We start from the raw sequence: 245,207 nt of genomic DNA, 5'->3' as shown, positions 1-245,207 counted from the left end.
GGATGGGAAAAACATTTGGATTGGATTTATGGTTCTTTCTGTTCTAGATAAAATTGCCCAGTTTAAAAGTATTTTAAAAAATAAATAAGTGAATAACAACATATGTAACTTGTACTTAAGACTTGAGTGAATGAAATGCTGAATTTAATAAGTACTCTTTTTAAAGAGGGAGAGGGAAAGTACCTTTTTCTAGAAAAGTCTACATAATGTATGACTTATATGCAGAAAATACAGGATTCTAACCTTGGCATCATTTAGTGATTACAAATACATCCCTGGAAATACAGCACATTTTGGTTTTATTAAACAACACGCTAAGCTCTGCTTATCTCTATGGTTCATTGAATAAAATAGAACTTGCTATAATCAGACTAAACCATAAGGTTTAATTTTCCTAATATAGAACATATTAAACCATACAAAAATAAATGACATTATTGGTTAGGATATGAACTCAGTCAACAGGTTATTATAATTTGTTATAATGTAACACTGAAGTAATATTTGAAATGTAGGTATTGTTAATTGATTCTGACATGCAAGGCAGTCTTGGAAGAGATCTTTGCTTGGGCAATGAAAATATGCATAAAGTGATGCATATTAAGATACATCTTTCTAGAAATAGAAACAGTTTCTAGAAATAGAAACAGTTTCTGTCCACATCTTTCTCAAGAATGGGTCAAAATAATCAATTTGATATCAAAATCTTGCAATCAAAATACCACACATTTTTCCAATGTGTATTTTTAAAAATGGTGCATAATTCTATTTATAGGACTCAGCACCATTTTTTTATTGTCTCTGAATAAAAAATTCTTGTGTAACAAACACTGCAGAGGAATGATGTACATATAATTACCTTTCAGTTGTAATCTAGACAGTCTAGCTATAATTCCAAATATTATTTGTATTATTTGTCAATTTCTCTTGAAGGAAGAACCCTATTTAGTTTTTTTTTTAATGAAGCCATCTCTTTCAGTTCTAACCATGCCAAGTAAAAAGTAAAATGAGGTGAGGGGGAGGGGAGGCAAAATAATCTTTCTTGATTATTTTCTCTTTGTAAGGAATTAAGACGTTTTAGAGAAGAGCTTTCTCAATTTTTAAGGAGTTATTTAATAAATTTACACACACACACACACACACACACACACACGTATGTACGTATAACATACATTACACAACACACACTCCATACTTGGATCATCAAAGCACATACAAAGGAAAGAACTATTTCCTGCCTGTGAGAAAACATTCTGTATATCAGATCTCTCCACCAATCATCCAAACTTTTTTTTAAAAAAATTGATGTTTAATATATATCAATAAGTTCTTGAAGAAAGTTTCTGAGGAACCGCAAAGTAAATGAAGGTCAGACATAATAAGTTTCTTTGGGCTTTAGAAGAAGTAACATTGCAACTAGACTGCACTTCTTATTCTATGCTGAAGATGGCTCTTGATGCCCATTATTAGATGGGCAACTAATTTTTCTGTATTCCCTTTGCCTTTGCAACAGCACATACAACAATGCCTTGGCTGAATATTTACAACTTAAGAAAACGTGCATTCTTTCTAAAGCAGTTACTATACAATCTTCATTTAATGAATATATATATATTACAAAAATTATAACAAATAGATTCGCAGAATGTTAATATCTAATAAAACTCATACCTAGAAGATTTCTTTCAGGTCAATTACAAATTTTCTGTAATAATAATAATAAATAAACAAAACTAGGAGTCCAATATATAATTCACTCATGAATTTTTCAGATGGGTCAGAAAAGCAAGAAAAATTAGTCTCCCGGCCTTCAAGAAATATCTCCTTCCACTGAATGAGCAGGTGCTATGAAACAAGGATAGCCCCCAGTCCAATTCTAAGAGTCTCTTCCCATCCATTCATTTAGACTCTGAGCATTGCAATTTGCTTTTTCCCAGAAGAGAAGAGAAGAGAAGAGAAGAGAAGAGAAGAGAGCGCAAAAAAAGAATCATCTCCACTTTTGCAGCAGCATAATACATAAGTTCTCCATATATCTTGTCAAATATGCATTTTATTTTCTAACAAAATATATTGGTGGAAGATAATGTATTAGTGCATGTTCTGTGTGCATGTGTGTGTTTACATAGATATACTTTTGCATGTCTATATTGATATTACAAAAATAGCATCATTCAGATTCATCACTGAGCAAACATCATTCTACATGGTTTTATTTAACTTTATAAAACTCCAAACAGTATCAACTGCTTCTTCTTTCAGTTAAACATATCAATATGATCTGCTACTCTTTTTCTTTAAACTAAACATTCTAAAGATGTAAGATACATACCAAAGTAGAGATAATCCACAATGAATAGCTATAATGCAAAAGCAGAAAAAAGGAGTTCCCTAAAGTTGTAATTTGGCAAACTTCAAGAATATTGGGGCACTACTTGAAGAAGACCGATCAATTTCTGTCTTCTGAGTTCCCAGCATAATGTGTCCAGAGTTGCCTCTGTTCATTTTCACAAAACCTCTTCAGAAATACATCCTATCTTCCTAAGGAGGCTCTAAGAGGCTAGGATTTTATGACGCAGTGCCACATTCCACCATTTTTCGGAAACTCTTTCGGAAAGTATCATCCAAAAAAGCATAAAGAAATGGGTTGAGGCAACTGTTAGCATAACTCAATGTGGTGATGAAATAGGAGATTCCAATAACTAGTGGAGTTTGTGGGATGTCAGTAGTGAGAGCAACCACAGTGCTGAGGTGATAGGGGGTCCAACAGAACAGGCAAACTCCCAAGATGATCAATACCATTATCATCACTTTTTTTTTTGCTTTGTCCAAGGCTTTAGCATTGCTATGAAGGTGCATATGTTTTAGTTTATAGAGCATGATGCTATACAGGATGCAAATGGTGGATACCGGGATGGCAAAACCCAGGATCAGGGTGTAGAGGCGGCTCACTTTCCACCAGAAGCCTTCTGGTTGGGGGAAGACAAAGACACATTGGGATCGTCCCTCTTCAGTATGTATCTTCGCAAAAACACTGAATGGCAAGATAATGATGGTGACAAAAACCCAAACAGACAAACTCACCATTTTGGCAGCCCTATAGGTTCGACACGTCATTTTCTTTGACTTGAGAGTGGCAACCACCACCAAGTATCGATCAATACTCATGACTGTTAGAAAATAAATACTTGAAAACGTGTTGTATTGATCGATTGAGATAATCAATTTACACATGAATTCACCAAAGGGCCATTGGAGCAGCAGATAGTCAGCTATATTGATAGGAAGCACCAATGTAAACAGCTCATCGGCAATTGCCAAATTTAGGATGAAAATATTAGTGACTGTCTTCATTCTTGGTGCTTTCAAGATAACATAAATGACTGCAGAATTTCCGGTAAGCCCCACAGCACAGATCATAGAGTAGATGATAGGCACAGCAATATAAAACTTGGGGATCAGTTGAGGGGTTGATGTATTGTATGTGTGGTGTTCAGTCCTATAGAAAGTCTCATCTACATCAGTGCAGGAAGCATTGAGCTCAGGTTGGAAGGGGAAATTATTCATGTCTAAATTAATCCGTTTAGTCTGAGAGATGCTGCTTAGTTTAGGTATTTCTAGTTGGTACAGTTCTTTTATAAATTCTTGCTGATGAGAACAGTCCATTTGCAATTCTTGGGAGTGGAGATATGTGTCCCAGACTTCATTCTTACAGTTTCTTGGATCAACCAATTTTCATGTAAGTGACCTTTCTTAATCCATTCTTCTTCTTCTTCTTTTTTTTACTGATAATACAGTCCTTCATTTAAACAGTTCTTCCAATGTGCCTTTTTCAGCTTTATACTTTGAACCTCTTCATTCACCCGATATCCTAAAGAAAACAATATTTACATTTAAGTTTCAAAATGTCTTTAAGAATGAAGTGACATTGTCATGGAATGCATGACATAATTATAATTAAGTACATAATTCCTTTGTCTTATTAACTGTTTTCTTGTATTGCACAGATGTTTACATTATATGTAAATCCCTGCTACTGCAAGATAATGTGACTAAATGCACAGGCTCATGTGAATGAAACATTCTAAGTCAAACTCGCTTCTACCTACATACACTGCTATTGATACCTTATTCACTCACAGATATTCTCTTTCAGACGGTTTATCATCACAGCACAATTTCTTAATTAACACGTATAACCTTTTCAAATTCCTTACCTTACTGATTAAGGAGCTATCATTTGTTTGTGCAGCCGTTTGCATTCTCTTCATATGGAGCCAAGACTGCTGAATGAAGTGCTGGGATGCTGAAATGCTGGACAGTTCCCCAGCAGCGGCTTCTCTGAGCAGTTGCTGCTGCTCAGGTGACTGCCTCATCTGAATCCCATTCTCACACTTTGGGCTGGGAAATGTAGCACAGGTGATGCCGCAGCACTGTTTCCTCGGAAATGCCAAATATCTGCATATAGCAGTAGCTAGAAGACATTTTATGTCCTGTTCTATTTTTTTATTCTCTTATCACGTCAGAAACAAGATAGGCTTGCTGTTGAAAGTCTAACATTAATCTATGGAAGAAGGTACACAACTTTGCCTGGTATGAATATCAATCTCTTTAGATGACTCAGAGTTCAATTTTATTTGAAAAGGAAATAAGAGAACAGTTTCCAGTTATTCTTTTCACTCTATTTCCCCACATCTACGTCGTTTCCTCCTCCCCAAATTAACTTTTTAAAATTGAAATATTTTATCTCAAGCATTAGCTGCTTAAAAAAAGAAATCCACATTAATGTTCATCTGCGGTCTTCATTTTTGTATAGCAGTCTACATAATTATAGAAATCCAATTTGCAACACTCATTTTTTGGTAAGGAACTGAGTTATTAATTACTTCTATCAAATATTTAAATTACACTTATCGTACTTGAAAGTCATTGCTAGCTAAAGGAATATTAACATTTAACCCTGTCTCTCCCCAATCACCTTACACCACCCCACTTACCTCATCTCATTATTCTCAACAAAGCTGTTATGTAAAATGTTGAATTGAGAGTACAGTCCTGACATAAAGAATGCTTTCTTGACTCATAACCTATAGGAAAACAATAGACTGCCAAGTTTTGTTTACATAGTGTAGGTAAATTAAGATAATTTTTAAACTTTGGAAAATGCTAGAAAATGATCATCAAGAACACAAATCTTACATTTGCTTGGAAAATTGATTAGAAATGTATCAATATTTTTCAATGTTAAGATATTTACATAAAGTTTCCAAGAAGCTATAATTTCTAGGAGCTTAATTACTGTGTTGATACACACAAGATGAGGACTTTTCCAGGTAACTGTTGTGGCCTGTCAGCTGCCAGCAGAGCTGGCGGCAGACTCGGACGATGAGGAGGTTGGGGAGGAACTTGGGCCAGTTCTGAAGTCTGGTGAAGGCTCTGATGGATGCTCTGTACAGAGATAGAGCCAGGACTGTCTGACATTTCTTAGCCACTGGAGAGGCAGCTGCCTTTAGAGGCTGATATGAGTGAGGAGGAAGAACAGCTGGGGCCTGTTCCAGATGCACATATGCGCAGAGCTGTTAGGAGAGGTGAACAACGGAGGACAAGGAGTTGACTCAGGAAGCAACTCATAGGAGACAACAGTTCATATTTTTGAAGATTTTGCTCATTGTGTTTTGTGCCACAGAGACTGCTTGCCAGAACTTAAGTTTGCAGCCTTTTGGCTGGGAGCTCACGGCCTTGCAATTATCGCAGGAACTGACAAGGTCTGTTACTGCAGTTAACTCTTTAAAGGACTATTCCCTGGACTTTTTGGTGGGTGAATGCAATTAATTCACAAGAGGTAAATAAAGAGGGGCTTTTCGTGACAAGGAGTCTGTTTCTTGCTTCTGCTAAGGCTGGGTCAGAACAGTAACACTGTAAAGAAATGATAAAGAGACGCTTCTTTTGTTAAATGGCCATTGCATCCATTGGGTACTGCTAGATACAGTACTCAGTAGCATTGCTGCTGTTAATCAGCTGCCCCCAGAGATAAGGAGAATCCAAGACCTCCGTGCCTTTCGCCATGCCCTTAAAACTTTCCTTTTCCAACAAGCCGGGCTGGCCTAACAAATCCTTTTAAATGATTTTAAATTCGTTTGTTTTTTAAATTTTGGGCCAAATTGAGATATTTCCTTTTAATTTGTTCTTAATCTATGTATTATGTGTTTTTACTTGGCTGTACACCGCCCTGAGTCCCTAGGGAGAAGGGCGGTATATAAATTTGAAGTAAATAAATAAATAAATAAATAAATAAATAAATAAATAAATAATCATGAGGAAAAAAAATACTCTTTTCATCTTAATTCTCAGTCTTAATCTAACAAAATTGCAATATCTATGCATGGAGAGTCACTATGTATAATAATCAATTTGATTGTGTAGACCAAAACATTATTATCAATTCATAAGAAGACATGACAAAGACCCAAGTCTTGAAGAAATTAAAAGCACAACTTAATTCTTAGGGGGAAAAGAAGGGAAGGAAAATTAAAGAGTATTCCAACTGTTGGCTGGCTAAAACTGAACTAGAAAATTACATGCTAAGTCATTTCACTGCAGTCCCACTTATTACAATCTGAATAACAAACCACCTGTCTCATTGCATTGTTTATCAAAAAATGTCATAAATACTCAAAATTATAATGAGAGTCATTCACTTTTTGAATACATGTATTCATGTAATTTTAAAATAAAATGACAAATGTGGAAGGCATTTTTGTATTCCAAAACCACATAGTCTTGTCTCAAAAAATATCACTGAAATATAGGGAAACTTCGTTTGTGCAGTCCAAAAGACACATATGAAATACCGTAGTTAGGGTTTCAACTTGGATGATAATAGGGGTTAAAGGCCAGTTGGGATCAATTGCATTCATTTTACTTTACACAACTGCTAGCTGTATAAAAGGGATATCATGTAATGTATTCCTAGAATTTTAGAAAGCAAAAGAGTTGAAATATCAATATTATAGTGATAGTTGGACCAGGGGTGAAATGCTCCCAGTTCAGACCAGATCGTTCGATCCGGTAGCGATGGCGGTGGGTAGTTCTGAGAACCGGTAGCAAAAATCCCTGCCATCTCCCATTCCCAGCTGAGCCACGCGATCATCAGAGGCTTTTTTTTTTACTTTTAAAAGCATTTTTCGCCGAAAAAATGCTTTTAAAAATAAAAAAAAATAAAGCCTCCGATGATTGCGTGGCTCAGCTAGGATAGTCAGAGCCTTTTAAAAGCATTTTTTCTACAATCTCTTCAGCCAAAGAAGTTGTAGAAAAAATGCTTTTAAAAGTAAAAAAAAATAAAGCCTCCGATGATTGCGTGGCTCAGCTGGGATGGTCAGAGCCTTTTAAAAGCATTTTTTCTACAATCTCTTCGGCCAAAGAAGTTGTAGAAAAAATGCTTTTAAAAGTTAAAAAAAAAAAGTTGGCCCACCCAGTAACATTATTCCCCCACCAAGCCACACCCACAGAACTGGTAGTAACAAATTTTACATTTCACCACTGAGTTGGACCTCTCTCTCTCTCCCTCCCTCCCTCCCTCCCTCCCCCCCTCTCTCTGTATCAAACATAAAATTATAAGTGAGCCATTTATAGGATTATTTCACACAATACTTACCATAATCCTATGAGATTTACCAACGTGAGAAACTCATTTAAGTGACCTCAGGGTAAAATCTGAATCCAGCTGTCTAGTACATCATAACAGCTCTTTCTATTTTAAATATGTACATTATTTTAAATATACAAGTTGATTATTTTACAGTCACAAAGATATAGTTACCGTCACAAAGGAAAAATATAAAATTTAAGCAGGAGTCAACTGATGTAAGGAGCATATTTAGACCATAAAAAAAATCCTTTCTAGTAAATGTTTTTAGGTTGCCTAAAATTTGTAAATTGTGAGCTCTATACAACTGAATAATTAGAACACAATAAAAAGTTTAGCCCTGAGTTCCTGTGGGGATAGTGGGTAGTTAAGATTGAAGCATGTAATTATGTAAATGTGATTAGATTTGCTTAAAAGCTTGGCCATTATAAGCATGAGTATTCTTTTCTTGTGGAAACTAGTATAATATACTAGATGAAGTTGGGACAATTTGTTTGCATTTCCAGTTTTTCTTTTCTTTTTGCAGAAAATAGTTAATACAAATTGCATTATATACCTGTGGTTGAATTGATTTTATTTGATTAAAGGTCTTATTGCCTCCCATGACTTATTTCTCCTTCTAGTTTTGTTCTTTGCTGCCTCAACAACAATAAATGGAATAATCCCCTGCTTGATTTATATTCTGATTAAACTTTCATGGAATTGGATTAGATTTTTACTGATTTATAGTTAGGCACCAGAATTAGAAATGAAGAAGAATCAGTCCAGCCACTCATTAGAGGAACCACAATTGGGAATCCCACATCTGTGACGTTTTATTATTTCACATTTTTGAACTGCCCATCTACCTCAGATTAAGAGGGCCAAAGGCAGGAGATATTTGTTAGGGAACTGATGTTATGTAATGTTGTCCCTTTGAATATTAAGCTTGTCCCTACATCCTTTCCAAAAGCATTAGGACTCAAAATGCTTTAGAGCCATCAGTGTTTGATGGTTGTCATGCTAATGCATTTGATCATGAGTTTGTGGTTGTACTGTATTATTGTTATGAGATTGAAACAGTGATGATGATTGTTAGCAATTGGCTGGCTTGGTTGGTTATGATGCCATTATTGATTCTTTTTTTTCTTTTTTTTTTTTTGAGATAACCATGAACATTATATTTGCTATGTTGTATCATGGACATTTTAATTTTCATTGTAAGTTTCTAGGAGTCTGTGCAGAGTTGGCAATTATATATATAAGTGTGTGTGTGCGTGAGTGTGTGTGTGTATAGACAGACAGACAGACAGACAGACAGACAGACAGACAGGCAGACAGACAGACAGATCAATGCCAGCATTCAGGGGAGACCAGAGCATTCTGGTCTCCCCTGAATGAAGGATAAATACTGAAAATCCAGCTAGTACTCATTTCCTTTCTCTCCAAAATTCCTCCACTGAATGCAGCACAGTTGTACATATTTTTTAAAGTCATAACATAGTTCCATTTACAAACTTTATAAACTTTTGAAATTAATGGGTCAGAGCTCCTTCACAAAGAAAGTTCTCCTTCCCATCTATCTTGCTTCTGGCTTCAATTAAACACTCATTCATATAGTTGCTATGGGAATTAGCAATTTATTCAAGGCCAAAAGATAATGTCAGACAAGGAATGCAATCCAAAACAGAGTCTCTGTAAAATGCTTGCTTGAAGGGTTTTCTTTAACATGAGCATAGAGTAGATTGGTGCAAATTCAGTCCAGAGTTCTATGATCAAAGTCAGGGTTGTCAGCCAGTCCAAAGGTCAGAATTTCATGAGCAAAATTCACAAATGAGAGTTACACAACAGCCAGAGGGCAGAAAACTTGCTTCCAACAACAAAGGATCATGGGTAAGGTTGCCCCTTAAATCAGGTTGAGGCCAGCAGCCACAAATCAAGAAATTTACCTCATAGTTTGGCAATAAGTCTCTTAGGATGTCTTTGCTCTGCTCTCCTCTCTACTTACAGGCTGGGAGGCCTTATGTCATTATTATCTGACTTTTTCAATTGCCCAGGTGTTGCCTGTGTTTAATCAGCCTTATGACTTTGTGCCTCCTGAGGTTGACATTCCATAACTCCTGCTGAAGCAGCTTCTTCACATTAAGCCATTGCGTGATTCCTGGCTCATGGCACCATCTTCTCATTCTGAAGAGGAACGTAACTAATTTTTTTTAAAAAAGAAAAGAAATAAACCAGAAAATGATGGACAAGAAAATTGATTTGACAAAGCAAGCAGTAAAAGTCATTGAAAAAAAAATCATTAAAGCACTACAATGCATCAAATGGCTGTAAGTAACAATTCCTGTAAAGTGACAGAAAATATTTCATAGTCACAAATTCCATGATAATCAAGCTAGGAATGGTGTGATATAAATTACGTATAAAGGTTGTTGTCATTATTTTTATATATTCATAGTTTATTATAATTAAAAAACCTCCACCAATAGCTGGGCAAAATACATTAAAAAAAACAGCTTTAAAACTTCAGGAAGGGTTTGAAATATTGCAGAAAGAATTTCTCTGTAATTACAGTCTAAATCAGATTCAGAGGAGAATAAAATATCAAACAGATGACAACTGAGAAAGAATTATATAAGGTTCATCTCTGTTAAGTTAAATTTACATACAGGAATCATACCATCTTGTGATTATAATTTGTAAAGAGTTATGGAGGAAAAAGAAACTTGTGATATAGATCTTCATTCTATACTTTTGGCTAGAAAACTGAGGAAAAACAAGATTAATCTTAAACTAATGATACTTGGGGACTTTTAAAGCATTCTCTTAAAAAGCAGCACTTGTGAAAATCAATACTTTTGCTGTAGAAGATAGCAGGACATTTTGAGACTAACGATGTTCAAGCAATTGTAAGATAAAATTCTCCTTTGAACAGTAGGAAAAAAAAAGATTCATACCAATCCAGACAGTTATATCTCCTGAACTGAAACAGTTTAGATTTCCTTTAATTAGGAACAAAAAATACTATGTACAATTTGATATCAAGTTCCCCTGTACAATTCCCTGCATACAAGAAACAGTCTTTACTTTCTCATAGGTCTCTCATTGTCAACATAATCTTATGATCATTAAAAAAAATTCAAAAAATTGTGATGACATTAATTGTAGACACATTAACTGTTTAACTTTCTTGGCATCCATGGCAAAAACTACAAAGGAAGGAAGGAAGGAAGGAAGGAAGGAAGGAAGGAAGGAAGGAAGGAAGGAAGGAAGGAAGGAAGGAAGGAAGGGTTAAGTGTGCATGTATATGAAAATCTTTTTTCCAGCTTTAAAAAGACTGGCTTTGAATTTAACAATTTTCCATCAAATATTTTCAAGTACATACGATGATGATGATGATTATAATAATTCAATCAAGATAGATCATTTGGAACATAACACGCCAGATATCATGGTTGTTGAGGGCCGAAACATACAGTTTATTGATGTTGCTGTACCAGGAGACACCAGAGTCGAAGAAAAAGAAAAAAATCACGAAATATCGTGACCTGGTCATCGAAACTACACGGCTATGGATGAAACAAGTAACAGTGATACCCATTGTCATCAGGGCACTTGGTACCATGTCCAAGAATTTTATAATACACATCAAGAAATTGCAGCTTCCTGCAATAACACCAGCGGAACTGCAAAAAATTGCACTACTCAGAACATCATATATTTTAAGAAGATACTTGGTAGATCCCTAGGATGTGGGCAGCAACCCGTATCAACCATTAGCACTAGTCACTCGTATTTGTGACACATTTTTAAATGTTCAGTTGACTGAGTTTCATGTTTAATGAATAAAAGAGATAATAATAATAATAATCAGCAACACAATTTCCTAATTTCATCAAAGAAATATTTGATGAGTCATGTCATCTGCAGATGACAGTGATCATAGATTTGAAGGAATTACCTTGAAGTTAATTGCTGGAATCAAAAAATAACTAAGGTAGATCTAGATTGTTGAGTCTGTTGATGGATGAGAAAAAGAAATAAGACAATTTACAAGGTAACAATACATGAAAGTTTAAATAACTATTGTGTAAATGAAATCAAAAACAAAAAAACCCCAAAGACACTCAAAATGCCAGACCATATTCGATTTTAAACCTGCTGGATGGAGGACATGAGGACAAAAAACATAGAAATGGATAATTTGACTGATACAGGTTGATTCTAAGCTGTCCCAGTTCAAAACCTTTTGGAAAGTTCAAACTCCATTTGTTGACCTGAGACTCAACAACTGCTTTAATGGTGATGCTAAGGCCCTAAAATTTTTACTTGCATAAAATATCATTGTTGGGACAAAAGGAAGAAAATAATTACTTCAGTGATTAATAGGTTTATCCCAGTAAATATCACCTCTGCCTGGCCCTGCCCCCAATCTATTCACTGCCTCCCGAGTCCCAGCTGATAGGCTAGAAGGAAAAAATCAGGGCTCACTTGACAAAGAAGAGAGAAAAAAAACAAGACACCTTAGCTTTAAATTGAGAAGCCAAGAAGCCTCCCGACTGATCGGCTAGAACCAATTCTCTCCTTGTAAACCGCTCAGTAGTGGTAGATTGGCAATTGAGGCCAAGCTGCCTGAAAGCGGTTTCCGATGCTCTCGGTGGTGGCAGAGCAGCAAAAAACTGTTTAAACTCTTGCCGTGGCTTTTCAAAGGGCCACCCTACAGCTGATCAGCGGTAAAAGACAGTGTGGTGGTAGACCAGTGCGCTCCAAAAACAAATAGGTAGACCGGAACGCTCCAAAAACAAATGGGTAGACCGGTATTCTCCAAAAACAAATGGGTAGACCAGTACGGGTCTGTAAGCAGTTAAAGGCCTGGTAGACCAGAACCTCTGCTAAATCCTAAAGAATTGTTTGTCACATGGCCATCAAACCACGCCCACAAAATAAGCCACATCCACAGAATAGGTAGTAAAAATCTTTAGAACCCACCCCGGTCTATCCTTAACTCAGAATAAGAAAAGGCCACATTAGTCATCCCAATCAGAATGCTTGGACAGGAGATGACATCATATGACTCAGAGAAGCAGACATTGGGGACAAATCAAATTACAGGCACTGTAGATTGATAGACATTTGGTATACTCAATGCAAGCAAAATGTTTGAAAAGTGAGAGGTGCAGGAAAAACAGTAAATAACTATGGAAGCCAGACTCAGAGAAAGGGTTGCCATCTATTGTGGAAGATATTGAGATAGTAGTACCATAGGAAGTGGCCTGAAGGCCATTAAGATAATACTTTGAGAGAAGAATACTACTATACCCTCCTTTCTTATGCAAAGAATTAACATATACCAAAATTGCAATCATGCCACTTGTATTTTCTTTAAAAGGAGGCTTTAAAAAAGAGAAGGAGGGAGGAGAAGGGGGAAGGGGAAAGAGAAGGAGAAGAGCTATGCCATAATTCTTTTTAAAGGAAGGAAGTATAACAGTACTATAATTGTAATCTAAAGCTCTTTCTTACTATAATTTTTCAAAGGAAGAGGCTAATATAATTAATACGATTTTGCAAAAATGTGTTGTGCTTTGGCAATCAGTATGCATGATGAAAGCTGTCATACACTGAATCCTGATTATTTTTGATTCTTTAATTCACTATTCTCCATTCCCTTAATTTTGTGAAGTAATTAATGGTTAATATTTATGTAAGATAAGAAATTTGGAATTGCTAGATAACCCCACTCAAAACACATTTCCAATTTGATCCTTATCTTGAATTCATTTAATCATTTAGATGAGAGGGCTTCTGTACATGAAGGAGAAAGTAGATATCATCACTCATTACATTTAATTTGCTTTGGTAGGAATGCTACATTTTTTGAAATTACTACATAAATTCACCATTTTCAAATAACGCAACCCTCAAGATAGGTACTAGGTTGGAGAAAACTGGTTTTTCATAGCTTGGAAGGGGCTTTGGGGCAAATTTTTACTTTTATTCTTTTTCACAGAAGTATGGTAACATTTTATAAGGGTTCAACTTGTAGATACAAGTTAATAGGGAGACAGGAACTTCCTACTCAACGTCTACATTAATTATGGCTTTTGACCTTGGAAAGTATTATGCATAGGATGATGTAAGTATACAGTAAGTGGTCATGCTTATGATTTTTTCCTGTCTGCCTTCCTTCCTAAAATTCTATTCTAAAAAGGCATAATATTGGGCACATCTGCTGGAGAAAGTTTTCCATAATCCCAAAGTGAACATATTTGATGATTTCTGCAGTTATTCATGGGAAAGCACCTTTCAATCCAGCCAAAACTGTCATTTTTCCAAAGGCAATCTTAAGATGCCAAAAGAAACTGTCATGCTGATAGCAGATGCCACAAAAGTATTTTAGTTTGTACCTGAAGTTTTCACCCTGGGACTATGAAATAATCAACAAGTTGCTTCTTCAGTTTTGCTTTTATGTTCTCTCTCTCTCTTTAAAATGATTTTTAAAAAATCTTTAATATATGCTGGCAGATTTTCCTCATTCCCCCTTTCCCATTGTCCCTTTTGTTTCTGACCTATGTATCTAACACAATAGAATTTTAAAAATGCTGTGATATAATTTTTGGTACTTCACTGGAACAAATTCACAAGTAACTGTTAATCTTAAATTTTAATCTACCAAAAGCAATATCTTAGAAAAATGAGAATGTTAAGGAAACATATAATGTGGGAACATACATATATTATATTATTATATGACTTTCTGTTATCATGCTGATCTAAAGTATGAATGGTGTCACATTTGATATTTTATTTATTTTACTTTGTACACCACTCTAGTTCAAAGGAACTCAGAGGCTTTCATTCCTCTCTTACAAAAGAAGCTTTAAAAATTCAGTGTACTTCAGCCTTTCATGCATCTTAGGTCTGAACATGATGTCATTTTAGAATATTCTTTTGGTTTTTAAGAGCAATTTGGAAATTACTTGCTGTATCATTTCCATTTTGGAGAAATTTATGTTGTGGCTAAGAACCAACATAGTTGATAGTCAACCAATCAGTCTCTTCCAAATTGTTCATTTGTAGAAATCCAGTGCCATCTTTTGTTCTTTTCCAAGCCTTGTATTTTCCTTTGTAAATTTATATTAGAATTTCTTTTAATTTGCTAGCCAAGATTTAAATAGCTGTATAGCAGGAGTGTCAAACTCAAGGCCTGGGGGCCAGATCTGGCCCACAGGGTGCTTAGATCTGGCCTGTGGGGCCACCCTAGAAACAGCATTGGACTGGCCCGCGATGCATTTGCCAGTGAAAATGGAACTTTGGAGGGCCATGCACGGCCCTCCCAGGCTTTGTTTTTGGCTGTGACAGCCTCCTGCCACCCTCTACCAGCAAAAACAGAGCTTGGGGGGCTGTGTGCAGCCCCCCCCCAAGCTCTGTTTTTACTGGCAGAGGTGACAGGAGGCCATCGCAGCTGAAAATGGAGCTCGGGAGCCCATTTTTGCTGGCAGGGCACTCGGGCCACCACAGACGCTCCGAACACGAGTGACATCAAGCTGGCCATGCCCAGCCTGGCCACACCCACCCTGGCCCCCAAGGTCAAACACAACCCTGATGCGGTCCTCAATGAAATCGAGTTTGACACTACTCATAGTTCACCTCATTTTTCATGAGGAGCTGCTTTTCATATTCAAATGTTTAATTAAATCATCATGCACTATTTTAAAAAAGTGAATTTTTACAATTTGTTTTTTCCCCCCAGAAACATTTGATTGTGTATCTTCAATGAAATTGGTCTATCCCTGAAGAGATGCCTAAATAGTTATGCACTGAAACCTAAACAAACAGGAACAAGCATTAAACAAAGTAATACACTTCTAAACTTTTTATCCCTAAAAAGGCAACATGAGATGTGGGAATTCTGTGACTCATGGAGAAAAGGCCAGGTGAAATATCCCCCTAAGATAGGTGTGGACACCAGGATGCTGACTTTCTTGTGGGAAAATAACTTTGAGGCTTCCAGAATTCTATCCAGGGGTGGGTTCTACTTACCTTTACTACTGGTTCGCAGCAGGAGCACGTGCATGCGAAGATCACCCATGATGAAATTGTGGCAGGTGGGCAGAGCCTCCCGCTGGTTTTACTACCAGTTCTATAGAACCAGACAGAACCAGGAGCAACCCACCACTGATTCTATCCTAAAAATGAACTCTGAGCTACAGTGCCAAAGTCCCATGGTTTTCTTGCCCTCCCCCTTCTGATATGCAGGGGTTGTGAACTGCCTTGGTTTTACTTTAAGAAATACATGATATTGCTGCTTTAGTTAAAATAAATCAATCATATGATGAAACAATAATGTAGAATATTTAAAATCATGCTCTAGCTGCTAGCAATTATGTATTCACATCCTGTGTTTAAAATAAGTAGCTGCTTTAGTTTATATTCACAGCAGGCAAGAAATGCATGCAAAGTTAAAAGCAATTTTAAAAAAAAGCCTTTCAGTTTCACAGCAGCATTATTTAAACTGAGGGAAGAAGTCCTGCGTTATAGCAAAGACTGTGCATTATTTAAGAGTCCTTCTTGGACATCATATCTTTAAAAGACACCAAAGAGTTAAAGGATGTTTGTGAGCTAAACCAGAAGATGGGTTCACTGTGATAACAATCATAAGAATATTTTTTTTCTAGTGGCAGTTACCTTCATATTGTTTTATATGCCTGAGTAAAACCTGCCACTTATTCTTCTATTGTCACTTCTTTAAAATGTGCAAGTTGTAACCCTCTTGAATTCACTAGATTTGGCAATAAATACCAACACTCCTGAACCCATAGCAGCTGTAGCAGAAGTAGAAGGATGCTGTTGGTAAGACTATCCCAACAGTTATCCCTAGTACGTAATATATAAGGGATGGTGGCTAGAACTTGAATTGCCTGCAAGGCCATATATGCCTACTAATATGGAGACTCTAAACACTGTTATGAATAGTTCTTCTTCTTCCTAGCATATTCCTTTGTGTGAAGTGGGTGGGTGTGGGTGTCGGGGATATGTGTCTTCATACCAGTATTGATTCCTGGTAATTGCCTGGACAAGTCCTTAAAGGGTGGGATTTTTGGCAAGATTTTGGAAGTAGTTTAGTTTAGTTTTAGTTTAGTTTTATTAAATTTTTATACTGCCCTTCTCCCGGGGGACTCAGGGGGTGGACAGTCAAGATAAAACCCACAATATAAAAGTTAAAAACAATTTAAAATTATTAAATAGTTTTGGCCGATCATTTAAAATATAATAACCCATTAAAAATATTTAGGCCAGCCCTGCTTGATGGAATAATAGTGTTTTAAGGGCGCGGCGAAAGGTACGGAGGTCAGAAATCCAACGAATCTCTGGAGGCAGCTCATTCCAAAGGGCTGGTGCCCCCACAGAGAAGGCTCTCCCCCTGGGGGTCACCAGTCAACACTGTCTAACCGACGGCATCCTGAGGAGATCCTCTCTGTGGGAGCGTACTGGTCGGTGGGAGGCTATCGGAGGCAGAAGGCGGTCTCGTAGAGCACTTTAAAGGTGGTAACCAACACCTTGAATCGCACCTGGAAGACCACTGGAAACCAGTGCAACTTGTGCAGGAACAGTGTTACATGGGAGCACCGAATTGCCCCCATAATCACCTGCCCGGCCACATTCTGGACCAGATGGAGCCTCTGGGTGCTCTTCAAGGGGAGCCCCATGTAGAGACCATTACAGTAGTCCAGATGGGAAGTGATGAGGGCGTGAGTGACCGTGCGCAAGGCGTCCCGGTCCAGAAAGGGACGCAACTGGTGAATCAGGCGAACCTGATAAAAAGCCCCCCTGGCCACAGCCATCAAATGGTCTTCTAAAGACAGCCGTGAGTCCAGGAGGACACCCAAGTTGTGAGCCCTCTCTGAGGGGGCCAAGATCTCACCCCCTATAGTCAGTGATGGAACCAACTGACTATGACGGGATGCCGGGAATCACAGCCACTCAGTCTTGGAGGGGTTGAGCCTGAGCTTGTTTCTCCCCATCCAGATCCGTATGGCCTCCAGGCACCGGGTCATCACTTCAAGGGCATCATTGGGGTGGCCCGGGGTGGAAATGTACAGCTGAGTGTCATCAGCGTACTGATGGAAATCCACCCTGAAGCCACGGATGATCTCACTCAGTGGCTTCAGATAAATGTTGAACAGGAGGCGCGAAAGGACCGACCCCTGCTGCACCCCACAAACTAGGCACCTCGGGGTCGATCTCTGCCCCCCATCAACACAGACTGCGTATGGTCAGAAAGGAAGGAGGAGAACCACCGTAACATGGTGCCCCCCACCCCTAACCCCTCCAACTGATGCAGCATGATACCATAGTCGATGGTATCAAAAGCTGCTGAGAGATCTAATAGGACAGGACAGAGAAGCAACCCCTGTCCCGAGCTCTCCAGAGATAATCAACAAATGCAACCAATGCCGTTTCCATGCTGTACCCAGGCCTGAAGCCCAACTGGAATGGATCTAAATAGTCCGCCTCATCCAGGTACTGGGGAAGCTGTCACGCCACCACACTCTCAACAACCTTCACTACAAAGTGAAGGTTGGAGACTGGACAATAATTTGATAAAACAGCCGGGTCCAGAGAAGGCTTCTTAAAGAGGGGCCTCACCACCGCCTCTTTCAAGGCGGTGGGAAAGAAACCCTCACTCAAAGAAGCATTGACAATCCCATGGAGCCAGCCTCGTGTAACCTCCCGGGAAGCCAGCACCGAGCAAGAGAGTCACAGGTCCAATAAACATGTGGCCACATTCAACCTTCCCAGGACCCTGTCCACGTCCTCGGGAGTCACAAAGTCAAACTCCTGCCAGCTAGCATTCTCAAGACTTACCTCCATCACCCCATCCGGACCTACCCAGTCGGAGACCAAACCCTCCCGAATCTGAGCGATTTTGTCATACAGATATTGTACAAAATCCTCAGCCCTGCCCTGCAAGGGGTCTTCCCATGCTCCCAGATGGAGGAGGGAACGGGTGACCCTAAACAGGGCGGCCGGGCGATTATCTGATGATGCAATAAGAGTGGAAAAATAGTTACATTGGCAAAGTAGTTTGCCATTCACTAAGAGCTAAGGGCTAAGAGAGAGTGACTGGCCAAAATTAACCAGCTGAATTGGCACTAGGACTGGGACTCACAATCTTCTAGTTTCTAGTCTGTTGCCTTAACCACTATACCAATCTGGCTCTCTAGGCTTATATTAGTAGCTTGTATTTTATAAATTGTTTTTCACAAAATAGAGAAAGACAGACCAAAATGACACTTTTTTTAAACCAGTAAATTTCAGCGAGTATTAGGATCAATCTTCACATTAAACAAACTGTAGGAACACTAGTTATGTATCTCTCTTTGATATTTCTGGTTCCATTAGCCTTGCATACCATATCAATCCCAAGAGATATTGTTAACTGCTATTGTTAAGGGACAATGGAAATATAAAGATCGGCACAGATAATGTCTCTGAAACCATAACTCTCAAAATCCTCCTTTTAATTGGTAAATTTTAAACACAGGGTTCCACTTTAATTAGAGGCATGCAGAAAAGCAAACCCAGAGAAGCTTTACTACAGAGTTGGAATATCATCTACAGGATTAGATGCTTTTGGAAAAATTGAGAGATTAATTTTCTGAGAATGCCCTAGGCATAAAACATTTGGTCATAAAACTGTAGATTCTTTCAACTGACGTATTCCATTCCTTATAAAACACAATATTTCTAGAAGTAAAACTAACAGAGAAGTGGTTTTCAAAAGAAAATATTTGATTGTGAACTGTTAAAGTGCTGTATATTAAGCAATCACAGAATAACAATTAAAATAAATTATAGGAAAGTGAGAAGAAAAGGAGAACAAATCTGTATGTAGTTCTTAAAATGTAAGCAAATGAATCAGGAGAGCTTTATTATAATTATAAAAATAATTATAAACGTTTATTTTCATTCTCAGAAAATAAGAAGTGAGAAAGACAATAGGTGATTATTATGGTTGGAAAAGAGACAAAATCTTAGTAGTTTGATGGCTGGGAATGAAATGTTTCGCAATTATTTTGTCAAACTCATGAGGAGGGTAGAAGCTCAGAAGTGAATTTGCAGACAAGGACTGGAACATAGCAATAGCAATAGCACTTAGACTTATATACCGCTTCATAGTGCTTTTACAGCCTCTCTAAGCGGTTTACAGAGTCAGCAAATTGCCCCCAACAATCTGGGTCCTCATTTTACCCACCTCGGAAGGATGGAAGACTGAGTCAACCTTGAGCTGGTGAAATTTGAACTGCCGAACTGCAGCTAGCAGTCAGCTGAAGTAGCCTGCAGAACTGCATTCTAACCACTGAGCCACCTCGGCTCTAAACAAAACTCAAAGGAAGAAGCAGGAGGTGAAGAGGAGAGAAACTATAGAAATTGCAACAGTGAGTTCCTTGTCAATTGAACTCAGATGCATGAGAAATAAATAGGGAAAAAAACAGGGAAAAAAACAGATAATCTAACTCAGGAAGAAAATAATGTATGATAGGCTTCATTGAAATTTTATGAGATGATACTCTGAATGGGCACATAATACTGGGAGGCTAAAATTTATTCATGAGGATGAATAAATTTTGAGAATAAATTCTCAGAGGTGTCTGAGAAATATTGGGGTGTGGATGTGTTAAAAATCAGGAGTCAAAGCATAGAAATCTGGTTGAACATGATTGGGTGACAAAATAAAAAATAAAAGTGGGAATTTATTACAGACTCACTGGACTGGCATTAGGCCAGGATAAAATCTTTTTGTATGAAATAACTACATTTTTTAAAGAGACGTGTGATAGTGCAAATGAGAGATTTCAATTATACTGACAACATCTCATGGAATCTAATTCTGCCAAGACCAGAGACCCAACAAAATTTTAATATTATTGACTACTTCATTTGTCAAAAGGCAGAGCAAGAGGGCCTGTTATCCAGAAGATAATTCTCAACAACAGGGAGGAATTGGTGAAGAAAATAAATACCTCCTATTTTATCAGTTCAGTCTCACCACATGTTAAGGAGAGCAACCGATGTGAAAAGGGGACACTCAATACAAGAGGAAATGAAGCCAGGAAAATCCATCAATAACTTTTTTCTGTTTGTCCCTTATGAAAACATATAAGGATAGCAACATTCACACTTTGTTTAAATTTTCAGACAGAATAGGGCTTGCTGAATAAGCCAGCATACGATGCAACTGCTAAAAATGTAAATTCACTTGGATTATGATGTCCAGTTGGCATCTGATTATGCAGCCAGAAACCCAAAATTAATGCAGATATTTTTCCACATTCATTTCTGTAGTTGGAATTGGGATTTTATCTGGCTTAATGAAATAGGGCAGATCCTTTTCTGTTCTTTAAATTTTTTTGACTAAACTAAACATTTCATTTGTCAGATTTCCTAAACTGTTTTAGGAAACTGTTTCTATATAAAATCTGTAAGCAAAGGTTATGGTGAGAACAGAGCTTAAATTGTAAGAATCTTTTTCTCTCTTATTACCCATTAATAGACAGTTCTTCTCCTTCGCCCACAGTGAAAGAATTCATTTGGCTGCTTGCTAGTTTAAAACCTAACACTTTATATGCAATTCATTCTGCCTTACAATTACATAATAATCATAAATTGGAACCTATATCTGAGTTTTGACATGAGAGGCTTTTATGCTTAGGCAAAGCATTTTTTAAAATTCCTATGAAATTTATTTTTAAAGAATCTTCTGCAAGGTAAAAGGAACGCTCAGCAGACTTCTAAATTAGGTTTATTTGTCTCTCCAGCTACACAATCTTATTTCATATAAGCCTTCTTTTCTACCTGGTCTTCAGTCAGTTAATATTGTATCTCTAATATCTTCATTGATTGGATTTATATTACACTGAAAAAAAAATACTCAACAGTACCAAAAGGAAAGTGAAATACAGAAGCAAATTGAAACATATCTCAATAATACAATCTTAACGAAACTAATTCTGCAGTCAAGATCTCAGGCACATATTCTTATGCTAAATCATGTAACATAATTACAGGTAGGCGTATGACCATAATTGACCCCGAAATTTCTGTTGTTAAGTGAGACATTTGTTAAGTGAGTTTTGCCCTGATTTACCACCTTTCTTGCCTCAGTTGTTAAGTGAATCATTGCAGGTGATACGTTAGTAACTCGGTTGTTAAGTGAATCTGGCTTCCCCATTGACTTTGCTTGTCAGAAGGCCACAAAAGGTGATCACATGACCTTGGGACAGAGCAACAGTCATAAATATGAATCAGCTGCCAAGCATCTGGATTTTGATCACCCGAGCATGGGGATGCTGCAAGGTTGCAACTGTGAAAAACGGTAATAAGTCACTTTTTTCAGTGTTGTAACTTTGAATGGTCACTAACTGATGTAAATCGAGGACTATTTGTACTCATTAAACAGTTATCTGTAGATTCAACAAAACTGGTCAAAGGTTGATTGATTGTTTGATTGATTGGTTGGTTGGTTGATTGATTATGCCGCCCATCTTGCCTGATAATTGCTATGTCGTGCTCAAGCAGACTTAACTAGACATGGTTAATGAATAGATGAGTAACTTATAGACAATGGAATAAAAATCTATCAGGCAGAACATTTGTTAAATAAAATGGCAGTATTGTGAAGTATGGCAAGAAGTTCAGGACACCGAACTTTTCATGCAGTTAAATACCTTTTCTAAAAATGTATATTTAGTCTGTCTCTGAGCCCATCCTTACAAACTGGGTCATCTACTCCTGCAATATAACAAAGTTCTACCATATAATATCAAAATAAGAGTTACTTCAGATGTTCTCTGATAGATCAGGAAAATGGTGAAATACAGTCTTCCATTTTTTTTTTAATGGGCAGGTGAACATGTTTTGAAACAAAATACTAAGTGAAGTCTCTATCATTTTATCTCCTAAGTCAGGGATTGCCAAACCCCGGACTGTGGTCCACTACCAGGCCATGGCCCATTTAGAACTCGGCCAAGTGTCAGGTAAGTGTGCACGTGAAGTTCCATTTGCGCAAGTCATAAGTGCTTGCACACGCAGTTCCATTTCAACACATGGAGTTGCTCATGCAAGCGCCTGCTGCTCACACAGACCCATCCCCTCTCCCCCTGCCAGAAAGATCCATCCCCTCTCCCTCCCACCAGAAAGGTTGAGGACTGCTGTTCTAAGTTGTACCTATAAGGAATATAATGCAGGAGACTGGCATTTTGTTTGCAGGTCAATATTCTATTTAATCATTTTTAATTTAAAAAGTGTTAAAAAGTTAAGTCATCTGAGGAAGGGAGCTAAATGGGCATCATGGGAAGTACCCATGGCCTTGTATCAACTACTCCTATAATTACCATCTTTCAGCAAAGCAAAACTCTTATCATTTGGAGAAAGAAATGACATCTGTTCCTCAGCATTCTGGCTTCTTCCCAAAGTGTTTTCTTTAGTTGTGACCTCTCCTCACAACATATTACCCATCTGTCTGGGCCATAGAAAAAAATACTTGGTAACAGCTGGAAGCAATATGTGTCTTCTAATGTTTACTCTGCATGAATGTAAACAATGTTTAATAGGTCAGTAAATTGTCACTTATTATCTGCCATCAAGCTGATGTTGACTCTTTAGCAACCGTTGCTGCGATAAAAAAAATTACATGAAATCTTCTGATTACTCTGTTCAGATGATTTAGCTATTATGAGAACTGCTAGTAAATTGCAGGCCAATGACACCAAAGGTCAAACAAATGGCTGTCATTGAATTATGTAATATCTCAGCTTCCATTTAATTTAGCACCAAAAGTTTGATCCTGCACCAGTTCAAGACCAAGAGTTCATTTTGCTTTTGGTACCACTTAAATAATCAGTTTGATGAAAACATGAAAACATAAATACCGAAAGCAGGAAATGCTATGGAATTGAAACATGGCTTAATAAATTTTAATCAAAGACTCCAAAGAACAAAAAGATAACTCACAGATTATTCTTGAGTTATATTGATAATGATTCCTGTCTCTATCTTTAAGTGTCTTGAAGTGCTGGTAGAGTTTTATAGCATGTTTTGTATTTGTACATTAACTATTATTTCTCAAAAGTACACTGAAGCTGGCTCTTCAGAAATGTTTTTTTTTATTTAAAAAGTTTTAACAATCATTATAACAATTTCAACAAAATCAACTTAGTCTCTATAACAGTACAATCTGTAATTATGCCTAACAAAAAGAACTGTGGAGTAAATTTTATCTTCTTTTTGAGAATATTTTGAATAATCCACCATATTTTTATCCAAAATGCCTTAATTTTTTTACATGTCCACCATATATGATAATACGTGGCATCATCACATTCACATCTCCAACACTTAGGTTGCACACTTGGATACAAACAGGCTAACTTTTTAGGATCCAGATGCCATCTATAAAACATTTTATAAAAATTCTCTCTTAAATTTTGGGCTTGTGTGAACTTCACATTTCTAACCCATATTTTTTCTCATGTTTCCATCATTATTGGTTCTTCAATATTTTGTGCCCACTTTAACATACAGTCCTTAACTAATTCCGTTTTTGAATCTATTTCTATCAACGCATTATACAATCTTTTTATGTGCATTTGACTTTGATCTCTAATCTGTTTTACCATTTTGCAGAAAACCAATTTTCTGATCTTCTCTCCATCTAGCTTGCAACTGTACATATTGAAACCATGTTCGAATTGTCCTTTCTTCTCTTAGTTGATTCAAAGATTTTAATTGTAGAAATGCTTCATATTGCAATTTGGGAAAATGCAGCTTCTGTATATTTAGAGCAAGCCTGTCAAACTGGCGGCCTGTAGGCCAGATACATCACATGCAGGCGACACCCACCCAGCTCTGCAAAGGCAAAAAACATCACAATACGTCACGATCTGGCCCATTGGTTTGACACCTGTGATCTAGAGGGTACCTAAAGAAAAAAAAAGCTTGACTTCTCTAATAGCCAGATCCTTCTCCACAGAATATGATCCTTAAGTCCTACATGTAGAGAATTTTTAAATACTTTTATTAAGCTTATCAATATACAAAAATGAAAATAGTGGGAAAATGGGGAAGGAAGAGAGAAGAGAATGAAATTTAGGGTAAAGGGGAGAAAAAAGAGAAAAGCATTGACTTCCAACTCTTTTTAGCACAGTAGATAGTAATATTACAGCTTCAACTTTTCACTTTCATATATTTAATATGTACATTTCTATGACAACTAATTTATTTAATCTGCAAAATCCAAAGTCCAAATTTCATTTTTTTCCCATTTCAAGCACAAAATCCAGAAAGATATTTGGATATTTCTTTTCTTTGATTAAAGCAGTTAATTTAGCAATCTCTCCTAGTTACATCTGTTTTTCCAGCCATTCTTCCATAGGAATTAAAGTATCTTTCCATTTTTGTACATAAAGCATTCTTGCTGCTGTCAACATATATAAGAGCAAAGTTCCATATTTTTTTTTTAAAAAATTGTCCATTAAACTTAAAAGAAAAGTCTATGGTTTGAATTCTATATTTAAGACTCTTCTGTATTAAAATATAGATTTTAATGGTATTTCTATTATTTCTTTGATTTATCATAAGTCCACAATGATAAAAAAAAGTTCCTTCTTTACATTTACATTTTCAATGTAAATGGGAATGCTTTATTTACTGAAAATAAAGATGGGTTTTGTTAAGATAGGTAAAGCATGGTAGAGGAAGTCATTCATAACTAGTGCCACTTGTCTAGCCCATTTCTTGCTGCTAAAATCACTTTATTTTTAACAACATTTTAACTTTGCTATTTAACAGAAGTTGGTTGAGAGCCTGAAGAAAGAAACTTGGATAGTCAAATTCTTGTCTTTATTGTTGGGTATTGTTCATACTTATCTAAGCAATGATTTAAACAAATTAACAATGAACTAAGATATATTTGTTTAAACCACTGCTTTTATAAATCCAAAGAATACACAACGATCAGATTAAGAGGGAAATTTAAAACATTTATTTTTAGAAAGTCATTTCGGTTAGTCCCTCTCCTCTCCAATTTTCTTTTTTTCTCTTGCTAATATGTAATACCTGTCTTTCACTACTTGGTAAACTTCAAATTGTTGCAATTAAAACAATGGATCTTCCAAGGAGTGAGCCCAATTGCATCCTTGTCATCTCTTTATCTATATTATCTGCTATGTCCAGATAGGCTAAAAATCAGATACTACAAAGTAAACTCCAAAATTTGATTGGGGAATATAATAAGATTTAAAGAAAATGGAAAAAGAAAGATATCTAAAAAAGCAACTTGATATTTTCTTTGCAGCAGTTACAATCATAGTTATTGCCATTTCCATCTTCCAGAGCTATCTAGCATGGTTCCCTTCTTCCCATAAACAAAACTTTTTAATCAATAAAAAAAAAAATCCTGAAATCATCAATTCATTTTTATCCATTTTCAGCAATAAATCCCAAAAGTCTTTGAAAAAGTAATTGTTATGTCCTCCTTAACCAAGCAAGTCATTTTAGTTATTTCTGCAAACTCTGTCATTTTCATAGCCATTCCTCCAAAATGGGTAGTTCTGTATTTTTCCATCTTTGTGCATATAGTATAATAGCCTTGCTGCAGTTATTGTGTAGTAACTTATCTATTGCATGTTATAATACTATAGTTACCAGTTTTATTTATTTATTTATTTATTTATTTATTTATTTATTTATTTATTTATTTATTTATTATCAGATTTATATACCGCCCTTCTGCCGAAGGACTCGGAGCGGTGCACAGCCAAAGTAAAAACATAAATACAAACATTAAAATACAGTTAAAAAGATATATATACGTTTGACCTCATAGTTAAAAAACAATAACAAATCTATTAAAAACATTTTAAAAAGTGTAAGCCAGCCCGGCTTGCTGAAAAAGAAAGGTCTTAAGGGCATGGCGGAAGGCACCGAGGTCTTGGATTCTTCGTATCTCTGGGGGCAGCTGATTCCAGAGGGCAGGTGCCCCCACAGAAAAGGCCCTCCCCCTGGGGGCCACCAGTTTACATTGCTTGGCCGATGGCACCCTGAGGAGGCCCTCTCTGTGGGAGCGCACAGGTCGGTTGGAGGCCATTGGTAGCAGCAGGTGGTCTCGAAGATATCCAGGTCCTATGCCATGGAGCGCTTTAAAGGTGATAACCAAAACCTTGAAGCGCACCCGGAAGACCACTGGAAGCCAGTGCAGCTCACGCAGGAGTGATGTTATGTGGGAGCACCATGAGGCTCCCGTAACTACCCGCGCGGCCGCATTCTGGACCAGTTGGAGCCTCCCCTCTTCAAGGGGAGCCCCATGTAGAGAGCATTGCCGTAGTCCAGGCGAGAGTTAGTCCATGAGCATCAATCTCCTTGATGATGACTTCTGCCCTAAGGAAGTATATACTTTGGGGATACATACTGTTCACACTCTTCTGCATTTCCACAAATCCTTTAAAAAAAAATGTTGTTCCCTTAGTTCTTAGGCAACATTGGTTTTTTGGTTCTGTCTTCTCTGATCAGTTGTATTCTATCTACAGAGTTTTCTTTTAAATGTATTTAAAATTTAATTGTAACTTATGCTATGATGCTATGAAATCAGGTTCCTCAACATTGAAGAGTATAGCAGGAAAAATAATTGCCTTCACCATCCTTTGTGATACATCAAAGCATCTAAATATCTTTTCCAAAGCCTTCATTGCTACTCTTAGTCTGTGGTGTATTTCTTGACTGCTAGGTCCTTTACTATTCATGGTTGAACCTTAAATGCAGAAGGAACCCATCATTTCATTATCTTCATTGCCAATTCTACACCTGGTTGCTATATGTGTTGTCATTAGTTCAGTCTTTTTGTTTCATTTAAACTCTTTCATTTTACAGCTCCTATATTTGATGAGGAGGAAAGATTCTAGAATTAAAATAGGTGGAAAGGTGAAGATTAATTACCACCAAACTACAGTGGATGGTCCAAATGCCTTACTTATTTCTATAAGTAGATCTTAAGATGATCAGAACCACAAGAGCACTCATTCCAGTCATGTGCACTAAACAAAACAAAACAAAAAACATAACAGAATGGGTTGGACAATGCTAAATAGAGTAATTCCCCCAATAGATGCTATTATATATTCGCATGAAAACTGGCATGGCACCAAACATCAAATCAAACTGAGTCCTGTTGACTAAGCTTCTGTATTTCTTAGTTCACAAGTCAGACAAAATCAGCTTCAACCATGCGGTTTCACTTAAGATATAGGGTTGCCAGGTCTGCTTCCAAAAAATAGCGGACAAGCGGTGTGTGTGTGTGTGTGTTAAGTAGTAAAAAATTTTTAAAAAATTACAATTAAATTATATATTTTCTTACAAACATTTTAACATGCCATTTTAGGTCAGACGACACAAGCTACAATACATTTTAAAAATGTGAACTGTACATAATTTTATAATATATTTTTATTTTAATCTCATCATTAATTTTTTCGGAGAATCGAGTTCAATGGATATTCGATCTTTGTCTCATTCTAACTTATGAAAAAAAAGACAAAACGCGATTCTCCTATCCTTATTCTCTTAGACTGTACAGCTTTAGATTACATACCACTTCATCATAAAGCTTTTGAATAAAAAAAATGTCCACTATTTTGTGAAAAAAAATAGTGAACATAATGTGAAAAAAGTGGACTGTCCGCTCAAATAGTGGACACCTGGCAACAATAACACCCATCTGATTCTTTGAAAAAGACTGAACTAATGGAAGATTTTTTAAAAAGTAGACGGCAAACCACTTCTGTAATACTAAACTAAAACTGTATGGATGGATGCATGTACTCACCAGGAATAGATTGCAACATGAAAATATTGTTAGATTTTTCTGCTCTTTTCTTCAGAAGCTACAGAATTCATCTTCATTCATTCATAAAGCACTAATAATTTAAATTCTATCTCTCATATCCTTTTATAGTGGAAACGTCTGGAACAGTCCTGAGAATATAAAATGGCTACTAATATCGTATCATGAGATATGATAGCTGGAAGAAGCTGCTCTATATTGAAGGCACAGACTGCAGCAAATTCTTCACACTTTAGACTGCATATAACATATAAGAGAAATAAAATGGAACACAAAATTGAGTATACATATTATAAAATAGATAGCAAAAGTAAATGGATTGATATGCAGTATTTTGTACCAAAAACACAACCAATAAATAACTGCATTGCTACAGTGAAGAACACTGCATTACTGTGTAAAATGCCTTATTAAATATATTTAATTTTATTAAATATAACTTCTAAAATTGTGGGTAGGGGAGAATATACCTATGATATCTTTAAAACATAAGGTCTGTGAGATTCTCTATTGCTGTTAGGTAAATTTGTCATCTGTTAACAAATTTAGCTAGAAGTCCAGTTATGTACTTGTCGATGTCATTTGAAAATAAAATAAAAAATAATTCATGTTTCTTTCTTTTCAATGGAAATGAGCTAAACAATTGCTTTGTTGCACAGAGTTTAGTGACATTTAGAATTGTTCTAGCTGGTTGCATACTTTATAAACAGATTTGTTTGGTTTTGAATTTAAATTTCTCTGGTTTATCTTAGGCAGAAGTCTGGCAGAAATTATTGTAAGAATTAAGGAAATGTCTTAATGGATTCACTGCTTTCATTCTTTAGTCATTTCTTTTGTGAAGTACAAATATCAGTTTGACGTTTTACAGGAAAGATTTATAATGTATCTCTAATATAAATTCAATTGGAGAAATGTAGAGTCTTTTTGTTTTTTAAAAAAGTTGAATTTCGGGGAGCAGAGATGTCTCCTATTTCCTGCTTCACTATTTGATTTTCCAGCATTCAATCACAGGATATTTTCAGTTAAAGCAACAAGTTTATAACTGAAACTTGCAGTGTACTCAAACCATTGCCATCTCCTCTTATCTCTATGTTATTTTGCTAAACTCTCACTTGTAGCATTTTATAACTTACTTCTCAGATGGATAAGATGAAATCAATTTTTGTAACTTTTTTGAAAAAGCAGCAAGATAAAAAAAAATGGCTAGAGAACTTATTTCATTTCATTATAATGTAGTACACTTCCCATTATCTGATAAATCCTTGTCCTTTTGTCACTCAAAACTTGGTTCACCCATATGAAGTCATGCTTGTGTGGAAGCCTAAATATTCTTAAACAAAGGCAGTGATTATACAACCAATAATATCATTTGGAACAATAGATCCAAATGCCCCATATTCCTTTCAGATATGAAATTTTGTAGACCTCTAGCATTTCTATTGTGTCATCCAGCAATTTTTTTAAAAACAGAGACATATTATTATTATTATGGGGTCATGCTAACAGATAATGAGTGGAATTCATTATAGCTAATTATTAGACAGTACTCATTAGGTAACTACTCTTTGACTACATAATGTCAATTAGAGTTTTAGCTAATTCGGCAAGCGTAACTGTCTAAACTTCCCCACTTGTAATTTGAAAGTGTGCAAATAGGCTTTGATCCTTTGATTCAGAATCTCATATTTACACAGCCTGATGGAACATAGGAGGTTACAATGACAACAAATCATTATGTATGTGATGTAAAAGAGATTAAAAGCAGAGCTATAAAGTTATAATATATTAATATTTGAAAATCGAAACACAGATATTGTATACAATGCAGATAATTATAATTTTTGTTTAGGTGACATGAAAGAAGCAACCTAAAATTTAGGAGAAATTTCCTGACAGTTAGAACAATTAATCAGTGGAACGACTTGCCTCCAGAAGTTGTGGGTGCTCCAACAATGGAAATTTTTAAGAAGAGATTGGACAACCATTTGTCTGAAATGGTACAGGGTTTCCTGTCTGAGCAGAGGGTTGGACTAGAACCATGATGGCAAACCTATGGCACATGTGCCAGAGGTGGCACACAGCACCCTCTCTGATGGTACATAGCCCATCACCTCAGTTCAGCTCTGCTGCGCATGTGCACATGCCTCCTGCCTGCTGGCTGGTCTTCAGGTCTCTGCTGCACATGTGTGGGGGAGGGGCGCATGCGGGGTCCACGCACACATGCCCGGGGACCTGGGACACATGTGGGGGGGGCGCACATGCATGCACGGGGTTCATACATGGAAGCTGCATGTGCATTGTATTTTAGAGGTTTGGGCACTTGGTCCGGAAAAAGTTAGCCATCACTGGACTAGAAGATCATTTTTCTCAAGCTTAAAAACTAGAATGGAACTGAAAAATATCTCAAGTGAAATTTAACTGTGTAAGAGTGGGCAGAATGACTTTCTGTCACAGTATCTGCCCTTTGAAATGAAATCCCCTGCAAAATTTATCTGGCCTTCAGCCTGTTTTTGAAAGAGCCTTAAAAACTTGATTCTTCCCCTAGGCCATGAGTTAGAGGGACTGATGAGTCCTGCATATTATTTTCTTCTAATAATTGTTTTTTTCTTAATGCTAGTGATGTTTACTAATGTTTCACTGTATGCTATTCATAGTCATTATAGAGTTTATTATAAAAATAATAAAATGAAATGCAATTGCATAATGCAATTTCCTTGTCTTCCTCCTAATCCATAATTTGTCTCTAAATCTACTCTAGAAATTTGGAGGCCACAAGATGTTTCATATTTATTTTACTTTAACAAATATCTCAAAAGGAAAAAGGAGCAAAAAAAAAAAAAAGAAATGGAAAAATGATTTGCAAGTATATAAAATTGAATAATAATGTTCAAAGTAAGATTATATTAGTACTCCATATAAACATGATGTTATATCAGTTTGACACTTTGAAACTACCATTAAATCAAAATTAAACAATTTATAAAGATAGCTGATATGATAAAAATAATAAAAATGAAACATTAATAGGAATCTGAATTGAAAGTCTGTCCTTTTTATAATTAGGCAACCATTTTATCAGAAAAATAAAAAATATAATATTGTAAAACTATATGTAAAGAGAAAGCCAAACTTTGGAAGTGATACAAGCCTATGTGCAGAAATAGAATCCATAAATAGTGGATAGTTTCAAGATTAAATTAAATTTAGTATCAGACTTGTTTTTTTAAAAATGGGATATATTTGTCCATACCTTAATTTGTTATTCTTTTAAGAAAGAAGTTAATGTGTAATTCCAATAAGAAGCATACAACATCCTAGCAGCTGTTATTATAATAAGAACTCTGTATACTTTATAGGCATGTAAATCTTAACGTTTAACAGAAAGACAGCTGCCAAAAAGGAAAAGTTAATATTCAGAATGGTTTCACTTTGTGATGAATGAAATCTCTGTGTTGAAATTTAAACTTTATGACATTGCCCTTAAGTACAGAATAATTATCCAACCCGATTATCGCATTTCTATTATGTTTTGAATTTGTCTTATCTATTTTGACCATTTTAAGCTTATTTGCAAGTTATTATTGAAATATAATTTAGAAAGTGAACAAATCAAGGGTTATATGATTAAACGGATGCAGAATGTTAAACTATCTTATCAAGAAAACTGTTTGGATTACAGGATGATTTATATTGCCACACAGCTGAATTACTTTATTGAAGGAGCTGTACTCCCAGAAAGCTTGAATAAACATCTTTAGCTGGATACAAGCCAGTGTCCAATCTATAAGAAACCATTCATTTTTAAATAACATATTAAAAGTATGGTTTAAATATTGGGGTCTTATATGGAATCCCAAAGTGTCCATAAATTTGAATCTCATTCTCATTCAAATCTATCAAGCTGTACTTTTCCTTTTTTTAAGACCTCACCTTTAAAAAAAAACCCATGTTCAGATAATCTCATTTCCTGGCTCTTACTAGAGGAAAAATGCTTTGCTTTCGATAGTCTCATGTATCTTCAGTCTAAGCCTGTACCATTTTTATTGGTTATTTAATTCACTGGCATTTATACTGGAAATCTAATTAGTTTTATCGTGCTCAATAAGAAGATATGGAGAAGAAATTCATTTAAAAAAAAAATGAATTCTCAGAGATGAACAGTTTCTTTGGATAGCCTAGACTTATGAATTTTGCAACACTAAACAGCACTGCTATTCTAGAAGTGCTGCTTTCCACTGTGATGCCCATTAATTGATTGTAACTGGATTTATGGTAGCAGAAAGTTTGGCTTCCACTTGGGAGCTCCCAGCTTTGATTATGACAATATATGTTTATTAAATGTAATGCCCAGGTTCGTAAATTATGTTAAATTATTCTTTGCTAGAATCATGGTTTATTGAAACCATAGTGAATTGATTCACAGTGTGAACTGTAAATCAATGTTTCTCAAACTTGGCAACTTTAACGTATGTAGACTTCAACTGTCAGAATTCCCAAGCCAGTTATGTTGTTTCAGTGCACACATTTTAAAGATGTCAAGTTTGAGGAATACTTTTCTAAACTATAATTTATGAATCACAGTCACTGGGTTACCTGTTACATTAAGCCAACATCAAACTCTGTTAATATTATAGTGTAATGTATGAACTCAGCTGTAAATGTTTGTTTCATTCTAAGAAAGAAATATTTTTTTTACTGCCTTGAAGAACAGTATAATATATTGGCATATTCTTGTTGGCTGATTAAGCATGCCTGTGTAGACGAGTATGGAGATAGCCTTGAAGAAGATATTCATTAGCTGTTAGGTAAAAAGACTCTGTGTCTTTCTTTTATATAAAAGGGAAATGAAAGAGACTCTATTAGGCTTTTCAAGAGTCTGTTATTATACCCTGCAAAAATAAATTAGAATTCCAATTTCCCTTGAGTAATATATTTTCCGATCCAGGCTCAAAGAGCTGGCAGTCTATGATCAAGCACTGTTGCCCAGTATTGTTGGTCTGCTGCATATACTGTAATTTTAATAGAGTCACTAGGGTCAGTTCTTCTAGATATTTCACTAAAAAGGCAGACACTGAAAGAACTTACATCTGACTCTGATATCTAGATTTTGGACATTTTAAATGGTACAACAAAAACTACAATAATTTTTTATTTTGTTTGCAAATGAAATGATTATTTCTTATTTATTAATCAGGAAAAAATTCTCAACCAGTTTTCTTAATGCTTATGAGAAAAATAGAATAGAATAGAATAGAATAGAATAGAATAGAATAGAATAGAATAGAATAGAATAGAATAGAATAGAATAGAATAGAATAGAATTTTTTATTGGCCAAGTGTGATTGGACACACAAGGAATTTGTCTTGGTGCATATGCTTTCAGTGTACATAAAAGAAAAAATACGTTCATCAAAAATCATAAGGTGCAACACTTAATGATAATCACAGGGTACAAATAAGCAATCAAATCATATTAGGAAACAGTCAATATAAATCGTAAGGATACAAGCAAGAAAGTTACAGTCATACAGTCATAAGTGGAAGGAGATGGGTGATAGGAACTATGAGAAGATTAATAGTAGTGCAGACTTAGTAAATAGTTTGACAGTGTTGAGGTAATTATTTGTTTAGCAGAGTGATGGCATTCGGAAAAAACTGTTCTTGTGTCTAGTTGTTCTGGTGTGCAGGGCTCTATAGGGTCGTTTTGAGGGTAGGAGTTGAAACAGTTTATGTCCAGGATGTGAGGGGTCTGTAAATATTTTCACAGCTCTCTTTTTGACTCATGCAGTATGCAGGTCCTCAGTGGAAGGCAGATTGGTAGTAATAGTTTTTTCTGCAGTTCTAATTATCCTCTGAAGTCTGTGTCTGTCTTGTTCGGTTGCAGAATCAAACCAGACAGTAATAGAGGTGCAGATGACAGACTCAATAATTCCTATGCAGAACTGTATCAGCAGCTCCTTGAGCAGTTTGAGCTTCCTGAGTTGGCGCAGAAAGAATATTCTTTGTTGTGCTTTTTTGATGACGTTTTGATGTTAGTTGTCCATTTTAGATCTTGCAGTATGGTGGAACCTAGAAATTTGAAGTCTCTACTGTCGATACTGTGTTGTCTAGTATTGTAAGAGGTGGAAGTAGTTACCAAGCATTGTAATTTCAGCCTCACCTAAAAAGAAAATATCAGCTGTTTTAACATGAATGAATTCCAAGTTGCGTCAGATTTTGCTTTCAGTTGAGTAAATGCTTTTGTTGTGAAATGCAGTATAGCTGTACTTTTAGAAAATATAGCTTTTATTTTCATCTGTGTAGTTTAAAAAAGAAAATAAAAGAAGGGGCATGCAATATAAAAGTGTGTCTAGACATATGAAGAGATGAAGGTGATATTTGACAAGGAAAAACAAAGGAAGAAGTTATTTCAAAAATAGAAAACAATAGGTCTTCTTTATTAAGAAGTGTTTTTCAGTTACTTGCTTTATCGATCAGGAAATGAAAAATATAAGGCTTACAGACTGCTTTTTATTACAAGAAGCAGATCTACCACATAACCTTTTAAACCCAAGAAATTGGCAGCTTCAGTAAATCGTAAGGCTGATCAGATTTTTCTGATTCATGTTTCATCTTTATATAAGAACTAAATTGCCGTCAGGAGGGGCAAGAATATCTGCCATGCATTAACTGTGCAAAGTTTTCTGCAAAACACCTCAAAAGCTGGAAATGAGGACTGCAGTAGGCACTTTTAGATACATCTTTCTGCAGTATGTTGTTCCTTTCTTTTCTACATATGCAGGCAACTATGCAATTTTTATGCATAATGACATAGGCCAGAAATATTTGAGATAAATAATAGAACTATTGTTTAATTTGGGTTTTGTTTCAATCATTGTGCTATTTTGAAGACAGAGGGGGGGGAGAGAGGGAGCAGTGGTGGGTTTCTACCGGTTCGCCCCGGTTTGGTGAACTGGTAGTGGCGGATGCAGGAGGCTCCACCCACCCACCCGGATGTCATCATGGATGCTCTGTGCATGTGCAGAAGGTTCTGTGCATGTGCAGAAGCACTGCGTGTGAGCCAAACAAGTGTGAGCGTGCTCCCAGTTCCGAACTGGGAGCAAAAGTAAATGGAATGCATTACTGGGAGGGAGGGAGAGGGAGAGAGAGAGACAAAGAGAGATATTACAATATAAAAGGAGACTAATAAATAATCATCTAAAAAGGAGTGAAGAACTTGCAATCTAAATTTTCTAAAGTTGACCGATAGCTTGCATTTTGGTTGCAAGCTTCTGCCTGAATGTTTTACCTGTTTACATAACAGTTGGTTTCAGTCATTTTGTCTTCTGATTTCACTTTTGTCCACAGAAGATTTGAAATGAAATTCTTCCCAAATCAGAAATACATTTGGCTGTTTGATTCCCTGTGACTAGGGAAAGACTGAGATTAATGTATTTTATAGTTTAGAACTGGGATGTTTGGTGGCAGTGGTGAGAGGAAGTGGCAGTAATTCTATTTAGTAAATGCTAGGTTTAATTCAATACCAACAGCACCTATCATACTAACCAATTAAAATTTACATTTTGTGGCCAACTTTACAGGTCAATCTCATGGGTGAATTGCCTAGCCTGATTTTTATTTCATATTCTTGTTCTCCCCCCTCACTCAATGCTTTATTTCTTCCTGATAAAAGAGTTCTGAAGGACTTAATAGCTTGCACTTTCCTTTGTGTCTTACAGATATTAGGTACATAATGGGAAACCCTGAAATACATATCACTGAAGAAACATTTTTCATGCAAAGCAAATGATAATTACATTGTTAGTAGCTCTGTTTTTATAGCAGACTTTAGGAAGATATAACATTTGGGTCTGTACCTATGCTGTACCTATAGGACCTCCATATAGAATCTATTCAGATACTATACCATATGATATTTCCCAAATATTCTTTAAGCCAACTTTCTCTTTCTCTGAAATTGGTGGGCTATATTTCCTGCTATTATTTACTGTAGACCATGATGGCAAGACCTAATGAGAACTGGATTCCAACAATAAATTCCAGAGGTCCAAACATTTCTCATTTCAGGCTTACTGATTTAATGACTGAGCCAAATGTAGACAATGTTGGCAATTAAGTATAGTTAAAAAAAAATTCTGTTTAGTTGTGAGAGCTGCTGATATGCATTCACTCAATCCAACACTCAATCAAGCAAGCAAATTGGTGAAGCAATTTGATTCAGATGTCCTGCTGGCTTTTTGTTTACTCTTCTGCAGAATAATAGATGCTCTTTACAATAATTATATGTGCATACATACTTTGTGGACCGTCAGCTACCAAAATATTCAAGGGATTAAAAATGAAATCCAATAACAAACAGTTGTCTCATCTGCCCGCCCCGCCCTACATATCTTGCCTTCGCCACACGGCCCAGCTAATCTCCGTGCCTCGCCTCCGTGCCTCACCCATTCTGCTCACCAAAGGTAAGCATGCCACCCACTCACCCTTTGCCTCGGGTCGGGGCCCAGGGACATGCCATTCCCAGACTCCAGCCTTGCCCCAGAGCCTCTGCCGCTAGCCATTCATCTTGGCTGGGTCGGGGAATATGCCATTCCCCCGCTCTGGCCTTACATTGGGCCTTTGCCCATATGCCGCTGCCCCTCCTCTAGGCTCAAACTATGGTTCCCTGGGCCAAAGCAATTTATTTGGCCTTCACTGCGGCACAGAGAAGCAGCAGCCAAGTTGAATGCTGTTTCTCTCAGCTGCAGCGCTTTCCGGATGGAACTTAGAGGAAAATGGAGGCTCACAGCTGCTAAATTGCACAAGACGCACTCCCAGCAGTGCAGAGGGAAGCAGCTGCTGCCCCAGGGAGCAGAGATGGAGGGGAGCAGGCCCTGAAAGACGGCTCAGTTGAGCCTTGCCGCATGGTGGAAGCCATGCATGTGCGGAAACTGTGCACATGCACATGCGCACATTCACATTTTCAGCGAACCAGTGATGGAATTATTTGAATCCTACCACTGGTCTTCAGGAATCTAAATTGTTGTCACAGAGAGGAGGAAGTAGACTCAGGTAATCCTCGATTTACAACATGTCCATTTAGTGACTGTTCAAAGTTACAACAGCAGTGAAAAGTGCAGCATCCTCATGGTCCCATTATTAAAATTCAGGTGCTTGGCAAGTGGTTCATATTTGTGATGGTTGCAGTCTCCTGGGGTCATGTGATTTATTTATTTATTGATTTGATTTTTATACCGCCCTTCTCCAGCAGGACTCAGGGTGGTGAACAGCCAAGGTAAAACATAACATACAAAATTTAAAAACAGTTTAAAAGATATTAAATGATTTCGGCCCACAATTTAAAACAGTTCAATTAAAATCAATTACAAATTAAAACTGAAAGGATGGGATCAAGCCAGCCCAGCTAGATGAAATAAGTGGGTTTTAAGGGCCCAACGAAAAGTCTGGAGGTCTGGTATCGTGCGTATCTCTGGGGATAGATCGTTCCAGAGGACAGGTGCCACCACAGAGAAGGCTCTCCCCCTGGGGGTTGCCAGCTGATATTGTCTGGGCAACGGCACCCTGAGGAGGCCCTCTCTGTGCGAGCGTACTGGCTGGTGGGAGGCTATTGGCGGCAGAAGGCGGTCTTGTAGATACCCCGGCCCTAAGCCATGGAGCACTTTAAAGGTGGTTACCAACACCTTGAAGCGCACCCGGAAGACCACCAGGAGCCAGGGCAGCTCGCGCAGGAGAGGTGTCACATGGGAGCGCCCCGTCGCTCCCATAATCCCCCGCGTGGCCGCATTCTGGACCAGTTGGAGCCTCTGGGTGCACCCCAAGGGGAGCCCCATGTAGAGAGCATTGCAGTAGTCCAGGTGGGAAGTGACGAGTGCCTGAGTGACTGTGCGTAGGGAGTCCCGAACCAGAAAGGGATGCAACTGGTGTATCAGGCGAACCTGATAAAAAGCCCCTCTGGCCACGGCTATCATATGCTCTTCTAAAGACAGCCGTGCATCCAGGAGGACGCCCAAATTGCGAGCCCTCTCCGTGGGGACCAATGACTCGTCCCCAATAACCAGCGATGGCGCCAGCTGGCTATATTGGGACGCCGGAAGCCACAGCCACTCGGTCTTGGAAGGGTTGAATCGGAGCCTGTTTCTCCCCATCCAGGCCCGCATGGCCTCCAGGCACCGGGACATCACTTCAAGGGCATCGTTGGGGTGGCCTGGGGTGGAGATGTACAGCTGGGTGTCATCAGCATACTGATGGAACTCCACCCCAAAGCCACGGATGATCTCACCCAGCGGCTTTACATAAATGTTGAACAGAAGGGGCGAGAGGACTGACCCTTGCGGCACCCCACAAACAAGGCGCCTCAGGGTCAACCGCTGCCCCCCTGCCAACACAGATTGCAACCGGTCAGAGAGATAGGAGGAGAACCACCGCAAAATGGTGCCCCTCACCCCCAACCCCTCCAACCGGTGCAACATGATACCATGGTCGATGGTATCAAAAGCCACTGAGAGATCTAACAGGACCAGGATAGAGGAGCAACCCCTATCCCAAGCCCTCCAGAGATCATCCACCAACGCGACCAATGCCGTTTCCGTGCTGTGCCCAGGCCTGAAGCCGGACTGGAGCAGATCTAGCTAGAAGCTTCATCCAGGTACTGTGGAAGCTACCGCGCCACCACACTCTCAACAACCTTCGCAATAAAGCGAAGGTTGGAGACTGGACGATAGTTAGCCAAAACAGCTGGATCCAGAGAGGGCTTCTTGAGGAGGGGCCTCACCACCGCTTATTTCAAGGCGGCCGGCAGGACACCCTCACTCAAAGAAGCGTTAATAATCCTCTGGAGCCAGCCTCATGTAGCCTCCTGGGAAGCCAGCACCAACCAGGAGGGACATGGGTCCAATAAACATGTGGTCGTGTTCAGCCATCCCAGAATCTTGTCCACATCCTCGGGAGCGACAGGATCAAACTCCTCCCAGATAACACTCTCAGGACCTGCCTCAATCTCCTGTCCGGACTTACCCAGTCAGAGGCCAAGCCTTCCCGAATCTGAGCAATTTTATCATACAGATACTGCACAAAATCCTCAACTCAACCCTGCGAGGGATCATCCCGCGCTCCCAGATGGATCAGCTTTTGCCACCTTCTGACAAGCCAAGTCGATAGGGAATCCAGATTCACTTAACAACCATATTGCTAACTTAACGAATGCAATGATTCACTTAACAACTGTGGCAAGAAAAGTCGTAAAATGGGACAAACTCACTTAACAAGTGTTTCACTTAGCAACATAAATTTTGGGCTCAGTTGTGGCCGTATCTCGAGGACTACCTGTATTTAGTTTATTTATCAAATGTATTTGTTGCCCATCTCATAGTTCAGGCAGTGACATGCATTTCCTAATAACAGTGCCCTTTGTTCTTCTAATACCTCCTCTGGCACATCCAGTGAAAGATATGCTGCTCAACTGCTGAACCTTATATCAGCATTTTCAAATAGATTTCCTTTTGTTCATTAGAAGAAGGGAGATGTATTGCCTTGTAATGCACCTTTGGAAAAATGTTTTGCTCAAAACATCATCAAAGGGAAACATTCCTTTGACAGTTTACATAACTCGAGCTTGATCAGTGTGTCTCATGTGGGAGGCTGCTAAGGGAACAAAGGAACAAAACTGCTTGATTGAACAAAACTTTATTTGAATAATATTGGATTTAATCCTTTGGTTGAGCTAAGCAAATTGTTTCAAAGTAAATAGCCTATGGAGGAAAATTAGATGGAATGAAAGTAACACAGTGAAACATTTTGTATCTTAGGCAGAAATAATCAATTTTTCACAAGTTGTCTAAATCTAAGGTAGCCTGAGTATTATTTTAGTTATGTTTGGGAGTTACAGAATAGGTTATCATTAAAGATGAGTTTTGTAGCATGAAAGCAATCAATAGATAATTTTACTACCTTAGCAAAATCTTTCTCTCTGCCTCTTTAATAATAAAGAACTTTTACATATGATTTAATAGCTTATATTGTCACTTGCATTTTGTTTCATATTTCCTATTGTGCTTACAATGTGTATAGTCAAAAACAATTATTTTGTAGGGGTATTTTTTTCATTGTCCTTCTTAAACAAGTTCATTCCAACTCCGATATGTCTTTTTGGAATCAGTGCTATAGAAAGGAAGGGAAGCATGATTTGCAAAATAATTTACCTTTATTTTCTTTAGAATGAGACTTTTTCTGTGCGCTTCTGACAGCTAGCTTGTCAAGTATGGTACAATATCTTACAAAATGCAACTAGAATTAAGAATACTGTAGGAAATCGTGTCTTGTCCTTTACTTAATATGTTCCTACGGTGCATAAACTCTATTGTCCAACAAGGAAGTTTAACTCGGTGAAGAAGATCCAACATTATTTACTTATGATATACATTGATAGTATCTTCTCATAAAATTGTAAGAACAGTGTTAGAACTGATCACTTTTTGACTGGTGCATTTTTTGCTTTGATAGTAATCAATTTTTCAAAGTCTATAAAGCCATAATTACCTGCTGTTGAGTTCACTATATAGTTATATCCAGGCATTACAATGGTAGTTTTATTTTCAAATGAGTCCCATCTTGAACTTTACTGTCACACAGGGTGTGGGTGTTGTCATTAAGCTCTTCAATGCAACCCTATAGCCCATCTCATACCTCAATTACTGCTCTTTGGTCATGGCTTGAAAAAAAAGTTTGCAAGTGAAAAAGCAGTTTAAAAAAAAATAAATTATTGATGCATAGAGCACAACTGCTATATCAGAGAGATATATTTAAATATGGAATTCTACAATTGCTGAGAGGTTGATTCCATCAATCTTGGATCTGACCTAAATATATTATCCCTTATACTGCTCATTCCTATTTCTGTCCTATCAGTATGCAAAGAATTCAATATTGTGGCTCATAGGAGTACTCCCATGCACTTCAAGAAGCATTTAAGTATGCTTTGCTTGTGTCATTAGCTGTTTCTAAATTCCGAGTCAGTACAACATGGTGAGTCAACATTACTGTACCATCAAAACTCTTCCAAAGCTCATCAAACAGGGACATGATATAGTGGGGTTGAAGATAACACAATTATCATTGTACTTGATGGGATTTTATAGATCTTATCTAACCTGGGTATATTCTTATTTCATATGGCATAACAAAATATAGCATTAGTATGTAAAAATTCACAAAACAGCATATAAAATGCTGTTATAAAACAGCAAAACAGCATATAAAATATAAAACAGAAGAACAGTGAATTATTTTAAAAACACACAGTATGAGTAATAAATAAAATGATGAATAGAATTAAGTTATGTATTAGCAGTTACTGGAATTACTCAACCTATGGCCCGAAACTGGATTATTTAGCCATTGGAGAGGAAGTGCCTTGAGATGATGTATTTCATGTAGGGATCCAGAGAAACCTTCTGAGCATTATATTTTCAGTATTGGCATCTGTCATATGTCAAGGTTCTGATAGATGCCCTAATTAACTAATGAGTGTCAAGCCAAGCTTCAAAAGAAATCCAGTTATTTATTAGGAACAACATGTTGGCATCAACTTGAGTGAGGTCAACTTTGCCACACGTAAGTTACGGATCAACTTTGACCCTGTTTCCCCCCTCCTCTCAGTCTGTGTCATAAATCACATTCTCCAATGAGGCACTGCCGCGGGCTGTAGAAAACACACCTCACAAACCGGCTTTGGTAATCTGAGATCCAAGCTTGGAAGAAGGTATGCGTGGAATGTGCTCCCCCGTTGCTGCCCATGGCAACTCGAGAGCAGGCTAGAAATGCTTTGCGAGTTGACATTATGACTGGTTTGGTTCCAGTTAAGTGCTGTACAGATTTTTCTTGGGAGATCAAAGCCAAGGGGTGTGTGTGTGGTGGTGTGGTGGGCTTGTACTGGGTTAGACACTAAATTAAACAGATCTGGGTTAGAAGTTGTCCATTCCTGGTGCCATGTTATCTCAATATCAAAGTCCTCTCTGACTAATTGCTGTCCAAATTTCCCCAGTGAGTTCCAAGATTTAAGTCTGAGTGTTTGATCATGACAGTCCTCATGCATAGGTAATAATAGATTTGCCTCACATTTTTGCCACTCCCTCATTGTCTTCTAAGATATGGAGGTGGTTTATTAGATAATACCAGTAGCTATTTGTAAGGCATCAATTTAGCAGTTCTTGATATTAGCTTCATAGTGTGATTCAGCTGGGTATCCAATGCTTTTGGGTGAGCCCTGTTTAACCATACAGGGATGCAATACTCAATCACCAAATATACTAAAGCAAGAGCTAATGTCCTAAGAACTGTAGCACTTGCTCATCCAGCTGGTGCCAGAAAATTTATGTACGATATTGCTCCTCCTTTTTATTTTATCCATAGCTTTCCTTAAGTGTTCCCTATTGGTTAAGGACCAATCAAGGATCACTCCTAAATACTCTGGATTACGATTAAACTTCAGCAGCTATTTCCTAAATTCCACTTTTGGTGTATAGTTAACTTGTCTGTTGTTCATGTGGAAACAGGTTGTCTTAGTTTTGCTGATATTCAGTTTTAGTCTCCAGATTTCAAAGAACTTTCCTTTAAATCACTTTGGAGGGCTTTTTCAGAGGTATTGAAATCTTCAGATTGTTTTATTGTGATATCATCAGCATGCATAAACTTTCTTGCAGCATTGCCTGGTAAATCTGATGTATAAATATCAAAAAGTAATGGAGCCAGCACAGAATTTTGTGGCAGACCTAAGTATATGTTGTTGTGCTGTATTTGTCAGGAAGTATCTCTTAGTTGATGGGATGCAGGAAATATTGTGTTGGCTTGGAAAGTAGTTTCTAATGTAGAGTCATATCGTGCTTAGTATATTGTGAGTGTGTTTGGAGTAAAAATGGGCTTTAAACCAGTGGTGAAATCCTCATTTTTTTACTATCAGTATTGTGGGCATGGCTTGGTGGGCATGGTGTGGCTTGGTGGGCATGGCAGGGGAAGGATACTGCAAAATATCCGTTCCTACCCCACTTCAGGGGAAGGATACTGTAAAATCCCCATTCCCTCCCTACTCCTCTGGGAAGAATATTGCAAAATCTCCATTCCCACCCCACTCTGGGGCCAGCCAGAGATGGTATTTGCTGGTTCTCTGAACTACTCAAAATTTCTGCTACCGGTTCTCCGAACTGCTCAAAATTTCCACTACCGGTTCTCCAGAATCTGTCAGAACCTGCTGGATTTCACCCCTGCTTTAAACGTACTTGTAACATTATGGAACAGATGTGGCCAGTCTGATTGGTGCTCACCATTAGTAGGAACTGCTGCATGTGACACAGGTATGATTAAGCCTGCTATCCATATAGTACATATTTTTTCTTTAAAAATATGTAATACCTTCACTTGACAAACAACATGATAGGCAACCAAGATCAATATATGTGGTCTGATCTGCTAAGAATTATGGCATATGAAAGACTACAATTTGAAATGTAAGATAAGCAAATTATAAGAGACATGAATTAACAAGTGAAATGAATGAAAGAAAAGTAATGTTTTGCATATCTGTGAATTTAATGCAAAGGGAAATAATAATGATAGATCTAAATGAAAAGGTATAATCATGTAGAGTTGATAAATGTGTATATGTGTATATGTGCTGAGTTCTGGTGACTGTGTGGACAAATCCTGGCAGTTTCCTTGGTAAGTTTTTCAGGGTTTTTTTTGGTAGCAGCTTGCACTGCCTCTTTCCTAAGGTGATTGGCCCAAGGTCTCTAGCTGGCTTCATGCCTAAGGTAGAACTAGAACTCATGGTCTCCCACTGTCTAGCCTGGTGTAACATTATACAAAATTGGGTCTCTCTTGAGTTGATTAATACATTCAAGAAAATGAAGATGTAGGTTTAATTATGGATGAAAGAACTATAATGCATGTCAGAAGGTATATACTGACATTTTTAAATTGTGTATATGAAAACAGGAATTCAAAATAGGTCTGTCATAATTGCATGTAAATAATTTAAAAAACCATAAATACCACAGTAAGGAAATTAAAAATACCATTAAAACGTCACAGTAGCAGACAGTAGAAATGAATACCTTATTAAACGTTCTTTCAAAAATAAAAAAAAAATGTCTTTGCCTTTCACCAATAGGACAATAAATCAGGCACTAGGTATAATGCCTCACTTTTTAGGCATTACCAAGTGATTGTTTTTTAAGGGAAGTACGAAGTAAACAGAAAGGTAATCTGATTTGCTTCAATGGAGTTGATTAATCCAGACAAGACAGTAAAAGTGTAGGCTTAAGTATAAGTGCAAGGGCTAAAATGACTGTTGTTCAGAATGAATAAACATAATCTAGTTTCTGTGTAGATAGAAGTGAGAATTTGTACATGATGAGAGTTGCATGTTTTATTCCAATGATGAAAAATAGATGGTCTATATATACATATAAAGTTGCAAAAAACAGAGCAAAGTAACAAGGTAAATTTAAGGATTAAAACTTTAAAGGACAATTTAGAGTGATTTTAAGGGATTTTTTTAAAAAATAGAAATAGTTGAAGAGTGCCAAGCAAGGAGTCTCTGAATGAAACTGAAATTGAAATGAAATGTTCTGTGATCGAACTGAAGTGATAAATATTACTGCTTCAAATTTACATGGGAATGATAATGAGATTATGAAAAGTGGAACTGAAATGATTGGATAAATATTAGTATAAAAAAAAATAAAGGGTATAGAAAAGAAAGCCACCAAAACTGAGAATATTAATAAATGGTAAGATTGCAAATGGTATATCTGGAGAAAATTCTGATTGAAATGGCACAAATGAGCAAATGTTCACTAATATAATATGGATTTGCTATTCAGCAGGTCATTGAGAATGCATGGATATGACAATACTGTTTGAGACACTAGAAAAAACAGGGTAATTTTCTATATCTTGATAAAATGTCACTAAAGAATTTTAAAAGAATGGAATAATTTCTAGTTGTGCAAAGAACACTGTTAGTAGCATGTGGTCTGTTGGGAGAAATTCATCATCATCATCATCATCACCACTACCACCATCATAATCATAGTTAGAAGGAACCTTGGAGGTTTTCTAGTCTAATCCTCTGCTCAAGCAGGAGACCCTGTACCATTCCAGACAAATGGACATTCAGTTTCTTCTTAAGAGCTTCCAGTGATGGAGCACCCACAACTCCTGAAGGCAAGTCTTTCCACTGGTTGATTGTTCTCAGTGTCAGGAAATTTCTCCTTAATTCTAGGTTGCTTTTATCCTTTGTTAGTTTCCATGCATTGTTTCTTGTATTGCCTTTTGGTATTTTGGAAAATAAATTGACCCCCTCTTCCTTGTGGCAGCCCCTCAGATATTGGAACATTGCTGTCATATTATCCCTAGAAATTGGAATGTTGATGTTGAATATTTATGTATGAAAGTGGCTTTTCAAAAACTCTGTTTCGTCTTACTTTATTACAATGAAATGTGATTTGGGTATGTCAGGAGAAACAAAAGTAAATAGATTACAATGGGAACAAATTACTTAAAATCCTTGTATATGGCAGAATAAGGACTAGAATAAAAATGAATAGATATTGAATGCATTGGACAAGTTAGAGAGCAAGTGACAAAATGAAAAAGTACGATGGATTGGTCCTATAAAGAGAATAACAAAAGAGTGAACTGCAAAACTAATATAAGAAAAAAAAAAAGAATAAATCGGTTGCGGGAAATATTTAGAAACTTGTAGTTGGATGATGTTGAGATCTTTACAAACAGTTGAAAAAATTAAAGAACAAAAGACAATGTACAAAGCTATGTTTATGGCTATAGTAGAAGTAGTTTGTAGTTTGCAGTATAGTGGTTTGGAAGAATAAAGGAAAGAGGCAAAATAAATGATGATATAAAGTAATTTATGTTTCCTTTGATTTTTCTTACATCATTTTTGGGGGTTTATTATTTCTTCCTCTTTTCCTACAAATTGTGTAATGTTGTTTGATTCATAATAGAATGTTGTAGAAGGCACCAGCGCTTGGAATAGTCAAAACATCATAAAAGATGATTAAAAAGTAGAAGTTGTTGAATATGAGCCACGATGGTGCAGTGGTTAGAGTGCAGTACTGCAGGCTACTTCTGCTGATTGCCGGTTGACTACAGATGGCAGTTCAAATCTCACCAGGCTCAATGTTAACTCAGCCTTCCATACTTCTGAGGTGGGTAAAATGAGGAACCAGATTATTGGGGGCAATATGCTGATTCTGTAAACTGCTTAGAGAGGGCTGTAAAAGCACTATAAAGCAGTATATAAGTCTAATAAGTCTATTGCTATTGAAATAACATGTCTAATTGTCCATTTAATCCATATTGTGCTGACTGACTATTGGGGCACTTTTACTGTGATGTTTTTGCACAATTATGGAAGAAAATGTATGGCATAAATGAGAATCAATTTCGTGTAGTAGATAGAAACTAGGCGACTGTAAGTTCTAGTCCCACCTTAGATATGAAAACTGGCTGGGTGACTTTGGGGGAGTCACCCATTTTAAGTCCAACCTCAAGTTGTTGGTCTGGGAAAAATAGAAGTGGGAAGAAGTATCGCCACCTTGAGCTACTTATAAAATAATAAAGGAGGGGGAAGAAAGAAAGAAAGAGAGAGAGAGAGAGAGAGAGAGAGAGAGGGAGGGAGGGAGGGAGGGGGAGGGAGAGAAAGAGAAAGAAACAAAACAAAACAAAACTGACCAGAACCATATTAATTTCAATGAGACAAAGGAAAAAACGTAGCAGCATAATTCCCTTTCAGATTAGCAAGATTTAAAACAATTGTTTTGGATTACTTTGACCATCTGGTCTAAACACTGCTAATTTATGAGTATGTGCCAATAGTCACTTGATGAGCTATGTTGATGTGATACTGATACTCTCTTAACTGCCAGCTAATGTGACCAGGTTGAAGCTGTGTCGAAATATTATTGCAGAGTTTGATTGTTCAGGGTTAATACTCACATAATTATAATTTTATCTAGAGAGTTTTATCCAGCCAGCTAATATTATCCTCCAAAAAAAAAAAAAAGTACAAGGATTGGCATTGTTCAATAAGTGTATGTGTTGATAAAGAAATTGTAAACACTGATAGTTCAGACAGGCTCTAGCTTATTCTTATCATCATAATACCTTTGATCGCAACTTGCAAAGCTCTTTTATGTTGTGTAAATGTTGTACTAGATTAACATAATGCCAATATTAGTATAATAATATCCTATTTTATAGGGAGCTCTTAGAATTCCTGGCAGATTACACATGAATATATTATTTTATTTGTTTTTATTTATTGAATTAATTTATGCTCTGTTTTATTTTTTCCCCTTCAGGCAGCTGGTAGAAGCATTCCAAGATTTATATCTTTAGGCTAATTGTACAATATGTGGCTAAAAGTCACAGGTGACTAAGAACAAAAAAAAAACAGAAGAAGAATAAACTGTATAAATTTATAAACTAAATTAGAGGAGGCAGAGAGAAGTAACCCTGCTGAATGCTGTTTTAGTGCTACTTTGGCAAAACAGGAGAACCAACAAGGTAAGGTACAGCATAATTATTACGAATTGAAAAATGTTGACCTACTATGGAAAAAAATTGCAGTACTGTATATAGCTTTCCCTTTACAGAATATTTCAGAGTTCTGAACTGTTTGTAAAGTGAATCAAAAGCCAAAATGCTAGCAAGAAAAGAGCAGTAATATGAACATGCTACCTTGACAGGGTTATAGTTCACTAGGTGAAGTTTCTGGATGATCAACAGGTTACCAAAACATGAAGCACTGCAGGAAAGCTTCCCATTGCTAGAGTCGCAGCCGTTAAAGCATCAAAACTAGTAAAAGTCTTCCTGTGCCCCAAGAATTATTTAAGTTTCTGTTGACAGGACTGCATCCAAAAGCATCCCCTTTGTATTCCTTTCAAATACAAAACCATTCAGAAGCAAAGATCAGCACTATCAATAAAGGAGAATATTTCAGGATTGAAATGAGGTCTCCTTGATGCTCTCTGAGCTTTCTTGTTTTCTTGCAGACCTTTCATTATCCTAACTAGGAACATCATCAGTGCTGTTACTGATGATATTACCTAGTTAGGGTAATGAAACATCTACAAGAAAACAAGCAAGCTAAGAGAGCACCAAGGAGACCTTTGATCAGCAATATTTTAGAGAACAGTTCCTTGGGATATTAATTAATCACCTTAACTAATTAAATTGTAGGTCTCATGCCATCCAATCCATTTGTTTTAGCCTCAGGGTATATGGTAAGTCATTCTTAAGCATTAATAATTGACATTCCAGGTTAGGAATACCATCAAAAGAGCTTATTGGGTTTTAATACTCAATACTCAATAATGCTCTCATGAAAATAACATTCCTGGATTTCTCTACCCAGATTGATCAATTCTTCATTTGATAGACCAGTTGTCAATTTCTTTGTACACTGAAGAAAGATTTGAAAAAGATAAATATAAATGGTAGCCTTAGGGAAGTAATAGATATTGTAGTCCAAAAATGTGGTGGACTAGTATGGAACCTTTCATGAACTTTGAATATATTAAATTTAAACATAATTTTAAAAGATGATAACAGTTTTACTGCACGAATGTATGATCAAACTAGACTCCAGCAAAATCCTATTTCATAGTGTGTCACATTTGATGTATTAAACTGTTTTCAGTTTTGCTAAAAATAATTAAGAAATGGGAGATCAGGAAAGTATGAATAAAGAAATGATTACATCATTAATCTTTTGATATTTTTTTATTAACAGTTTGGAGCTTGCTAAACCCAAATGAAGATATTTTTTTCAGAATTAGGTTGACTTTATTTGTTTAAATCTGAATTGATATTGCACTGACTACATCTCACATTGATCAGGAAATATCATCTAGCAACTGAAAGTTAAATATCCATAGATAACAGTAGAGAGAGTACTTTTTTCTAGTGCAGCAGCTGTACCTTTTTTCCTGTGGGTTGATTTCCTGGAACATACAAGACAGTAAGAGATAGCATTTTCACTTAAATTCATTGAGATACAGTCTTATAGTTCCTGAGAGAGTGTTCCAAAAGTTATACAGGTAGTCCTTGACTTACAAACTGTTGTTAGCAAACATTTGAAGTTACAACAGCCTTGGAAAAGGTACTTTACAGCCTACAAAGCACTTCCAGCTGTCATAAAACATTGTGCCTCCCTGTCATATGATCTGGGTGCATGACAACCTGTTTGCAGTTATGACCAGTTGCCAAGTGCTTCGTGATCATGTGATCACCATTTGAAATCTTTGGTTTCCCCAAAAAGTCAATGGGCAAGCCAGCAGGAAAGGTTGCCATTTGCTGAGAGGACACTTTCTTGTGTCTCGGGTTGGCTTAAAGAGCTGCTTGCCAAGAGGAGCTGAACTCCTTCAGCACAGTAGAAAAACGGAACTCTGATTCTAATAATTTGAGCTCTATTTCTGCACCCTATGGAAGGAGTTCCTTTCTACACATGGAAGGGAATTGAATTCCTTTGGTGGGGTGGAGAACTGTAGCTCTGCTCCTGCACCCCACTAAAGATGTTCCTTTCTGCATGCAAAAGAGAAACTATATCCTTTGGCAGGCATTTCTGTCAGTCAATCCATAGAGATGAGAGAGAGAGCCAAAATCCAAGCAGACAGTGGAGAGGCAGAGAGATAAGATAAGCAGTGTGGCAGGCAGTTGAGAGAGAAGCCCTGAGAGGCTTTGTACAGGCCGTGTGTTTTGGATCTCTTCTTCCTCAGGGGCTGAAAGTCTTGCTGGGATTTTGGGAGGAGGATTTTCAACTTCTGAGTTGATAATTTAAATGTTAGTTTGATAAACTGTTAAATGCCTAGAACGGGAATTTCTGTATCCCTATGCATTTTTACCATTAGTACTTTGGACTCCACAAAATTGTGGTGGCTAGACAATACTAAATTGAGTACAGTGAATGAAATATAGTATGTGGATAATAAATTTTTGAATAAAATTATGTGCTAAGCATTTTGCAAGTATCATTTAAAATAAACAACAGTAATTAGACTTAAGGGGTTATTTGTTCCATTATAAATTATTTTAGAATAGAATAGAACAGAACAGAACAGAACAGAACAGAACAGAACAGAACAGAATAGAATAGAATAGAATAGAACAGAACAGAATAGAATTCTTTATTGGTCAAGTGTGATTGGACACACAAGGAATTTGTCTTGGTGCATATGCTCTCAGTGTACATAAAAGAAAAGATACATTCATCAAGAATCATAAGGTACAACACTCAATGATAGTCATAGGGAAACAGTCAATATAAATCTTAAGGATACCAGCAACAAGGTTAGAGTCATCCAGTCATAAGTGGGAGGAGATGGGTGATAGGAACGATAAGAAGATTAATAGTAATGCAGACTTAGTAACTAGTTTGAGAGTGTTGAGGGAATTATTTGTTTAGCAGAGTGATGGCGTTCGGGAAAAACCCGTTTTTGTGTCTAGTTGTTCTGGTATGCAGTGCTCTGTAGCGTCGTTTTTAAGGTAGGAGTTGAAACAGTTTATATCCAGGATGTGAGAGGTCTGTAAATATTTTCACAGCTTTTTGACTCATGCAGTATGCAGGTCCTCAATGGAAGGCAGGTTGGTAGTAATAGTTTCTTGTTGGGTTGCAGAACCAAACCAGACAGTTATAGAGGTGCAGATGACAGACTCAATAATTCCTCTGTAGAACTGTATTGGCAGCTCCTTATTTATAATAAGGAGTACTTTATTTAGTACTTATTTATAATAATTAAATACTTTACATTTCAGAATTCTTCAAACTTTTTACTAAAAAGTAGCAGATTAGGATATGACACTCCTTCACATAGGAGTGACTAAACAAATTATAGATTTCCTGTGATTTATTTAGTGTAACTTGTATTTATTTATTAAATATTTATTAAACATTTGAACTAGAAAGGATTGTTCTCTTCCAAAGAAGTAGGAATCAAAGCTGATAGCTTATTCTTGCTTTTGGAATCTTGGCTTATTTGTGAGATCAAAACCTAGAATTCTGGCGTTGAGCTTATACTAAGCAAATAACTTTGCTGAGTTATTTATGATGATATACATGCTAGCATTCATTGCATTTGACAATTATCATTGCTATGGCCTGTGTAAGTACTATAAAGGTGAAGACTTTCCCTGTCTTAAAAGGAGGCCATTGTCAGAAGACATTTCAATGGTCATGTGGCCAGCATGACTATACTCTGAGACACACGGAACACTGTTACCTTCCCACCTACCATATTTTTCAGACTATAAGACACTCTGAAGTATAAGATGCACCTAGCTTTTGGGGAGGAAAAACAAGGGGGAAAAAAATCTGCCTTTGCCTCTGCCTCACAGCAATTTACCTCCTTGCAGCAAACAGCAAACAGCCTCTCAGCTTCAGCTGAGCAGCAAACAGCCTGATTTAACACAAGCAGCTGATTGGTGGTTGGATCAGCCTCCCGGAATACTGCCTATCAGCTGTTCCAGGCTGGGGATCACCACCATCTGTCGCCACAATTGCCACCCATTGCTGCTGCCGCCTATCGCTGCCTCCGCATGACCCATTTTCAGCCTTCGTGTATCCTGTTTTCGGCCTCCACGTGTTCCATTTTTGGCCCATTCCAGGTGGCAGGGATCACTGCCACCACCGCCTATCCCTGCCACCTGGAATGGGTCAAAAACAGGATGCACGGAGGTTGAAAATGGGACGTGCGGAGGCCAAAAATGGGGCATGTGGAGACCGAAAATGGAGAGTGCAGAGGCAGCGATATGCAATGGGCAATGGGCAACAACGGCGGCGGCAATTCCTGCAGCCTGGAACAGCTGATAGGCAGTATTCCGGAAGACCGATCCAACTACCAATCAGCTGCTAATGCAAAATCAGGCTGTGTTGAAGCTGACCAGGCTGTTTGCTGTTTGCTGCAAGAAGGTAAATTGCTGGGAGGCAGAGACCAAAGGGTGGGGGCCAGTGGGTGGGCGGGGCTTTGACAACATTCACTGTATAAGATGCACAGACATTTCCATCCACTTTTTTGGGGGGGGGGGAGTGCGTCCTATACACCAAAAAATACAGTAAGTGGTATCTATTCATCTATTCTCATTTGCATGTTTTGAACAACTAGGTGGGCTGGAGAAAGTAACAGGAGCTCACAGCCCTTAGGTCTCGAATCTAGGCTGTTGCACAGCCCTTAGGTTTCAAAATCCAGGCAGCCAGCTTTCCAGCTGACAAACTCAGCATCTTTAACTCTTGAGTCACCGTGCCCCTTGTGTGCAAGTACTATAATTATCTTTATTTTATCAGTTTAAAATATTTCCCAAATATATTTTTCTAATGAGGGAAAATCTATTAATTGATACTAAATAAAACCTAACCTGCAAAATTGAGGCTAAATGAAGTAGAGGAATTGGAGGAAAGAAGGCATACTGCTTTCATTTCTGTATTCTAATATAAATTTTAAAAATGGCAATAAGAAGTGAAACATAGAACAGATGTAGATAGAAAGGAAGTAGGAAGTGAATACAAAATTAGAAGGTTGGATGAGAATTAATGTGAATGGCCATTTTGATATGAATCAAATTGACATACAAAAGTTATAAAAATATTTTAAATGTAGTTGATCAGATGCTCAATGATTAGGTGATTAGTTGTGAGCCAAGTGTAATGAAACACCAACCTCCCCCAAAATAATTTGATTGACAAGACTTTTTAAACAGTTTCATAAATTAGGAGAAAAAGTTCTCCCTGTTGATGAGCACATTCCTCTCTCATTCTGTAGATGGAAAAGTGAAAACTGAATAATACATTTTTACAGAAATCCTGTCTGAATTTTTCCACCGTCTGAAGTGTTATATCACTAATAGCCTTTAGGAAGATTCAAAATTCAGTTCTGAGAATTTGTGAGAGAATAGTTTTTCTTGGAAAGTCTGGAAAGTCTGAAAACTTAACATTTGCCTAAATGTTGATGCAGAACTCTGATAAATATGTAAACTTTGAAAGCTATCACTGATTTTATACATAGCTGTTTAAAATATGTGCATCTCATTTACTTTAGAATGTAGAATATTTTTTAGCTGCATTGCTTAAAAATATATATATAAAGCCTCAAAACATAATATAATTAATAGAATTGCAGTAAGAGATCCTATATTTTGTTTAAATCAAAGTTCGATTATCATTTTCCCATAACAATATTTAAAAGTAAATCCACTCGTTTTCTCCAGCTATTTTCTGCTGAAGGCATTTTTGGATTCATTAGTTAGAAATGATTGATTTGCATATTTAATTGTGTCTTGGCCTAGCGCATAAAAAGCATCTGTGTCCATTAAATTACACAATAATTTAAAGGTCTGCTTTTGGCAATTTATCAATATTTGTTCTATTAGGCAGCAGTGTTGCTTCTGATAAAATTAGAATAAACATTTTTGGAGCTTTAGCTTTAAATAGTTTTAACCTTCAGGTTTAATGCATGTATTTTTCAAAATTAATGCCTGCAGCTGCTCAGTGCTAAGTGAGCAAAGCATAATGAAACACTCACTACCCATCCCTAAAATTATTTGATTGACAAGACTTGTTAAGCACAACTATTTTATCATTGCCGCAATACAAATTAATGCTATATCCCTAAATTATCTACTTTAATGAGCCACTAAAATTTAACTTTGTGAGCTGTTAGCTCTATGTCATTAAGAAGTAAACCCCTGGAAAATTGCTTGAAATTACTTTTATGTACCTCCTGTTCAGACAACAATCAAAACTGCTGATTCAAATATCTGTAAAGTGAATTAGTCAAGAAATCAAATTCAATTTGATACACACAAGTTTTTATAAAAATTAAATTCTTGTAACATTTTAAAGAATCATTATGATTGTCAATTTTTTTACAGTGTTCATTGTAGGAAGTTGAAAGTTTTTGTGCATACCTAGTAATATTTTACAATGGTTTTGATTGTTTAATCTAAATTGAATTTCAGATAGAATTGATAGTCTAGTCATAAAAGCTTTAAACAAACCACTTATTTAAAAGAACAGTGGGTAACTTCTATCAGCTTGAGGGTCATATTAGGATTTGTGAAAAAGAGTGAAGAACCATTATGTCTGTTGTTAGTCTCCGTAAGATTTTAAGCACCCATTTGGCCCTTTAACTCAATTCCAAATACGCCAAAAAGAATTAAAGTCCCAGACAAGGGGCATGTGTGCACAAAGGGTTACTGCCAAGCCACACAGTTTACACCTCAGTAGTGGGAGATGAATGCTGATGTTATTCTATTATATATTGTCATATACTGTTAGGAATCTTATCAATTAACCTACCAGATTATCATACCTATAATAAATTTTGTACAATTATATTATGTCTATGAGAAAACATTATTGTGAGCTTCCAAATTCAAATATGATAGTAAGTTCTGATTAACATGCAAATGCATTAATATGCAAATGCCAAAGGCTAAGTTAGAAACAGAACAATACAGGTTTTTGTTAATTATACTAAAAGAACTGGATCACCTTACATGCTATGGAAAGAGCATCCTTGATTGCTCACAGCTATAGTAACAAGGATCTATGGTGTTATTGAGAATGTTTCCAAGGCTGCTTTTTATTGCTTTTACAGCAACAAAAATGTATGCAGTGGATACTGTGTGAGCCATATTAGAGCTGACCCTAAGCACCTTCTCATTTTCAAATTATTTTTTTTCTCAAGCATGTACTGTACATTATTTGGATTTCTCTCTTTGAGCTTCATAGATTTCTTGTTGACCCTAAAGAAATGGAATTTCTTATAACTAATTATAACTAATGACACTAATTTCTTATAATGGATAGCTGTCATAAGTTTTTGATTGTTAAAGTACATGGCTATATTCTTTTTATAAATGAAATGCTGAAAAAAATGTTCCCATCTTACTTATAGATTTTCATATCAACCTTAGTACTCATTTCATCTAATCTCTATTCCCGAAGTCCACTTTAATCAAATATAAGAGAGACCATTTTTAAAGGTCTGCTTTCAATATGAAAAATATGGAATCGATTCTATGCCATTCAAGCTTGTCAGATAAATGATATTGTCCAAGTATTCCTTCTTTATTTGCTGACACCCATTTGCTCTTTGCTTACTGACTTCTTCTAGGGAAACACTATTGTGTTAATGGAACCAACGACTTTATGGACGACTTCCCCGGCTTCCTATCTCAGCTGAAATTTTTTTTTCAAGGATATTTCAATTTTCTTTTAATTAAAAAAGTTTGAAAAAGGATGCACTGGAAAGTTTTAGCATCAGATTATCTTTACAAGAATTTCTCTGGGTCCCCATTGAAGAAGAAATTATATTCCTTTCAATAACAAAGTTAAGGGAAGATACATACCAGGATGGGGGGAGACATACTGTATGGCAGGTTCTCTATTTTGAATGCCAGTGAAAGAATGTTTTGCAAGGATTGTGTGAATAGACCTCTTCTCCTCATAGTACAGGTAATCCTTGACCTTTCATTTAGCAACCATTTGAAGTTATGATGATGCTAAAAGAAATTATTTACAACCAGTCTTTGCATTTACAAGCATCACAGCATCCTTATGATCATGTGATCACTATCTGGGCATGTATTTATTATGGTTTTAGTGTCCTGGGATCAAGTGATCACCATCAATCAAAGTCAAAGGGGAAAAAAGATAATATATATATTCACATGTTTCATTTAATGACTGTATCACTTAATGATAGACGATCCAGTTCCAATTGCAAGTTGCAAGTTGAAGACTATCTTCGCTGTTTTGTGCATGCTTAGGGCATGCTACCCAACCTGCATTTATATCAACTGGCCCTCAAAGTTTACATTGGCTCTAATTTTTAGATTTCACTGGATTTTAATATGCTGCGCTAATTCCAAATGAGACAGTTTATGGTAATTAAGGCATCAGGCTAGAAACTGGTGGATTGTGACTTCTAGACTCACATTAGGCACAAAACCAGCTGGGAAAACTTGGGTGAGTCACACTGTCTGAATCCTAGAAAGGCAATGGCAAATCACTTCTGAAAAGTCTGCCTAGACAAACCGCTGAAAATTTGACACAATTGAACAGAAGAAAAACAATAGAAATGAATCCTTACTGGAACAGTAATTTAGGTATTCATTTTATACAGGCTGAGTTGTCTCCTTAATAATTAGGGCAATTTTGAGTTTTTGAGAATTACCGCTGAATGAATATATGTAGGGGTATTTGTATGAAGGAGACAGAGTTTCGGAGTAACTTTGGAAGATATTAATAGCTATTTTTTGTTGATTTCATGCAAACTAGATCAATAGGGCTGCTATTCTTCAGAATTTTATCACAGAAATCATAAAAGACAGCTAATTCTCAGCCACATAAATCAATCTACACAAATGATGCACTTGGCTATGAAGCTTCTCTAATCATAACAAAGAAGTTATTACTTTCCTGTATAGCAATCTCCCATCAAGTGTACTGCTGCCAAGAAAAGTCCTCCCAATGCTTTTTGATATTTACCATCCTGTATGGGATCTTGCCAGCAAGACCGAATGGCTTTGTGTGCATGGAGCATCAAGATCCAGGACTTTGACATCTTTAGCTCTGAATGAGGTGGCACCCAGTGCTGGGTTGCTACTGGTTCGCACTGGATTGGACAAACAGGTAGCGGTTGCAGTGGGAGGCTCCGCGCACCCGCCCGGATGCTTCTGCGCATGCCCAAAAGCGCAGTGCGAATGCATGAGTGTGCACGCGTGCATGAACAAACCGGTAGCAGCGGGATTTGGAACCCGCCCCTGGTGGCACCACCCTAGACAGACCTGGCCTGCACTTGAGGGGTTCTCCTGGACTTGTGATTCCTGCTGAAAGAGCAGGTGACAGTTGTGGCTAGCAGAACCTTTGCACAACTTTGCATTCTGTCCCAGTTATAGCCTTTCGTGCATCAGGAGTCCTTGAGCTCAGTCATTCAAGCCCTGGTCATCTCATGCTTTGACTACTGCAATAGACTCTACATGGTGCTGCCCTTGAAGAGCATTCAGAAGCTTCAGCAGGTGCAGAGTGTGGTAGTAAGGGTAAACTGCTGTTCTATGAGTTGCAGTGGCTGCCAGTTTGCTTTCAATTGCAATTTAAGGTGTTGGTTATTACCTATAAAGCCCTTCATGGCATGGGTACTTGAGGAACCATCTCATACCAATGGGACTTGCCTATCCTAATCCATGCCAGCAGAGGAGGCATGCTGAGGATCCTATCATTGAAGGAATTCTGGCAGGTGGAGTCCAAGAGAAGAGCCTGTTGCAGCCCCAGCCCTTTGGAATATCTTGCCCCCTGAGGTGAGATTCTGACCTTCTCCAAGAGCCTGAAGACCAGGCTCTGCCAATTGAGTTGCGGCCCCAATGAGGGAATAGCACACTAGAAGTGGTTTATTGCCTAGTAGCAGCTCCCACTCCCATCCTATATGTTCTACTCCTTTTCTCCCCATCTTTGAGTTGTATCCTTTATTGTTATTGCAATTTTATTCTGATTTTATACTGTACATACTGTACATACATGCATATGATTTTATGTTTGATGTACATTTTCTCTCTCCCTTCCTCTCCCTCCCTCCCTCCCTCCCCCCCCTCTCTCTCAAAATGGGCATCCTGCCAGTCTGGAGAACTATCAAAAGAAATAAGGAATCAAAAATGAAGCACAAAGTAGCACAGAAAACATCATGAAGAATGTTCTCACAATCTGACAGATTGGGAGTATTTTGCAAAGAAGAGTAAATATTTCAGTTTATTTTTTGATTGAATTGTACATTTCATAGGTTATATATTGAAGGTGGAAAAAAGTGATTTTTTACATCTGAAAAAACTGGCATTTTAAACAGGGGTGTGTTGACTTTTGTATTATGTACTGTATCTATATGTGCATGTATATGGAGAGAGAGAGGGGTGGTGGGAGAAACAGTACATTAAGATTCCTAAAAAATTAAACATACAATGTTTGCTTTGCAAAACATCTTTACATTCTGCAAAAAGGCAAGCATGGGAAGGGGATTCACCACTGCTTTTTCCAACAGTATCATTACATTGCTGCCATTTCTCTGGGGACCCTCAGAGATGAAAAGATGAGGAACAGAAGAAAAAGACAATAGCTCCAAGTCAGGAAAAAGGAGGGAGGGAGAGAATATCTGACTAAAGATTCCTGTCTTTCATATGCACAGATATTTGTATTGATGTTATTTCCAGGTGTTGATAGAAAGTGATTTTTTTCTGTTTTGGTCAAAAACTATATATCCTAAAGGGTAATCTATTGGTTTAAACCAGGGGTGTCAAACTCGATTTCATTGAGACCTTATCAGGGTTATGTTTGACCTTGCGGGGAGCATGGGCGTGGCTGGAGGGACATGGCCTCCTGCATCCCTCTGACAGCAAAAACAGAGCTTGGGAGGGCCACACAGAGCTCTCCCAAACTCTGTTTTCGCTGGCAGAGGCACCACGGGTTGGTCCTTCACTGTTTCCAGGGTGGCCCCACGGGCCAGATTTAAGCACCCTATGGGCCAGATCTGACCTGCGGGTCTTGAATTTGACATCCCTGGCTTAAACAATCAATGGTAAGAGTCAGACACTAATATGTATTTCCTTTTTTCTTGAGTCTCATTCTCTTGAGTCTTCATCATCCAATCCAGTAGACTGTGACAGAATGAGCAATGTAATTTTCAGAAGTTTCTCCGAATTGCCTGTTTGCTGAGGTGGCACAAAGTTTGCTGAGTTGGCTGGCTTCTAACTCAATGGCAGTCATGTGAATCTCCCTTGTGGAATTCTGCTCTCTTTTTGTACAGCACGGAAAACCACAAAATGTCCAAATATATTTAAACAGGTATAATTTGTGAAACCAGATTGAAATTTCCTTATTGTGTGGTATATCATGTAAATGTAGATGAATTAAAACACTGTTAAGCTAAACATTGATAACCCTTTCATGTGACTATATCCATTATGTCACGGTATAAGGATGATGATAATGATGATGATGATAATTTACAGCGTCTGGAATAGCCATTTTGCAATCCAAGTGATTCTGAGCAGCAGTGTAGAAATTCAACAAAATGCAGTATCCAAAATCCAGCTCATCTCCCCTCCCAATAGACTGAATCATGCAGCCTGTATCTTTCCATATAATCCATACTTCAGTATGGGCAATGGTGATAGAGGCTGGGAATTGTCATTCAACAAATGGGAATTCCCCATCCCTACTGTGCTGGAATCTGTCTTGGCCGCAAGATTTAGGGCAGCACGATCTCCTGACAGTTCCAGGATGGGACAGCAAAGAAACTATGTGGATGTGTCCTAACGTGACTGAGATTCATACTTTAAATGGTTCCTCGTGTATCTTTTCACCTTTTCTTCGGTTCGGTTTTTACCTTTTTTCCAAAGAAAGTGTGAAAGAGATAGAGTTCTTGGGAGTTTGACTCCAGCTTCCTCTACCTAAGCTTCAGTGCATGGTAGTTGTTTGTAAGTCTAATCAAAATTTAAAAATATGAACATCACAGTTCTTGCCTTATATAAGTGACACTTATGCTTAATTTCAGACATAATTTAATTTATAGTCAATACACAAAGGAAAACCACTGCAAACTAAACACCAGGAGATCAATGAACACACTGAATGAGCTAGCATCCAAAGTGCTGTGTGGTGTGTGCTGAGCCTCTCAATGCACAAAGGTGCTGTCAAGTGTACATGCTCAGCATGCCATGAACTAACCCTTTCCTACCTTCTTCTGGGACCCTCTAGGTTGGAGTTGCAGACAGATTTATCACTGGGTGAAAGTTTGCAAGTAGAAGACCGTCTGTAAAAATATTCGAAGTTAAAACCAAATTTCTGGAGAAGCCACAATTCAGACTATTATTCAGTTAATTCATTCCTCTAACTTTTTCTAATTAGCCTTTACAATGAAGTTTAAAAACCATTCTGTATTATCATTTCTGCAGTTTATTAATCTGTACTCCAGACCATGGTATCTCTAGTACATTCAGGCATAAAATCAGATCAGTCCACCCTTGTTCTTATGTAGATAGATTCAGCATGGAGGTTGATTGCAGTCTTTATTTTTTAAACTGAAGATGTGTAATTTCTCAATGAGTCACAAGAGAATATACAATTAATATTACTTGGGATTGATCAGTACTGATTTTCAAATAACAATTCACCATTAGCCAATACATTTCAGTAGTGCTAATTGAATGTCAGATAATCATCCAGGATATGGCATCTCTTGCTAGAAATTCTAGCCCACTATCAGAAACTTGCTGCAGAAGAACCAAGGGCAAGGCTTAGCTTAATAAATTTCTTTCAATGCTGATACCCAAAGATCTTTAATAATGATAAGTAATTGCAGAATACAATACAGAAATCAAACTACATTTATAATAGACCCGGGGTTTAAATTCTAATTTATTGATCACGTGCTTATGTGATAATGGATTTCTAACTGTTCCTTTCTCATTCTTGGAAGTTAGTTGGAAATATTTTGAAAATGACCCTGTCTGGTCTCATACTTCCAGACTTGCTGGCTTCAGCCCTCACACTACTTTAGGGGATGATCTATTATATAGTGATTGCATAGATACCATCTATGATGTTTTCCCAATTAATTTATATTTTTTTGAACTCTTGGATGCTTAAATGCATCCTATTTCAGATTTAAATACATGCTATTTCACAATGCTTTATCAGGCTAAGTCATTCAGTAAGAGATGAGATGACATATTCAGGTAAAGCAAAATGTGTATAACTTCTGACCTACCCCTTCTATCTTTAGAGTTGATTACTTTTATTCCCGAATTGACTTTTCAAGCAGTATAATATATCTTCCAAAAAGAAGATGAGTCATTACTCTAACTGAAAGAATTGGAAAAATGCATTATTCATCTACCACATTTCCTTAGATTATTTTTATCAGTTCCATCTGTGCAGTTTATTTTCTGTTACTTTATGCAACCATGCTAATGCACACATTACCCAACAGGCCAAAGTAAATAACATTAATACCTGCCACTAGAAATATGATATATCCATAATATGTAAACAGGAAAATTGTAAGAAAGGCTGTTTTTTCCATGATGAAGCCAGATGCTCATAGTATGCAGATCCATGGTCACATATGTTATATCTAGTCTATACGCTTTAAAATGTTTGTTCATATGGGCAATTCTGAAAGCTTGTAACCCCCAGGATGAAGCCTACAAAAATCTGAACAAATTGGATAATATCAAGCATGGACAAGTTAAAATATAATTAATAAAGAGTGGGGAAATTGCTACAGACAAAATTGAACAGTGGAAACACCATCAAAGTCATCAATACCTGGGCCACACCTGTGATATGATATATTGCTGAAAATTATTGATTGGATACAAGTTGAACTGGACAGTTATGACCACCATCACTACAAGAAATATTCACTATTCACTATGTATTATATCCTCATAGTGATATTGGTAGATTATTCCTGCCCCACAGAAATGGGGATTTACTTCAAGTCAAACTGTCGAAGAAGAAAAGCATGCATTGACTAATTACATAAAAGACAGCAAAGAACAGGCATCGATGCAAGTTAAAAACTGGAATTTACCAAATGTGCAATAAACAAAATATGAATATCAACATAATGTAACAGAAACGTGAAAAGAATGCTAGCGAGGAAAAGCATTACATGGTTAATTTCTATAAAGATCGAGGGGAAAATAGATTAAAGATAAATCCTGGCAATAGTTTAAAGGGGTACATTAAAAAAAATGCAAGCTTGATTTTGGCTGCTCAAGAGCAAAACTGAAAAATCATTAAATTATTCAAAGTGCAGATTGCAATAAGAAATAGAAGAAACGGTAGAGAAGAAACAGTAAATCAGCATGTGCAAGAAGATCACACATTCGGATTATAAACAACAACATAACATAAAAAGGCATGCGCAGATCACCAATGATGACATTCAGGGCAGTGGGCGGGGCCTCCCGCTGGTTTTACTACCAGTTATTGCGAACTGGTCTGAACCAGGGGCAACCCACCACTGATCTGCATATACCAGAGATGGGTTTCAGCAGGTTCTGACCAGTTCTGGAGAACCAGTAGTGGAAATTTTGAGTAGTTCAGAGAACCAGTTGTAAAAATTCTGACTGCCCCCCCCCCCATTCTCTGCCTACCAAGTCCCAGCTGATCGGGAGGAAATGGGGATTTTGCAGTAACCTCCCCCTGTCATGCCCACCAAGCCATGCCATTCCCACCAAGCCACACCCACAGAACTGGTAGTAAAAAAATTTGAAACCCACCACCCATATACACTATCCCATATAATAAAATCATCCTACTTTCTTGGGAAGAATATATATGAAGACCAACGCAGTTAAAGAACTGGCATGTGTGATTTCACATTCTTGTGTCAATAATAATAACAAAACTATGATAGAACTGATATTTCCATGTCATATTTTTAATTTATCATTTGAGTGAATCAGTGTCATCTTTTCACATCATATGTCTTCCCTTAGTTGAGTCAGTACTAAAATAGAAAAGTTATGGCTTTGATATATAGAGAAAAAAAACTTCCGGTATAGATTACAAATCTTTGCAGATGGCAATAGACTTCTTTGAATTCAATAGAATTTTATGCAAAAGATCCGCCTGTCCATCACAAAACCCCATGTGCAGCTAGGTATTAACTCTATAGTCATGGGTATTTGCAGGACAGGAGAGCATGAGAGATCACTTGAATAATTTATTTTATTTATTTTGTTTTATTTTAAACATTATAGAGGCATTATTAATTATATCAAACTCAGGGCAGCTGCCAATCAACAGTTAAAACATCCTCAATAATAAAATAACATAATATACTGTACATATCTACCATGTTTCCCCAAAAATAAGACCCTGTCTTATATTTTTTTGAACTCAGAAATAAGCATTGGCCTTATTGCCATCCACTCAAAAGCCCAATTGAGCTTATCATCAGGGAATGTCTTATTTTGGGGAAAACCCCAAACATTAAAAACCTGACCCCAAAGTTAAGCTTCCAAAACACAGTCTTGAGGGAATCAAGACAGCAAGCTGAAGTTTATTCATATTTTGAGGGGGAAGAAAATTCCATACCCTTACATCAGCAAACCAATGACCAGATATACAACAGATGGATCTTTCGGACATTGCATCCTTTCAAACCTGTGTGGACTGACAGTTTTGCAAGATATATTTCTCTTATTAATTTAGCAGTTTAGAATAGTCAAAATATTTTGTCTCTGTCCACAGGTTCTATAGAAATCACACCAGATCCATTTTTGATCCACAGCCATATACATGGAAATATTTGTAGTGAAAGACATTTTTCTGGGATCATTTATACTTGAAGAACTGAGGAATGACATTTTAAAAACACTCTGGCTGATGTTCCGCTACCTTAAAGGCCAATTTTTTCAAGCATTATTAGACCTTGGAAGCATAAATATACAGAGAAGGAGAGAGGGAGGAAGGGGAGAGAGAGAGAGAGAGAGAGAGAGAGAGAGAGAAAATTAGGTTCATTACATTCTACAGTACCTTCTACTGTCTTAAAAATAGATGCACTCCATTCATGTATTTACTTGCTAAATGGCTATTTATATTAACAGACTGAATGATGAAGTACAATCAATATCTTTGACAGAATGGACAAGATCAGCACTTAGACTAGAGCTGAAATAAAATAAAATTGCTTTTGATGGTAACTTCATGGAGATATCCATGTTGTTTTCTTGGGAACAATAAAGAACAGTGCCTTCTTCCAAGATGTTTTTTCAACTTCCTAGTCAAGCTTGGTGTTCAGATCAACAATTTAAGATATGCTGATGATACAGTTCTGCTTGCCAGTAAGCATGAAGACCTTCAGCTCCTCATCAACAGAGTCTCAGAAATATCTGAAAAATATGGCTTGAAGCTTAACACCTCAAAAACCAAAATCATGGTCGTCAGCAAACAACCCATTAATTTACCACTGATAAATTCGGAAGGAATATCATTAGAAAAAGTTGAAAGGATCACATACCTTGGTTTTAATTTACACGAAAGCTGGGACATGATCAGTAAAGACAAGGATAGAGAAAGCTCAAACAGCATTATTTAAAATGAAAAAGGTCTTCTGCAGTCATGACATAAGCCTAAGGCTGAAAATTAGGCTTGTCAGATGTTACATCTTTTCTATCCTGCACTACGGAGTAGAGAGTTGGTGTCTGACAGAAAACCACTTGAAAAAACTAGAAGCATTTGAAATGTGGATTTACAGACGACTGTTATGTATAAGCTGGGTTAACAAACTCACAAATGAGGAGGTGATAACCTGCCTGGGAAAGCAAAGGGAAATAATCAAAGCCATTAAAAAGCGAAAGTTAGAATATTTTGGACATGTGATGTGAGACACAGAAAAATATGGCATCCTTCACTTAATCCTCCAGGGATGGATTGAAGGCAAACGAGGTCCAGGCAGAAGAAGAACATCATAGCTTCAAAACCTAAGGGACTGGTTTGGAGAAAACTCAGCAGCACTTTTTCATATGGCTGTTGACAAAAATAGGATTGCCAACATGATCGCCAATGTCCGATGACAGATATGGCAGAAGAAGAAGAAGAAGGAGGAGGAGGAGGAGGAGGAGGAGGAGGAGGAGGAGGAGGAGGAGGAGAAGAAGAAGAAGAAGAAGAAGAAGAAGAAGAGGAGTTTTCAGGGAACCCCTCCTGGATTTCTTTGTGATAATCCCCTTTAAGTACTAACTTGATATCACTGTTTACATTTTTAGATTAGCAAATGCCAGCCAGTTGTTGACACCTGGTGGGGTGCTGACATGTTAGATAAAGCCAAGCCCAAAAATAGCAATAGCATTTAGACTTATATACCGCTTCACAGCCTTCTCTACAGAGTCTCTATGATTTACAGAGTCAAATGCTAGGGAATTCTTAGAAGCCACTGGCAATTATAACATTTCTTGTGCACCTCCCTGCACCCCCACATCCCCTTCCCAACCCCCCTTGCACTCTCATGTACTCCCTTGCACCTGCGCATACCATTCTCAACCTGCACCACACTTCTCATGCACTCTTATGCACCCTCCTCAACCTGCACCATTCTCACAAGTCACATGCTCATACACTTCCCTGACCCTCCTTTGACCCTTACACATCCTCACCAATTTACACCCCCATTGCCCAACGTCTTCCACCCTTTCTATGCTTGCTGCATTAGTAGTAATTGTTGTTTGTTCAATGATTAATCTTGAAATGTTGCCAATAAAATAAAATACATAGTCTAATTACAGAATAAAATAGGTAGGGGGAAAGGGAGAGATAAACTACATATATGGCAATACATTGTCATTAATCAGATAATTGAATCTCCCCTACAGGGTACCCCAATTTGTTCAATATATCAGGTCCTTAGGACCACTACCTCAATTATAAATGTAGCAGTTCTACATACAATCTGTACATTGGAGCCCAAGAGAAAATATGACAATCTGTGGTTTGGATCCCAGTAGGCTGATCTTTCCAATAGGGATAAGTATTTAAGCCTAATGGGGCATATAATCCGACAGTCAAGCTTTCTGTATTAAATATATAATTTAAATATGTTGCAATGATTGGTTGTTATTTTTATATCTTTTATATTTGAAAAATTACTTTCAGTGACTTGTTTTGTAAAACTAAAACGCTTATATATATACTGTAATTTAAAAACCAGTAAATGAAAAATAGACATTAAAATTTCTTAATATTACTGTATAAAAGCAACTATCTACTGAAAAGAATCATAGAATCCAAACTGCTTAGTGCAGAAATTCAAAATTAAGAAATCCCCTCAAATGATGGTTTGACTTGTATCCAGGGGCAATATCTAGTGATTGGTTAAATGTTGAAGCAGTTTTACTGTTAGAAAGTTTTTTTTCTAACATTCAGGTTGAATGTGTCTTCCTTTAATTTGAATCTATCAATTTTTATCCTGAATTCTAGAAGAATGAAGAGCATGTATTTATTTTATTTTGTGAGACATACTTTCAGCTATTTTAAAAAGATGATCAAAGCCTTCTAATCTTCTCTTCCCAAGTTTATTGTATTCCCAGTTGTACAAATCTTTCTGCATAATGTTTCCTTTCTCCTTTTCTGAATCTGTCCAGTTTCTCGGAAACTTTCTTAAGTTTCTGAGCACAAGCTCAGAATTGGAAGCCGTACCCGAGATGGGCACTTAGGAAAGTGAAATAAATATAGTAGTTATTTGGAAACAAAGCTTTTGTTGAGGTGGACTAAAATTGCAGTTGCCTTTTTGTAGGCATGTCACATTATGTGGTAACTGAAAGAGAGACAAAATGGGCATTAGTTGAGTGTGTAACCAGGCATGGAAATCCATTTCACACTGTATGTTTGCTGTTTGTCCTTCACAAAATAAAGTAAAAAGCTGTGCAATAGAAAGAAAAGCTTATCATGGAGAGGTAATTGGCTAAAGGACAGGAAAGAAAAATACCAATATTGACTTAGAGAAGTAGGAGAATTTTCATGATGAGTGTTTCCTTGTTATTCACTCTATTGTCTACTTGCTGAAATGCATGCAATTGTTATGAGTTTGGTAGAAGAATAGAGAATAGAAAGCAGAGAAAATAGCATCTCAAAACCAAAAGCAATTTATGTCTAAAAAGAATTATTTTCAAATAGATGTAGGAAATATTTAGATTTCCAATATTTATTTATGTATTAACTGTATATGCCAGCAATCTCAATGTCAGGCAATTCTAGGCAGCTTACAGTATCATAAAAGCAGAGTTAGAAACATTAAAAAATAATATTAAAATTAAATAAACTAGGAACCATAATACAATGGAGTGAGAATACGATCTTTTTCCTAGTCCACTAACCACCTCCAGCCTGGAATGCCCCATCAGGGTCCCAGACCAATTGGCAGAGACAGGCTTTGAGACTCTTTCAGAAGGCCAAGCAGGTTGGGATGAATTTGTCCTTGAGGAGCACAAGGTTTCAGAGCACAGTAGCCATGGCAGAAAAGGCCCTTCTCCTGAACCCTGCCAGTCAGAATTTCTTGACCAATGGCGTTCACAGCATGCCCCTTTCTCTGGAACAAGTGGGGCGGGCCTATTCCATTGGGATGAGACAGTTCTCTAGGTATCTTGGCAGTGGTGGGATTCAAATTTTTTTCACTACCGGTTCTGTGGGTGTGGCGTGGCTTGTTGGCTGTGGCATGGCTTAATGGGCGTGGTAGGGGAAGGATACTGTAAAATCTTCATTGCCACCCCATTCCAGGGGAAGGTTACTGCAAAATCCTCATTTCCTCCTGATCAGCTGGGACTCGGGAGGCGGAGAATGGATGGGGGCGGGGCCAGTCAGAGGTAGTATTTACTGGTTCTCCGAACTAGTCAAAATTTCCACTACTGGTTCTCCAGAACTGGTCAGAACCTGCTGAATATCACTTCTGTATCTTGGATCTATGCCATAAAGGGCTTTAAAAGTAGGAGCCTGAGTGGCGTAGGAGGCTAATGCCTCCTACTAAGGCAGCATTTAACATCCAGCTGCCTGCAATTACTGCGAGTTCAATTCTCATCAGGCTCAAGGTGGACTCAGCCTTCCATCCTTTCTAAGGTGGGTAAAATGAGGACCCGGTTTGTGGGGGCAATAAGCTGACTTTGTATAAAATATACAAAAGTATGAAGGCTATTGCTTAATGCATTGTAAGCCGCCCTGAGTCTCTGGAGAAGGGCGGCATCCGAATAACCAAAGACCTACACACACACACACACACACACACACACACACACACACACACACATAGTGATAACCAAAGTCTTTAAAATATCTTTAAACTTAGGGCTGGCAGGAAAGGGAGGGCATGGAGCTTTAGCTTTGATGTTGAGTTGGGCTCCCAAATTCCTTAAATTGCCTCCAATCCTCAATACATTTGCTTTAAGTGTTGCCAAGCAACTGAAACAACTTATTAGGACAGCTGTGTTATTTCTTTACTTTACAATTTTAAATGCTTCTCTCAGATGATGATGTTGACATTAAAGGTGGCCTGCAGAGAGATAGCTCCCCCTCCCCCAAATGAAAACATTTATTGACAAGTGCAATAGCAAAACATGCTTAACTTTTTCTGTTTAAAAACTTGAACAATTGGAGAGTATTACAAATCATTATTTTCCGCCTTCCAACTACTGTGCCTGCTGGAATATTAACGGAGGTTGCCAGAAAGGCCATCCGTTTCTAGGCTTGCCAATTGCTTAAATCGGTTTTTTGACACTCAGAGAAAATAGGAGGCAAAAATTGTCTTGTTGCTTTCTCCCTTGAAGCCTTTACTCAGCATATTTCTTTTAACTCGCTTGTTTCACAATTCAACAGTATATTCAATTTGCAGAAAAGCAAATCTACACAAGATCTGATCCCTTGTTAATAATTATCCTTAGTCTGTTGATGTGATTCTCCAAGCTTGTTCAAATTACATTATTGTCCTGACTGCTGCTATTTTTGTGACTGTAATAACATTTATCAATCTACACTCTGATTAGTGCACAGATTGTACTTCAGTATGCATGAAACAACATCCTGACGTTGTTTATCTTTTTAAGCAATATTTTTGTGTATTAGTACAATAATTTAACACATTCCAAAATGCCTGCCACATAAGGATTGATAATCTTGCTGAGTCTATTGCAGAACTAAGATACACTTTCACTGCAAGAGAAGGCAAATGTAACAAAGGAAATACAGGTAGTTCTTGACTTACAACAGTTCATTTAGTGACTGTTCAAAGTTACAACAGCACTGAAAAAAGTGACTTATGACTGTTTTTCACACTCACGATCATTGCAGCATCCTCAAGGTCATGTGATCAAAATTTATTTATCAAAATAAATTTCATATTTATGACAGTTGCAGTGTCCAGGATCATGTGATCACATTTTGCGACCTTCTGACAAGCAAAGTCAATGGGGAAGTCAGATTCACTTAACTGTGTGATTAACTTAATAATTGCAAGAGTTCACTTAACAACTGTGGCAAGAAAAGTCGTAAAATGGGGCAAAACTCACTTAACAACTGTCTCACTTAGAAACAGAAACAATTAAAACATATTAAACAAATTTGGCCCATACTAATTAAAACACCCCTTTTTAAAAAGCAAATTAAAATTGAACAATTAAAAAGAGTTAGGCCAGCCCAGCCTGTTGGAATAAAAATGTTTTGAAGGCACGGCGGAAAGTGCGTAAGTCCGGGATCCTCTGTATCTCCGGGGGGACCTCGTTCCAAAGAGCAGGTGCCCCCACAGAGAAGGCTCTCCCCCTGGGGGCCTCCAGTCGACACTGTTTGACCGACGGCACCCTGAGGAGCCCCTCTCTGTGGGAGCGTACTGGTCGGTGAGAGGCTACTGGTGGCAGAAGGCGGTCTTGTAGGTACCCAGGTCCAACAAATGATGTGAATCATTTGTTGTGGTCCGCCAGCAGTCTGCGGAGCTGGCAGCGGAGTCGGACAGTGAGGAGGCTGGGGAGGACAATGGGTCAGTCCTGGAGTCAGGGGAAGGCCCAGACGAGGGCTCTGCGTTGGAGGCAGAGATGGGGCCAGGGCCATCTGGGAGTGATGCACGGATTCTGGAGCCTCCAGAGGTGGACAGCAGGGAGGCAGAGGAACAGGAGGAGCCTGTTCCTAGTGCACACATGTGAAGAACTGCCAGAAGGCAAGAGCGGCTAAAGCAAAAAGGACGACTCGGGAGTAAGGCCAGGAGATGATTGGCCCCTCCCATAAGGCTTAAAAGAGCAGCAATGGCTCTTGGGTTCTTTGTAGGAAAGCAACGTTGCTACAATTGTTTCTTGTCGGCCTCTCTTGTTTCTGAACTTTGTGGGGTTCTAGCCAAGAAAAGCCTTTGGCAGGGTGCCAAAGAAGACAAAGGTTTGTGATAAGGCTGAAGGACTTTGTCTGAAGGACTTGTTTTGGAATTAATTTGGATTAAGATGAGAATGAAGTAATTCTCAGCTGTTCTAATAAAATATGTTTGTTTATGACTGATTGTGTCTGGTAATAACTACTTGGGCCTACGTCACAACATCATTCCTAAATTCTCTTCCAAAATGAACCATTTGCCAGCAGTAGGAAATTCTCCAGCTCAGATGGCTACTGCCTGTTGAGAGTCTTCATTTTGCTAAGGGAATTGAGGACAGAGTTCATTTATATAAACTGAAAATACCTTCTTGTTTAACATAAGGACTTGGATTGCTGAAGAAGAGGTCAAAAGATTATTTTATAGCTTTAAAGCACCAACTCATATAAAGTATGACTTGCTCTGATGAGATGTCCATGGATACATTCCGGCTGAAAAATATAGAAAGCTCTGGTAAACTAAGGCTCCATATTGATTTAAACCTTGACTTAAACAAAGAATTTGGGGAAAAAACCCAGTAAGAAATATAACAATAATAAAAAATAAAAATAAGAGATTGCAAATTGAAAAAGTATACTAAAAAAATCCCAGATACCCATATGTCCAATCTTGAGGTGAAATACATGTTTTAACAACCAAAGTCCAAAATAATATTAATGCAAAATGATTTTTAAAGAATAAACATGTGTTTCATTTTAGAAATGAAAATTTCATTTCATTTTTTGTTGTGGCTTTTTTGGGAGAGGGGGTGGGAGCTAGGAGAGACAACAATCAAATGTGCCATTTGATGGGTTCCATAACATTCTGGAGTCCCCAGGCCCATTGGCAGAACCATGTCTTCAGAGCCTTAGGGGGGGAAAAAGCCAATCGTATTTCTGTATGGATGATGTTCCACATGGAAAAAATCCTTCTCTTGGTCCTGCTAGATGGGTCTCCTTAGGAGAGCGTACCTGTAGCATTCCCTGTCTACCTGTTCTGATGGATCAGGTGATTATGATTGGGAAAATACTGTGCTTCAAGTAACCGTTTCTCAAGCCAGGCAGGGCTTTGAAGGTGACAACAGGCAGCTTGAATTGGCTCTGGAAGCAAATTAACAGCCAATGCAGCTCCCACAGGAAAGGTGACACAGGTGGAAATCTCTGTGGTCATGTGGCCAGCATGACTAAATGCCAAAGGCGCACAGAACACTGTTACCTTCCCACCAAAGGTGGTCCCTATTTTTCTACTTGAATTTTTTATGTGCTTTCGAACTGCTAGGTTGGCAAAAGCTGGGACAAGTAACGGGAACTCACCCTGTTATGCGGCACTAGGAATTCGAACTGCTGAACTGCCAACCTTTCTATTGACAAGCTCAGTGTCTTAGCCACTGAGCCACTGTGTCTCCCTCCCTTTTTTTAACAATTGAAGCTTCCAGATACATTTTAAGATCAGCCCTATGCAGAGTGCATTCTTTTCTATGGACCAAAGAATCCCAAACTCAGAGCTATTTCATCTTCCCAGAGTTCATTTTCAGCTGTTGCTCCCCATCCAGCCCTTAATAGCCTCCAAGCACTGTGAGAGGGAGATCACAGCATCACTTAACTCATCATAGGCTGAGACATATAGCTGGGTATCATCAGCATATTGATGATATCTCAGCCCATGGTAGTGGACGATCTTGCCCAGCATCTTCATGTAGATGTTAAACAGAAGCAGAGAAATTACCAAGCCCTGCAGGACTTCGGAAAGCAGGGGATGAGGACGAGATCTGTCACTTCTTATTAATGCAAACTAGAGCAACCACAGAGGAAGAAAGTGAACCAGCACAACAAAGTATTCCCCATTCCCACTCCCTGAAGCCTCTACAAAAGAATACCATGGTCAATGATAGCAAAGGTCACTGAGAGATAAAGTAGAGTGAGCCTGGATGAACTAACCCCATCCCACTCCCACCAGAAATAATCAAATGAGCAACCAATGCTGTTTCCATGCAAGTCTTAACCCTAACTGATGAGTCCAGATAGTACATTTCATCCAGGAACCTCTTCAGCTATCACACAATCACCTTCTCAACAACCTTCCCCAGAAAGGAAAGATATGAGATAGGGCAAAAATGACCTAATAGGGTGGACTGTAGCAATGGCCTCTTAAGAAGAGGGTGGACCACAGCTTCCTTAAAAGGCTGGGTCACCATCCCCTCCCAAAAGAAGCACTAATCACTGCTAGAACCCACCTGCATGTCACCTGAATATGCTGAATATTTATATTTATATTATAATGTTTATGTTAAATATGCATTGAGAAACAGACATCGGAAATAATTCAGCAGTTATTATGAGGAAAATATTAGTGATTTTTCCTCCTCAATTTCAACAGAAAACAGAAAGCACTGATTAAATAGGCATTTTCACCAAAGGTCAATTGGTTAACATTCCTGCCAACATTATCCAGAACTATTGCAAGTTATTCAGTGTAATCTTAGCAGATAACAATGACATATGTAAATTATTTTATACTAAAGTTTTAATGATATGCTGAAATATTTAAAAATTATTCTATATCACAAAGTAGTTTGATGAAATTCATCAAATTAAAGCTCTAGTCACCTTCTCAGGGTTTCTTTCAAGGTAATCTGTCATGCTTAATGCAATAGTTTTTATATAAAACTGATGAAATACTCATACCCATATGCATCATTTTAAATATTGTTAAAACATTTTTACTGAGAAACAATAAAGTTTGTTGGTGGTGCAAAAGGTTTGACAACTCAAAACAATACACTGAAAATAGATTGGATCTTCAAAATAATTTTAATTCTGCTCCTTTAATGTACAGGTGTAGGGCATTTAAAACAAGAACAGAATGAGAGAAATATTTAAGGTTATTAATTCTGTAAAATAGTCTAATACTTTTTAGAACATATTTTTTCAATGTATTTATGAAATATGTTATGGCATGTTCTCAAAAATATTGTTTTCACTCATTAATTGCACAGTAAGATTACATTGCCTGAAAAGTATTGAAAAATACACACCATTCAGAGAAGATGCTTTTATATTCTATTTTACAAAACATGTTTCCAATAATAAAAGATATTAAAAATAAATAGAACTTGGGTATAGTTGCTTAATGCAGACTTGCTAAAACTAGTTATTTGCAGTGAATGAATTTAGGTTGCTGTTTACAGAATTGATAGAAAATAATCTTTACACAATTTTTTATAAATACCCTTGAGCACATTTTGTTTAAAAAAGAGAAAATCTATTACAACAAAAATAGCCTTCTTAAGATTTGAATTATTTTTCTCTAGAAATGCTAACTTGCTTATAACATTTCCCTAAAATACACATCATATCCAATTTTCCCTGATTGGACTGAATTTTAAGGAATAACGATATAACAGGAGGAAACCTTGTAGATGAACAAGGATGGATAGGGATGAAATATACAAAGTTGAAATCATTTAGCAATGTCCTAATGACTCAAGTTACCTAATATGGTGAAAAATACACACTAAAAGTGCATTATATTATTTTATATACACATAACTTAAATGCCTTTAAGTTTAATTATGTTAGCTTTCTTTTTTCAGATTTCCCCTTATCTCCAGTAACTTGGATTCTATTGTTGTAATTATCAGTCTTCTCAGGTTAAAATGTTCTGATGAACACCTGTTGCTCTTTATCATTATAGAAGTGACATAATCGTTGCTGAAAAATAATTAGTAGGAGGCAATACAGTTAATTTTGAAAGTTAGGCATTGACCATTCTATATGGAATCAGAAATTTTGGAAATTAAAGTAAAATAAGGCCACAAAATTAGAATCAGTTGACTCTTTTACCTGAAAAAGCCCTACTTGCTTACAGGATCCGATCCAATTTAGATGGCAGGTTTCTGTTTCTGAGCATATCTCTTATTCATTTTCTTTAGGAAAACTTCCGGCAAGGAAACAGAACAATTAAATAATTGAAGGGCCATTCCCTAGGACTGACAGCTTTTTTTTAATGCTGCATGCATGGAAATGTCTCCTCAAGCAAGCAAGTAAACCACAAGCATTTTTTAAAAACAGAGATATGACCATAGTATTAACATAAATGTCTGAATAATTTATTGTAAAAGAAAAGGTGCTTTGTAATATGCTTTGTTCATTATAGGTATCACTCACAATTCTTACCAGCACAATATAATATGATGAAATTTTGATTAGAAGCCATAGAAGAATAAATTACCGAACCACTTGCAAAATCCATTATAGTACTTTTTAAATGTCTGATGATGTTGAAATATAAAAGAGGTAGCAAATCAGAAGGAAGATGATCTACTAAATAATGAATGTGCTTGTTTAACTGGACTTTCCTTGCCTGGCATATCAGCTATACAGTTAGCCCTTGCTTAACAACCACTTGTTCAAGGTTATGATGGTGCTGACTGAGTGGAATTTAAAACTGATTCTAGGAGCTCTGGGCATCACAAATGTCCCTGTGGTCACATAATCATGATCTAGGCACTTAAGAACCAGCTCACAATTTGACATCATAGCATCACATAATCCTGTGATTGCCATTTGCTGGCTTCTGACAAGCAAAGTTAATGGGGAAGTCATCAGGAGGTCACAAATGGCAGCTGCACTTAAAAGTGGCATTGAATTCACTTAACAGTGGCAACTGGAAGTGCCTAAGTGGCCGTCACTAACTGGCATGGTTATGTGATGACACACTTTGTAACTGCTTGGCTTAGTGATGGAAATTCCAGTCCCAATTATTGTAATTAATTCAAGGTTACATGGATTTCCAACACAAGAGGTTTGTAACATCTTTGACTGACTACATCTCTTAATAGCAATAGCACTTAGACGTATATACCGCTTCACAGTGCTTTACAGCCCTCTCTAAGCAGTTTACAGAATCAGCTTATTGCCCCCAACAATCTGGGTCCTCATTTTATCGACCTCAGAAGGATGGAAGACTGAGTCAATATCGAACTGGTAAGAATTGAAGTGCTGAACGGCTGGCAATCGGCACTTAGCAGAATTAACTTGCAATACTGCATTCTAACCAGTGAGCCACTATGGCTCTTTAAGCATTGCTAACTCTATCTTTGCAATGGATGCTATATCTTTTGGATCCCAAGTTGTGTTATCATTCATTTCCTTATTTATTGATTTTATTCTTTCATAGACAAGATTTTAGAAGAATCTAGATGTTGCACCAGTGGTTCTGATTTAATTGTATTTATTTTATTTATTTATTTAGTTTGTCAAACATGTAAGAGATAACAGGTATAAGTATAAAGATGAATATGAACAAAGGAAATGGGTACGAATAAATGAGGACAGTAGGACAGGGATGGTAGGCACGTTGGTGCGCTTATGCACGCCCCTTACAGACCTCTTAGGAATGGGGTGAGGTCTACAGTAGAAAGTCTAAGGTTAAAATTATGGGGATTTGGGAATGTAACAACAGAGTCAGGTAGTGCATTCCAGGCATTGACCACTCTGTTGCTGAAGTCGTATTTTCTGCAATCGAGTTTGGAGCGGTTTACCTTGAGTTTGTATCTATTGTGTGCTCGTGTATTATTGCGATTGAAGCTGAAGTAGTCATTGACAAGTAGGACGTTGTAGCAGATAATTTTGTGTACTACGCTTAGGTCAGACCGTAGGCGGCTTAGTTCTAGGTTGTCCAAGCCCAAAATTTCAAGCCTGGTGGCATAAGGTATTCTGTTGTGATCAGAGGAGTGGAGTACTCTTCTCATGAAATACCTCTGGACTCACTCAATTGTATTAATGTCCGATATATAGTGCGGATTCCAGGCAGATGAGCTGTATTCGAGAATTCATCTAGCAAAGGTTTTGTATGCCCTAGTTTGCAGTACAATGTTACCAGAGAAGAAGCTTCGCAAGATTAGGTTAACAACTGTTAATGCCTTTTTGGCAATGCTGTTACAGTGAGCTCTGGCACTTAGATCGTTTGAGATGAGTTCTCCAAGGTCCTTGACAGAGTGAGAGTCGTCTACGAGGTTGTATCCACCCAGCTTGTATTTGGTGTTCTGATTTTTTTTGCCAATGTGTAATATAATATAAAATAACATAAAACAGAAGAGATTAAGGACTTGGGAGAAATTGGATTCAATAAGAGCTAGCTTGGTTTGGTAGTTAAGTCACCAGGTTAGAAAGTCAGAAACCATGACTTCTCGTCCCACCTTAGTTATGAAAGCCAACTGGGTGACTTTGGGCCAATCACTCTCTGTCAGCAAAACCCACTGTATAGAGTTGTTGCTGTTGTGGGGGAAAACAGGCAGAGAAAGGTATATTGGATATGTTTGCCATCTGCTGTTATTTGTAAAAATAATAGAGGTGGGATACAAACAAACAAACAAATAAATATCCCCAATTTAAGAAGTATTCTGTGGCAGTCAATGACATAGAAAAAATATTCAAATGTGGAAAGACCTCCCAGAATTTGGATTAAGTTTTTTGTTCTCCTTTTTTTAAAAAAAACTTTTAAATCGCTTTTAGCTTAATCATCACTCTAGATTTAGATCAATTTTTGCATGTATTGTTATATACTCCTTGAAGTTATTTTCACAGTAAGAGCTATGGTAGCTTACAGGATCAAAGACTCATGTTGAGTAGACTGCCAACTATGTCAGACTTTTATACAAAAGTCTTAATATTATTTTGCTATGTTTTGAAATCATGGCTAACATGGCATCATAGGTAATTAAATTTTATGGATAGTTAATAGGTAATTTGCTTTGGATACTTGAGTTCAAGTTCTCACTTGATCACATAAGTGAATGATTTTAGAGCCATTGCTAGATTTTGCAGGGATAAAATTGGGGGCTACATTGTCTTGATCTTGGATAGACACTCCAGATTTAAATGAAATAAATCAATGAATGATGCTTCTCAGGCCCCTCAGGAACATTTTTTCCCAAGGAATCATCATTTGTTCCTGAAGTCCAGGTGGGTGATGGTTTGCTCTGCTAAGCACAATTACTGCAATCTCATCTTTTCAATTTTTATTTTTTCCTAGTTATTGTAGGTATGTATTATTAACTATTGCCTCTGAAGAGTCAAGATCTACTAAGAAGGTGGCAAAATGTTTTGTTTGGTATCCCTTCTATCCGCTGGGAATTGCAAACTCTACTGACTCTAAAAGTAGGTTAAGTTTATTTCCCTGATTAATCCCTTCTTTACTTCTCCATTATTCTATTTTACCCTTTATTAGCCTATTGTTAATAGGTTTCTTGTGTCAATTTATTTTCTGTTCAAGACATCTTTCCCCACACCAGCTCCTTCTGTTCATCCTACCTGTGTATCCTACCTATTTCCTTGGTTGCCTTTCCATTTCCTCCTCCTTTCATTACTGGTGGTTTTTCTTCTTTTCTCATTCCTAAAATTCTGCTGAATACATTAAAATGGTCCTGTTGACCTGTATGAGCATCTACAATTTCACTTAACAATGGTAATTGGATCTGGGAATTCTGTTGCTAAGCAACAGTCATAAGGCACAATGTCACATGACCATATTGACTTACAAGATCAGGTCTGGTGCTCCCAGTTGCTATTGTTAGATGAATCCCATATGGTTGCAGCATCTCATAATCACCACTTGCAACTTCCTGATGGGTTCCCATTGGTTTTGCTAATAGGAATCCAATGGTGAGGGTCACAAATGGCAATCAGATGACCATTGACCACAGGATGCTGCAACATCAAAATAGCAAACTAGAAATTGCACACAACAGATGAACATGTACCATCAGCATTTTCTTCATTCCTACTATCTTTGTAGCCCTCTAAGTAAGCTCTTCATTGTTCAGGAGAGCAGGAGTTGCAACTGACATTAAACTGACTTCCACAATTTGACATTCGCAAATCTTTTTTTTTTACAGTAGTATTTATATGAGTATGGTATGCTTCCTAATACTGATTTCTAAAATCATAGCAATAGCAGCAAGAAAAGAAAAGAAAAAAAAGAAAAGAAAAGAAAAGAAAAGAAAAAGAAAAAGAAAAAAGTTAAACATGGTCTTCAGTGAGTAATACTCTTACCAGCCCAGAAAACCAGGACTGAAGAAGCTGACTGGAATATTGCTACTAACGAAACAGCATATCCTGGTCCATATAATCAGTAGGGTTTGAGCTCAACTCAAAAAGTTTTTTTCCCCTAAAAAAAGACTGATTGTTTTCTTGTATTCAGCTTTTACTGCCCAATAAGCTAGGCAGTATGCTAAGAGAAATACAAAGAACCATTTGCCAGATTGGGCAATACTTCCCTACTAATTACTACTACTCTTAAGGATGACAAAACTAGTCATGTGACACTATATGAGCCATGGTGGCACAGTGATTAGAGTGCAGTACTGCAGGCTACTTCTGCTGACTGCCGGCTGACTGCAATTTGGCAGTTCAAATCTCACCAGGCTAAAAGTTGACTCAGCCTTCTATCCTTCCAAGGTGGGTAAAATGAGGACCCAAATTGTTGTGCAAAATATGCTGATTCTGTAAACCACTTAGAGAGGCTGTAAAGCACTGTAAAGCGGTATATAAGTCTAAGTGCTATTGCTATATTACCACACAATGGAATCAGAAGCAAAGATACCTGTTGATTTATAGCTTTGTAATGGAGATTTTCTGAACTGTAACTTACAGGGTTTTTTTGCTTTGGCTGAAAAACCAATATTTGAAATGTCAGATATTTACTCCCCAAGAGAAATCAAATGAAGCTGTTTTTCTATTGAAATTCATCTTGCAGATAGACATGTCTGAAAATTGCTGAAAGTCAATTCTATTTTTACTATATTATTCATCTTTCTTGCTAATTATTTTTGGTAATATAGTGGATCATTTAAAAAAATAGGAAGAGAGAAATTAGCAAGAGAGCTATTAAAATATATAAACATTTCTGCAAGAAAGGAAAAGGAGAGATGAGTATACAAGCTATTGATTAAAGCAAAGGTTTACCTGAATAGTGATGCTTTCTATCAACATGTTCTTTTCTGTGGGGTCCTTGTTGCTCTCTGAGCTTGGTTGTTTTCTTGCAGATGTTTTATTGCCACATAGATAACATCATCATGTTCTTTTTTTTTTCTGGAAAAAATAACATATCTCAAACCATATGGAAATAGGTTTTATTGGGAATTTAATGAATATATCTGACGAAGTTTTATAATTTTGACTTTATAATCTTGCACAGAGCTATTCAATCGTCTGAATGACTATAATGTGGCAGGAAATATTTTTGCTATCATTTGTTAACAAAGATGTATTATACACACACATTTTGCCCCTTTATTTAGTATTATCCTATGCTATAAGGTATACTCATAAATAATTGCTATTCCTAGGATCTCCGACAATTGAATCAATCTGTTTCAGATAGATTTGGAAGACATCTGAATAAATTGAATAAATAAAGTTTTTCTGAACTATATCAAACATTTGTTTTTGGTAGGAGAATTCAGATGAACTCAGAGATTTTATATCTGCAAAATTGAACACATTTCTCCTAAGCTCTCCATAATAAGAAAACAACTGGGGTATGGAGAGAAGAAAAAATACGGCATAGTTCTACAACTAATTGTCTTACCTTCCATCAAAGTGAGTGGTTTTATGAAGTTTTCCAGTTACAGTACTCTTGAAGTCTATTTTTTATTTTGACAAACAGGAAAGATAGTTTTGGCAAGACACATTCTACTGATTACAGCACTAAATATGCTGATATTCAAGTTTTGCTTATCTTTTGTTTTGTTTTCCATCTATCATCCATCTTTATCTTATTGCATGTCTTAAAGTTAGCCCCAATTCAATCCAACAGAATGTTAACATCAATCAAACAGAACAAAAAAACAATAGCTTGGTAATTTTACTCTGCATTTATCTTTCTGAAATTTTGTAGGTTCCTTGTGCCTTTATGCGTGTGTCATTTTCATGCAGTTTGCAAATAAATAAACAAGCAACATACTATGGAGGAGGAATCAATTTTCTGCAAAATCCACCTCAATTATCATTCTGACATGTTTTAGGGTCACCTCGATCTATATTCTACTAAAACTCCCTTGTCTGTTTGTAATCTTCAGTTGGATATAATGGTACATCATGGGCAACATTTTTTGTAGCAATATAATTGAAATGGGCTAATTTAAGGCATGCATCCAAAATCCAGGTTCCATTACTCCCATGGGATTGAAATTTGGTTAAGTAGGGGCCACTTCCTTAGCATTGCCACCGTGCCACATGTGATAGTCTTTCCAACACTCCCTGTCAGCTTTCTGAAGATAAGTCAATGGGGAAACTGATAGGAAGTCAGAACTCACTCTCACTTCTTTTTTTGCCTACCCATGGCCATTCTATTTCTCTATTTAGATAACCATATATCTCTAAAACACTGACCTAAGGGTCATGGGTTGTCTACTATTCTCTGAAAAAATAGTAATCTCAAACTAAATAGGCTTGACCAGTGGTGGGTTGCCCCCGGTTCGAACCGGTAGTAAAATCAGCGGGAGGCCCCGCCCACTGCCCTGGATGTCATCAGTGATCTGCGCATGCACAGAAGTGATCCCGTTGCGAACCGGTGGTAAAGGCCTGACCCCTCCCAAGATTCATTTGTAAATTTAATCTATCTCTGGAAAGAAATAAAAAGATGACTGATGTTTGTTTTTTTTTTACTTTTGAAAAGCAAGCAAGCACGAGGAAGCAGCAGATTGCATTGTACCTAACCACATATAATTATCAGTTAGTTATTAATGAAGTCTCCATTTAATTCTGTTAAACATAGAAAAATATGGATTCTCACAAGCTATGGATGCTCAGAATTTCAAGTTTAGATGGATTTTTTAATAATCAGCTTGTTAAATTATATCTCTAACAGGACCTAAATAAAGTTCAGAACGACCAAGCTTTCTAAATTTCTTTCAATGTCTTTAGACAAGGATGAAAGAAATTTATAACACTCCTGCTTATGGAACTTGACTAGCATGTTATAGTGATGCATCAATCTATTCAACAGAATATTATTTCCCAGTTACTGCATTTATGAATGAGTTAGAGTAACTTTCATGCAGTTATTGAACAAATAAAAATCATTTCAGGAAAAAAAGTTATTGTATCCACTCTAAAAAATATAAACTGTACTGAAGTGCCCTCTATTGGTGATTCAAATGTGGTGTGCTTTTAAATATATTTTTATATATATTTAATTTTATTTTTATATTTATATATATAAATATATATAAATATATTTATATTTATATATTTTTATTTTTATTTTTATATATATTTAATTTTATATTTAAAATATATTTTTCTATTGTATTTTTTTCATCTTTCTCAGATACACAAGGTCACATTTGTAAGATCAAGAGCCATAAATTGATTTAAATAAATATATTAAAAACAAAATAGTAAATATTGAAAAATGCATTGTTGATTATTAAATAATTTTCTTGAAAAGATAACACTATCTTTTGGGTTTATGTATCCCATATATCAGTGATGGATAATCTTTTTGCCATTGCGTGCCAGGAGCAGGGGGAGGGGGAGGTCGCACATGCATGTGCCCATACACATAATTCTATGTGCCCTGCCCCCGCGCATGCGCACGCAACCCCCCCATGCTCCTGACAAATGATGGCACTGTAGGCCCGTTTTTTGCTGTCCCCAACCTCCAGAGCCTTTCTAGCAGTCTGGGGAGGTTGAAAACGGCCTTCCCCATCCCCTAGAGACTCTCTGGAGGCCAAAAGCGGCCCGTTTGCCAACTTCTGGTCCCTTTCTGGTCTCCTATCTGGTCTCCAGGGGGGTGGGGAAGGCTGTTTTCACCCTCCCCAGACTCCTAGAAAGGTTTGGAGGCTGGGGACAGCAAAAAATGGGACTTCCGGTGCTACCGGAAGTTGGCAAATGGGCAATTTCTGGCCTCTGGAGGGCCTCCAAGGTGGGGGTGGGGAAGGCTGATTTCACCCTCCCCAGACTCCTAGAAAGGCTCTGAAGGCTGGGGAGAGAGAAAAATGGGCCTTCCCCCCACCACCCCAAGGTCCTCCGGAGACAGAAAACTGCCTGTTTCCCTACTTCTGGTGGGCCCAGAAGACCCAAAAATCAGCTGGCCGGCGCGCACATGTGTGCCGGAGCTGAGCTCACATGCCCACTGATGTGGCCATAGATACATTTAAGTAGTTTTCATCTGCATTGATATATATGGTCACTATCTATATTTCTCAGAGAATAAGAAAATTTATATTTTTCTGAATTGGGTGCAACTATGTTTATGCTAGAAAGCATACCATGCATATTTGGGCAGCCACTGGGTGAAATAAAATGTTGGTCTAAATAGGCCTTTGCCTGATACAGCCGGCTGTTGTTGTTGGCAGTTTCTCTTGAACTAGATAAATACTAGTTTATCTGTATTTAAAGTCTGTGTAAAGTCACTCTCAGTTACACTTTAAGCTCTCGGAGCAGAAAATTATATACTATATGTAACAATACACCATGATCCCATGTTTGGAGTTCACAAGACTTTAGTTTCTCTATTTTACAGCACATATCCTGTGTGGAGTTTTCAGATATGCTGATCTCAAGAAGGTAGCAGATCATCAGTTTCATCCAATTCGGATTTATCAAAGATAGATAAATGGTTTTCAGTAGGGTTCAAATCCTTTACTGACAATTGAACTCATGGACATTTGTAGTTTAGGAAAGATAGTATAATGGTATGTGGAATGGATTCTTGGAGACGGGTTGAACAGATATTGCCTAAGGAACAATTAGATAAGAGAGGGCACAGCCTGCATCTGCTTAACAGGAAAGAAACTGAGAAGGGAACCTCTTTAACTGTAAAAAGCACATCTGTATTATCAGATTTACAAGATTCTGTTAATATAGCCTTACAACAAAGTAGAATTAGCTATTCTTGACAGAAAGCATCTAAATTAGTACACTGTATATCTGAAGTACAAAGGCCCAGAGTTTAATTCCTAGTAGAAAATTTGAATCTCATAGAACTATGATGGCAAACCTATGGCACCTGTAGGCACGCAAGCGGTGCCTTAGCTCAGCTCCAACGCGCATGAGTGAGCCAGCCAGTTGATTTTTGGGCTTTCCGGTCCTACTAGAAGTTGGGAAATGGGGTTTTTCCAGTCTCCGGAGGGCCTCCGGGGGAGGGAGAGGCCGTTTTTGTCCTCCCCAGGCTCCAGAGGCTTTCTAGGAGCCTGTGGAGGGCAAAAAGGGCCTTCCCCATCCACCCGGAGGCCCTCTGGAGGCAAGAAACAGCCCATTTCCTAACTTCCGGTGGGACAGGAAGGCCCATTTTTCGCCCTCCCCAGGCTCCAGAGGCTTTCTAAGAGCCTGGCGAAGGGGGGAAACGGCCTTCCCCACCCTCTGGGTTTCAGTGTCTGAGGAGAATGTTGTGCATCATGCATTCCCACCTGTTGAACTAGGCCCAGGGGAACTCATGTTCAGGTTCATTTTCAGCCACTGAAGCTCATTGGATAATGTTAAGACCCAACTCTCTCTTTCAGCTTAACCTTTCTCACAAGGTGATTGATGTAGCAAAAAAATGGAAGAAGGCGTGCTAGTTACTGTATATGTAGACAAGGAGAAAGCTCCAGATATAAATTACAAATAAGTAAAATAAAGACATGAGAAAACCATTTGTCTTTTAATGTCTCTCCCAGGTTTATTTAAATATATATGAGAACATTAAATAATTTGAAAGTAAGAAGAAAAGAGGATGGAGAGAATTTGGATGGATAGGATAAACTGCTCCTTCTGGTTTCCGAGTCTGCTCTCAACTTCTTCAGGGCATGTAGTCTTTTCTTCTGGACCTTTAGTTTAATATTCAGTATTCTCGCTGTTGAGAAATGCCAAGAAAAGCAAAGTAAAAAGCTATGTAACCATGTCTGGCTGTGACTATTTGATTTTAATTCCATGTCTGTTTATGCTCCCTTTATAATTTTGCACAGTAAGGTTTGTCCTAATGTGAGATAGACCAGAATGTGACTGTTCAGTCTTTGTGTATTCTAAGTATGCTTTTTCCTGGGTGAAAGTTATTAATAATCAATAACTATAATTTTGCATGAAAACTTAATATACTAATTCCATATCGAAATACTGTTTTGCCCATTTAATGATGTCTTGTTACATCAGTATTTAGCAAAACTCTGTCTAGAATCCTACCACTGATGATGTTACCTAGCTTGTGTAATGAAATGTCTGTATGAAAACAACCAAGCTCAGATAGCATCAAGGACCCCTCAGCTATAAGTATTCTCCTTTATTGGTCCTTTTGTATTTTATTTTATTTATTTATTTATTTATTCATATTTGTATACCGCCCTACTCCCGAAGGACTCAGGGCGGTGAACAGCCATAATAAATACAAATACATATAGAAGTTAAAAACTATTAAGAAACAGATTAAGTAATTTAGGCTCATTTTCCAACTGAAAATGCAACAGGACTCCTACAGATACTCCTCGACCTACGACCATCATTTAGTAACTGTTCAAAATTATGATGGCACTGAAAACAGTGACTTAGGACCAATTCTCAGATTTACAATCGTTGCAGGATACCTGTGGTTACGTGATTATGATTCATGCACTTGGCAAGTGGAATGTATTTATTCTCGGCTCCGCTAGGCTGCCAGTGTGAAAACGCAGGGAATTCACAATAGCCTGAGCTTGGTGAATCAATCCTGGTTCAATATCCGCTACACAACAGCTACTACTGAACGCCGGATTGCTAATGCACATAAAGCAATGCTGAGAGAGGCTGCTATCCAGCGCCCTTTTATTGGGGCTGCTTCTGTGTGGGCGTGTCTCTGCAATTACAGCCAGCGAAAAGGTGTTCTGGTTTGTATCTACTGCCACAGAAAGTAGCCCAGTCGCGGGAGTATGACATTGCTCTTCATCTTGGCGTCGCTGTTATCCTCCGATCCACAATATTCCCCACGCGACCCTACTATACCCAACACCAGTGAGCAGTAACTCCTATCCGTGGTTCCTAAGCCCACCACCATCACCCGTGCCAACGTTCGTTCGTCCGTTCGCCCCACCCCTCTTCCAGGGTATCATCCAGTCAGGATAGCTTGGTGTCGAGGGTTTCATAACAGTTGCAACATCCTAGGGTCACATGATCATCATTTGCGAGCTTCTCAGCCAGATTCTCACAAACAAAGTGTACAGGGAAAGCTGGATTCACTTAACTAGTGCAGGATTCGTTTAATGGCTTTGGCAAAAAAGATTGTGCAAGTCCTTGACACACACATGCATGACAGAAATAAAAATAAGGTACATGCAGGCAAGTGTATTGACTCTAGTGCATGATTCAACCAGACAAAAACAACAACTACAGAAATACAATGATATATTGTATAGGGTAACAAAGATGTTCTTTTTTTGGCCCATCTATATCCATAAACATGATCTACAGGAAGGTAAACATATGCTAGTCTCAGTTTTCCAGAGTTCAACACAATATATTCTTAATGGGTGTGTACTGAATTCCCTGTCAGATAAAATGACAAAAGACTTAGTCACTTCCCATCTTGGCTGGTATTCTAGACACTACTGGTACGATCATTTAATTGGCACTTCCTATGACTATGTATTTGTCATAGAAGTTAAAAGCAAACACATCAAAGATCCAAGATCCTCTGCCCACATGGAGAATCTCCTCCAGTCCTTTGGTGTTTCTGTTTCTTTCACATGCAGAGAATGAAATCAGAGCTAAGGGCAGCAGAGATGTTGTAGCTGGAATAGCCCCATTTTGCTTCTATTGTCTCCGGATTATATATAATGTAATGTAATATAATGAATGGAATGGAATGGAATGGAATGGAATGGAATGGAATGGAATGGAATAGAATAGAATAGAATAGAATAGAATAGAATAGAATAGAATAGAATAGAATAGAATAGAATAGAATAGAATAGTTCTTCAATAAATATAGTTTGTACCCATGGTTTGTTTTGGATCAGCCTTAACCATGGTGTTGCCTGAAGAAATGGAATTAGTGTTAATCTAAAAGAGAGAGACAGAAAGGGAAGAAGGGAGGGAGTGGGAGAGAAAGAGAGGGTGGGGAGATTGATTTAATTTTTTTTACTGTAGACTGTAAATTAACACTAACTCCATTTCTTCAGTATTGGGATAATAGGCAACACCATGGTTAAGGTTGTTGCAAAACAAACCATGGGTACAAACTATATTTAATGCAGAACACAAAGATATTTAACTTATACTCTAGGCTTTAACATCACATTATATAGGTCACCCAGTTCAGTACAGTAGCTTTTCCTTTAAATCAGTTTTCCTTTCACTCTTATATCAGGGGTGTCAAACAGGTGGCCCGCAGGCCTCATGTGTCACACACAGGTCACGCCTACCTCAGCTCCATGAATGGGAGAAACATCGCGAAACTTCATGTGGCAGCAACGTGACGCCGTGAGTTGACACTCGTGCTCTATATTGTTCATAAATAGTATTATAATTTATATTATATCGTATCGTATCGTATCATATATATCATATCTCATCTCATCTCATCTCATCTCATAGTATAGTATATATTATATAATACTATACTATAGTATTGTAATTTAAAAAGATATTTTAGAATGTACAGGAATGCAAGCACAACAGATATGTCTTCTGCATGAGCCTGAAAAAAATAACTGCCTGCTTTATGGAGTCTGGTTAAAGACAATGCTGTATCTTACAAGGAAGCCAGAAAAAAGACACAGCTGCTTTAAAGAGATACTACGTTCCTTCCCATTCTGAAGCATCTTTTCTGTCTTTCTTTTGAAGCATGCAAAACTATAATACATATTAATCAATCCTTGTTCCCTTTTTGCAGATCAAAATGTTTTTGCCTGCCAGTGAGTTTTGCACACTAATCAATTATCTGCTTATTTTGGTTCTTTTTTTGGGGGGGGCGGCGGCAAATAGACTAGGATTAGTTATTGATCGATGGCTGACAGCTACCTTTGCAAATGTATGTACCACACCATAATCACAAGGATATTACACTAATCAATTATGTCTCTGGCAGGCAAAATCTTTTGGACATTAGATTGTTAACGCTAACAGCAGCAAAAATGGCTTATAGTTGTTTGAAGCTTGTGGGATAATTGAGAAGTTTCAATGCAGTTTACTAAAATCTTTCTGACTATACTCCCACTTAAAAAGTTTTGCTTATAGCTTTTTGTGGGCTGTGAAACCATGCAATTATGACTGATTCAAATAGCTGTGGTTAAACGAAGCATTGCTTTGTGCAATGTATAAACAAGGCAAAAAGATTCCCTCCTATGATAATTATAATTAAGGCATCTATGATGATATCCATGAGTTTAAAAAAAAATCAGGTATTTGGCTTACTTTGAGATACCATTATCTCATCAAAACATTATAATCAGTACACATATAAACAAACATATTTTTTCATGGGGTGCATTCCTTTTTTTTTTTTTTTAATTTGATTTATATGCCGCCCTTCTCCGGAGACTCAGGGCGGCTTACAATGTGTTAAGCAATAGCCTTCATACTTTTGTATATTTATACAAAGTCAGCTTATTGCCCCCACAAACTGGGTCCTCATTTAACCTACCTTAGAAAGGATGAAAGGCTGAGTCAACCTTGAGCCTGGTAAGATTCGAACCTGCAGTAATTGCAGGCAGCTGTGTTAATAACAGGGTGCTTTAGACCACTGTACTACCAAGGCCCCTACTTCATAGGATTACATTAATATATTAGAATCACAGCCATAGCACTGGCTCATTTTTAATTACATAATCAGATATTTCAACCAAGTACTAAACTACTGTAGATAGATCGTGTAGATTGAAAACCTTTTGGGTAAAGACCTTATCGCTTGAAATTTCTGTTAAAAATATTCTTCTACCCATAACATCACTTCCTATTTTCCTTATACATGCTAAGCAACAGATCAACAATGGCCCGCTCAGTATTGTACAGTTTAGGTCAAATTGTGTGCTTCAATGAATTCCTAAATGAACAGAAGCTGACAATCTCTACATGGTACAAAAATTAAACACAGTATATTTCCACAAATTTGAATGCATACTTACTATTTGTGGCAGTTATTAATAAGAAATTAATATGGTATTAATAATTAACATGGCAGGTGCATACGTTTGCAGAGCCTTTTAATTGGTAATTAGTGACAACTCTACCTCCAATTATTTTCTGTAGCCAGCTAAGAGCCTTTTTTCCCCCTTACATTTCATTTTTTTTCTTTACTTTTCTTTGCAGAATTCTTGCAATATAGTTCGGAAATATTCCTAGTCCTCCTTGATGAACTATATTGAGATTTGCTGACATATTTTCAATATTATTTAGGTCTGGGCACCATGAAGACCATGTCTATGACAACACATGTGCCTGATACAGAGCTTGTTCCTCATAGCCACATTCTTTGAATCAACTATATGAATATGCCTTGATGAGTGATCTCTGTGCTCAGATAAGGCAGATAAATGCTGTCCTTACTGTTTTAATGTGGGGCAGGTTAAGGACAGGGACTTTTGAATCCTCCTTGCTATTGTGCTCTTCTCATCTCATAATATCACCAACTAGCAGGAGAAACAGCCATCAACCACTGTCCTTAATATGTAATAGTTTATTAATTTATTAATCTTATGGCCATATCAAAGAAAATAAAAGCATGGGATCTAATTCCAGGGTAAAATGGATAAAAATACAATAATAAAATACATATGTGGTAAATACAAAGAATTAGCATTCAGATAGATACATCACCTTTATATGATGCCCCAATCTATTTGATATAATGGGTTCTTAGCAAAACTGCTTTAACGAAGTAGTTATGCTCACAATGCCACAATTAGATGCCAGGAGAAAATAGGATAATCTGTGATTCAGATTCGCCCAGGGTCCAGATTAGTGGGCTATTCTTTCAAATATATATGTTAAATATTTAAGACAGTTAAACAAACGAGCAATATATTTGATAGCTGGGGCACTGCACAGACTGTACATGTTCACTCATGATATGGCAGGTAATGGAAGTACCCATATTTGGTCATGGAATCCAACAACTCAAAACTTGCTTTAAAATATGACCTGCTTAAGAACTTCATCAAACTCATTGGCAGATATTTTTCAAATTGGAAAATAGTTTTGTTCTTAGCCAGCCAATTTGAAGATCTATTTTTTGCCAAGAACTCCATGTCAATTTGGGCACTGATATATTTAGGATTCTGTTTAAAAATGACCCTTGCCTGGGAGACAGTTGAGAGTAAATACAGGTTGAAAACCCATTCTGTGAATAACTTTGGCAAGTCAGCTTAGCGAGGAATTGGGTTGAGTCACACTTATCTGTTCCACTAAACATACATTAGGTAGATACTTTGCCAGTATGTGGAAACTTTAATTATTGATTGGCTATGTACGGAATAGATATCTGTTTCTGCTCTGACCATAAGGGCTCATCATGTTTTCTTATTAGTTCTTGGAATGCTTCTTGAAAAATGGATCTGAATTTGTTCAAGTGAGATAGCTTTGTGCAAGGCCACTCAATTCCACACATTGGGACTATTTTTGCCTTCAGTAATTTCAGTATAGGTGTGTCCTTAGTGTGTACTGAACCAGTCTTAGGGGACTATGGATAGCTGCTGGAAGAATGCTATAAGTATCTTTAAAGGCATGCAGAAGTATTATGTGATTGTGTCCAGCTACTCAGACTATTTCTAAGCATGGGCCTATCTGGAAGTTCAGGGTTCTCATCCAAAAATATCCCAGCAGCAATGTTGATACGGCATAGGAAGATACAGAATGAAGCAGCAACCAGCTTCCAGGACTTATCAAGGCAGTTGCCTCTTGCTTCATCCCTTGCTCCTCGTATGCCCCAGAAATCTGTCAGCTAGGACATTTTTGAATACCAAACAGCCTGATGATCACTATTCATATGGTTTTAATTCCTGACTGACAGATTGATGGGATGTAGGAGGATGAATAATAAAGTTCATGATCTTGTATGGTACAATGAAAGAGCATCTTGCTTAATCCTATTTCTGGGATATTTTGGGATGAAGCTTTGTCACACTTTCAGAAGATCAGTAGATCTACGATCAGAAATAGGACAAATCACAAGTTATAAGCACAATGGAGCAGTTCTGAGAAATATCAGGTGCATTCCATTCCACCTCATTTTATGCCTTTTGGTTGGTGTGTGACTTGTTACAAGAGGATGCTTGTCAATTTCACACCAGCTCCTCAATATTCAAAATCAGTAGCTACTGCATGAAAAAGCAATGCTAACAACAAGTGATCCCAGATGGAAGGACCTAGTAGTATCCTATAGTATGTACAAAAATATATTAAAGTAGGAAAAATGGGCCTCCAGTTCAAATAATGAATACAATAGAAAGTACAGACAAAAGAAATTCCTCGTCAACAGAAAATCTGTAATGCCCTCTCTGGGGCCAAAATCAGTAACACACCATTGAAAGAATCCACATTTATTTCCTGGTTTAAATCTTCCCTGCACTCCATTTCTTAAACATAGGTTTACCACTTTTTTTTTTTAGCAGTACTAAGCCTATGTTTCAAACCAGATCAAATGCTTTTTTAGAAGAACACTAAGCATCATGAGATCAGATGTCTTTGCGGAATCACATGCTCAATTTCTTCTTGCCAAAAAGTCACGCTTGGCATCTTTATGATATGTGGAGGACTTCAGCTTCCAGGAAAGTGGCTGGGAAATTCTGAGAGTTGGAAATGTACACCTGCCAAAGTTGCCAAGGTTCAGAAACAATACGCTAGATCAAGGGTCACCAATCTTTCAGACCTTAGGGACCACTAAATCCATAGTTTTAAATCCCGCGGACCACCAATATGATTTTTTTAAAAAGATAAATAATATTTAGTGCAATATAAAAAATGTAAATAATTTTTCTGCAGACCATCAGAATTTTCTGGCGAACCACCAGTGGTCCATGGACCACTGGTTGGTGACCACTGGACTAAATTAAGAAGGCAAACATGCACCTCTCTCCCTGCCTGAAAAAAAACTGAATTAATCCACTTGTCCATATTTGTGACAACCTTACCTTCCTATGTGGGGTCCTTGGTGTTCTCTGAGCTTGCCTGCTTATTTTCTTGCAGACGTTTCATTACCCTAGGTCAGGGGTGGGCAATTATGGCCCCTTTACGACTTGTGGACTTCATTTCCCAGAATTCCTGTGCTAGCATGTCAGTGCTAGCTGGGTAACGAAACATCTACAAGTAAACCACCAAACTCAGAGAGCACCGAGGCCCCTACATTTCAACCCTGGGGCTACAAAAGTTTTCCTTCATTCGTTACCTTCCTATTTTTCCTTCTGTCAAAACCCCGAGGATTTCGGGGCGCCGCTCTAGCCAAGAGGCCTCTGGCTTCTCTCTATGGTTGTTCTGCTACCTCCGCAACTCGTCTATCCGGCTGGTGAGTTTACCCAAGATGCACCGCGGCGGAAATAGGCGACGACAATAACAAACAGCGGCAGTGAGGGCTGCGCTTAAGCCCGCGGGGCCCGATACACAGCCCGGAACCTTCGAAGTACATTCGCCGCTCCCCGCGGGCATCCCCCATCCCATCGACATCTTCGGTCGACAGCTCGGTCTCTTGGCGTCGCTGCCGTTGCTCGTGCTTCTTCCCGTCACTTGTCTTTTTCCGGGAGCCGGACCCCCGAAGCCCTGTGTGTGTGTGTGTGTGTGTGTGTGTGTGAAGCCGCAGAAGAGGGGAGGAGCTCCCGCAGCCGCCGGTCCCCGGCGCGGGACGGTGCCCGGGACCGCCCAGCTGTTGCTCTTGGGATGGCCCGCTGGGGGTGAGTCGCGGGAAAGTGGGAGGGGGGGGCGGCGATGTCCCAAGGCTGAGAGGAGCCCGCCGGCATTGGCCGTCGCTGTCACCGAGGCGACCGCCCCTTGCGCAACCACCCCACCCCACCCCACCCCTGGACCGGCCCGGTGTCTTGGCACGCCGGTCCCGAAAATGTCCCGTTTCACTTCTCCGGGACTCCCTTTTCCCTTGAAATTAACTCCATGGGGGATGACTCAGCCGTCCCGCACTTTTGTAGTTCCGCCTTTTGCCCCCACCTTGTTGTGTAAGGAAGGCGGTGATCATTTTAAGGGTGGTGTTTATTTTATTTTATTTTTTTCCCCTTCCCTTCTCTTGTTTTCCACTAAGCGCGATCATTTAAAGTAGTCTAGGTAGGTAGGAGAAATGCCTCCTTTCACCCCTTCATTGTTTCGCATTTTTAATCTCCTGCCCACTTGATAGCTTTTCCGTTAAAGCCCGTGTATTTGTAGGGTTGTTTTGTTGTTGTTGTTGTTGTTGTTTGTTTTTGGCATGGCTAATATTAAGGGACTCTCTCTCTCTCTCATTTTTTTTTTATTGTTGTTGTTGTTATAGTAGTGGCTGAAGTCTTGTTATTGACTGATTTTCCCATGGTTAAAAGATCAGACAACTGTAGAAAATTGGTACCAGGCCCCATGCTGAGATTCCATGTCATCTTGTGGCTTCCTTGGGATTATTAGTTCAGGTGGATGGTGAATTGTTTTGAGTTTGGAGGCAACAATGGTAAAATTACACTAATGTATTTATTTTTAGCTGTGGTATATATGGAACCTATAAACACAGCCCATACTCAGTACATATTTTGGAAGTAACTCCAGTGGGAGATACATTCCCTATAACTCTGTTGATAACGATAACACAATGTATAACATTTGTTTGTAAAATTTAGCTGGGTTTGCCAGAAATTGGTCATTCTCACTATTCTGAACTAGACACCTACAGTGTTGTTTGGATTAGTTTGTGAATTCATTGCTACAGCTGATATGTTTTTGCATTCTCTTTACACGTTAAAGCCTTATAAATGTGCTTAATCTATTTTATAAAGTATTATAAAATTAATAGCTACTGTATAATATTTCCATAAAATGTTTTGTTTTCCTTTGGTACTGTGTAACTATAGGCATTCTGTTTTTCAGAGAATATTAACTGCATATTTTAATTTGATAAAAATAATTTCTAATTAAAATAATTAAATATATTGATAAGAATCTATACGAGTTGTCTTATGCCAATAATATTTTACTTTAAGCACAATTGGAGTTGGCATAATTCTTATATGGTGCAAAGTTCAACATATTTTTTCTGTAAATTTAAATGCATACTTGCTATTAATGTACAGTTCAGATTCCAAACAAGAAAATAATGTATATGGTAAGGGCAGAAATTTGGACAATTAAAAAGAGGCTAGATATTTCAGCAACAGAGTGATCTAGTATTTCCCAGGACAATCATTACATACTTAAAAGGAAACTGAAGGTTTTGGTATGACTTTAACAATTCATAGATCTGAATAGAGAAAAAACATGAGCATATAGAGATCTCAGATAGCAAGAATGGAAAGATTCTTAACTGATTATAGCAATGGCCCCCAACCTTTTGGGCACCAAGGACCAGTTCATGGAAAGAGATTTTTCACGCATGGGAATGGTGTGTGGTTTCATGTGCTGCCTGTATCCCACAGATACCCCTGGACTATGGGGAATGTTTGGGAAGTTGTTATTTCTCCAAAGAAGGTGAAACAAAGTACTGATTTGAAAGGGTGTGCAAACTTCTGCACCTGCCATAGAGACAATTTTCTTGCTTGAAATTATTGAACAATTGTACAGTTGATGAACATGCATTCAGGTTTTTTAAAAAGATGGCATATTCTGTTCTGTGCCATGGAGAGGTTATGCCTGCTTGTGCTCATTTCAAAATTCATTGAAAAATAAAATTTATCCATGGGTGCCTAAAACTTTGTGTGCAACTTTAAATTGTTACAATTTCATACAAATGTTTGAGGTTTATAGCTGGTATTAAATTATTGCTGCCCAATGTTGCCGTGTGATACTGCATGGGTCTCATGTTTATATCAAACAAATGACTCATAGTTTTAAATACTTTCCTTAATTTGCAAAGATTTTTTTTGCAAGGATCTGACATAGTAAAATGAAGAAACAATATTCCATGTTCAGAATTTTCTATTCTTTTCATGTAGCTATTTTGGTGTAACTACCCAATGTGTGTTCCAGGATTTTCTGAGGGCTGATTTAAGATTCAGCCTTGATTGAGACTTGTCTTCATTCTGTGCATATTTTCATTTTTAACCATAAGTGTTTTGATATTTTTATCCTATGTTTATTCACCTAACTGTCAGCTCCACTGAACTTCATACCATTTACTTTGAAGGGATATTTTTAGTATTGTGCTATGATCTCATGATTTAGGCTACTTTAGAAAGTTAAAGTGCATTTGAGATCGGCATAAACACCACATTTTCTTATAGCATGTAAGCATGCTATTACTGTTAAAAACCTAAACAATGTTGATAATGGGAGAAATGAAACAATATTTATTGCTGCTGATAGCATGCCTTATTTACGAAGTAAAGACTAAGAGTTCTAACTTCTACATCTTTGCTAATATTCATAAGACTTATACATTGTTGTTGCAATAATGCAACATAAGCATCCAACATCACATCTATACATAGCATCAGGTTTTTGATCTCTGAACTACTAGGCAAATAATCTGACTATTGACTATTTTTTTCATTCAAATAATTGCCTTTTTCAGAACAGCTGGCACTGTTCTCTCCCACAAAGAAACATTAACTTCTGCATCGACCCAGTACACATGGGACCCTCACCTACTAGAAGGCCTTGATCAGCCAGGAGGAGACAGGATTTAAAGAACAGGTGGCTGAATTCACAATCCAAGGTCCCTGTTATCAGGATAAACAAATTCAAATTCTTCCCAGATTATTTATTCCCTTATTATATTGCCAGTAACTCAAGGCATCAAACATACCTAATGCTCCCCCTTCCTCTTTCCTCCACAACACTGAGTTGGGCCGAGAGAAAATGACTGACCCTAAGTCACCCAGACAGCTTTTATGCCTAAAGTAGGATTAGAACTCATTGTCTCCTTGTTTCTAGCCAGGTGCTTGAACCACTAGGCCAAACTGATTCACATCATTTAAGACCACAGGCACCTCCTGAAGTGTTTAACTAAAATTTGCTTTCTTGCAGGGTTTACTCATTGATTCTTAGACTGTCCTCTTTCAAATGTTTGCTATGGTCTCATCTAGATCAACCTTTCATATACTTGTTTTAACACTGTTCTCAAGTTGCCTCTTAATCTTGTACATACTTTCACCACTGTTGTAGTTGAATAGTTTTCCTGGAGTTTTTCTCCAGTTCTTTAATTATCCTAATCACAGGCATGGTCCAAGCATAATGCAGAGTGTCAATACCCTCTTTAAAATTTAAACTGTAGATTTGACAAATACCTATTTTCACATTTTTCTAGATCAGATTAAAAAGAGCTGCAGTTATGCAGGACATGCATTTGTAGTTAACCGGTGAGTAAACTATCTAACAGTAGTATATACACAATTACATATTTACTATCTTTTCAACATGAATATAATGTCAGATAGATGCTGAAAAAATGTACGTTAGGTCCTCGACATTCTTGCGATCTACTATATTGAATATTAGTAAGCATGTATGCTGTATATGCTTAAAAGCATATGAGCAGAAATATGAATCTGGTCTGCATGACCTGTTGTTAAGCAAGACAGTTAAGTGAGTTTTACCCCATTTTACCTTTCTTGCCATAGTTGAACTGTATAGTCACTGCAGTTGTTAATAACACAGTTGTTCAGTGAATCTGGCTTCCCCATAAACTTTGCTTGTCAGAAGGTCACAAAAAAGTGATCATATGACCTGGGACACTGCAACTGTCTAAATGCCAGTTGCTAAGTGCCCAAATTTTGATCATGGAGATGTTGCAATTTTCATAAGTGTGAAAAATGGTCATGAGTCACTTTTTTCAGTGCTATTGTAACTTCAAATGGTCACTAAACAAATGGTTGTAAGTCGAGGACTACCTGTATTATTCTTTTTGCTCTAGTTTTCTGGATTTGCCTTTTTGCCTGTTTGGAAAAAGTGCAAACATTTTTCCCATCTTTATTTTTTTTAATTATCTGTTTTTCAAATTAATTCAGTGGCTCTAAATAAAATACTCAAAACTTTTTTAACAACTTGAATTGATCTGACCTTGGCCTGACCTAAGCCTTATAAAGGATTTTAATGCTTTCTTCTCTAAATTGTAAGTTCCTTTCTATGTCATTGTTCTACTTCTACACAAATATTTTTTGTGGAAGAGGAAAGAAGCACAATAGGATTGTGATGTTAATAAGCAATAAAGAGAAGGTATAATTTTCCTGTAGCAAAGCTTCTTTGATCATCTTCATGCTTTCAATAAAATCAAGTGTTAGTTTGTGGTAACATAGTCTTAGCTATTCAGAGTACTGTACTGTTTGTTTTCTTATATCCCTTTATTACTTATAGAAGTTGCTGCTGATCCTCAGCATGTTTGGAGAGCTCATTCTAGAGCAAAGGTATCAAACTCAAGGCTTGGGGGCCAGATCCGGCCCATGGGGTGCTTAGATCTGGCCTGCGGGGCTGCCCTGGAAACAGCAAAGGACCGGCCCGCAGTGCCTCTGCCAGACAAAATGGAGCTCGGGAGGGTTACGTGTGGCCCTCCCGAGCTCCATTTTCACTGGCAGAGGGTTGCAGAAGGCCATCACAGTCGAAAAACAAGCTCAGGAGCCCATTTTCTCTGGCAGAGTTCTCGGGCCACCCCAGGCGCCTCTGACACGAGTGACGTCAAAATGGCCATGCCTACCCTGGCCACGCCCACCCCGGCCCCCTAAGTCAAACACAACCCTAATGCGGCCCTCAATGAAATTGAATTTCATACCTCTGTTCTAGAGCCACTTCTTTGAGGCCCCAAGTTTTCTTTCTCATTAGAATAATTTGCTTTAGCATTCAATGTATTTAGTGATTCTGTACATGGGGAATGTATCTAATTGCAAAGAAGAAAAAGACAGACGTGTAGTGTGTTGTACATTTTGGTTAAAAATATATATTCCCAAATTAGAAATTAAGCTGAAATCGTATTTTTCATGAAGCATTCCTACAGTGCTTTGGCTCTTGCAATTAAGAAAAATAAAATCAATTAGTGGTCTGAGAAGAACATTCTTAATTTTGAGTTGTTTGAATGTCTTTCTAAGTGAATACTGGAGTAGATCTCCACAGAGCTGTTGTTCAGCATAAGTAGAACCACTGCCCCAATCTTTGATAAGTGGGGATTACTTGTGTGAAACAAGACCTTTCTTCTAGAGATGAGGCTTGAAAAAAAATCACTTCAGTCAAGTTTGGTAGTTTCAAAGTTGTACAATTTGCTTTTCAGATGTTCGTTTTAAAAAGTTGAAAAGCAGGGATTTTATGGCTACCCCTAACTGGTCTTAGAAGCTACAGAAAATTAGACAAGCATTGAGATGAATAATATGCTAATTGTATCAATGCACTTTTTCTTTGGAAATTCTCATTTCAATACTTTTCCAGAAAACCTGCATCTCTGCTTCTTGGTAATGGCACTTTTGCTATGAAACTTCCTACTGTATCTTTGGAGATGCATTAACTGTCCACAGTTCAGTGTCATTGCTTGCTTAAGATATGCATTTTCATCAAAAAACTTGAAACTTCCTGATACATTTTCTAATAATTAAAGCTTTTGGTGTTAAAATCTGGTCTAAGTAAATTATTTTCATACATAATCTCCACATAAATAGCAGGGTAGAAACATATCTGTGTTTCTGTTTGGAACCATTTTAGGTTAGTTATGTTATTTCTGAATCCATGTACTAAAACTTTTTTCCTGAATATATCTGAGCAACAGAAGCAACCGATTACTAGCATAGATGGTTGTATGGGGGTGTACTTATTTACAAAATCTATTTGTACTTATAGCTGTGCTATTTAAATGGCATTTTCAGTGTTGGCATTTATCAGTCTTTTACTGTTTTTTTCTCTAATGTAATCTAGTCTTTATTTAATGTAAGTATTCTGTACAAGAATTACAGAGTACAAGTAGTCCTCAGTTCCCACCCGTCTCATTCAGAGATCATTCAGGGTTACAATGGTGCTGAAAAAAAAAACCCTTTACACCAGTGCCCACATTTATGAACTTCATGATGTCCCTCAATTATGTGATCACCATGATAATAAGCATTGTCCTGTGCCTGGCCTTTTTTTTTAACCCCTTGCTTTTGTCTTTCTGTCGGCAATCTCTCCTATTCCTGATTCATTCCGCACCTCACTCAGAGTGGAAAGATTGCAGAGGATGGGATTACAAGAGAAGAAGCAGGTACAGAATGGGTATTTGAGTAGAGCACTTGTGGCTGCTGGCAGGAGCACATTGCTTTCAATGTATATTCTCCATTGTGGGCCTACTTATTCTCTTGCAATACCTTCCTCTCCAGTGAATGTAAATGCAAGTATTAATTCCCTTTTTGTTGTTTATCCCAGTGTCAGATGAGCATTCCAAAGGACAAGGAAATGGTTTGGGGGCAAAAAAGCCCAAGTTTTGATTGATTATCTCATCAGTTTCAAGCTAGCTATCCCAGCTAGCTTGAAACAGCTAGTTTCAAGATAGCTGCTATCCCAGTGCTGAGGAGGGGAAAATTACAGTTGTAGTCACATGATTTCCTATTTAGTGACCACTTTGCTGAGTAGTAGAGTTGCCCAACCCAATTTTCACTAAATGAATATTTGTATTGTTCCATTTTATATGTCACAGTTTAATGTAAATAAAGATATATAGGGTTGTCATTGACAGAAATATAATTATTAACTAGTTTCCTCTTGCATATATATTCACAATTTCTATTTTTCACTGTTAGGTATTTCATGCTCCATATTTGATAAGAAACATTTGCCAAAGTCTAATGAGGAAAATACTTTGTTTAGCAATCCAGCTATTTATAAAGGCAGGGATACCTCCATGCAGTTCCTGAAGGTAAATATTCTGTCTTGCTTTCAATCTAAGATTCATAAAGTCTCATAATATCTCCCACTACTATGTTAAGGTTTAATTTTGTGGAATTTTTTATCCTTTTAATATAATTTTATGATAATGACTTACCCTGGCAGTTAAATTTTAGCAGTGTTTCTGGTCAACTTATACCAGCATCCTCTTACAGTTTGCAAATTACTGTAAGTAGAAAACATTACATTTTGCCTGAATGATGGAGTGATTATTGGGGAACAAGAATGCACACAGACAAAAATGTTTAGAAATAAAGGCAACTTTTATTTGATACACTAGCATAGCATCAGATGAAGATCTAATTATAGGGAAGCTCAGTCAGTGAGAGATAACAATATCCCTTTTGATGGAGGAGGACGACGAAATAGTGAATATTGATGATAAGTGCTTAAACTGCTACAATGTGATTTGAAGGATGTATATGACCACTTAGAATGAGTCTGTGAAGTGAACAGTTTGCTCCCTGAAAGGGTTACTTCCGTATAGCTTTAATACAAAAATATAATTATCAGTGATTCATTTGAATGGCAAACTACTAGTGTTATTGTAGGGAAAACTACCATGATCTAAATGCAATTAAAATTCCTGCTCAGCACTGTTGATTGATCCTTAATCACATTCTTTAATAAAGTATATTTAAATTAGGGCACTTGGGTGATCAAACCATGAATAACAAAGTTCTAGGCTAAGCTCTATTTTTGTTTCAGTAATTGATCTGGGATAAAAGGTTTGCTGTCCATTGATTTATTATTTATTTATTTATTTATTTATTTATTTATTTATTTATTTATTTATTTATTTTATTTCTATATCCGAAGGACTCAGGGCGGTGTACAGCCTAATTAAAACACAAAGACAGACAAAATTTAAAAATAATTAAAATTATTAAATAATAGGCCCAATTTATAAAACCCCAAATTTAAAATCCCATTTAAAACCAATTAAAATCTTTACATTGATAGCCCAGCCTGGCGGAAGTTACATTGAGTTACATTGCCTCTGGCCAGTGAGCCCATTTAGACTATTATTGACTATACAATAAACTACAAGGCAGAAAACTATATAGAACATTCTTATGTCCTATACCCGAGTGTAAACTATGGGCAACAAAAATCTCCAAATGGAGATAATGAGATTCTAACATTATATTCAGTAGTAGTTCCATTTTTTTCTATATTCTGAGAAATAAATGGCATTAGGTATAATTCTCTTTTTATCTTAATTTAAGATTTGAAATTACAATGGTGCTGAACGAAGGGATGTACGAGCAGTTGCCAAATTTATGGCTGTTGCAGCATCCCTTTAGTCATGTAATTGCAATCTGAGTGCTTGTCAACCCCTCTGTACTAAAGACAGGTTGCCAAACCCCCTGCGATCATATGATTGCCATTTGCAATACTTTCTGCCAGCTTCCCCAATAAGTCAACAGGGAAGGCCGCAAGTCACTGCCACATGGGGGCTAGCTGAAAAAGATCCATCCTGAAATCCAACCTTGGATTTCTACTTGGATTTTGGGATGGACTTTTTAAAGCCAGCCTTGAAAGCTAAAGCACTGCTTGTTGGACTGATTTCTACCCACACAGGAGCAGAGTCTCTCTGGTAGGTAGTGCTTTTGCTCTCAAAGAGGCTGGGTGAAGAATGTCCCTCACAAAGAGATTTCTTCACCCAGCCTCTTTGAGAGCAAAAGCACTGCCTAATGCATTGATTTCCCCCTGCTTGGGACAGAGTATCTCCAGTAGGCAGGAGGGAAATTGCAGCATTGGGCCAGAGAAAAGAAGGCTTAGATCACAAAGATTGAAGCTTCCTTTTTCCAGCCAAGTGCTACAGTTCCCTTCTGTGCATGGAAAGGAGATGCCTGCCCCCCGCCCCCCGCTTCAGTAGGCAGTTCTTTCTATCTTTTTTAATCGCCTGTATGGTTATCTACGGGACTGCCTGCTGCCACCAGTAGCCTCCCACTGGCCGGTACGCTCTCATAGAGAGGGGCTCCTCCGGGTGCCGTCGGCCAAACAATGTTGACTGGCGGCCCCCAGGGGGAGACCCTTCTCTGTGGGGGCACCTACTATCTGGAATGAGCTTCCCCCGGAGATACAGAGGATCCCGGATCTACGCACCTTCCGCCGCGCTCTCAAGACCTTTTTATTCCATCAGGCTGGCCTGGCCTAATTTTTCCCTTTTTAAAACACAAATTTTAATTCGTTTTTAATTTATTGGGGTGTTTAAATCTGTCTTCGGCCAAATTGTTTAATTAGGTTTTATTCTGTTTTTAAATTTTGTATTTATGTGTTTTTATCTTGTGGCTGTTCATCGCCCTGAGTCCTTCGGGAGTAGGGCGGTATATAAATCAAATAAACTAACTAAACTAATGTCCAGACATGAGAAAGTTAGGATGCGGTGGTAAACTTGAGTCAGGTTACATGGTAACCCACTTAATGACTGAAATAACTTACAACCTAAATTCCAGGCTGAATTGTGGTTGAATTAGATTTGGGAAGACCCTAGTTCAAGTCCACTTTTAGGTATAAAAACACACTGGGTGACTTCGGACTAGGCACTATCCCTCAGCTGTATGCAGCCTGTCACTTGGAGGGTTGAAAGAGAAAAGGCAAAAGGGAATGCAGTCTATAGCACCTGCAGGAGGTTTCTGTTTTTATTTATTTGAACAGAAATAAAACACTTCATGAATGGAAACTGAAGACTACCTGCTCCATGTAGGGATATCAAGACTGATATGTGTTGGTTCTGTGTCTTTTATATTTGTCATGTACTGGTAATTTTGCATGAATAACATCTGAACAGAGCTAAATGATTTAGATAATTTCAGTATTTATGACTAATACTGTTATGGAGTTGGGTTTTTGTTTTTATTTTTTGCAGTTTCAAAATAATAATAGCAAAGTCAAAGGTATAAGCTTCAGAAACCTAAAGAAGTCAACATGAAGTTATATGTATTTCTGGTCAACACAGGAACTACCCTTACCTTTGATACAGAACTTGCAGTACAGAAGTAAGGCATTTTTTTAAAAAAAAAATCTTCTAAATGTAACCTTCTGGATTAACCTTCTGTCTTTAAGTATGGCAAACTTTGAAATTGAGAATTGAAGCAGAACCATTATCAAAATACATCTGTAACTTCTCTGTGGTGTTTGGAATAAGCCTTTCACTAATGTAGTTACATGGAAACATATTTGAATTTTTGCTAGAAAATCTCTCTTGATTTTCCTTGAAAATATCTTCCTCTTTGGTTAATTTTTTTTGTAAAAAAAAAAAGAACTGTATTTTTATTATAATAGTGGTAATATAGAATATAATATGTCTATTGTTATAGATTTTGGATAAACTCTTGCATGATCCCGAAAGTGTAATTATTGCTGCTAACAAAATAAAGGTTGGCAAAGTTAAAATTGACATTTTTCTTCAAACTAAATAAGGGCTAAAAATCCTTGTTTTACAAAACCATTTGATGCACACACTGTCTTTTCTATTGTTTTATTAGTGTGGCTGATCTTAAACAAGCAATCCAAAACAAATACAGAATAGCCATTCAATATCAGGTACTGGTTGTCAATGGAGGTGAATGTATGGCAGCTGACAGAAAAGTCTGTAGTTACAGTGCTGGAACGGTAAATATTCAGATAATTTTAAAAAATATTTAAATTATTCAATAATGAAAAGAAAGTTGAAATAACTGATTTTATTTTAATACAGGATACAAACCCAATTTTCCTCTTCAATAAAGAAATGATCTTGTGTGAACGTCCTCCAGCTATACCTAAAACAACATTTTTAGCAGAAAATGAGATGGAAATAAAAGTTGAAGAATCCCTTATGATGCCTGCAGTTTTTCACACAGTAGCTTCACGAACACAGCTTGCTGTGGTAAGCAACTTAAAATCTTAAAATCTTTAACTACTTTTATGCAATTTTGTGACAAAAATATTCAATAAAACACAGCTGACCTAAAATATTGTAAAATCATTTGTAATCCAGATATTTTTGTTCTTTCATCTTTATGTTAATATGTTTTGTATATTGAATTCACTAACATACTTGCTGTGGTAAGCGACTTATTTATTTATTTATTTATTTATTCACTTTATATACCGCCCTTCTCCTAGTGGACTCAGGGCGGTGCACAGCCAAAACTAAAATACATAACAATACAAAATTTAAAATTAATTAAAAGAATTATATACTTTGGCCCGAATTAGAACAGTGCGAATTAAAACCCATTAACAAATTAAGACTAAACAATTAATAACCATTAAAAACTTAAAAACTAAAAAAAGGGGGGCGGGGTTCACGCCAGCCCTGCTTGCTGGAAAAGAAGAGTTTTCAGGGCTCGGCGAAAGACCCGAAGATCCGATATCCTTCTTATCTCCGGGGGCAAATCGTTCCAGAGGGCGGGGGCTGCCACAGAGAAGGCCCTCCCCCTGGGGGTCGCCAGCCGACATTGCCTGGCCGACGGCACCCTGAGGAGTCCCTCTCTGTGGGAGCGTACTGGACGGTGGGAGGCTATCGGCGGCAGAAGGCGGTCCCGCAAGTACCCAGGTCCTATGCCATGGAGCGCTTTAAAGGTGGTAACCAACACCTTGAAGCGCACCCGGAAGACCACTGGAAGCCAATGCAGCTCACGCAGGAGAGGTGTCACATGGGAGCGACCCCTTGCTCCCATAATCCCCCGCGCGGCCGCATTCTGCACCAGTTGGAGCCTCCGGGTACTCCTCAAGGGGAGCCCCATGTAGAGAGCATTACAGTAGTCCAGGCGGGAAGTGACGAGTGCCTGAGTGACTGTGCGTAAGGAATCCCGATCCAGAAAGGGACGCAACTGGCGAATCAGGCGGACCTGATAAAAAGCCCCCCTGGCCACTTAAAACCTTGAACAACTTTTATGCAGTTTTGTGATAGAAATATTCAATAAAACAAAGCTAATCTAAAATATTATAAAATCATTTGTAAATTCAGATATTTTTATTCTTTCATCTTTATGTTAATATGTTTTGTATCTTTATGTATACTTTAACTGAATTAAAGTATACATCAATATACAAAACATATTAACATAAAGATGAAAGAACAAAAACATCTGGATTATAAATTTTGAATCCCCTGTGTTAATAATTTTCAGATTAATTTTGTTTCAGAAATAATTACAGACTAAAGTATTAAAGATCAGAATGAACTTTGTGGGAAAAGGCAAAGGCTATGATAATTGGATATCTTCCAAATATGTTGAAATTCATCTATCAGAATTCTAGAGCAAGCATGGACATTGTTCAGTATTCTAGGAGTTGAAGTCCACACATGAAGCATGCTTGGTTTGATGTAGAAAAGACATTGATGGTTCAGAAGTGCACAAGCCCAGTGAATATATTTGGAATATTTAAGTATAGCTACTGTAATATCTATTTTGTAAGGCCCTTACTAAATCCATTTTTTTCTTAAGGTTTTTAAAAAATGTTCTTCTTTTCTTTGAATGGAAACCCACTCGTAAATTTGCACAGATTACTCATTTTAAAGAGGGAGACTAGGGTAAAGAGCAGCATAGAAGCAAATGTACTCTTTGCTATGGGAGAGGCAGGTTCTTCAGTTGTGTGAACACCTTAATTGTGTTTGCAGAATAAAGAAACTTGGCTGTGCATTAAGATACCTAGATTCCATACATCTTCTCTTCATCAAGTAGATAAAGAAACTTTTGGCACTAAGGAATTCAATTCTTTCAGGAAGAGCTCCCCAGCACAATACCTAAAAATAGAAATTTAAGTAGCAGCTGATAATGGAAATGATAGAGTAAGTATTTTTCAATTTTTGGCATTTCAAGTGAGACATGTCAAATAGTAGATAATAGGAGAGTACCTTGCCTGTGATAACTGGGAAACAATAACCAGTAAAGCGGTGATTCAATACGGTTTCCTAAATATCCACTTTATTTTGTTTCTCCCTTTTAATAATCTAGGATAAGAACATGGCAATAATTCAAAAATGAACTTGTTATCCTTGTTGTCATAATATTCAATGTTAGTGAAAGAAAGAAAGCTTCTGAGACAGTTTTCTATATGGGTTTTATTTTTTTGCTGACCTTACAGATTCATCATTTCTCCTATGAATAACTGAAATTATGTAATGAATTTTCATATTTAGTAGAAAAAAATTGTCGGGGGTAGCAGCAAAATAAACATGGATAGTCACATTATTATTTTGAAACAATGTTGGTTTCACATATATAAATTATTATAGCGCTGGTGCTTATGAAAGGACAAGTAGGTTTTACCAAAAATCTAAATTTATGCTAAGGGATAAAATTCCCGTTAAAGATACAGGGCTTTTGTTTATTTGCTTCTTAACAGCATGTTTCTGTTTATTCCAGGGATAATTTTAATAGAAACACAAATCAGTGATAAAGAAAAGCAGCCTTTTCCTAATATATAATTTGGGAAAGGAGGTGATTTTAACAATATTCTTGAATATTTCTCTTTGGAACTAAAGCTGTGAAAGACACTTGGGAATGCTGTTAAATCATCCCTTTTCCCAAATTATATATTAGGAACAGGCTATTTTTCCTTATCACTGATTTGTGTTCTATTACAGGTAGTTCTTGACCTACAAGCATTTGTTCAGTGATTTTTCAAAATTTTGATATGCTGAACAAATGGTGGTTGCAATCAGTCCTAGGAGTTCCAGCTGTCCCAATACCCCCATGATCACATGATCGCGACATGAGCCCTTGGCTTCTAGTTCACACCTATGACTGGTTGCAGTGCTCCACAATCCTATGATCCCTGCTGGTTTCCCAAGGAAATCAGTGGAGAAACCAATTGTAATGGTATGTGAGAAAGACTTTGAGAGATGAGGCAAAGAAATGCTGCTTAGGGAACTGTCAGCTAAGAGAATGCATACAGACTCAGAAGGGGCCTTCTCTAGCTTCTCCGACTGTAAAGAAGACAATGGGAGGTATGTGCTTTCAGATTTGCAAGCTTCTGTTATTGTAGATTTACAATAAAACAGAATGAACTTATCTGATTGTGTTTTCCCACTGGTAAGGCTGATATTGACAGGGAAGATTGCAAGTGGCTGGAATAAGTTTCTCCCACCCAAACACCGTACCCCAGCCTCTCTGTATTTGCACTGTGTCAGCCACTTACCTCCCCCCAAACATATTCTTATTCATTCTTGTGCACCTCCTTGTGCTCTCTCCCAGCCAGCAGCAGCCACTTACCAGCTGCTGGCCTAGGACCTGCAATTTCCTGCTGGCTTCCCCACTGACTTTGATATGGGAAGCTGCAGGAAGTTGCTTGCCTACTGAGCTTGTGATTCAGTTAACTATGGCAATTGGATTTCCCAGGATTGCTATCGCTAACCAATGCAGGTGTGTTTTATAACCACAGCACTTAGCAATGGAATTCTGACTCAAATTGCCATTATAAGTCAGGGATTGCATGTAATATAAATACATTTATTGAATTAATTTGATCCGCTTCAACATCAGAAATACCCCTAAACAAACCCGGGCTAAAGGGTAGGTATGAGTAGTTTTCAGCTAATGATGGCAATTGGGATCGGAATTGCTATCACTAAGCAATGGGGTTGTAAAGAACAATGTTATGGTTCTGTGCTGCTCAACAATTGCAATTTTGGCAGTCCTGGTTGCCACTGTTAAGCAAGCACCACACAGGTTGTTAAGTGTGGACCTCATGTGACTGTGAGTTCTAACTTCCTGCCAGCTTTCCGAGTGACTTTGCTTAAGGGAAGCTGGCAAGGAATATCAGAATTGGTGATCCTGTTGCCACAGGGACACTGCAACGAGGATGCATTCAGTGCCCTTGTATCTTTGAACAGTTGCTGAAAGAATGATTGTAACTTTAGGATTACCTGTAATGGAAAGACAAAATGGATGAGAAAGACAAAGAAATTAAAATAGTTATCTATCCTGAAAATTAGCTGAGATTGAAACTGCTCATATGGGGGATCCTTTGTCTTTTTATCTACAAAAAAGACAAAGGATACTGCAGAAAAATGAGAACTGTATTGCTAGTGTATTGCTAGAAGAAATAGACATTTCTTCTGAGAAGGTTTACTGAAAAATATTAGGTGGTTTATCTATCCTGAAGGTTTAAAACTATTATTCACAAATGCTTTCAAGGGCATTTCTTGTCATACAAGACTTGAGTTTTTTCTTGAGTTACATTCTTTTTATGTTCCATATTTCTTTCTTGAAAAAAAATATGTTATGTTTACATGTTTTAACTAGAAAATATAGGCTATTGATATTTAACATATTTTTTTATACAGGAAATGTATGAAATAGCCAAAAAGCTTTGCTCCTTCTGTGAAGGCCTCGTTCATGATGAACATCTTCAGCACCAAGGCTGGGCTGCTATAATGGCAAATTTGGAAGATTGCACATATTCTTATCAAAAATTGCTTTTCAAATTTGAAAATGCATATTCAAGTTACCTGCAATCCATAGATGATATTAAACTGAAACTTACACAGTAAGTTTGCATTTAGACTCTTCAGTAAGAAGCTATTGCTATTGAAAACTAAGTTTTTATGGGTTTGTACATTTGTTTTGACTTTATTCAGTAGATTAATTCTTGTGCTTGGGATTTAATACCAATTGAGAGGAAAGCAGTGAGTGATTGTAGTTCTGTTACTCAGGAATTCTGAAAATGTGATTATATATTCGTTTGCATCGTAAAAGACCAGATTCCTCTGAATTCAATGGAACGTAGTCATTGGTGTATTACCCAAAAAATAGATGACTGCAAATATGTTTGCAGTGGATTTCATTTGCTGGCTTACTATTTGTGTACTAATACTTAACTTAGAAAGCATTTATGTGATCAGTTGCATAGCATTAAAGCATAATACAAATTATGATAGCCTTTTTTAATAAGGAAAGGTTCCATAAAGTACAATAGGTTTTAAGGCTTCATTATTTAATATGATGATGTTGATGATGGATATTTGCAGACTACATGATTGAATGTTTTGAAAGCTAATCTTCAGACACAATTTATATTCAGACTTTCCATTCAAAATTTGGAAGAAAACTGTATTACTGTATAATTAATGTTGCTATATATGTAACATTGAAAGCCATTTTGGTGCAGTGATTGCATCATCAGTTTTGCCCTATTTTATGACTTTTCTTGCCACAGTTGTTAAGTGAAACACTGCAGTTGTTAAATTAGTAGCACAGTTGTTAAGTGAATCTGGCTTCCCCATTGATTTGTTTGACAGAAGGGGATTACATGACCCTGGGACATTGCAACTGTCATAAATATGAACCAATTGCTAAGCATCAGAATTTTGATCACATGACCATGGGGATGCTGAAGTCATAAGTTGAAAAACTGTCATGAGTCACTTTTTCAGTGCCATTGTAATTTCGAATGGTCACTAAACGAATGGACTACCTGTATGAGTTCTAGTCCGGCTTTAGACACAAATCCAGCTGGATGATTTTGAGTCAGTCATTTTCTCTCAGTTATTTTCTCTTAGGCAGCAACAAACATTTTCCAAAATCTTGCCAACAAAATTGTGGGGACTTGTCCAGTCAGAAGTCAACACTGACTTAATGGCAGATTCAGATAAAATACATAACATTGATAGTGCAAAATATTAATTTTTACCTATGTGATTTCCTACTTTAAATTTGGATAAAAATATCAGATTATTTGATAAACTCTTTTAAAGTACACTGGTACATTAAATTTTTTAGTTGTAGCGAAGAGATTATTAAATCAAAACACATTTAATATTTCATTGTCTGATAAAGCATTTAGATAAAATTAGAAGAATTAAGGTAACGTAGTGAAATCACTGAAAAGCTCATCTTTGTTTATTTATACTTAACATTATTTGTTTATTTATTTTCCCAAGTTTAGGGGCTGCTGTTTCGATTATGGCCAAGATCCCATTGCTGGAGTGCCTAACTAGACATAGTTACAGGGAGTGTTTGGAACGAATGGATTCTTCCACTGATCATGGAGGAACAGAAAGCGAAGACACTGAAAATGAGAAGTCGGCTGAAGTTATGCTTTCTCCTGATACACTTAAAATGAACAAACAATTATTGATAGCATCATTTTGCAAGTCGGTGGAACATCCAACCTCAGATGATCCAGATTTTGAAAAAGTGAATGAAAATAGGGAAGCTAGTCAATATGCAGTCCAAGACAGAGATGTTTCAATGGAGCTTAACGAGAATGATCTGCCTTCTTTTAATGTTTCACTTTTAGACTGGATAAATGTTCAAGATAGACCTAATGATGTTGAGTCCTTGGTCAGGAAATGTTTTGATTCCATGAGCAGAGTAAGTTAATGTTTTTTAAAATGTCATTGTGTTCTGTTTTATAACCCTTTGAATTATTATTTTCTGTCTTGTATAACTGTTCTTGTAAGTAACATACAGGATGTTAGATCTAAAGTGGCCTTTTGATGTTGGTTTGAAGAGGGTAATTGCAATTCAGCATAGATTCTTACCGGTGGAAGAGGAAGATGTTTTTTGTCCATGATCTCTTTTTCTCCCAATAGAATTATTTTGAAGGTTTTTTCATATTTATATGATATGCTGCTTTGCATATTTTTCCAGAAAAATTTAATTCATACCATTACCTTAACAACTAAAGCAGTGTCAAACGTTCACAGTAAGGATGAGAGTGTCTTTATATGGGTAGTCCTCAAGTTACGACCATTCATTTAGTGACAGTTCCAAGTTACAACGGCACTGAAAAAAGTAACTTATGACTCTTTTTCACACTTGGGACCATTGCAGCATCTCTGTGGTCACATCATCAAAATTCAGATGCTTGGCAAATGGCATGTATTTATGATTCACTTAACTCTGGCAAGAAAGGTAAAATGGGGCAAAACTAAAAAAAAAAAAACTTGCTAGCAATGAAAATTTTAGACTCAATTGTAATCATAAGTCTATGATAGTCTAGAAGACTATCTGTATTATATTGCTCACTTTATAGCCATAGATGAAAAAAAGTTTTCTGAAGGCTTATCAATGGTGCTGTCAGACTCACCACTCTTCCACCAAGTTATTTTATTTTGTTTGCCTTTTAGTTGAGTTCCTTCATTTCCAAAGTTGATAATAAAAGATTTTTTTTCTTAGTAGCCTGCTAAAAGGCTGATATTTTGAATTTCCATGCTGGTTAAAAAAAGATGATTGACAAAAAAATTTCAAGTGAATAACTTCTATGAACTAGAAAACGGCCTGGCTCTCTGATTAATTGCATATTAGTCTATAATTTCTTATCAATAATATGAAAAATGAAGCTGAGTTCCCTAGATTTAGATTATTCATGTAGTAATTGACTTAATCTCATTTCCCATTCAAGCTTCAATCCACTATCAATTGATATAATAAGTACACAGCACCAAAAATATGGGTTTCCAAGCAAAGAAAATGCAAAATTTGTAGGTTTAATCTTTGAATCCTTGGGAAACAGCAGTGGATATATCTTTCTCAGACTGGTGAAATTCGAACATATTAGTTTTAAAACTCATAGCTCTATTCAGCATAATAGTTGGTACAGTTAACAAATTTGTGACAGACAGCTGCATTTAATCTGTTTCTGAAAATTTATATTCTATCACATAGATGCAAGTTGATCTTAGTAATATATGTTCTACAATTGTGTGGCATCTGACATTGATGTCTACAGGTATATTGGTAATCTGGTTCATTATTTGACAATTATGTCTTCCCATGTACTTCTGTTTCAAATATTTATTCCAGATTTTGCCCTAAACCCCTTTGTATGTCATATAGGAATGCTAACCAGTATATAATTGTAATTAATTTTAGATCTAGTAGTAGTAACTATTTTTTTAGATTCCATGACTATAAGTTCTCCAGAACCTTAAAAAAATCATATTTTCCCAAATGTGATTTTTGTTAATTTTTATTGATTTGATGAATTATTGTTCTAGTATTGATTCTAGCAATTTATATAAAATTTATCTGAATGTCCAGTTGTTTGCTTAACTTGTAATATGATAGGATATAAATTAATGTTAAGCAAAATTTAATTTTCAAGTACGCTGCTCCTCCAATCCATGGATTGGGAACTCTTCTCCCGTTGCTGGGGAACTGAGTGCAAACTTTCTTGGCTGGCCACGCCCTCTCTGTGTCACTCCCGTCAGTCTTTCTCACTCAGTGACTGAGGGAACTTGGATTGTATTTAGCTCTGGTTAGATTCCTGAAAGACTCTTGGCTAGGTTGGATTTTGTTTTTATTTTAGTTTATTATTTTTGTACCTCTCTGTGTGACGGGAGCTGCAGCGTGGGATTGGTGAGGCTGCTGGGGGGAGCGATAACGTTCCTGGGGCTCCAGGGCGTTTCGCTCCTTCCCCTTTGACATTCTCCGAGGCAGCTATCCGGATTCCGACCCGGCTGGGCGGATCCGTGAACACCCTTAGCCGCCGGCGCTTCGTTGGTCTCCTGGTGAGCTGGGATAACCACGAGCGCCTCAGCTCCGACATTTCTGGGCGGCTCCGGAGCGTCTGTCTATGCCTTTGACAGGCTCTGAGGTCCAGGCTTCCCCAAACGGTTAGTCGTCCACGATCGAAGCTGCCGGCCGCCATTTTGGATCGCCGCCAACCTTCGCAACCGGGCCGTTTCATCGCCGCCGGCTCAAAGTGAATTCCGGGGCTCCCTTGGAGACAAATCTTCGGGACCGAAGCCTCTAGCAGCTGTAGGAGTTGGCGCCCTGCAGCCGGCTCATGCAGAAGGACTAATTTCGACCTTTTTCACTGCGGCCGCCATTTTGGAATCCGATCTCGCACGGACGCCATTTTAGAGCCATTCCACGTGTGTGAGTAACGGCGATTTGGGGGACAGTCGGCTATTATCTTTACGGCCAGACTGTTAAGGCCTGGAAATTGCCTGAACGCAGGGCTTTGAGGACAATTTCTCATTAAGGGAGATTGTTACTTACTGGCCCAAAACTTCCTTTTACAACCGTTTCTTGTGTCTGACTGGCTCGGCTGCGAGGTTCGATTCCTGCAGCTGCCTTTTATTATGGCGGACTTAGATTTATCATCCGATGGGGAGCAGGATGTGACTCCACCTTCTGAGATGACTCAACAAAAAGGGGGGAAAAAACGTTCTAAAACTAAACATCTGGCCTCATCAAAATCATCTCAGGCCGCGAAACTGGACAGTCGACACAGATCTGAACTACAGCGTCATAAGGCGCTTGAAAAGCAGTTCGACAGAGCAAAGAAAGCTAGGGATCAGTCCGTATGTCCCACTTCTTCAACAAGGTCTGAAGCTTATCAAGACCATTCTAGTGCCTCTTCAATTTGTTCAGAGGCTACAGGGGCCACTGATAATCACCCTCCTCCTCCTTCTAATTTGGAAACAGTGCGGGGGGTTTCTATGTCGTTACCTAACGTGTCCTTGTTGGAGCAGACGGTTCAATCGGATTGTTCTAGACCAGGTCCATCGGCTACCTTTACCCCGACAGCTGCTGGGCTGAGACCTGAAGATCGTACTGGCCAGATAGACTTACAGTTAATGTTGTCTAACGCATTGGCCAAGATCTTGGCGACTGGATTGCAACAAGGCATGGGAGTTCTTCAAACAGCTCCCAATGCATCGAAGCCACCGGCCCAAATCCCCCCTCGCACCAAGGCACCGGGACGTTCCCAAGTCGACTGTGTCTCTTCGGAGGCGTCTGACCAGGAGGAGGAGTGTCCGGAGGACATGGAATTCTCCGAGGATGAAGGTCTACCGCCAGAGAAACCATCGTTTACTGGACTTTTTCGTCCTTCTGTTTTCAAATCGCTTTTGTACAAAGCTAAAGTGACCACCCAATTTGGACTGTTGACTGCTCCTCTTCCTGGTCCAGCTACCAAGTCTTCATCCACACACGATGCCTTATTTCAGGTGGCTAAGCAGGAAAAAGATGCTATCCCTTGCCCACCACTTTTTGCAGATGTTGTCCAGAGTGCCTTCGGTCAGCCGGGTTCCCTAACGGCGCCCAGTAACCTGGACAAACGGCTTTATTGCGCGGCGGCAGAGTTGGACGATATCTTAGCATTACCAACAGTAGACGCGCCCGTGGCCAACCTTTCTTCGTCATCGGCTGTGCCAGCGGATGCTATGGACGGCTTGAAAGCCGACGAAAGAAAAACTGAAATGGGGTTTCGCAAAGCACATCAGGCGGCCGCTTGGGCGATAAAAGCTGCAACAGCGACATCCTTTTTTAACAGAGCAACGTTAATTTGGCTCAAACAGCTACAGGAGCGTCTTCCCACTGCTGAGAGGCGCATACATCAGGATATTAACAAGATAGTCGCTGCTACGGAATATTCAGCGGATGCCTCCTTAAATGCCGCAAAATTCGCAGCCCGCTCTCTCGCTTCTACAGTTTCCAATAGGCGTATGTTTTGGCTTCGCAATTGGAAAGCCGATTCGAAGTCGAAGTGGAAGCTGGCATCGTCATCCTTTAAAGCTCCGGCCTTATTTGGCGCCGCCTTAGACCCTCTTTTGGTGGAGGACAAAGAGAAACGTAAATTTCTCCCTTCTTCCTTTCGCAGACCAGAACGCAGGTATTCACCATACGTTAATCGACAGTCATTTCGGTCCTATTCGGGATCCAGTGGTTCCTATGCTCAACGATCATTTAGTCACAGTGGTGACCGCTTCCAGGAGCGTCAGCCATTTCGAGACCGACAACGCTCACAATCATTCTCCAAGCGTCCCTTCAGGGGTGGCGGTTCCCGCCCTCCTAAGCGTGGCAAATGACTCACAACAACTAATTGCCATTGGTGGTCGTCTCCAGCTCTTTCTTCATCAGTGGCAAAGTTCAACAACCGAGGAATGGATCCGGCGCACCATTCATCACGGTCTTTGTCTCGAATTCGTCGGGACCCCGCCCAGCCGTTTTTGTCGCTGCCCGGTGTCTCCGGTCTTGCATCAACGACATCTGATGGAGGCGGAGATTGCTCATTTATTATCCATCAAAGCCATAGAACCGGTACCCGACTCCCAGAAGATGAAAGGGTTCTATTCCATCTTGTTCCTCGTCCCCAAGTCTTCGGGAGGATACAGAGGTGTTTTAAATCTAAAGCACTTGAACAAGTACATCCTGTATCGGAGGTTCAAGATGCAGTCCCTGTCGTCGATTCTGGCATGTGTCCGGCCGAACGATCTGCTACAGTCGGTGGATTTACGGGAAGCCTATTTACACGTTCCGATCCATCAGGTGCATCGCCGGTTCCTGCGATTCGAATACGACTCTCTCCATTATCAATACTGTGCGATGCCCTTTGGTCTCTCTTCCGCCCCCAGAACCTTTACGAAACTGGTCTCCGTGGTAGCCGCGTCCCTGAGATCTATACCAATTCGTCTTCTATGTTACCTAGACGACATCCTTGTCCTGTCATCTTCTCCGCATCAAGCGTCGAGAGACATAGAGACAGTACTCAGGGTCTTTCAACATCACGGCTTCACAATAAACCGCGAGAAAAGCCATCTAGTTCCAACGACGCGGATCCTCCATCTGGGAGCGGTGATAGATACGACCAAAGGCCAGGTATTTCTGTCGCCGGATCGCATCAAAGACATAAAGTCATCGGTCTCTCAGATTGCATCCAGCCGGAAGGTTTCACTGCTTCGTCTATCCCAGGTATTAGGGAAAATGGTGTCCTGCATCAAAATCGTTCCCTGGGCACGCAGGCACGCGAGACCGTTGCAGTGGTTCCTGTTACCGTTTCAGAAAGCCAATCGCAGCAATTCTCGGTCGTCGGTTCGGATTCCGCCTCAACTTCGATCTTCACTGAGGTGGTGGACCTCCCCCGCACTTCTCAACGGATGTGTCTTCCTCGAGATCGACCGACTAGTCATAACATCAGATGCCAGTTTGGTGGGCTGGGGAGCTCACCTTCTGGAACACGTAGTACAGGGTCGTTGGTCTCCGGCGGAGAAGGCGAACAGCATCAATTGGCTGGAGTTGAGAGCTGTTCGCCTTGCTCTAAGACATTTCCGTCCCATTGTAGAGGGCCGTCACGTGTTGATCCGGACGGACAACATGACCACCAAGGCCCACATAAACCGAGAGGGAGGCACTCGATCTCGGAACCTCATGATAGAGTCGGAATTGCTCTTATCCTGGGCAGAAAGGCACACGGCATCTCTAAGAGCAGATCATATCTCCGGAATTTCCAACATACAAGCGGACTGGCTCAGCCGGGAACGCATCGATCCGGCAGAGTGGCAACTCCATCCGGACATATTTCAGGACATAGTTCGCCGTTTTGGAAAGCCGCTCGTAGATTTGTTCGCCGCACCCACCAACGCACAGTTACCAAGGTATTTCACACGCTACCAATGCCAGGAGGCGGAGGGTTGCAACGCGTTGAGGTGCCAGTGGCCAGTCGGGCTTCTGTACGCGTTTCCTCCGCTTCCCTTGATCTCTCAGGTGATCCGAAAAGTGTTGTCAGAACAGGCGGAAATCTTACTGGTGGCGCCTTGTTGGCCGCGCAGACCGTGGTATGCGGATCTAGTGAACCTTTCAGTATCACCTCCATGGACAATACCTCAGCAGGTCGTCTCTCTCCGCCAGGGGGTCATCGCCCATCCAGAGCCTCAGTGGCTCCGATTGACCGTCTGGCACTTGAGAGGCGACTGCTGAAGAAGGACCGACTTTCTGACTCGGCCATTGACATTATCCAAGCCGCCAGGAGGCCTTCGACGTCTCGCATATACCAAGCTTCTTGGAAGGCCTTCTCGATTTGGTCCTCGAAACATCATGTGGACCCGACTTCCGCCGACATTCCAGACGTGTTAGACTTCCTCGTGGATGGTCTACATAAAGGGCTGAAGCCTGCCACATTGAGACGCCAAGTGGCAGCACTTGCAACTGTGCTAGTGTGTGAACCTCATCGCTCTTTGACACAGAACCCTCGTATCAGGAGTTTTTTTGCATGGTGCTTCTAATATTTCACCACCAGTGGTCCATCGTTTCCCGACTTGGGACTTACCCCTAGTCCTCCAAGCACTCACATCGCCTCCCTTTGAGCCGCTGGCCTCTATCCCGCTGAAGTTCTTAACCTTCAAACTGACATTTCTAATCGCGATAACTTCTGCGAGGAGGATTTCCGAACTGACCGCCTTGTCAGTTAGAAGCGATCTTTGCCAGTTTTTCCCGGATAGAGTGGTGTTGAGGTTGGACCCGTCCTTCTCACCAAAGGTGAACTCCTGGTTTCACCGGGCCCAGGAGCTCATTCTGCCGAATTTTTGCCCGGATCCCCGGAACCCTAGGGAAAAGAACTGGCATACTCTAGACGTGCGACGGGCCCTCCGCAGATATGTCAGAAGAACTGCGTCCTTTCGTCGTACTGAGGCCTTGCTCGTTTCATTCCACCCATCCACTATGGGGAAGAAAGTGTCACCAACTACTGTGGGGCGCTGGATCAAGGCCTGCATCTCGACTGCATATACTAGCACGGGCAAGACCGTTCCCGGGGGTATTTATGCACATTCTACCCGCAGTGCGGCGGCTTCAGCAGCCTGGGCAACTCAGGCCTCAGTTCTTGATATATGTCGAGCAGCTTCTTGGACGTCTGTTTCGACATTTGTAAGACACTACAAAATTGATTCGTTTGCGGCTGCAGAAGCATCCTTTGGCCGTCGGGTTTTACAACAAGTGGTCGAATCCCGGGGCTCAGGGAACAGTCAGCCTCCCGCCCAGGATCTGTAGCTTGGGTATATCCCAATCCATGGATTGGAGGAGCAGCGTACTTGAAAACGGACGTTGACTTACCTCTGAACGTCCCTTTTGAGTACGCTGCGACTCCAATCCATACCCGCCCGTGTTTGGGCTTCCTGTTCTGCATTTACTCCTCTGTTTCTTGGGGTGTGTTGAGATTCTAGTTGACGTTGGAGCTCCTGTATCTTCGTGAGGAAAGACTGACGGGAGTGACACAGAGAGGGCGTGGCCAGCCAAGAAAGTTTGCACTCAGTTCCCCAGCAACGGGAGAAGAGTTCCCAATCCATGGATTGGAGTCGCAGCGTACTCAAAAGGGACGTTCAGAGGTAAGTCAACGTCCGTTTTCCCTTCTCTTCTCTCCAGGGTGTAGGGAGATAAAACATTGAGACGTTTTTCCTAACTGTATGGCAGTATGAAATTAAACTTGGTTGAAACTGATCAAAACAATTCCTAATTTTTATCAATTACCGTCTTTAGCGCAACCAGCATTTATGGATGTTCTGAAGATCCCCTCTCCCCTCTCAAACTATCTTTTAAATAAAGGGCACTAAAAATTAATAAAGTATATCTATATGTATATAGAGAGGCAAGATGGTGAACATCCTTAGAGTGTGACTGGCCCAAAGTCATCCAGTTGGCTTACAGCTCTCACTATTGAGGAGGTTGCCCTTTATTTTTTAAAGATGCATTCATGTTTTTTTTTTGTGTGTGCATTCTGTCCTTCAAATGCACATGGTTTTCAGGGAATACCGTTTATCCAGTCATTGGAAGGAATACCTGACTACCATAAGTTATTGTAAATTCTATAGAATACTTAAGACATGTTTTGCTCTGTAAATGCCCCAAGAATATCTCTTGATAGATGAATACAACATGCAAAATTATTATTAAAAAATAAGTGTTTCGACAGAAAGCAGAATGTAGTAAATTGAATTGCATAAAGATATCCAGGACTACTATAAAAATACAAATGATTTTGAGTTGATCTGTGCTGTCCTTTAAATATTTTAAACAGCTACTGGACTGAATTAATTTATGGATTAAGGGATGGTACTATAAGTGGTAACTTCAAATTTTAGTCTGTTTCATTAGATGAGGTAGGTTAATAATATTAAATATTAACATGTTAATATATGGGCTTGACATAGACATTTGCTTTGAAGAAAAATTCAGAATAAGACACAGAGGTTTGTTTTGAAAGAAACAAGGATTATATGGTTTAAAAGAACTAATCTCTGTGAATACAGCAAGATTTAAATAGTTTACTAAAGTTGCGCTTTTAAGACAATTTCATAATATAAATCTCATTAAATCCAGTTCTACCCTCCTGCAACTTTTATAATAGGTTTCTCTATATGGCACCCCCTTTTGGCTACCTTGTAGAAGCCATTTTTCAATGTTTTATGATGCTCCAGTGGAAGAGGAGAGAAAGAAAATATCTTCTGTTTAAGAAATGAAGGTCAATTTTACCCGTTATGTGTTTCTTATTAAGAAAATCTAGTTTAAAATGTGCAAGTGTCAGATTACATCACATTACTTACAGTGCATGTGTTTGGATACAGATGTCTATTATGGTTGGTCCCACAATCAGCCAGATGTTTAGCCTGGATTTGGCATTTTTATTTACCTATCAAGTCCTTCCCAAGTATAAGCCGATGTTTCTTGACGGTGTTAAAAATGTTGGGGACTGTAATAAAGATATTGGAAAGCAATTTGGCATCAACAAGTGTGCAATTATAGCCATAATGGCAGGAAAAGAGTTGAAGATGATGGAATACAGCTTAACAATGATAACAGCAGTGGTACCCGAAGAAGGCTACTAATATTTTGGGGATTTGGAAGCTTCCAATTTATTACAAAATCAAGTCAAAATACTTCTACTAAATATATTGTAGAATCATAAGGCTGGAAGGGATCTTGGAGGTCTTCTAGTCTGACCCTCTGCCAAGGGCTTATACCATCCTGAACAAATGGTTGTCTTGTAAATTCCCAATGATGGAGCACCCACAATTCCAGGAGGCAAGCTGTTCGATTGATCAATCATTCTCACTGTCAGGAAATTCCTCCATATTTTCAAGTTTGATCTCCCTGTAATGAGCTCAGGTGCTAGTTCTGAAAATTTTGAAAACAAAGCTAAATCATGTACATATCATTAAAGCAATTAATACCTGAGCAGTCTCGACTATTTGATATGCAGCAGGAATAGTTGACTGGCCCCAGATAGAATTTGATAATTTGAATTGGAAAACAAGAAAACCAAAAAGTAGTACTGATTGGCTGTATGCGAAGAGCTAAAACGGATAGAGGATTTGTACAGATTAAACAAACTGGAGGAAGAAAACATGGCCTAAATGACTACATTAAGAAAAGCCAAGAACCTTTGATGAAGGCAGTCGATCAGGAAAAACTCTTGAAAATAATAAAGGTGAAGATTGGCTATAGAAAAGAAACAATTGAAAACCAATTTGTTAATTGGAAGAAAAAGCCAATACATGATTAATATTTGAAGGAATATAAAAGTAAAAGCTAATAAAAACTCACATACAATTAGTGAAGATCAGGAGTGTTCAAAAACTCTCCTGACTCACAACAAACTTTGCCAACTGATTTCATGAAGGCAAAAATTCAAATGTTACAACAGCTAAATGTCACCTTTGTAGTAAAAAGGATGAAACAATTTACCATTTTGATCAATGGCTACCGCAAAATTTCACAAACTGACTACAGCCAGCATCATGACCAAGTTGTCAGAATTCATTGGAAACTTTTCCAGAAGCTTGGATTTGAGTGTAGTTAAAACTACTGGAACATCAAATTGAGAAGATTTTGGAAAATGAGCAGGTTGAGATCTTAAGGGAAATTGAACTTTCAGACAGGCACCTTGTACCTAACATGCCTGATATAATAGTTATTGAAAAGAAGAAAGTCTGGTTCATTGACATTGCTATTCTGGATGAGGCCAGGATTGAGTAAAAACAATTGGAAAATTATGAAATAGTGGGACTTGCGGATCAAAGTTGAACGCTTATGGAAAAAGAAATCTGTTGTACCAATCTTACTTAGAATCCTCAGAGTACTATCTAAAGGACTTTGACAATATCAGGAAATATTGACTTTTTTGGACCTTAATACCCTAATTTTACAAAAGACCACCCTGCTTGGAACTGCCTACATTCTTAAACATTACCTTAAAAATTCTTGGATCCTTGGTCAGGACTTGAATTACTTAGTTTCCACCGGTCTTAGACTGTGAATCTAATTGCAGACACATGATAATAATTTCCCCATAATTTCCTTTCCATAAGAAGTGATTAGTCATTAAATTTGTCTTTTTGTTTTTCAGCTTGATCCAAGAATTATTCAACCTTTTTTGGCCGACTGTAGACAGACGATTGCCAAATTAGATAATCAGAACATGAAGGCTATTAAGGGACTGGAGGATAGGCTTTATGCGCTGGACCAGATGATAGCTAGCTGCAGCAGGCTCGTTAATGAACAAAAAGAACTTGCTCAGGTAAGTGGTAGTTGTTTTGAATAAGGCAAGATAGCCTTTTTTATAATAATAGTGTGTTCTGAAAATTGTTCAATAAATTGGATTTGTTTAGATTAAGCTGCTTCCTTTATCTTAACAGAACATAAATTTGAAATTAAACTTTTTTTAAAATCACAGATACAGATATTTTCCTACAACAGTATGAAACTCACTACCTCATTCTTTAGTTGAGGCACTGATTTTGGTGTGGATGTTTTAGTATACATATATTTGCTACCCAACTCCCAATGATTTTGGGAGTCTTTGAAGGCATCACCAGAAGTTTTCAAATCAGGAGATTTAAGTTCTGTACCTCTGATGCAATCCCACTTTTTTTGTGTTATTTAGCACTGCTCTCATGATTGAAATCAATGTCCACTTATACTGAGATAATGCTCATCTGATGTACACAAATACATTTCCTATTATTTCTCTGAATTAGAGATATGTTGTACAGAAACAGCCATTATAGTCAAGCATAAGAAAATTGCAATTCAATAGTTGGAAATAGTTTAATTCTATAGTATTATCAAATAGTTTGCCTCATATGTAAGAACTATCTTTTTCTTAAATGTAAAGAATTAAAATCTTAATTCTAGATGGAAACATTTGGGGTGTGTTGTTTTTTTATTTACCCCTATTATTCAGTACCATTGTGGTGTATATTGTTTATTATTATTCTTTTGTTTTTAATTCTCTGCTTTTTCTGTGATGGATGCTTGGAGCCATGGCGAGTAGAACACCAAAGGAATATTAATAATAAAATAAATATTATGGCTGAATAGACAATTAAAAAGAGTTGCTATGCATAATGCACAGGGCAGTTCCCGTCCTTGAAGTTTTGCATGTTTTTTCTTTTAGATCCCCACACACATACACACGCCTTTATTATTTTTATAAATAACTCAAGGCACTGAATTTAGCCTCAGCATGTCTAATTTGAAGATTTAACTTGGTTGTCTAATTGTCTTATTGGAGGAGTTATCTGTGCATATACTGTATACACAATTTGGATAACCAGAAAAAGCATTCAAACTAATTATGCTGAACCTTTCAGAGAAACATCCATTTCAAATACTTGCATCATCCTAACATATACCAGTTTATATAATCTTCCTTTTTCCTATGTTAGATTGATTTGCAGTCGTCTTCCAATCTGATACAGGGGCTGGGACCCCAAAAGCTTAACACCCCAAGTTTTAAAGGTTTTCCTTATTTATTTGCTTTTAAGAGTAGCTTTCCTGGGTCCATCTTTTCATTCAATACTTTTTGTAGTTGTCCTTTTCAAAAGTTCTTCCCCAAGCAGCATATTTGTGCCTTCTCTTGCTCTAGAACCACTGGAGCACTTATTTGATTCTTAATAAAATGCATTTTAAAACCAGAGCTTAACTGGAATTAAATTAATTTACTAATATGCCAATTGAAAACAACATGAGAATGAAGATAGAAATGTTGGTTGCAGGTGTAATCAGATAGTTTGATATTTTGTGTTATTAAGACTGAATACAATTGTACAAAACTGTTCAAAAGTTAAAAAGTTCCAATAAAAATGTATAAATATTTCTAAAATCAATATGAGTTAAGAAAGTAGTTCATGATAGTACCATAAATACAAATAATAGAATTCTAATGAAAAAAAACTATTAATAAAAACTCTAAATATTTAAAACCAGTAGCAGAATTAGTAATCTATGAATAAATTACTGAAGTAGAAATAAAGTCTTTTAGTATTTAGTAATTTATCCATAAAGGTGAGAAAACTAACCAAAATACAGTTAATGACTGTATTTAAGTGAGATTGGATCTAATTAAAACAAAAATATGAAAATAAATGCAGGTAGTTTCTTATTGCATAATTACATGTGTATATAACATCTTATAAAATATGGTCACTAGGTGGCAATATATTATAAGGATTCTGTCACTTAGTTTCTAACATAATGCAACCTTGTTAAACCTAAATTACCTGCTGTTTTTATTGATAATAAAGTCATTTGGTGTCCTTTAGAATATTTTTATATGAAGGTATGAAACAATTATCTAGAGCAGGGGTCTCCAATGCCAGGCCACAGATTGGCATTGGTCTGTGGCCCTCCAGGAACCAATCTGTACAAGCAAGCAAAGTCCCATCCAGCAAAGCCCCATCCAGCATGTCCAGGATCCAGGCAGTATGTGAAACCATGACCCCAGTCCCGAAAAACCCTGCCTCCATGGAACGGGTCCCTGGCACCCAAAAGATTGGGGCAACTGATCTAGACTATTATCTATCATTTTGCAAGATCTTAGAGGAGGGCTACTGTAGTGTACATCTCCACCCTGGGCCACCCCAATGATGCCCTTGAAGTGATGTCCCAGTGCCTGGAGGCTGTGCGGATCTGGATGGGGAGAAACAGACTCAGGCTCAACCCATCCAAGACCGAGTGGCTGTGGTTTCTGGCGTCCCGATATAGCCAGCTGGCGCCATCGCTGGCTATTGGGAGTGAGTCGTTGGCCCCCACGGAGAGGGTCCTCCTGGATACACGGCTGTCCTTAGAAGAACATCTGACGGCTGTGGCCAGGGGGACTTTCTATCAGGTTCGCCTGATTCGCCAGTTGCGTCCCTTTCTGGATTGGGACTCCTTATGAAGGCTCACTAATGCCCTCGTCACTTGCTGCCTGGACTACTGTAATGCTCTCTACATGGGGCTCCCCTTGAGGAGTATCCAGAGGCTCCAATTGGTCCAGAATGCGGCCGCGCAGGTGGTTATGGGAGTGACATGGTGCTCCCACGTAACACCTCTCCTGCGCGAGCTGCATTGGCTCCCGGTGGCCTTCCTGGTGCGCTTCAAGGTACTGGTTACCACCTTTAGAGCGCTCCATGGCTCAGGACCTGGTTATCTATGAGACCGCCTTCTTCCACCGGTAGCCTCTCACCGACCAGTACTCTCCCACAGAGAGGGGCTTCTCTGGGTGCCGTCAGCCAAACAGTGTCGACTGGCGGCCCCCAGGGGGAGAGCTTTCTCTGTGGGGGCACCTGCCCTTTGGACCAAGCTCCCCCCAGAGATACGGAGGATCCCGGATTTGCGCACTTTCCGCCGTGCCCTCAAGACCTTTTTATTCCATCAAGTGGGGCTGGCCTAACCCTTTTTAATTGTTTAATTTTAATTCGGATCTGTTCTTAAAAACAGGTGTTTCAATTAGTGGGCCAAATCTATTTAATATGTCTTTTAACTTGTTTTTAAATTTTATATTATATTTGTTTTATTTATGGCTGAGTCCTTCGGGAGTAGGGCGGTATATAAATTTAAATAAACTGAAACTGAAACTAGTGTTCTGAAACCATTTTAGTTATTAGTATGGATGCCAATCAATTGTCCATAGGTGATTATGGTTTTTAAAAAAAGTCTTCTTAAGTTATTGGGAATGAATTAACATAATTTTGATTTGGCATAGAGAAAAGAAAATATTTCTATTCTTACATCAATTTATTTTATTAAGGGATTTTTGGCTAATCAGAAGAGAGCAGAGAACTTGAAAGATCCTTCTGTACTACCTGACTTGTGCTTGAGCCATGCAAATCAACTGATGATCATGTTAACTAACCACAGGAAACTTTTAGATATTAAACAAAAATGTACTACTGCCAAACAAGAACTTGCAAATAATTTACAAGTCCGACTGAAGTAAGTGAAGCTATTGCAGTACTTTATTTCACCCCATGTATTTTTTAATTGTATGTGTACTATTTTTATAACTACTGTTTAGGAATTATATCCCAAATCTCTTTCTTGAATGAATGAATGAATTGCCCAGAACTGTATAATTATTATATTCAGGAATTGTCTGTTTAGTTTGCTGTGTCCTATCCACTAAATTTGCAAACTTCCTTTGCAATTAAGTGCATAGGATTTTGTTTCTTTTATTGTAATATCTTCAATAGGTATCTCTGTATGTAGTCTCATTTTTTCCAGCTTCAAATTAATAGGGAAATCTTGCATTTCTTACTTACATGATAATAGGGGAAATACTATTAAACATAAGTGAATAAGCAGAAGAAACAAAGTATATGAAAAGGAAGCAGATCTTGGTCGCTAGCAAATAAAAGTTACTGTGGAGAACCTTTTTCTATTGAGATTCTCCACATGAATAAAGACTCTGGAAAGTCAGAATCTTTCCTTGGTTAATAGTGGCTGTCTGTTGCAGACACACTCTCATTTTGATTGCTTTTTTGGGTGCTTGGCAACTAGTTCATCTTTCTAAATGCTTGCAAAGTCCTGCAGTCACATGACTGCAATTTGTGATTTATTTATTTTTTTGCCAGCTTCCAGCAGATCTCCATTCAGAAGGATAGGGTTGCACTTATGAGTGTGGTGTCCAGTTAACAACTGCTGCAAAATATGGCATAAAATTAGGTCTCTTCATACGAATGCTTTGACGCACAATCATATCAACTTATGACTGGAAAATCTGGTTCCAATTGCAATCATAAGTTGAAGACTATCTGTGTAATAGTTTATTTGAACAGTTGGCCTTTTTTCATTTTTATATGAAGATATGAAACAATTATCTAGAGCAGAACCACAAAGCATTGTGGTTGGCGAATCCTGAATCACATTAGAAATTTGAATGGTATGGATTTTAATAGCTATCCGTGGAATGCAGTTACATTCTTAGGTTACTTTGTTTGCTTTTATTTTAATTGCATTTTGTGTAACCTAGGGATCCCCAATCCCAACCCCTGGTCCGTGGACCAGCACTGGTCCGTGGCATGCCAGAACCCAGGTCGTGCAAACAAGCAAAGCCCCATCTGTGAGATGGAGGCATCATGAGAAACCAAGCCCCTCCGGTCCACAGAAAAACCTCTCTCCAGGGAACCAGTCCCTGATGCCCAAAAGGTTGGGGGCCACTGATGAAGCCTATCTGAAATATTCTGTGACTGAGCGGTTTTCAAATCATAAATAAGCAAATACCTGGTTGGCAGTTATTAGAAGAGCCAGTTCTTTGAGTGGCTACAGGCTGGTCAGTACTTCTGAATCCAATTTGCCTCACAGATTTGTTGTTATGGAAAAAAATAGATTTGAAATATGAAACTGTCTTCATGAGCCCCTTGAGAAAAGGTAAGATATATATTTAACAAATAGCTATTCAGTAGAGGATTTTTCTTTTAATCACCAGTCCAAATTCACCTATTTTCACCTGTTCTTTAGGTGGTGCTGCTTCGTCATGCTTCATGCTGACCAAGATGGAGAGAAACTACAAGCATTGCTTCGCCTTGTAACAGAGCTGCTAGAAAGAGTGAAAATTGTAGAAAAGCTCAGTAATGTCCCACAGATGTACTGTTTGGCAGTTGTTGAAGTTGTAAGAAGAAAAATGTTTGTGAAACACTACAGAGAGGTAAGTAACTTGCGTAGATAATTTAAACCTAGAATATTTTATAAATTTGTGTCCAATATCTTTTGCTTTAAAAAGAAAATATGTTTGTACATTTGTGTTTAATTACATTTTTTTGTTTTATAGTGGGCTGGTGCATTAGTAAAAGATGGTAAACATCTTTATGATGCAGAAAAAGCCAAAAGGGAATCTTTTGGAAAATTATTTAGTAAGTATTGTAATTATTTCTCTGCTCTCAAGCTACAATGGCACAAACAACATCATAACTTTAGAAGAAATGTGTATCTTGAATAAATTAGTGTTGATTTTTATATTATGCCCAACTATGTGCAGCATAATTATGACATATGATGATTTTTGTAAGGTTTAAAGCTGGCAAGGTGGGAATTAGCAGGATCTTGCCAGACAGAACCATTATGTAAACTTTGAACAGATGCAAGGCTGGAAAAGATTGAGCAAGACAGGTCAGGAAAAAAACCTAGAATTTAAACCCTGGATGATGGTCTATTGACAACGAACTCTGGACACAAACATATATACACCTTCATTTTTATGTTTGAAAGTAAGAGATCTTTTGAATATGTGTTTTTTCTGGTCTGAATATTATGCCAAATCAATGAAGCTCTGCTTTTTAACAGCAGTGTTCCTGAAGAGTCTGACAGTTTTATTGAATCAGCGTTGTGTCATGACTCACCCAAACTAAATATGCATTTATAAGTCACAATTATTCATATGCCTGGCCTCAATCATGCAATCACATTATTGACAAAAGGGGTGGGAGTGTTTGCATATGAGAGAAAAAAAGGTAAAGCGCAGCCAATTCTCCACATCATCTTACTATCCTGTGCTATATTGTCCTGGACACTTTTCTTCTAGTTTACTTCTTATATCAGAACACTGCAAGAAAATGAAGAAGCTGGGATCATGAATAGTATTCTCTTCCCTTTTCTCCTATTAAAGGTGTGTGATCCATTAAGAGAGAGAATTCTGAAAGCAAACAAGAGATGGCTATAGAAATAGTGTTAGTGAGAATGAATTATATTCTTTTTTTAAACGTAGGATATATATTTTTGTGGTGATGGATGATGAGTTATACCTGAGATATGCTGGGAAAATTTGTTCTACAATTCTGGCCCTAATCTATTAGAAGAGAGTTAAGAAAAGATTGAAATTGCAACATTGGGCACTGGGAATGGAACTGTACTGATAACACAGGCTATAGAAGCACCTTAATAATGAGAATGATAATTAGAATACAAATACCAATGAAGAACATGCCAAATTATTTGACCTATGTTGTTTCCAAGGTGTCATAAAAATGCACAGAATGTGGGGACAGATAAAAGATAACCACAAGTTGTAATGAAGGAGGGCAAGTATGATTTGGTAGGCATTGTAAAATCTTGTGAGGGAAAACTGATGACTGGAATAGAAGGATTGAAGGATATTTATTTATTGGTTCGATTTATATGCCGCCCTTCTCCAGAGACTTAAGGCGGCTTACAATGCATTAAGCAATAGCCTTCATACTTTTGTATATACCTGCTTAGTAGGGCTTTCACGCCCCCCCCCCCAAAGCAGTGTTCTTTTTTATACAAAGTCAGCTTATTGCCCCCATAAACGGGTCCTCATTTTACCTACTTCGAAAGGATGGAAGGCTGAGTCAACCTTGATATATAACTTATATATAACATATATATATATAATTGGATATAACTAATTCCCCCCCCCAAAAAAAAGGCTAGATAAAAAGGGGGGAGGAAGGGTATTTTTTTAAAAAAAAGCACACATCTAGAAAGCCAGAAATATGAGCATGAAAAATTGGTCAGTGAGTTTAAAAGAACCCCATTGATATAAAGATATACATATCAGGAAGATCTGGATAATTTGAGAACTTTTTAGGGAGGAGCAATATAATAATGATGGCAGACCTCAACTACCTGGATACCCTTTGAAAAGCCAACTTGACTAATGCAACTCCCATTTCTTCTGTGGTCTTATTTCATTTTCCAAAACATTGATGAAGAGATGATGGGATTGCCTGGTCTAGATCTGAACCTAAACAATAAGAAAGAACTGGTGGGAGGAAAAATAATCTGCTTTATTTTATAATTCTGTGACTTAGCTTGCACAGTTTGTTTCATTTCTCCTGCACCTTATTTTAGTGCTGTAGTGGAAATTATGGTGTTGTGCAGCAAATCAGGTAGATGACTAGAATTGTGATTAAAGCTAAGACTAGAACTTAGCTTTTTAACTAATCAGGCATTTGTTAAATGCTTTACTTTTTTTCTTTCTTCAGATATCTTGATATTTTGAAATAAAAGAATCACACCCCACTCATGAGAAGGGTGTGATAAATTGAAAATACATTTTGTTTCAATCCTGAAACAAACATATTGTGACTTAGAAATTTTCCCAAATTGAAACCAGGAACATTTTTGATTGTTCCAGGTTTTGGCCAAGACAAATTCCAGAGGAGTCACATAGGATGATTAGGGCAATGGCCCCCAATCTTTTGGGCACCAGGGATCGGTTCTGTGAAGAGAGGTTTTTCCATGGACTGGACGGGTTTCATGTGCTGGCTGCATCCTGTGGATGGGGCTTTGTTTGCGCAGCCTAGTTTCTGGCATGCCACGGACTGGTGCTGGTCCATGGATCAGGGGTTGGGGGCCTTTGGAGCAAGGCTTGTGTGCCTCATCTCTCCGCCACATGGCCTGTGTACTGATTTGCTCACAAATTTTCCCGGTGCCTTTTTTTCTATTATCTACCCTTAACTATTACTACCCTTTAAGTATCATATAACAAGTAGAAGGATGTGTAGGAAGTCTGGCTGTATTTATTATATTTGAATGGAAGGTCAGTGGCCTGCTCATCACTTCCGTCTTCCTGGTGCTTTCCTTTCTCCACCTCCCTTAGCAATCTCATGCCACTATCCTTGAATTTAAGTGTAGCATATTCACCTGCCCTGGTTGCCATTTCTAATCTCTTTATGCTTTCCTTTACCTATTTCTTCTTAGCCAATATCACCCTAGCTTTTTCCCTTCTCTTCCCATCTTAAAACACTTCTGCCCAAAATATGTGTTTCAGTTCTAGGCCCAGGCAAAATATCTCTAATCAAAATGATTTTTTTTTTAAAAAAAGAAAGATCTCTTGGCTGAATAGAGAAATATTAGTGCTTTGTAAAGCATTAGAAGGGAGCACTTCACAAAGTGATAAGGCATAAGGAAAACATCTCTTAAAGCATTAAAGCAGCCATGTTCTCCACAGGTCTTGGGATAGCTGATTAGATGGCTTTCCTAGTTGTCTGCATGGGTGTGTCTGTGCCCAGCCACTTCATTTATCTTGCAATCCCACCTGCCCAGTCATTCTGACAAAGCTTTGACAAACAACTACAACAAAAGTTTAATACTTTAATTAATGCTTTAATACTTAAACTAAGGATATTTCCTTTGTACTGTTAATAAAATAGCTCTTCTGCCAGCTTTATTATGCAAATATTTATATACTTTTGCGTTGAAAATATTTTGATCTTTCTGCTTCCTTTTGAGGCCTTCACACATTTTCTTGAAAAGTTGTTCAATTTTAGTCTTGAAATTTGATCAAATTGAAAACTTACTTTCCTTAGAAATAGAAGATAAAGTATTCTTTCATATTAAGAGATTTTCTTACCCATGAATAAAAAGAGCAACCTTTATTTCTTTCAACAGGGAAATCTTTCTTAAGAAATCGTTTGTTCAGGGGCCTTGATGCCTGGCCACCATCCTTTTGTGTGAGTATTTTATCTTTTTTTTAAATGAAGAAATCTAGTTCTTTTCTAAGAGTTTTAAATAAATAGCCTCCTATAGATACATACTATAGATATGTATAGTATTGGCAAACTTGTAAGTAAGAGATATATAGGCTTTTTATGCAATAATTGGTTTGTTGCCTTTCTTGTATTAATAATATAGATTGCTGTAAAATACTTTAAAATATTAATTGGTGTTATGTTCATTTGTATATGGCTTTAAATAACTATGAATTCATATTTATTGTAGTTTTGATTAATTTTCTACAGTAATTAAATTTCTAATTAAGGAAATATTGTACTGTGAAAACTGAATAGTTTTCTATTCTAGAACTGAATTTTTAAAATATGTGATTAACATTTACATGTTGATGACCCTTCACATGATGAGGCAGAACTAATAACTTAAATAATTGAGTTTAAACAAATACCATAGAAATGGGATAGGAATAAGAATTGTTCCTCTCACTCTTTTCCCTTGCTGGCAGATGGTAAACAGGAACACTTTTAAATCTCCCTGTTGGGACTGATCAGATTTCTGAATTAATTTCACTTACATTAGAACTATGTGGGGCTTTTTGTAGCTTTACATTTATGCGAGATGGTACTACATATTTAGATAATATATTTATTACAAGAGGTGAACAACCTGCTGCTATTCAAATGTTTGGGATTATAGCTGCTTGGGTACTCTTACAGAATTCAGAGCTGTATTACTTATTTTCACTGAGCTATCTACAGTAATTTAAATATATTTCCTATATAATTACAGTAATTCAGATCTTAAGAGTGTACAGTAAAAGTCAGATTTATTTTCCTTTGATGTGGTCTATTTCGAATTGTATTGTATTCAACAGTAAAAAACTAACTGCATCAGTTACATAATCAATCGCATTATTTTAATAGCAACAGGTTTAATCGCCACATATCTGACAGTGCTTTCTACATTTTGAATAACATTTAATGTAATGTAAAATATAAGCAATTATATAATCTCTGCATTAATATTCATTTTCCAAAATATTTTGTATAATATTTCTCCATTAATATGATCTGTGAATAGTATTTATAATCTGCTTTATCACAAATAATCTCTCTCTCTCTCTCTCCATGAATGCCTCATATCCTCCAATCCTCCAGAGCAGATTGGAGTATTGAGGAGAGCATTATTTCCTGATGGAATGATACCTATTCATGGCTACCAGAATGGAATTATTGATAAAATCCACTTTTTAAAAAAATATTTCATATTTAAACTCTCAGTTAGAACAACATATACATGCAGCTATTAAGTGGCTGTTTATAGATTTTATGTGCCTGAATGTTTGCCTGTTTTAATTATGTATACATTTCTTTTTTATTTGCAGACTCGAAAACCTCGCAGATTTGATGGTGAACTTCCTGATATTTCATTATCTGATTTGCAGTTTCTTCAATCCTTTTGTCCTTCAGAAGTACAACCATTACTCAGGTAAGGTATTATTTTAATTACCTGAAATAAAGAGCTTCTGCCAATAGAAAGAAATAAAATTGCAGATAATTATAGGAAAAATTGTTTTCCCCCTTCCCTTTCTGGTTCATGAATATGCAGCTAACCAAAAAGATACAGATTTCAGCAGTCTCTGTAAATGTTAAAAGACTATTTATATAGCATATTTATAATCAGGTTATAATGTCTGTATATCAGATTTGTGAGTTGGGACTAATTTCAAAAGAGAAAAAAATCCATGTCAGAAATTCTGGGCAATAAACAAGAGAGAAACATTCCTGTGTTGTTCTTCTGTTATTTACATAGATTTATGTCCTGCAACTATTTACATGTGGGTTAAATATTTCACCCAGAGTCTTTTCAAATGGACAGTCACAGTAAATTTAATTAAATACATACATATATTAGAAGTATTTTTTAAATTAACATTTAAAGAATACCTCTTCTTTTGGACTAAGTTCAGATTCTTTCCTGATTAAACTTACCAAAAGTATTTTCAAAGTATAAATAGTGAAATAGGATAGTTTGTTTGCTGAAGTTCTCCATCATTTTATCATACAATCTCTTACATGGCCTGGTTTAGCTAAGCTTGGAATTCAGGATTTAACGGCATCAGAATGAATGGTAGGAGTCAAATAAGAAATGTTATCCTTAAATTGTAATAAACAAGGCAGAAGCTTTGCAATTAATTGTTCTCCAATGTGATTATAATATAATTTATTATTTGATAAGTGTAATCAATTTAAATTCTGTTGTATTTTTAAGGGTTCCCATACTTTGTGATTTTGAACCTCTCCACCAGCATGTACTTGCTTTACATAACCTTGTCAAAGCAGCACAGAGTTTGGATGAAATGTCCCAGACCATTACGGATTTGCTGAATGAACAAAAGGTAGAACTGAGTTTTACATATGCAATTTTGTGAAAGAGCAAAACATCAGACCTTTGCAGTATTTAATTCTACAATAAAATCATTAAAGATTGGATTAAATCCAATGCATTGTTCGAAGGATACTCTGCTGAAAGGAAAATCCATATCCCCTATTTTTAATTCCCTGCTCCCTATTTATTGTTTTTATAAATAACTCAAAGTAGCAAATATACCTAATGCTCCTTCCTCCTATTATTTCCTCCAAAACAACTATGTGTGGTGAGTTGGGCTGAGAAAAAGCAACAGGCTCAAAATCACTCAGCCCACTTCCATTCCTATGATGGGATTAGAAGTCACAGCCACTGGCTTCTGAATTGTTGACTGTCCAGCAAGTCTTGAAACAAGAAGATGTGGAAAATCAGGTTCAGGAATCCATGTAAGCTCAGCACCATTTTTGATGGCTGGGGAATGTCCTTCTATAGATGTCCTATGTTCATTTCATAGAGCCATGGGGATACAGATAGTCCTTGACTTAAAACTGTTGATTTAACAATGGTGAAAAGTTACAGCTTCCTGTAACTTTAAAGTAACTAAATAACTAAATAAATAACTCCTTTAAAGTTATTTATGACCTGTCCACAAAGTTGTGACTATCACACCACCCTTGCAGTCACATGGTCACAATTCAGGCATTTGACAACAGGCTCACATTTACCACTGGTTGCAGCTTCCTGCAGTCATGTGATTGCAATTTGCAGCCTTTCCAGCCAGTTTCTGACAAGCAACATCAAGTGGGGAAGCCAAAGTCATTTAATAGTAATTTGTTCAATGACCACAGTAAAAATGAGCATAATATTGGGCTTGGTCACGTGGTGATTGCTTTACAATCACACTAATTTATGATGGAAATTCTGGTCCCAGTTGTGGTTGTAAATCAAAGACTAGCTATATGTATAAGAAAATTGTAGCATCTAGACTTTTTCTTTACATCTGTTTCCCCTAGTTTGCATAGCTTCACTCTAAATTTTCATGATGACATGAATACAATAAAATGTTAAGATTTTTGCAAGATTTGTATGCATTTTCATAACAGTTAAAAGAAACACTATATAAACATTAAATAGAGAAATAGCCAGATGATTCTCCTTGATCTTTGTCTTCTTAGCAAATAGTTATGACTGGAGAAATAATATTCTTCAAGGATAGTCTTTCTCAACTAAATGCCCTCCAGATTTGTATGTCATTAAAGGTCCCACATGGCTGTTGCATGGTTTAAAATTCAGTTGCATGGTTTAAAATTTGTTTAGGTATTTGGAATGTTTTTAAAGAACAAAAGATCCTTGTATGAATTGTATAAAAAGTCCTTTTGGGAATGTTGGCCTCTCCTGAACAGTGTCAGTTGTATACTGGAAAATGTAATGTGGTGGAGAATTAACCAATGGAAAGATATAATATTATGACTGGCACTCATTTGCACACTATCGCTCCGCATAATGAAAATACAAATTTTGAAAGTCCCTTTTAAAAACGGTACTGATAATTAATATTTCTTCTATTCAGAATTCAGAAGGGAAAAAAAGTGTTCAAAATGGTCTAGATTAGTCAAGTAATACCTCGTGGTAAACCCTAAAATCTTTTTCTGGCATCATGTGGCTACTCTAAGAGGTCTCCCATAATTATTCACAGGATTCTGAGTTCTATTTGTTCTAATAGAAGAAGTTAGAACAAACTAAATTATTATTAAAACAATCCTGGTAAATCACCATCCTTCATCTTAGGCCAAAAGCATAATGGAATAAAAAACTTTTTTATCCTACTTATGAAAAGCTAGCCTCAGTTTAACTGATTGTTGATTAAGATGTGAGTTACTGTTGCTGGGAAATCCTGGTTAGTGGAGCCCTAATTGGTACACCAAATAGAGATAGGGGAAATCCTCACCACAGTTTCTACATGGTGTTTACAAATGAGCTATAAGTTTCCAACACCTTCAAATATTGTATCAACCCCTTCTGGGGAATACAGCCACTTCAGAATAAGTACTCTGATAATTTGTTAGGATACCATAATGTGGGATACATATAGTCTTAATGGGGATTCAGATACATCCACAGGTCATTTGTTTAATTGTAGCCAAATGGTTGTTTTTAGAGAAAAGCACAATTCCATTGGTAATTTGTGGTACTTTAATTATTCAATTACAGCCTTCCAGATGTTGTAGACTGCACTTCCCATTATTGTTTGCATGCTAGACTTGATGTGCATTGGAATTTAATAAGATCTGGATGTCATATTGGCATCTCAGTTTAAAATGTTAGAAGTTTCCAGAACAATTTTATTACAGTACTTAAAGTGATGCGTTGTATACTAGTAGATTCAAGTTTACCTACATTAACATAAAATGTAAAGTTTTCAGGGTAATGAGATATCTTGGAAAAGTTTGCCTCAGCAGTCTTAAACTCTTTCAGAGATTCTTGTACTCCTGTTTCTATTTTTAAGAAGAAAACTCTTTCCTGGTTATTTCTGTAATTGTGAATTGGAAAGCATCAGACCATCCTCTAGTTTTTATTCAAAATCAGATTTTTAACGACAAATTTAGAAATGCACAGCAGCCTTGGCTTTTATTAGAACTGGCATATGGAAAGATGTAGCTAGCTTTATTTATTTATTTGTTCAATTTCTGTAGCTATCGGTGTCAATCAATGACTGAGAAGCTTACAGTTCAAAATCTATGCTACAATTAAAACAATAAGTGTTTTAAAATAATACCAAAAATATAAAAAATCCAATAAATGAATATATACAGCAACCGAGATACTTGGCCAGTTAACATTAAAGCCAGGAAATGGGGCCCTTGGTGCATTTAACACTCCTTGGGAATATAGCCAGGTTTTTAGAGCCCTAAAAAAGACTAACAACTTTATTGGTATAATACTTGAATTTGAAAATATATGCACAGGTGTGTTTAGCTTTTCCATGTGTTATGTTTCATGCAACATTGATATATATATCCATAATTTCATTGTATGGTGTTGTAATGTGCATTCTGTGCCATATTTAAAGGAAATACTGTGTCTGAACTGATTTTTTTCCTTCTATGCTGCCAATTTATTATATAATCAGTCCAAATAATTAGCAATAGCACTTAGACTTATATACCGCTTCACAGTGCTTTTACAGCCTTCTCTAAGCGGTTTACAGAGTCAGCGTATTGCCCCCAACAATCTGGGTCCTCATTATCTTTTTTTTGTTGTTGTTTGTTTGTTTATTTGGGCTCTTCTATTAAACATGGTTGATACAGTAACATTTACAGTAGTTTATACTTACGCAAGTTTATATTCATGGCTAGATTTCACTGATAATTTATATGCTTTCACTTAATAAAATTGTAATCTGATGCAATATAGCTATTATACCTTGCTTTAAAAAAATCAGTATAATAAGTGCACTTTCTTTTATAATTTTCTATTAGTTTAACTCAACCTGTCTGACTATTCTGACTTATGATGTGTTGCCAAATAAGAATTTTCTGGTAAACACTTAGATTTCCTCTTTCTCATAAAAGCTGCTCCTGCATTCAGTAGCTGCTTTTAAACTGTTATGAGCTTTTAGGCATGACCATTTCTCTAAAAGATACAAAAAGCTTCATAAACCCTATGGCACGTGTGGGAGTATATTTGAGTTGGGGCCTGTATTGGGAATTGTTAGGAAAGAATATTATTTTAACTCTTACTTACTTTTTATTCTTATAGGCTTCCAACAGTCAAGCCTCGCCACAATCTATCACTACACCAAGAATGGAAAATACAACAGGAATAACAATTGCTACCTCTCCTAAAACTCCATCACCTCTCAATCTTCAGGGTCCTCTTTGCCCTTCTGTGTGTCCTCCAGCTCCTTTAGAAGAATTGTCTCCAGACAGTATTGATGCTCACACATTTGATTTTGAAACAATTGCCCACCCAAACATAGAGCAAGCTTTTAAACAAGAATCTTTAGATTTGGACTCATTGGCCGAAAGTCCAGAATCTGATTTTATGTCTGCAGTGAATGAGTTTATAATAGAAGAAAATCCATCATCTCCAAATGTGATAAGTGACCCTCAAAGTCCAGAAATGATGGTAGAATCCCTCTATTCCTCAGTTATCAATGCAATAGATAGTAGGAGGATGCAAGACACAAATATATGTGTAAAAGATGCAGTTTTAGAAAATCCTGCTCTAAATGTTTACATGGACAAATGCAGAGATGTTGCCCAAGAGTCTCAGTTAAATTTAATGAATATCAAAGAAGACCTTTACCACTTTAGAACATTTGTAAAAAAAGAACAGTGTAACTTTTCCTCTTCTTTAAAATGTACTTCGGTAGAAATAAGGAATATTATAGAGAAAGTCAAATTTTCTCTTGAAAAATCTTTAAAGGATAAGCATCAAAAAGAACTACAGTCTGTAAAAACTGAATATGAAAGTAAAATAAATATTTTAGTTGAAGATAGTGAAGAAAACAAAATAAAGATTGCTAAATTACATTGTGACTTAAAAGAACTTGAAGAAGTTTTACATGACAAAGATAATGAATTTGAAATAGTAAAGAATGAAAAGGAAGCAGTTGTGTTCTTACAAAATGAAAAAGATCAGAAATTGATTGAAGTGGAATGCCAAATGAAGAAGCTGTATCATGAAATTAAAGAACTGACAGAGTCACGTGAAAGAGTATTAGACAATTTGAAAAAACTTAATGTTGAAAATGAGGAAAAATTGCAACTTCTGAAAGCAGAATGTCAAACTATGGAGCAAGATCACCTAAAGGAATTGGAATCTAATCTACATGTCAGACATATGCAAGAATTTGAAGAATTAATAGCCAAACACAATGATTGTTTAGAGAAGTTAAAAAAAGAACATCAACACCAACTTGAAAAACTGCAGGAATCTCATGCTGCTAATGTCTTTGAAAAAGAACAACAGATTGAGGAATTAAAGATTAAGGTTTCTGAATTATCTGACTGGAGATGTAAGCTCGAAGTTGAACTTGCCTTGAAAGAAGCAGAAGCAGATGAAATGAAAGTACTTATCGAAGCAAACAAAGCTCAGCAGCAAAGTAATCTTAGAACCCTTGTTGACAAAGAAACTGAAATGCTAAGAAAAGAGACTGATAAATTAAAGCATATAATCCAAGTTAATAACGATGAATATCAGGTAGGTCTAGCAGATCTGAGGACTATAATAACAGTTGAGAAAGATCACTGCATTTCAGAATTAATTGACAGGCATGAAGGAGAAGCAAATTTGCTTAGAATAGAATTGGATAAAACAACCTTCTTGCATCAGAAAGCATTGGAAGCAGAAAAAAACCTGGAAGAACAAATTAAAGAATTGCAAGGTAAGCTGGAATTAGAATTGAATGCTGTACAGAAACAAAAAGAAGAGCTTTTAGCTTTGCGTGAACAGCAGAAGAAATATGAAGACACTATTGAGAAACTCATAGAAGAAAAAGAACTATTAATAGCTGCCCATGAACAAGACAGGAAAGAGATGGTACAGAAACTGAGTTGTGAAAAAGAAGATGCAGTACAAAATGTTCTTAAAGACTTTGAATTACAGAGGGATGCTGTTGAAAAAGAACTTTTGGAAAAAATCCAGCAACTTGAGATGCAAGTTAATCAGAGGTATTGTATGAATTAGGGTACCTTCTAATATTTTAAATAACAACAACCACCCTGAATATATTTTGTATGAGTTGAAAAAATAGAATATAAAATTACAGGAGGATCTCTTCAGTCAGTTTGCTTGTCTGTTCGCTCAACCAGCCATATATTTTTCCCACAGATATCATCAGCCTATCTCTTATGCTAACATACAAATCAATTTTTATTCCAATTATTTCATGGGTTATTCTGAGGAAATGAGTTATTAGTTATTTTCTCTAAATTTTAATACTGAATGACATGTTATTTCAAACCATCCCATATTTGGCCACATATTGCTTTGGATTTATACTGCATTATCCTAGCGGATCGAAGACATTGGGATTTCTTTTAGAAATGGTTGCACATTAAAATTTTCTCCCATATCAAAAAGTTGCCATCACAAGAAGGTTATTGAAAAGCTTTCCCTTTGATGTGGAAAGTTTTTTCATAGAAGAGGTATTTTTCAAACAAATGATTATATGTAGATTTAACTGCTCATATGTATTTGAAATATCTATACCTACAAATTATTCACAAAACATCTTGTACTCCTGGTTGGGTAAAACTTTGAATTTCTAGTTACTCCTGCAAAATGTTAATCAAATTGTTATTTGCTTTTATCCCCCACATATCCAAAGCTGTTGTATTAGGAGTCATACGAGCTATGTTTCAACTCGTGCTTATTTTTTTTTTAATGTAACGGTCAGATTTATTTTGTGAGTCGAGCTTATATAAATTAGCGTAAGCTTTGGTAAAATTGTGCTATCTGTTTGAAAATGAACAAAATTGTATAGTTGAACATAATTCAGTACTTGCTATTTTCTAAATAGTCTAAATAGTAGTTTTAATCTACATACTGCTAAAACTGTCATGCCTGTAGCCTTTATGTGGGCAGATGGTCATAGATCAAGTCAGCCAAGGTAACTTAAATGGGTTATCTTACAGAATGCATCCAAAATCCCATGGACTCCCATGGAATTGAAATTCAGCAAATTTTATAAAACATTTTGTTGCATAAGTTTATCATAAAACATTTTATGATATAATAAACAATGCCATAAAACATTTCCTGTGGTCAACTTCTGATGTTTGTGCTCTTCAATTCAACAAGGGCTACTTTTAAGGCAGATACAGTTAAATATCTCCTTGTATTTTTAAGGAGTTTTCAGTACATTACTGTCATTGTTGAAGGCAATGAGGAATCTAAAACCCACCATGTCACAGGTTGTTGTTTAACCTTTTAAAGGCAAGGTAATGAGTGTTTTACATGTAAAAAAAGCACTTTAAGCCATTGTAATGCATTGTGTCGCCCTGCATGGGCACATGATCATGATCTCAATGCTTGCCAACCTGTTCATGTTTACGACTGATTGTCCAAGCATAGTGATCATATGATTGCCATTTGCAATCTTCTCTGCCGCTTCCCCAGAAAGTCAATGGAAAGCCACCAGGGAAGTTTCCAAGATGTTATTGTCTGCTGAGAGGACTCCTTGTTTTTGGGGCTGGCTGAAAGAATTCCTGCTGGAGGGAATTTCAGTTCTGTATGGAGTTTATACTCTCCCCTGGAAATCCTGAAGTTCTGTTCCTGCACCCTAGTGAATAATTTTCCCCCAGTGGAAAGAGGGGAAGGGAAATTGTTTGCCAGGCTGCAGGCATGGAGCTTCATTTTAGTTCATTCCTGCAGCCTGATGAAGAATCCCCCCCACCCCCCGCCAACTCAGGGCTCTCCCACACACACTTCCAAGGCACCTTATGCTCCTTACCTGGGCCTCCATCCACTTAACTACTCCGTCACAACCAGGAGTGACAGGATTGCTGTTATTGAGTGAAATAATCACATGGTCATTTTGCTTAAGAGTCACTTTTGCTCAAGATCTGAGATTCTAGTCCCCACTTGAAATAAAAAAGATTATAATTGATGGAGTTGTAATTCACACAAGGTCTCCTATTAACCGGTAGATTATTTTATTTATGTTATTAAACAGAACACAAAGCACAAACCATTCTTGAAAACTTGTCTTAGTTTTACAAGAAATTTAGTAAGAAGTTAAATGTTTGAAGAAAATATGATATGGGCCTTTGTTGTAGCAAAAAGTTTTAGTTTTTAAAATTATGATAATAAAATATAAACCTGAGAAGTGCAAAAGGTACTCAAAAATGGATGTAGATTGTATATGGCATCAAGATGAAACACTTGTAGGCATCTCCAATTCAATTTAGTTGAAATTGGTGAAATAAAGGGATATGCTAAATACATGAGTAATTATATAGAATTAATCTGCTATTGATTAAATGACACAAATGTGAAAGTATTATAATTTATTTCTGTCTATATTCATATTTGATTGAATATCCAGATCTCTGAATATTTTGTTTTAATAAATGCATGAATAATCCTACAATACATTAATTTGTAATATTTAATGAATAAAAGTATTTTAGTCATATTTTCAGACATTTCATAAACTCAGCTTGCATGGGGAACAATGCATATTTAAAATTAATTTTGATAAACAGAAGCAATAAATTGCTACATCATAAAATCAGACAAAAGCATAAACAATTATTCTTTCAAATCATTTTACCTAATAAAAAACAGTAATGTTATTTTTTCCATATTTTATTTCCAGAGGAAAATACCTGTACTTTCCAGTTCTTATGATATGTGTATCTTTTAAGAGCAAAAGTTTTTATTTAGATATTCTTTATTTTCAAAAAGAAAGCAAAAACAGTTTATTGTAGACTCAAAGACACTTTTTCAAAAGTCAGCTGGACCATGTTTTGGATGAGAAGCAAAACAATTTCTTCCTCAAGGGAAAAAACATTTCCCTTTTGAAAAAACACCATTGATCCAACCATGACCTGGATTACTGAGTATCTCAGTTCATTGTAGAAGTTTGAATTTTCCCAGAAAGATGGCCTTCATTAAGGTTCTTTAACTATATACAACTCTTGCCGTTATCAAATATTATAATGCCAAAATCACCCAGTTATAAATTGAAATTCCTTGTTTTTGTCTAAACAAAATGAATACCATTATTTATTAAAGTTTCCAGTTAACTATTTATTTTTAATCAAATATTTCTTATAATTCTTTCTGGGCAAAGTAGCATCACTAATAGATCCCATGCTTTTTCATTCATTCATTTCATTCATTCATTCTAATTTAAATTGTTCAGTTTTGATTATGGCTGATGGGTTAGCAGCATCTAAGTTCTGAAATTTCAGTCAGGAAGCATGTTAAATGAATTTATTCATTGTTCCAGGATGTTCTTTTTTTTAAATGTACCTTGTTGCAGTTTATGTCTATTTTTCTAAGCAATGTTTTTTTTCAAATATATATTACAAATAGTTAAAATTGTATCTGTCACTGAAAGATAAAATGAAGATACAGTGTTAACTATTTTATCATCTAGACGGTTTTTTTACCTAGTTTCAGACAATGATAACATTTTCATAGCAAAACAGATAGTTTTGAACAAACATCTAGGGTTTTTTTTTGACAAATTTTGGTTTGAAGAGAGTTTCTTAAAAAAGGTAATACTCAAAGATTATTTATCCTTCCACCTTTTTCCCAGATATGTTCAACATACCTAGGGTAATATCTAGCATACCAAATTTATCTAAAAAAAATTACAACACTGAATTTAAGATATTTTCTCACAAAAGAATGATTACTCACACAAAAGAAGACACGTGTAGACATACACACCATAGAGCATTTGTTCCTTAACTATGTTCTTTGCATCTAGATAAAATTAAATAGAATTATCCTCTGATTTACAGGTAAATTAGGAAAAATTACAGATTTTTCAGGAAACTAGTACATTCAATATGTAATTTGTGTTTGTGTATTTATTTAGAACATTTGCATATCATTTATTTGTAAACTTTTAAAGCAGTTTACAGTTGTTTCCATTTAGTTCTGGTGCTCTTTCATTTTTAACATCATTGTAGCATGCTGAAACTATGAAAATAAACTTCGACCCTTGGGTACTTCTGTCATGCACATTTCAACCCAGGACTTCAGCAAAGGAGTTACATGGAATTACTGGTATAATACTGGAAGTTTGATGAGAGGGCAAATTTACAAGCTAGGGCTTGTAGGAGAACTCTGTTAGTTCTCTCGGACATGGTAGAAAATGAATTATTATTCTTCAGATTATGATTAAAAGAGAGGGAGAACAAATATGGTATAATTTGTATGTATTTTCACCTGGGATAAGGCTGTAAAAATAATGGTTAAATGTAGATAGATAAAGTAGCTCTGGAACAAACCCAGTAAGATTGGAGGTCATTAGGTTGGTTGAAATACTTTGCTCACTGTATCTTATGTATAGTGCTAGCAAATGTTAATTAGCTGCAATGTATAGCGATTATATCTCATCTAACAATATAGCAAGACACTGAATAAAAATAAATCAAGGAAGAAAAATCCAGAGATGTTAAACCAAACCTCTTAAACAAATATATATATTAATAGCTGATCAACTATACAGTCCAAGAATATGGGATGATAATTCTTTTTTTTTCTTGCAACAATATGCTCTTAATTTTGAATCACTAGTAAGTACGTTGAGTAGATGTCCTATGACAATTAAACAGCTTGACCAAGCTTATGAGTATCCACATTTAAATCCTCAAGATTAAAAAAATCTGTAGTTGACTTTAATTACTGGTGGCATCAGGGAACAAACATTCCACCCTGAACTCCTTTGAAGGAAAAGAAAATAGGCATGTTTTTACTTCTGTTTCAGACACCTTTATGAATCACTTCTTTCTTATTGGATAAGGTGGATGTAGGAGTGCATCTGGAGATTCTCGGTCATCCAGGTCATAGTTGTCTCAAAAGTGCTTTTTTTTTTCTTTAAACAACAACTGGACTGTTTTTTTCCCCTTGGGGAGGAAGAAGAAAAAAATGTTTCATTTCTCATCCAAGAAGATCTGTCAGAACTGATGAAGCTTCTTGTATGAGAAGTGAAATGTTTTCTTCTTCCTCAAGGAAAAAACAGTCCAGTTGTCTTGAAGAAGAAGAGAAAAAAAAAACACCTTTGAGTGAATGTAGGAGGTTTGAGTTTCAGTCTCTTCTGTTTTCTGGCCAATAACATTCAGTCTTGTTCCATACATGTAATGAAGTGACCAAAGTTATTCCAATTGAATATTTAAACTGTTGAGTTTTGAGCTACATGTTTCTTTTTATTTTTATTTGTTCCTATTTCTATACCGCCCTTCTCCAAATAGGACTCAGGGCGGTGAACAGCCAAAGTAAAAAACAGAACATACAAAATTTAAAAGCAGTTTAAAATAATTAAAAATTTTGGCCGTAAATTAAAACAACCCAATTTAAAATCAATTTAAAATTTAACTCAAGCCAGCCCAGCTAGTTGAAATAAATGGGTTTTAAGGGCCCGACGAAAAATCCGGAGGTTCTATTAAAGTATCTTCTGTTGATTTTGCTTTGCTATATACTGTTTGTTCAGTTGAAGTGGTGGCAGGGGAGACAACAGATGTAAATATAGATAACCATTGGAAAAACCAGATTGCTGGAGGTCTGCATTCATTTTTTAATATTGGCTTGGATTTTATAAATAGGTTATTATTGCAAGGCTAGCACCTATTTTTTCCCAAAACATACTAACATCTGGTAATTGCTGAAGCAACTAACATTAATCAAAGCCTTTCATTTTTAACTATATTTACGTATGCCAGATTAAATGATACTGAGGTTTTGCCCACTTTTTTTTACTACTACAGATTGTTTGAATATATTCTGAATATTTTTTTCCCCCTCTTTCAAGTTCATTTGAATCATCTGCTTCAAGCTTGGTTGCAGAACTTCAAGAAAAACTCCAGGAAGAGAAAGTGAAGTTTTTGGAACAGCTTGAAGAATATGAGAAAAGAAAAAATGAAGAAATGCAAAACATTCGAACATCACTCACTGCAGAGCAGCAGGTAGCTATATGACTTCAGATTAGATTTTCTTGTCAGGGGGGATAATATAAAATAATTGGAATCTTTTTTTGGTGTTGCCAGTCTGGATAACAAATTCCTCAAATTTCAAAAGTTGATTATATCCTTATGTCTTTGTATGTAAAGTACATTACTGAAGACTTGATATCCCAGGAATGGGGGACAGACTATGATTGTAAAAAAAAATACATATGCTCAGACAGAAAAAATGCAATGCAACTGAAACAATAGATGCTGACATGAGTAAAGAAATCAATCATACCTACAAGTCATCTTTGTATCTCTAAGTATTCATATCTAGCAAATTTTCACTTAATTTTGTGCTCATGAAGAAATGTTTTTATACCACAATTTCTAAACATCAATGTTTTTTAGAGTTAAATGCAATCTAGCAACAGGACAATGTAATGTTAGATGTGTTCCAAGCCTGTGCATCTAAAAGCTTCTAATGTGTTTTAATACTATTAAGAATTACACACTTAAGGGTATGTACATCTACATTTTGTTCATTGTGTTACCAAAATTAATTTTAATGCTATCTTTTCAGACTACATTTAACACTGTTCTAATAAGAGAAAAGCTGAAAAAAGAAAATATAATCAATGAACTTAGTGACAAATTGAAATTGATAAAACAGCAGCAAGAGAGAGACAAGGGTAAGCATGCAATGTATTACATTAGGGTTGCATACCATAGCAGTTGTTCAGTGCAATATTAAATATAAATCATTGAAATGCCTTGCTCAGATCTGATTGAAAGTCTTTCTGAAGATCGTGCTCGTTTACTTGAAGAGAAGAAGAAACTTGAAGAAGAAGTTAATAAGCTGAAAAATAGCAATCTTGTTTCATCAACATGCTTGCCTCCTATTCTGGAACCTTCTGGAGCTTGTGCAGCTGATTTCACATCAGAAACTGAACGTTTGAGTTCTGATACAGCAGAAGAAGGAAAAATTGATTCCACACTAGAAACTAGCATGATGACTGTAAAGTAAGTCATTTTGCATTGAAATAAATATCTAAATATTACAGAATGAATGACATGTTTTCCCTACCCCATTTAAAGTGCTGGTCCTAAGTTTTTTTCCTGAGTATTTTTTATACATTTATATCATTATCATGCTAAACGTATATATAAGGTTTGATTGTTAGAACACATGTCTTGATTATTATCTGTTTATTTTAAAAGATAATATATTTAAAATTAGAATGTGGATCACTGCCAAATCCTCAACTATTAGTCAGTCAGATTTCATTTGACCCTCTGTTTAGGTGGAGAAAAAAACACCCTTTTCCACCACATCAGTTTAATTTTTACATATATTTTATGAAATTTCAGCTTTCAGATTTATGAGGAATATTGTTTTATATTAAGCATTTTGAACAGCAGAAAACACTGAAAGAGGCTTCTTCTAATCCCTTAATATCAAAATGTACGTCAAATGCATGTGGTGGTAGTAAAACAATATTCCATAGTTTTAGCAAGCTTGCCTTAAAAGAGCTCTAATCCAAACATCAGACAAGAGAATGGTCAGGCAAAGTACAAGGGTGGAAACTTCATGGAAGGTTCCTCAGCCAGTCCATTTCCAGAGTCAGGGCTTACCAGTCAGGAGTCAAGGGGCATGAAGTAGTAGTTAAGGGCAGTTGTCATCAGTTGAGAGTTTTGAGTTTGCTGCCCTTCTTAAACAAAAAGCATTCCTAGTGTTGTTCATTTAGAATTACAAGATTCCTTCCTTGCAAGCTGCCTCACTTGAGAGCACCTCTGCCCTCCTCTCCGCACAGTGGGGCCTTGCATTGGGAGGAGGTGGCAGTTTAGCCTCTTCATCTTCAGAGATGGTTACTGGTCAGCCTCATCTCTGCCTGCGCAGATAGCAATAATATTTCCTGTAACCGTGGAGCTGGCTGCTCATTGTCAGTCTCCTCCAAATCTGAGCTCACCATGAGTTTAAATCTGAGCTTATATATGGCAAAGTCATGAATAAATAGATGGACAATTGTTTCATCTGTATCTTTTTAAACTGGCTGATCTGTTCAGAATTACATATATCTGGCATTAATAAAGAATTTATCCTGCATCACTAAATGAAGTTAATCCAATTGAATGCAAGCATATTGGTACCAATAGACTATTTTTTATTCCACCAATTTCTATTACTGTCGATACTTCGTTCACTCATATTTTCTTACACGTGCATATAATGATTCCTTGGGATTGAAGGAATTGTCTGCCGAGGCAGTCTTGGGTGGTTCTCACAGTCACTTCTATTATATACTGAAGTTTTATTGTCCTTCAACTCCCTTTTTAAATGAAAATATTACAAGAATTGAGCACAGGTGTATTCATTAACCCACATCTAGTCACTTAGTCTTCAGAACCTTCTTAATAACCTAATGAAACACGTCACCCAAATACCCAGAAGTATCATTTGCTGGTTCTGGGCCTCTCAGAGTAGTGACTGATATCTAGGCAATATTCCATCCCGTTACTAATAGCCAATTCATTTGATGACATCTGTCCCAGTTTGGTTTCTTTATTTGCCCAACTTCTAATTACCCCCAATAAGACTCTTATCTTCTCCAGAATATTTGGTATAAGAAAGGCAGCTTCAATTGCTGCCCTGTATGTATCTGTATACATGAGGCTTGCATGAAATGGGAAAAGTTGAACATATTATATACACTCCACTTTTATTCATTTTTGTTTGACACATCTATAATACAAAGTATTTAAGGTCATTTGGCCAATGCTAAACAGCTGTTAATCTTTCTTGGTTGTTTGTTATACTATTTAAAGTTCTTTTTTAACAATCATAAATACGCTGAAGAGCCAGACAGGTTATTTTTTTAAAAAAAAAAAAAAAACTTCATTTCTTGTTAATTTCTTCTATCTTGCTTTCTTTTTTTTAGTGAAAATGTCCAGATGTCTGAAGAAAAACAGAGGATAATGATGTTAGAAAAAGTGAGTAGCTTTTTAAGCCAGTCTCAGTTTTTAGCAGCATTACTGGTGATGCTAAGCAGAATTAAGGTTTGGGAAGATGCCTAACTTCAGCTTTTTTCCTTCCCATATATCCATTGTGTATCCAGTCCTATTCATGTTATTCTAACAATTAAAATAAAGTGTCCTTCGAATTGAGCTAACATGCTGACTTCATGAATATATCCATGCCAATGTCTTGATAACCCAGTGGAAGCTGTTTACTATTGTCTTCTTCTGGGTGTTTTCTTAGTTCCCTGATTAGTCCTTCAGGCCTGTGTTAATCAGACCTAGCCCCTTTGTTTTGCATGAACCAATCCCCACTTGCATCCATGCTTACAAGACCCACATGCATTCACAGCAGTCTGATTTTGCACTGATCTGCTTGCACAGTTGTGTTTGCTGTTACATTAATGATTTCTGAGTTTTATGGGCATGAAGACAGGCTAGAAATCAAAGCTGGTACTGAGTTGTGACTTGTGATTTCTCTGATATAGAGAAATATTTCATTTGAATTACTTTATTTTAAATCAAAGATTCTGAGTAAAGATTTAAAAAAAACATCCTAGAAGAAGACCAAGAAAACCTACTTTTGTATAGTTAAAAACAACAACAACCACAGGAAGATGTCTGCATAATCACTAAGAGCCCAGATTAATTTTAAGATGTATTTGATTTTGATTGTTTTTTAAGGGTGATTAAATTTATCCTGTGCTCCTGGTAAACACTAGATATATAAAGAAAGATATAAAAGCTTATTTTCTGATATAGATAGATACCTGTTATGTAACTAGGGGATATTTCCATAATTCAGCAATAGAGCACTCATTTTATATACAGAATCCTTTAAGGTTTAAGGGGCTAATTTCTATTTAGCTTAATTATTTAGGTATAAAAACCTCTAGCACATTTTCTTCTAAGAAAGGTTTGTCTTTATATTCTATCACACATTGCCTAGCATAGTTGCAGTAAAGAAATAAAGAGTACATGCTAGAGTTACCTGTTTTGATTTCCAAACATCAGAATTTCTGGGGTGCTTGCTTACAAAAATGAAAGTTTTCTATTGCTATCATTCTCCTCCTATATTTGGTAATATAAATTTAAATGAAGTTTGAGACAAACATTGTGGTTTAACAGAATTGAAATGCAGATGTAGAGCTCAAATTCTCTGAAGTTTTATTGAACATCTTAGTTTACTATAATCATGAGAATATAATCCTAGCACACACACATAGACACACACAATCCTAGCATACACACAAACGTAAAGTTGGGTTCCTGAATAAGAGAGCTAAGTATTTCAGCTTGAATTTTAATCCGATGTTTACTCAGGAACAAATTTCAGTTATTTATTTGTTTTATTTATTTATGTTTGTTTGTTAATTTCACCAAGCATGTAATAGGTAATAGATATAAGTATAAACATAATTATGAATATATGAAATGGATACATATAAAAGGGAACATTAGGGCAGGGACAGTAGGCACGCTGGTGCGCTTATGCACGCCCCTTAGAGACCTCTTAGGAATGGGGTGAGGTCAACAGTAGACAGTCTAAGGTTAAAGTTTTGGGGGTTTGGGGAAGAAACCACAGAGTCAGGTAGTGCATTCCAGGCATTAATAACTCTGTTACTGAAGTTGTATTTTCTGCAATCAAGTTTACCACGGTTTACCACAAGTTTGTATCTGTTGTGTGTTCGTGTATTATTGAAGTTGAAGCTGAAGTAGTCATTGACAGGTAGGACGTTGTAGCAGATAATTTTGTGTACTACGCTTAGGTCAGACCGTAGGCGGCGTAGTTCTAGGTTGTCCAAGCCCAAAATTTCAAGCCTGGTGGCATAAGGTATTCTGTTGTGAGCAAGGTCCTTGACAGAGTGAGGGTCGTCTACAAAGTCATATCCGCCCAGTTTGTATTTGGTGTTCTGATTTTTTTTTTTTTTTTTTTTTTTTGCCAATGTGTAATATAATATAAAATAACATAAAACAGAAGAAATTATGGACTTGGGATAAAATTGGATTCAATAAGAGTTAGTTTGGTCTGGTAGTTAAGTCACCAGGTTAGAAAGTCGGAAACCATGAGTTCTCGTCCCACCTTAGTTATGAAAGCCAATTGGGTGACTTTGGGCCAATCACTCTCTGTCAGCAAAGCCCACTTTGTACAGAGTTGTTGCTGTTGTGGGGAAAACAGGCAGAGAAATGTGTATTTACTTTACCAAAGTTTGTATCTATTGTGTGCTTATGTATTGTGGTTGAAGCTGAAGTAGTCATTGACAGCTAGGACATTGTAGCAAATAATTTTATGTGCTACGCTTAGGTCTGACCGAAGACAGCAAAGTTCTAAATTGTTTAATCCCAAAATTTGAAGTCTGGTGGCATAAAGTATTCTGTTGCGAGCAGAGGAGTGGGGGACTCTACTTGTGAAATATCTCTGGACTCGTTTGATTGTATTAATGTCCGATATGCAGTGTGGGTTCCAGACAGATTCTTGTATTCAAGAATTGGTCTAGCAAGAGTTTTGTATGCCCTGGTTTGAAATTCAATATTACCAAATATTAGATATTAGAATATTATTTATAATTTCTTATTTTTCTTCTTATTTTTCTTATTTTTTATTATTAATTATAATAATATAATTATTATATTGTAATTATTTATTTATTATTATTTATTATTATAAATAAATAATATTATTTCAATATTATAACAATATTAAATTGTGCTAGATTATATTTGTTCCCAGAGAAGAGCATCTATCTTTTTTCTTCTTTGCCAAAAATTATCAACTGTAAGTTTTATTCTGTCCTTTACTAGTGGAGTTTTCTATGTGCAGTTTTTCTGTGCATGCTTATCTGGGTCTTTTTCTAATGTATTCTGTTCATGCTATTTTTTGACCTGTGAACTATATCAGAAATTTCTACAAAATTCATGGTACATCTATACATTGTGTTCTTATTTGGGAGGTACAAAATTTGTTCATATATGACATTTTCAGACAACAAATTTTCATTTTCTCTATTTCATGTCAAGAGGGTAAGAATAGGATTGCAATTTAAAATACTGGGAATGCATTTACCGGTATAGAGCTATATAATATTAATATATAATTATATATTTTATATATAATAAAATTCATCTTTTTATAGACTCTGCAATTGAAAGAGGAGGAAAATAAAAGGCTCAATCAAAGACTGGTAAGATTTGTAAATTTTATTAAAAACTTATTCAAAAGAATAAGTAAAGTCAGTCAATTTAATTTTTAAAAAGTGTATTCTAAAGAATATATTGTTATGAGGTACAGTATTCACTGTATTTTAGTTTTAAAGGAAAATGTTGATCAATAGGTTAGAGAGAATAGAAAAATATTTGTTCCTTCCTCCTGCTTTTCACTTCCTCCTCTTAAAATTAAAGGGTCAGTTAGCAACACAATACTGGGAATTAGGAATAGACATTTCACTTCTTGAATCATGGCTGACAACTAATGATAGTGTCTCGGAAGAGTCATCAGACAACACATTTCCATTTTGTGGCTTCACAACAAAATTAAAGTGGATCTCATGGATTTAAATAACTTGCTTTCCAATTTTTAAGACGGGGGACTTTTCTCATGAGAAATGACTATATTTATTTTAGAAGTTGTAAATCCCAACAGAACATTTGGAAACATCTAATGTCTGATTCAATAAAGTATTTGATTAGTAAGAAACACACAACAAAGAAAACTTTCTCTTTTTATATATATATAAAAAAGATTTATATTAGCTTTATTAAAAAATATTTAAATGTGCAGTGAATAACTTAAAGATAGTTTTGCCACTTCTTTAGCAGTTACCACTACTGCAGGTAGTCCTTGTTTAGTGGCTGCCTCATTTAGCAACTGCTCATTGGTACAACTGTAAGAGAAAAGGCAGACCAGTGGATAACTTGGGGGTCCCGTTGGGAGTCAAGGTTCCTGCTCATCATCACTGTAACTGAGCAAGATGGCAAAAGTTTTTATTTAGGAAGATTTCTGAAATATATATATATATTTTCTCAGCTCAGGTTTTCGATATACCATTAGTTTAAGGATTTAAGTTCATTTCAGTATCCTGTTGATGTCAGTTTGAATCGAATCTCCTCCAGAGTTATTTGTAAAGGATCTCTTAATTTTTTTTGTAGGTCTGATTTCATGACAGACATATACTCTAGGTTCTTTAAATGAGAAATTCTAAAAGGGTTGATAAAAAGGTATTAATCACAGCCATATATTTTAAATGAATGGTATGTATTGTTATTGCTGCAAACAGTAAATCAGCCCAGATTGGTTATTTTTGTACCATGCCAGTTAATAAATCAGAAAAATATTTCTGCTCTGGCACTTCATGTTTTGTAGATAGTTGGGCATAAAAATGGAGTTGGCAAGCAATCTGAATAAATACAAAGTATAAATTATAATGTAGGATGTATGATTGAAGAAAAATGTGTTGACATTCATAAAAGCATAAAGATGCTTAAAAGTCAGTTATAATAGTAATGGCTAACTTTCTTTATCTTCTTATGATGAAATTGCTTTAAATTTATAATACGCTTTGTCCAAACAGTAGATATAAAGCACACAAAGCTATTTTTTTCTTTTTTTAATGTCAGTCTGTGACAAGATTAATCAATATTAACTTGTGTCTAGAACATGGTTTATCATATTTGCTATAATAGGAAAATAATAGTAATGTTACTTTTTTCAGATGTCTCAAAGCATGTCTTCAGTTTCTCTAAGACATTCTGAAAAAATTGCTATCAGAGAGTAAGTATACATGTTGTTAATTGTGAAATGTTTTTTAAATTAAATTCTTCTTAAAAATAATATCACTGAGGTCATTAATACAGATTAAAATCAGTATGTCTGAAAACTATTGAGTAGGTTAATTATTTACATTTGTTTATTTGCAAAAATTTGAAAACAAAAATTGAATCCCTTCCCTGCCACTACTTTTTAAAGACTTAATAAAGGTTACCATGCAGTTTTTGTTGGGATAGATACAAGTTAACTTGTACAAGAATTTGAAAACAACTTCAAAAAGCATGCATGCACACTGCTAATTACAATTACTGTCCTCAAACTGCTGACACTTATATTTATTATTGGTTAAAAAAACCTTAACCACTTTTATCAAACCTTGAAGCCATCCAGAACTCTACAGGAGTCCAGCAGTTTTGCTGTGCACTGTGAGTAAATTCAATTGAAATATGCATCTAGCTCAGGCATTCCAGTTAATGACTTCTTGTAGAAATTTCCCTTTTTTAAAATAATACATGAAAAGAATGCGACTATCCAATTTTTCTATGTCTTTATTGATTCCAAAACCTAGCCCATAAACGAACTCTCCAGTTGTTTATTCTTTCCCTATTCGATTATGGCCAGTTGTGGTAATAATTGTTATTGATTACGCTACTAGGAAATATAAAATATTTCATCCTTTCCAAATGTCTTTCAATTAGAGAATCCAGAATTCTTATTACTTCTGCTACATTTTCTTTCCAATAAAATCACTAAGGACTATTTTTGAATCCTCACTCATTATTCATAGAGATGTCTCTCTCCAGCTGGAACAGTGAAATTTGAATAGAAGCCGATTATGAGTGTTTTGCCATTTTACGTATTTCCCTGGATCTTGGATTTAGTAATTAATTTATTTTCTGAAAAGTTTAAGAAAATTTAAATATATCATTCAGGGGGAAAAACAGTTAAGTGTACCATTTACTTCTGTTACTTCTTAACATGAGCCACAGAGTAGTGCTTTTTTTAATGTAAGAAACATGGAACTTCTTGCTTATCATTCACTATATATATAATATTATTAACCCAATAATTAGACCACTAATCAATGAAAACTTCATGCTTAAAGCACTGGGATTTCAAAATGATTATCTTTCATTAGCCCATATTAGTATATATCAGGGTTGTACATATGCAAACTTATTTTTTTATATTTTTGTGTATTAGATCACTGTGATTTGAAATATGTGCCAGTGTCATCTTCGGTTACCCACCTACCACTCCAGAATGTACTTTCTGCATTAAAAAAATTTTTTTTCTTAAAATTATGAGTTTACAAAGGAATATTTTTCAGTTCAAACCAGAATTTCCTGATTTACAGTATATTTCTATGGACCACAAAAATAAATACTTAGGATATAATCTTGTGTTTGGTTACTTGGGATTTTTCTTAGGAGTAAATACATATCTGCTCAATATTGTATTACATATCGCCTGCTTAACTTTTTCTTTTTTTTAACTAGTTTTCAAGTTGGCGATTTGGTTCTCATAATCTTGGATGAACGTCATGACAACTATGTATTATTTACTGTTAGCCCAACTTTGTATTTTTTACACTCAGAATCTCTTACTGCACTAGATCTCAAACCAGGTGAGTGTGGTAAGTGTCATCACCTTGGAAAGTGTTTTTATGATATATTTAAAAAATGTTTGAACTATTGTGTACTTATCAGGATGTATACACACATATATTTTATAATTATGTATAAACACATGAACACAGCTAAGTAATACTAGAAACTTACAACTATGTTTAAGTAGAAACATTTAATGCACAAATAAATGTCATAATGTTTATATTGTAATATAATATTTTTGGAAGTCCAATGGTCTTTATACCATTTACAGATAGGAGAGAGGAACAATTATGTGTCATCTATTATCTTTTCTCTTTTTTTTGAAAAAAGTTTTTCATTTTTATTTCTTATACACATAATATAAATGTACATTCTCACCTTCTCTCCTACTCCTGTCCCCTGCCTTTTCTTCCTCTCCTTTCCCCTTTCTTCCATTCCTCTTTCTCCCTCTCCTCTTCTTACCCTCTACTCCTCGCTCTATTATCAAAATGGTATTACACATGTGGAAGTTTTTCCCTATTAAATAGTTAAATACATAGACATATAACCTTGAACAGTATAATATAATGTTTTCAAGTCATGAACATTTTTCTTGTAGCTTCTGGAACATCTCGAAGACCTTGGGTGTTAGGGAAAGTAATGGAAAAAGAATATTGTCAGGCAAAAAAGGTAAGAGTTAAATTTTTTGATGAGTCATGGTTCAGTTAAATTATATAGTAGAATTTGAGCATTATTTTTCTGAGAAGAATAATACAGATTTTTTCCTACTTGCATCATTGTTCAATTAATAAAAAGATACGAAATGCCATGTTCAAAAGATATGAAATGCCATGTTCAAAAAGATATGAAATGCCATGTTCTACTGAATTACCTAAAGTACCTAAAATGTCATGCATATAGCATGTGCCCATCCATATGTGCATTGCAGACTACAAAAATTATTGTTTACAGTTGGTTATAGATCTGGTGCTACCCTTAAAATAATTTTCTTTTCTTTCTTCCTTAGGCACAAAACCGATTCAAAGTTCCTCTGGGTACAAAATTCTACAGAGTAAAAGCAGTACCATGGAATAAGAAAGTATAACACATGAGGAAAACTCAACTCAATCCCATATTTTCTGGCTAGTCCCTCGGTGCCCATTCATCAATCCAAGTAGCAGGCCATTTTTTTAATACAGAGGTCATATGACAATGCTTCTTATGAACCTTTTTTTCTTTTTAATGTGTTATATTTTAGAAACAAGAAATTCATCATAATGTCTGGCCTAATTGTTCCGATTTTTTATTCAGATAACTTTAGAAATGTGGACCAAAAGAGTTCATTTTCTGAAAGGGCAAATCTTACATATCATGGCTTGTTTACTAGCCATGTTAATTGCCTGTTTAAATATACATTAGCTCATATTAGATGTTAAATGTTAACTACCATTACCAGCATCTGTCCTTTTGTGAAACCATTATCAAACTACTTTCACTCTTTAACAGATTCTTTATAATATGTATAAAACCATCAGTTATTTATAATACAGGAGTGTTCATTGCATGCAGATAATTTTCTTCAGCATGAGTTTGCCTCAATAGATGAAAAGGTAACTCTTGCAACTTGCTTTATTGCATTAAAAAGCTGTTTAATATAAGAGAAAGGAAAAAAAACACAGTATCTTGCTAAGCTAATATGGATCAGTCTTTGAAGTTTTTGAAGGGTTGATCACAGATCTTGAAAGGAAGTAGCTATGCTCTTGTATTTAAATGAGACACCTTCCCAGTCCTCAGAGAAGTCTTGTATTGATCTATTTAAAAGAAAAATCATATTAATGAAATTGTATCTCATGGCTAAGGTTCAGGGAGGAAAAAAAAAACCATTGTACATTAACTATACAAAGATCACTTAAATAACAAATTATTGTACTGTAAAAGACATGTAGAATTTTAAAACAATAAAGATTTGAACCTGTAAATGTTTCAATGGTCTACATGCTTTTTAAATTCTACATGGTAGAGCAGTCCTATCCATGACCATTCTTGTAAATTTTGAAGTTGAATGTATAAGATACTTTGTATAAATATTTTAAAAATGCCTGTAAAGAGTTTTCTGAAACATTCCATGTATGATCAAGCTAATTATTTTAATCATCATTTACGTTTGCACAGTAAAACACCTAAGTAAAATTATCTAAGTAAATTACAGGCAAAATAATGTTCTAATCATTTCTCTTCTAGAATTCTAGGGTTGAAAGGGACTTTGGGACTTCTCAAACTATCCCAGACAAATGGCTGTGCAATGTTTGTCTGAAAGCCCTACTTATTCATACCCTACGTAATAGCTTCCATAGTCAGGGCATTCCTCTTTATTTTGAGCTTGGATCTCTGTCTGTAAAAATTTCCACTCTTAGTCTTTTACCAAAAATGAGAATACAGAATTGTTCTGTTAAAAAAATAGAACAACATATCACACTAAATCTATATTTAATGACCAAAAATTTATAATACTCTGTAATAATATGACCGGTAAGTAATTCATGCTTCCTTTGTTACATCATGTTGATCTTGATATATGATGACAAAGACATTACCAAATCTTAATTTTTCCTAATCATTACATCTCAATTCAAATATAATTATCGCTGTGTGATTAATAGTGGTTTGTTTTGAAATGGAAATAAAACATCTAACTTTTATACCTAGTTTTAGTGAAAATGAAGCAAGGAAAGATCTTCAAGCCTTCTGTTCAAGCAGTTCCAACTAGCCCTTCAAAAATTGATTTGTAATCTCTGCAATAAGCCATTAGCAGCAGAATCTTCCAATTTTCAGAGCTTTTAAGTGATGCATTTTTGTTGACATTGAGTGCTTCGTATTTCATTATATATCATTTGGAAGACAAACTTAAACATTTAAGATTATTTTAATATAAATGTTTTAACAGTAGATATACTTTAATTAATGATTTATTATCATTTGTAAAAGACAGGAAGAACCGGGATGGAGGTAAAACGTGGCCTGAGTAACCATCCTCCAAGGTAATGGTACTGACATTACATTAGTGAAAGGCACGAATTGATTCCCAAATACACCGCAGCCACCACTACTGCTCAGCTAGCCAAAGCAGAATAGGGTAATGGTAATGGGACACAGGTGGAAGAAGGAAGGTGTTGTATACTATGTTCGGCATGCACAATCCTGTTTATTGTGCTGTAATAAGAAACCAGAAACACAAGACACTAGTATATTCACTTATCACTGCTTCTCATTACATAAATTAAGAGCAAAAGGTAACATAACATTTCTATAAATTTTAACTGTGAAAAAAAAGTGCACATTGCTTGCAGCAGTGTCTCAGAAAAACGTTAGGAACATTAAGTCATGCATTTAGAATGTAAATAACTTGTGATAATCTTAGTTTTTAAGGAATATTTGTCATCTGTTTCATTTTATAATCTTCGTGTGTATCTAGAATGGAACTTCTGTCAAACAGAACTGTTAACATATTCAGTAATGATTCTAAACAGTCATCAAAAAATATTTAGTTTACATTCTTGTTGGATATTATAGCCTGGCTGGCTTATGAAACTATGAATGGTATGTACTGTTATTCCATCAAACTCTACAATAATAAAACCACATCCATATTTTTATAATTCTATAAAGAACACATTACAGAATGAGGGGGATATATTAAGTGACTCAGTAGTTCCTTACGGGAGGGGAGGGAATTCTCATTCTCTTACATATCTCAAATACTTTTTGATATGAACCAAGTGGTGAGCAAAAACCGTTTGAACAAAAATGTAATCAACTTTTTTAATTCAAAAAGTCAATCAACTTGTATGTATAAAGGCTTCCATCTCAAGCTAGGAATAGGAAAAGAAAATGGCTGTTACAATATATAGCTGATTTGCCAAGCCAATGATTATGAATCAATCAGCTCAGTGAACAGTGAAAAGCCTTCATTTAATAGACCAGTATAAACCTTTCAAAATAACCTCTTTGCAATGTGCATGGACAAAGCATCTGTCTTTCAGTCAATAAAGTGGACCATTGTTGTTTAAAAGCTTTTTGGAGCTGCTGCCTATTGTTGGGAAAAGTGACTATCCTGCAACAAATAGAGAGAGACATCTGGGAGTAGTTTTCAAGTAGCTGTGCAAGTCTAGAAAAATCAGGGCTGTGTCAATGCTTCAAACAAAAGATGCTTTTGTACACACTTTAGAATATTGCAAACATCTAAAGGATTGCATACCATTGTGATTTCGTCCTCTTATACACAATTCAGTATGGAATCAGCTTTCAATAATCTTGTACACAATTGGCCTTAGTTTTGTAAACTTTTGGCAAGCTATGATTCGCTGCCAAAAAGAGAAATCATTTTTAAAAGGATTCACTTGATATATCTGCAGAAACTTCATTAGCAATGCACATAAACAAAATAGAGAATAAAATAATATGTTTCTGTATGAAAAGGAAACATTCACACCTTTAATGAAACTTTCTGAACAGCTGAATTACTTTTCTCGAAAACAGCAGTATTGAAGGGCATTTGACTGATTACCATGCTTCTCTTCCTAAACTAAAAATTATATTTTAAATATGCTGATGGTTAGAAATGCAGCAGAACTGAAAGTACCATCGTATTGTGGAATTTGCTTATTGGAAATACAGTACCATACAAATATATTTTAAATACCATAACAAGAGAAACTTAGAAAGTTTAACTTTCTGCTAAAAACTCATTCAATGACATTATAAAAAAACAATTACAATATCTCTGGTCAGATTCATGTATCTTAGTTTATTTGAACTCTAACCTGAATAATATGTCTCTGCCTCTTGGATCAAATTTCATGACAAAAAATTATTCCTGAAAGCATTCCTACATTCATTCAGTTTACACAGTCAACTAACACTCAAATATATCGGTATTTCTACCATGTTTGGATATTAAGTTCAGTGGTATAACTTAATTATATTTTTTTCAAGTAATTGATGCTCTTATATAATTTTGTAAAATCAGGCTAATAAAAATAAAATCATAAATAAGCCAGGGTGCTTTTGTTTTTGTATCAAGTTTGTAATAAAAATTACAGGCCTTATTGACATCTATATGTATAATTCTATTTCAATGGTCTGCTAAGGCATTTACTGATATGGTCACCTTTTGTTCCATGGGTGAATAATGCTTGACGTACAGTTTAAGCGTGCTATACTACTAATGAGATTTCTAAAAGATGAAATATATATTCAAAGGTAACCAAGTGAATATGTATACAGTTAAAACAAAGAATTCAAAATACATAACAGTAGCCTTAAAAAGCACTGCTCGAATTCTGCTTTCTGGGGCTAAGAAGGAAATAGGGGTATTATGAAATAAATAGTAACTGAATTTTGGCCTGGTTGAGTTGGTTAAGTTGGTCATTTTAAAGCTATAACTACAGGTAGTCCCCAACTTATAACAGTTCATTTAGTGACAGTTCAAAGACACAACGGTACTGAAATAAGTGATTTATGATCGTTTTTCACAGTAACGACCTTTGTAGCATTCCCATGATCACCTGATCAAAATTCAGATGCTTGGCAGTTGGTTCACACTTCCGACCATTGCTGTGTCACAAGGTCATGTGATCCCCTTTTGCGATCTTCTGACAAGCAAAATCAATGGGGAAGTGGATTCACTTAACAACCAGGATACTAACTTTATCAACTTCAGTGATTCACTTAACTGTGTCAAGAAAGGTCGTGAAATGGGGCAAAACTCACTTAAATGCCTTGCTTAACAACATAAATTTTGGGCTCAATTGTGATCGTAAGTCAAGGGCTACCTGTATTTCTGATCCCTGAGGCATTCATGACACTGTAGAGGAAGCCTGCTCTTCCCAGAGTTTGGGTCAAGCAACTTCTTTACAGAGAGCTATCTTCTAGACAACTCTGGCTGACTTCAGATTCAGGTTCTGGATGACCTTTAAAGAATTCAGCTCCAGTATACAATATTCAATCTATCTCTCTTGTCAGTATTTCAATATTTATTTATTTATTTATTTTTCATATTTGTATACCGCCCTACTCCCGAAGGACTCAGGGCGGTGAACAGCCATAAATAAATACAAAGACATATAAAAGTTAAAAACTATTAAAAACAGATTAAATAATTTAGGCTTAAAGATTAAAACATCCAAATTTATCTAAAAGAGATCTAAAACCCGATTTAAAAGCCAATTTAAAAGCCAATTTAAAAGGGAGAGTTAGGCTAGACCAGCCTGTTGGAATAGAAACGTTTTCAGGGCACGGCGGAAGATGCGTAAGTCTTGGATCCTTCGTAACTCCGGGGGGAGCCCGTTCCAGATGGCAGGTGCCCCCACAGAGAAGGCTCTCCCCCTGGGGGCCGCCAGTCGACATTGTTTGGCCGACGGCACCCCGAGGAGCCCCTCTCTATGGGAGCGAACTGGTCGGTGAGAGACTATTGGTGGCAGGAGGCGGTCTCGTAAGTACCCTGGTCCTGAGCCATGGAGCGCTCTAAAGATAGTAACCAAAACCTTGAAGCGCACCCGGAAGACCACCGGGAGCCAGTGTAGCTCGCGCAGAAGGGGGGTCACATGAGAGCACCACATTGCTCCCGTAACCACCCGCGCGGCCGCATTCTGGACCAGTTGGAGCCTCCGGGTGCTTCTCAAGGGGAGCCCCATGTAGAGAGCATTACAATAATCCAGGCGTGAGGTGACAAGGGCATGAGTGACCATGTGTAACGAGTCCCGATCCAGAAAGGGACACAACTGGCGAATCAGGCGAACCTGATAAAAAGTCCTCCTGGCAACGGCCGTCATATGTTCTTCTAAAGACAGCCACGAGTCTAGGAGGACACCCAAGTTGCGAACCCCATCTGTGGGGGCCAACGACTCGCTCCCAATAGTAAGAGATGGCGCCAACTGACTATATCGGGACGACGGAAACCACAGCCACTCGGTCTTGGATGGGTTGAGTCTGAGTTTGTTCCTCCCCATCCAGATCCATACGGCCTCCAGGCACCGGGACATCACCTCGAGGGCATCATTGGGATGGTCTGGGGTGGAGATGTACAGCTGGGTGTCATCAGCATACTGATGGTACTTCACCCCAAAACCACCCCAAATATCAGCAAAGGATAACCCAAGCTATATCAGCAAAGAGTTTTGCTGTTTCCTCTTTCCAATTCCGAGGGAAATGTTTACTTTAGATGTGAATCACAATTGATTACAGATGGACTGATGGACAGTAATGACCCATATCTCTAGTTATGCATAAGTCAAATCTGATATCTTTTGTAGGTTGGACATTCTACTCTCATTCACAATGTGGTTTTCAACTGTATTCTACTTGCCATTCTAATTGACTGAATTGCAAAGAAGAAACAGATTTCTTCACTAGTAGAAAGTAAAAATCTTGTCCTGGGGCTTTTTGAAACAAACAAATGAAAAATCAGAAATAATCACTTGATCATTTTTGTTAATAAATTAATATACAATATAAAAATAAGCTTGGAGTTAAACTATAGAAAGATAAATATGATTAAGAGTAAGGGAGATCATACATAGGGAGTTGCAAGTTTAAAATAACATTTGTCCAAAAAGAAACAATTAAAATTGAGTTGTATGATATTTCATTACAGCGATATTAATAGGAAAACTGCCAAGCTGTGTCCTTCCCAAACATTGCTGACTTGTGCTGCTATTGTTCCTGGGAATTTGAGACTTCATTGTTATCATTTAAAAAGTGATAGTAGGATTTTTAACATGGCAGTCTCTTTTATAATTTCAGGAACCACTTTTTCAGCTGTTAGAAGAAAATTCTTGGTTTGATCCAGGTCAGGTCAAAGAGCACAGAACAACTGCTTGAAGTGGAGGTGGAATTTATTTGACAGAAGAAGCAGCTTTGCAATCTAAGGTGGCCACACATTGAAAGGCAAGCCTAGAAAGGAAGTCTGGTCTTTGTTTATAAAGTATGAGAACATGGTTTGTTTCAGAGTGGGTGGGGTTGGGCTGAGTCTAGTAGACCCAATGTACCCAGTATTCATCTTGATTCTGGGGTCTGGAGAATCTTTAGTGTGTATGTGAAGGATTTTCATAACTTGAGGGGATTTCTTATGGTTTTGACTGAGTTGCTGATATTTGCCTGTCTTCTGACCAGAGACAGGTTTAGTTAGTTTCAGCTCAAGTGTCAATACTGCATGAGCGGAAAGGCATAGGAAGTCTTCTGTTTTATTGCTTTGTTTATTTGTGTTTTATTTATTTATACTCTCAGGGATGGCCAGGTTTGGCGAGTGGTTTGGGTGACAAGGGTGACACGGGGGTCTTACCTTTGCACATAGCCAAGACCATTTCCTTTGATATGTGAAAATTAGTCTTTTCAGCAAGTGAACAATAGGAAGCATTCTATTCATATTCTAGAGTTATGAATACACTTGCAATGGTTAAGAAAAAAACTCAACTGGGATAGGGAATGATGTAACCTATAAAATTGCCACTTGTGAAATATTATCTAGAATCAATGTGTTCTATTGTTTGGTTCTTTGCTTCATGGCACATTTGTCACAAATATTAAATATCATTTGTTTCTGTGCCCTATATAAAGAACACCCCCCCTCCCAATAAACACCTTTTACTTTGCCTGAAGTACTTATAATTTGGGGAGGGGAGCACAAAATAGCTACTCTGCAAAGGTGTTTCTGTCTCAAATTCAGAGATCAAGGTTTTTTTCCAGCTCCATGCCACCCAAGTGCCTGAGTACCAATGATAAACTCAGTTTTCTCCTTCAGAAACTGAAGCTTGGTTATCACCACCAGAGACTTGGTTATCTTTACTTCATGTTAATCAAAATAGAAAACAGGAGAAGTAAAGCAATGGCACCAAGAAAGGAAAGCAATTATGTCATTCTGGAATCAGAGAGATTAAAGCTTCATATAGCAGAACTATCTTGAATTTCACAAGAAAAAAAAAGAATTTAAATGAATAGAATAATGAACTCAACTTCTAAATCTATATAGGACTGCCTGGATGGACTCGCAGACTTCTCTGAATATACTTAGCATCTTTCTTCGTCTCTGCTCTTGGCAATACCTGGTTGGTTGATTTTCTAAGACTATAGGCAATTCTTGATTGGTTGACTATAAAGGATGGAACCTTATTTGAGATATAACTTTTCCCCTATGCTGTTTATTGATCTTCACTAATAATTTACTGTGCCAAAAAGAAGTTTCTCTTGTCAACTTTACCAGACACCAAGCTGTGAAAGAAAAGAAGAGCTAAAGATAGAAATATAAGAAGTGCAAAGCATAGAATAACCATAGCAACTCTACCACCAAGAGTATCCATTTGGTACATGTCAAAATGGCAGATGTAAATAGGAAATCATATATGGTATGTGTCTCATGCATAGCACACATATAAAAAAGAGTGGCGTTAATATGATTACTTATTTTGAAGTTACTGACTGCCGCTACAGACCACCCAGTTTTGACTTTGTGTCAGTGCCATGTAAGAAGACATAATTATAAATACAATTCATAGTGGAGGGAATGTTAACATTTTTCTAGAGTAATATAGGTAAAACAGATACTGCTCAACAGTATATAGTAACATGGGTGCTGTTACCAAAAGGATGACAGAACAACTGCCCATAGTTCCCTAACATTTTGTACAGGTATGTACAAATATACCATTTTAAGGAATGAGACAGGGAATACAAAATTATAAACCATATTTTCCCAGATCAGGTGCCCTACAGATGTATTTATTGTTTCCAGAATTACAGACTGTTGATCACATTTAGATCACATCACAGTTGGATGGAAGCAGGTTATTGACAACTCATCTACTGTTACTGGTAGTAGGTTTTGGCACACGAAGCTTGTTCTCTACTATTCAGTTATGGCTCATTTATTTTCTCAGAAAATAGCCAAATGTAGGTAATGAAGTGGAGGCTTTCTTTAGAAATTTGATTGTGTTGGCAAATGATCACAGAAATCTATTCTTTTTAATTTTGTTTATTAAATTTATGTGCATCCTAATTTTTTCTTTGCATTTAAATGCATAGCTTTGTGGGTGTTACAAAATGAGGACTTAATTTTCATGTAAAGCAAAATCTGAGGAGGATACTTGGCCTGAAAAGGGAGTGTATTACAAGAATCAAATCATGCCACAGAACAATTAAAACTTTGGGCGTAAGGATAAGAGTGGATTTTCTAATCAAAAAGTCTTTATTGTTTAGTTGGTTTTTTCTTTCTTTTGTGCAGCTTCATTCATATAAATGGAAAATTTATGAGAGAAAAAAACCTTACAGGATGATTAAGAGCTAAAATTATTTTCTGGGACATTAGTTCTTGAAATTTCTATTGTATTAGTTGTTTTTATTGTACTTATATCTGACTAAGCTCTGTGGTTTTGCCTTTACAAGAAATTATGTACGGAATTTTTAACTGATTACTTCAGGAAAGTAATCTTCAGATTAATCTAAGATACTTTATCAAACCTTTCCTTAAGCAATTAAACTCTATAGTTTAATTGTGTGTTTTTGTGCATATACTTGTAAATGTAGTTGTTAATAACATCCTACTACAATCATCTGATGTTATTGCAAGACAGTTTATGGATATATTATCAAACTGACATGACTGCTATAGAAAAAAATGTTGCCTTGGCAGAGCTCCATATCTAATATTTCTCTTAGATGGATGAATCTAAGCAGCTCATCTATAGAGGATACAATATGAAGTGTTGTCTTCCAAGCATTTTCTACTAAAATGCTTCCATTTTTCAGCAGGCATCTTAATGGGTTGAATCTAAACTTAGTGAAGACTTGATTGTGACTAATAAATGCCACTCATTTCATTAAAGTTACTCAAGTGTCTAAATACACCCTCTTATTCATAGGATAGAATTGTTGGCAATCATAATCATAGTGATGTCTCTATTGTTTTACCTCAGCCTGGCAGCTTTGAAATGTTTTGGATTTCAGGTATCATACTGACTGGAAATTCTGGGAATCTATCCAATATAGCTAGGGAATATGTGGCAGAGGAAAATTTCTTTCTTTCTTTCTTTCTTTCTTTCTTTCTTTCTTTCTTTCTTTCTTTCTTTCTTTCTTTCCTTCTTTCCTTCCTTCCTTCCTTCCTTCTTTCTTTCTTTCTTTCTCCCCCCCCCTCTCTCTCTCTCTGTCTCTCTCTCTCTCACTATTTTCTTTTCTTTCTGCATTGAAATTATGATTTATTTCCTTATAACAATATCAGCATGTTCTAATGCACCAACAAATTTCAGTCTTTGTCCTTAGAGCTTTGATTTAATTTCAGACACAGTCCTCATGCTTTAAAGATGTATTTTAAATAATTTATTAATGCCTATAATTATTTTTTTAGTATTTATTTATTTATTTATAAAATTTGTATGCCGCCCTATCTCCAAGGACTCAGGGCAGCTCACACAACAATTGACCAACAACTATTAAAATCAACAAATATACACAAAAAATATAAAAAATTTTAAAAATTTAAAAAAATTTTTTAAATATACTACCCCATCATATTCTCACATTTTTAAAAAATTATTTTAACAGTTTTGTTAATATTTGCTAATTTTGAAGAATTGTGAGTGTATGTTATTTTCTTGGGCAAAGTTGGGATTTACTTGGCTTTAGAATTAAACTCTTTTGTACCAACTGATCTTCCATTTTGATGAGTAATGCTTTTTCCTGTGCATCTTCCTCTCTGACTCACATTTGCGAATCACAAGGCAAATTACTCAGTTTTTATTCCTGAATTGTCACCACTCCATTTAATAAGGAACTGTCCTTCTGTAATAAATTTAGTCCAAGATGTCACCTATTTCCATATGAAGTTAATGCCTCACTAACATTTCACAATTCGTCCCATGAGTAGCTATCTGCCCTGGAGTTTTGAATAGGAGGTACAAATATGAGAACTCTCAGATTCCTTCCTGGTTTCTTATAAAAGAAAAGTTTAAGTAGCTTAAATATAGGGCTATTGTTCACTTTCTAATTTCATAGCATCTCTAATTTGTTAAGATGTTTCTCATCTTGTGAAAAGTAGTCATAAAGAGCACTCCAGATTTTATCCCAATATCATCTAACAATTGTTGCTGTTCTTCTCTTATTAATAACATTATATATAGAACATATATCACTTCAGCTGATGAGTAGGTATCCTGAAATGATACGGTTTAGTAGAATAAATGTATAGTCCCAAACCTTCATCAACAGATGGCTCACTTGCTTACTTGGTTTCTCTTTATCTAGTTTCAAGACTTATATGAAGAAAAGGTCACATTTTAGGTCACATTCATGCAGAACTGTTGAAAATCCAAATGGGTTCACAAATCTTTAAGCATCATTCTCTCTATATAGAAGATTTTCCTAATTCTGGAAAAACACTACAAACACAACAGATCCCAAATTACAATGGACTTTATAATATATAGATCAATATCCTTATATATTCCAAGATTTTAATAGCATTTTTAAAATATATCCACTGTATACATCTACCACTGTATACATCTACCACTCTTACTTTGGACTAATTAACAAATCTTTTTAAAAGAAAAATAGATCTTATAGCTGAGATTGACTTATTTTAGAGAGCTTTTAAACAGTCTTTTTAAATCAAGCACGTTTTATTTGACTTATTCAAACCTAATAACATTCCCAGTTCTGAAGTTGTTAAAGAACAATCTTTATAGTAAATAATTTATTCTTAAAATTTTATTTTTTAAGAGGTTCATGAAATTGATATTAGCTATATCAATAATATATAAACATATACATAATAGATAATAATATATAAAAGTGTGATGAACAATTAGCTTACCTGTCCTGCTCCACAGGATTGTTGACATGATTTTCGACCAAACCTGGGCATTTTACAGCCTGTGGGGCACATCTTGCTTATGGGCAGTGCCAGTCTGGTCTGCGGTATTGATGGCATTGGCAGCAGGGTATAGTGGTAGGCAGGCAGAGCATTGATGCAGCAGCATTGGTGAGTGGGGTTCTAGTGGGGTTGGGCAACCAGCAGCGGAACCCTCCACAACAATCCCAGTTCTCATGTGGCCCCTTGGAAAAATTAATTGCCCACGTCTGCTTTAGTATAATTATTCTAGTTTAAGGATACATATGTTCTATTGGGCTAGACCTCTAGACATCAAACAATGTAGACATTCTGCAATGAAGAAACACTAAGTATACCATTATAAGAATAAATCTACAGCAAATTTATCACAAAATGTGCTAATATGCTTTGGCTGTTAGCAGGTGCTATTTATTTACGAAATTATTTCACTAACCTTTTCATTTTTTGGAAAAGAAAATGCTTGGGGAGACAACCATAGAGATGAATTTGAAGGAACTATGTAGCAGAGGTTACAAAAGCAAGATTTAAGCCTGAGAAACAAAACAAAACAAAAAAACCATTAGAAAGAAACACAAAGTGGTTCTGCCTTACCTTCCTGGAATTTAAGAGGAAAGGAAGTACAACACCATCTGTGTACTACAGCCTATCTCAGTAGAATTCTAAGTATTATTGAGTCAATTTTCTGATCTGGTCGACCTTGAAGAGAAAACATTATGTTACATTTCTGTTTATATAATAATTTAAAAATATCACTTTAATGATATAAATGTGAGTTATTCCTCAACAAAGAAAATACTGATTTCAATTTCAAATAAAAAAGACGTCCCTAATAATAATTATTGCAAAATTTGCAAAGGAATAGCATATATCGCATAACTGTTTATAAACTGCTAAAATCTAGAAACACTGCAGAGATCCAACATGGAATCTTTAGGCCATCAGAAAGGAATCTCTTTGTTTACTTTAATGGAACGTGGAAATAGGAATATTCTATTTCTGATGTCCTAATGGATTCTTTTACATTCACCTCACATCCAAGTTAGGAAAATCTTGGAAATGCATATTTGTTTATGCATTTGTTAATAGTGTGAAAGTTATGAACAATGTATGTCTAATATTTACATTCATAGCTAATGTCTAATTACTATGGATTAAACAGAGTCTGTACATGGTTATTTTGATCCTTTATATTTTAAACACTTCTAATAGTAGGCAATAGTAAATCAAAATGTGCTCTAAAGCTCTTCTTTTTATTCAACCAGTGCCAAATCATTCCTTTTGCAACAACCGGAAAATAACAACTCAGGAGAGCATGTATTGCAAGATAGGCTAGACACTACTGCATTCCCAACTGGCCAGGCATGGATTTAGCTTGATGGATCATGGAAGCTGCTATTACAGACCTAAACAGACTGGTTAAGCAATCTATTTGAGGGATAAGAAAAATAGATCTGAATTTTTTTTGTGCTTGTAACTCAATTTCTGGAAAATCTTTGTGTATGAATGAGTCTTCAAAGAAGCTAAATAAATTCCTTTCATACCAAACGCCGAATTCAACTGTGCTTGACCATGTTCCTGATAAATGTTCAAATACATACCTAAAAGCGGATGTTTCCTTTCATAGAACATTCCTAGGTGATGCATATTTGCAAAGGGAATAAAATATAGCTGTAATAAGTATGAATGGAAACTAACAATAAACTCCTTAGCTATTGTAAATCAGCACCAGACAGGTATTTTCAGAACACAGCCATTTAAGCATTTAAGGATCTGTTTAGCTGATCTTTTAGGACAGCATCCAAGAATCATTTTAGCAGAGGACACAAGAGAGCCCAAAGAAGCAAGCTACCCCTCACATTCCAGAAATTTTCAATGAAAATGGAAAAAATTATATTCTCATTTGACTCATGGGTAGCCACTAGATGATATGTAATTCTATAGATTCACTTCCATTAATTTGTGTATGCCTTAAGTTGATTTTATTAATAAAATGAAATTAGGAATACCCAAAGACTTCCAATTCCTTTCCTAATATCAGTGCATCTACACTCAGTGAAAAATTCAAAAGCTTTGGCACTTAACATCATTGAAATTTTCCACTTCCAAACAAGTCATGCTGTGGAACCCAAGACCAGTTGAAGGTTTCTAATCCTTAGAAGGGGAAAAACTAGAGTTGCTAGAATACGTATCACAGAAGGCCTCCCAAGAAAGAAGCTTCCATGTTTCATTCCTGCTTGCTGGAGTCAAACAGTAACAAGGTCAGCACAACTCCCCATCATGCTACTCACAAATGATAAGTCAGAATCTTGAAGTCTTGCCATAATATGGAGTTACGATGGGTTTAATAAATGGTATACACTGCACTGCACTAGTTGGGGAATAGTGAAAGTCCACATATCTTACAGTTGCCAAGTTTGAGAAACACTGGTCTACACAATTATTGTACATTTTCATTAATAATAATATTTTGACAGCTATACAGATAGACATCAGAAAATAATAACATTAAGATAAATCTTTCAGAAGGAATATTTTACTATCATTTCTCTTTAAATGCTAACGGGAGGTTGCTGTGAAGGCTGCCAAAATAGTATGATCCTGTAGTCTTTAACATAGTGGATTTATTTCATTATATATAAAAATGTATAAAGTGGATCATCTCTGTATAAGTTGCTTAAAATATGTCATTTGCACATTTTTGCCTATTAGCATGAATGCACAAGTTTATTATCCAGTTCCACCTATCTACTTTCTTTTTTTGTTCCCATTTCCCTTTTTCCATTTTTACATCAGGTTTCTTTAACATCTGCTAGCTTTCTTTCATTTAACTCTTTGGACATCACAAAGTCTAATACTTCAGCACTGGAAAAGACTGGAAGGCTAAGAGCTTCACAGATATAATATCATGAGCCTGACTTGCTCACCTTTTTTTGTGAAGTGTTTGGAAGAAATTTATCCACAACTTTGCATCATTCATAAACTTTTGGAATGAATAAATTGATGCAATAAAACGTTTTGTGCAAGATGTCTAGATTTCAACTAAAGATTTCATGGCTTTGATTAAAAAAAGGCTGAAGCTGAACAAAAGTTAATGGTTGGTTCAAATGAAACAAGAATATTTCATATTTTAAAATTCTCATAAATGGCATTCTATGGGTGAAAACATTTTGAATGTCAATATGTATCTTTGGAATGGACTATATGTAGTATACAGGAACAATTTAGGATTGCCAAATATTCCTCTTAATAATGAGTGTGATCAGCACATGGCAGATTTTATGTGAAAAATATGGAAGGGTATTTGTTTCTTTTCCCTGTAAATGCAATATTAAGTATGAAACTGAAACCACTTATTGTGTGGGTTTTGGTTTTTGTTTTAGTCCACCCAAAAGCATAGTTCTATTGTTGTGAGACTTTTGTGTTCTGGGATTCAGAACAATAGCCTGCATTTATTGTGACATGTGGAATGGAATGGAATGGAATGGAAAACAAAGATTATTGTAATGCATTATATATTAAATTGTTTTTTTACACACCCAATCATATTTATATGTGGTCCTTTTTATGGGAAATTCCTGTATTAAAATTTGACTGTATAGTATCCTGAAATCCTAACAACAGTAGATCTGGGAGGGAAGCAACTAAAATGATAGAGAGAGAAGGCAGGAAATTATTTCTGTTTTGGTTTTAATTTAGTTTTTTTCACTTTTCTGTGGGCTAGGTTTTCTTTCTTTTTCTTTTCTTTTTTTAATTGGCTATTTTTGAATTAGTTTAAAAAGTTTTCCCATCACTAGACAATTTTTATTTTCTTTCCCATGACCCAAATAAATATTGGTCTTTGCCATTTTTCTCTTTTCTTTGCTTAGTCTTCATTCAGCATGACCTCTTTATTTTTTTAATGGAATGTAAAAGGCCTTAGATGTCCTTCCAAGGATATAGATATTTATTCCAAAGAAAAGCATCTCTTAACTAGAAGATAGATTGGCCAAGTATATGTCAGTAGAAATTTCAGACTTTCTGGGATGTGATTAATGAATGTGCAATATAATGGTGGAACAAGAGCTAAACAATGTTTAAAAGAAAGATTTTTTTAAAAAAATATTCGTAATAGGTTTTAATAAATATATTGTCATTTATCAGTTGTTACTTTACCACTAAAGATTGTACAGATATATGATATAGGAATTTTCAGCATATTTTCATTTTATATGGGTCAGATAATTATGGCTGGAATTTTAATAAAGTTTCAGATCCTTTGATCATAATTGTATTCTACTTAAGTTTAATTTTGTACTTAAAATATTATAAACTTATACATCAAATCAGTTTGGCAGCTATATGACAATCCTTAAATCCTTTAAATCCCTTAAATCTTGTAAATCCTTAAATCCTTCTTAAATTCTTCTCAAAAGAATATGGATTATAGATTAGTTTATATACATAGAAACTCTGTGATCCTAATAGTGGTTTGGAACGTCTTTAAGACATATATATGTACTTACATGGTTACTTTTGCTTCATGGAAAAAGAAAGATAAATAGCATACAGACCGCAAATAAGACAATTGGACGAGAGAATTAAAGAGATTTTTGGCTGAGGGAACTTTTGAAGGCAACTACATCAGAAGTATATAAAGCTTTTATGGATGTTAACTTAATTCCTCTTGTGTACTTGGATCAGAATATTTACTGAATCATTCAAAAAAGAAATGGGAGCAAGGGGAAATACTGTAAATTATTAGCTTCATGATTAAAATAGCTACAACAAAGTAATATTATTCTTATTATAAAGGATATTGAGGCTAAAACATATTTTAATAGTAAAAAAAATGATGCCAAAATAGCAATTGCAGACACAACCAGCAGAATACAGGTAATCTTTCATTAGATTATCTATTCTTCCCAGCCTGGTTTTATGAAAAGTAGACAAATATCCATTACTAGATTATTAGAGTATTTTGTATATTTACTCAGAATCACTAAAATCAACAGTCATGATTTAATCAGATATGAAAAAGCACAACAAAAGTTTGTGACACAATTTTTCTCCAAATATGGATTTCTGCCATTGTATTTAAGTATAATACCCAACTCTTTCTATGACATTACAAATTATTCAGTTATTCGTCTATAAAGATGGCTCATAAAGCTAAACAAAGATGCCTTTTTTCTCATTATATTTAATTTGATATTGATGTCAATGACCAGCCTTACAGACACACTGAAAAGACTTTAATGAATATAAGTGTTCACAGAACATAGGAATTTTTTATATGATGGTGTTTCTTATGTTTAATTGACAAATATGTATGTTCCATATCAATACTTTTTAATGTTTTGCAAAAGTCTGGGAAATGTAAGTCTCAATATTTCATATGGTTCTATTGGTTCTACTGGAAAATGTAAAAGTGGAGGTTTTGGTTCTAGAAAACGCTTTTAACTATTCTGAAATAGTGATTCCAAAGAAAGTTGCTTCATAGCTCAATATATTATAAATAGATGAAATTGTTTATCCCAAATTTATATATATATATATATATATATATATATATATATATATATATATATAACCTGAGAAAACATATATATATATATATATATATATATATATATATATATATATATATATATATATATATATAAATAAATATATCTAAATATATATATAAATATATATATGTCTTTTTCTTTTTCGTAGGCTTTTATGTGCATATTCTTTCTAGCCAGGTTTTACCTACGTAAACTAAGTTGTTCTACAGCCCTGGTTCTGTGAAATCTCATTCACAAGTTTCTGGGCCTTTTTTCTGCTGACAAACTGCAACTCTGTGTTGCTCTCTGGGAGACTCAGGTAGCTATTTCTGCCTTTTAAGGCGTCATCAGTGAGCCACACCCACTTCTCAGATATCCTCCCTGTAAAGGTACAATGTGTCTTTTTCTTTTTCGTAGGCTTTTATGTGCATATTCTTTCTAGCCAGGTTTTACCTACGTAAACTAAGTTGTTCTACAGCCCTGGTTCTGTGAAAAAGACACATTGTACCTTTACAGGGAGGATATCTGAGAAGTGGGTGTGGTTCACTGATGACGCCTTAAAAGGCAGAAATAGCTACCTGAGTCTCCCAGAGAGCAACACAGAGTTGCAGTTTGTCAGCAGAAAAAAGGCCCAGAAACTTGTGAATGAGATTTCACAGAACCAGGGCTGTAGAACAACTTAGTTTACGTAGGTAAAACCTGGCTAGAAAGAATATGCATATATACACACACACACACACACACACACACACAGAGAGAGAGAGAGAGAGAGAGAGAGAGAGAGAGAGAGAGAGAGAGAGAGAGAGAGAGAGAGCAATACAGTAGTTAAGTTGCTAGAGCCATTGGGGAGCCCTGGGTTTACTACCTCCTCAACCCAGGAAATTTACTTTGGGGGATTTTGTGCTGCTCACCTTTTCTCAGCCCAATTTACCTCTGGGATTATTTATACAAAAAATAAAAAAAAATAAAAAAAATGGGTAAATGGAAGCACACAGCACAAAGACTTGAACTTCTGAATGAAGGTCAGGATATAAATCTAATGAATAAATTGAATTATTTTATTATTGTAAGGTGGCAGGAGTGATGTAGTCACTCCTGATAGTAGATGAGCCTTGATAGTACAGTGGTCTATGCACCCTGTTATTAACACAGCTGCCTGCAATTTACTGCTGGTTCGAATCTCTCCAAGGCTCAAGGTTGACTCAGCCTTCCATCCTTTCTAAGGTAGGTGAAATGAGGACCCAGTTTGTGGGGGCAATAAGCTGACTTTGTATAAATATACAAAAGTATGAAGGCTATTGCTTAACGCATTGTAAGCCGCCCTGAGTCTCCGGAGAAGGGCGGCATATAAATAAAAAAAAAATTGTGATTTTTTATTTCTTTTGCACTTTTTGGTATTGTTTTACATCCCATTTTGACTTCCTCTGCTGCCTGATTTGAGATGTTTTCCTGGGAGCAGGGGTCTTAATGTTCTCTATAACTCCTGGCACAATTATTGACTGATAGTTTATCAAAAAATGTATTTTGGAATGCATTATAGATGAACAAATTTATGGGAGATGTTTGAATAATGAAATAAATGTTTCATTTCAATAACAAATATTTTTGAATAATGAAATAAAACTGCATATTTTTTTCTTGCTTTAATTTAATTATACATTATATTACACAAATAGACTAGAACCTATTTGTATGGATAAGTTTAACAGAGATGAAACAACAAATTTAATCTGTTAGTTATAGCAAAATATCAGCAGCTCTTCTAAATATATGCTATTCATTGGAAGGAAATCAGGCATCATTCATTTTTAATCTTGATATTGTTTATGAAAACATGCCTTCATGAGTAAACTTACATTTATATGTGAATAAAGCAAGACTTTGTACTCTATTAAGTAGTTAGATTTTTTTTTAAGTTACAATTATTCAAAAAATGTTCTCATCTCAGAAAAGGAATTATATTGTCTATATACAGTATAATAAAACCATCAGTTTATGTGGTTAACGTCTTCATGGATTTGTTTCATTAATCCAGTTAATTTACAAATGTACATTTAGAAAAAAAAAATCTAACACAGAAAGATAGTACTTCTTCAGCCATGCTTTGGTTTATTATTCAATTATTTAATTAATTCAGTCATTCATTCTAAGGCTATATCATAAATAATTTGCACGGTCTTTCTGTTGCTCAGAAATAAACTCTGTGCTGTTCAATTGAGTTACTAAACAGTTCCTTTATTCTTTAGTGTAGTATTTTATAAATAAGTATAAATACTATAGTGTAGTATTTTTATAAATAAGAAGAAAATAAGGCATGTTTTACCAGTTAAGGAGGCAAATGAAATGATGCCAAATATTTGTTTTCATAGATATGTATCATTTCAAACCAATGTTAAGACTGCCAAAGATAATTTTAAAACAGCTGGAAGAATTGTTATGTTGAAGTTTTACAGATGGCTTTCAAGAGGCTCATTTCACTCCTAGGTCTTTAAGTTATATGTTCTCACCCAGAACAATTGAAAAACAAATAGGGCTATCATTTGCATCTTCAGCCCACATCTGGTATCTCTAATCATAGAAGCTGGCCAATATTGGAACAAACCATTGGCTTTTTTTTTTCTACAGCTTTTTCACTGAGGTAGAGCAGACTTCCAGATACAGAGGTCAGAGGGTATCTTGGTCCTACAGTCTAAGACAGGGGTGTCAAACACGAGGCCCAGGGGCCAGATCTGGCCTGTGATGTGGTCGGTTCAAGCCCGTGGAGCCATCCTGGAAAATGTAAAGGGCCAGCCTACATTGCTTTGATCTGGTCTATCCAATGTGAAGAGGAAACATGCCAGAAGTTTGGAGAGTGATGTCAAGCTGGCCACGCCCATCCAGTTGGCCACACACACCCAGTCAGCCACCCCCCTACCCCCTGAGGTCAACCACAGCCCTGATGTGGCCCTCAATGAAATTGAGTGCGACACCCCTGGTCTACTGGGATGTCTGCTGACCAAAGATACTACGAATGGAAACCTTTTAAATGGGATTTTTAAAGGAAGGTCATAATACCAGGGGGCACATTTTTGCAAACACGCAATCCCAAATTCATCTTTCACATTGTCATTTGGGATAGAAAAATTCCTGCCTAAAAATTTGAAAATATTGAAAATCTGGAGCTTTACAGACCAAAGAATAACTTAGTTTAATTAATTTATTATGTTTTTAAACTCAGGTGTCTTTTTTGGATGATTTTTGTACAAAGTAAATCTACTTACTTTTGTCACTCATCAGTAGTTAGCAGAGTTGGTTTGTGGTTATGCTCATACCTTCGCAAATCATTCTCTGCATGCTGGAATTCCCTTACTCTGCTGCTAAGTAGGCCCTGGAAAGCAGCAACAAAAAGGAAGTCTATCAAAAATGTTACTATTACCATCAGATTCTTTCTGTTGCTTAATTAGGTCTCTCTTCTTAAAAATCATTAATTCACTTTTTCTTATAATTCAGAGAAAAAGTGATGATTGAGGCAGGGAATAATTTCTCCAGACTCCCTCGAAGCCCAATTGTTTTCTGATGAGGATTTTTTACTTTTCATTTTTTTTAAAAAAACCCTTGCTTTTATTATTTGATTAATAATTCAAGGCAATTAATATATCTAATATTTTCTCCTTCTCCTAATGCTGTGAAATGATTTGGGTTGAGAGAGAATGACTGGCTCAAAGTCATCCAGCTGGTTTTCATACAGATAGGACTCACAGTGCCTTAACCACTAGGATAGACGCCATGAAATGGACTGGATGAGACCATGTGCAGAGGACTGGACAAGACTGTGGGGTCACCTCTCTTGCAGTTTTACCTGGCCTAACATTGTCAGATGAGCTCAGATGAGCAGAGAGGATGAGTTGGAAAAGAAGATTGGGAACTTTGACCTAATTACAGACAAAGAAAGAAACAAATTCTTATTTTCGAAGATGTATTTGACTTATTTTCTAAATTAAGTTTGAAAATGCTGAATAAGCAATCAGTAGTAATTATGATGGGCTCCAAGATCACTGCAGATGGGGACTGCAGCAGGGGTGAAATGCTCCTGGTTTGGACTGGATCGCCTGATCTGGTAGCGATGGCAGCGGGTGGTTCGGAGAACCGGTAACAAAAATCCCTGCCCCCCCATGCCCAGCTGAGCCGCGCAATCATCAGAGGCTTTTTTTTTAACTTTTAAAAACATTTTCTATTCGGCGGAAAAAATGCTTTAAAAGTTAAAAAAAAGCCTCTGATGATCGCGCGGCTCAGCTGGGATCGTCAGAGCCTTTTAAAAGCATTTTTTCTACAACCTCTTCGGCTGATCATCAAAGCCTTCGGTAGAAAAAATGCTTCGATGATCCCAGCTGAGTTGCCTGATTGTCTGAGGCTTCTTTTTCTTTTAAAAGCAAAAAAAAAATGCTTTTAAAAGAAAACAAAAGCCTCTGAAGATCAGGAACCTCAGCTGGGATCATCAGAGCCTTTTAAAAGCATTTTTTTTACAACCTCTTTAGAGGTTGTAGAAAAAATGCTTTTAAAATTAAAAAAAAAAAGTTGGCCATGCCCACCCAGTCACATTACCCTTCTCCCCCACCAAGCCATGCCCACAGAACCAGTAGTAACAAATTTTACATTTCACCACTGGACTGCAGCCAAGAAATTAAAAGACGCTTGCTCCTGGGGAAGAAAGCTATAGCAAATCTAGACAGCAGTCTAAAAAGCAGAGACATCACCCTGCCAACAAAAGTGCATATAGTCAAGGCTATGGTTTTCCCAGTTGCAATGTATGGCTGTGAAAGTTGCACCATAAGAAAGGCTGAGCGCCAAAGAATTGAGGCCTGTGAATTATGGTGCTGCAGAAGACTCCTGTGAATCCCTTTGACTGCAAGGCAATCAAACCAGTCAGTCCTAGAGGGGATCAACCCTGACTGCTCTTTAGAAGGCCAGATCCTGAAGATAAAACTAAATACTTTGGTCACCTAATGAGAAGGAAGAACTCACTGGAGAACAGCCTAATGCTGGGAATGATTGAGGGCAAAAGAAGAAGAAGACGACAGAGAATGAGGTGGCTGGATGGAGTCACTGAAGCAGTAGGTGTGAGCTTAAATGGACTCCAGAGGATGGTAGAGGACAGGAAGGCCTGGAGGAACATTGTCCATGGGGTCATGATGGCTTGGACACGACTTCACAACTAACAACAACAAAAGTAATTATGAAACTTTCTAAAAACAAAAGCATCTCAAGGAAAAACAATCCCCTGAAGCATTCAGTGAGATTTGCCCTTTACGGTCAGAAGCTGCCAGTAAAAATAAATAAAAATCAAGCAAGATTATTTGGGCAGTGTCTGAGGAATCCCATGACCAATCACTGGTCAAGGAATTTACATTCAATAGTTTTTTTTAAAAAAGTTGCCGATGTGTTTAGATTTGAACAAAAGTGTAGACAAGTCTTTTGTTATAAGTAAATACAGGCTAATAGGATTAACAATATTACATATAGTCCTCAATTTATGTTTACAATTGGAACTGGAACTTCCATTGGTAATGAATTACACTTGAGTTTGCGACCTTTTTTACCGGAGTTGTTAACTGAATCTGGATTCTCCCATTGACAAGTGTGTTTGTTAGAAACCTCTTGGGAAAGTTATAAATAATAATCACATGACTCTGGATGCTGCAACTATCATAAATACATGCCAGTTGCCAATACCCAAATTCTGATCACATAACTAAAGTGCAATAATGCTGTGGCAGTCATAAGTATGAGGATTGATCATCACAGTTGTTAAACAAATATTTTAGTTGTAAATTGTGGACTACCTGTACTTACTTTTCCTCTTTAACTTTAATAATTCTACTATGCACTATATGGATTTCCATATGCTAATGAACATGCCGTGGATGCTGCTGCTTATTACTAGATAGAGTTAGCCAACTCAGAAAGCAAAAGAAATAGTTGGCAATAGTGACAAGGAGGAAGAGAAGGATTAATGGGGCCTGTCATAAGGAATGAAAGAAAAATTCTTTGTCAGATTTCTTTTTACCTCAAACATCATGAGCCATCACGGCAATGTCTGGTGAGATGGCAGCCATTCCATCAGCAAAGTCTATTAATTATTAACATACATTTGGAATAGTGGCATAAAATCAGAGCACAATTGAAAGTGTTACAAAGGAAAACAAGTTAAAACTAAGACACATTCAAATAAATAATAGATTTAAAAAATTGTATTAGGGATTGTGCAAAAATATCATGGTGCATAGGAGCATATGAAAGCATAAAACACCAAATACAGAAAAATCTACATAATAGCGGTTGTGTGTTTTCTGAATTTTTTATTAAGAAATCATTCATGTGGCACTGATGATCTGAGGTGATGTAGTGAAGTGATCTACACATTCCAAGTGCCACTAGAAGGAAGGAAGGGACCTCCCTTCAATTCAGCTGCCCAAAAGTCCTGCTCTGGGCATGAGAGAGCAGAATAACACTGCACATTTGTGTTCAGAAATATAAACAAACAGAAAGCATGACATTCAGAAGAAAACCTGCTTTAGATGTTGATGAGTTGCACCAGGGATGGGCTGCTGGGGGTTTGCAGGGGTTTGTGAGAACCTCTAGCTAAGATTCTTTGCAGTTCAGAGAACCCCCAAATCCCAATCCTGGATGGCCCATCCACCCAACTCCTCCCAAGTGTCCCACACGGCCTCTTTTGGATGCAGGTAAGTGCAGGGCACGCACAGAGGGTCGGGGAGGGTGAAAAACGGGCCTACCAGAAGTTTGGGAAGGCCAAAAATGGACCCATTTCCGGCCTCGAGAGGGCCTCTGGAGCCTGGGGAGCCCTTTTTTGCCCTCCCAGAGGCTCGAGGAAAGCCTTTGGAGCCAGGGGAGGGCAAAAACACCACCACCCGCCATGGTGCAGAAGGCCAACTAGGCCATGCCCACCATGGCCATGCCCACCCAGCAACTGGGCAGAGAACCCCTTGCTAAAATTTTTGAAGCCCACCCCTGAGTTGCACCAATAAAAATGGAACATAGCACTTGGCTGTGCGATCATGCCTAGTAGAAACCAGATTCTTATTTACTTTAATGTAAATAAGTATCACATTAAAGGACTGAACTTCAAACTATTTGGACAAGGTTAAATAGAGACGAGAGCAGTAGGTAGGCATAAATTTTGCAGAACTTGAGGATATGATCAGGTAAGTGTATACTGGTATACACTTATAGTGTACTGGTATACACTTATTCTGGTATAAACATACCATAAAGACAGCCAATCTAGTATAGTTGTTAGAACACCAGGATATAAACTAGGAGGATGTGAATCGTACCTTTGGCACAGAGCTAGCTGGGCTGTCTCTCAATGACTTCTAAAAATATTGCCAAGAAAACTACAGGGAATTGGCCAGGCAGTCACTAGGAGTCCTGAGTTGAAGCTACACAAACCTCTAGTACAGAATGTCACAGTGTAGGCAGTTATGGTGTTCGATTTGCACATATTACACCTCTGCTCTGTGATCTGTGATTCATTTCCAGTTTGCTTCTGGGTTCAGTTCAAGATGGTGGTTATGACCTATAAAGCTATATATGGCCTGGACCTGGGTTATTTGAGGGACTGACTCCCCTCAGTTATATCAACTCATCCCCTCAGGACCAGCAGGAGAGGCATATTACGGGTGCCATCTATGAAGAAGTAACATTCGACAGGATTCAGAATTCAGCCTTTTCAGGATTCAGCCTTTCAGGTTTCAGCCTTTTCTGCTGTGGTGTTGATTGTGGTCATTTTTAAATGTTTTTATATATTTGTAGACTGTTTTTTAATTTATTTTTATTGGATTGTTTTTATCTGTTTTGTGAGTCACCAGCATCGCTTAGGTGAGAATGGCAAAGACGGGGGGGGGAGAGAGAGACAGACAGACAGAGATGATAGACATACCCATACACAAATACCATAACCAATTCCTGGGCTCAGCCTGGCCTCTAGTTACTACTTTGAATAAATTTATTCTTTGAAGTAGACTCTGGTTTTGCTTTCCTGCTATTAAATATTCACCCAGCCTTTTGGAAATATCATCCTCACAGGCTTTTGATTTCAAAGACACAATAATATGAAAGTTTGCTCTTAGCCATTTCAAATTTTCATTGTGTTTATTTTAAAACATTTTTATACTACCTTTATAAAAAAAATCAAAGGGGCTAAAGATAAGAACTGACAATTTAAAATACTACTTTAATTTAATATGAAGAACTAAAATATAAAGAAACAGAAGCGCTAAGCTGAAGATGTAATTTGTTTTACAATTCTCATTTCATGTGATAGGATGAGGTTGCTTGTGTGTGAATGCATTTGTTTCTTTATGAATTAGAGAAAATTTTCAGGATAATTTAATGGAACAATTTGAGGTTTCTTGCACTTAGGGGGAACTGATAGAAGAAGAAGTAGGGATGAATATCCTCTCTTTTATTGCACAATCACTAGTATCTTTCCCACACTTTAATTCAATTCTCCCAAAGGGCTTTTTTTTAACCTTGGAAAACTTGCTCAGTTAAAGAGATCACAGAATGATAGACAGAGATAACACAAAACCATAACAGAACTAGCACTGGTGGTACATCCCAACAACCCAAAAGGAATTCTTAAGAACGAGGGGAAAAAAACGCAGGTCACTTTTATACAGGGGAAAAATTAGAGGATTTTCCAATGATTAAACTGCTGCAGCAATAAAAATATGCAAAATTCTGATTCTCCCAGTATTCATAGGGCACAGAAAGGCATTTCAGGTGTAACCCTTAAAATGGCATGTTTTGGTAAGGCAAAATTAACCCTGGTACTTTTAAGATATGTAGACTTCATCTCCCAGAATTTTGAAATTGAAGTCCACACACCTTAAAATCTGCCAAGATTAAGATACACTGTGGTAAGGCATCAAAATCATTTTATTCCCAAAGTATTATTAAGATCCTATACTGTAACCCTATACACATTTAGCTGGACATAAACTCAGTTGTGTTCCATGAAGTTTCCACTTTTTGAAACATGTCTACAATGGCATTATTAATGTATTGTAATCTTATTGTTCTTTTTATACTGGTCATATAATTTTTTTAAGTAAGCTCTTATATTAATTGAAGTTTGTAAGCTGCCCTGAATTGTGTTAGTCTAAAAGTATAGAAAATAAATGCATGCAATTATAATATGAAATTATAATTATTCTTTGACAGCTTCCAATTGGATAGCTTTCACATTCCAAACTGAAATGTCTACAAATTATAACAAAGCACTTGAATTAAAAAAACATATTTCCAATTTAAATGGAAGAAGCCTCATAACAATATATGTTTAGCCTAATTTTTTTATTTATTTAGAAATAGTAGCCCTGAAATCTGTCAGAGCCTGAAATTCTTTGAAAGTAATACAGAATTATGTATATATTTGCAGATCTTCTAACACTTTATTCTATAACCAAATCTCAAAAGTGCTAGTTGATATGATTCAATTTAATTCAAGGTTAAAAGATAAAATTGAAGCCAATCAGTGTTAGATTAAATAATGTGTAGCCAGTGTAGCAATAGCAATAACAATAGCACTTAGACTTATATACCGCTCCATAGTGCTTTAAAGAACTTTCTGAGCAGTTTACAAATGTCAGCATATTGCCCCCAGCAATGTGGGACTTAGTTTTACTGACGTCAGAAAAATGGTCAACTTCAGTATTGCAAGGTAACCTGCAATACTGCATTCTAACCACTGTGCCAGTATGTCTCATGTAATATAAACTTTAATCATACTACTCTTTGGAATTACCCATGTAGTGGATGTTATAAGCACAACATCTGACTCTATGTATTTATTCAAACTAAACATTATATTATATTAATAATATTATATTAATAATATCCTGCCAGCCAGCCATTGGTGTGTGTGTGTGTGTGTGTGTGTGCGCGCCAAAGGATGAAAAGAAAACTCATCTGGAAAATAGCACTCAGAAAAGATACAAGGAGTTAAAGGAATACAATGATTAGTACACAAATTGATAAGATCGGCTTATCATAGATCAGGATCCAAACATGAGATCCTCCATATCTCCATTATATCCAAATAGCATAGCTAATAGGCATGTTATCTTGAAAACATGGGTGTTTTATGCCTTCCCTTGTGGAGGGCATTACACCAAGTTGTCCTAAATTAAGGAACAAATAAAGATGTAGCTATTTTACCAGCTACAAATTTAAACCAGAGCATGAAGCTAGTTTTGCATTATCTAAAAAAGGTAAAGGTTCCTCTCGCACATATGTGCTAGTCGTTCCCAACTCTAGGGGGTGGTGCTCATCTCTGTTTCAAAGCTGAAGGGCCAGCGTTGTCCGAAGACATCTCCGCGGTCATGTGGCCAGCATGACTAAACGCCAAAGGTGCACGGAACGCTGTTACCTTCGCACCGAAGGTGGTGCCTATTTTTCTACTTGCATTTTTTATGTGCTTTTGAACTGCTAGGTTGGCAGAAGCTGGGACAAGTAACAGGAGCTCACCCTGTTACGCGGCACTAGGGATTCGAACCACTGAACTGCTGACCTGCGATCGACAAGCTCAGCATCTTAGCCACTGAGCCACTGCGTCCCTTTTGCATTATCTACTTTAATGCTAATAAAATACAGCATTTTCTTTTCTTTCTTTCTTTAATAGAAATAAATAACTATTATTCTAATAATCAAGTTTTACTCTAAGAAATGCCACCGGCATGGTAAAAAATCAGCCCGGTGTTTTAGTTCACTTCCATGACAGGGATCTCATTGAATGCCTTTTCATTTTATCTTCAAGAATACCCTGCGTTATACTGCTGAATGTTACCCAATTTCTTACTGCATTTCTATCCAAAAAGGGAATTGTAAAAATTAATAAATAAATATAAATATTTAGAAGCTAATAGTATAATGCATAATATTTTTAACAATTAGATGAATATAACAGCAAGCAGAAATATTAATGATCCTGATTTGGTTTGTAGTCTTGTAGATAGAATATCTCCATATGTTAAGCATTAAAAGGTACTAGAGCTACTTTCAGCAGGGGGAATTTCAGATTCGACTTCCCATGGTGTGAAAGATCATGGAAGAATGCAAACCCATACAAACAATACTTCGCCACCATATGCAAGTGAAATTCTGCATTAAATTGGAACTTTCCTTGAAGCAGGATGAAAGAGTAACTAGAGGGGAGACATCAATACATGACCATGATTTATTAGCATGCCTGGTGTCACTTAAGATATCAAATACCAGATGTAGTTAGCAAATGCAACCAGATATATAGCCTAGTAGTCATTTTAAAAAATCAGGAGGAAATCTTATTAGTTACTCCAGTCCATAGCCCAAAGCATCCTAAAATGTACATGTGAAACTGTTGCATGCAAAGGATGGCTTAGTCTTAAAGGAAAGTAAACATTGGGCCATTGTTTGAGAGCTAGTTTATTACCTAAACAGAATGACCAGTGATAAGCAAAAAAGTAGTGGAAGTGGGAGTGACTTCTGACTTCCTGCAGGATTTCCCTGTGGGAAGCTGACAGGGAACATCAAAAACCTACCTGCCAGCCCTGCCTACTTTTCTCTTCTGTCTCTCCCTCTCCTTCCTCTCTCCCTTAAATTTATGCTGGCTTCTCCATTTATTTTCCTTCTGGGAAACTTGTAGGGAGAAATTCAGTAAAGAAGCCAGAGGAAGTTGCATACCAAGGCCAGCTGACAGGCAAGTGATTGCAGTCAGGTGGAAGAAGGAGTGAAAGGTTGCATGGAGATGTTGATCAGGAATGATATGTGGGTGTGCAAGAGAGATGCTACGTGGGTCGGGCAGGATGCACAGATGGGTGGCATAGATTGGAAAGATGCCCAAGGATATACAAGAGCTGCTATATGGATCGGATAGGGTGCACAGAGGGACTGAATCAAGAAGGTTGCATGGGGGTGCTTGAAAATGTGCAAGGACTACTGCGTGGCTCAGGGAAGATATGTGCAGGAACAGCACAGGTCAGGAAAGGTGCATGGGGAAATGCAAGAGGTGCCACATGGGTCAGAGGAGGTGCGTGGGGGAGGGTGGTATGGGTCAGGGAAGGTCTGTGGGAATGCACAAAAGGTGTTGCATAAGTCAGGGAAGGCACAAGGGAGGTGGCACAGCTTTAAGCACTATGCAAGGATTGTGGCATGGGCCAGGAAAGGTGCATAGGGTTTTTTGCCTCCTTTTTCCCACTTCCCTTCCCTTCCTTTTCCAGCAGGGAGGGTGAACAATGCAGGGAGTGGTTGCCAGACTGGCTGGGAACTGTCATGGAATGTTGAACATGAAGATCATATAACCGCAACAGCACCCCAGCACCAGCTAGCAGTACTGAAGCAGCCACAGCTTCCTCAAATTTCATTTCCTTGGGTTCTGGATTTTGGAGACATTCTGTAAGTTATCTCATTTGAGGTATCTTGGTTCAAAACCCATTGCCCTATGATGAACTGTTTTGCCCAGTTAAAGGCCATGACAATGAGATTATTTAGTAGTATATAGATGTGAAGTACCAGGATACAAAACACATCCTCTATTTAAAAATAGCTCTATCATTGAGAAGTAAAAGGATTTACCCAGGTAGCAAATGCAACCTGAATACAACTCAGTAGTGGGATACAAAGCAAAGTAGTTTCTTGTCTTCAAATTTAGCAAAATTAGCAGAGCAGGGGAATGCTGAACAATTGTCAGGACTTAAGGAAAATCCAACGATAAATTCATGTGACTTTTGCACCATCTATTCAAATAAATAAAACAAATCCAATGCTTGGGGAGATCAGATGTAATTAATTATTAGTTATATCCATTTATAAAACCCATCTATGTTTTCAAAATAACTATGATGCACGTATTCCAAAACACAAATAATAGGCTTATAGGAAAACAAATCCAGCTGTTGATACAATTCAAATATCTCTTAGTGATATGCATGAAATTTATATTTTGCCAGCAAACAACCAAAAGATGGCATTTTCCTATGCCATGTGAAGCAATGAAATACTGCTTTTTAAAAAAATGCAGCACCATTACTGGGCATTGAAAAATCTGTTTAGCTTTGAGCATGTTTTAGAGTTTTAGTTTTGATATGTGTCCATCCACACCTCGTTAATAAGATTTTAGTCTATATCATGGGTAAAAGAAGGATTAGCAGCTCTGTTTATTAGTAACAAAGTGTGAGTTACATAATTATAACACTGCAAGTTGTATATTTTGAAAAAGGGCAAAGGGAACACTGCGAGTCAAACACATGCAGCTTCATAATCCATTATGAACTGTTTACCGCTAACTGGCGAAATACTGAGCATATCGGGGGAGAAAATGGAAAAAACTCGTAAACAAGATCACAAGAGTTCATCTTGATATTTCATGGATTTATCAATTATTCCAGTAGTAAGAATCGTTCCTCTTTTACTAGTGAGAGTAGTAATGTCCTTAGCTTAGATAACTGCTCCCTAAGAATACAGTTAGTTCTCAGATTGCAACTGTAATGCAGCCTACCCTTATGGTCATAAGTCATGATGGTCATCCAGGAGGTTATCACATTTTACAAACTTCATTTGCAGCAGTCATTGAACAAACCCGTATTATGGTGCAGTTTTGTTTAAAACTGGAAATAAATGCTGGTTTTTTTTGGCAAAAATATCATAAATCACAGTCATGTGACTACAGGATGCTGCAAATGGCCATAAATGCAGGCCGGTTGCCAAACACTCAAAATGCTGTCACAAGATCATCGGGGAGGGGCAGCTATTAGAACTGGGGCATAAGTATTTTGGGAGGAGGATCTGTCATAACTTCTTCAGACATGTTTATTTATTTTTCATTGCCAAAGATAAAATTCAAAACACAGAAAAGGGGATAAAAAAAGACCAATAAATATCCAACACTAACCACATAAAGAGAAAACTCATGTGGTTCAAAAAGAAAAAGAAAAAAAACCCCAAATACCAATTACATCTTAAATTAAACATTAAAAATCCCCAAAATACCAATTACATCTAAAATTAAACATTAAAAAAAACCCACTCTGGGTAACTGCTGAAAGGTACATCAAACATCTAATATATTCCACTACCCTTACATAACAGGTCTACAAATAGCTATAAACTTTCCCGTTTGTATTTAGCAAAAATGCTTCATTATGTAAACAAATATCCCTGATGTGGAAATCTATTTATCTAATAATCGAATCGACCCTACATCTGTTCACATACCCCAAAGTTAAAATTAATCTTCAAATCCCTCTGTTAACCATTTGTCATTGTATTGAATGTGTGGAAAATTCACAAACAGTATCCAGTCTCTTTTTGTCCACCTATCAAGTCCTTCCTAGATCCTGGAATAGAATGTTGCTGCTTGATGGTGTTAAAAATATTGTCGCAGGTTGTAAGCTGTTCCAAGTGAATCTGCCTTTTGCAATTGATGTATAGTGATTTTCTCAATGCTGATGGTATTGCAGCCAGAGTGGGTTTTTTTTAAATGTTTAATTTTAGATATAATTGGTGTTTTTTTTTCTTTTTCTTTTTGAACCACATGAGTTTTCTCTTTATGTGGTTAGTGTTGGATGTTTGTTAGTCTTTTTTCCCCCCTTTTCTTTGCCAAAGCTCATGGTATTCAATATCCCTATTACTATTTTCACTTTCCCTTACCACAGCCATTCTACTTCTATCTGCAGGTCTGCATGTTTTGTGATTTTCTCCAGTTCTTCTTTTCTGTTCTGCTCTCTCCAGGTATTTCAATGTTTACTATTGAGATCTTTTGCCTTTTTTATATCAACAATTGTGTGTTGTGTGTTGAGTATTGTATGTATAGTTCAATGAGATTGCATTAAAGTATGTCCTTCAATTTTTTGAAACTTTTCTTTTTTTCCTTCCAAATGAGATTTTGCCTCAACACCCTCTCACTCCATCAACTATCCCCTTCAGAATGATTTAGAATGGAATTCTTTACATGCTATTTTGGAATTTATTGTTGCAAATGAATGGTGAATGGTGTTGCTGTCATGGTTTTTCATTTAAAAAAGCATCATGGGAGGGCTACAAACCATTGGACAGATAGTTGTATAATGAGAAGCAAGTAGCATGAAAGGCATTAACTAATAGAATAACAGAGCTGGAAGGTCCTTGTCCTAGTCCAGCTCCCTGCCGTCACTAGTTCATGCCTTTTGGAAACCTATCTTTCTTTTATATGTATTCTGTGATTATTTATAAGCTGCCCAGTTTTTAAAGAATCAAATGGCCTTGAAATTGAAATGAACAATTTAACATACCAGTCTTCAGAATTACTTTAATTTTTTTTAAAGCAAGCTTTTTTCCTCCCAACAAATAACCTCAAAATGTTGTTTAAAAAATGCCTCTTTTGGTACAGCATTTGGCCACAAGTTTATTTAGAGACATACATTATATTTCACTGAAGTGTAACACAAGCCTAATTTCAACAAATGAATTACTAGTTTTTATGTCTAGAATTAGCTGATATGTTATCTATCCCAGCTTCCTTTTCAGACATTTTCTTCAGTTCATTTTTGAATTGATATGAAAATCATATCTTCAGTTTCAGTGAGAATTTAACAGCCAAGACGAGGAAGTATCCATTGTTTTATTGTCATTGGATACAATTTAGAAGCACATTTGTCTTGACAGTTACCTTTTCAGTTCTTTTTAAATCATATGTAATTATATATTTCAATTGCTGACATCAGGTAATTATTATTATTTGTTTATTCTGTAAGAAGTGATTGTGACAACTACTACGTAAGTGTAATGTAATAGGAATTATGACAAAATAGGAATCATAATAGGAATAGAGGTCTGTCAGCAGCAAATTATTTTACATTTAATGAAATAATTAAAATGAGTAACCTGCTATTAACTTCTGTGCTTGCACAACAAACTAAATTTATAGTAACTAAGTGAATCCCTCCTTGCCTCTCATTTTAAAGTGTCTTATTTAAAATGCTGCTGAAAGGATACTAATCTACAACTGGATGAACTCTTTATACCAGTAATGGTGAACCTTTTAGACACCGAGTGCCCAAACTGTGCACTCGTGCATGCCCAAACTGGAAGGGGTGTGTGCGCGCATGCGAACGCATGCATGCGCATGCACCAACATGTGCCAACATATGCACAAACCTACGCCAACATGCACAGCAGAGGCCCAAAGACACCGGCAGCGCAGCAAGAGATAAGGTCTGTTTCTTTTGTGAGCTTCTGTTTCGTTGTTTGCAGGGAAACAGAAGCTCACGAAAGAAACCCCATGGAGATCTGACCTGGGGCGATGGTGCTCGTGTCAGCAGAGAGGGCTCTGCATGCCACCTCTGGCACACGTGCCATAGATTCGCCATCACGGCTTTATACATTGGTGAAAAATATTGCATTAACAAAATAGATCACTATAACAGAAAATTAAAGTTTGGGAAAAAAGATTAACAAGAATAAAAGATTAAGAAATTAAAATTTGAGAAAAAGAAAAAACTAACAGCTTTTTTCTCAACTCCCCCACCCCTACCCCAAAGATTTGAGCATGTCAGCCAAAATATGCAATATACTAACAGGAGACTACTTGGGTTCTAAAACAGTGGAAGAGTAACTCATTTTGTTCTTTTAATATTTATTTAATTATTGGGGCTTTTGTTAGCTTGTATTTGTTGTCCAGAATATTTTGGTTTTTTATATGTATACGGCATGTTGTAGTAATCAGATACTTAATGCCTGGATAATGATGTTTGAGAATGTTTATATGATACTGCCCATGTTTTAAGATATTTGGGAAATACTTTTCTCTCTAGACATGCCATTATGGAAATAAGACTATGATACCCCCCACCCCCAAACATCATCTGTGAGATCCACAGAGCACTTTGAGACTAGGAAGAGTCAACAATTTCATCATTTGCTTTTAGAAAGCATCATTTGCTTTTAGAAACCTATACTGTTCAAAGGCTGTTGCGCCTCTTAGCTAAAGAAGTTGCTTTTTTTCCTGTGATAACCTTCTTGGTGATTGTCAGATGTTGGAATTTTGTTCAAGGAAATTAGCACTTCTATGTAAATCTCTCTACCAACATTAATTTGCCTGTTGAAATGAATTTTAACTGCTAGTATCTTCTCTGTTTCTTGAATATTTGTCTTTAAATCATGTTTTAAAACATGGACGTCCTTTTTCTCAGATCTGTTCTTCATATGGTCAAGCATTCTCCATAACGAGTCCAGATATAAATGTCTATTTTGAAAAATAAGTGCAGAGACTAAGCAGGCATCTCAGTGAAGACATTGCCATAGCTTGGAAAAAGATTAATTCAATTTTCCTTCTGCTGAGCTTACAAACAGTTCTTTGATTCCTTTCCATTATCACCTCTTTTTCAACCACAATTTCCAAAGCTGTTTATAAGGGTGATGGGAAAGCAGCTTTTTGAAATTGTTTATGGAAAAGAAGTAAACTTTTTTTTAAGTCTGAGGAAAGCTAGATATTCTTTAAGAAAAATGACATTAAAATATTTCAAACTAGGAATAATTTTATAATCTGCAATAGCAGGTCAGCAGGTAAAGGGGCACATAGAAAATATTTAAGTGCATAATATTCATTGTAAATCTGTATTGACCTAATTACCCCATTCCTGACTAGCAAAACAGGAATTTCTACTTTCTGATGTCAAGCGTGAAATAACATATAAAGTTGTCAGGTTTTGCATGGCAGCATGCAAAATCAGACAAAGAATAATTAAGCACAATTGGACTTGCCTGGGTATGGATAGTCAGAAATGACTCAATCTCAGTATTAACCATTGGGTTCCTCATGCCATGTCAGATATCATTCTAAAATTTTCTCAGGTTTAGCAAGGGTCTTTAAGAGACATTATAATGTTAAACCACTTTTGTACAATTTTATTGTTGAATATACATGCATATGCGTATGTACTGTATTTGTATTATATTTGTGTATAAAATATTTTATATTGTTATTTCAAAATTTATATTATCCAGACAGCTAATTTTAATCTCTTTACTTCTTCTTTTTTTAAAAAAGTTTTTTATTTTTATTTCTTATACACATAATGTAAATGTACATTCTCTTATATATAATTGGTCTTACATAGACATATTTTTCTTAAAGTAAGGATAAAAATAAGGTATTTTAATTACATTCAGGGTTGCTCTTCTACCCTTTCTTTTCCCTCATTTCACAACAAACCTTCTCCTTCTTCTTTCTTTCCCTTCCCTTCCTCCTCTCCTCTTCTACTTTCTCCCTTTGTTCTTTAACTTTTTTTGTTCTTGCTCCTTCTCTTATCGCTCTCACTTCTTATTCTCTCGTTATCTCTCTTGGCTGTTCTTTCTTCTCCTGTCATCCATCCCCTTTTTCATCTCTCAATCTTTCTTCCTCTTGAAAATCTATGTGCTGTTTATAAAATAACTGCTTTCTCTATTGAATCTAATCTGTAGCTTTGCTCTTGCCAATTCACCAATATTCCTTCTGGAATCAACCATCTACAATTTATTCCTCTCTTTATCAAACATTTTGTGAGAAATTGATATTCTTTTCTCAGGTCTCTCACTCTTTTTGGAATTTGTTTCAGTGCCACTACTTCTCTCCTTTTTTGCTTTATTGTCGTGTTTCTCATCAGTTGCAATATCTCTGTTCTCAGTGTTTTCTTGGTAAATCTGATGTGAATTTCTCTAGGAAGATTATTTCTCATCGCATATCTTGTGTGCACTCGATATATCTCGTCGATCCCATTTAATATCCTTTGCTTCCTTTCTTCCATTGCTTCTGCTAATATCTCTGCAATTTTCTCTGCTAAATTTTCCTCCTTTTCTTCTTCAGTATTTTGGAATCTTAAATAATAATAAGCTTTATACATTTCCAGAATTATAATTGCTTTTTCCTGATTTTTATCAGTAATTGTAAGTCTATAATTCATTTTTTCTACTTTTTTCTCCATTGTTTCTGTTTTTCTTCCACTTGCTATAATCGTTGTTCATTTTTCCCTATCATCTCTTTAACTTCTTTAAATTCTCCTTCTATTTTTTCCATTCTTTCTTCTACTTTATCTAATCTTGTCTTGAGGTCTTCATATATAGTCTGTAGCATATTTTTTAATTCTGGGTTGATTTTCTCTTGCTGTGGTGTGGTTTCTGTTATCTTTTGCCCTGTGGTACCAGTTGCTGTTGATATTGATGGTGATGATAGATATTGTGTTGTTTTCTTCATCTTGTTTTTCCAAGTCTTACTGCCCAATTTATAATCCAAATAATCGACTTCTTCAAATTTAAACTGCTGAATCAGACTCTTCAGGTTCTTGATACCCTAATCTACATAGGTTTAATCCATAATCCATATATTTAAAAAAAAGGTAGAAAGGCTGTGTCAAAAAACAAAACAAAAAGGAAACCCAAAAACAACCAAGATGCCCAAAAAAACAAAAAATGAAAAAAAGAGAAAAGAAAAAACAAGTTCCAAACAAGAAATAAAAAGATGAAAAAAAATATATACTATAATATCCTGGAAAGAATTAAAAAATAGAAAAAACAAAAACCATGCCAATCATAAAAATTTTAAATCCAGGAAGAAGAAACTTCTACAAAAAAAGAGAAAAAAGAACAAAAAGAAAAATCAGAAAAGAAAAAGTATTATTCCATCAAGCGAAAGGAAAAAACAGACAGCTTTCGTTCTTTTTTCTTCTTCTATATCTTTCCCCTTCTGTTACAAAATCACAACACCACTTCTTATCAGAATCTTCTTGCCAGTTTCCAAAACATTGTCCAAGGTCATTCCACTCTCATCTTCTCCTTTATTCAATATATCTTTTTAATTTTCTCTGTCACCTCTAGATGGCACTGCAATTCACTCAAAATAGTCTTAAAAAATATCAATTTATTTTTCTTCTTTCAGCTTTGAACTCCCAGCTACAAAACTCAAATTTTCAAAATACAATTCATTAACCAGAGAAGCCTCTTTTTCCAATCTGCTTTCAATTCATTAAGTTACATTTTCAGCTTTCATTAATTAATCTTTATTAATGGCTTTTGCTTCTTCGCCACTATTCCGGAAGTGGGGAGGTAGCCTTGTTCCGCTCCCTCCTCTCTCCTCTTTGCCAGTTTTCTTAAATTAGATAGTTTTTAAAAGTTCAGGAGAAAAATATGTAAAAGGAATCTTGTTTCCAAGATCTCACCCTCTCTCCCAGATGAGCACCTCTTTCTTCTTCCTTTTCTTGATTGTGGCCACCCTGGCTTTTGACAGCTCCTATGGCAGCCTTCCCTCGCCGCTGGGTCAGAGGTTGATTGTCAGCACTTCAGGGAACTTGCAATTTCCCTGTCCGTGCCAGCCTGTGCAGGTCAGCTATGATCCCTGGGGATCCCCAAAAGTGGCTGGAATATCAGTGTTTTCCCGAGCCCTGGAATCCATGCCGTACTGTACTGCTGCGATGCTGGCCACACCCCTCAATCTCTTTACTTCTTGTTGTATATGTTTAGCCTGAACAAGCCCTTTAGCATAGTTTGATTTAAATATTATATTTTAGCCATTTTTTTCTGTATGTACTTTTCTTAATTATCCTGAAATTTTCAATTTATTTTGTATATTTTAATACCATTCTCCTGTATTGGTTAATGACTGCAATAAAATTAAGTATTCATTGTCTCAGTTGAAGGAGCAGTCCTTCCTCTGCAAACTACTCAATAAACTGCTAAGTTTATCTCACAAAAGCAGAACTACTCTACCCTAAAAGGAATACTTTTGGTAGATTAATAAGGGAAATTATACTTTGGAAATGAAATAGAAAAACATGTCCTGAATATACTTTGAAGGTGACTAAGGATTATTACAGGGCAACATCACCTGTTTTGTCCTCTAGAAATGATTGCCAGTCTGCTCCAGTAATGAGGCAGACAGGGAATGCAGATAACTCCCAGTTTCTGTCCAGATTACAAGCTTCATTAGAAGCAGAAAGAAATACAAAAGAAAAGTTGATTGGGTGGAAGAAATCATCCTGCCCATTTACATCAGAAAGATGGACAGCTTGCTAAACATCCCATAATATTAAAAATGACCATTTGAATAAGCATTGTATTAAAAGTAGATTATGTAATGACTGCAACAACCACTATGTAGGACAAACAGGTAGAAGATTGGTAAAATGCATCCATGAACAAGTGGCAAGTGGGGGTGGCAAGTGGGGTGGGCGAAAAGCTGGACACATGCCTTACCTTTCCAGCTCTGTCATGTTCCTTGCCATTGTGTCCAGGGAAACACATTGTAAAAGAAAACTTCTCACAAGTTGAACTCGCGAGAAGGGTTTTTTTTGTTTTTTTTTACAATGTGTTTCCCTGGACACAATGGCAAGGAATGCCACCAAGCTGGAAAGGTAAGATGCATGTCCCACTTCTCACCTGCCTCACTTGCCACCCCAAATTGCATCCCTAAAGGGGGCAGGTAGCTAAGCAAGGGGCAGAATCCCACCATGCCCGGCGAGGGGAGGGAGAAGAGATGCCAAGGGGACCCATGTCCTGCTCCATGCGTCTCGCTTCTCCCCCACCCCACCTGTCAGAAACGAGTCTTTGTGAGACTCATTGCATTGCTGCTGCTGCCTTGTGAGCAGGACTCTGCAAGGCTTGTGCCTTTGCAAGCATGAATGGCAGCACTGCTGCAAGGTTTCACATACCAGTGCAGCCATAAGCAGCAGGACACCAGCTGTGCCTGTATGAGGAAGCTCATGGTGGTGCTGCAGTTCATGCATGCAACAGCACAACAAGCCTTGCAGAGTCCTGCTCCACAAGGCAGCGGCAGCGGTGGGACACATCAGGGCAGCGGCGGCCAGCCACTCGGCCGGCATGAAGAATAGGGAGGAGAGGCGGCAGCGACAATGGAATATCCGGTCCCACACTCGCTGCCTCCTCCACCCGCAAAATAATAAGACCCTCCTCCCCGATAATAAGGCCAAGCCCTTATTTCGGGGTTCAAAAGAAAATAAGACCCTGTCTTATTTTTGGGAAAGCACGGTAAATAATCATTTGTTACTTCAGCTTGAGAAAGTTCTTATCTTGCAATTATAAAATTACAGAGATTTGGTTGCTAAGATAGAAAATTTGTGCCTTCCATTCTACATTATAAAGTTATGTTCAAACGTAAAAAGTAAAAGAAAATAAAGTATAACTAAACACATGTTGCAGTTGTGTAGTCCTCAACATGATATTGTGGTTTTATCTTTTCCATACAAAATATTTATAATTTATATATAAAGAATACATGAAAGATTTTATACATAAGAGATACAGTATAAAGGATATTGTCACATGGGAAGGAAGAAAAAATATTGTTATGGCTTATTAAATAACAAATAAGTATGTAACATCATAATGCAATCTGATATAAATAGTAAAAAATAGGAAAGACAAAAACAATTAAATCACTATAATGAAACAACAGTTAGATTAGATGTAAGTCCTATTCCTTGCTCCTCTTCTGGAAGAAAATGTTTAGAATAAATATTGGAAAACAATATATATTGGAAATGAACTGCAAACAGGGTGTATGTTTCTTTCCAATATTTTTTAACTTTTCTTGCTAGTTACTCTCACCCTCCTGCCGCTAAGTGAGTAAAGGATTCAAGAAGGCTTAGATAAATTCCAAGTAATTTGGAATTTATCCAGCAGAGGGCATGGAAACTTTATATGGATTGAGCTTTTTATCAGGAAAAATGTGTGTACTGGTACAATGCTTTCTATTCTTTTTCCCAAAGCGCCCATGACATTTTTATTACTTGGATCTTTCTGAACCTCTGTGGTGTTAGAATTTTCCCCATACTCTGATCAACATTTAGAAAATGTTGTCTCAAATTGTACCTTCCATTCATTTTATTAGAATTGTTTCTATATGATTTACATTCCAGCATCCTCAAAATGTGTCTTAACAGAAAGCAACACTGCTAAGTAGATAAACCTCTCTGTCTCTCTCTTTGTCCTTCTGACAAGCAAAATCAATGGGAAATCCAGATTTACTTAACAACTACGTTACCGTTTTAACAACTGAAGTGATTCATTTAACAACTGTGGCAAAAAGATTATAAAATGTGCAAAATTCACTTAACAACTGTCTCACTTAGAAACAGAAATTTGTGTTCAGTTGTGATCGTAAGTCAAGAATTACCTGTATTTAGGAAGCAAATGATTAATACAGAGCTCCACTTTTTTTTATATTGGCACATGAAGTCTGTAACATACAGAAAAAACCAGAACAGAAAAAAACCCTACAATAACAGAGTTGGAAGGGACATTGGAAGTCTTCTAGTCCAACCCGCTGCTTAGGCAGGAAACCCTACAACACTTCAGACAAATGGTTATCCAATATCTTCTTTAAAACTTCCAGTGTTGGAGCATTCACAACTTCTGGAGGCAAGTTGTTCCACTGATTAATTGTTCTAACTGTCAGGAAATTTCTCCTTAAATCTAGGTTGCTTCTCTCCTTAATTAGTTTCCACCCATTGCTTCTTGTCCTACCCTCAGGTGCTTTGGAGAATAGTTTGACTCCCTCTTCTTTGTGGCAGCCCCTGAGATATTGGAACACTGCTATCATGTCACCCCTAGTCCTTCTTTTCATTAAACTGTCAATTAAATCTCTCTTCCACCCCCCACTTTTAAATATATTATATTTAAACAGCTGTTTAAATAGCTGACTAATCTACAAACATTAACTCCATCAACCAATCAAGATGTAACAACACAGGCAACCAACCCGCTCACAGCAACAAAGCCAGGACCCCACACCTCCTCACCAGTATTTATAGAGAGATGGCAGCTCTGATCACGCTTTCCTCACACAAGTACGAAGCTGAAGACACCAGCCTGAAGATGACGAGTGAGACCTCATCAAAACATCGCCAAGATACTCTCAATTTTACACGGGAAAAGACCCGAATACACCAAAATTTCATATATAAATACACACACACACACACACACACACACACACACACAGAGTTTTAATGGTTTTAATGATTAGAAAAAAAAATAGATGATAGAAAAAATGATCTTTTTGTAATAAGAAAGAGTAAGAAATAATATTGTAATTTTATTTGTGATCATTGCAAAAGAAATCAGAAGTTGTTTCTTTCTATTTCTTTTGGTTTTCTTTTTCTTCACTTTTTTTTCTTTCTTCTTTTGAATTATTTAACCCTTTATTAGTTTGTGTTACATTTTATGTTTTTTAAAAGAACTTTATTATTATTTTTTTTAAAAAAACATGTTGGATGGGCAAATATTCTTGGGGGGAAAGAGACAGTTATGCAAATAATCTGATCCTATGCCATGTGCTATGCCAGCACCTTGAACTGCATCCAGAATTCAATTGAAGCCAGTGCAGGTTACAGAGTAGGAGCATCATGTGGGTATCCCAAGCTGTGCTATTAACTGATTGTGCCACTGCAATCCAGTCCAGCTAAAGTTTCAAGATGATCTTTAAGTGCAGTCCAGGAATACATTGCAGGAGAACATTGCCGGGATTCAGTCAGGAGTTGACTTGGGTATAACTGACCACAGGCAAGGCCTCCCAATTATATTTTTAAAGAACTTATTTTCTCAATATTGTCGGGGTTTGTCCCCTTTGCGGTTCTGTGGTGAATCAAAGAAACAGAGAAGATTTCTTTTTAACTATAATATCTGTTTTTTTCATCTTTCCAGTTTCTTCACTCTTACCCTGCAGTTTTCCTCAATCATATCCAACTTTCAGAATAATATATTAAATGAAATATTTTTCAAGGACTCACAAAACTGCTTGCTAAAATCATTTTTCCTTCCCTATCTTGCTTTTTGCTTTTCTTTTAACTTGGGTTCTTAGATTTTATTTTATTACTTTTAAAAACTTTTATGTTGAACTCAGTATCAATAGACTAGGATTTGGTAGGATCTTTTCTATTTTGTATTTTAGTCCCAGTATTGCTTTTACATTGGCAGCAACGGTTCTTCCTTGGTTTCTTTCATTCTCATTATACCTTGTCATTAGCTACATTTAGTTTCTATCAACTGCACTCACAGTTAAATAAACAACTCAGTTTTTAAAACTACAAAGCAGCTCTGAAATGCTCCTTCATGATCTGGGGACCTGTAAAGATCATAGAGCCTGACTGCATCATATTACCACTATTATTATACAGTGGACCACATAAATATACCTGGGTGTTGTTGAACTTGTATCAAACTAGAGGATCACTGCCATCTCTTGGTAGACGAAAAACAAAATATTGCATTAATTTCTTAGTCAATGCATAGTTTTACAACCTGTCATTTATCCAGACAGAATCTTATTTCGTTTTACAGAGTATTCTTGCCACACTTGTGTCATAATCCTAACAATGATTCCTGAAAAAAAAGTAGAATGATTAACATTTTCATGTCTATCTCTATATAATCAGAATGGATAGTCCTTGACAACTTAGAGAATACTGCTTATTCTTCTGATAAATATAATTTGTCTTCTCTGAATTAGATAACATGCATTTCTTTCTTTGGAAGCATTAAATATTGAATCTTTCAGACATGTTTCATCAAGGAAGCAATTTTGAGACAAACATTAGCATCAAAGATTAGAGGAAGAAACTAACTGAAAATGAAATATCTTGTGAGTTAATATTTAAAGTTTCATGCATGCTAGAGTAAAGATGAGTAGCTTTTCTGTGTATATAAACTGCTTATACTTAGGAAGTGCTGTATATCCATCATTTCTCCTTTTTGAATTTCTCTGTTCAACTAAAATTCTGCAGAAACTACTGTATTTTTCGGAGTATAAGACGCACCTTTCCCTCCCCTAAAAGGGGGTGAAAATTTAGGTGCGTCTTATACACCGAATCTAGCCCCACCCACCCACTGGCCACCACCCTTTGGTCTGTGCCACCTTGCAAGCAAACAGCAAGAAAAAACAGCACCTTTAAGCTTTAGCACAGCCTAATTAGCACAAATTGATTAGATCGGCCTCCCGACTCTCAGCTGATTTACTCTCAGCTGTTTTGTGCAGGGATCTGCTGCTTGCTGCAAAGAGGTAATTTGCTGGAGCAGATTTTTTTTCCTTGTGCTAATCAAGCTATGCTGAAAACGAAACTGAAAGTAAAGCAGGCTGTTTGCTGTTTGCTGCAACATGGCAAAATTAGGCAGAGGCAGAGGGAGATTTCTTTTTCTTCTTTTTCCTCACCAAAAAAGGTAGGTGCAAACAATGGGAAATTTAAGGCAAAAGAGGAGAGTTAAACATTTTAAAACACAAAAGAAAAAAAGGAGAAAAAAAAGGCAAAAATAAAAATGGGAAGGGATAAAAAGAAAAAGAAATGAAAGAGAAAGATGTTATACGTATTTAGAATTGAAATATGAATAGTAGTAAGAAATAAATGGGAAATCATGATTGTAAAAATGAAATGAATAATAATTGGAATATTTGTCTTTGTATTTTTGAAATCTAGACAATGATAAGTTTTTATTTTTTTATTTTTTTTAGAAATATGAATACGTATAAACTGTAACAATTGAAATACCCTTAATGGTATATAGTGGTGAAAGTAAAAAGGATTAAGTTGTAGCTTGGATAACAGCTAGAACATTTTTAAATTTAATTAGGGAAATTGTAATGATTGAAATATTTTTAATTATATATTGTGATGAAAGTAGAAATGATTAAGTTGTGATTTGGAGGATTATATGGGCAAAACTATTTGGGTTATTGGGAGAGTTTAAGATGTGAAAATGAGTAACATAAGGGGAAAGCTCTGTTTAACTAGGGAATTGTAATAATTGAGATAATATTAATTGTATATTGTGTTGAAAGCAGAAATGGTTAAGTTGTGGTTTGGAGGAATATATGGGGAAAATTATTTGGTTTATTATTATTGGTAATTATAATTAATTGATTTGTAAGAAATTGGATTGCATGGAAATAATTGGAATATTCATGTTCATATTGATTAATATACAAAAAAGATAGTTATATAACTAATTGATTTATATTAAAATGCTGAATTTGTATTAAATAATTGTAATATTACATAATTAACCAATGTGAGGATGGATATAAAAATAGATGACAATGGGAAGGGGTATAATATAGAATAGAAGGGAAAAATTGAATTTGATTAAGATTAGAGATGAGGATGAAGGGTAATATTGGTTTTTTTAAAAAATAGATGAGGAATAAATATAGGAATAAATCTATATAAGGAAATATAGAAATTGTAAATTTAATTGAAATAACTAAACACTGTTTAAATTTGTGAACCAGCCAAATACTCTGTTCAAAGAAAATACATTGTATGTTTATATGTGTGTTTGTCTAAAAAATTAAAAAAAAAACTTTTTATAAAAAAACAAAACAAAAAAGGTAGGTGCATCTTATACTCCGATGCATCTTATACTCCGAAAAATACGGTACTCACAGACAACATAGTGGAATAAGTTTACACAGTCTGACTCCTTAAAAAGGCAAAGAAATAGCAATAATCATATTCAGGCGCACACAATATGTCTGTGTTATTTTGATTAATTCAGTTAAACCTGAACTCTATTTTGCTGAGTTCTGATATTTCCATGTTAAATATACCAGATTTTTCTCTGATGTTTGTTATGGTTATGATTGGCTTATTAAGTTAATTCACAACAATCCTAACAACCCGATGCAAAATTATTTTCAGATAAAAATACAGAAGCTATTTAAGGATACACAGCAATAATTCTTGTATGTAGAAAGTAAGCAGGTAAAGGGCGAAGAATTCATTGTTCTGCCTTCTAAAAGATTTTATTTTTCTGAATTATTTCTGATAATATGAAGTAGTGGATTTTATCAAAATATTTATATACTTACAAGAATCATAAGACATTTTTTTTCTTATACTTTCCAAACATCTTCCTTGGGCTTTGTTAAAGGGGTAAAATTTGGATGTAAATGTAGGAGAAATGCAAGAATTAAACCCAAACAATTATTTCCAAAATTTCCTGCATCCTTAATTAGACCTGGTAGAACATAAGGAATATGCAGGGGTCCGAAATAGGGAAACTTGTGTACTATGAAGGATTTCTCAGCTTCCTGATGTAGCAAAAAGAAAATAGAATGTGAATTATAGTTGAAGGTATTATTTCTCACAGTGAAAAAATCACATATTAAACAGCACACTGTATCTAAAATAAAGAATATATAACTTATTAAAATCATAATTATATTAATTGTACCCAATGTCAAAACCATTCAAGATAAATATATTTTATACTTTGGCTGTGCATAGCCTTGGAAGCACTTCAGTTGAAGAAAACTGCAGGTCATTACATTCCTTTGAAGCGGTGATCCTGGATCAAAGCACTTCTTGCCTTTGAAGTGTCCGGTTAGAAGAGCGTTCTGAGTTTTCCACGTGTGCCAGAGAATGTGTGAACAGCTATACAGAAAATTCTTGAATTGATTATTCAAGAACGTATTTAATGCTATCTGTGTGCAGTCCTGGTTAAATGCAAAAAGAAGGAGAAAGTGTGAAACACGTAAGAAAGTTTAGCGGGACTTCTATTCTTAAGTTTTTTACTTTATACAAATGGAAAAAAAACATACTTTCCCTTCAACCATGTTGAATTAATAGAATTTCATAATCCCACAGTACAGTTATAGCACAATTGTTTCATAATTAACAACTCAGACATGGATGCATTTTCCACAGCAATATGGAAAATATTACTGTTTTATATAACAGTAATATGTGAATGTGTTTTTCCCCTTAGAATATGTTCTATTGCTGTTGCCTATAAATTTTTGTTTACCTCTCCCATTCTCAATTTCATGCAGTCTCATATAGACAGGATTTATAGAAAAGGTAAATGACAGCCAAACTCTTCCTTTGAACAGAACTAAATTAGAAAGAAAAATCATTTGGTTTGGAAAAATCATTATGTTTCTTATATACATATATCTGCAGTAAAAAAAAATGAAAAGTTGAATAAAAGTTGAAATGCTTTAGTTTCAAACTCATTACTTTTAAACATCTGCCTCCTTAAGTATTAGCTTTTGTCAAATATGTTTTTCAAGTTATAAAGATATATCATTGCATATGCATGAATGTATGTATATAATGATCAATATATTCATTTATTGTTTTGACTACAGTTGCAATAAATAGAATGTTGAAGCAAATAATTTTGAGAGCATATAAATTCATATAAATTGAGATGTTGAATTAAGTAGATTTTATTATTAGTAGCTGAATGTGTATTATAATACAACATCTTAACATAGCAAATTATTGAAAGACAATTAACTGGACAATCCAATGTATGCAAGTTTTTTTAAAAATTAGGAATGACAACTCTATATTTTGCCATACAGGTTTGGGGTCATAAGGAGTTCTCACTGCAATACCGCATAAAAGTATTGGGTTAAAATATCATGATCTAAATATTCGCAATTTCCAGACCCAAGAATTTTCTTTTTAATAGAATTAATTTAAAAATGCCTTGATCAGTAATTTGCTCATAAATTAGCTTTGGACATTTTATTAACACCAATATAATATATCTTACAATTGATATATTCAATTAAAAAACAACTGGAAAAAAAACATGACAACAACAATAAGAAAGAAATAAAGGATAGTATAAAAAAAGGAATAAAATAAAACAACCTACAATCCTTTGGAGCACATTTACATAAACAAACAATGCCATCTTCTGAAAAGTAATAGTTACAGCAGTTTTCAATATTTTTATCTGGAGAGACAGATAAGGTCTGATAATCCCCATTCGCTCTTCCTAAAATGGGATAAGACAAGTTTAAGCAGATGTTTAGAATATTTTAGCCACCTGTTAAGTTGTTTCGCCAACATGTAGCAACTGCTAAGGAAGAGAAATGGGAAAGAAGACTTGCCATGCTCCAGTTTAGCACAGCCCCTCATCTTCACCTGTCATCTTCACCTATTACTATACTTTGGTAGTGAAGCTATTGAGCTATTTCTGAACAGAGTTGTAGTGCTCTTTTGCAAAGCAACCTATAAAAACTAGAAAGGACATTGAAAATAGACAAGAGAAGGCCGTGGTGAACATGCATGTTAGAGGGAATTACATGATAGTGATTTACTCATTGGTGATAAGAACAAATATCACCCATATAATGACGAAGCCAGAACAGAGTTGTAAAATAGTGAGATGTAAATAAACATGCTGCATTACAGAAGCAGCCATCAGAACTGTAGCTGCATCATGAGATTCATTCTTGGAATATTGTCCAGTCAGGGTGATAATTGTAGCTCTCTTGTCAAGTCCTCAGAGATAATGGGAAAAAATGGTAAAAAAAAAAAAAAGAACAACCACACAAAAACCTCTTGTTTGCAAAAACAGAAAATCTATAATCCATGAAAACTACAGCTGGTAAAAATCCTTTTTTCTTAGTTTAAGTCAACTGTTTATGCAGTGCATGATTAACATTCTTTCATTAAACACTTAACTTCTATATATAAGAAACCTTTGTATTGGTCAGGCACTATGTGTGTGGCCCAGAAAGCACAAGCATCCACCCTTCCTAGAACTCAAGCCAAAATGTCCACAAAGAGCAGTGATAAGAGGGAGGGAGTGTACCCATAGAAACCCGCAGCTTCTATGGGGAAGGCAGGGCAGATATCCATACCTGAATGTGGTAACAAATAAGTGGTCAGTGAATGTGTCGCATGATATCTATTCCCTTTCCATTGCAAGATGAGAATAAATACTACTTTAAAGCTGGAATAACTAAGGATTTCTTTAAGAAGTCTTAGATATAAGTGAAGGACAAAGGAATGGAAAAATGTTACTGGGAGAAATTCATATTATGGGGACTGCCTATTCAAAATGGTTTCCTGATTTACTGAATCTAGGAAGGTGGACCTACTCTGAGTTGCCTCAGTTAAAGAGCGTTGCCTGGTAGGGCCTTCCTTGTCATGGCACTGCCTTATAGAACAGCTTCCCAGGAGATACTGATGGCCTTGATCAGCTTCCTCCAAGCACTGGGACTAGGATTTTGATGAAGCTGGCATGGTGTGGTTGATTTATGGACGTGACTTTTATTGAGGCCTCAATGCTGTTTTTCGTTTAAATGTTTTTAATAATTGTATTATGCCTTTATTTTTGTTTGCCACTAAGAGTTCCTGATTGTACATTGGAAGCCATGAATATAAACAATAAATATATAAAGCTTGGAGAAAATGGATAAAAGCTTATTTCTGACTAAACTCCACATATTAGAACTGGGAGTGATTTTACACTGAGCTAACTATTTCAGGGGTTGGTTCCTTGGCTGGCTATGATTGTGCCTTGACATTACCACCATATTCTGCAGCAGGTGACTTGACTGCTCTGGATGTTTCAACACCACTGACAATGCTGCTGCCCTACAAAGAGACCTTGACTATGTATCAGAATGGTCAGACAATTGGCAACTCCAAATCTCAACCAACAAATGCTTTGTCTTACACATTGGGAAAAAAATCAGAACACCAAATACAAGCTGGGAGGATACAACCTCATAGACAACCCTCACTCTGTAAAGGAGCTTGGAGTACTCATCTCTAATGATCTAAGTGCCAGAGTTCACTGTAACAGCATTGCCAAAAAGACATTAAGAGTTGTTTACCTAATCTTGCGAAGCTTCTTCTCCGGTAATATTGTACTACAAACTAGGAAGGGGTGAAATGTAAAATTTGTTACTACCGGTTCTATGGGTGTGGCTTGGTTGGAGGTGGGCATGGCCAACTTTAAAAAAAAAAAAACTTTTCAAAGCATTTTTTCTAATGCTTTGAAAAGCCTCTGCAGATCAGGAAACTCAGCTGGGATCGTCAGAGACTTTTCAAAGCATTTTTTTTACCACCTCTTCGGCCAAGAGGTTGCAGAAAAAAATGCTTTGAAAAGCCTCTGACTATCCCAGCTGAGCCGTGCGATCATCAGAAGCTTTTTTTTTACTTTTAAAAGCATTTTTTCGTCGGAAGAGGTTGTAGAAAAATGCTTTTAAAAGTAAAAAAAAAAAGCCTCTGATGATCCTGCGGTTCAGCTGGGCATGGTGGTGGGGGGGGGCAGCAGGGATTTTTGCTACCGGTTCTCTGAACCACCTGCCACCATTGCTACCGGATCAGGCGATCTGGTCCGAACTGGGAGCATTTCACCCCTGAAACTAGGGCATACAAAACCTTTGCTAGACCAATTCTCGAGTATAGCTCATCTGCCTGGAATCCGCACTGTATATAGGTCATTAATACAATTGAGCGAGTCCAGAGGTATTTCACGAGAAGAGTACTCCACTCCTCTGCTCAGAACAGAATCCCTTATGCCACCAGGCTTGAAATTTTTTGCTTAGACAACTTAGAACTATGTTGCCTTCGGTCTGACCTAAGCGTAGTACATAAAATTATCTGTTACAACATCCTATCTGTCAATGACTACTTCAGCTTCAACCGCAATAATACACGAGCACACAATAAATACAAACTCAAGGTAAACTGCTCCAAACTCGATTACAGAAAATATGACTTCAGCAACAGAGTGGTCAATGCCTGGAATGCACTACCTGACTCTGTGGTTTCATCCCCAAACCCCCATAACTTTAACTTTAGACTGTCTACTGTTGACCTTATCCCATTCCTAAGAGGTCTGTAAGGCACGTGTATAAGCACACCAACGTGCCTACCATCTCTGTCCTACTGTCCCCATTTATTTGTCCCCATTTTCTGTATTCATAATCATGTTTATACTTATATCTGTTATCTTAAACATGCTTGACAAAATAAGTAAATAAATAAAACAAATGTATTAATTCTGAAAATATATATATCTGTTTTCCCAGTAATTATTGGATAAAACATTATTTAGCACTTAAATCCACCCATCTTTATACCATTAAGGTCAGAATCTCCACTGTAGTACCAATCAGATCTTTTTATGATAATAATAAGACAATTGTATCATCTTTTAGTCCATGTACTAGAACTTGAATCTATTTGTAACCATACATGAGAAACACATCTTCCTTTTCAAAACTGTACATCAGTATCTGCAGGTGATGTAGCATTGATTGCTATCTTTTTCAGTTTTGAAAGCAGGTGTTTGTTGTATGCCATTCAAATTAGAAAATAATTCCTATGTTGATATGCCAATAGTAATTGATAAGACTAGCACTCAAGGGTCAATATGAACATTAGAAGACAATGTTTCTTTTACTAACTTCTTAACATTCTTGTATGGCAATTTCCCCTGTACAAGTAGTCCTCAACTTATGATCACAATTGAGCCCAAAATTTCTGTTGCTAAGCAAGGCATTTGTTAAGTGAATTTTGCCCCATTTTACAACTTTGTTGTCACAGTTGTTAAATGAATCACTGCAGTTGTTAACTTAGTAACAGTTGTTAAATGAATCTGTTTCCCCATTGACATTCCTTGTCAGAAGGTCATCAAGGTGACATTCACATGACCCTGGGACCCCCAACCATCATAAATATGAATCAATTGCCAAGCATCCAAATTTTGATCACATGACCATGGGGATGCTGCAACAGTCATAAACGTGAATAAGTAACTTTTTTCAGTGCCATTGTAACTTTGAATGGTCACTAAATGAACTGTTATAAGGTGAGAACTATCTGTATATCATTTAAAGAAGGAACTGGGCCACTTGGAGTTGGAGTCTGTATAAATACTTAGAGTAGCACATGTTAGTCTCTTTCGCTCATGTTTCAATACTGCAAATTTTTAACTGGCTCTGATGCTAAATGATGCTGTCTCAGGTCCTGACTAACAAACATAACAAACACTGTGAGGAAGAAAAATTATCTGAGGGACCATGCTGAGCAACAGGTTAGATAAAGAAATGCTGTTGAAGACTCTCTCTAGAGCAGCCATCTCTGAGCTACTATATCCAGATGCATTAGAATTACAGTTCCCAGGATTACCCAAACAACATGCTAATTAGGAAATCTGGAAATTGGAGGTCTAAAACACACTATAAAAAATGCCTATTGGAGAATATTGTTCTACAGGACGGAGCCAACTTTGAGTGTGAGAAGGAATTTTGCCTATCAATATAATCCAGAGAAATAGGGATAGAAAGGACAAAACGGTCTTGGATTACCTATAAGAGATAAGAAGTTTGGTGTGGCAATATGGTTTGCTGATAAGCAGCAGTTTGGATTCTCCGCAACTAATAATAAGGCAAGCAGAGTTTGTAATGACAAATTATATTCATTCCTACTTCAGATTCTTGTTACAAAATAAAAGTTATGGCTTCATTCCAGTCTGGCAATCTAGAGGAAACTGGTATGAATCGGCCCTACGCTTTGGGCATAAAAATAGAACAAAGAAGGCCGTCATAAATATTCTGACTAAACCAATGGGGCTTTTGTTTTAAGTTTTCTGTCATAGTTTCTCAATGATTTACAGCATCTGATTACTTTCAGCATTTACAATTTCTGATTACTGAGTCTATGTTCTTTACTCCTTTCCTAACTAAATTGTGGCATGAATTGTTGGAATTAAGTGCCTGTCTCTTCACACTTGTGAATTTCATCCTATGATTCTTTCTGAGCAGATTAATGGGAAAGCTCTTTGTGGCAACTGCCAAATAGAGTCTTCGGTCTAGGTCTGAGATTGAAATTTCAACTCATCCAAGTTACATCGGATTAGAAAAATAGCCTCCTTTTCCCAGGTGTCATTTGTGTGTCATATTTTAAAATACGAGCAGAATTCAGATATCCAAGTGCTCTAAACAGAGATAAAGTTTTATTATAACAGGAAACACATATTGTAAATCTCTTAGGAGATGTTTAAGGAATATATATATAAATCAGAGGCTTACCCTCTGTAGTTTTCTTAGCCAGTTATTGTTAAATGATTGGCTGTGTCACATTATCTAATATTTTGGGACTGCTCTAGAATAGATGCTACATGAAACAGTTACTGTATAGTCTCCATTTCACTGATTTGACATACATAACTATGCAGGCAATAGGAGCAAACTTTGTTTCTTGTCTAAATGAAAAGAAATCAAATATTTTTATATATTCCAGTCAGCAAAGTAAATATGTTTCTCTCTTTATCCTAGGAAGATGACAAATGAAGATTAAAATAACATTCACATCATTTGTGAAAAGTTGAAATTGACGAGTTGAAATTTCAGTCACAGACTCAGGCTGAGAGATCTGAAGGCTCTATCTGGCAGTAGCCACAAATGGCTCTTCCATTAACTTTCTCCGAAAAATAATTTCCTATTGCCCACCCTGTAGAACATCTTGATGCCTGAGGTGAGGTTGATCCCCTCTGCTGGCTTTCTGCCAACCTGCATGGGAATCCAAGAGTGAGATATATCCTGGGGGTGGCTCTCTCAGTTTTTTTTTAACTTTGTCTGTTTTTGTATGGATTTTTATGTGGATTTTATCATTTTTTTACTTGTAAATCACCAGAGTCACTTAGATAGTGAAATGGGTGGTGTATAAATGTGATTAACAAATTAATAATAAATAAAATAAAAATGCAAACATGTTTGCAAACTCTATATACTACTGTTGTGGAATGAAAAAAAAATATGCATCCAGTTTATTACAGGGATATAATTTAAAATTGATACAATCTGATTAAAACAACATTAGGTTTTTTTTCAGTTTGAAGCCTCCAGGTTTATAAACTTTGGCATTTGTTAATTCTGAAAGTTGTCATCTCAACTCATCTGGAAAGCACCCGCCTAGGAAGGCCAGCTATAAAAAGATTATTTAATATATTCAGTAAAGTTACATCTCAACCCAGTGAAAGTAGGCTGTTGGTATCCTTTTTCTCCAAAATATCATATATAACTGCAATATTAAACACATAACTGTACTTTGCTATTTTTCAGAACAATAGCCCTTTGTTGAAAAAAAGGTGTTTCCCCCCCTAACATTCCATTATTTTAAAGCTTACTGGCATCTAATAGAATGCCTTCAATATTTAGAATGAATTTATTGAAATACATACATATGCAGGGTTCACTTTTCTCCTTACAAAGAAAGATTAATTTTACTTCTCAACTTCAAATTTAACAAGTTTTGTCTTTTTCTGTGTTTTGTTTTAGATAGCATACTTTTAATTATTAGAAGTGATCATAAGTAAAGATTAACTATAAATTTGAGGAATTGTAGTCCCAATTTACCTGGATATGGTGGCTTAGAGTCTCATTAGTAACAGTTCAATCCATGTAGCTGGCAATTGATAGGATAAACTTGATATAAGCTTGTTAATCAGTGTTTCTCAGACTGGTATTGATGGTCTGTACTATGTGAAAGGAACATTTCTAATTGGGTTTTGCAGGGTATTGATATTGCCTGATCAATCATACTAATAACACAGTAGAAATGGAATTCTTCAACCTCACTTCCAGTCTCTGCTGCATCATTGCTTGTGCTCTGTAATCCATCCTGTCAACCACTCTATGACTAATACCAAGGGCTTAGAGCTTCCTTGTATTACTTTTCCAAAGGTACGATCTTGTAAGCTTCAATGCTGATCAGAGTCCAGTATCCCTTTTGATTATGTGTCAGAATGATTGCACTCACACCCACACAACCAATTGTTGAGAAATGTAAGAATTCTGATATACTTGGAACTCTTTATAACGTATGCAGGACGTTTTGTGCATGAGTGTTTACCCAATCTTGGGAGACAAGATTTACTTAACAGACAAGATCCAAGATAGCAAATTTGCCTTGCTGCTAGAATTTGTGATGGAAAATACCCATACCATAACACAATAAGAAAAATTATATTGGAGGAAGCACAGGATCCTCACTATATATTTATAGGATCTGGAGTCATTTTGCATTGTTAGGCCAATGTTTCAAGAATGAAGTCAGACTTTATATCGAGTCACTTATGGCTGGGTGATGCTAAGTTACAGAAAGGAAACTGACCTATTCCAATATTTTTGTGTATAAAAGATATCACATTTCTAAGGACTTACTGGAATGTTGTTTTCAAAGAGTGTTATCACATTATGTGTAAACAAATCACAACATTTGAAAAAAAAGTTTACAGGAGCAGTTTTCAGTATAGTTAAGGGGGAAAGCAAAAAGTGTATGTGTGTTAAAGCTCTTAACCTTATCACTAATTTTTACTCTGTTAAATGAGACTTTCCAAATTTGACATGCCAAGATTTGATTTAAAAGGATCAATAAAAAGAAAGACATCTTTGAGTTGAGTTCAGCACCTGATGACTTCATGGACATATCCATATTATACAAATTGCTTCTGTAGCCCTGGAGTTTTCTAATAGCCTCTCACTTTTTCAAGAGTAGCCCATATTTCTTTTTCTGAAGAATCTTATTATTTTCTCACTCTCACTTCCAGTCTACAGTACTGTTTTATTGTAGTGATGTAATGAAAAAGCTATTCCTGTTTTCATTTTGTATAGTATATAATGTCATATTTTTTATTCACACATTTTGCTTTCCTTCTACATACTTTGTTAAATATAACAAAACAAAACCCTTAAAAACCAAAGGCTCCCATTGTCTATTACTGAAGCATGCATAGTCTTAATCTGAACTTCTAATGGACTATTCCTGTTTCTTTTACTTAAACCCACATTGTCATCTTTTCTAAGCTTAGGTCAACTGTGAGGAATGTGTGCACAAAGGACTCTTTTTTGGGGGTGGCAGAGGCCACTTTCTTTGTATTCCTGAGATTTTATTTTAGCTCTGTCCCTACCCTCCCAATTATATCTGTACCAGAAAGTCCAGCTAAAAAAAAGGAAAGAAAATGGAGGGGAAAATGAAAGAAAAGAAACGAAAAAAACTACTTGGACCAAGGAGTCTGAAACATCTCCTAATCTGTGTGACAATTTAATTTCACAAGTAGATAAGAGTCATCTCAGTTGATGGCTCTGAACTGGTTTCTCAGGGGGGACAAGTGGGGCGGAAGAAGTTTGTCAAGGAAGAAAAAAGACCCTCGTTGAGCCAAGGAAGAATGATTAAGAGAAAGTTTCCTTGCCTGCCTGCCACCCACCTAAAGTCAATAGCACTCTAACGGACAGGCGACGAGGAAACTACGGTATATAAACCAGGTCTATGGCTGTTGCCGCCCGCCGGCTCCCAAGGAGACTGACAAATCTTTAGTGGGGGAAGAATATTCCTGCACAAAGAGGCAACGTGGGCAGGTAACACTTTATTTTGTCTTTTCATGCCCTATATAAGAGAAGGGTTAGAAATGTTTTGCTAATACGAGGCAAGCCTTTAACGGGTTAAAGGGGTGGGAGATTTATTTCATCTTCATTTTAGGGATGCTAATTTTCCGGGAGAACTCCGTCTGTTCCCAGGGAATCAACACCTGTCCGCCATTTCCAATACTGGGACTCAGGGAAGAGATTTCCACATCTTCCTTCGTACTTTAAAAGTAGAGAAAACTCCTTGGGAAAGATTCGGAGTTAACTGAATGAATTTTCAGCTCCCTTTTGTCCGGAGCTGAAGGCTATTAATTTACTTAAGGCTATTAAAAGACTGAATCGGTGAGCTTCCGCCCACAGAAATTGTTTTTATGTGCTGTTCCAAACAGGGGTTGCCACAGCATTGAACAAGAAGAGATCGTGAGACGTTGTATCGGAACAGGTATCCGTAAAGGCTGTGAAATTATCAGGGGAAACACTGTTAGTATTGTTATTTTATTAACTGATCTGAAAAACAGAAGGGAAAGCAAATGGTTTTCAGGTCCTAGAGGTATATCTGAGGTGGCAGTTTGTCAGTGCCGAGGAGAATCCTACCATAAGAGGGAGAAACAACATCTCAGCCCCTCCAATTATTTCAGCCGCACTGTATTATCTAATCAACTGCGTGTTCCTGAGGGAATCTCTAGGTCAGATCCTCCTGACCATCCTTTTGGTCTCGTGAGGAAGAGGAACTGTCTTCTCCTCTTCTCCGTCTCACCAGCCGAGCTCGGCGGGAAAATAAATCTTTCCAGCGCCTCAAAGTTTCAGGGACTCTTTGGAAAATACTAGGCAGCCATTCAACCCCCACCCCCCCTTTCCCCGGAGCACTTTCCCGCCACACATCCCTTAGATTTGAGTACGCGGACGCCTCGCTAACTGTCCTTTTCTCACAGTCTTGGATATAAAGTTATATAGCCGCCTGAGGTTGAAAAGCAAAGCTACCGCGGTGGGCGGGGTCGTCCTGGCGGGACTGGTCAGTCAAAGAAGTGCCTCCCTTTCCAAACCGCCTGCGCGGTCGCTCCCAGGGAACGGGCTCTAAGGAAGCACCAGCCCGACTAGCAATTCGCGAGCCCCCTTCCGTCCGTTCCCCCCTTCCCCCACCCCACCAAGGAACTATTTCTTCGGCCGGGGCCGGGCGAAGCGAACACTTGTAATCTCACCGACCACTTGTGCGCGCGCCCCAGCAGAGTCACGTGCCTTTTGCCCCGCCGGGAGCAGCCAAAGCAGGAGGCGCTGCTACAACTGATCTCGTGCTGCCCCGTAGCCGTGGGTGACTTCTTCAGATCGGCCCCGGCTGGCGCGCCCTGCCTGACTCTCTCCCCCCTCCCGCTCCCCGCCCCCTCGCACCATGAGGAAAACTCTCGGGATGGGCAGGGAGAGAAGCTAACCGCCGGGTTATTGCTTCTTTTCTCCTCCCAGGCGACCGAGAGATGCCCGGGGCTACGAGATGTCGCCGTCGCCACGTGCTGTCTGCTCTGGTCTTCTTTCTAGTCCTCACTTCAACTCGGACGTCCCGCTTGGAAAGCAGTAGCGGCGCCGCCTTCCAAAGCAAAGCCAGAGGTCTCCAAGGGCCCGCGGGGGATCGGAAAACGCTGCTCGACTTGCTGTTCAAAGCTCTGGTGGACAGCAGCAGCTTCCAGGCAGCTTCGTCTCACCCCTTCAGGTCGGAACGGGTCATCGCTCGGCGCTTCGCCAACGGCAGCGCCCATTATTCCTCGGCAGCTCTGGCTCGCGAAGCCAAAGTCAGCTCTTCCTCGACCTCCAGGGAGCGAGCGCCCAGGTTCTTAGCCGCTTCCAGACATTCAGGTAAGAAACTAGAAACTCCGTAGCTTCCCCTCTTTGCCCTTCCTTTTGGTCCTTTCTCTTGTGGCCCATTTGGAGTCCGATCTCCGCGGGGCTTGGTGCGAAGAGCGAGACGTCCCCAGCTCCTTGGACCAAAATGTCTTTCGAGTTTGCGCTACTTAAAATATCTCGCTTTGTTTTAACGCCCAAAGATTGGGCTTGGGGGTGCGGAGCTGGGGGTCTGATGCCAAAACTGCAAGGCTTATCAGTGATGGTCATTGATCCCGTTGGCCAGAATTGATGGGAGTGAGTATAAAGACTTGAAAAGCCTCAGATAACCCGCACGTGGGTTTTAGATAGTTTTGGGGATTGATCTGGTCTTAAATCTTACCCCGTTAAATCATTGAAAGGATATTCTGTTCAATTATTTATTTAGCTTTGAGGAAACTGTAAAAAAAAAAAAAACTTTAGGTATTTCTGTGACCGTTGGAAATATTTTCAGAAGTTTAGGATGCAGTTTTGCATTAGAAAGGAGTTCTTTTGAAATCAGTCGTATTTCTTAGGTACTTTCCAACTGCTGAACAGGAGTAAGTTGGATGTAAAAGATGCTACCGTCCTTCCAGACCATATCTCTATCCCTAGCAGTACTTTAATAGTTTTATAAATAACAAATTAATCTGTTACTTTAAGGCACTGATCTCTTGCATCTATACATGTGCCACACAATCGGTATGGTGAATTGTGAAGAAGGTCTCTTGAGACTTTTAGCTTAATGGGTGGCTTTCATGGATTTAGGAGTGTGCAATGGAATGGATGTCTCAGTAAAATATACATAAGTACTCCATTGCTAATTCTTTGGAATTATTTCCTAGTGACAAACCTTTGCTCAGGTCCGCTAGTTTCCATAGCACTTACTTATATCTGAATTGGGACCATGGTTAATTATAATTATTTTCCTTAGTGGCGCTATAGAAAATTGTTGAGTACCTTGGACAGCAAGAAGATGAAATAAAGTCAGAAAACTCACTGGAAACTCTAACAATGAAGCTAAAAGTGACATATTTTGGAAACATAATGCAGAAATAAGACAATGGACAATTCTGATTGAAAAAATAGAAGGCAATGGGGAAAAAGGCTGGTAGAAGACAAGATGGCTGGAAGTTTATAGAAGTTCCAAGCAGTTACTTATAGTCTTGGTGAATGATTGTGCATTGGATTATAGAAATTACTAGGCAAGAAGAACAACAACAATAACAATAGCTTCTACTTCTACTATTATTAATTACCTATTAAATCTATTTGTATACCATTGCATGAAGTGTTATAAAAACTTATATGAATTTCATTGCAAAGCAACAGCAGTAACACCAAAAATGATATATTTGTATTACAAAGTTATTTTTTTAAAAAATATATTTTATTGAAAAGACAGTGCCATGTCAGGATAACAATGCAAATAAAGTACAACCAGAGAGAGATCAATGATAAATAACATACATGCTAATAACTATAACATGTTAACAGTAATTGCAACAATACAACCCAAAAAAAAAAAAACCCAAAAGAAAATAAAACTTCAACTAAGTTTCTATTTACATTAACTTATTTACAAATTTCTCCATACTATATCCATAGTTTTATACATCTTTGTTGTACTGACATTCATAAATTTCCCTCTCATTTCTGCCTCTTGTCTCTATCCATTCAAAAAAATTATTCCATGTCCTGTAATATTTCAAGTCTTCTTTATCTTTAATTTTTAAAGTTAATCTGTCCATTTCTGCACAATCCCAAATTTTCCTAATTATGTCATCATCCAGTGGGGTGTTCACATTTTTCCAATATTTAGCATATGTAATTCTAGCTGCCATCAAAATATGTAACACTAAGTAGATGGTTGCTTTGTCATAACTTTCTGACAATATACCTAAGAGGCATGTTTCTGGTTTGAACTCAATATGTTACTCAGTTATCATTTCTAGCCATTTATGAATTTTCACCCAGGTAGTATGATCCTGGAGTCTGGTCGCATTTCCAACAATTGGTGGAGGAGTTCTTATACATTTTGGCCAATCTTGCTGGTGGCAAGTGCCACCTGTAAAACATTTTGTAAAGGTTTTCTTTATATGCTGCGGCCATCATCAGTTTGTCGTTTCTCTAATGTTAAAATGAATAATAATGAGGAGAGGGGACAACCTTGCCTTGTTCCTTTTTGTATACTAAAGCTTTCTGTTACATCTCCATTAACCAATATTTTTGCATTCTATTGAGTGTAAATTGCTTTAATTGTATTCCTAAATTTTCCACCAAATTCCATAAAATTTAATTGTTGCAACATAAATTGCCAATTTATATTGTTGAACGCTTTCTGAGTGTCCAGGAATATTAATGCTAGTTGTTTTTAATAATGTATTTCGTAATATTCTAGTACATCCATGATTATTCTAACATTATTTTTGATTTGTCTTTTTGGTAAAAACCCGTTCTGATCTGGATGAATGAATTCATTTAAAAAACTTTTTAATCTTTCCATAATTATTGATATGAAGATTTTATAGTCTGCGTTTAGTAAAGAAATCGGTCTATAGTTTTTAATTTAAGTTATATCCGAATCTTCTTTGGGGATCAGGGTAATATAAGCCACTTTCCATCTGTTTGGAATTTTAGCTTCCATTAACACTTGTTTTATACTTCTAGCATTGACAGACTCAAGGTGTCTTCTAATTCTTTATATATTTCTACTGGTAGACCATCTAGTCCCAGGATTTTATTGTTTTTTTGTTTTTTAATTGCATTCATTAACTCTGTCATTGTTATTCTTTCCTCCAGCCTATTCTTAACTGTTTCTGAAATTTTAGGCAACTTGGCTTTCTCCAGATATTGTATTAGTCTCTCCTCTTCTATTTTATCAGCTTCGTATAATTTCTCATAAAAAACATGAACTATATCTCTTTTCTTTTCAAGTTGGCTATGTAATATGCCTTCCTCATATAAAAAGTTATTTTGTAGTACAATGATATTTGAATTGTAAGACTTTTAAAGCAGTTTAGGCTATTAATTACTGAAAACAGACTGGAAGATTCTGGGAAGACTTTTAGCTGTAGAAATTCACTGGATAGCTTTGCGGCAATTACTCCTTTTCAGCACAACTTTCCTCACAAGGCTTTTGTGAAGGTAACATGAAGCATCCTTCATTGTCCATTGTGAACCATGGAGCTCCTGCAGAAATGTGAGTGTGTGTGTGTGTGTGTGTGTGTGTTTGAAGGTCATAATTAAGGTTATCTTGAAATATTAACAACTAAACTGAGAATGCAGACTCAGCCCAGGCAGGATCTAAGTAGCTCTGTTTCGTGATACTGCGTATTTGGTATTTTCTTCAAAAGAAAATCTTTGCTAACCATAATCAAATTTGTGTGAAAGAGATCTTTATGTCTACAGCTGAAGTTTATATGTTGAGGCTTCTTCATAAGCAAAAACTGTAATAGTATTTGATCATAGCATTCTTCATTGAGTTGATGTTGAGTATTATTAAGGATGGTATAGATTAATATAAAGTTAAAGATTAATATTCTTTTTAAAAACAAAAACAAAATCTAGTCTGTCTATATAAATGGAAACTGTTTTTATTTGAAATTCTCTTGAACTGAAACATTAAAGAGATTTCTTTTAATAATCAGCCTTAAAATGTTGGTTAATTATATCCTCAATAAAATAAAATCAACCACTGATATCTTTGAAGACAGGAAATATATTTTCAAATAAATGATAATAAAACATTTACCCAATATATAGAGAAATAAGGGCTGCCCAGGAGATGATTTGTGATTTTGGCTGAAAATTGAGGTAGCTTGAACATTTGATCCTCGGTCATTAGTTTCAATATGTTTGCATTAGAATATTGGCAAACTCTTGAGTGATCTATTTTTTTAAAAAAAAAATTTAGGTAATTGATACCTGAGATATATATTATAAAGGGAAGTGTCTGTTTCCAGGGTTTGAGGCCTGTTAATCTGGTTAATTTAAGGGTAGAATAGTCCCCTCCTTCAAAAAAAACAAAAACACCCTACAATGATCAGACAATTAACAATGCATCACCAGAATGCATAAAAGAATTCAGAGAGATGAATTCTTCACAGTACAGAAATTGAAAGAAATATAAGAAAGAAACTTAAATTAACCCACACTGATTTTGATCAGCGTAAAATGGATTAGGCAGAAAATTAGACAGGCTTTCAAGAATCTGTTACTGTACCTTACAATAATAAAGTCACATTCCTGGAATCCCTAACAGTGTCTGTTTCTTAATCTGGTTTACTTGGAAGGACTCTGAAGATGAGAGCTATACCAGAGATTCAAACATACTGGACAAGTCTCAGTATCAGAGGAGCCAAAAGAAAAATTGTCTCCCATTACCAATATGGTGAGATGTATTTTACAGAAATCTGTACTGATTTGGTCGCCATCCAAGTAAATGAGGATTGCACTAGGCTTGGTGTTCATGGACATCTAGTGACAAATGGGTTACGAGACTCAGGGATGTTGATTGAGCAACCAGGAACAGTAGCTGCAGGACTAATGACAGAGAAGTTATTCACCTGTTGCAAATATAGAAAGATTGAAAACAAAGAAATAATGATATGTTATTACTAATCAAGTCCAACAAGAAAAGGATACCTGAAAAAAATGCATCAATTCTAGAAAGAACACCATCCAGAACTAGGAATAACAGAACAGAGGCAAGTAATCAATGTTAATACAAAATAAATTCACAAAAGCAGAAAAGGTCTATTCGGGGCAAAGAAATCAAAGCCTTGCCAAAAGTAGCTCAGACTGTAGAAGCAAACCAAGCAAAAGAGGTCAGTATATTTATTGCATTGTTTTCATTCAAATTAGACACCCCCTCTTCTGCCTTCTCTTCAGAAAGAACAAAGCCCTCCAATTAAAAAGTTATTGAAACAAAGAATAACTGAGTCTCTAGAAGAGCACACAAATCAATAGATTAAGGTTGCCTGCGTGTAGCCTATTGCCTGCTCCAAAGAAACAGCTAGCATAAATATTAACAGATGCCAACCCTGTAATATTAAATGTAAGCACCAGCTCACTATAAGAAACAAACCAACTAATGTACAGCATGACTGCAGTTTAACTGAATACCTTGGATGCAAAATCAACAACAAAGGGGAAAAAAGCCGAACTGTGCCCCAGCAGAATAGAAGATCAGATGGATGTAGAATAAAAAAAGAAGCTGAAATGAAGAAAAAATGTAATAATAGCAGAATGTCAGGGAAATACTTTAAGAGCTGACCAGCTGCTACAATAATATAAGGCACGGAATGAGTCAGCAAGGTCTTTGGGCTGATACAACTTTAAGTGGCTGTATGTATAAGAGAGGCCTTGTGAGGGCATCTCTCTCTCTGTGTGCTTCCATGCTATAGTTGATGATTGACTTTGCCTAGTATGTGTATGTATATATTCCTTGAAGATAAACCACTATTTGAAAGACAAACCTCTGTTACTGTATTTTGCTCCTGGGTTGTCTCAAAATAGTCACACTGTGCACTGTGACACAGAATTAGTGGAGAAAAGGGCAAGGAAGATCAATAATTGGTCAATTCCAGGTAAAGATGAATTGCATGGATTTTAGTTGTAACATGTGACTATTCTATGCTCACTCATTGCCAAGTAATTTAACAATATTGAAAATGAAACTTGAAGACTAGTTAAAATCCGATAAACCTACCTAATAATGAAATAATTAACAAAAGAGGTAGCATCAGGCAACTATGGTCCAATTTTCTGCTTACCCACAACTTTCAAATTGTTAACTGGTGTGATAACTGATGCAGCTCAACAGGATCTAGTTGAAAACAAACTCTTTCCACATGAGCAGAAAGGAAACTGCCCGAATAGCAGAAAAATAAAAGATCAGCTTTTAAGTGACAAGATGGTTTTGGAAAATTGCAAGACAAGGAAAACCAACTTGAATGTAGCTTGGATTTATTACAAGAGGCCATATGACTTCCCTGGCACATAATTTGATAATCAAGTGCCTAGAAATAACAGGAATCAATAGAAATATCAGAAGCTTTGTGCAACGATTGATGGCAGAATGGAAGTCATAGTTGCTGGTCAGTGGTGACAGACTGGGAGAGGATAATATCAAAAAAGGAAACTTTCAAGGAAACTTACTGTCAACTACTATTATTTCTCACTGCACTGATTCCTCTATCAACAACACAGAACAAGTACGTCAGGATATGGCTTTTAAATATCAAAAACATCTGCCAGGATATCACACCACCTTACATGAATAATCAAAACTGTCTGTATACAGTATATAGCCAAGATACTGCATTGGAGTTTGGACTAGACAAATGTGCCATTCTCACCATCAACAGGAGAAAAATAGTGAAAACTGAAGGAGTCAAGATGTCCTATCAAAATAAGATCAAGAGTCAGATGAAAACAATCACTACAAATAGAGATTCCTTCAAGCTGACAGTACTGAAGTAGAAAAGAAGGTTAGAAGTGAATATATCATGAGAGTGATCTTAAAATCCAAACTCAGTGGTGGAAATACCATCAAAGTAATTAACACCTGAGAAATTCCAGTCATTAGATACACAGCTGAAATAGTGCATTGGACTCAAGCAGAACTAAAGAACAGCCGATTATTTTTTAGTCATAGTGTTTACCATAATTGGATGAGTTTGATGATTTGGGACATATTTTTTTCTCTTTCTCATAAATACTTAACAAACTATTATTTCCTTTTGAGCTATGTAGATTACACAAATCACAGAAAAGGAGTAAACCAAAGAAATGTAAACACATGCAAGTAAATGTGACTAAACATAGTTTATACCAACCATATTTGAATATTTGAGTATTTGAATTTGTAGCTGATTGTCCCATAATCAAATAATTACAAATCCATTATACCTAATTCTGTTAATAGTTAAATTTCATAAAACCCATATAAAGCATTACACAACTCCATACAATCTTTTAAGTAAACTTTCAATAGTGTTATACTATTGTAAAATAATAACTTATATAATTTGCCCTTCCTGCTGTATTTGTTTATGAAGTTCATTCCAAAGTAGACGACACTTTGTTATTAAACCTATGATTTTTATGATTATGTACCATCTTGCACAAAATCAGTAGCAGCTGCTACTGACTGAGGCCTCCGTAATTGAAAAGAAGTTGTACAAGACTTCCAAGTCTGATACTTCAAAGCACTACATTCTTACCAGCTCCAGGAAAATAAAAGAAGAGTGAGTTTCACCACTTATGATACCCTTTTTTCTTCCTTCATTTTAAGTTCAATTCAGTTAATATGAAATGTTTAAATATTCTTTTGTTGTCTAGCAGACCTTGCAAGAGATAGCATGCGGAGGCTGCTAATATTTTTGTTCATAGTTCCATTGCAGCATACTTGATGTGGTTTTTCTTCAAAAATTCTTTCTGTACTCTGAGCTTTATATTTATTTTCTTTCCTTCTTTGTTCATAACAGTGAATAATAATAATAAAGGAGGTGGGAATTCTTGGTGCCATATCGGATATCGACCAGGCTGTGAGCTTCTGCAGGAATATTAGAGGATGGGGGAGGGGGACAGGAAAAATGGGCCTATTTGTGCACTGTTATGACACACTTGACCATTTTTCTTCAATATTTGCCCTCTCTTTTGATGCACATATTTTCCCCCTGTTCAATTGTGTAAAGTACTTGGAGATTGCCTGGACAAGTGTCTGCAATTTTCTTGGAAAAGTTTTTCATTTCTCATTGCCTCTTTTCTAGACCTTTGACTGGCTCAAAGTCACATATCTGGCAGAACTAGAACTCATGATCTCCCAGTTTCTAGCATAATGCCTTAAGCACTACAACAAACTGGCTCTCTTGATGTATATAAAACCCTATAAAAAGGTCAGTCAATCTGAAAGAGAACATTTTTTTTAATCTGAACCCAACAGAATAGAACTACTGAAAATGCTCTGAGCTCAAAACCCCAAACAGCTATTTTGATAGGTCTGTTAAAAGAATATTTCCTTATACCAAGAATTTTATTTTGAGCTTGAAATAAAGCATACTGACTGTTCAGAACACTTGAACAGTATTATTTTAAGTATTTTCAGCAACTCCAAGAATCCTAACTGGATTTTTGACTGGGTTATTTGTAAAAGAAAAAGAAAAGGAGGAGGAGGAGGAAGAGGAAGAAAAAAAAAAGATGTATGGATTGAGACCTGCACTGGGAATCCTTAAAGGAAATTAAATAAACAGTTATAAGTGCAGACAAGGTAGAGATAATAAAGAGAAACGATAGTTGGTGCAGAAAAATAAGAACAGTGTGGAAAGAAGACTGTGGAGGTGGAGGAGAAAAAGAATATAGAATATAGAAAGAAAATTGTATGGAGAACAGTAGGGGCAAGAAGAATAGAATGGTAGCACACACCAAAGACATTATAAATGTCTAAGGAGATAATTATGCAGATTATAATTATATAGATGAAGAAGATTCAAATGAACATTTTTGTTCTGTCCCCGTCTCACACACACACACCAGCAGTCGACCAAGAGTTAAAATAAACCAGCAGACAAGAATTTCCTTTGATAACAGAATTGGCAGCAACCCAGTGGCTGCTTGCCAAAAGTTTTTACTTACTCCTCCGACTGAAACATCCAAGTAAGTCCACAAAAGCCAAAGAATAGTCAAGTCCAGTCCAAAAATCAATCCAAGTAGAGCATATAACAAAGTTCCAGAAATGCAGAATGACTTGCTAGCTTTCAGTTTTGTCCGTCACAAAGCCTGAATGGCCACCCCACCCCCTTTTATCCTGTGGGGTGTGGTCCAGTGACTCAGCTTAATCTCTGGCATGCCTCCTTCTCTGCTGTGTGCGCTTGTCTTTCCGATGCTGTCGGGGATCCAGCCAAGACTTATCTCTGTCACTGTCTAACTGCGACTGCTCGGAAGTGCCTGGCTCCTGGCCTATCTCTTGGCCTTTGGAAGACACCTGAGGCATTGCCAGAGAGGAGGGTCCTGGAGAGGGAGGCCTTGCCAACTCTTCTCCTTCACTTTCGGAGTCTTCTCCATCCGATAAGACGGGCTCGGGGGTCGGAGTCACAACAATTTTTTGTATGAGAATTTTATCCCAATCATTCATTGGGGTGGGAAAAACATGCTGCTTAGGAAACCTTAAAAGAGAACATAGCAAAATTCTCTTGATGTAGACTTATAAAAAGTAGAATTAGCTCATCTGATCATTTTCTTTTGAAGGCTGACATTGATCTTGTAAACCTCCTGTAGTCTCTTTTACAGACTGATAAGTTAGGAGGCTCTTTTCTGACTTTCTTTCTATGCCTGCTCTTATCTGATCATTCCCTAGGCAGCATCTCCTCCCCAGCTCCCACTTTCCAAGATGATAACCACACATGCCATTACAGATTTATGTCTCTCTTGGCTGGTTATAGTGCCTGAAAGACAACTTGGTTGAGTTGAAATGGTGGTGAGTTCAACTTAAGTGAGGAATTAGTTGCTCCTGCTTGAAAGAAGTTGTTAGGATATGGTTTGAGCCTAACAGTTGTACAGGCAATATATGTGTACTATAACTTTAATCTGTAAATGTATTATGTGACTTTAATGCTGAGTCAGGCTGTAATTAGATAATGACTGGTTGTGAGAGTATTTAAGCAAGGTACTGTAACGTATTCAGTTGCTGCTATGCTATGCTGCCATTGTGTATGAAGATGATGAGATGATGAAGCTGCTATGATAAGCTACCATTGAGAGGAGTTGCTATCTGCTAATCATCATTGGATGGATCTGCAACCATCGTGGTTTGTGAACCAGAGTGAGTTTGTTATTCTAACCAACTACTGTTTGTTGGGTAAGAAGATTCTGTAACTACTGGACTGATTTACTGGCAAAGACTTGGAATTTGTTTAAAGACTATGAGACTGTTTTTCTACTATAAAGTAAGCTTTTGATAAACCAGTTTGCATAACTCTTATTCATTGCTCTCAGCAACGTTTCCTTGTGCATTTACTCTGCTGGTTGGTAACACAACACCAATATCCTTAACATTGGTTATGGGCCCAGAGCCAACCAGAACTAACTAGGATTGTTAAAAGCTAAACTGAGAGTTAATGTGAATAGTACGAACTGTGTTTGTGATAAACAATCCAAGTGAAGATGGCACTAGAACAAGCAGCAAATTTTTCCATGATAACCCGGCTGGATGGAACAAACTATGTATCCTGGTCTGCAAAATGTACTTTGCGTAGAGAAGGACTGTGGGACATAGTTAATAATCCATCAGATGTAACAGCATGGGATCCTGCTGATGAGGAAGATGAGAAGAAATTAGCCAAGTTTAACAGAGACAATGAACGAGCTCTTTGCATTATTGGACTAACACTGGGTGACCAGCAGCTTGTCCATATTCGTGGCGAAGAGTCTGCTGCTAGGTGTTGGACCAAGTTGAAGAGACTATATGTTCGTGACTCTGTGGGTGCTCATATTTATCTCACACGGAGATTATTTAAACAAAATCTTCTGAAAGGTGGAGATATGATGGCTCATTTGGAATCCATGACCAGAATTTTCCAGGAGCTACATGAAAAGGAACTTGTTTTCTCAGAACTACAACAAGTTTATATAATTCTTTCTTCTTTGGACGATAGTTATGACGACTATGTTTCTTCGTTAGAGGTTTTGTCCAGAGAGGAACTGACATTGACTGGCATAACCAGTAGGTTATTGGAAGAATCCAAAAGAAGACAAGAAAGGGATCAGTTGAGAATGCAACAACCAAAAGAAGAAGAAAAAATGTACTCAATTGCCTATTTTGTAAAACGTTGTTTTGCTTGTGGGGCTAAAGGGCATATAGCTAAGTATTGTAAAAATAAGAAAATGTCTGTTAGGAACAATAGTAGACCCAAGAAGGGCTGTAAATTAGCTATATCCAATTCAACTACTGATGTTAACCAGGATTGTTGGGTTGTTGACAGTGGTGCTTCTCAATCAATTTCTAGAAATAGAAAATTTTTTGTTAAAATGGGGAAGAGTAGCCAACATGTTAAACTAGCAAATGGCTGGAAGGTTAAGGTAGCTGGAGAGGGTGTTGCTCGTTGGTCATTTAGTAATGAACCATTGCCTATGTTATATATTCCTGGGTTAAAATTCAATTTATTATCTGTTAAATCATTACTGAAATTTGGGTTTCCAGTAACATTTAAAAATGATAAGTGTTTTATTGAAAAAGATGGCAAAGTTGTTACAGCATGCAAGTATGCTGTCTTTACATCTATATGGTTAATATTATATTTATGCTTAGCAGCCCACACTAGCATTGTTCTTAAAGTACTAGCTCGTAAACAAGGAGCAAAAACCTCATCGAAATCCTTTTCGGTCTGAGAAAAACCTTTAGCTACAAGGCGAGCTTTATGAGTTACTGTCCCATCTATGCTTTTCTTAATTTTGTAAACCCATCTACAACCTATTAATTTTTCACCAGGTGGCAATTTCACAGTTTCATAAACAGCTATACGTCCTATATAATCGCCAGCTTTTCAGTGCAGCGCTATGTACAGAAGGTGCATGCTCACATTTTCGGTTCTGGGCGAACCGGTTGTTACAACTGGCAGCAGCCCACCCCTGTCCAGAGCCAATTGTTTGGATCATTTTCAATAAGATTTTAGGTCAGGACATAGTAATGAAATAGCATTAATTTCATTTGTGGATGATCTTTGGTGAGAACAGGATAATAGTGAGGTGACTCTCCTAGTCTATTTGATCTCTTGGTGTTTTTTAATACTGTCAGTTGTGGTATGCTTCTGTAGTGATTTTGGAGTTTGAGTATGTTGGGGAGTGTTTTGTAATAGTTCTCTGTGATTGGTTCCAGTAAGTTTTGATGGATAGAAGCCCAAGATCCATTCTTTGTAGGATTCCTGAGTGTGTTCAGCTTTCTCCTGTCAACCACATGATGTTGTTGAACCTCTGTCATCAGAGACTATTAAAATCAGAGTAGGGAGGAATACAGTAAATATAGGCTCATCCCTAGAAATGCTGAGTGACTTTGGATTCAAGAGTTAGTCATGTACAAGGATTTCCCATCTTTAATTTTTGATGGTTCACTTGCTGTGAGAAAAAAATTGTTCACAATTTAGGGGATCTTCTCAACTCGTGAGTCTTGATGGAAGAGCATATGGTGATTGTGACAAGGATGGCTTTTGTCCAGATTATCTTCTGGCCAATTATGTCCTTTTCAGAACTAACAGATCTTGTGGTTAGTCATCCCTTAATCACTTCCCATTTGGACTACTACATTACATTTTGCATTTGGCTGCCAGACCACTCAGAAATTACAGCTGGCCCAGAATGTCTTTATATGAATAATTATGACTGTAGTATGATCATGTGATAATTCTACTTCATTAGGTACACTAGTTACCAGTTGGTTACCAGTTTCAGTAATGTGCTGGTTGTCATCTCTAAAGCCCTTCATGGATCAGGGCCTGGATGTTCATCAGATTCTTTCTCCATTTATGTCTTCCTTTCATTTGGTTTGATTGCTTTGTTGAGTTTTGGTGTTCATGTGCTGATGTATGCAACTTCTACCTATTCTGTTTTGTTCTGTTAATGTTGAGTTCCAGAGTGCATTTCAAAATTGTAGATGAGTTGGCTTGTTTGTTAATTTTGTGTATGGACACCTTGGATATTAGAATTAGAATTTTTTTATTGGCCAATTGTGATTGGACACACAAGGAATTTGTCTTGGTGCATATGCTCTCAGTGTACATAAAAGAAAAGATACATTCATCAAGAAACATAAGGTACAACACTTAATGATAGTCATAGAGTAAATAATAAGCAATCTGGTTTATGATTTATATCTTAATAGTGAACATTCAGAAGAATGCAATTAACATGTTCTGCTGGTTTGTAGAATCTAGCAATTACCGGTACACATGTGCATGCATTGAGAAACATGTCAATGCTATCTGCATTTATGATTGTGGTGCACTCTGGAAAATTGTCAGGTCATTATTATAATGATTGGTTACACACTCAGCCAAATGTTTAGACTGGATCTGGCGTTTTTATCCACCTATCCCCAAGCATCTGGGATAGATAATATTGATTTGATGGTGTTAAAGATTTCATTGCAGGTTTATTATTAGATTTTTATTCTGCCTTATTTATATTTGCTCAAGGTGTTGAACATATCTAGAACTTCTGCTTCTAGATCTTTCTTTTTAGCACAATAACCTGGTAAGTGAGTTGTCCGAAAAAGAATGAATGGCCCAAAGTCACCCAGCTGCTTTTCATGTGTAAGGGAAACCTGTAACCCTGTTTCTTGGTGTCTAGGGCAGCAAACCCAACCACTACACCAAACAGTATGTCATTGCATCAATAGCATTCTCCATTCTAAATCTTAAAGAAGTATATAGAACTTATACATTTTGTGATAATCCTCATATGTATATATGTGTATATATATGTGTATGTATGATTTTTTCTGTTTCTCTGTCTACATTTTACTATCAACAACAATATACATGGAGACCCAAACTAGAAGTGATGCTATTTTTTTCATATTTATTTTGCAAATTGTATAAGTTACAACTTCTATTTTGATAATTGAAAGTGTAAGAGGTGGTGAGAGGAGTTTAACCTTTTCTGAAATCATTCTTTGCATAGGTATAAATCCAAAGGTTATTTTTTTCATAATCAAATATGTTTCAGAAGAGCTTATTTTTAGTCACATAATAGCAGTGAAGGTTTAAATTCCCTCTTCAAGCCTTCTGAATTTTATGGAGCAACCACTTCCAGTCTGGAGGCTCTTAAATCATCAAGGTCATGAGTACTATGACTCATCTTATCTATTTATATTCAAGAAGAAAAGATTTTTCTCTTGTTTATGTCTACATTTTACTGCTAATGATAATATATATGGAGAGCCAAACTAGAAGCAACACAGATGCATGGACCTGAATTCTGAACAATCTCAGCTGTCCTTTTGCTGTTCAGGGAACTCTGGGACTTGAACATCAGCAATCTAAAGTAGTTCCTAGCTTTCTGTTGCAGCAGCCACAATGTGGAATTCTATATGAAGGATGGAATATTTGTCTTTTGGTCCTCTAGCTTTCTCTTGTCTAGTTATGATATTGGACTTTTTGCAATCAGCTGGTTTTATTTGGACTGAAAAAAATCATTAAACTGACTGACAAGGCTGTCCAAAACTTTTGAAGGAAGTTCAAATTTCAACAAAGCATCATTTTGAAATATTAAAATAGTTGTGTTTTTGTGAAAAAATTGGAATATTGTTTTGAAAGCTATATCTAGTTGTTTGTGCATACATATGCAGTACAAGCAGTACTTCTGCTGGAAAAGTTATTGAAGTGAAATGACTGTGCATGTATTTGGAAATATGTACATTTTTCTCATAAGAATTTAAAGGAAAGAAGATTATTCTATCAGAATTAAAATATGCTGCTGAATGTGCATAGCTCTTCTCAGCTGATAACTTTGTAATTTCTTTTTTTCGTTGTGATGGCAAAAATAAAAGATTGTAGAAAAACAGTTTTTTTCCATTTTAACTATTGAATGAAAGCATGATGAGGGATACAAGAAAAGTTAAAACTGTAGCTTTTTTACTATAGTGTTCATTTCTTTCAAATATACAAAAAAAGAAGTGTAACGTACTGGCTCACAACAAGTTTCCATTGCAAATTCTTTGCAGTTCTTAATGGAACAAATATCTTTCAGCTCTATCCAAATATGTCTTTTTGTTCAATAAGCCAGATGGCTGAGAAGAACCACAAATAAGAATCAACTTGCCTAGGACTAATAATTAAACCATCTGTATAAGAAATAATTAGTGATTATATAACCAGTGTAAACTTGCCGTGTTTTTATGTTGAAATTAGAATTTATTTAATTCAATGCTCGATTTTTACAAAAAATGTTTTGTCATGATTATGAATGGCTTTAATCTATTTCGAAATAAACGTACAGCATATACAGTATATGGAAGATAATATGTATCCAGTTGATGGTCACCAGTCCTTAGTATAAGAGCGTGTTAATAATAATATAGGAAATACTAATGCTGTGATGGTCATTTCAAAAAATCCTTTCTTAGTGAACATCTAGAAGCCAACAGGAACATACGTGACAAAATTCAAGTTTGTAGGCTTTACGGTTCTAGAGATTTCGTGATTAATGTGTGAGTGGTTTTCGCTTTTATATATATAGATTGTAATCTTCTAAGCAGTCATTTGATCCAGTAAAAGAAGCTATATAGTTCTCAAAGTTTTTCATGAAAATTAATTTAGATATGACATTCAGCCAGACTGAGGTTTGCAGGATATCTTAATTCCATTCAGACCAATTTTTATGCCTTTCAGAATTTCCTCTTCCTCTACCCACCATCTATTGATAAAACATTACATATTGCCTTAGGGTCCCACTCATTATAAGAAGCCCCTTGAAGAGTGATCAAATGTATGCAGAAGGGGCTTTGGTCCCCTTCTTGTTGGGTGGAGACAGCAGCCAGATGTGGGTTGTGCTCATTGGTCAGAATAAAGGACTGAACCTGTCAATTGATTTAAATTCTGCCCCTGTTGCCAGGGGATTCCAGCTTTTGTCGAAGGAGGAAGACAGACTCTGTGTGTGGATAACATATATTTACCTTATTAGAATAACATCTACCTACAATATTAGATTCCAGACTGTTTAAAGGGTGGGACTGGCTGCAGATGTGGCAGTCTTAGTTTATAAGGGCAGAATATCCTTATAGCTGGCACAGAACTAAGGATTGGAGGCTTGATAGAAAAAAAACCCCCAAAACTGTGCCCTTGCCCTTAAACAAAATGGCGGCCGAGCAGTCACCTAAGAGCTCGAGCTGGCATAACTGTCAAAAACTGAAGCAGTGCTCAGTCTCAAATGAAGGCAGATCTGTCTTAAACAGTCTAATTTGGTCAAATAATCAAAGCACTGTCAGAGTAAAGAGACTACACGCAATTAGTCTCAGTCAGTTAATAAGCAGTAAGCCTGCTCATAAAAAACGCTGACAAACGGCAAACCTTTGGGAGCGCGAAACTCCACTTCACCAAATTCATTCAGCTGAGAGGCGGTTAGGCTAAGCAGCAGTAGTGCTTTAACAGCCTATTAGGTGGAAAGTAGCTTCTGCTAAAAGCTCTGATAAACGGAGATAGCCAGAGAAAGTCAAACCTCGTAGCGAAAATGTTAATTAGCCTCAATCAGCTGTGAGACACTTTAAAATAGCAGGGAAAACTCTGCGCTTTGTTAAAACTGCCAACAAGCGGCAAGAATCAGGGAGCGAGACAACTCCTCAAATGTAAAAGTTTATGGTTATAGTTGTTGGGAGAATCGATATGGAAGCGCAAAGCTCCACAGCTGGTAACGTTATTTAATTGTTAGGATCCCACCGACTAAGCTGGTGACTTTGGATCACCCCCGGGAGAGGAAAGCTCCACTAACCTTTGAAACTGACCAGTTTCAATGTGCCTCTGCTGTTAATCGAGGTATGTTGAGGTAAAATTTTTGTTCAAATCTTACAATAAGCAGAAGAGTAGTCCAATACGAAGTCCAGTGGTCAAAACCGAATAATCAGATATGAATAAAATACACTCTAATGCTGAAAGCTGTCAGAGTTAAGTATCCACACAACTGTCCAGTCTGACGGACTGAGCAAAAAGCTGGAATCCCCTGGCAATAGGGGCGGAATTTAAATCAATTGACAGGCTCAGTCTTTTATTCTGACAATGAGCACAACCCATACCTGGCTGCTGTCTCCACATCCAATGGAGAATGATCTGTACCCTAGCCAGCAATCAAATAAGAGACATCCTTTCTTCTGATACCTGTATATACCAATAATAACAATTCAACTCCTTTCTGTTCCTATGTGATGTTCTCTTCCTCTCCATGCATATTCCTGTGAGGTTCTATAAATAATACTATGCTTTGATATTAGTTAAACATATAGTTTTTGAATTATTCAGCAAAGAAATGTATGCGTAGGGATATTTTTCAAATTTAAATATAGCATATACTGAATAAATAAAAACACATGGTTAAAGAAATAGTACCTATATCACAATATATCAGAAGCTGTCAGTTTAAGATAGCTTTGAAGTTTATTTTAAAAACCCCTATCCTTACTCTGCCCTGGTTCCTATGCAGAATAAGTTGTGCCCCATCTGGCTGGTTATTCATAGCAATTGCTAGTGAGGCTCACCTCCACCTTCACTTTCCTAAATTGTCTCTTCATACACACACATAGTTTTATGCAAGGAATCAGTACTTCTGCAGGAGATAAAGGAGCACCTTTCTATATGCAATGTTTCTTTTGTAGAGAATTCTTATACTTGCTATTCCTGTATTTAGATTGATAATTCAATGAGTGCCTAAAAATGTGTACGTTAATTTTATTTTGATTTTTTTTAGCTTTGCAATTGTTGATTGGAAATGGAAAATAAAACAAGTTTCTTAATAAGTTTTATAGATGCACATATTTTAAAGCATATTATTGTATTTTATTATTCGTGTCATCTATTGTTATTGTCTTATGATATCTCTATTGTTTCACAGAGGTATTTCCAAGAGATTCCAGTTTAAAAGACAAATTCATCAAACACTTTACAGGTAAAAGCTATGGCAAATATATTTAGATAACATATATTCAAATGTTGATTGAGTGTGTCCAGAATGTTCAAATGACAAAGCTATACAAAGAAATACAAAATTAGGACCATGATATGGATAAAAAAAAATCAGGAGAAAGTGACTGTTACCTTCATTTGAATGCACACATTCATCTCTATGCTAACAGCATGCAGTTGTCCATGACATCATTTGTCCATCCATCCGTCCATCCATCTATCCCATCCATCCATCCATCCATCCATCCATCCATCTTCCATGGTTGCCCATCTCAATTAATGACTCTGAATGGCTTACAGTTCAGAAAATATATTATGATTACAAAATTTTAAAAAATATTTTAAAACAATAAAAATGGTAAAATCAATAAAAATAAATATTAAACATCCAATTCATACACAAGAGGCATGCCAGGGATCAAAAAAGATAAGGGGATTTGTTTCTATAAACAAATTCAAATCATTTCAGGGAGATAGGGACTGAAGGAGCTGAACTATAATGTTATACTTATTTATTTATTATCCCAGTTTTATTATTTTTATAAACAACTCAAGGGAGAGAACATATAAAATATTCCTTCCTCCTCCTATTTTGCCCAGAACAACAACCCTGTGAAGTGAGTTGGTTAAGAGAGAGTGACTGGGCCAAGGTGATTGTCAGCAGGCTTTCATGCCTAAGGTGGGACCAGAACTTACAGTCAAAAGAGTAACAGAGACATACAGAATAGTATATGTCAAAGAGAAAACACATGTTCTATCCCCAAATTAGACATGTGGTTGGCAAGTAATTATCATTTACTGAATATGCTTAATAATTACCTTCTGGTAATTTTCTATAAGCAAATTAAAGAAAACGCAGTGCCTGTCTTAGTGTCCAAAAATGACTTGATGTCTCACTAAATACCACTTCTGCTCTTTTTGTTCTTTCCAACTCCATTGTACAAAGGGCTTGGGACTGTTTATCTGTTTGTTAACAGTTATCCCTTTATCTGCAGCGGCATGATTCTCTTAAAACAAATAGAATGGGACCAAATTTGGTAGATGCAGAGAAGCCAAGCCAAGCCAAGCCAAGCCAAAGAGAGAGAGAGAGAGAGAGAGAGAGAGAGAGAGAGAGAGAGAGAGAGAGAGAGAGAGAGAGAGAGAGAGAGAGAGAGAGAGAAAAGATTATTTAAAAAATGGGAAAGATCAGTAAGAAATATGTAGAGAAAAACAAAAAACCAATAGAAACTCCCAATGGGTATCCATACAGGAGATACAATCAGAAAGCAGCTTGTTGCTGATTCTCCATTCAAGGCTCCCTCATTTTCTTTCCCACTCATATGATGAAAAGCAGAGTCATTTTAAAATGCTTAAGGCTAATGCCCTGCATGCTTTCTTTGCCTTCTAATTCCATCCAACGTCATGGAATATTGAGGAAAAATTATGTAAAAGAGCTCAGAACTCAGCATATGATAGTCCATCATCAAGAGGAGAAGTCGGCTAAGGAAAGATGGAGTTTGATAATTGACAGCATAGACTGAGGACTGTAGAGAAAAACGTTCAATAAGTAATTTTTCCAATGTGACCCCCTGCAAAAAGAATTTGAATATTGGCTCAGAATGTTGCTAACCATTTCACTTTAAATCTCTCTCTTTCTTTCTGCCAGCCATGTGATGTAGAACTGTAGATCTAGATCTATGCTACAGATCTAGAGTACATGCTTCCTATTGAATACAGACAAATATATGATCGTAGTTGGTAAAGGGGTTGGAAAGAATTCCAGAAATCATGTTTCTTCATGCTTGCAACTCTTGTCATTTTAATTTTATAAGTTTTATAAAAATGATAATTATATGTAACCAAGTCAGAAGATTATGTACTATTGTATTTTGAATAGAGAATGAAAAATAAGTGATCTTAAACAGATTAAAAGTGAATCAAATATAGGTAATTAAAAATGATAATTTTTTCTTATTTGTGCAATGTTAAAAAAATACCACAATTTTGTGTTTCATTAATTATTATTTGTTATCAAACAGGTCCTGTCACATTTTCAGCTGAATGTAGTAAGCATTTCCATCGCCTATATCATAATACACGGGATTGTTCAACACCAGCTTGTAAGTTACAATTAAATTAAATTCATGTTTCACAATCCTGTCTCTAAATTGAAGCTCTAATTACAAGACTATTTCACTATCCTTCTTTGAGAATGGTATGTGTATACATTTGCTATTATTTTGCAAAATAACTCAAATCTGTAATAATGGCTAAAACAGGTTATTAAATTTGGTTGACAAAAGTAAAACATGCAATGTATTTTTCATTAACATATAGGAGGGATTCTATCTCCCTGTACTTAGCAAACCAGCCATGTTTATTGAATAATTAATTATATTAAACTTACATTCAAGAATTTTGTGGTAGACATTTGTGCCTACCCTAAACAGATCTGAAGAGGAAGTATTTTATCCTTATAAACGCGGAAACCATAGTTTTTTAACCTAGAAGAAAAGGTTGAATAAAATGTGTTGTGGGGAAGTTTTTGCAACACAGGAAGACTGCTATAGAATTTTCTAATAATGGGTCTTGTTTACAGTATTTGTAGGTCAAAAGGTAGGATATTAAAAAAATAAAAAAACCCAGATCAAATAATATATAGAAGAATTTTTTATCTTTATGGGAGGCATATTGAAGATTATTAGTATTCTACACACATCTGGTTTCAATTTAGTAGATGGATTAATGAATATAATATAATTATTCAATATTAAAGAAATATTGTACAGTACTAATATTCTTCAGTACTGACTTTTTTTGGGGGAGGATTGGAATTGGCACTTGAACAAATCTTTTCCAGACTCTTGACCATTGCTGTTTTTCAATGCTTTTATATATGGTTAAAATATATATAAAAGAAAAATAACAGAAAAAAATAATTTGTGAAAAATGTCGATTTGAAACTGATAATATGTGGTCATTAAGAGAAGACAACAACTAGATGGTATGTAATCAATCTGGGTATAATGCTGTAGCCTTAAAATGTCCTTCTTATTGGACTGTTGTTCCTATTTTTCTTAAAGAGAATCATTTTTGAGAAACCATATAGAGATTTCCATTGATTGTTAACTGATACTTAATAAAAGTCAATCATTTGATCGCTTGTTTTTTTAAAAAATGTGGCATCCTCAATTATCTTTGAGTATTGCAGTTGAAAGTCATGAACCCTTTTTAATTGAAAAAATAGAGATAATTTAAATTATTGTAACTTTGCAGTTACTTTAGTAGGTGTATGCTAAATTGTTCATATCAAAAATTCTCTGTTTAAAACAGTCATTTTGGGATGGTTCTTTACCAGAACAATATATGTACACTTTGTAGGAATGCTGAATGAAGACAGAAATGTTCCTATTCTGGATAGAAATTTTTTGGGAGGAGGAGGGGATGGTTAGAATTAAATAACTATGACCGGGTATCTTCATAGGAGGGAGAGATGTGAAAGGAAGTTTCTGAGAAGATTGAAAGTGAACAGGACAATGAGTTATGCTATACTGTGATATCACAGCAGCTGAGGAGAAAAGGTGACACACTGCATTGTTTCTGAAGTGAGGGAGAGACGGGCACTGGCATTGCCCTAAATACCCTGTAAAATAATTCAGAGTTCTCTGCAGATTTTATTTCTGCCAAACTTTGATCAATCCAGAAATCAGAATTCTGAAGTGTACTTTCTATTTGTACTTACATTTATGAGCACTTTTGAGAAAAAAACTTTTCTATTCTGAAATTATACAAATGTTCTCGTCAGGCTTGAGCTACATATTGCTAATCAAAACTAACAATTTGCTTTTGTCATATTCATAGATTATAAAAGATGTGCAAGATTGCTGACAAGGTTGGCAATGAGTCCACTGTGCACACAGTCATAGGAAGACAATTAGGTAAGCATTTATTTAAACTTTAAATAGACAAATAATTAGTTGGATCATCTTAGCTATTTTTATCAGAACCAATCAATAGTCAGAGCAAATTGTTTATACTGAATATTGTTGGCTTCTGTATATCTTTTCTTGTACTAGTTCCAATTAATTTTTTGTGCGCATCATAAAAGTCTATATGGGAGCAAACTTGACATAGTTCTATATCAGGGGTGTCAAACTTGCATCGTCATGGTGTCATCACGTGACCAATTGTGACATTTTTCCCTTCGCTAAAACGGGCATGGGTGTGGCCAGTGTGTGACACATCTGACCCCCGGGCCGTGAGTTTGACACCCCTGTTCTATATCATGAATCTTTTTTAAAAAGATTAGAACAGAACAAGCTGATAACAAAGGAAAAGGAGATGGTGATGGCTCTCTTCATGGTTTAATCACAGTGAAAATAATAATTACCTATGTGCTTTTGAATTCAATTTCCATAGACTCCCACTAACATACCAGCGTTCAGGGATTATAAACTTCTAAAGATTCATTGTTAATATTGCATGCTCATCGTACATGAGTCATGAGTCCATTAAAGTCCCGGAGCCAGAACTTCCATGTACCCAAAACCACTTGGTTTTACCAGGATTCAGCCATAGTCTTTCCCCCATCCAAATCCCTACAGCTTCCTGGCACTGCGAAAGGGCAGCGATAGCATCACATGGGTCACCTGGGATGGAGATATAAACTTGAGTATCATTGGTGTGTTTGGCGGTACCTCATCCCATGATGGCAAATTATATCACCCAGTGGCTTCACGTAGATATTAAAAAGGAATGGAGAGAGTACCAAGCCCTGGAGCATACTTCAAGGAAGACACTATGGGCCAGACCTCCCTCTGTAGCCAATCCAATAGAATACCATAGTCAATGGTATTGTAAGCTGCTGAGAGGTCAAGAAGAGCAAAGATGGATGCACTACCCTGCTCTTGCCAGAGATTATTCATAAATTTATTTATTTATTTATTTTATTTCGAATTTATATACCGCACTTTCTCCCGAGGGACTCAGGGCGGTGTACAGCCAGATAAAAACATACAATACAAACATTAAAAACAATTAAAAGAATATATATTAATTTGGCCCCAGTTTAAAATGACAAACCAATTAAAAATATTTAAAAATATGATAAGGCAGCCCGGCTTGTTGAAAAAAGAAAGTTTTAAGGCACGGCAGAAGGCACCGAGGTCTTGGATTCTCCTTATCTCTGGGGGCAGCTGGTTCCATAGGGTAGGTGTCCCCACAGAGAAGGCCCTCCCCCTGGGGGTCACCAGCCTACATTGTTTGGCTGATGGCACCCCGAGGAGGCCCTCTCTGTGGGAGGGCACGGGTCGATGGGAGGTTGTTGGGAGCAGCAGGCGGTCTTGAAGATAACTAGGTCCTATGCCATGGAGCGCTTTAAAGGTGGTAACCAACACCTTGAAGCGCACTCGGAAGACCACTGGGAGCTAGTGCAGCTCGCGCAGGAGGGGTGTTATGTGGGAGTGCCATGCAGCTCACGTAATTACCCGCGCGGCCGCATTCTGGACCAGTTGGAGCCTCCGGGTGCTCTTCAAGGGGAACCCCATGTAGAGAGCGTTGTAGTAGTCCAGGCAAGAGGTGACGAGGGCATGAGTGACTGTGCACATGGAATCCCGATCAAGAAAGGGTCGCAACTGGCGAATCAGGCGAACCTGACAAAAGGTCCCCTGGCTACAGCCGTCAGATGTTCCTCCAAGGACAGCTGCGTATCCAGGAGGACTCCCAGATTGTGCACCCTCTCTGAGGGGGCCAAAGACTCGCTCCCAATAGTCAGAGATGGAGTCGGCTGACTATATTGGGATGCTGGGAACCACAGCTTCTCAGTCTTGGAAGGGTTGAGCTTGAGCCTGTTCCTCCCCATCCAGATCCGCACAGCCTCGATGCACTGAGACATCACTTCAAGGGCATCGTTGGGGTGGCCTGGGGTGGAGATGTACAGCTGGGTGTCATCAGCGTACTGGTGGTACTTCACCCCAAAGCCACGGATGATCTCACCCAGCGGCTTCACATAAATGTTGAACAAAAGGGGCGAGAGGACCGACCCCTGAGGCACTCCACAAATGAGAGGCCTCGAGGTCAACCTCTGCCCCCCTGCCAACACAAACTGCGACCAGTCAGAGAGAAAGGAGGAGAACCACCGTAACACGGTGCCCCCCATCCCCAACTCTTCCAGCCGGTGCAGCATGATACCATGGTCGATGGTATCAAAAGCTGTTGAGAGGTCTAACAGGGCTAGAACAGAGGAGCAACCCCTGTCCCGAGCCCTCCAGAGATCATCTACCAACGCGACCAATGCCGTTTCCATGCTGTGCCCAGGCCTGAAACCCGACTGGAATGGATCTAGATAAGATCCGTTCACATCTTGGTCACATCTAGATAGATCTAGATGTGACCAATGCTGTTTCTGTCTCACAACCAGGCTTGAAACTTGACTGGAAGGGGTTTAGATAATCTGTTTCCTCCATGATCCTCTGAAGCTGCCAAGGAATCCATCTTCTGTATCATCTTTCCTAAAGAGGGAAGGTGGAAGTGGGTGGAAATTGTCCAGACAGATGGGATATGGTTTTTTTTTTAAGGAGGGGGTGAGCCAAGGTCTATTTATTCCTCATAACAGTTTTTTTTTTAATTTTTACTGAAGCACCCTTGCTATGATTGGAAACTTATCATGCAATCTATTAAAACACTATAATGCTAACACAACTGTCTTCAAACTTGTTGCCTGGTGTATGGCTCTAAGATGGTGCTGTCAGAACTACTATATATGCTGTGGAAAAATGACATACAGCTTTTTCAATTATCAGACATAGTGTGAGATGGATTAGAGGAGTTATTAGGCAAATTAATTTTGATCAGCATTGTAAGGGCCTAACTTTGGAGAAGCCCTGCTAAATGTTACTATTTAAGTGACCTTGGCTATCTTGGAGCCTAAGCAGAATTGGCACTAATTGGAATTTGTATGAGAAACCATCTAAGAAATCCAGAACTGAGGCTATAATAACAACCTGAAGAAAGAACCATCCTGAAAAAAAGCAGCAATAAACCATTTCTGCATCATGATTGTAATAAGGCTGCATGGATGTGTCAATATACAGTAATCACCGTAAGATTTTGACTTTTGACTTGAAAACAGGTTCACATTTTACTTGTCTTTGGAGACATTTCAGAAGTTATTGTCTGGAAGTCTATCAACCAATTTAAATGACTAAAATATTTGATATGCTCTCCAGGGGTGGGTTCTACTTATCTTTACTACCAGTTCGCAATGGGGCCGTACATGCGCAGAAGCTACTGCGCATGCACAGAAGTGTTTTCATGATGTCAGGGTCAGTGGGCAGAGCCTTACCCCGGTTTTACTACCGTAGATTTGTGAATCTTGAAAAAGCCCATTCAGGAGACATTGCTCTTCACAAAGTTGCTCATATTTTGGTTCTGTGCTAACTTTACACATATATTTGGTCTGTGATGTTTCTTCTGTCTGCTGAATGTTGAGTATCGTCTAATGTAGCTGTAGTCTGAAAGATTCATTTTACAATATAGGAATAATTCTATAACATATCTTTTTTTTCTATTGACTATCATTATTGATTTATTGTTAAATTAGGTGGATACCTCTGTGATGACTGATCTTTCAGACATTCCTGCTAACACTGAACTCTGATTTGCCGAGAAAGTGCCTTGAAATCTGCCCCAAGACAATAGAGAAGATATCCTGTGCTTTTTGATTTATAAATGTTTGGTACTAGATACTTTTTATTTTCATATATGTTTGATATTCCAAACCTCTGTGAAAGGAACGTATTTTATTTGAATGTGTAAATTTGCTGCCTATATCTCAAATCAGCCAATTTATTTAAATATATTGTATATAATGACTACTAATATGCTACTTAACTGTTTTAAATATATGCAGGGAATTAGTTGATGTTTGTGTTATGTTGTTTCATTGTATTTTATTGCTCAGGCTCTTAATTTCATTATTTGCACTAACTTGAAATTCAGAGGTCTCTGTAACTGAAAAAGCTGCAAAAGGAATGGTTTACTTTCAATAGAAATGTTTTATATTATGAAGCTTTGAATTAAGTGTATGTATGTTTCCTTGCGTGCAATATATGTGTGCATGTGTGTATGTACATTTTGCACATCCGAGCAAAATGCACACAAATGCTTTATAAGGCTGTTCTGGATTACCATCAGTTACATTTGTACTGGCACTTAACAAAAATGTTACAAATAATGTAAATATAAAAGACTGGAAGACTGCAATGCAGCTTTGATGAAATAAAATCAAAATTAAAGGTGTTAACAGTTTATGTTCTTATTGATAAATTTCAGATATGGGAAAGCATAGTGAATTTGAGTATCAGCATAATAATTACAGCGTGATACTAGGTTCCCTACTTTCTACAGCTATCCCAGATTTAAATGTCTTAATTTTACATACATATAAGCAAAGAGTAAAGATTACAATGTGTGGCTGTAATAGCCAGCCATCAATGACTGCACTGAAATGAATAAATTCTTTTAAAAAATTTATTTACATCTTCTTCTTTTCAACATCTTCGCATCAGTAATCTACATTTATGCATTTTCTCTTTCTTATCTTTATCTTTTATACATATATTTCTAGTATATCATATATATATATATATATATATATATATATATATATATATATATATATTCTCTTAAATCTAAATATTTTATTTACATTTAACATAAATAGGTACCTAGTTTGCTTTCCACAATTTATATCTTCCCATTTGTTTCCATTTTTCTCCACCTAATTAAACCATTGTTTAGTTTTCTTTTGTCCCCCCCTTTTTCCCCCCTTTCTTTTCCAACCATTTCTCCCAGACTAAGTAGTATTCTGTTTCATCTTTCTCTTGTATCTTCTTTGTGAGCTCATCCATTTCTGCACACTTCATAATTTTTCTAATCACCTTGTCTTCTGATGGTAAATGAATAAATTCTTAAAGCCTGTCAACAAAGAAATGTCTAAGCATTTCACGTAAGAAACTAAAGCAGGGGTGAAATCTAAAAATTTTCGCTACCGGTTCTGTGGGCATGGCTTAATTAGTGGGTGGGGCGTGGTGGTCAGGGGACTGGGTGGGTGTGGCTTGTTGGTCAGGTGGGCGTGGCCAAGTCAATGTTACTTCTTTGCCCTTTTTTAACCTACAAAACACAACACAACACAATTGGCTCACCCAGCTGTACTAGACCCAAATTGGTACCTGCAAGAAGCAGGAACCTCACACAGCCACAAAAAGCCCCAAAAAACAACTTTCACACTTTACACACACACAACACAACACAACTGGCTCACCCACAGTGTAAAAGCAGCTGTGCTAGACCCAAAATGGCCCCTGCAACAAGCAGGAACCTCACACAGCCACAAAAAGTCCAAAAAACCAACTTTCACACTTTACACACACACAACACAACACAACACAACACAACTGGCTCACCCAATCTAAAAGCAGCTGTGCTAGACCCAAAATGGCCCCTGCAACAAGCAGGAACCTCACACAGGCACAAAAAGTCCAAAAAACAAACTTTCACACTTTACACACACACAACACAACACAACACAACACAACACAACTGGCTCACCCACAATGTAAAAGCAGGGGCAAAATGGCCCCTGCAACAAGCAGGAACCTCACACAGCCACAAAAAGTCCAAAAAACCAACTTTCACACTTTACACACACAAAATTCCACATACAGCTTTGTGAGATTTTGTGTGTTTGTGTAGTTAGAGTGAAACACTACAGAAACACACAAAATCTCAAAAAGATGCACAAATATTATTTTATTTTATTTTATTTTATTTTTATTTTTATATAAAAGCAGCTAAATTTAAAACTTCCTAAACTTTAAATGGCTAGGTCTAAAAAAAGAACAACTAAAAAAAACCCCAATTAACTATTTTTTTAAAGTTTCCAAAGGGGAAAAAAACTTACCCAATTGGGACAAGGCAGGCAGGCAGGCAGATAGAGCTGCTCACCGATGAGCTTGATTGCAGGCAAGAAGATTCAGTTGCTTGCTGATGCAATGGATTGCAGGGATTACAGCAAGCAAAGTAAGGCAGGCGTGCGAAGGTAAGCAAGCTGCAGGCTGGGGGGGGGAGGAGGATTTTTGCTACCGGTTCTCCGAACTGCCCACCGCCATCGCTACCTACTCGCTGAGCTGGTCTGAACCGGGAGCATTTCACCCCTGAACTAAAGGTCCAATAGCAATAAAGGAAAATACTCATAGTTCAGAGTTGAAATGAGGGGTCTTGGTGCTCTCTGAACTTGGCTGTTTTTCCTTACCCAAACTATGTAAAATCATCAGTGCTAGTGGGTCCAATTCTATGAATCTGAAGGCAGAAATCAGGGCTTAAGAAGAGAATGGGAAAAGGTTTATCAGGTAGGTTTGAGACAATGAATAAGCAATTCTAAAGTTTACCAAGGTAAATATCAGGTATTGCTTGGACAGCTGGTCCAGTTTATGACTATCATGCTAAAAATGCCTCTAGTATAAAAACATTTTAAAATTATCAGAGATTTTAAAAATCTGAAGATAGGATTATCAAATATATTTGAAGATCAGAACCAAATTTACAAAGTAAAATGCCCATCAAATTTCTATTTTCTATAGACGCTAATATTGCTAAATAATGGAAATGTCTAGATGATATTTCAGTTGAAAACTGGTATGATAAGATCCAATGTAAGTGTTCCTTAAGAAAGTTCTGAGAAAAACCGACCTTGACAGTGGAAAAAAGCAGTTCATTATTCAATGAGGAATGGGAGGATTTTATTATTTCCATAAGAAATAAGGTTCTTGTAACACCCTATGTCAGAAATAATAGGAGAATTAAAATGTATAAGCCTCATGTATATTTTAAATTTTAAATTTAAATTTAAAACTAAAAAAAATCTTTAAAAGATAATAACAAAACAAGTATAGTTTGGGGATCAACGTGTGAATTATATGGTTTAAACTTAGAAAATGAAACAGTAGATGTACCGTATTTTCCGGCGTATAAGACGACTGGGCGTATAAGACGACCCCCGACTTTTCCTGTTAAAATATAGGGTTTGGGCTATACACACTGTATAAGACTACCCCTCTTCCAACGCACACCAAATAAAAATTAAAAAACATCAACTGGCTCACCCACAATGTAAAAGCAGCTGTGCTAGACCCAAAATGGCCCCTGCAACAAGCAGGAACCTCACACAGCCACAAAAAGCCCCCCAAAAAACCAACTTTCACACTTTACACACACACACACAACACAACACAACACAACACAACAGGCTCACCCACAATGTAAAAGCAGTTGTGCTAGACCCAAAATGGCCCCTGCAACAAGCAGGAACCTCACACAGCCACAAAAAGCCCAAAAAAACAACTTTCACACTTTACACACACACAACACAACACAACTGGCTCACCCACAATGTAAAAGCAGCTGTGCTAGACCCAAAATGGCCCCTGCAACAAGCAGAAACCTCACACAGCCACAAAAAGCCCAAAAAAAAACAACATTCACACTTTACACACACAAAATTCCACATACAGCTTTGTGAGATTTTGTGTGTTTGTGTAGTTAGAGTGAAACACTACAGAAACACACTAAATCTCAGAAAGCTGCACAAATATTATTTTATTTTTATTTTTATCTGAAAACTAAATTTAAAACTTCCTAAACTTTAAATGGCTAGGTCTAAAAAAGAATAACTAAAAAAAACCCCAATTAACTATTTTTTTTAAAGCTCCCAAAGGGGAAAAAAACTTACCCAATAGAACAGGGGTCTCCAACCTTGGCAACTTTAAGACTTGTAGACTTCAACTCCCAGAATTCCTCAGCCAGCTTTGCTTTTCTGGCTGAGGAATTCTGAGAGTTGAAGTCCACAACTCTTGTCTGCTTGATTGCAGGCAGGGAGTGGCTTGCTGATGGAATGGATTCAGGCAAGCGAAGCAAGGCAAGCGTTGCGATTAGCAGCTAAGGTAAGCAAGCTGGAGGGGGAAAATTTTTTCCTTTTACAGGGCTCTGGCGATCCCAGCTGAGTTGCCTGATTAGCAGGCAACTCAGCTGGGATCATCAGAGCTTGCAGAGCCACGTAAAAGAAAAAAAGTTTTTTTCTTTTACATGGCTCTGGCATTCCAGGTGAGTTGCCTGATTAGCAGGCAAAGCTGGGATCGTCAGAGCTTGGATCGCCAGAGCCATTTAAGGCTCATCAAGTCTTTCGGGCTGGTCTGCCTGGTTACAGGAGAACGACACCCGGCATATAAGACGACCCCTGACTTTTGAGAAGATTTTCATGTGTTAAAAAGTCATCTTATACGCCGGAAAATACGGTAAAAGGAAGCTAAAAGGTGGAAAACAGCAGAGTTAGAAACAATTTAATATATTTAACCTACATGAAAGAGAGGTTGGACAAGAGACATTGGAAATACTGAAATGGGAAAAAATATCAAATTTTCAAGCAGAAAAACAATTAAAGGAGCTTTCAAAATAACCTTTCGTGTAAAAAGTTGAAAAGCTAAAAAACCAAACCAAATCAAAGAATTGGAAACAAAATAACATGTGAGGCAACTTTTATGTTGCTTTAACTTTTGATTGGGAATTGCACAGAATTGGTTATAAGATGAACAGGTATAAAACATTTTAAATAAATAAGTATACTGAATACAGGCTTAAATGTAAAGTGAGAATAAATCAAGAAAGTTATTTCAAACAGAAGTTGGAATATAACTAGAAAAATGAAAAGGTTTTTTTGAAAATTAGAAAACTCAGAGTTTTCTTCTCTAAAGTAAAGTAAGAATACTCAAAAATAAATACATACAAATTAAAAATTAGAATATAAATAAAAATCATGGAAGCGATTTGAGAGAGGCAGATAAGATTAAAGGAAGATATAGTAAACTATGATCTAGTCCATGGTGTCAAACCAGTGGTGGAATCCAAATTTTTTTTACTACCGGTTCTGTGGGCGTGGCTTTGTGGGCATGGCAGGGGAAGGATAATGCAAAATCTCCATTCCCACACCACTCTGGGGCCAGCCAAAGGTGGTATTTGCCGGTTCTCTGAACTACTCAAAAATTTCGCTACTGGTTCTCCGAACTGCTCAAAATTTTTGCTACTGGTTCTCCAAAATCTGTCAGAACCTGCTGGATTTCGCCCGTGTCAAACTTACCATGTCATGTTGCCATCACGTGATGTATATTGACATTTTTCCCTTCATGGAGCTGGGGTAGGTGTGGCCTGCATGTGACACCTGTGAACCGCCAGTTTGACACTCCTGGTCTAGTCTTTAGAGTGCTATAAAGCAGGGGTCCACAACTGGACCACACAACAGCAGGAGAGCATGCAAAGCTCCATTTATGGGTGTGAAACCATCCCCCCTGCTGCTGCCAATCTCCACTGCTGCCGGTCTGTGGAGTTGGAAAGGTTGGGGACCGCTGTTATAAAGGCTACAGTAAGACCTTTTACAAATGAGAGTAACATTTTTTTAAAAAAAAAATCACTATAAATATATAATAGAGGATATATATCTCTCATATATAATAGAGGAGCTGTCAAATAGGAAAGTACTAGATGCAAATGAATTGTCAACTGAACTGCTTTAAACTGGAAGAGAAGAAGTGAAAGTGCTGCCAACCAAATGATTATGATAACAAATATTGAACTTGGGCTTTGATGCTGAAGAGAAGTGCAGTGCACAATGTAGGGGTCCACTTGAACAGAGCTCCCCCTCAAGGAACAAGTGGCAGGTATGGCCAGAAGATCTTTGTATAACTCCATTTTGTGTGCCAATTCTGGGGTGGGTTCTAGTTACCTTTACTACCGGTTTACAATGGGGCCACGTGCATGTGCTCGCTTTGCGTGCGCGCATGCTCTTCTGTTCATGCACAGAAGCGTTCTGATGACGTCGGGGTCAGTGGGCAGAGCCTCCTGCCAGTTTTACTACCAGTTCTATAGAACCAGTGCAAACTGGGGCAACCCACCACTGTGCCAATTGTATTATTTTTTGGTTTGGGAGTCCTGTTCATGATCACTCACTGCTCCTGATTGGATTATTGCAACATATTCTGCCTGGAGATACTGTTGAAGACATTTGGAAACTTACGATATAACTTGTCCAGAATGTAGCAGTATGTATAGTTGCTATCTGGGCAGATCACAATGTTAATATGACACCACTACATGAAGTAACTACCTTTCAATTAACTTCCTGCCATAGTATAATTCAAGGTACTAGATATCATCTTACCCTTATATGGCATAGGAGTAGGTTATTTGAAGGACCACTTTCACTTTAGGGCACTTGCCCACCCAACACACTTGGATGGGGAGAACACACTCTAGGCCCCTTCATTGAAACAATAGCATCCTGTGGGACCAGGAGGCACATCTTCTATCTCTTTAATCTCATCTGAATGCCTTCCTGATATATAGTTGATCCTGAACTTTCTGCTCTTTAGAAAGGCTGTCAAGCTCTTTCTCATTTCCTGGCCTTTTGGGTTGCTAGAGTCCAATTGGTTGACGGTGATGCTGCTGTTTGGATCACCATGTTACTGTTTTATTGTTTCATGCATGTTGTTAGCACATGTATTGTGGTTTTATATTATTGTTGTAAATTTTGTTGCTTTTCTGTTTCTGTTTTTTCTGTTTCTAAGTTCCCAGATTCACCCTGGTTGTATTGGGTGGATATAAATGTTTTAAATAAATATTAATACTAATAAAATTATAGAAATTTTATTTAATTATTTTTAAAAATTATTTTAACTTTTGTGTATAAATGTTTTTATTTTGGCTGTTCACCGCCCTGAGTCCGAAAGGAAAAGGGCTGTTTTTTCTGTTTAAAATAATAGAGTTCTATATTCATTATTGTTATATTTTATAAATATGTATTTTATTTATATGCATATAATGCTCTATGTGGGGCTGTCCTTGAAGACTACTTGGAAGTTTCAAATGATCCAGAATGTAGGAGTATAAGCAGTGAAGGTCAAGCCACAGTATGCTCATTTATCACCTCTGCTTTGCAAGCTCCTTTAGTTGTAATTTTTTTAATGGGAGTGTTTCAAGTGCTGGTTGTTACCTATAAAGCTCTTCATGTAGGTTAATTGTCTCCCATATATTGTGCCTGCCCAATTCTATTCTGCAGATTCGTGCTACGAGTTTTTTCAACAAAACAATGTTATCCATTAAGATTCCAGAAATGCATCTTCTCTGGAGCAGCTTATGCTCTCTTCAGGTTTTCTGGAAATGTAACAGTCAGATGACTAGTCAAGGGGAAAAAAGATAAAAACCTTTTTGAAAAACTGGAAACTTTATATGGACTCTTGTTGAAAGAAGAAAAGACTTAAATGATGATTTATAGGTATAGGATTAAAAAGGGTTAAAGAGGAAGGGCAAAAATTAAGATGAATGGATGGAAATCATAATTCTTTCTTTCTTTTTTTACTTTTTCTCCTTCTGTATTTTTTCTTTAATCTTGTATACTTTTTGTATGTGTTAAATATTTTTAATTAAAGTATTTTTTTAAAAGATACGGTATGTGATATTAATGAACTATTATTATGTGGGATTAATCTACAGTTAAATTCACATTCTGAAACTGATGAAAAACTGAACAAGGATCTAAAAATTAGTAAGGTAGTGTCTAAGAATATAGGTAGTTCCAAGCAGAGTAGGCTTTTGTAAAATTAAGGTGTTCAGGTCTGATAAATTCAATATTTCCAAACACTGAAGAAATCCTTTATGAAGAAATGGCTCAAATCATGTTTGGTATTACAACGGATTTCTTTGTTCATAAGTGTTCAACTTCAGTCTGCAAATTCTGGTATTTCCTAATTTTTTCTGTTATTAAAATCATACCAAACACTAAAAACATTTATTTTAAAATGCTGCTTTTAGATGTCTC

The 245,207-nt window shown here is 36.8% G+C and overlaps 3 protein-coding genes and 1 long non-coding RNA gene across 25 annotated transcripts; 2 read left to right on the top strand and 2 right to left on the bottom strand.

Moving 5' to 3' along the window:
- Window positions 1–1,695: 1,695 nt before the first annotated feature.
- On the bottom strand, window positions 1,696–91,923 carry NPBWR1 (neuropeptides B and W receptor 1). Of its 13 annotated transcripts, none has more exons than XR_015733377.1 (4): window positions 91,796–91,917; window positions 79,426–79,551; window positions 78,000–78,168; window positions 33,662–34,677 (listed from the first exon to the last, which is right to left on the bottom strand). XR_015733377.1 is itself a non-coding variant. In XM_060681980.2 (3 exons), the coding sequence occupies exon 3, from the start codon at window positions 3,661–3,663 to the stop codon at window positions 2,566–2,568; it is 1,098 nt and encodes a 365-aa protein (XP_060537963.1). In that variant the 5' UTR covers window positions 3,664–3,868; window positions 79,426–79,551; window positions 91,796–91,917; the 3' UTR covers window positions 1,696–2,565. The 13 variants fall into 13 exon arrangements, 2 of the variants coding, with proteins under 2 accessions (XP_060537963.1, XP_087746685.1); XR_004593370.3 differs by lacking the exon at window positions 33,662–34,677 and adding an exon at window positions 73,251–76,505 and having other exon boundaries at window positions 91,796–91,918; XR_015733376.1 differs by lacking the exon at window positions 33,662–34,677 and adding an exon at window positions 73,251–74,169 and having other exon boundaries at window positions 74,302–78,168.
- On the top strand, window positions 91,918–155,169 carry RB1CC1 (RB1 inducible coiled-coil 1). Of its 10 annotated transcripts, none has more exons than XM_034429765.3 (26): window positions 91,937–92,294; window positions 92,879–93,046; window positions 95,834–95,885; window positions 99,276–99,391; window positions 102,296–102,425; window positions 102,915–103,041; window positions 103,127–103,297; window positions 107,708–107,910; window positions 109,304–109,736; window positions 120,493–120,663; window positions 124,159–124,343; window positions 125,868–126,054; window positions 126,178–126,259; window positions 129,759–129,820; window positions 131,206–131,309; window positions 132,093–132,219; window positions 135,948–137,863; window positions 143,683–143,836; window positions 144,402–144,510; window positions 144,601–144,841; window positions 146,758–146,809; window positions 149,968–150,015; window positions 151,543–151,601; window positions 153,098–153,234; window positions 153,810–153,880; window positions 154,218–155,169. In XM_034429765.3, the coding sequence occupies exons 5-26, from the start codon at window positions 102,355–102,357 to the stop codon at window positions 154,293–154,295; spliced, it is 4,788 nt and encodes a 1,595-aa protein (XP_034285656.2). In that variant the 5' UTR covers window positions 91,937–92,294; window positions 92,879–93,046; window positions 95,834–95,885; window positions 99,276–99,391; window positions 102,296–102,354; the 3' UTR covers window positions 154,296–155,169. The 10 variants fall into 10 exon arrangements, with proteins under 10 accessions (XP_034285660.2, XP_034285654.2, XP_034285658.2 ...); XM_087890553.1 differs by lacking the exon at window positions 92,879–93,046 and adding an exon at window positions 98,698–98,740 and having other exon boundaries at window positions 91,940–92,294; XM_087890558.1 differs by lacking the exon at window positions 92,879–93,046 and adding an exon at window positions 98,698–98,740 and having other exon boundaries at window positions 91,951–92,294; window positions 95,839–95,885; window positions 153,098–153,225.
- Window positions 155,170–195,693: 40,524 nt separating this feature from the next.
- On the bottom strand, window positions 195,694–199,700 carry LOC148114912 (uncharacterized). The gene is made up of 3 exons (XR_015733374.1): window positions 199,479–199,700; window positions 196,813–196,999; window positions 195,694–196,252 (listed from the first exon to the last, which is right to left on the bottom strand). It is a non-coding gene; the product is annotated as an uncharacterized LOC148114912 (long non-coding RNA).
- An 11,119-nt stretch (window positions 199,701–210,819) lies between these two features.
- ALKAL1 (ALK and LTK ligand 1) lies at window positions 210,820–237,583 on the top strand. The gene is made up of 5 exons (XM_034429762.2): window positions 210,820–211,637; window positions 229,236–229,289; window positions 231,325–231,405; window positions 233,147–233,223; window positions 236,886–237,583. The coding sequence occupies exons 1-4, from the start codon at window positions 211,262–211,264 to the stop codon at window positions 233,209–233,211; spliced, it is 576 nt and encodes a 191-aa protein (XP_034285653.1). The 5' UTR covers window positions 210,820–211,261; the 3' UTR covers window positions 233,212–233,223; window positions 236,886–237,583.
- Window positions 237,584–245,207: the final 7,624 nt, after the last annotated feature.

The sequence above is a fragment of the Pantherophis guttatus genome, chromosome 3 (assembly GCF_059756535.1).
Source record: "Pantherophis guttatus breed Tessera chromosome 3, ASM5975653v1, whole genome shotgun sequence".
NCBI lineage: Eukaryota > Metazoa > Chordata > Lepidosauria > Squamata > Colubridae > Pantherophis > Pantherophis guttatus.
Note: the sequence above shows the minus strand (reverse complement) of the source record. Positions and strands in the feature narration are given on the sequence as shown.

Bases quoted from the DNA above. Each gene is read 5' to 3' on its own strand.
- NPBWR1 (XM_060681980.2), bottom strand. From the start codon at position 3,663: ATGGACTGTTCTCATCAGCAAGAATTTATAAAAGAACTGTACCAACTA.
- RB1CC1 (XM_034429763.3), top strand. From the start codon at position 102,355: ATGAAGTTATATGTATTTCTGGTCAACACAGGAACTACCCTTACCTTT. The intron at 153,235-153,809 runs GTAAGTGTCATC...TTTTTCTTGTAG, and splicing joins TCTCAAACCAGGTGAGTGTG to CTTCTGGAACATCTCGAAGA. The intron at 153,881-154,217 runs GTAAGAGTTAAA...TTTCTTCCTTAG, and splicing joins AATATTGTCAGGCAAAAAAG to GCACAAAACCGATTCAAAGT.
- ALKAL1 (XM_034429762.2), top strand. From the start codon at position 211,262: ATGCCCGGGGCTACGAGATGTCGCCGTCGCCACGTGCTGTCTGCTCTG. The intron at 211,638-229,235 runs GTAAGAAACTAG...ATTGTTTCACAG, and splicing joins AGCCGCTTCCAGACATTCAG to AGGTATTTCCAAGAGATTCC. The intron at 231,406-233,146 runs GTAAGTTACAAT...TCATATTCATAG, and splicing joins GGATTGTTCAACACCAGCTT to ATTATAAAAGATGTGCAAGA.